Source organism: Cotesia glomerata, linkage group LG5 (genome assembly GCF_020080835.1).
Source record: "Cotesia glomerata isolate CgM1 linkage group LG5, MPM_Cglom_v2.3, whole genome shotgun sequence".
NCBI classification, from domain to species: domain Eukaryota; kingdom Metazoa; phylum Arthropoda; class Insecta; order Hymenoptera; family Braconidae; genus Cotesia; species Cotesia glomerata.
The window spans coordinates 16,316,745-16,605,102 of NC_058162.1; the positions used below are offsets into that span (position 1 = coordinate 16,316,745).

The 288,358-nt window shown below is 33.8% G+C and overlaps 2 protein-coding genes, 3 long non-coding RNA genes and 1 other non-coding gene across 7 annotated transcripts; 2 read left to right on the forward strand and 4 right to left on the reverse strand.

Annotated features, from left to right (window-relative positions):
• Nucleotides 1–30,547: 30,547 nt before the first annotated feature.
• On the reverse strand, nucleotides 30,548–42,264 carry LOC123264528. The gene is made up of 2 exons (XM_044727811.1): nucleotides 41,387–42,264; nucleotides 30,548–31,194 (listed from the first exon to the last, which is right to left on the reverse strand). Exons 1-2 carry the CDS (start codon nucleotides 41,547–41,549, stop codon nucleotides 30,554–30,556), a joined length of 804 nt encoding a protein of 267 aa, XP_044583746.1. The 5' UTR covers nucleotides 41,550–42,264; the 3' UTR covers nucleotides 30,548–30,553.
• Nucleotides 42,265–62,486: 20,222 nt separating this feature from the next.
• On the forward strand, nucleotides 62,487–62,559 carry Trnat-cgu. Its single transcript has one exon. It is a non-coding gene; the product is annotated as a tRNA-Thr (tRNA).
• Nucleotides 62,560–79,718: 17,159 nt separating this feature from the next.
• On the reverse strand, nucleotides 79,719–229,821 carry LOC123264527 (doublesex- and mab-3-related transcription factor A2). Of its 2 annotated transcripts, XM_044727810.1 has the most exons (6): nucleotides 229,613–229,821; nucleotides 228,604–229,388; nucleotides 205,109–205,424; nucleotides 88,238–88,683; nucleotides 81,026–81,473; nucleotides 79,719–80,327 (listed from the first exon to the last, which is right to left on the reverse strand). In XM_044727810.1, exons 2-6 carry the CDS (start codon nucleotides 228,871–228,873, stop codon nucleotides 79,996–79,998), a joined length of 1,812 nt encoding a protein of 603 aa, XP_044583745.1. In that variant the 5' UTR covers nucleotides 228,874–229,388; nucleotides 229,613–229,821; the 3' UTR covers nucleotides 79,719–79,995. The 2 variants fall into 2 exon arrangements, with proteins under 2 accessions (XP_044583745.1, XP_044583744.1); XM_044727809.1 differs by having other exon boundaries at nucleotides 228,604–229,821.
• On the forward strand, nucleotides 151,948–177,541 carry LOC123264531. Its single transcript, XR_006509363.1, has 4 exons — nucleotides 151,948–152,223; nucleotides 154,397–154,401; nucleotides 163,770–163,780; nucleotides 177,528–177,541. It is a non-coding gene; the product is annotated as an uncharacterized LOC123264531 (long non-coding RNA).
• LOC123264530 lies at nucleotides 172,106–173,282 on the reverse strand. Its single transcript, XR_006509362.1, has 2 exons — nucleotides 173,089–173,282; nucleotides 172,106–172,541 (listed from the first exon to the last, which is right to left on the reverse strand). It is a non-coding gene; the product is annotated as an uncharacterized LOC123264530 (long non-coding RNA).
• Nucleotides 220,129–226,801, reverse strand: LOC123264532. Its single transcript, XR_006509364.1, has 2 exons — nucleotides 226,766–226,801; nucleotides 220,129–220,198 (listed from the first exon to the last, which is right to left on the reverse strand). It is a non-coding gene; the product is annotated as an uncharacterized LOC123264532 (long non-coding RNA).
• Nucleotides 229,822–288,358: the final 58,537 nt, after the last annotated feature.

Below are 288,358 nucleotides of genomic sequence, written 5' to 3' on the forward strand. Positions count from 1 at the left end.
CTCGATTTTCGCAAAACGGGGTAAAACCAATAACTTCCCAATTTTTGAAAATTTTCAATTTTCTTAGCAGGAAGTTAAAAATTAAACAGTTTTTTTGAAGCACCCTAATGTGTAATTACCCTATAAAATTCTGGAATTCCCAACTACATAGTTTTTGAGAAATCATTGATAAACTAGTAAAGTAAACAAATAAAGTCATTCGTGAAAGTGAGCGATAGCCCGTAAGAGAGGCGACACTACACGGAAAAAAATATTTCGTTCTGGTAACCTAACTGTAGAGTTACCACAACTATACACAGGTTACTGTTCGTTGTAGAGTTACAGTAACAAAATGTTATTTAGTTCTGATAACTCAATGTTGTTGAGCTCTCAGAGCTCTACGGGATTGTTCTCAGAGCCAAACGGTATAGTTGGAAGCACTCTATGTTGCGTAGTAGTGGAGTGCGCTGACATATTTCATAACCTTCTAAAATGACAAACAGAATTATTTTGTTACTCATCCATATTATTAAAAATATATGAGGACAATTAAGTTTGCAGTTTATTTACTTAAGGAAATAGGTTTTTTTTTTTTGTTGAATTGAATTTCGTTAGAACAGTTTTGTATTTATGGTTTTTAAAGGTTAATTTGCAGTGACTGTTAATTTAATTTATTAGTTGAATATATTGTGATAAGTAATAAGTTATCGGAATACATTAAAAAGACCCCATTTAACACAAAATAAAATTTGTTTTCGTTTATTTATCTTTTCTTGTGCATATACGGCAGTGATTTTATGTCCAATATTTATTGATATAATTAAGAAAATAAGATAATTTTGTGACGACCATATTTTTATCTAACAAATAATTTTCATTTGTAATATAAATTCTATTATTATTATAATACTATTCTTATTTGTCATATACAATTATTGTTGGCAATGTAAGTTCATTCTGCTGCATTTATTTATTAAATTATCAATGCTAAATCGTAAAAAAAATTATTAAGCAGACTGCCAACAATTTGTTATAGTCTCAAAACGATCCTGTAGAGTTGTGAGAGGTAAATAACGTTTAGCTCTCAGAGCTCAACGATGTAGAGTTGCAGGAGCCAAACAGTATTGGTACCATAAGAATACGTTAACCTACTGGAACTTTTTACAACTAACTAACTACTATAGAGTTCCTATAGCAAAATTTTTTTTTCCGTGTAGCGAATGAAAAGACAGCAGTAGCATAAACTATATAGGTTGGGAAAAACAACCTTAATCTTTATTTTAATACATTAGCCATTAAATATAATAAAGTAATGGTAATTTTCACCATAAACAAACACAAAATTGAACTTTTTCAACAACCATACAAATTGATCTTATTTTACTACGGTACGCTTACCCGAGTCGAAATTTTAAAACCTTAGTTCAACCTCGTAGAGGCTGATTCCGTTGATGTAGACATATGCCGCTCTAATTTAAGAACCTTTTTCAACCTAACTCGTCTTATATTAGGGTGAGGAGTATTGAGTTGGGGTTTAGTTCAAATTTTAAAACTCCCTTTAAACCTTATACGTCTAAATTCATGTCGTAGAAGAGTGAGCTGGGGTTTAATGAAAATTCTATCGCGTAGCCGTCCTAGGGTTGAACAGAGATTAAAACTTTATAAATTTTTCAAAATAAATAGCAATCATAAAAATTATTATCATTATTTTGAAAATGTATTACAGTAAAGCGTGCGAAAAAATCACAACAAAACCATGTATACATTTTTTGTGCTTAAAAAACTGCGTCGAATGCTTTTTAAAAAATTAAAATCAAACGACGCGTTCAAAAATTATATTTGTTTACAAATTCATAAAATTTTTTTTCTCGGTATTTTTTCGAGATAACATTTAAATTTCTTAACCAAACGATATTTTCCCGGTCATCCACTTTTTTTGCTTTAAAAACCGTGTCGAAAACCATTTGGAAAATTAAAATCGATCGACGCGTCCAAAAGTTACAGCTGATTAAAAATTTACAAAAAATTTTTTTTGATATTTTTCGAAAATAATTACCAGGCTTCTTTAACCTTTCAATATAAACCCGTATATATAGATTTTTTTTATTACTACTCTAAAACTACTTTGAATACTGTTTTAAAAATCAAAATCAAACGATATGTTACAAAATTATACCTTTTTAAAAATTTCAAAAATAATTTTTTCCAGAATTTTTTCGAAATAACTTTCAGATTTTTTCTACTATTTAACTATTTAACTATTCATGTGTATATGCTTTTTATGCTTCAAATAAAAAATTATACTTTGAACAAGAAAAATTAAAAAGTATACAAAAGATCAAGTTTTTCTAATTATAAATTTGACAAAATTGTCAAAAAAAAATAGTTTGCCAAATTAAAAATTTAAAGAGTGAACAAATAGCACAGTTTTCCAGATTTTGAGCTTGAAGAGCTCAAAAATATAATTTTCGTGTCGCAGCTTTTGAAGCCCCATAAAGGATCTTTAAGTTTAAATTGATCAAACGAAGAATTTCGAAGTAATTCCGAAAAAACATTTTTTTCGGTTTTCTTTTGACAACGATAACTCACGAACGAATTAACCGATTTCGACCGGATTGGCGGCGATAGACGTGGTTTTTTACACGCTTTTTATTAGCTTCACTTGTATGTCAGTTTGTCAGTTTGTCAGTTTGTCAGTTTGTCAGTTTGTCAGTTTGTCAGTTTGTCAGTTTGTCAGTATGTAACTCTCCTTCGCATAAAGAGACTACCATAATGATATTATTTAAATTTTGATTATTATCAACCTAGAACCCAGGTGATGACCTTCCTAGTCATCCTCTGATGACCATCCCGAAGTTATATCTCGAAACCAGGTGTTTTCCTCCGTAGGTTTTCATCGGGAATGGCACAGATAAACCCGTACATCAACCCGGAATCCTCTGATGACCATCCCGAAGTTATATTTCGAAACCAGGTGTTTTCCTCCGTAGGTTTTCATCGGGAATGGCACAGATAAACCCGTACATCAACCCGGAATCCTCTGATGACCATCCCGAAGTTATATCTCGAAACCAGGTGTTTTCCTCCGTAGGTTTTCATCGGGAATGGCACAGATAAACCCGTACATCAACCCGGAATCCTCTGATGACCATCCCGAAGTTATATCTCGAAACTAGGTGTTTTCCTCCGTAGGTTTTCATCGGGAATGGCACAGATAAACCCGTACATCAACCCGGAACCCTCTGATGACCATCCCGAAGTTATATTTCGAAACCAGGTGTTTTCCTCCGTAGGTTTTCATCGGGAATGGCACAGATAAACCCGTACATCAACCCGGAATCCTCTGATGACCATCCCGAAGTTATATCTCGAAACCAGGTGTTTTCCTCCGTAGGTTTTCATCGGGAATGGCACAGATAAACCCGTACATCAACCCGGAATCCTCTGATGACCATCCCGAAGTTATATTTCGAAACCAGGTGTTTTCCTCCGTAGGTTTTCATCGGGAATGGCAAAGATAAACCCGTACATCAACCCGGAATCCTCTGATGACCATCCCGAAGTTATATTTCGAAACCAGGTGTTTTCCTCCGTAGGTTTTTTACACGCTTTATATTAGCTTCACTTGTATGTCAGTTTGTCAGTATGTAACTCTCCGTGGGTAATTTGCGCGCCTGAATATTTTTGATAATCAACAAATAATAGTTTAAAAAAACTAAAAAATCACGCTTTTATAAATAAACCAAACTAAAAAGTAAAAAATAAATAATAGTTTAAAAAAACTAAAAACACGCTTTTTATAGAAAACCAAACTAAAAAATAGAAAATAAATTTTAATAAATTTAAATTAAGAATAGTGTTAAAAATTTCAATAAATATAAATTAATAATAGTGTAAATAAAAAAATGTATTTTATTTTAAAAAAAGCGTGGGGTGCATGGTGTCAATAGTTATAAATATTTTATTGACAGATATGAGTAGAGTGATTATCATTTTGATATCTTAAAAAGCACCCCACGCTTTTTTTAAAATAAAATACATTTTTTTATTTACACTATTATTAATTTATATTTATTGAAATTTTTAACACTATTCTTAATTTAAATTTATTAAAATTTATTTTCTATTTTTTAGTTTGGTTTTCTATAAAAAGCGTGTTTTTAGTTTTTTTAAACTATTATTTTAATGTTAAGAGCTGAATAGTTTTTGAAAACGATCGGTGAAGCCGTTTCAAAGTTATGAGAAGTTTACATACGGCTACACACATACACACACATACATACTTACATACATACTTACATAGATACATACATACATACATACATACAGTCAAATGGACACCATTGCGGAAACAATTGGGGAAGCTTCTTAGGACCTTAAAACGTCAACATCCGTTTAAAACTTGATTTTCGTAAAACGGGGTAAAACCAATAACTTCCCAACTTTTGAAAATTTTCAATTTTCTTAGCGGGAAATTAAAAATTTAGGCAATTTTCGCGACAAAATTTTTTAAGCACTTAAACGTTGTAAAATTAACAATAATAATCACAGTAATATTTACCATGACATAAGAAATAATAATAATATTTAATAACATGAGTTAATTTTAATTTTGTCAGTTGTAGCTTAAATAGAAACAAATATTTCTACTGCATGTCTAGTCTTCGAGTAGCAGAGGGGATCTAGTCTTACTTCGTCATCGTGAGGTCTAGGTTTCGAATCCCAGTAAAGCTGAGTTTTTTTCAACGGAAATTTGAGTTTTCTTCGTCGTTTCTTCTTTCTTCATTTCGATATCATTATTCTTGTATAATTATAAATTAACATTATCAATAGCTATCATTACCTTAACAGTCATACAAATAATAACATGAAGTAACTAACAGTTAAATGATAATTTTTTTTTTTTTTACTATGAATATAACCAGTTTAGGCTATTAAGGTTGAACTAGGTTGAAATAGGTTTTAACAAAACCCTGCCTGATACTTTTTCGTCTGAGAAACAAAAAATCATGTAACAGGGTAAAATTACCCTGAATCGATAAGTCGCCAGAGATCGATAACTATTCGACGCAGCACTGGCGCGTCTCGATCTTCGGGCCTAAAGAGAGAGTGGGAGGGAGTAGTTGGGGTTATTATAGGTGAGCCATGCATTTTGTGACAGGGAAAAGTAGTGTAACCGCCAGACAGTGTGCCACAGAAATCAAGAAGGACCGATCCCCGGAGTAGTTACCAGACGTAAGAAGCCAACAACATCTAGGACTTCAATCTTGAGTAGTGAGTTAGATAGTCGAATATTCAACAAGGTATCAATAATTACTCTGTGGGCTAGGAGTGGACCGCCGGGTTTATACCAGGTTTACTTCTCCTCTGATTGTTCATAATTATTTAATTCGTAATAATTCAGTAATCATTTGATTGCAATTGATTCTTATTCGTTAGTTGGTGTTGAGCGTCCCTCAGGAAGATTTTTACCTGAGGACTGCTCATGGACGTTGTGGTGTAAATTTGTCGTGAGAATTTATTTTATAAAATTAATTTACTCGATTAATTGTTAATAATTCTTAAACATCTGAAAAATCGGTTTAGTTGCATATATTTTATTTAATAATTTAATAAAATAAAACCGAATAATAAATTCTTCGAGAAATTTTCTTTGTCTTCTCACGGACTAGTCAAGAATTGTACAACGCAGTTAATACGTACCCAAGGTCGAACTTTACTACGCACTAACGAATATCGGCGTCCATTTTGAGCGCAAAAATTCTTGTACATTATTTTACTCGAGAATTTATTAAGAACAATTGAATTATTATAATTTAATATTATTTGAATTATTGAGAATTATTTATTGAATTTTGGCGCATTGAAGACTGACATACCCGTAGATATACCTTAGACAATTAATTTTTACATTGAGAAAATTAATATTTAATTATTTATTTAAATTGAAAATTCTACGTGGTTGTTATATACATACATATATATATATATATATATATATATATATATATATATATATATATATATATATATATATATATATATATATATATATATACTAGCTGTTACCCGCCCGCTCCGCTGGGCATTTTATAAAATTGTATTTTGAGATCTAGACTTGAAATTCAATTGAAGTATTGTTCTGACTTGCACAGATTCAAAATTCTATCGGATTGGCCTGTACCTTTTATCCATGTCATAATTCTAGCGAATATCCATTGTAACTTTCAATGTGCAATCACTATAACATTCCCGTGGCTATCTCCAAAAATGAATAATCATTTATGGATTTACGATTTTAATTTTTGATTTTACGAAATCTCTTAAAATGAATAGCCAAAATTTTTTTCCACATCTCAAGTGTTTAGAAAATGTTTTCATTTTAACCTGTTACATTCCCGCGATCCCGTAATAAGAACAATTCATTGGTTATGTGATCAGCAAAAATGAAATGTATGCAAAATACTTAGTCCGTTGACTATATAGCTACATGTAAAGTTAAATTTTAGAAACCTTACAATGACTTTTTCGCCGCTGCCAAAGAGACGATTGTGGTAAGAAAATATAATTATTAAAAAAGGAAAATATTTTAATCCGTTGACCTTGGAGACCATCCCTGTAATTACCTGTTTCTCTTAAGATTCTATCAAATTTTATATCTCTAGGAAATATATTTGAAGAATATGAATTTTTTGACAACTATGACTCCCGCACTCTTATGTGAGAGAGAGATTTCGTAAGATCCTATTCGAAATGATTTTTACATTAAAAATAAAATATTCCAACAAAACTTCGAGTCCATAGAAACTATTGTTTTGAAAAGAAAGATTTTCATTGTTAACGCTTCCGCAGTCCCTTTGGGATTGGAATTTGATAAAATTCATTCTTAGCTGAACTCGACATGATACATGAAGACTCCCACCAAATTTGAAGTCTGTCGAAGTTACAGTTTGGAAATTAAAATTTTAGATTTTAACACCCACCCCCGCAATTCCTATCAGAAGTAAACTTTATTGAAATCCATTTTGAGATGATCTCTACAGGAGAAATAACAGATTTCTACCAAATTTAGAGTTTTCAGAAGCTATATTTTGGAAATGAACATTTTTTATTGTCAACACCCACCCCGCGATCCTTATTGGAGGTGATTCGTTGCAAAATCCGTTCTTAGATCATTTCTATATCACATATAGAAGACTCCTATCAAATTTAAAGTCTATAGCAGCTATAGCTTTGAAATTAAAAATTTTAATTGTTAATACCCACCCCCGCAAACCCCTGTGGGGTGAGCTATCGTAAAATTCGTTCCTATATTATTTCTACATCTCTTACAGAAAATTCCTACCCAGTTTGGAGTCTATTGGAGCTATAGTTTGAAAACGGGAATTTTTTATTGTTAACGCCTTTGCAATCCTCTTTGGGGTAGGATATCGTAAAATTCGTTCATAAATTATTTTTACATCACGTACAGAAATTTCCTATAAAATTTGGAATCTGTAGGAGCTATAGCTTGAAAATTACAAATTTTCATTGTTAATACCCACCCCCGCAACCCTCTGTGGGGTGTAATATCGTAAAGTTCGTTTATAGATTATTCCTAGATCTCTTACAGAAGATTCTTACTAAATTTGGAGTCTATAGGAGCTATAGTTTAAAAATGGGAATTTTTTATTGTTAACGCCCCCGCAACCCTCTTTGTGGGTGGAATTTCGTTAAATCCGTTCTTAGCTGACTTCTACTCGGTAAAAAAAATATTCCTACCAAATTTCAAGTTTCTAGAGCTTATGGTTCCAGAGATATCGTGATGAGTGACTATATACGTGGAAATCTCATATATATATATATATATAGATGTGAGTGAGTGCATGGATGGATGCGTAGGAGTGCATGGATGGATGCGTGAGAGTGCGTGGGTGGATGTGTGGGAGTGCGTGGGTGGATGCGTGGGATGGTGTGGATGGAGAAGCATTTAAAGCGTAGAGTTGATGTTATACATTTTTCCGACTTCTTTATAAGCTAGAAAAAAAAATGACGAAAAAACGATCGTCTTTTGTTTTATTGACGGAAACAAAAAAAAAATGACTACACACATAAATTAATAAAAAAAATGGGAATTTTCTATTGTTAACTCCCCCGCAAGACCCCCTGTGGGTGGAATTTCGTAAAATCCGTTCTTAGCTGACCTCTACTCGGCAAATGGAATATTCCTACCAAATTTCAAGTCAATCGACCTAATAGTTTCTGAGATTTCGTGATGAGTGAGTTAAATAATGGGATCTCCTATATATATATATAGATTCACAAATATAGGTATACAAATACATAGAGTGATCATATAATGGTACATGATCATCTATTAGGGCTTTTACCTTATATAAAAATTTTTAATTTTTTTTATATTTAATGCCTTCTTATTATCCTTTAGGAATTGAATTTTATAATTTTTTAATTAACGCCCACGCAAGGATTTGTGAGGGTGGCATTTCATAAAATTCATTCTTTACAGCTCAAAAACTCCAAAAAAATCAATCTGGCCAAGTTTCAATCCTTTAGCTGCTATAGATTAAAAGGTACAATTTCTTTTAATTTTACGCCCACGCACGGACATGTGGGGGTAGAATTTAATGAAATTTATTCTTAACAGCTCAAAAACGCCAAAAAAGCATTCTGGCCATGTTTCAAAGTATTAATAGCTATAGATTGAAATTTACGAATTTTTTCTTAATTTGACGCCCACGCACGGGCACGCCAGGGGGGTGGAATGTCACAGAATTTGTTTTTAAAAAATTTCTAAATGTAATTTGAAACATTCTGACCAAGTTTTGAACTATTAAAAGCCATAATTAAAAAATATTAATTTTTTTTCGTGAACACCCCCGCAACCCCCCTTGTGGGTGGAATTTCGTGAAATCCGTTCTTAGCTGACCTTTACTTGGCAAAAGAAATATTCCTGCCAAATTTCAAGTCTCTAGGTCTTATAGTTCCAGAGATATCGTGATGAGTGACTATCTATATCTATAGAAAGTCTCCTATATATATATATATAGATATATATATATATATATATATATATATATATATATATATATATATATATATATATATATATATATATATATATATATATATATTAGGGTGTCCGTTATTTCCCAAGTTGACTATTTTTTCGCGATCGCCCCCTGGATTTTTAGTTCTTGAGCTAAAGAAAAATATCTTACCCAAATAAGCTCTTAATTACCAAATTGAACCGTGCCGAAGTCGAGTTACATTTCCCATTTAAATAACATGAGAATTTGGAACTTTTTGCAATTATTTTTTTTTCTTCAAAAAAAATGTCACCACGATTATGATCAGTACATATTCTGATGAGAAATTGAATGCTCTACAAAAAATTTTTCTTATAATTTTTCGATAAAATCATTCCTTTAGAAGTTATTTGTGGTTAAAGTTGTGTTTATAGTTATTATCATAGTTTTGCAGTCTTGCTGTAAAGTTTTTTGTGTTATAATAATTTATTTTATCTATAAATGTTCCAAAAATTTTATCAAAATGATTAATAGTTACAGTAACGTTAACAATACGATGTATTGAATACATTTTTAATAATATTGCCGCTTATTTGTATTTTTTCTGTCTCTATTCACATTTATTTGTTAAGCAATTTTTAGTCGCATTATGATAAGTATTCATGAATTTGTTTGTTTTTGTTTTCATGAATAATTTGCACTAAATATTGTTTTTGTTCTTTTTTATGCGTTAAACTGTTGATGTATTTTTGAGTTCATCGAAGCGCTCTTTCGGCTACATCGTTAACAATTGTAGATTATTAACAATGTCTAATCCTTCAAAACAATCATTATTGGTGGCTCATGTCTCAAAGTTAATCTCTAGCAATTTTTTATTTATGTTGAATCAAAAAAAAAATTTTCATCGAATTTGAATTAATAAAAATTAATTTATTTAAGAAAGAAATCAATATCTTTTTCTTTTGAATTGATAATTTCATTATCTGCATTAACTATATAGCGTTCAGGGAGAATCAAAATCGAAATTTTCATCACATTTTAATAATTTAACGTAGTTGGATCCTGCAAGACATATTTCAAGAAAATTATGAAATTTTTTTTATTGAAAGATAATTATATTAATGATTCACCACCAAAATTTCAGATCAATTCACCACATTGTTTTTAAGCAATGAATTTTCGAAATTGCGACATTTACACGCAAAGGTATAGAAAGATGGTGAAGTTATATGACTTTTATATGTGAAGTTATATACTATAGTATGAAATTATTTGCATCACTCGAGTGGTATGGAAGATTTCATACTAACTTTACCATCTCTCTATACCTCTGCGTATAAATGATGCAATTTCGAAAATTAATTTCTCAAGAACGGTGTGGTGAATCGATCTGAAATTTTGCTAGTGAATTGTTAATATATTTATCTTTCGATAAAAAAAATTTCATAATTTTCTTGGAATATGCCTTGCAGAACCCAACTGTCTTAATCATTTTTCGTTTTACGTGAAGTTATGTATTTGAATCGAAAAAAGTCAAATCAGCTTTTTCACCAGTTAAACACCACAGATGGTTTTTGAATTTGTGCAATACTGCCTCAGAAATTTTCTTAACGGTCGTCCTGTAATGATGCAGTCTTTATATAATTTATATCTTGGTATAGAGCTGATGCTGCAAGAGGTGCCAAAAACCAAAATGATACATAAATAAATACTATGAATGAACAAATATCCAAAAGATTTTGTTGCGTTTCAAGATCTAACTCGAAAATGTCCCGAAAAATATATATTTTCAACGAATAAATCGCTTTTGACATCTAGCGTGCATGGTGAAATGCAACTGGTTTATGAAATTTGATTTCATTGGCACTCTAATAATGCAACTACAAATTGCTTAACAAATAAATGTGAATAGAGACAGAAAAAATACAAATAAGCGCCAATATTATTAAAAATGTATTCAATACATCGTATTGTTAACGTTACTGTAACTATTAATCATTTTGATAAAATTTTTGGAACATTTATAAATAAAATAAATTATTATAACACAAAAAACTTTATAGCAAGACTGCAAAACTATGATAATAACTATAAACACAACTTTAACCACAAATAACTTCTGAAGGAATGATTTTATCGAAAAATTATATAAGAACTTTTTTGTAGAGCATTCAATTTCTCATCAGAATATGCACCGATCATAATCGTGGTGACATTTTTTTTTGAAGAAAAAAAAATAATTGCAAAAAGTTCCAAATTCCCATGTTATTTAAATGGGAAATGTAACTCGACTTCGGCCAAGAACTAAAAATCAAGGGGGCGATCGCGAAAAAAAAATCAACTTAGGAAATAACGGACACCCTAATATATATATATGTATTATAACGGGTATTTCGAACTCGTGCGTTATCGAGGACAAAACCCGAAATAAATAACTTGGCCTACCTGCCTTACCTGTTGTTGGGCGCCAGGAGCTTTGCTCCAATCACGTCGGTTCCGGCTACTCCGGTCCGGGACTCTATTTGTCGGGTGGCGGGCCTTAAGGGTACGACTTAATTATAAAAGGATCGAGGAAATTACTCGGGGTTGCTCGTATTAATTCTCAATTAATAAAAAAAATAAATTATTAATTTATTAACAATAAATTAACACAATCGGCTCAGGTTAACAGTATCAAGGAACGAAACGCCTAATAATAATATTCGACACCATCGTCGATTCGCAGTTCGCAAGCAAACCTCAAGTTTAACAATCCAGTACAAAATTTCCAAAATCGCCGCAATAAACTTATTTAATAATAATTAATTATATCATTAAACAAAAAAAATTAAATCTGCGCTCAATTTTATTAATAATAATCAATAATTAATAAAGTAAATGAATCAAATGATTAAATCACCGCATTTAATTAGTAAATAATTAATGTTAATAACATTAATCGCATTAATCGCCGAATATCATTAATAATAAATAATTATTATAATAAAATAAAATAATTAAATCGCCAAATGTAATTAGGAGTAGCTAATTAAATTTTATAATACAATAATATCAAAAAAGAAATTTCAACTCGCCGAGTTTAATTAATACCCATTAATAAAAATGACAAAAGGAAATTCAAATCTATTAATTTAATTAATAAAATTAACAACAAAAAAAAATTAATCCAATCGCCGAAATCAAATAAATAATTAATTTTCAAAACAACAAAATCATTTCGCCAAATTTAAATAATAACTAATTTGTAATAATACAATTACATAATTAAATCGCCGAATTTAATTAACAATAAGTAATTATAGTCCTAAAATAACTAATTAAATCGCCGAATTTAATTGATAGTAAGTAACTAAACTCTCATTACAAATCACACTAAGTTCAGCGTGACAAAGCTCAAATTCAAATTATCAACCACCGTGTACTCGGTGTCGGTAAGTTGGCTTGCGCACGCACCCGAAGTTCGATCAATGGGTAATCGAACTCATCGATTACCCCGGGAGTACAAACACCAAAAAAAAATTCCAACAATAATAATAGTAATTACAACCGAACAGTAGTAAACAACAAAATGGCATACGTTAATACCTCGTGGGATTATCCTTGCTAACAGCACAACACAGCCTTGAAATTCTTCGGCAATATATTCCGCCAAACGACGACAACAATTAATTAAACAAAAAAAAATTTGCTTCAATTAAGCATTCGATTAAATTTTTATTTCAATAAATCCCACGAGCTATTTCAGAGGGAGACGTGGCCACTTACCCTGGTCGAAGACTCCTCGGCTAATGTCCTGGGTCTCTCACCACGTCGATCGCCCTCGGCTTCCACGTCGAATTGCAACAAGAAACCGGTGTCAGTCAGTCCGGTGCAGCATCGTCCGTCAACGTATGACTTATCTTCGGCGAGGATTTTCAAAAGAATACTCCGGTGTATCGGGGCACGTCGGTTGACTCACCCGCATGTCGTATTTTTTAACAATTTTAAAATAATTGACAACAGTCAATTTATCGTCGAATTTCAATTGGCTAACACCTGAACTAACAATATTCCAACTTTTAAAATACGTCGTAAACAAATTTATCTCGTAATTAATGAACAGCAAGAATTGTCATGAAAATTTCTAAAAGAATAACAGAAGATGCGTCCGTGCACGACAATCGGAAAACGTGGAAGACCAAAAAATCCTCACATGTCGCACTCCTCGCCTCTCTCCCCTGTCTCCTGGGTCCGTCGTTAGCGTTGGACTCCAGAGATGGTGCCGTCTATCCAATTTTCCAATATCGACGTTTCGAATGATATATTGGCTGGAATATTGGCGCGCTCGACAGCCAGCTTTCCAACTTCACGCCTGCTCCGCTTGCTCACTCCAAGTTCCGATCCGTCCGTCATCTTGTTCTCTCTGCACAGCCTCTCTCCGTCAATGATGATCTTGAAGATTATCCACGTCGATGATCCTCGTTGTCTTCCCTTTCGCGGGTTCGTGGCCGACGTCGTTTGTACCATTACAATCATACAATAACTTAAATCTAACTTAAAGCTAACTTAATTACTAAATGAAATTATTTAATATCGCAATAAATTGTGGTTTAACGCGCGATCGAGCTTCATTCCAATTTTCTCACGTGAGGGCGACTCGGTCGCGGCGAATCCAACCAATGGACAGAAAGATAAACCAAAAACCTCCATTTAAGTTCATTTCGATTAAATTAATTAAAAAAAATTAAAGTAAAAGTATTAACAGGTGGCGCTAAAAGCGGCCTGTTACAACTGCTGCTATATATATATATATATATATATATATATATATATATATATATATATATATATACATTGTGACATGGGAAAAATTTTCTAAAATTTGAAATTCCGAGTTTAAAAATTATTAGGTTGGCTAAGCTGAGGAAAAGCAGAGATTCGACGCGCCTGTGTCACCCCAAGCAGCCTCCCGATCAGAATGACAAGCTCGAGGTAAAATTAGTAAAAGAAAACGCGCCGAATTTAAATTAAAAATTTAAATAAAAAGAATACCGGAATGAGTGTGAACTATTGTTGAATGCATGAGTGAGTGAGACTAGACTATAGCGATCAGACGACCCGCGAATTTCTACGAGCCATCGACGATCAACGCGACATCTGGCCGCGAGGATGGAACGACGAGAAAATTTGAATGGACCAATGACGACGGAGAGCGATCAACAACAAGTATGCGAGGCGCCATCTGAACACGAGGCTGATCACTAATCGAAGTATCGACCAATCATCGATCGCATCGGAATACTGGACGCATCCCGTCATACAACGGCCGGCTAGAAGGAGCTGTGAGCTGATTGGATGCGAGTTTTTGGGAACGAACCGAAAAGAAAAGAGCATGTGTTGCCGAGGAGGCAGCGATATTAACGAGGAATTCTGATCTGGACGCCGTGACTATGGCATCGTGCAGTTCTCTTTTTGATTATTTTTGCTGTTTAATTTTTTTTTTAATTTGTCGCTGACGTAAGTACAATTGTATATATTATTGTGCAATATTTCGCCGAATTGTTTTGGACACTACGACCCCGGACACGCCGTCGCCGAGATATCGACGCTCTTCCGTCAGTTTTGCCGCCAACTTCGCCTACTTAGCCAGCATCGCCCGAGACGTTTACGGTAGCTGCAGGGTAAGTCTGGTCGCTGTCTTTATTAGCCCCAGGGTGTCATCACCGCGAATTTCGTCGTGTTAAAATAATTTGTTTATAATTCGAGTTGCACGGAATTAAAGAAATTCCGTGCGGTATTTTTGAAGCTTAGTGACGACACTCTGCGGCACGGTACCGTTGAGTCACGTGTTTGTGTGTGTGGAATTTTTGGTCGGGATTATAAGTACTGTTTACCTACCTCGAGCTTCAAATACCCGGCAAAGCGGCTTAGTAAAGTGCTTTGTAAAATAAGTTGACGAATTCGAATGCTTCGCATAATTTGTTTTTTTTTTCTTGTTATTGTTGAACCATTTGGCGATTTGAATTATTTTTGGATAATTTTGAGATCTTTATTAGGTTTTTGCGATTGAATTTATTATATTCTCTAGAAATTTGTGTATTAAGAATTTTGCCATTGAAATTACTGGTTCAATTACTGGAAAAACTTCGTAAATAAATTTTGCGGTTGCGATTTTTGATAAAGTTTTGCGATTGAGATTTTGTTATTAAATTTGGCGATTGAAATTTTTGATAAAATTTTGCGATTGAAATAATTATTTCCTTTTTAATAAATTTGGCGAATTGAATTAATTATTTGTTTTGAAAATTTTTGAATAAATTTGGCGAGTTGAGTTAATTAATTTTTTTTAAAAAAAGACTGTAATTTTTATTTTTGGTTACTCGAATATTATTTTTTTGTAATTTGTTTTATTTTGAAATGTTGAATCATTGCGTTAGCACTAGTTTTGCGTTAGAATTATTTTTGCGTTAAAATAATTTTTGTTATTAATGCGACATTGCCGACAGAATATATTTGTTGTTGAATAAACCGTTGCTGGATTAGAAGTGCACACCTCAATTATTTTGTTTAATTGTTGTTGCTCTGATTAACCGATCCCATCGTCCAATTTCGATTTCTTTGTCCGTCGATTGCCGTTATTCGATTTTTGAATCTCTTCAACACCGACCCGCCGCCCAACGAAGATCAACAGCGAGATTGACCCGTGGAACATTGAGTTCCTGGCGCCCAACCAAATCTACGAACCAGGTAGGCCAATTAATTTTTGTTGACCTGATCCGGTCCTGTCGACGCCAGTGCCGGAAAAGGCATCACAACATATATATATTTAACTTAAGTTCTGGTAATTTATTTTTAATAATTTAATTTCATTATTTTTGATAAAATTCTTTAGAATTTATTTAACCGCTTGGATATTAAGTCCGAAAATTTTTAGTTAAAATTAATTGATGAATTTTATGAGAACTATTTTTATGATTAATAATAAAATTACCAGTTGAATTGGAATCAATTTATAGGTCGAATGTTCTTAAGAATTTATTCAATGTTGAGTATTAATATTGCGAGTTAATTTGAATAAATTTATGCGTCGGTTTTTAGTTAGAATTTTTAGGAATTAAATTATTAGTCGTGAAAATATTTTATAATTTAATTGCTAGCTAATGACTGAAATAATTAAGTAAAAATTTAATGTAATAATTTTTGGAATTAAATTTTGTTATAACTTTTATAAATTTTTATAAATAAAAGTAAAGTAAATTCTGTGTGTGTGCGAAGACGTGTGGGTTATGTGTGTGTGTGAGTACGGGTCAAGTGGGTGAGCTACAGGGGTTTCTTGGCTTACGTTGCAGTCACTAGGCTGTTACTTCTGTAGCGGTGCGCTATTAGCAATCCCTCGTGCACTGCGGTCTTTGTGCGAGGTGTTCGTTGATAGTCAAAAGTTAGGAATAAGTTAGTGGTTAAGTGTGGGTGATTTAGCTCTGGATAGCCGCCAGTTAGGCTATAAACGACCTCTGTCACACTGCGGTCTTTGTGCAGAGTGAATTTTGGATCTGGTCAGCCGACAGATAGGCTGTAGTTTTGAGTTGATTATAATGTGTGTGTGAGTGCGTAAATTGTTAAATTTTGTTATTAATAAATACCGGTTATATTGTTAATTAAAAATTTATTTATTTTATAGCACCTTCCTCCACTCTCTCTCCCTGTAAGATAAGCTCTCAGCTCTGGTTCTGGTTCCAGGAACCGTGATTAAAAATCCTGGTGGCGCCCTTTTATTTATTAATATAAGTTTTCAATTTGGTTTAGTTTATTGTTTTAATTAATTTAATTTAAGGGGCCAATTCAGCGGTCTAAAAACCCGTTACAATCGTATACATCATGCAATCCCAGCTAGGCGCTAAAAGAGTGAAACAGAGTTCTATTAAGAACCTTCTTCAACCTAACTCGTCTGAAAACAGACTTAAGTAGACGTTACCAGAGTGAAACAGGGTTTAGTATCAATGCAGTTCCTTATTTTTTAAAACCTATTTCATTCTGTTTCACCCTGACTTAGACTATCCCAAGTTAAAATGGATTTTAGCCATTTATTAGCCATTATTAAGCGAAAAAAAATTTCGACTCGGGAATAGGGCCTACAGGTTAAACATACTGGAAATAGTTGAACTATACTTAATAAAATTAGTATTAGCAATCAATCATCACTTAAATTTAGCAACAATGCTATTTGGGATGTTGATATAAATTAGAACGATGATTTTAAATTATTAAATACAAGATGATAGGAATGTTTACTATTTACTCAAACCGTTTTTTATGAATCGTTCTGCGCTATGACAGCATATGACAGATGATGAAATATAGAAGATAGGAAACGTGGTGTCTGGACTCTATAAACTTGTAACATTTTTATGTACGACGCTTTTACTAGAGTAGCCTTTAGTGGAAGCAGTTATTTTAAATATCATTTGTGTCACTCAATAGTAAATTAATTTGGATAGGGTTCGATTGCAACAAGAAAGTCCTTTCTTCATTTTTCTCCTTTTCTTTTGTTTCACTCTACCTTGAACCAAAAATGCTGTCTGTATTTTGTTAATCAGAAAATAAAATTGAGGAATTAATTCCTCCTTAATAAATAATAGGAATTAATTACTCCTTAATAAATTAAATAATTTAAATTCTCTCGCAAACATTACTCTTATATAAAATACTCGTCGATCGAACTTCATTTCGATAATTTTTGAAATTTGTTCAACTTTCTGATGCTGACTCAAATGACCAGTTTTATTTTAATTCATTGGTATTTTATTTAAGACTCTTTGGAGATTTTATAGCGAAACCGTTTTATCTCCTGATAAAATTGCATTGAATAAGTATGTCAGATATTATTTTGCTAAATTGAGAGAGTAGAATTAATACTTGAAGCAATTGAAAAAGTGTATAGGAACCAGAGTAAATATAAAAAGACAATAGGTTTCATATGTACGTGCATAAATATGTAGTTGATATAGCTTTAAATTGTCCCCTACGGACAGTCTTGTATTTGTGGGAAGAAGGGCTCGACCCTATACTGGTTGAAATCATCTAATTAGCTCTCAATTGAAAACACCCTCGAACATAGCAAAAACAATCATAACAACAGATAAAATATCAAATATAGTAACTATTTATTCTCAAAATCACTTTATTAACTTTAATCGTACCTGACTAATAAAGTAATAATTGCCTATTATTTACTGATAGAAAGATTTCTTAGCATTTAAAAAGATTTCTTTGTATTTAAGAAATCATTTCTTAAACATCATTTCTTAGTATTTAAAAAATATTTCTTAGTATTAAGAAATCCGGTTGTCTCGGATAGCTTAACTAGTAGAGCTTTTGGCGCGTAACCAAACGATCCGGGTTCAAGTCCCGGTCTGGGCAGTCCGAATTATTTTTTTGGTTACCAAAAATTCCTACTGAGTAAGGTCCTCCCTCTCCCTTCATCCTTTATTTCCCCAGTTCCCAAATTTGTCTTTAATGACAAATTTAGCTATGAATTATGGCTCTTTACCATAAGATGGACGGTGGTGTTTATTACTCGGTAGGTCTTATTGGGTGACTGAATGGTAATTACGGACAATGTTTCGGATAGCTTAACTGGCAGAGCCTTTGGCGCGTAACCAAACGATCCGGGTTTGAGTCCCGGTCTGGGCTGTCCGAATTATTTTTTCGGTTACCGAAAATTCCTACTGAGTAAGGTCCCCCCTCCTGCTTTTTGCTTTATTTCCTCAGTTCCCAAATTTGTCTTTAATGACAAATTTAGCTATCCCTAAATATTAGCTATATTTAGAGTCAAAATTAAAACACTAATTCGAGCCTCAAAAGCCTACTTTCTTTTGATGTTGTGCCTACCGCTGAATGTGAAATACTATTAGGCCAAAATTAGTGTTTTAGAATAATATTTTCAACCTCCAAAACCTAGGATCGCTTTGAACACCTTTTTTTGCGGTACTTCAGCCTACTAAGAGCATAAGTAGGTTAATTTTACGATTTCATGGAACATATAATTTCGTCAGTTTACAGTTGAAAACATTAACTAAGCTCAGTTTTGGACTTTGAAAATTTTATTAAGAGCATAAAGTTGAAAAATTCTAAGTTTTTTTAACTTCCCGCTAAGAAAATCGAAAATTTTCGAAAAGCGGGATGTTATTGTTTTCACTCCGTTTTGCAAAAATCGAGTTTTCATCAGATCTCGACGTTTGAAGGTCACAGGAAACTTCCCTGACTATCTCCGCGAGGTTGTCACTATATCTGTATGTATATGTGTGTGTTTTTTTTTTTTTTTTATATCTTAGGGGGGGGGAATCCTTCTTACGGATTCCAGGCATAGTTTTTTGGCCTGGATATGTGGCGACTCGACGCAGTGTCATACTAAAACTCGACCCTAACGCCCCTACCCACTAAACCCTAAACCCCTTTTCTTCTTTCCTCTAATCCCTCATGGAAACCGCCGTCAGGCATTACTTCGTGAGGGGAGGATCCAGCTACCGCTATTCCTTCTGGTGGCTAAGGTGTTATTTTTCCTTCCTTCTAGTTTCTGTCATTTGCTCTTTTTCTTTCAATGGAACGCAGCTCTGTAAGCACTTCTGTGGCAAAAGTGCTTGTAGCGTTCCAAGCAGTTTGATTCGACAACATTGCATCTACTATTGTCTCTGGTTGGATTCTCCAGTTCAGGATCCTCTCTAACTCCTCACGCTGAGGATCGAAACGTGGACACACAAAGAAAACGTGCCTTGCGTCCTCAATAACCCCTGGACAAGACGGGCACTCCGGAGAATCGTCGTGCTTAAAGCGGTGCAGATACTCTTGTATGTGTGTGTGTGTGTGTGTGTGTGTGTGTGTGTGTGTGTGTGTGTGTGTGTGTGTGTGTGTGTGTGTGTGTGTGTGTGTGTGTGTGTGTGTGTGTGTGTGTGTGTGTGTGTGTGTGTGTGTGTGGATGTATGTAAACCTCTCATAACTTTTGAACGGCTTGACCGATTTGATCGCGGTTGATGCTATTCGAAAGGGCTTGACTAAACTTAGATTTTAAATATATTTTGGAACGATTCAGACAGGAAGATTTTGAGAAATGGCAAAAAAACTACAAAAAAAAAATTTTTCAAATGGGGAATTTTAGGAATAACTTTTAAACGGCTCTACCGATCAACTTCAAAAACTAATCCGACCTTAACCTTGAAAAACCACGTCGATCACCGCTAATCCGGTCAAAATCAGTTGATTCTTTCGAGAGATATCGTGAACAAAAGAAAACCGAAAAAAGTGTTTTTTTCACATAACTTCGACATATAAAAGAATAATTTTTAGAGCTTAAAAACTACGTTGATCGCCGCCACGAACGTAAAAATCGGTTGATTGGCTCGAGAGATATCCATGACGAAATATTTGGAAACAAGTGTTTTTTCAACACAAATCCGACATTTTTTGGAATAACTTTTAAACGGCTTCACTGATCAATTCCAAAAATTAATCAGCTCTTAACATAAAAAAACTACGTCGATCGTCGCCAACCGTGTAAAAATCGGTTTATTCATTCAAAAGTTATTGCGGTTTAAAAATTGTGTTTTATCAAACTTCTAGCAGACCTTTGAGCTCGAAGAGCTCAAAAGCATAAAAAGTTATCTCTAAGCTCAGAGAGCTCAGAATAATACATAAATAGTATTTTTTTGCGACGTAGTTAATGGCACATTTTGCGAAGTTCCGCTATGTCTGTTGACCACCAGTACGCCGGCCTGCGAAAACTCCGGTTTTTCAACGGCGGCATAGAGGCGTCACATGCGGCGGAAATCTCCTTCATCGTAACTAGTACTGTCCTTTCTGTCTCACTGCAAGTATCCGGAGTCGGGTTGTTCTGAAGGATAGACCAGCTCCGTGCAAGTGAAGCTCGCAGTGCCTCTGGATCAAGCTTCCTGACATTCCACTTTCGCTTAGAAAGGTCGTGTTGTGATACCGGAGCAGATGCCAATCCAACGTTAAATGTCACGAACTGGTGATCACTGCCACTGTATTTTTCGGATACTGTCCAGTTTTCAATCATGTTTGCAATTTTTGGAGTCGCCAACGAAATGTCGAGGATGGACTCTTGGTACCCGGGTCTTCTGAAAGTCGTGGTGTTCCCAGTATTTAGCACTATGAGGTCGAGTCTAGCCACGACGTCAGCGACCTCGTTGCCTCTGGTGTCGGAGAAATCAGCGCCCAATTCAGCCGATTTAGCATTGAAGTCACCAGCTACGATAACTTCGCCGTCGAACTTGGTGATCACATCCTCTATATTTGCCAGTTTCTGTCGGAACACACTAATCCCTTCGTTACGTGAGAGATGTATGTATGTATGTATGTATGTATGGATGTATGTATGTATGTATGTTGGTATGAATGTATGTATGTTTTTTTTTTTTTTTTTTTTTTTAGGGGGGGAATCCTTTTACGGATTCTAGGCATAGATATTTGTTTGGCCTGGATATGTTGCGACTCGACGCAGCGTCATACTAAAACTCGACACTAACGCCCCTACCCACTAAACCCTAAACCCCTTTTCCTTCTTTCCTCTAATCCCTCATGGAAACCGCCGTCAGGTATTACTTCGTGAAGGGAGGATCTAGCTACTGCTCTTCCTTCTGGTGGTTAAGGTGTTATTTTTCCTTCCTTCTAGTTTCTGTCATTTGCCCTTTTTCTTTCGATGGAACGCAGCTCTGTAAGCATTTCGGTGGTAAACGTGCTTGTGGCGTTCCAGGCAGCTTCTGATGACAACATTGCTTTCACTAGTGAATCTGGTTGCATTCTCTGGTTCAGGATCCTCTCCAGTTCTTCACGCTGTAGATCGAAACGAGGACATATAAAGAAGACGTGCTCCGCGTCTTCAGCAGCTCCTGGGCAGGACGGGCACTCCGAAGAGTCATCGTGCTTAAAGCGGTGTAGATACTCTCGAAAATACCCATGTCCCGACAACATCTGCGTAAGATAGTAATTGACCTCACCGTGATTCCGGTTAAGCCAAATGTCGATCCGAGGTATGAGACGGTGCGTCCACCTACCCTTCTCTGCAGCATCCCATTGTAGTTGTCATCGGCCTATGCTCTTCTGCCGTTCTTCAATTCTAAGTTCTTCAGGGATCAGTGCAGTTGACCTTTTTCGTTGGTTAAGGGCCCGTCTTTCCTCTGCTAGAACTCTAAGAGGTAGGGTTCCAGCAATGACGCACACTGCTTCTTCTGATATAGTGCGGAAGGCACTAGCTACTCGTAGGGCACTCAGTCGATATACTGGTCCAGCCTTTCTCCATGATTCTTGCGTCTTTAATGCGTCGGCCCAAATGGATATTCCGTAAGTGAGCACCGATATGACTACTGATGACAATAATAGCCTCCTGCTCTGTTTTGGGCCTCCGACGTTCGGCATCAGTCGTGCGAGACTAGCCCTCACTACTGACACTTTGGCACTGACATGTTCCACTTGCTGCTTGAAGTTGAGTCGGGCATCAAGCATCACTCCCAAATATCGGATATAAGGTTGTGATGTGATTTCTTGTTCGCCGACTTTCAGCTTAATGGTCTCCACCACTTTTCTGCTGGAAATAAGTACTGCCTCAGTCTTGTGTTGCGCCAGTTGCAGGTTCACTGCGTCCATCAACCGGTTAACGTGCTCAAAAGTGAGATCGAACATATGATTTATCTCGTTAAGGTGTTTGGCAACGATCACTACGGCTACGTCATCTGCATATGCTACGAGTTTGACGTTTCTTGGCAGAGTTAGTCTTAATAGACCGTCATACATAATGTTCCACAGAAGCGGGCCTAGAACTGAACCTTGTGGTACCCCTCCAGTAATATCATACTCCCTCGGACCGTTCTTCGTGTCATACTTCAGGACCCTGTTTTCAAAGTAGCTTGCTACGATCTTAAGCAGGTATTCTGGTACATTCTTCTCTTGGAGGGCCTGCATGATGCATTTCCAATTGGCGGAGTTGAAGGCTTTTCTGATGTCTAGTGTCGCTACCAGGCAATACTTCTTCGTTCCACCTTTTCATCTGGTTCCTGCGATTGCTTCCTTGGCCGTATCAACAACCTGTTTGATTGCGTCCAGGGTTGATCGTCCTTTCCGGAATCCATACTGATTGTCTGCCAGGAGTGGGTCGACTACTGCTTCAATTCTCTGGTGAATTATGCGCTCAAATATCTTACCCGCCGTATCTAGCATGCAAAGTGGTCGGTAAGATGACGGTTCTTCTGGTGGTTTCTTCCCTTTAAGTAACAGTACCAATCGTTGCTGTTTCCACTTACGAGGAAAAGCCCCCTCCTTGAGGCATGCATTATAAGCGTCGAGGAATAATGTTGGAGCTGCCTTTATGATGGTTTTCAAGGCTATATTAGAGATTCTGTCCAATCCCGGCGCTTTATTATTCCCTACACGGTTACAGGCCTCCAGCAGTTCTTCTTCAGTGACAGGTGGAATGTCGTCCAGTTCGCCTGGCGCCAACTGGTAATCGAAGTTGCGTTGCTGTGGGAACAGTGCAGTGACGATTTTCTGAAGAAGTTAAGGACACGTAGGTGATGGCATTTGTTGTTTTTTCAGGTGGGTCATAACCACCTTATAAGGCCTACCCCACACGTCTTTATCCACCTCGTATATAAGCTCTTTCCAGCATCTTCTTTTGCTCTCTTTGATGGCTTTATTCAGTTCACGACGCGCCTTTTTGTACTCTGCGATCAGCTCCACTGAGTTGAGCCGTTTATAGCCGCGCTGGGAGATTCTTCTCTTTCTATGACACACTTTACGGAGGACGCTGATGTGGTCGTTCCACCAATGCACCGAAGGTCTTGAATTTATGCCACGTTTACGAGGCATACTGGCATCACAAGCATGTGTTACTCTCCTCATCAGGTCCTTAGTATGTTGTTCTGCACATCCAGTGTTGATCGGATCACCATCGAGGGCTATTAGCAATGCTTCTGGGTCAAAAGATTTCACCTTCCAACCAACGATGTTAGACTGCTTGATTGGTCTCTTGAGGTTCTGGTCGTTTGATATTTCCCAGAATATCGCATGATGGTCGCTGGAAGTGTAGATGTCCAACACTTTCCAGTTGTAGTCACCTCTAGCAAGGCTATTACTGACAAAAGTGAGGTCTACTTTTGAGCTTGCGTCACCTTTGGTGTAGGTCGGCGTATCACCACTGTTGAGCGAAACTACATCTAGTGTAGTAAAGGCCTCTAGTAGTGCTTTCCCTCGTGCGTTGGTATGTTTGCTGCCCTAGTCAACTGCCCAGGAGTTGAAGTCTCCGGCTATCGCTAGTAGATGGTATTGCTTCGCATCTTCAGTTAGTCGATCCAAGAAATCAGTGAAGTCAACAATGGAGAGGCTAGGTGGTGCGTAGCAGCTATAGAAGCGGATGTCCTCTACTGATACTGCTACAAAGCCGACATTGCTGTTGTTGACTGCATTTTGGAAAAGGAGCTTGCCACATGACCAGATGACAGCTTTGGATGTGCTATCAGATTCCCAGGGTTGGGTACTCAGGTGTTTATATGGCTCTGCTATTAGTACCAAGTCAAGCTCTAATTCTCGCAGGGATTGCATGAGCAGGTCATGCGCTGCCTCACAATGGTTGAGATTGAGCTGTAGTATCCTCATGGTTGTTTGTTCGTTAACTTCTGGAGCGCCTCCTGAAATACCGGGCACCTGTGGGTGCCGGCATGGTGAGCCACGTCCTTTGCTCCTTGCTGCTCCGCACATATTGCACACGGCAGGATTTTTACAGTCAGAGATACGGTGCCCTTCTTGTCCACATCTGATGCAGAGTTTAGACCGGTCTACTTGGCTTTTACATTGGGACCCAACATGTCCGAAGTGCCAGCATTTAAAGCATTGGACTGGTCTTCTAGTTGCTCTTATTCGGCAATTGACCCAGCCAATCCTTATTTTGCTGCTTCCTTCCAGCAGCTGTTGGGCTCCAGCTGCTGGTAGTGTCACTGTAGCCGTTTGCGTACCTCTGTAGGCCTTACGGATCTTGATAGCCTCTAGTGGTATTTCGCAAGTTTCTCCGGTTTCCGTTTTCAGGGCAGTCTGAATGTGCTCTTTCGTCGTGTCATCATCAATGTCTCGGATCTCGATGGTCTCCTGTGGTCCTTTGCAGATTACTTCGGCCTCTTTTTGAAGAATATCCATGATGGTCTTTTGCAAGGCTTGGCCTTTGTCGATACTCTTCTTTGAGAGCGTAATCAGCATGTCCCCAGTTGTTTGGTTTTGTGGATCTTTTCCACGGTTGTGCGGACCTGTTCGTCAGGGACGGCCTGCTTTATACGACGCAATATTTCGGCGTACTTCTCCTTCTCGACCGGACGGATGATCAGAGCGTCAGGCCTGGTCCATTTTCGCGGTTTCTTTCGCTTAGGTTCCGGCCGGGGCTCTTTCGGCGGTTGCTTTGGGAGTTGCTCACTAGCTAGCCTTCTCTTCTCCTTCTTAGACTGTACTTTTTCCCAGTCAGTCGTCTTCTTAGGTTCGTCGACCTGCCCTGCCAGTCGTTGGGGAGGGCTTTTTTTCAAGTCCTTCTTCTCTGTGACTTTATCGGTTGGTTCTGGCGAGTTTCGGTCCTTTCTCTTTCCAGGCCTTGTGTCAGTTTCACCCTTGTCTTCAGCGACTGATTCACCATCACCTTCAGCTCCGGTGTCCATTGCTTCGTCAGTCACGACGACAGCCTGACAGGCTTTCTTCGGTATAGCATGAGAAATGCGCTGCAATGATGAGCGCCACTCCTCATCCAGCTTCGCAAACCTTTGAAGGGCGTTAGTTACACCAGTCATCTTGGATTTTATCTCTTTGTGAATGTTGACCTTTGGTTGGACGAAATCATTCAGCTCACTGATCAGCTTTTCAAGGCGTTTGAGCGCTTGCGAACGCTTCATTTCAGCGCTTGCGTCAATCGCTGCTTGTTGGGCATGTAGCCCGTTTCCACTCTTGTTTGTTTCCTGTGGGTTACTCATACTTTTTTGATTTACCAGCGCATCGTAAGGAGTGGAGCGGGTTGCCATAACTAGGAACGGGTGTACCTTCGGAGATATTACTCCTACCCCAGTTCCCTGAGGCCTAGCCGACACTTAGCCAGTCCCGGAATACACGGACGGACTAGACTCGCTCGGAGCGGTGAAGATTCCGATCTCTAACATTCACCGCGTACTTTCTGATCAAGGACCGAAGTGGCTGGCTCCTGATCCACTGCTGCAACTTTCACCTCGGCAGAGCAAGCTCACATCAGCCGTGGCCTGCATCGTCGGAAACTACGATACAGGTTCCGGACACTCCCAGTGAGTTACAGCAGGAACCAATCGTCTTGCTAGGTCAGTTAGTGTGACCAACCCATTAAAGGGGAGTTTTGTCCATGGGAGCTTATTTTGTTTGGTTATTTTGCTTGGCTCCTACCCGCTGTACCTCATCAACTCAGAGATTAAGTGTCATCCAAGGACAGCGAGCGTTCTTCCATCTGCTCGGGGAGACGCGCCCGGTAGCAGTATCTCTTCTGCCCCGAGTGTGTGTGTGTGTGTGTTAGGCATCAGCCTCCGATATTAGGCATCAGCCGTGCGAGACTAGCCCTCACTACTGACGCTTTGGCACTGACGTGTTCCACCTACTGCTTGAAGTTGAGTCGGGCATCCAGCATCACTCCCAGATAACGGATAAATGGTTGTGATGTGATTTCTTGTTCTCAATGTGTGTGTGTGTGTGTGTGTGTGTGTGTGTGTGTGTGTGTGTGTGTGTGTAGATGTATGTGTGTGTGTGTGTGGATGTATGTAAACCTCTCATAACTTTTGAACCACTTGACCGATTTGATCGCGGTTGGTGCCATTCGAAAAAGGCTTGATCAAACTCAAATTTTCAGTATACTTTGGAACGATTCGGATCGGTAAATTTTAAGAAATCACAAAAAAACTACAAAAAAAATTTTTTTCAAATGGGGTTTTCTTGGAATAACTTCAAAACGACTTTACCGATCAATTCTAAAAACTGATCAGCTCTAAACATAAAAAAACCACGTCGATCACTGCCAGTCCGGTCAAAATCGGTCGATTCGTTCGTGAGTTATCGTTGACAAAAGAAAACCGAAAAAAGTGTTTTTTCGGAATTACTCCGAAATTTTCTGTTCTATCAATTGAAATTTGAAAATTCTTTATGAAGCTTAAAAAACTGCGTCAAATGCGACCAACCGCGTGGAAATCGGTTTATTCATTCAAAAGTTATTTCGATTTGAAAATTCAAAAAATAGTGTTTCATCAAACGTCTATCACACTTTTGAGCTCGAAGAGCTCAAAAGCATACAAAACCTATTTTTTGAGCTCGGAGAGCTCAAAATAACACACAAATTGTATTTATGAGCTCGAAGAGCTCAAAAACGTCACAAGTGCAATTTCAAGCGTTTAGGTATAGAATTGGCGGGAAGTTGCAGGGATGGCCTTCAGGGTCAACCGTTTTCCTAATTTCTTTTTAATAATTAATATTTAATATTTTGAACTGGCATTAATTTTTTTCAATTTGTTAATTAATTAGAATAAAATAATAATTTATATAATAGTTATTCTTATTACAGATAATTAAATATATTTAAAAATAATTTAGGGTGTCAATATTTAGACCCCTGTCAATAATTGGGGCTTTTACTTTAGTTGATTCATAATAAGTAATTATCAAGTGAAAAAAATTATCGTTTCAAACAGTAAAATCATGATTTTAATGATCACTTTATAATATTTATCATTTAAATACTATAGAGTTTATTATTTACGTGGCAAAATAGTTATTTATGTACCTTGGGCGATCGACGTGTCAATACGGTCGAGGTGATAAGTATTTTCAACAGGCTTTATATTCCTGCTGCAAATAATTATCGCCGAGACCGTATTTGCGCGTGGCTTGCCCATGGTGCTAAAAAATTTTTCGTTCTATGGCGGACGTATGCGGGTTTTACGAGCAGAGTAAACTTAATTTGTAAATAAATAGCGTATGACGCCATAACCCTCTAAATAAAAATACATGAAAGTCTTGAAGTTAGTCATAGGTAGAAACTCGTAAAACCGGGCCACGATTCATTAGTGGTTAAAATCAATTAATTCAAATTTCTAGTAAATATTAAAATGTAATTTTATTGTAATTAATAATTCAAACGGAGTTATTTTAACATATTTTTTAATAAATTGCAATTTTATAATATTAAAGTAACAATTCCTCGAGTTAAAAAAATTAACATCAATGAACTTCTATACTAACTGCTATACTAAAACAATTGATTTACAAATATTGAGATTATTTATTTATTTATTTATTTGCTTTATACAATAATCTAACAGCTTACATAGCCAGTGATGAGGTTATAAAAAGATACTATATAGTAAATCTAAGAATAATTGGCACATGTTGCATGAAAAGAATAGTAACAATATTTAGTATTGGTTACCCGTGAAAAAATTTTCTGATCAGACTATATCAGGCCTGATATAAGTATATCAGACTATGTACCCGCCCCGGTAAAAAAAATTATATATCATTATATTACATAATTATAAATGAAAAATGGCCCTATATAATTATGTATAATTAGGTATAATTATATATAATTATTTCCATAGAAAAAAAAAAATCGGCGCGAGTGGGAATTGAACCGGGAACCCACCGCTTGAAAGACTAATTCACTACCCGTTTACCTAAGAGACTTACTTGGAGAACAGAGTTTATTATAACTACAAGTAATGCGAATCGTATACATGATCGATTCGTAGTGAACAAAATTTTTTATCTAATTTATTAATTACACCGGCACACAAAAAAAAAAAAGTTGTCTGTACTTGGGACGCGCCACATATATTCCCATGTAATTTGACCCGCTGAACCCGAATTTGAGGTCCGTTTGGCCCCTACACCCTAGGATTTTGAGAAAACTGTAAAAAACCGAAAAAAAACGGGAAAATTGGGGGTTTTGGTGATTGAAAAATTTTTTTAGATTCTAACTATGCATGATTTTCATGTATTTCGATCTGCTTTATACTTATCTGAAGTGTACTCAGACCAGCAGCCATTAAAAGTCTAAGTAAATCCCGAAAAACCCATGAAAATTGCGAAAAAAAACAAAAAATTCCCAATATTGTGATAAAAAAAAAATGTATTGAGCTAAATATATGATGATTTTCATGTAGGTTTATCGACGACATATAAATCTCCAACTTTTATAACTCAGACGTCTCGAAAACATCAAACAAATGTGCAAAAAACCCCGAAAATTGGAAAAAAATCAAATGTAATATAATAAAAATCGAGTTATTATTCAAAATAAATAAAAAAAATCATATCATTCGATCTGTGGTGCATAAAAAAAAAGTATTTCGTCCTAAGACTTAAAAAAAATTAATTTTTTCGGAAAATATCATCAAAACCCTTTGGATTTGAATTTTAATTCGTTCTCCGCTTATATCTCACCCTTTTATCTTCAAACGTCCTGCATAAAGGGTTTCTCTTTCGTTTCCTCTCTTCTTCGGGTAAATCTCTCTTCAGGAGTCCAACAATGATCTGCCATCATATTTACATCCCACGTTCCTTGATATCGTTTTTCCATCACACTAATGTCTTGATGGAATCTCTCACTGCTGCTCTTCACTAAAATCACCAAGATTTTCAGGAAAGTGTGAAAGATGAGAATGTAAATAGTGCAATTTTTGTATTCATTAAGCAACCCTAAAGTATTATAGTTGTATAACAACTCGTCAACTAAAGTTGCGTAGTTATCACTTTTCGTATTCCCTAAAAATTGCTGTGATACTTCCTTAAAACTTCCCCAAGCTGCTCTCTCAATCTCGTTCATCTCATATTCAAGATTAGCATCCTGGAATAGAGTCCGAATTTGGGGTCCATCAAAAATTCCTTCTTTTAATTTAGCGTCACTTATAGCTGGAAATTTTTCGCCCAAGTACTTAAAACAGTTTCCATCTTTATCCAGAGCTTTGACAAATTGCTTCATAAGGCCAAGCTTGATATGAAGTGGGGGCAGCAAGTACTTGGAAGGATCAATTAGAGATTGTCGCGTAACATTGTGAGAACCAGGATTCAAATTTGTTCTTGTTGGCCATTCTTTTTGAATGTAATGATTCTTTCGGTCTCGGCTATCCCACAAACATAAGAAGCAGGGGTACTTTGTGAACCCTGATTGTTGGCCTACCAATATTGTTGCAATTTTCAGATCACCACAAACCTTCCATTGATGTTCTGAATAGTTTATTTTATCTAATACAACCTGTAAATTGTCATAAGTCTCCTTTAGTTTAGTCGAATGAGCTACTGGAATCGGTGCCAATAAGTTTCCATTATGAAGAAGCACAGCTTTAAGACTTCGCCTAGAGGAGTCAATAAAAAGCCTCCATTCTTCGTCTTTGTAAGTGTTTGGCTTCAACTCATCGATCAGTCCTTTTACATCTGAACAGTACACAAATGAATTTTCGCTGTCTTTTGTAAAATACTTCCGGAACTCTTTTTCCCTATCACGATAAAAATAAGCTGTTGTATTTTTAGCTAATAAATTTTTTCCTTAAAGCTGAGGCTAAATGTTCAGCTTTTACCTTAGATAGTCCTAAGTCTCGTACAAGGTCATTCAATTCAAGTTGATCGAAGACTTCAGGGTCTTTACTTCTAGGAACACCACTCGGGATGTATTCTTCATCCTCAGAATGGATCTCTTCGGGTTCAGGATCGATTTCTTCAAAGTTATCTTCAACTTCCATCTCTTCATGTTCATTCACTGGTTCAGGAGCTGCAGGTTCTTCGACATTCAAAACTTTTTCTGCTGGCACAACTGATGTTACGTTGGCATATTGAATTTTATGTTTGGTTGTCGAAGAAAAACCTGAAACTTCCGTCGTGCAAAAATAGCAGTTTTTTTGACTCGTTGGTGCAGACCAAATCACAGGTTTTGAAAATTTCAAGCACTGTTTACTTTTCGTCTGCTCCCAACGAGTAAGCATCGTGTGACACCGATTGCAAAGTGAATGTGGTACCCAAGTTGCTTCCCAGTTCGTAATCTGGATACCGAAGCAGGTTTCGTAGACATTTTTCAATTTGTTTGAAAAAGATCTACGACTTTTCGTTACTTCAAATTCTCCACATATGTAACAGAAGCAATTGGAGTTTTTGTTACATATGTGAGAGACACTTGTAACGTAGATTTTCTCACGCGGTAAATTTTCATGGTAACTCATAATTCACTACGTTACACTTCGTCCATCTCAGCCATCTCTCGATCCCCAGGAACCCCGACAGGCGCCAGCCGACTTTTGTTTCACCGGTATCGGCAACCGGGATACGATAACTTAATTTTTATGTTCCCAGAAGACCAAGAGCAGCCAGACGGTAACGGAATACCTCGGTGTCGCTCAGTTATGCAGGTTATGGAGAGAGGGTCGTGATTCGGTCTCTCAGAGGAAGCAATTTCTTTACAAAACGGGACTAAACGATACCTAGTACCATAATCGGTACTTCGAACTAACACCCAACTTTATTAACCGATAAAATAAAATAAATCGATATTAAAATATATCGCGGAAGCAGTCCCAAACGAACACGAAACAAAGACTATAGCTCAGGCCATTGTCTACGAAAATAGCAAGCGTGAGGCACGCCAGCTACGATACGAGAGACCAACTCGACTCTCAAACACGATGCTCACTCTACGAGAGCTCGTAACTGACTCTCTTCACGGTATATCACTAACGCTGCCTAGCAGCGACGGCACGTCCGTCCTCCACGAGGACCCAAAGCCAGACCCTTCTTTAATCTGGTCCCAAGCTGGACCTCCACACAAAACCAAACCTTACTCTTTCACTACTCCAGCCAGACTGCCTCTCACCGTACCCCTACTACATTCATACCATTAGCTACATGCGCTCAACTCACTTTCACGCTACTCCCAGACATACAAACTCCACACTCATTCCCACTCACACAACTAGTGTCCCAGACCTACCAGCGATTCCGCTCCCCTGGGAGCCTTGACAGTACTCGCGACTACCCTCGAGCATCCAGCAATCGAGGCCTGTCAACCGCAAGCTACCGCATGAGCCTGCCAAACTCCCGTACTTCGGGGCGACGACATTTCAGTCGCTCCTCCGCGATAATCACCTCGCTCCAAGAGGCTGAACCTAAGTTCAGTCATCGGTAACTGACCGGGAGACACGTTACATCGGTCACTTTTCCGCAGTGCAGCTCGATATCCTCGAGACAACTATCTCACAAGCACACTCTCACGATAGTTCCCAATATTCCGAAATTACCGTACTCACACAATAAAACTCACGATATAACACAAATATACTACTACTGTAACACTACATAAAATGTAACGTTACAGACTCCCCCCTCCTTAGAGACAGGCTCGCCTGGCAACCCTTCGATACATATTCGGTAACTCATCACAACTTTTCTCAAGCAATAAACTCAAACCAACCAATCAAAATTTTATATATGCCACAAGGCGCGAAATACTTTACTATCGGTCGCCCGATGTAACTGATAGAATTTATTTTTGCCCAAAGGGCGCGGGATAACTGACCTACAGATTTCTCTGACGGTAGCTCGGTAATTAGGTATTTTACGATAGCCGATAAGATTGTCTCATCGCGGGAATAGGAACTTAACTTTACGTGACAGGTGAAAAATAACAAGAAGACTAGTATTTCTCTTACGGAAGTTTTATTTAACGTATATAAAATACGTAACGGAAAAGTGCTTAGCGCACATAACGATATCGAAGCTCGCTTCGCTCAGCGACGCTTCCAGGGCCTCTTTCCGGGGTCACAACGGCCTAGCCAGGGGTTGTAAGCCCCTCGGCTCTCCCAGATGCCCTTGCAGGCTGGGCAGGTCCGCATTGTCTTCTTCATACGGCCACACCCACGACAGAACTCTCGGAGTCCCTTTTCGATAACGGCCAGGGGACACACGGTGTACCTGTGTCCCTCCTGACGGCAGTTCCAGCATGATTGCCTACTGGGGGCTTCCTCCTGGCGACATTTCTTCGACGGTCGCTCCTTCCGACCTTCTGGGGGTCCGTGTACAGTAATCTTTGACCCGTTCCCACCAGGTGGGGGTGGTATTGGTCCGGTAGGCATCGATAGTGGAGTCGCTGGTGGCGTTGGTGCGGGCAGTTGCTCACCCACCACTCGTGGACTCGCGGTAGAGGTCGAAGCTGAGGTGTTTGGCTTCGAATCCCGACGCTGCTTCCCTTTGTTATTTGGTAGCAACTGGGTTTGCGTTCCGACGCTGACCATTCTCGGTAATTCCTGGATCTCCCCAGGAGTCGCAAATCGGGCGCGGCCTGGAGTGGTGGCTTTCTCCAGCGCGCACGGTTGGCCATTTTGATGACCCATCTTTACCGCCGTAATCACCAGGCTTTGCAAGAGGCCTGGTCGGTATTCGTTTAGCCACACTAACTCCGCTAGATGAGGGCGGATGGCGTCCCACATGGGACTATCATCGACTTGGTCGAATCTCGGAGGTAGCATTCCCTCCGGTGGTGGTTCGAGATCGACGCCGTTGGGCTCTTGAGCTTCCACGTCGTCCAGCCTCGCCTCGTCGTCCTCCTCCATGGGCTCGGTTGCGGTACCTTCTGAGCTCTCCTCCATCTCGAGGTCTATGACCTCGGGCTCGTCGGGATTCAGCATCACGCTGGCCAACTCGTCCTGGAGCTGTTCGATGCTGTCGTCTGCCATATCCCTAAACAGATTAGATTAATTTGAACGGAACAGAACCTTACTGGCTAATAGTAAAGTAACGTAAATAAAGATAACAATCGAGAGATAAACGGGATTTAGGAAGGATTTACTCAGGAATATTATAGGGTTTTAAATCTTGGACCGATATGGGTCCGACTCTTTCTCCTTCCATGGTTTCAAGTTCGTAAACTGTATCTGAAATTCGACGAGAAACCACGAATGGTCCGTGGAACGGAGTCATCAGCTTAGCTGTGACCTTCTTGGCAGCTGAAGATAGAACATGTTGCCGTTTCAGCACGAGATCTCCGACTTCAAAGCGTCTTGCGCGTCGGCGTAAATTATAGTGATGCGCTTGCCTCTGAAAGGCAGCTTCGAGAGCGTGAACGATAGACTGTCTCCATTTATTCAGTCGAGTCATTCGACTTACCCACTCTTCGTGGGGTCTCGGGACTACTTCGATAGCTCCCTCTACTTCTCGACGAAGAGAGATCGCAGCCTCTGGCTCTCGACCAAAATTAGCAAAAGCGGGAGTCGTTCCAATAGAGCTGTGAAACGCGGTATTATAAGCGAAACGAAACTCGTGTAGATGTAAGTCCCACTCTCGGTGGTCAGCACGGACAAATGAACGTATCATGGTTTCTAAAACACGATTCACCCGTTCAACGGGATTAGCCTGGGCGTGATATGGTGGTGTATTGGTCAATTTACATCCCACTCGCTCTGCCAGGGCTCGTAAGTCTTTATTCACGAACTCGGTTCCGTTATCGGTAAGTAATATTCTGGGAGCGCCCCAACGAGAAATAACTAGGTCTTCGAGAGCAGTGGCAATCTTTGCTCCAGTAGCTCGTCGAAGAGGATATATTTCAATCCACTTAGTATACAAGTCCTGTATGACGAGAGCAGCCGTGTGTCCAGATTTACTGGGCGTACCAGCACACACAACATCAGCTGCAATCATGACCCATGGTGATTCGATAATTCTTTGATGCATATGTCCAACGGGAGCAGCTTGCTCGACCTTGCCTCGTTGACAAGTGTCACACTTACGTACAAACTCGGTAATATCTCGGAACATATTAGGCCAATAATAACGGATGGATACCCGACGGAAAGTTTTTTCTACACCTAGGTGACCCGTCTGAGGTGGATCGTGATTTTCTCGGATGACTTCGACACGTCTCTCCTTTGGTACCACCAACTTCCACGCATCGAGATCTCCAATCTCGTGATCCACGTGGTGGTTCGGCCGACAATAATATAATTTATCATCCTCGAGACGCCAATCAGGAAAGCGGTCCGGAACTCGTTCAACATCTCGGAATTTACGGAGATACCATTGGTCCTGGATCTCTCCAACAAAATTTAATTCAACGAGACCCTCTGGGATCCGTGACAGAGCATCTGGAACATGATGACAAGCACCACGTCGATGAACGATAGTGAAAGAATACTCCATCATTTCGAGAGCCCATCTTGCAAGACGGCCGGTAGGATTTTTCAAATTATTTAGCCAGCGCAGACTACTGTGATCGGAAATCACGGTGAAGTCGTAGCCTTCTAAATAACAACGGAATTTACGTATGGACCAAAGCACTGCTAAGCATTCCTGCTCAGTAGTGGAGTACCTTTTCTCCGCATCAGTGAGAGCACGACTTGCGAAGGCGATCACTCGCTCTTCTCCATCCATAACTTGCGTGAGCACTGCACCCAGACCAACACTACTCGCATCTGTTTGCAGCGTGAACGGTAACGAAAAATCAGGACAAGCAAGAGTTGGCGCAGACGTTAGTCGAGCCTTCAATAACTCAAACGCCTTCTCTTGTTCCTCACCCCACTGCCATACGACAGTTTTCTTAGTAAGCCGAGTTAACGGCTCGGCAACGGTAGCAAACTCGGGAATAAATCGACGATACCAGGAAGCCATGCCAGGAAATCTTCGGATTTGCTTGACATTGGTGGGCGTCGGGAATTCCATCACAGCTGAGGTCTTCTCAGGATCAATTTGAACCCCTTCACTGTTGACGACAAAACCGAGGTAACGAACTTCGGCTCGGCAAAAGACACTTTTTTCTCGATTAATGGTGAGACCAGCGGCCTTAATCCGCTCAAGTACCTTTTCTAACCAGTAAAGATGTTCCTCAAATGTCTCTGATACGATAATGATGTCATCTAAATAGACGAAGACGTGGGGATAGAGGTCGGGTCCAATCAGGCTATCCAGTAGACGTTGAAACGTCGCTGGAGCATTCGTGAGTCCAAACGGCATGCGTTTGAACTGAAACAGGCCTCGCCCTGGGACGGTAAAAGCGGTAATTTCCCGACTTTCCGGAGAAAGTGGTACTTGGAAGTACGCTTGGCTCAAATCCAAGGTCGTAAGATAGTTGGCTCGCCGTAATTGGTTGAGAATGGCGGCCATATTCGGGATCGGATAGGCATCACGCTTAGTTTTAGCGTTTACCTTCCGAAAGTCGATACAAAAGCGATATTTGCCATTCGGCTTTTTAACCATTACCACTGGACTTGACCAGTTGCTGGTAGATGGTTCGATAACATCATTCTCGAGCATGGCATCCACCTCTTTCCACATGATCTCGAGGATGGCGGGAGATACCTGATAATGTCGTTGTTTAATCGGGTCACATCCACCGACATCGATGTGATGTTCCGCCAGAGTCGTAAGACCTGGTTTATCGGAGCTTTCCGGTAGATGCGAGTCTAAAAATCGTTCCAATCGGTCGGATTCCGACTCGGTCATAGTCTGAAGACCGTGACACATCACCAATTGGCTTGATGGAGCCTCAGGAATGAAGGATTGTACCTTCGCGGGATCACTCTGAAACCACCATTTGCTAGCTGCAAAGTCGATAATTATTTTCGCGGCACGCAGAAAATCGAGGCCAAGAACGCACGATTGAGATAAAGACGGCATCCAATAGAAGCGCTGCCGTACTTGCTTACCTCCGATTCCTATCCAGGTATCGGTGGCGGTGTTGACTTTAACTTCAAGTCCGTTAGCTACGATAACTCGTCGGGGGGCTGTTTGAAGCGCGGGAACTCCAAGCTGCGAGAATAAGGAGATATATTCTGGGCCTATGAAGGTCTTGCTGGCTCCAGAATCGACGAGGGCTCGGACTTTTACACCAAGGACCTCGATGTCGATATAAAAGGCAGTTGGCTCAGAGTCCAAACTCCTAAGGCCTTGAATAGTCTCAGCTACCGACACAGAGGTTAGTAGCTGAGTCGGGATCTTTCTCCTCGGCAATGCGGTAGGCGTGAACGCTGGAGCCGGATCAACGCTCACTGACGGGAGTTTCCCGGATTACAACGTGGACATTGTACTCGGGTGACCCCTGGGGTACCACAACGATAACAGAAAATCCTCCGAGGGGCGGTACACATACGGTGTTGATGGCCTGTCCCATCACAGTTCCAACAGAGTATCGGTGGCCCTGAGGTTGCTCCAGATCCAGCTCGAGGTGTGACAGTAGGTCGTGGAGCTGGTGTTGGGCTTGTTAGCCCCTGAAGTGGTTCGGGAAGGGCGGCCGCAGAGTCGCCTGTCTGTACTGGCTTAGCAGCAGCTGCTGGAGCACTTACGGGAGCTCGCGGGTTTGCGTCAGTCCTCCGCGGTTGGAAACGACGTCCGGGAACTATGGCATCCAAAATATCTATTGGAGGCTCCTCATCGTCAGCCTCATCCATTTGGACCTGATGTAAAGCCAGTCGTCGGGGTTTGGCCCGTCGAGGCCCCGTGTACGCGAAACTTGGACACATTGAGTCCTCAGGCAGAGGCGGAGACTTGTGATGCGTAACACTACGCAAGATTTGTTCTTGTCGCCCTGCCATAACTTCGAGAGCATCCAAAGTTAGATCTTCCGTCAAGGGAATGACGAGACGGTATGCTGGAAGTAAATTCCTGTGTACATAGGTGACTCGCTCCCATTCGCTCCAAGGAGGATTGGTACGAGAGAAGAGTCCCCACATACACGCGATATAATCACCCACAGGCTCATTTTCATCCTGGGTGCGATTCGAGATTTCTGCCCGAAGGGCGATCTGGTAATCAGGGTCGGCGAAACGACCACGGAAAGCTACTCGAGCTGTTGCCCAAGACGTAAAGTATATTGAATGAGATCGGTACCAGATGAGAGCGGCACCACTCAAAGCAAACGGTAATGCCCGAAGAAGATCCTCATCGCGAATCGGTAATAGTTGTCTACCCTCTTCGATACGGGTAATAAAATTCTCCACGTCCTCAGATTTTGTCCCTCCGAAGGACAAATTCCATCGTTTCATGGCTGAAAGAACAGCCGTAGCCGGTAATGGACGTTCCTGAGGTTCATCGATATCGTCATCGGTATCTAGCTGGTAATCACGTCGATTAGGATAGACGGGACGACGTTGTCCTGGTCTCCTTTGTCGCGGAAATTCATACTCGTCCCGGGGAGGTCCTTCCCGTTCTCGCCGAGGTCTTTCGTCTCTCTGCCGGGGAGGTAGTTCCTGGCGCGGCCTCCGATCAGCCGCCGGGGGTCGCGCTTGCCGAACATCGACTTCGATAGGAGCTGGATTCAACAGAGGTTGGACCCTCGGAACATTAGCCGCGATAGGGGGTTGATTCCCCGGAAGACGATTTGCTGGGGGTTGATTCACTGGTAGTTCCTCAACCACTTCGACATCCCGCTGGGACTCATGCGAGAGAACGCTTTCTTGGCTTCCGCCGAGGGACGGGTCTCTACTCTGATTCCCCGAACGAGAGGTTCCACTGGCTTCGTGGATTTCAATATTCGGTCTATCGGCTGGATTAGCCATCGCGATAATTGATTTCACAAAGAAAAAGTGAAATTAATATAGTATCACAAAAAAAAATTTTAATAATAAAAAAAAACAGTAATAAATAAATTCCAGCACACTCAATAAGAGTTTCGGAATTCGCTAAGCAAACTACTTGAGTTCGTTTACGATAAATTGATAACAACACTATTCAGAGTGTGTACGAGAGAGAAAGAAATTCCGAAAATAACTTCAGAAAAAAAAAAAAAAAAAATCAATAAAAAGGAAGACAATAGTCTTGACGATATATTCTACACTAACGTATTTATTTAGTGTTCGGGAATTCCGAGAATCGGTCCAGCCCGTACACTGTAGTGTACACGGTAGCGAGACTGTTCGGTAGACTGCAGCGGCTGTCGCTCGCTTACCTGCTTGGCGCTCGGCGCTCGCTTGCGGCTGTCGCTCGCTCGCTTGCGACTGTCGCTCGCGACTAGACACAAAGGCCTAGCACTCATGTGACTATTTTTCGTGAGCGAGACAAAGAGGTCCGATTTCGGAACTCTCTTTGTTTTCGGTAATTCTTTTTCGATATAACAAAGAAAAATTTCTCTCGCGGGACAAATAATGAATTTTTAATAATTAACTATCACTGCACACACACTGGGCAAGGTTTTCAGGAAGTTATTCAGGGATAATAGAAAGAAACTAGAAAGATTTTAGATTAAATTTTCTATCGAATAATTAAACAAAAGAAATAAAAAAAAATAAAAAAAAGAATTAAATAATAATAAAAAAAATACGAAAGGAAAAATACAAAAAACAGTTCCACCCACCCTGATTCCTAACTTTGCTTACTCGAGATGGTGGACTCTTTACGTAGGCCTCGGGAGACACAATCGAAAAGCACTATCAATTTCTACTCGTAGGAAATTCCGCTCGGGAACCAAAAACACCTTCAAATTAACTTTGAACTCGGTACTTACTACCGAAATTAACAAATAATGCGACAAGAAAACTTTAAATGAGTACTGAAAGCACGTCTACTCAGCTTGGCTTCGTAGCAATAAGTGACGAGCTCAGCGCTCTCCACGCGGCTCGTACGGTAGTCGGTAGGAAGGAATAGCCAACCAGCGCGGGTCCTCAGGCCCCGTGACCAAACATGGCGGACTCTCCCGCCGTTTTCCGGTACTTTTCGAGAACGCTCGAAGTCTAGTCGGAACAGCGAACAATAACATTCTTTCGTGATGACGTCAGTCTCAACTTCTCGGAAAAATTCTTAACGGGAAAAACTCAAAAAATTTTGCAGGCAAATACCAGCAGTAAATACCTGCAAACTGATGTCATCGATAATATATACTAATCTTTTACACATCTATTGTTCTTTTACATTCTTTCCTAACCTTCTCGAATTTTCTTCACATACCAAATGCACACACACATACAAACAAATAAAATTCATACACAGACGTTACTCTAACGCAATTTGGCGGCTTTTCTCGAGAGCCAGCTTCCTCGTCCATCCCACAACTGAGGCCTGCCACACCCTCCTGACAACCTCACCAGACGATCGGCCACCAAACCCGCGAACCTTACACATACTCACACACAACATACACAAAATACTCAAACTCACTTACCTTCCTCTGATCAACGTGGCCCCACGTTGGGCGCCAATTTGTAACGTAGATTTTCTCACGCGGTAAATTTTCATGGTAACTCATAATTCACTACGTTACACTTCGTCCATCTCAGCCATCTCTCGATCCCCAGGAACCCCGACAGGCGCCAGCCGACTTTTGTTTCACCGGTATCGGCAACCGGGATACGATAACTTAATTTTTATGTTCCCAGAAGACCAAGAGCAGCCAGACGGTAACGGAATACCTCGGTGTCGCTCAGTTATGCAGGTTATGGAGAGAGGGTCGTGATTCGGTCTCTCAGAGGAAGCAATTTCTTTACAAAACGGGACTAAACGATACCTAGTACCATAATCGGTACTTCGAACTAACACCCAACTTTATTAACCGATAAAATAAAATAAATCGATATTAAAATATATCGCGGAAGCAGTCCCAAACGAACACGAAACAAAGACTATAGCTCAGGCCATTGTCTACGAAAATAGCAAGCGTGAGGCACGCCAGCTACGATACGAGAGACCAACTCGACTCTCAAACACGATGCTCACTCTACGAGAGCTCGTAACTGACTCTCTTCACGGTATATCACTAACGCTGCCTAGCAGCGACGGCACGTCCGTCCTCCACGAGGACCCAAAGCCAGACCCTTCTTTAATCTGGTCCCAAGCTGGACCTCCACACAAAACCAAACCTTACTCTTTCACTACTCCAGCCAGACTGCCTCTCACCGTACCCCTACTACATTCATACCATTAGCTACATGCGCTCAACTCACTTTCACGCTACTCCCAGACATACAAACTCCACACTCATTCCCACTCACACAACTAGTGTCCCAGACCTACCAGCGATTCCGCTCCCCTGGGAGCCTTGACAGTACTCGCGACTACCCTCGAGCATCCAGCAATCGAGGCCTGTCAACCGCAAGCTACCGCATGAGCCTGCCAAACTCCCGTACTTCGGGGCGACGACATTTCAGTCGCTCCTCCGCGATAATCACCTCGCTCCAAGAGGCTGAACCTAAGTTCAGTCATCGGTAACTGACCGGGAGACACGTTACATCGGTCACTTTTCCGCAGTGCAGCTCGATATCCTCGAGACAACTATCTCACAAGCACACTCTCACGATAGTTCCCAATATTCCGAAATTACCGTACTCACACAATAAAACTCACGATATAACACAAATATACTACTACTGTAACACTACATAAAATGTAACGTTACACACTTCTTGTCATATTAAACGCTTCAGAAGCCAAGTCACCCACTAATGAAGAGCTGCAGTCACTTGATGACGACGCCTGCGAGCCTGCTTTCTCACTCTGACCAGACGCCGATACTGGGATTCCGGGTCCCTGCATCGTAAAACACTTATTACTTGTGCCTGCCATGACGGCATTCAAGCCGTTAACCCAGGGACTATGCCAGACGGTCCTGTTGCCCGCCGTCACCACGTGGAGGTGCCCTGGTTACAGGCACAAGCATTTAAGCAAGAAATCGATTCTGAGCCCAAAAAGTTCCTAGAAGTGAAAACCCTGAAACATCAGCTTAAAGAAAAAAAAATTTATTAACTAAAAATACAACAGCTTATTTTTATCGTGATAGGGAAAAAAAAATCTGATAACATTTTTAAAACGGCGAAAATTCATTAGTGGACTGTTCAGATGTAAGAAGTTTGATTGATGAGTTAAAGCCGAACACTTTCAGGACGAGGAGTGAAAGTTTTTCATTGCTTTGTCTAAGCGAAGTCTCAAAGCACCGACTCCAGTAGCTCATTTGACCAAAAATCATTGAAAAGTTTGTGGTGATCTGAAAATTGCTACACTAGTTAAGCCAACAATCTGGTTCACAATATATCCCTTCTTGTATGTTTGTAGGATAGTCACGATCGGAAAATTCCCTACAGTAGAAAAGAACGGCCAACAAGAAAGAATTTGAATCATGGTTCTCACAACGTTATGCGAGAATCTCTCATTAATCCTTACAAGTACTTGCTGCCACCACTTTATATCAAGCTTGACCTTATGAAGCATTTTGTCAAAGCTCTCGATAAAAATGGCAACTGTGTTAAGTACTTGGACGAAAAATTTCCAGCTATAAGTGACAATAAATTCAAAGAAGGAATTTTTATGTACCCCAAATTCGGACTCAATTCAGGATGCTAATCTTGAGTATGAGATGCACAAGATTGAGAGAGCAGCTTGGGGAAGTTTTAAGGAAGTATCTCGAAATTTTTAGGGAATGTGAATACAAAATTGCACTATTTACAATCTCATCTTTTCACACTTTCCTGAAAATCTTGGTAATTTCAGTGAAGAAAGAGAAGAAACATTCCATCAAAACATGAGTGGATGTCAATATGATGGTAGATCATTGTTGGACTCTGAAGAGAGATTTACCCGAAGAAGAGAGGAAACGAAAGAGAAACCCTTTATGCAGGACGTTTGAAGATAAAAGGGTGAGATATAAGCGGAGAACGAATTAAAATTCAAATCCAAAGGGTTTTGATGATATTTTCCGAAAAAAATTAATTTTTTAAGTCTTAAGACGAAATACTTTTTTTATGCACCACAGATCGAATGATATGATTTTTTATTTATTTTGAATAATAACTCGATTTTTATTATAATACATTTGATTGTTTGCCAATTTTCGGGGTTTTTTGCACATTTGTTTGATGTTTTCGAGACGTCTGAGTTATAAAAGTTGGAGATTTATATGTCGTCGATAAACCTACATGAAAATCATCATATATTTAGCTCAATACATTTTTTTTTATCACAATATTGGGAATTTTTGTTTTTTCGCAATTTTCATGGGTTTTTCGGGATTTACTTAGACTTTTAATGGCTGCTGGTCTGAGTACACTTCAGATAAGTATAAAGCAGATCGAAATACATGAAAATCATGCATAGTTAGAATCTAAAAAAATTTTTCAATCACCAAAACCCCCAATTTTCCCGTTTTTTTTCGGTTTTTTACAGTTTTCTCAAAATCCTAGGGTGTAGGGGCCAAACGGACCTCAAATTCGGGTTCAGCGGGTCAAATTACATGGGAATATATGTGGCGCGTCCCAAGTACAGACAACTTTTTTTTTTTTGTGTGCCGGTGTTATTAACTGTCAATATTTATATATGATAATGGTATCTATATGTAGATTTATAAAATTATTTATGTATGCATGAAATCGCAAAAATGATTCTACGATATATTGTTCAGGTACTTCGTTGCTTTAAAATTTATAATTTCTTTGAAATTAAAAAAATAATCGAGGTAAAATGAGAATTGAAAGCTTAAATTTTAATGGAATTATTTGTTTAGTATATGGAACTATATATTGCTAGAGGGCCTGGCTAACAATTTTTGAACTTGACAAAACTAATAATTTTTGTGAAATAAAATTTTTTTTTAATTCCTATTATTTCATCCGAAAAATACTATATATTAAAAGATTGTTAATCATTGGAGTAACAGACTCTTAGATAGAAAAAGAGAATGTTTTATAGTAATCACAAAATACTCACTGGAGTAAAAAAAATTATATAGAATTCTATATGATTCATATATAATTTCATATGAATTATATATACATCTATATAATCATAAATGAATTATATATGCTTCTATATAATTATATATGAATCATATATAATGATAAATATTTTTTTTTATTCGGGTATGCCTTTATATGAGTACATAAAACTGCTGATGTGCTGGTAAGGGTATGAGTATATCAGACCATATGAATCCATATCAAGTTATATCAACCCTGATCAGGGATTTTTTTTTCAAGTTTATCAAAGTATATATAACTTTATAAGGTTATATCAGGGCATATCAGGACCTATTAAAAAATAATGTAAAATTAGATATGAGCATATCAAGCTATATCAAGTCTGATATAGACATATCAAATTGATAAGGCTTGATCAGGCCTGATATGGCCAATTTTCATATCAGGCCATATCAGGACATATCAAAAATTAAATATGGACATATCAGGCCAGATATGAACATATCAAAAAATTTTATATGGCCTTATCAGCTCATATCAAGCCTGATCAGAATATTTTTTCACGGGTAGTTAAAGTTGACATACATACACATATATATATATATATATATATATATATATATATATATATATATATATATATACTAGCCGTTACCCGTCCGCTTTGCTGGGCGAATTGTAAAGGATTGTTGGGAATAAAAATTTTAGATTTTAACACCCACACGCGCAATTCCACTTGGAAGTAGACTTTCTTGAAATCCATTTTGAGATGATCTCTACATGAATAATAAAAAATTCCTACTATATTTAAAATTTTTAGAAGCTATAGTTCTAAATTAAGAAATTTTATTGTTAATTTTATTATTATTAATTAATTAAATTTTTATTATTTTTTTTTTTGCTAAAGAATTTTCTTTTTATTAAAGAATCTTTGTTATTATTATTTTTTTTTTATTAAAGAATTTTTTTTTAACCTCTAAAACATATTTTATTTATTCTGTTATTTAATAATAATTAAATAATTTTTTTTTATATTCAAAAACTTTGTGAAACATTAAATTAATTAAATCAATAAACAGTAATATTGTAGGTGTCTTGAGCATTTTTAAAAATAAAAATTTTAATCATCTACTTCCATCTCTACTTCAATGATTCTTCGTTCGATGGCTCCTATTCCTGGTTCGTAAAAGAGATTGGTAGCGTGGACAGTGGCATTATTGATGGAGCGAAAGGTGAAAGGAGAAAAGTTTCCGCTTCCTTTGTTCATGTACTTACATATATATTTAATAGACTTAGCAGAGTTGCAGTACTCAACGTTAACATGAGCTTCACATAATCTAGATGGTAAAGGATTGTATGGCACAACCCAATGATTATCCAATACCATATCATTATTTCCTTTAGTTATTTTCGCAATGAAACCGCCATCAGATGGACTCCTTGGTCTGTATATTGGATAACTATCATCACCTGTCTGAGTTTCACGAATCAATTGTTTTGGATATTTTTTAGTACATTTGCCATCAATCATACATTGACATGTACGATTTAATTGACCACATGGACCATGTATCATATTACTTTTAACAATTTTGAACAAAATTGGATCTTCATTTGGATTCGGGAATTCTGCACTAATAACTGTATCAATCTGCTCTGGTTTTATTTTATCTTCCAGCCAAAGTAAAAGATGAATGTGTGGAAGACCACGTTTTTGCCATTCAACAGTATACATGTAAGCTAACGTTTCTCCAAATACATTTTTTTTTGTAAGCAAATCAATTAATTTTTTTACTTTTAATCGGAATACTCTCGCTATTATATCATGACGATCTTTAGAATTTTGTCCAGGTAAAAGTTCACACGTTATTTCACTCCATTTTGGGTTGCAAGTAAATGTTATAAACAAATCCGGTTTTCCAAATGTTCTAACGTAAACAATACCGTCTTGAGTACGCTCGTGCATATAACGATAACCTCCTGTGAATGATGATGGTAATACTACTAATTTTCCAATTTCATTTATATTTTTATCATTTTTTAAAGCATCTTGCAAATGAATATAATTTTCAGCACGTAATTTTGATTGATTATTTCGGATAAAATTTAAGCGTTCTGATTCAATTTTAGCATACATGTCAACTAAAAATTGACTAAATAGTGATCTAAAATAATGCAAATGATTATGGTTGTTATGTCGAACCATAATCCTAAAAGCGTAGAATGACATAGCTGATACAGTTCTGTTTTGAATTGGTTGTCGAGAAACAGGATTAACTTCTGGAATATTTATTGAATATCCATCTTCTCCGTAACAAAACATTAAAGGATATTGTAAGCAGTCATATGAAGGATGTAATTCGTTTATACGTTGAATAATATTGTTACGAAGATTAAGAACGATATCTCGTTTATTAAATTCTTGCCCTACCATTAAAACAGCAACTTCACTTGAAGTGGATGCATTATATCTTCGTGTGTGTTGATCAACAGGTTTTTTATCTGACCGCATGACAATTCTTAAATCAACACAATCACATGGAATATGTTCTATAGTTGATTTGAGATTTCGTATATAAGTATTGTTTCGATGAAGCATCAATTGAAGTTCCGTTATTAAATCATTGTCAATGTTATTAATATTGTTACATCGAGTTTGAGCTTGAAGATTCATATCTTCAATAAAATAAACTTGTAAAAACTTCTCTTGATTTTCTTCAACGGGATAAATACTACCGTAGTGTGATAAACTTGTCCTTGAATTTTAAATGTTGGCATATATATTTCTTCCCCACAAACACTGATTATAACTCTGAACAATCTCCTCATTAACCACACTTTTTCTTAATCGCATTCTTTTTAAGTTAACCGTTGACCGGCTTAATTGAGTCTTTTTTCTTTTTGGCATAATATTTTTTAACAATTAATTTTATAATAAAATTATTAATTGATTTTATGATTAATCTGCTATTAATTTATTTTATTTACGGACGCATATAAATTTTCCTCACATTTATATCACTAACGCTCACTATTCTTTATCATCTCTAAGAATTCATAATCGTTATGACAGCTTTCTCTTAATATTTTATTTTATGGTTATGATTCATAAAACAAACGAATGTCTGATTTAAAAACAAATGAATGTTTTTATTCACAAACAAATGATAAGCAAATAAATGACAGATTTACATAACCTATTAACTTAATAACATCAGAGTGAACGTGTGCTTGGTTTATTTGTACCTAAATATAATGGCAAATATATTGGATAATTTTCCAATGAACAATCCACTTAGCTTCAGTCAACCTTATGAGTAAGTCTTTAATATTTCACTTCTTCATTAATCAATAAGATATTTGAGTGAAATTTTATTATTCAAAATGTTTCTATAGCTATCAAGGAGTCGTTGTGGAGAACTATAGAATTAAAAAATTGAATGGAAGGGATTATTTTGTGTTTTCGGCTCAAAAAAAAGTTGATTTAATTCATATCCTGTACGGAAGAGTGAGATCATCAACTAAAATAGAAGAAATTATACCAAATCGGGTATTTATTTTTATTATAATTCATAATATTTGGAGAGAAACAGTGTAAATGAGAATTTTTGTTTTACCAATTTTTTTATTTCAACAGATTTTCACTGCATATCATACAAATATTGAAATTGGTATACCGTTTGAGGACATGGGGATAGATGATTTTTCTTTCCTTAGCTTTTCAATAATCGATTTTAGTGTGATTAAATTTTATAATTATTATCTTACTTCACAATTTGATGATTTGGACGATTTGGAATTTGAGTACATGAAAACTGAAGCAGAGAATGAAAATGAATTGGAAGAGGAATCAGAAAATAAAGATTTATCGGAAACTGAAGATGGATCGGAAAATGAAGATAAATTAGAAAATGAAGATTAATTAACTTATATCACTAATAATTTAATGTATTGTATTTTAAATCTTTCGTTAAAATAAAATTTTTCTTGTTAACTAATGAAATTAATCAATAATAATAAAATAATTAATAAAGTGTTCCACCCACGCATCCGCCTACGCATCCACCCACGCATCCACCCACACATCCACCCACGCATCTACCCACGCATCCGCCCACGCGATGGTAGATGGAACTAAATTCTCAAAAAAAAAAAAAAAACGTAATACCCTTGATGCCGATAAAAAAAAATGAATTAAAGAAAAATGCTCGTCTTTTGTTTTTATGGGCGGAAAAAATGTTTATCTAAGTTAGATAGAAATAAAATGGTGAAGGATTGATGGAATTCGAAAAATAAGTAGCCTATAACCATCTACAATTCATTACGCGTCGAATGGTCCTAGTCCCATGTCAATATGTTCAGTAGTTTTTGCGTGATTGACGGTCTACGAAACCCACTTTCCCTATATATATATATATATATATATATATATATATATATATACATATATACATTATGATGCCTTTTCCGGCACTGGCGTCGACAGGACCGGATCAGGTCAACAAAAATTAATTGGCCTACCTGGTTCGTAGATTTGGTTGGGCGCCAGGAACTCAATGTTCCACGGGTCGATCTCGCTGTTGATCTTCGTTGGGCGGCGGGTTGGTGTTGAAGAGATTCAAAAATCGAATAACGGCAATCGACGGACAAAGAAATCGAAATTGGACGATGGGATCGGTTAATCAGAGCAACAACAATAAAAAAAATAATTGAGGCGTGCACTTCTAATCCAGCAACGGTTTATTCAACAACAAATATATTCTGTCGGCAATGTCGCATTAATAACAAAAATTATTTTAACGCAAAAATAATTCTAACGAAAAACTAGTGCTAACGCAATGATTCAACATTTCAAAATAAAACAAATTACAAAAAAAAATATTCGAGCAACCAAAAAAAATTACAAAGTCTTTTCTTAAAAAAAAAAATATTAATTAATTCAACTCGCCAAATTTATTCAAAAATTTTCAAAACAAATAATTAACTCAACTCGCCAAATTTATTTAAAAATTAAAAAGGAAATAATTATTTCAATCGCAAAATTTTATCAAAAATTTCAATCACAAAATTTTATCAAAAATTTCAATGGCCAAATTTAATAACAAAATCTCAATCGCAAAACTTTATCAAAAATCGCAACCGCAAAATTTATTTACGAAGTCTTCTCTTTTTTTTTTTTTTTATTAAAAAAAAATAATAATTTCAATCGCAAAATTCAACCAATAATTTCAATCGCAAAATTTTTTAATACACAAATTTCTAGAGAATATAATAAATTCAATCGCAAAAACCTAATAAAGATCTCAAAATTATCCAAAATAATTCAAATCGCCAAATGGTTCAACAATGACAAGAAAAAAAAAACAAATTATGCGAAGTATTCGAATTAGTCAACTTATTTTACAAAGCAATTTACTAAGCCGCTTTGTCGGGTATTTAAAGCTCGAGGTAGGTAAACAGTACTTATAATCCCGACCAAAAATTCCACACACACAAACACGTGACTCAACGGTACCGTGCCGCAGAGTGTCGTCACTAAGCTTCAAAAATACCGCACGGAATTTATTTAGTTCCGTGCAACTCGAATTATAAACAAATTATTTTAACACGACGAAATTCGCGGTGATGACACCCTGGGGCTAATAAAGACAGCGACCAGACTTACCCTGCAGCTACCGTAGACGTCTCGGGCGATGCTGGTAAGTAGGCGAAGTTGGCGGCAAAACTGACGGAAGAGCGTCGATATCTCGGCGATGGCGTGTCCGGGGTCGTAGTGTCCAAAACAATTCGGCGAAATATTTCACAATAATGTACACAATTGTACTCACGTCAGCGACAAATTAAAAAAAAAATTAAACAGCAAAAATAATCAAAAAGTGAACTGCACGATGCCACAGTCACGGCGTCCAGATCAGAATTCATTGTTAATCAGGCTGCCTCCTCGGCAACACATGCTCTTTTCTTTTCGGTTCGTTCCCAAAAACTCGCATCCAATCAGCTCACAGCTTCTTCTAGCCGGCCGTTGTATTACGGGATGCGTCCAGTATTCCGTTGCGATCGATGATTGGTCGATACTTCGATTAGTGATCAGCCTCGTGTTCAGATGGCGCCTCGCATACTTGTTGTTGATCGCTCTCCGTCGTCATTGGTCCATTCAAATTTTCTCGTCGTTCCATCCTCGCGGCCAGATGTCACGTTGATCGTCGATGGCTCGTAGAAATTCACGGGTCGTCTGATCGCTATAGTCTAGTCTCACTCACTCATGCATTCAATAATAGTTCACACTCATTCCGGTATTCTTTTTATTTAAATTTTTAATTCAAATTCGGCGCGTTTTCTTTTACTAATTTTACCTCGAGCTTGTCATTCTAATCGGGAGGCTGCTTGGGGCGACACAGGCGCGTCGAATCTCTGCTTTTCCTCAGCTTAGCCAACCTAATAATTTTAAAACTCGGAATTTCAAATTTTAGAAAATTTTCTCATGTCACAACACCCTCCCCCAGACGTCGACTGGGAGCCACAAGGGTCGCTTAATCGGTACCATTGGTCCTACCACCTGAGGTAAAGGTTAGGTTGCGACAAATAAGGATCGAAATTATACAATAACGAACAAATTTATTATCAAAATACAATATAGTTACTCCGCTCTGCGGCACGTTCACTTAAATTACTAATAGCAAGTCGCGGCAGCGACTATCGAGCACAAAAGAACGCAACGGCGTAATAATAATAAAAAAAAACTCAGTACTTGCCCCCTTCTTGGGCGGCAGAGATCAGGCGTCGCTCGGCGACGGCAAAACGCAACGGCGTATATCAAAAAAACTAAATAAAAAAAATGACACACAAAACAAACGAAATAAACATCTTTGGCCGACGTATCGGCCACCAACGCCTATTCGGCAATGGCTAGTGGCGTAGTGGCTAGTGGCGTCCGTGACGGAAATCGCCGACTCGGGGCGGCAAACCAATTATGGTGGGCTTGCATCGAGAGCATTCCTCGACGTAGAACTCTCGTTGGCTGCAGTGAGCACAGAGGCGAGCTGGGCGTACAGCCTGGCTTCGTAGTTGGACCTCCTGCAATGGGTACAATCACACACATAGAACATGCCCGATAATACAAATACAGGGAGTCCTCGAGCTTCAATTTCAATCGTCTGATTCGGCGGCGTTTACAGGTGCGCGTACGAGTCACAACGCTTTAACATGTTGGCGACCAGTTGGTCGGCCATTTTGGTCAATTAATTCGTAAACGACAGGTGAGATTACATTAGAAAAAGTATACGTCTCTTCGGAATATTTACGTGCGAGTTTCGACGAGAAACGATCGGCACCTCGGGACAACACGTGTTGTCTAACTCGGACTACATCCCCGACGGCGAAGCGCTCATCTCGATGATGACGATTATAATAGCGGGCCTGGCGTTCGAAACTACGCCCTAAATTGTCGGCTACCAGGTCGTGAAGTTGAGTCAGTCGAGTCAGACGGTTCTCCCAAGCGGTTGTGTCAGGGCAGGGGATGTCGATGTCACCTTCGACCAGTTTTCGGTAGTATTTCGGCGGTCTGGGTTGCCAACCATAATTCAGCATGGCCGGAGATACGTGTGACGAGCTGTGAACAGCGGTATTGTACGCGTGTCGAAATTTGTGGACATGTTCGTCCCAAAGTCGGTGATCTAAATCGACGTACGAAATAATCATCGTCTTCAAAACTCGATTGACGCGTTCGACAGGGTTCGCTTGGGCGTGGTACGGTGGTGTTCGGGAGTGATGGATTCCATACGCGCACGCAACTTCTTCCATCAATTTGTTCACAAATTCAGTACCGTTGTCGGTCAGCAACACTTCGGGACAACGGAAACGATGTACAATCAATTTATCAAATTCTCGAATGATCGTTGGTCCATCAGCTTTCCTAATCGGGCATAGTTCAATCCATTTTGTGAACAGGTCTTGAAATACGACCATGTACTTGAATCGGTTCTTATTGGCCGGGAATTCCATACAATCGGCGGCGACAACTGTCCAAGGCGTATGAACGGTTCGTCGACACATTAGTCCAGCGGGTGATTGCTGCGAAACCTTCGCAGTCTGGCAGACGGGACATTCAGCGACGTATTTACGCACGTCTTCGTCCACTCCTGGCCAGTAATAGTCGACTGCGACTCGATTAGCCGTTTTCTCGACTCCTAAATGACCAGCTTCAGGTGGATCGTGATTCTCGGCGATTATGCCCCAATGCGCGGCTTTTGGTGGAACTAGTTTCCAGGCTTCCAGGTCCTCGACGACCTGCGCGATCATTCGATTCGGCTTAAAGCGGTACAGGCGGTCCTCTTCGACTCACCATCCTTTCCATCGTCTCGGATTATCCAATACGTCTCGTTTGCGTCGTGTGTACCAGTCATCAACCAACTCAGCAACTGGTACATCACCAGGTTCAGGTTCTTCGTCGACCACGCAGATATCATCGTCGGTGTCGAATTCGTCGCGTTCGAACATTCGGGACAAGGCATCGGGGTCATCGTTTAACGAACCCTTACGATACTCGATCGGAAATTGATATTCAGCTAATCGCATCGCCCATCGGCTCAGCCGAGGCGTCTTACTTTTTAGATCACGCAGCCAACGAAAACTACTGTGATCCGTGATCACTTTGAAGCGATAGCCTTCTAAATATCGGCGAAAATGTTCGCATGCCCATAATACGGCTAAGCATTCACGCTCTGTTGCTGAATAGTTCCTTTCGGCCTTATTCATGATCCTACTCGCGTAAGCTACAACTTTCTCACCACCCTCGTGTTCTTGCGTTAAAACAGCGCCTAACCCAGTCGCACTAGCGTCAGTCTGTAACACAAAGGTCTTCGAAAAATCGGGACACGATAACACTGGAGCCGTGGCCAACGCCACTTTCAGGGCTTCGAATGCAGCGTCTTGTTCGGCAGTCCAAGTCTAACGGACTTTCTTACTCGTCAGTCTCGTCAACGGTTCAGCAATAGTCGCAAAGTCAGGAATAAAACGTCGATACCACGACGCCATCCCAAGAAATCGTCGCACTTGTTTCATGTTCCTCGGTCTCGGGAAGTCCAGCATCGGTTTTACTCGATCTGGATCGACAAGCAGGCCCTGTTCGTTTACGCGGTAACCTAGATAACGGACCTCGTCCGTGCAAAATTCGCATTTGTCAACGTTAATTTTCAAATTTGCCTCGTTCAAGGCATCGAACACTTCGTTCAGAGCATCCACGTGCTCTTCGAAGGTTTCCGTGACGACAATCAAATCGTCCAGATAGCCAAAGACCTTAAGTCCGCGTCGTCGTCCTAACATTTTGTCTATGAGTCGTTGGAAATGCGGTGGAGCTCCAGCCAACCCAAACGGCATGCCAACGTATTGGAACATACCCCGGCCTGGAACGCAGAACGCGGTGTATTCGCGACTTGCGGGGTCTAATTTTACTTGGTGATACGCGTGTTTCAGATCGATCTTAGAAATAAATTTAGCTCCGCTCAGTTGATCAAGAATCCAAGTCATCAAAGGTAACGGGTATGCGCACGGTTTCGAAATGGCGTTTAGTCGTCGAAAATCCAAGCACATTCGATATTCGCCGGTTGCTTTCTTTACCATGATTACTGGATTGCACCAGGCGCTCGTCGATGGCTCAATGATGCCCGCAGCAAGCAGTTCGTCTACTTGACGGCACATCTCGGACTCGATAATCGGTGACGTCGGGTAGTTGCGTTGTCGAATCGGGTCGTGGCCTTGTACATCAATCGTATGAGTCATCAAATTCGTGAATGTCGTTTCACCAGTGTATTTCACTGATGGCAGTTTACGAGCGAGCAATTCATCGAGAGCATTTTGTTGCTCAGGCGTAATTTCGACGATTGCCGCGACGTCCCTTCCATCAAGGTACGTTTTTAAGTTCCAATCGTACAGCTCGTTGGTTCGTTTCGTCCACCAGCGTCCGGTCTGTCCATCGTAACAGATCTTGAAGGCGGCAATAGCATCCATGCCGAGAATCATATCGTAATTCAGTTTCGGGATTACTCGGACTTCGACGGGTCGCATCTCGTTGTTAATCACGAGCGGCAAGGTAACTAAAGCATGTATCGACATGACTGATCCGTCAGCTACGGCAGCGGTCTTTTTGTTCGTGGGTCGGACGCGAGCGCCTAGTCCGTAGACCCAATTACGCTCGTCGACTTCCTTGATACACGTCACGGAAGCTCCGGTGTCTAACAGCGCTTTAATCGTGCGTTCTCCAATTTGAACGTCCACGAACGGTCGTCGGCCATTCCCGTCAGTCTTCGTCGGACAGACTTCCTCAGCAAGTTCTCGAAATATTCGGGTTCGTTCGTCCGGCGGTGCGCAAATGAAGAGGTGAACAGGCCAATCCTCAGCTTGGTGTTCTTTCGAGCAATAATACGCATTCTTACACTGACGACAGCGCCATAGCCGTTCAGTAGATGCGCATACATTGCATTGATGCATTGATCGAAAGGGGTCGTTCGGTTCGGTTACGGGTCGACAGGTTCGATTCGGGTCAACGGGTTCAAAATTCGGTTCGGTTACGGGTCGATGTACGTACGATTCGGGGTGTCTAGCGTCGGAAGTCTGGTTCGCAGGGCCAAAAGGCTCGATTTCGATGTCGAAGATGTCCGGTAGAGGCAAAGCAGCCGCAGCGGCAACCTCTTTAACCGGAATTTCGATCCCAATTTCGACGGAGATCAGCGGTGGATCGTTTACTGCTGTCCCCGGGGAGCGTTTCCCGGCGACGCAGCCCGACGTTGCTGCCAGCGAGTGCAACCAGGGCACCCAACTGTCGTACAATCTGCTGAACCACAAGTCCAGCAGTAACCGGTTCGAGGAGGGCTCGGACAAGCTGCTCGGAGATGACCTGGTTGGCCACAATTAAAGCAGCACCCTCGGAGTGCGGGATTGATCGTAAATGGTCGTGGCTGGCCCGTCCTATCACGTGGTACGAACGCGGTTGCCGAAGCATTCAACGCGGCCACCTGTTGCGCTGAAGGGGGATCCTCTACAGCTGGTGGTGGGATCAATTGGGCCTTCGCGGGTTTCCCTTTCTTCCGGGACGAATTCGGCGATTTTGGTGGTTTTGGTGGGGACGAAACGTCATCAACCGCCGCCACCTGCGCTCTCGTCGTCTGGTTTGAGGTACGCTGCATGTATCGATCGGGTTGGTACGCCAGCTCTGGCATTACGCTTTCGTTTGGCGTAACCGGGGTGCGAGGCTGCATCCGGCGCCTTGGTCGATCATAGTCTCGTACGAGCCGATAAAGCTCGCCAAACGTCGAGAAATCTTCACGGTGTATCACGACGTGATATTCCGAACGAAGATTATTGTACGCGAAGTTCAATTGTAGGCGTACTGGCAACGGCTCACTAACAAGTGCCCACATTGCTAACAGGGAGTCTAGGTAATCCAAACCTGCCTCCAAAGGGCCCTGAGTTCGGTTTACCACCTCGCCTAAAATGCGACACTCAATATCGGGTTCACCGAAACGCTCTCGAAGAGCGTTACACAAGACGTCGTACGAGTCAATGGCCCCTTTCATGTGGGTCCACCACGTCTTGGCTGCTCCTGTGAGGACTAATGGCATAACAGCCAACACATCGGCGTCATTAAGACCACAGGTCACCTGGCATTCCTCCAGGCGTCGCAAAAACGGTTTAAGCTTCGACGAGTCTTGTCTAGAGAACTTCAAGTTCCATTTGGACACTCGTTCGTACATGGCAGGCTGATAGTGAGCACTTCCAGTACGCGAAAGACCATTACGACTGTCTGTGTCATGATTGTCTCTCGTGATCGGGGAACATCCAGGTTGATGAGTAAGGTGGTTTGCCTGGCTCATCGTGGAGTTCGCTGCGGGCGGGAATCGTACATGCGTCGGACTTCGCATGGTTCGTGGGCTCGGAATGGGTCGCCTGCGCCCTAGTGGAACGCCAGTCGACATAAGGGGTCGCGATTCCATCGGTAAATACCTCCCGGTACTCGTGGGTGTCGTGTTCACCGTCAATAGACCAGTCGCCATTGTCGTAATCGTTGTCGTGGTCGTCATCGTCGTTGTCGCTGCTGCTCCGCAGCGAGGCGGCGAGATAAAGGAATTCTGGACCCCTTTATACGTGATTTCTTCCGAGAATCGCTCGATCGGCTGATCTTCGACGGTCCATACCGTTTCGGGATCAATATTGCGTTTCAATGCACGTAATAATCGGTCACGGAGTATGCCGGATGACCCTAATGGGTTCGCGTTGAGAGTGACCAGCATTTCGCTGACCTGTAGCGAATTTAATGCATAAACCCATTCGTCGGCATCATTCATGGATCGAGTCGTCGACCCCGTTTGATCAATCGTGCGCATTGATTCTTCACGAGCGCTTAATTCCCGGGTCTTACGTTCTAAGTCTAGGACTTCGGCCTGAATTCGAAGTCGTTCAGCCGTAAGTCGTCGTCGCTCCAATACGAGGGGGTCTGGTGCGGTTCGGGAAGTATCCTGCCCCGAGCCACTCGGAGGTGGCGTTATGACGCGATCAGGCAGGGTCGTAGGCGGTCCAGATGCTGGATTAGCGGTATCTTCCCTATTGTTCGTGGCGTCACGGTCTTGTAGGAGTCCCTGATCCTGGGGTACCTGTTCCTTTACGGTCTCGTCGTCCGAAGTCATTGTCGATTGGGTAAATTAACGCGTTGGCCGAGTATTAATTAAAAATTTAGTCGCGACGCGTCGAAATCTCTTCGTGTTGCCCCACGTTGGGCGCCAAAATTTTCGATTTTTTGTAAGACTTTTGAAAGACTTTTTGTCTCAGAATTATTTCTTTCATTAGATGCTACAATGGCGTCCGTGACTTTTGGGACACCCTGTATATATATTAGGGTTTGCCAAAATGTAACTTCCGTGGAGAACCTTTTAAAATTGGAATTTTGAGTTCCACTTTTAACAGGGGCTGCGTTTGGGCATTTCCTGAGATATTTTGGTGTGAGACAATGTATTTGATTTTCATAGAATTTTTTAACAGAAGCTTAGTTTGGGCATTTCCGGTGAAAATTCAAAATTTGGCCGGAAGTACCCAATTAAATCTCCTGTTAAAAAATTCTATGAAAATCAAATACATCGTCTCACACCAAAATATCTCAGAAAATGCCCAAACGCAGCCCCTGTTAAAAGCGGAACTCAAAATTTCAATTTTAAAAGGTTCTCCACGGAAGTTACATTTTGGCACACCCTAATATATATACAATCACAGTTAATATGTACTACTTAAATTAACATTATAAAAATCATGATATTAGAGTCAGTTAGACTGAGGTAGATTTAAGTTGACATTAAATTATTTAAAGTATTTAAAGCTAGTAGCATAAAGTAAGGTAAGAACAGCTGGAGTTTAGGATGTTGAACTTTTCGGGGTCGATGCTGAAGTAGTCCGATGTCCCTTGACTATGATCGGTTGACCAGAGCGAGTAACAATCCTCAAATTCGTCTCTCCTGCTGCTATCCGCTCCTGAAGTTGTTGACGTACTTTCTTCTGATCGTTCCTCTGGAGTTTGGTGTGGTCCTGCGCAATAGAGAGATTTTGGACTGGTAGATGAGGGTTATTCACTCTCGTCGCTCTTATCAGACTATTAATGATCTGGTCAACAGAAGTATTATCAGAAAAGGTAGCCTTAATCGGCCTAGTGTGAAACGAGTTGGATGAAAATTTTCCAATTCTCGAACAGGAAGAGATAGTACAATTGTTGGCAAGAGAATCACAAATTCTCTGTACTCTAATTAGATCATTAGATTGACTCTCACTAGAGGAAGCAGTTGGAGGTTCTTCAATGCCAAGAAATAAGGCATTGTTTCTTCTGGCCAAACGTTCGTCAACCTCACGCAAAATAACGCTACTTCCAGCAGAAGTTTGAATATCAGATACTTTATTTGTTAGCTCCGTAATTTTTTCTTCATATGAGTTTATAGCAGTGGCATACGACGCTGAGTGAGTTTTGCAGTTGGTGATTTTATCTTCAACAATACAGATTCTATTATGAAATTGTTCAGCAAATGTCTTAACTTGAGATTTAAGATCATTTACACTTGATATAACAGTCGCTAGCTCACTCTTGATATCATTTGTAGATGAAGAACCACGCCTACCGCAACATCGTTGGATATTTCCACCAGGTAGAGATCCAGCTTGTTTGGCACAACTCGGATGATAATAAGCTTGACAGTTTGCACATTTCACATGTTCTTTTGCAATGCTTTGCGAGCATCCACGACATTTCGCGCCAGGCACTACATTGGCGGTTTTTTGATTATTTGATTCTGACATGATTGGATTCACTAGTTACGACACTGAGGATAAATTTAATGTTTGTAAACAGAGTGAAGTTGCACTGTCATATACGGATATGCTATTAAGTTAAAGTCACGTATTTTTACGCATCCTTACGAATTAAGCACATAAATACGGCACTGGGCAACTTAAATTGACTAGTGTCACATCACTGGTGAGAAATTATCAAGAAACTTTCTTAATACAAAGTTTTATAGGTTTGATTGATGATGTGAAACAATATAATCTTTTTAGTAACGATATGCCAATGTAATTTTGCATTAAGAGTGTGATTTTTTTCTGTGTTGTTCAGTATAAAATTATTTTTCAAGTTTTGCCATGTGTAGATTGGCTATTTTAACGGCTTACACGCGGCTTACGAACTTTATTAATTCAAGTAATTTAATAGCGCAAACTGATTGTGTAAATTGTTTAAATTGTCAATAGATCACTTACTTACACTTCAAAATGCAAATTATTGCACACCTCATAGCGCGAAGCGCGTGAGGTTGTGCTTTATACTCGACTAGTCAAGGTCAAGCAATTTTGTGATCTTTAAATGCCTCTATCCCAATCATATTACACTTATACAATGATATAAGTAGATGTACACCGGAAAAACACTTAAATTAAACCATCTTTTACTTTCTAAAATCATTTCATGTTGCTATTTTGGAAAAACAAACGTTTTGAAAAAAATTTTACGTGGACATCCGGATGTCACCCCATTTTGGATGTACCAACGATTACTCCCGAACAAATTGATATTTCAAGTCCGGACCTTTTTTATTAGTTTAAGAATTCGATTAACTAGGTCCGTATTTCATATCAGTGGTCTAGTTTACGTATTTTTTTTTTAATTGAATTTTTATTAAAATTCACTACGCGATACAACCGTACAAAGCCAAACGAACTTTTCTTATTTGTCACGTGGAAATTATGGCGCCACTTGATCAAGCTAGATTTTTTTAGACTGCGAGCGCATATGACAAGAAAAAAGAGCGCTGATATTAAAAAAAATATATATATAAAATACTCTGTAAGAAACTACTTAATTATAATTTTTTTTTTTTTTAATCAATTACACAATTAATTTTTTTCTTAAAAAATGAATGAGCGTCATGAGGCGTGCACTTTTGGATTTTCCAAACTTTAATTTATTATGCGAATAACAAATGAAATTTATTTATAAATACGGAGCACTTTAGAGACCATGTTTACAGTTTGGCACATGCGCTTTAATGCAATTATATTGTCTTTTCAGCATATTACGCGCCCGGCGCGCTTTTAAAATTACAGTTAAAACGTAAGCTAGTCGGCTGTATAAAGATTAGTGACGCATGCGTGGCATTGTCCTGGGCTGTATAAAGTTCTATACAGCCTAGTAGATACTGGCGCGTACGCGTATTATTTACAGATTGAGTATCGTCTGCACGAAAAAACCCTCATACGTCCACCTAGGACGACAATACTATTTCAAACAGTAATATTCGCTATGTGAATGTTGAAAATGTTAAAGTATAATAACTAAAAATTTAGACTTTGATATTAATCATTTCTTACTTCAAAAATAATCGCATGATGTGTGAGACTCCTTCTTCATCTCCTCATTTGTAAACCCGGGTAAAAAAATTTATATATAATTTTATATACTTATATGTTATTATATATTACTTATATATAATTATATACGACTTACATATATGATTATATATAATAATATATAATTGGATGCAGTATTTTTTAATAATTATATATAATCATATACAATTACATATAATTATATATAATTGCATATAATTATATATGATTATATATAATAATATATAATTAGATGCAGCATTTTTTAATAATTATATATAATCATATACAATTACATATAATTATATATAATTGCATATAATTATATATGATTATATATAATAATATATAATTAGATGCAACATTTTTTTATATTCATATATAATCATATACAATTACATATAATTATATATAATTGCATATAATTATATATGATTATATATAATAATATACAATTAGATGTAACATTTTTTCAATAATTATATATAATTTCATATAATTATACATAATTAGATATAATCATATATAATTTTATATAATTCTATAGAATTGTACAAAAGTTAAAAACATTATTATATACAATTACATGAAATTATATATGATTATACAAAATTATATATATTTCGTAAAAAAACTGATAAAAGGATTTATTAACTATTAGAAATTTAATTTGTTTGAAGACAATTATTTAGTTTATTAAATTTTAATAAATTTTTTTTACCATTCAACAAATATTTATTTGGAAGGAAAGTACATTTATTACTAGTTAATAAGTATTTATTAATAATTAACAAATATTTATTAAATCTAATAAATATTTTGTTGAGTGAATTTGTTTCACTTGCAATGTCATATGATATGAAGATTGCGTATAAACAAAAATCATCTTTATAAATTATTTGCATTAATTATATTACATTATAATAACGTTTATTGTGATATATCGAATTCTATTACAGCTCATAAATCATTTATTAACATCTAATAAAGCTTATTAAATATAAACAAATCCTTCTATCAGTGCAACTATACGGAAATCACATATAATTATATATGAATCATCTACAATTGTATATAATTTTTTTTGTCTCAGAGTCTGCTACTCTAATGATTTATAATTTATTAATCTATAGTACTTTTTGTGGATGAAATAATAGGAACTGTATTAATTAAGTTAACTTATAAAAATTGATTATGTATAAGATTTGCATTTCTTGTAGATATTTCAAACTCTGCTCTACAAGTAAGTCTCATAGGTAAACAGGTAGCGCGTCAGCCTTTCAAGCGTCAGGTCCCCGGTTCGATCCCCGCGCACGCCGAGTTTTTTTTTATTTTTATAGAAATAACTATATATAATTCTATATAATTATATCTAATTATATATAATTATATAGGGCGATTTTTCATGTATAATTACATATAATCTTTTTTACCCGGGAAGCGAATGCTCGCCCGTGTCAAAGTTAAAAAACTAATTTCAGCCTCCAAATTTTACTCGAGGGCAAGGAGGCTGAAATCAGTTTTTTAGATCTATACATTTGGTTAATGAAACTCCTGACATTAAAATTTCTCCAACGTTCGTATAGCGATGCGGTTAGGTTGTAGTCTCGCGTGCGTTAGGTGTACTGTTCGAATCTCGGTTAGAGCGATAGGTGTTTTTATAAAATTATTTATAAGCCAAGCGTTAAACTTAATTAAGAAGCGTTTACATTTTTCCTCTCTCTCGCCCTCTATTGGATAAACGAAAGAATCTCTGTCATACTTGTACAACAAATGGAATCTTAGAACGCATTTTATGCATGAATAAATGAAAATTTTCCAAAAAAACGCTTCGCTCTTCGATAGATAATTAAATTATCTATCAAAGAGCGAAGCGTTTTTTTTTCGAAATTTTATCACATGAGAAAAACACGTTTGAAAATCAACTATAAACCACTCTTAAGATGAATGAATGTAAATGTGATGTGAAACCTTACCCCCCCCCCTCCTCCACCTACTATAAAAAACTCCGAAAAGAAAAGTAAAAATCAAAATAAAAAAGGCCATTCGGCAGCCGAAATGGAAGTAGATTTTTCAAATAAAAAAAATTGATTTTTAATAAAATAATATAATAACACTGATAATGTATAACTTAATTCACGAGTTAAAAACAAAATTCAATAATAAATTTAAAACTATTTAGAACGAATTTTAGAAAAAAGATTATCTTGTGAAAAAAAAGTTTTTCAAATATTAACCAAAGAATTGCACAGATTATAAGATTTGAATTATAAATGTCCAAATTTCAAGTAACTACTTAGGAACAACAGTTTCCAAGTTAATCAGAATTGTGCAACTGGATAAAATTTTAATTGAAGAAAACAATGGTTAGAACTAATTTGTGACATATTTATTGACAACCTACCCGAAAACATTGCACGAAAGACTGATCAATATCGTAATTATTGAATTTACATCATGATTAAGCTATGATGCAGACATTAATTCTGAAACGGCTGCAACAGTAAAACTGTTTCATTAAACGAACTCTAAAAGAAGTAATATTGAGGCTATTACCACTTCTGAGTAGTGAAAATTGAAGCTTATTAAAAGAGCTTTACGATGCATTTTACTGAATTTTAATATCTTGTCAAGTTCAGTAATTATACCAATTTGAAGTAGTAAAAACATCAATTTTTACGATTTTCAAAATTTCAAAATCCTGTCATTTTTAAATTACTCGCCCGATTAAGCTCATCTTCGAACTTTACCTTGGTCTTGATCTTTAGATAAAGCATGCTGAGTTTGAGAAGAATCTGTCATAAATTGAAAACGCTATCGTGCTGACAAGCCGCGTTATATCGTACAAATAAATAGATATATATATACCAATTTATTAGGTGACGGAATGGTAGTTACGGACAATGTCTCGGATAGCTTAATTGGTAGAGCCTTTGGCGCGTAACCAAATGATCCGGGTTCGAGTCCCGGTCTGGGCTGTCTGAATTATTTTTTCGGTTACCAAAAAATTCCTACTGAGTAAGGTCCCCCCTCCCCCCTTTATCCTTTATTTCCCCAATTCCCAAATTTGTCTTTAATGACAAATTTAGCTATAAATTTAGCTATAAATTTAGCCATATCAAAGCAAATTTTAAGGGAGTTGGGAAAGAACGGATAGGGGAAAGGGGGGACCTACTCAGTGGGAATTTTTCCGTAATTGAAAAAATAATTAGACAGCCCAGACTGGGAATCGAACCCAGATCTTTCGGTTACGCGCCAAGGGCTCTACCAGTTAAGCTATCCGAGACAAGTACTGACTACTTTATTCAGTCACGTATATAAGACCCACCGAGCAAACAACGCCACCGTCCATCTTACGGTAAAGAGCCATAGCAATAAAGACGAAAAGTCCTTAGCCATTTTTTAATCAGACGCATAGATAATTAATTATTAATTAAAATAACGTCCTTTTATGCGTTAGAGAGTGAGCGCTAGTGTCAAGTCAAGTGCGTGCCAACGAAGACTTGCACGTGTGAATGTGTAAGTAAATGTGTGACTACGTTAGCTATAGAAACTAGTTAGTCATACAGTTAGTTGTGTCTTTGTTTGGCACATACTTTACTGGACACTGGCGCTCTCTCTCTAACAAATAAAGAGACGTTATTTTGAATAATTAATTAATTATCTATGCGGTTAATTGAAAAATGGCTAAGGACTTTTCGTCTTAGAATTATTTTTTTCATCAGATGCTACAATGGCGTCCGTGACTTTTGGGACACCCTGTATATATATATATATATATATATATATATATATATATATATATATATATATATATATATATATATATATATTAGGGTGTTTCAAAAAAAAAAGAAGAATTTTTTTTTAATGATGTTGAAAAGTTGAAAGTACATTTAAAAACAAAAATTTTGGCGCCTATTAGAGCCCTTAATATTAATATTAAGGTTTGCCTCAATTCATTTGTAATTTTTCTATTTAAATAACACGAGAAAACTTTTTTTTTATTTTTGAATTTTAATTACTTCGGAATGGCTTATTTACGCAATATCCCAGAGAGAGATCTTATAGGAAATTTCACGCTCTACAAAAAACGTTTGAAGGTCAAAGTTCCTCAAATCAACCGTTTCAAAGAAATTTGCAATAAAAAATAACACCAATCAAAAATTTCAAATATTTTCCAATAAAATTGCAAAAAAAAATCATACTTTATATTGATATTGTTTTTTTTTGTAAAATCAATTGAATTCTGTTAATTTGAGATTTTAATTTTTTTTTGCTTATTTACTCCATACGTAACTCACAAAAAGTACAATTACATAAATATAAAGGTTGAAATTATCAAACAAATGATTTTTGGGTCTCTTTTATAACAAATTTATTTTATTTTCTACCAAATACTAATAAATTCTATTAAACAATCAATTCTTTATAACAAAAAACAATATTTAACAACAATTCATAAAATTTTTTTTAACTTGAAAATATTACAGTTTTATAAAATTATTTTTATTGCAATTAGGATATCGTTTTCTCTGTTCTGTCTCTACTTGCAATAAATACTGAAGCTGTTCTTCATTTTTCGTTAAGCATCGATTATACGGCTCTATCAATGCCACGCCACGTTCTGCTACATCATTTACAACGTAGTTGTAAACGAGTTTCTCAAAATACTCCAAATTTCTTTTGTAATTTAGATTCTGAGGCCACAAAGTTACATCCTCATCAATGAAATCATACGACAAATCAAACGATTTAAACAGATTTATCGATCTCATAGATACAAATTGACTAAGATCTTTATTTAATAATGACTAAATTTTTCTTATCGATTATAAAACGACTCGTTGTAGTTTCATTGGTTTCACAATTTTTTAAAGCATGAACTATTCTTCTTTTTGTTTCAACTGAAACAGTTTCGTCAAAGAGAGATAAAACAGACAACTCGTTATTTAAATACCACAAGTGATCGGCTAATTTTTCTGAGCATGCCCGTGAAATAGTATTATTAAATTTTTTATATGAAATTAATTCTTTAATTAAAATTAAATCATTATTAAGTGCTGCTATAGCGTACGGCCCAGTATACCAAGCTTTTAAATAGAATATTATGATAAATAAACTAAGTTCTCGTAATCCAGCTATTTCTGATTTAGTAAGATGAAATTCATTTCTAAATAAAAAAATTTTTAAACTATATATTGCTTTAGCCATCCACCTTGCATGATGGACGGCTCCAGGACGCTTAAATGTAATATTTGTGGTAGTAGCACTCAAAAATATCGATGATAATTGCAGGAGTTCACGGTAATCGTCACGAAAATGATCTATCTACAAAAAAAGTTCAAAGTCAAAATAAAATTAATTACATTGCAACCTCAAAGTAAAGAACATTAATTATTATCAACTGATGTGAAGTAAAAGTTACAAAATATTTTACAAATGCAATTGTAATCGTTAATGATGATTAAGAGTGTAATAATGATGTGAAATTTATTTCCAATATTTTTATTTACAACGGGGTTAATTATTAAGTGTAAAATAGATGATTATACGGAACTTCATAAATTTTTATGTTTTACTTTAACATCAGTTGATAATTCTTAAGCGCTGGATTAAAAAATTTTACTTCTATTTGATTATTAACGAATTCCAAAATTTGAGCTTTGATTGGTGTTATAACTTCCAAAATACTACAGCGTATTTGACGTTGTAGTATCAGAAAACAATGCTTTGATGTTATCAGTATAATATTCCATTGTTTTACTGTTGTAATAATAGCTGAAGCTTGATTTTGTCCAGTTCCAGATTCTAGTTTGGGGACTCCTAACAGTTGAAATTTACCTGATGATGATAAAATAATACGAAGCCGGTCAACTTGTTCTATACCTGTAATATCTGACAACAGTTTTCCATCAAAATGTAGCACATAATTATCAGTTTCCAAATTAGTTTTCAGATTTAACGTCGCTTCTTTGCGAAATTTTTCCCGTGCTCGGTGAATAGTCAAATGACTGAAGTTTACGCTTGCACAATCAATATTTAGGCTAGATAGTAAAGCAGCAAAAATGGAAGTCGCCGACCTACTACTCACATTAGCTCTATCCAAAGCCGCAGCAAGTTCTGGTGTCATTAGATCAATTTTAGGAACTTGTTGTTTTGGAATTTCATCTTCATAATCAGAGATTATACGACAAGTATTACTTTCCAAAGATTTCTGGGATAACTTAGATGTTTGACTTGATATTTCATGATTAACAACATTATCAGTCTCAACTGTACAAGAATAGTCAACATTGTCATTACCGAACTTTCCGACATCAAATGTACCACTATCATTATTGTTATTATAATTGATATCAATGTTCTCTTCATTATTGTTATCACTATTACTGTAGTTATTATTTTCATCGCTTACATCAACATCCATATCTTCAACATCTTCTGGAATTGGTTGAGAATTATACGAAATAAAACCACGTCGACTGGAAGATTTTTGTCCCAAATAAAATAATCTTTTTTCTTTATCCAGTAAATTTAGCACATCAGCATGAGCAATATCAAATAGTTTATTTAATTCGTCCCGAAAAAGGGATTCATTTTTTTTTTTTTGAGATTTTGACTTTTTCCTCTTACAGTTTTTTTTGTAAATTCCTCCATAGAATGTGATTTGAGGTTAGTTTTAAAAAAGCAGATCTTTTCTCTCTTGTCGGGATTTGTGCCACACACCAAATTTCGAAAACTTTGTCGACAGTGGTTGATATGCTTTCTTTCACTGAAAAATTTTTCGTTTTGAGATAATAAAATAAAAGTGACATAACCTCTTTCAATGAAGGTAATTTTTTTCCACCAAATTTACTTAATACATCACCAATCAAGTACACTGTTTTCACCATTGTGATCATAAAATTTATAACTTATATATTTTATTTATAAGCAAATTAAATTAATAATATAACGAATTTAAATAACAATCAGTATCAATAAAGAAAGACAATGACGAGAAGATAGAACAAAGCATTGAAAGCAGAGCAACAAAGAGAAATTGGTACTGAATGACCAAGCTTACCAACACAGAGCTTACTAACTACATTACTCAAATCAAACGAATATACTACTTCTATCGACGGAGCTGAATAAAGCTCATTCAATATTTTTTAAATGAAAAAAATTAATCAAATTTTATAGTTGATTGAATTGATTTAATATATTTATAATTTTTTTAACATTTTTAATAAAATACAATGATGAGTGTTTGTTTAGTTAGTGTGATCAGGAACTTTACATTTTTATCTTACAGAAATTTATAAATTTTATGAAATATAGAATTAATTTGTTATAAAAGAGACTTAAAAATCATTTATTTGATATTTGTAACCTTTAGATTTACGTATTTGTACTTATTGTGAGTTACGTATGGAGTAAATAAGCAAAAAAAAAAAAATTAAAATCTCAGATTAACAGAATTCAATTGATTTTACAAAAAAAAAACCATATCAATATAAAGTATGATTTTTTTTGCAATTTTATTGGAAAATATTTGAAATTTTTGATTGGTGTTATTTTTGGTTGCAAATATCTTTGAAACGGTTGATCTGAGGAACTTTGACCCTCAAACGTTTTTTGTAGAGCGTGAAATTTCCTATAAGATCTTTCTCTGGGATATTGCGTAAACAAGCCATTCCAAAGTAATTAAAATTCAAAAATAAAAAAAAAGTTTTCTTGTGTTATTTAAATAGAAAAATTACAAATGAATTGAGGCAAACCTTAATATTAATATTAAGGGCTCTAATAGGTGCCAAAATTTTTGTTTTTAAATGTACTTTCAACTTTTCAACACCATTAAAAAAAAAAAAATTTTTTTTTTTTTTTTTTAAACCCCTAATATATATATATATATATATATATATATATATATATATATATATATATATATATATATATATATATATATATATATATATATATATTAGGGTGTGCCAAAATGTAACTTCCGTGGAGAACCTTTTAAAATTGGAATTTTGAGTTCCACTTTTAACAGCAGCTGTGTTTGAGCATTTCCTGAGATATTTCGAGGTGAGAGGATTCATTTGATTAGTTATAGGATTTTTAACAGGAAATTTAATTGGGTACTTCCGGCCAAATTTTGAATTTTCACCGGAAATGTCCAAACTAAGCTTCTGTTAAAAAATTCTATGAAAATCAAATACATCGTCTCACTCCAAAATATCTCAGGAAATGCCCAAACGCAGCCCCTGTTAAAAGTGGAACTCAAAATTCCAATTTTGCGGGATTTAAGAAGTATTTTAGAAATATTTATTATAGTGCAGCCATGTTGCGATGGTGTTGCGGTGGTGTTGCGCCAGTTATAATTTTTTTATTTTATCACAGATTTGTTGCGGCTGTGATGCGGCACTGTTGCGGGCACTTAGACTCCCTACGGCGCTGTTTCAGCGCTGTTGCGGCTATTTTATGTTTTTACTCGGGTCGCTTGACAGTTTAAAAATTTAGAGTTCATGCCACATAAATTGAACTCGGTATTTTGTTATCCTTTTCACACCAAGTCATTTATACTGAACTAGCTGTTACCCGTCCGCTTCGCTGGACATTTTAAAGAGTTGTATTTTCAGATCTAGACTTGAAATTTAATTGGAGTATTGTTTTGAATTTCCCAGATTCCAAATTCTATTGGATTGGTTTGTACCTTTTACCCATGTCTTAATTCTAGCGGATATCCATTGTAATTTTCAATGTGCAATCACTATAACATTCCCGTGGCTTTCTCCAAAAATGAATAATTATTTTTGGATTTACGATTTTAATTTTTGATTTTACGAAATCTCTTAAAATAAGTAGCCAAATTTTTTTTCCATATTTCAAGTGTTTAGAAAATGTATTCATTTTAATCTGTTACATTCCCGCGATCCCATAATAAGAACAATTCATCGGTTATGTGATCAGCAAAAATAAAATGTAAGCAAAATACTTAGTCCGTTGACTATATAGCTACATGTAAAGTTAAATTTTAGAAACCTTACAATGACTTTTTCGCCGCTTCCAAAGAGACGATTGTTGTAAGAAAATATAATTATTAAAAAAGGAAAATATTTTAATCCGTTGACCTTGGAGGCCATCCCTGTAATTACCTGTTTCTCTTGAGATTCTATCAAATTTTATATCTGTAGGAAATATATTTGAATAATATGAATTTTTTGACAACTATCACTCCCGCACTCCCATGTGAGAGAGAAATTTTGTAAGATCCTATTTGAGATGATTTTTAAATTATAAATAAAATATTCCAACAAAACTTCGAGTCCATAGAAACTATTGTTTTGAAAAGAAAGATTTTCATTGTTAACGCCTCCGCAGTCCCTTTTGGGGTTGGAATTTGATAAAATTCATTCTTAGCTGAACTTGACATGATACACGAAGACTTCCACCAAATTTGAAGTCTGTCGAAGTTACAGTTTGGAAATAAAAATTTTAGATTTTAACACCCACCCCCGCAATTCCTATCAGAAGTAAACTTTATTGAAATCCATTTTGAGATGATCTCTACAGAAGAAATAAAAGATTTCTACCAAATTTAGAGTTTTCAGAAGCTATATTTTGGAAATGAACATTTTTTATTGTCAACACCCACTCCCGCGATCCTTATTGGAGGTGATTCATTGTAAAATCCGTTCTTAGATCATTTCTATATCACATATAGAAGACTCCTACTAAATTTAAAGTCTATAGGAGCTATAGCTTGGAAATTTAAAATTTTAATTGTAAATACCCACTTCCGCAAACCCCTGTGAGGTAAGCTATCGTAAAATTCGTTCCTATATTATTTCTACATCTCTTACAGAAAATTCCTACCCAATTTGGAGTCTATTGGAGCTATGGTTTGAAAAACGGGAATTTTTTATTGTTAACGCCCCCGCAATCCTCTTTGGGGTAGGATATCGTAAAATTCGTTCATAAATTATTTTTACATCACGTACAGAAATTTCCTATAAAATTTGGAATCTGTAGGAGCTATAGCTTGAAAATTAAAAATTTTTATTGTTAATACCCACCCCCGCAACCCCCTGTGGGGTGTGATATCGCATAATTCGTTCATAAATTATTTTTACATTACTTATAGAAAATTCCTACCAAATTTGGAGTCTGTACGAGCTATAGCTTGAAAATTAAAAATTTTCATTGTTAATACCCACCCCCGCAACCCTCTGTGGGGTGTAATATCGTAAAGTTCGTTCATAGATTATTTCTTCATCCCTTACAGAAGATTCCTACCAAATTTGGAGTCGATAGGAGCTATAGTTTAAAAATGGGAATTTTTCATTGTTAACGCCCCCGCAACCTCCTTTGTGGGTGGAATTTCGTTAAATCTGTTCTTAGCTGACCTCTACTTGGTAAAAAGAATATTCCTACCAAGTTTCAAGTCTCTAGGTCTTATGGTTCCAGAGATATCGTGATGAGTGACTATATACGTGGAAATCTCATATATATATATATATATATATATATACATATTATAACGGGTATTTCGATCTCGTGCGTTAGCGAGGACGAAGCCCGAAATAAATAACTTGGCCTACCTGCTTTACCTGTTGTTGGGCGCCAGGAACTTTGCTCCAATCACGTTGATTCCGGCTACTCCGGTCCAGGACTCTCTTCGTCGGGTGGCGGGCCTTAAGGGTACGACTTAATTATAGAAGGAACGAGGAAAATATTCGGGATTGCTGGTATTAATTCGTAATTAATTAAAAAAAAAAAAAGTATTAATTTATTAACAATAACTGAAAACAATTGGTCAAAGTGAACAATATTAAAAGAACTAAACGCCAAATTGTAACGGGTACTTTTTGACATATTTTTACCCCCGGCTCGATTTAAGCTCGCCGGTGTCCAGGATTCTAACGAGGGTAAATCTAAATTAATTAAACTCGAAAATTTAATTATATTTATCAAAAACAGAACCTTTTTATTCTAATAAACAAAACATTAAATTTATACATTTACAATAACGGCGATTAATTAAACAAAAACCAATACATACACGGCGTTTACTAATATCATTACCGACTTTGGTAATATCATACTCCCGTTGTTTACAAAAACGCGTCGCTAATTCCCTTCCGTCGGCCCTCTGGTGCCCGCTTCCTGACGGGTGACTAGTGCCGCCCCGCAGGTCCTACTTCGCGATTCCCAAGGTGAGAGTGAATAAAATCCACCTCGCCCCACCTAATCGGCCGTGGTTGCCACCTTTTGGCTGAAGGCCTCCAGGTGGAGAGTCGCCTTTTCTCGTAGGAGATCAAGTTCACTTACCTGTGGTAGTCCGCACCAGGTAGAGTGGACCCTCTTCTAATTCCTCGGCCAAAAGTCTTTAGACAAAAAAATTAACCCCAGAGAAAGGTTGCTCAACGGCGGATAATTTTCGGGCTTTATCAACCCGAAAATTATTACTAACAGCGAAAATTATTGGCGAAATATCGCCACCTATCGCTCGCCGTCGAACTTCGGGAAATCCCCGAAAGTTTCTAAGTTTTTTATTTAAATTTCCGAAATTAAATATTAGATTCGTTCAATCAATTTACCAGATTTCATTAATTTCATTCAAATTATATTTTCATACTAATTCATCCACGACACTTAGAAAATAATTTTTATAAGAAATAAATAATTTTCGTAAAATTATTTTCCCATACAAAATAGTCGCTGGGAGCTAGAAATTAATTATTAATTCGATATTTCGAATTTAATCGAAATATTTCAATCAATTATTAATTTCAGATAAAGTCAATTTTTGTTCTTTGAAAGAACAAAAATTATCACGACGCGGTTTCGCTTATATTAGCTCGGCGATTTTTACTGCGAGCGAACAAGCGACGCCATCTATCGCGACGATGGCGAACTAACAAAATCCTTTTTTTTTTTTCCAACGTCGTCTCCAATGATTATTAATTAATTAATAACAAATAAAAATAATAATAACCAATAATATTTAATAATTAACAAAATAATTCAACTCATAAACAAAACTAAAACTAAATACATAAATGCCGTAGCACGGGCAGTCGACGCGGTCGCGGTAGCGGTAGCTTGCTCGGTCCGTCGATGAGGCCCGCGGTGCCGTCGCTCGTCACACCCCTCCGCCTCTCTGCTTATAATACCTTCTTCACAAAATAATAATAATCGTCGACGATTCGTAGTTCGCAACAAACCAAACAAAATTTCAAATTCGCCACAATAAATCCAGTTAATAATAATTAAATAAAAAAAATAAATCTTCGCCGAATTTGATTTACAATAATTAATTATAATAATGAAATAAATAATTAAATCGCCGAATTTAATTAATAGTAAAGAATTAAATTTTTAAACAAAATAAAATCAATCGCCGAATATGATTAATAATAATTAATTATAATAATGAAATTAAATAATTAAATCGCCAAATTTAATTAGTAGGAAATAATTAAATTTTCAACCACAATAAAATCAAAAAGAAAATTTCAAATTGCCGAGTTTAATTAATAATCATTGATAAAAAATAACAAAAGGAAATTCAAATCTTCGCAAAGTAATGTATCTTAAAGCTCACTTATTTACTAAAATTAAATTATTTATCAACGCAAATAAATTCTGGGGTTTTCGCGCGCAATCGAGCTTCGGTTCCCCTAACTCTCACGCGAGGGCGACTCGGTCGCGGCGAATCCAACCAATGGACAATAAAAAAAATTCAAATTTTAAATTAAATTAAATTAAAAAATATTATTAACAGGTGGCCCTAAAAGCGGCCTTTTACAACATATATATATATATATATATATATATATATATATATATATATATACAGGGTGTCCCAAAAGTCACGGACGCCATTGTAGCATCTGATGAAAAAAATAATTCTGAGACGAAAAGTCCTTAGCCATTTTTCAATTAACCGCATAGATAATTAATTATTAATTAAAAATAACGTCTCTTTATTTGTTAGAGAGAGAGCGCCAGTGTCCAGTCAAGTATGTGCCAAACAAAGACACAACTAACTGTATGACTAACTAGTTTCTATAGCTAACGTAGTCACACATATTTACTTATACATTCACACGTGCAAGCGTCTTCGTTGGAACGCACTTGACTTGACACTAGTGCTCTCTCTCTAACGCATAAAAGGACGTTATTTTAATTAATAATTAATTATCTATGCGTTTGATTAAAAAATGGCTAAGGACTTTTCGTCTCAGAATTATTTTGTTTATCAGATGCTACAATGGCGTCCGTTACTTCTGGGACACTCTGTATATATATATATATATATATTAGGGTGTGCCAAAACGTAACTTCCGGGGAGAACCTTTTAAAATTGGAATTTTGAGTTCCGCTTTTAACAGGGGCTGCGTTTGGGCATTTCCTGAGATATTTTTTTGTGAGACGATGTATTTGATTTTCATAGAATTTTTTAACAGAAGCTTAGCTTGGGCATTTCCGGTGAAAATTCAAAATTTGGCCGGAAGTACCCAATTAAATCTCCTATTAAAAAATTCTTATGGGAAATTAAATGTTCTACAAAAAAGGTCAGATTGACATTTTGCGTAAGTCAAGCCGTTTCAAAGATATCGAGCCTCAAACTTCAGACTATTGAAAATTACGGTTTGTGTTTTTCTTAAACACAAGAAAATCAATTTATATGCATTAAAAACCCATTATTATTAACTTTAGAATAATAATATGCATATATTTAATAGAATGCATATCCAAAATTCTTAATAATTTCAAACATGTTAATTTTTATTAATTATTAGCGAAAAACATTTACTTATGAGTCATTCCATGTCAAATTAACCAATAGTTGGGAACAAACCCATTCGATTTGGACAAATTTTGATCAGATGTTTTCTTTCAACCATCCCGATTCGAAATTTAAAGCCGAAATAGAGCTTGCTAGTCCGAAATAGAATCCATTTAGAGCCCAGTAGTCTGAATAGCACCGACATTGGACCCACAGGTCCGACTTTTAATCGAGAGGTCCGATTTTGAGCCTCGAGGTCTTCTCTAGACTTCGAGAGGTCCGATTTTAAACCTCGAAGTCCGACACAGAATTGAAATCATTATTTTTACCATTTATTTATTTATCAGTGAACTTGTTAATTAATTTTTTTTTATTTAGACAACATACACGAGAGAATTTTTTTAAGTTGTGTCGTAAAGGAGAAGCTAATCAATCGTAATTTATTTATTTATTAAGATTTGTACCCGTTAATTAATAAAAATTCGTATTTTCAAACTGACAGCTCTCAGAGGTATATCAGCGAATAAATTTATTACTTATATTTTTCCAGAGACGTAAAGTAAAAGCCCCAATAGATGATCATATACTGGTACATGATCATCTATTGGGGCTTTTACCTTACATAAAATTTTTAGAAATTACAAAAAAAATTTATTTTCAAATTAATATTATTAATTTTAATAATATTAATAATTTTTTTATTTTTTAGTATAGGCGATCCAGTCCATAAACAAATTACTAATGAATATTATACAATACTCATGATCCTGCTGCGATAGTTGTATGCAAACCTTACAACGTTATACTTGAAAGTAAAGAAATTTTAGAAAATTTTTTAAAGCTTTTTAAAATGTTGAAAATTTAGTAATTATATAGAAGTGGGGCTCGCATGTTTTTTGAGGATAAAAAATCAAAAAATTAATATTTTTCGGAATTTTTTTTTCTTCAAATTGTTTATCTCCGCGGCGGATTTATGATAAAAATTTAACTTTAGCTCAAAATCATCCCTTAAGCTAAGTTAATTGCATTTGAAAAGTAAAAAATAAAAATTTGGGCTTTTGATAAAGAATTTGATGGTCAAACACTAAAATTTCGTTGAATTTAAACTTTGCATCTTGTGACGCACTAAAAAATAAACAATTAAAAAAAAATTTCGAAAAATATTAATTTCTTTTTTTTTTTAAATTATTCCATTTTCGATGAAATTTAAGAAAACAATAAATCATTTGGTTGAAAACAATTTTTCATAGTGATTTCATAATTTGAAAAAACCTGCGTCCCACTTCTATATAATTACGTAAAATTTTTGAAAATTCTTTAAAGTATTTAAAAATTTTTAAAAAATCTTTAAAGCTCTTTAAAATTGAAGAAAATATTTTAAATTCTTATTTAAAATTTTTTACAGCTTTTTAAAATGTTTAAAAATTTTTGAAAATTCTTTAAACATTTTAAAAAGCCGAAAAGGTACTTTGAGATTTTGTAAAAATTAATAAATACTTATTTTAATTTTTACAAAATATTTTTAACTTCCCAATTTTCGAAAATTTTCAATTTTCTTAGCGGGAAGTTAAAAAAAATGTGAGCCGTCATGGGACGCCTGGCAGATGTGAAACATCGTGTGTGTACAAGTAATATGCATAAAAGATAATATTATTACAGGAATTAAATATAGCCTAATGAAAAAATGAAGTATTACGAATTTCTTACAGAAAATGATAACTTTATTTAATAAACATTTATTTACATGTGATATAAAAATTCGATATTAATATCAAGTGGCCACAATTTAAATATTTTCATCTGTGACTTCAGTAATAGTGATATTCGATGTTTCCTCTGCCGGTATTACTGTGACGATTGGTCGATGATAACTAAACTACGTTACAAAAGTATTGGATGAAACATTATCAAGATATCTCACAAATACAGCATCTACTGTTGTTCCATATTTGGTAGTAGATTCTCTTGGATTGTTGTTGATTTGCAATTGAAATTCTTTTTGAAGAAATGTCATTAATGGCCTTGATTCAGCTCTTGCAAAATTTACATTAAAATCTCCAGCTAAAATTAATGGTAGTTTATGTTTATTCGTTTTAAAAATTATTGAACTTCTTTGACTATAAGGAAGTAACCTTTCATGTAAAAATGAAATTATATGATCCATTTTGTTATTAGGTGAAATGTATACTACAATCATAATTAATTCACTTCCGTTTTATAGTTTAACATGTGAAGCACACATATCACCAATAGATGTTTGGGAAACATGAACTTCTGTAGCATTTTGAACTGCTAGATCCATGTTAAGTGTAGTAACATGTGAAGTGTTGTTGTTTTTGTAAATGGCCACTCCAGCGGCCAGATCTAAGATAAAAATTAAAATAGTCTGGTACTATTCGATTAATAAAGTCTTACACAACATTGATAGTATGCCTTGTGTTTAACTGATCAGGGTGGCGACCAGTTTCAATAATAATATTTTGTGATCCCTGTGATGATTGTTGGGAACTGAAATATTTAAAAAAATATGATATTAAAATACACAAGAAAAAGAAAAAAAATTTTAAGTGTGGCTTCAATATACTCATGAACTCAAATCTTAGTTAATTATTGCAATATATGACTAAAGATTTGCAAATATAAATTTTATTAATAAATTTTTCCATATTAATTCCTTCATGAATAATAAAAAAATAATTAATTGAAGATAATATTAATATAATTTATATAATTATTAATCTTAATATAATTTATATAATTACTAATATGATTAATATGAATATAATTAATTAAATATAAAAATATAATAATTACATTTATGGACACTTGAAAAATACGATCTACTTACTGATGACTTGGTAGTATGCCATAGTGTAGTTTCACTTTCTTTGCACAAGGTTGATCACTTTGATCTTCTGAGTTATCACTATCACACATATTTTATTGTCAAAAATTAAAATAAAAATGTTTTATATCAAAATGAAATAAAACGCAGGTTATATGTACCGTAGTAAACAACAACGTCAAACTGAGTGAGAAGCCACACCGTACACTCTACTACATATAAAATATATATATATATATATATATATATATATATATGCTATATATATATATATATGTATACCTCAGTATAGCGTGGCGACCCGTCGCCACACCGTACACTCTACTACACATAAAATATATATATATATGTATACCTTAGTATAGCGTGGTGACCCGTCGCCACGGCAAGCGTCGCCACGCCAACAATTCGGTTTACAAGTGAGCCTATAGATGTTTCACATCAAAAAAATTCTTTTGAATTTAATTAATTATAGTACGTAGCTTTACTAGTATAGTAGTAACGATGATTGACAACATTTCTAACTTGTCACCTATATTTTAATACAGTCAATAATTCATATTCAAACAAAATTAATTCACGTACTATCGGTCGTAGTAGCGTAATCGATTAAGCATCGGCTTCGCGTCTGTAGGGTCGTGTGTTCGAATCTATGTTAGGGCGTATTTAATTTAGTTCTTCTGGCTAGGTAGGCGAGTGTTTAAGTTTAGACTGACGTATGTTATATCTGGTAAATTTCTGAGTCCAAAATGCACTTTGAACTAAAAACTATAAAAGTTCTCTTCTATTAATTTTTTATTCAAAATATGTTTATAGTTAATAACAAAATGGTGGATCATAGGGGCCTGGTGTGCGCAGAATAAATTTTGCATGCGTTATAGTAATCCTGTCGGACTTCAGGGCTCTAAGTAGGTTCTATGCACGTGTTAAATTAGGTCCGACTTTAGACACTAAAGTGGTAAAAACGGAAATTTGTACCACTTTGGGGTCTAAAGTCGGACTTAATTTTACATGAGAATAGATCCGACTTAGAGAAAAGACCCAGTTATTGACACTGACCTAGTTACTGACACTTCTAACGTTATTTTGAATTAAAAAAAAAAAAAAAAAAAAAAAAACATTTCATTAAATAGTTTTATAAATTTTTTAAAAATTGAAATTAATTAATTATGTACGTAATTAATTATATTTCCAACCGTGAAAAAAAAATTACTTGATAAAAAAAATTCTTTAAGTCTTGAGTGACTTTGGAAGCCATTTTTAAGCTTTATTCTAAGCAGTATACGTAAGAGCGTTCGTCTATCGAATCTATCAACTATTTGTCATATAAGTATAAAAATATAATAAAAACTATATAAATTAGTTAATAATTATACATTATTTAGTTTTTAATTATAATATATCACTCTCAATCACATTTATGTATTAAAATGTGGGTGTCAATAACCAGGTCCATTTTTGATGTGAAACATCTATAGGCTCACTTGTAAACCGAATTGTTGGCGTGGCGACGCTTGCCGTGGCGACGGGTCGCCACGCTATACTAAGGTATACATATATATATATATATATATATATATATATATATATATATATATATATATATATATATATATTTTATGTGTAGTAGAGTGTACGGTGTGGCGACGGGTCGCCACGCTATACTGAGGTATACATATATATATATATATTTTATATGTAGTAGAGTGTACGGTGTGGCTTCTCACTCAGTTCGACGTTGTTGTTTACTACGGTACATATAACCTGCGTTTTATTTCATTTTGATATAAAACATTTTTATTTTAATTTTTGACAATAAAATATGTGTGATAGTGATAACTCAGAAGATCAAAGTGATCAACCTTGTGCAAAGAAAGTGAAACTACACTATGGCATACTACCAAGTCATCAGTAAGTAGATCGTATTTTTCAAGTGTCCATAAATGTAATTATTATATTTTTATATTTAATTAATTATATTCATATTAATCATATTAGTAATTATATAAATTATATTAAGATTAATAATTATATAAATTATATTAATATTATCTTCAATTAATTATTTTTTTATTATTCATGAAGGAATTAATATGGAAAAATTTATTAATAAAATTTATATTTGCAAATCTTTAGTCATATATTGCAATAATTAACTAAGATTTGAGTTCATGAGTATATTGAAGCCACACTTAAAATTTTTTTTCTTTTTCTTGTGTATTTTAATATCATATTTTTTTAAATATTTCAGTTCCCAACAATCATCACAGGGATCACAAAATATTATTATTGAAACTGGTCGCCACCCTGATCAGTTAAACACAAGGCATACTATCAATGTTGTGTAAGACTTTATTAATCGAATAGTACCAGACTATTTTAATTTTTATCTTAGATCTGGCCGCTGGAGTGGCCATTTACAAAAACAACAACACTTCACATGTTACTACACTTAACATGGATCTAGCAGTTCAAAATGCTACAGAAGTTCATGTTTCCCAAACATCTATTGGTGATATGTGTGCTTCACATGTTAAACTATAAAACGGAAGTGAATTAATTATGATTGTAGTATACATTTCACCTAATAACAAAATGGATCATATAATTTCATTTTTACATGAAAGGTTACTTCCTTATAGTCAAAGAGGTTCAATAATTTTTAAAACGAATAAACATAAACTACCATTAATTTTAGCTGGAGATTTTAATGTAAATTTTGCAAGAGCTGAATCAAGGCCATTAATGACATTTCTTCAAAAAGAATTTCAATTGCAAATCAACAACAATCCAAGAGAATCTACTACCAAATATGGAACAACAATAGATGCTGTATTTGTGAGATATCTTGATAATGTTTCATCCAATACTTTTGTAACGTAGTTTAGTTATCATCGACCAATCGTCACAGTAATACCGGCAGAGGAAACATCGAATATCACTATTACTGAAGTCACAGATGAAAATATTTAAATTGTGGCCACTTGATATTAATATCGAATTTTTATATCACATGTAAATAAATGTTTATTAAATAAAGTTACCATTTTCTGTAAGAAATTCGTAATACTTCATTTTTTCATTAGGCTATATTTAATTCTTGTAATAATATTATCTTTTATACATATTACTTGTACACACACGATGTTTCACATCTGCCAGGCGTCCCATGACGGCTCACATTTTTTTTTTTGAGAACGTCGCAGTTATTGACACCCCAATTTTATAAGTCATATCAACTCTTAATAGCTCTTTGGGAAAGTCCCAAATTGCAGGGAAAATTTGACTTTTAAAGAGTTTTGCGGAGTGTTGAAGGCATTAAGTATTTTCTTTACTTAGTTAGGGATGTAAAGACTTTTGAAAAATCTTATCCAAAGTTGTAAAGACTTTTCAAGAGTTTTTTCAGAGAATTATTTCCACCAGAGCTCTGAATAATAACTAGCGGTGTGTACAGAAAACATTATTTCGTATAGTATCATTTTTATTTCATTTATTATTTTCTTTGATAGTTTATTTTTCCTAAAATACAATGATTTACCTATGAAACATTAATCAAAAAATTTTTGATGCGTACATATATTAATCATCTAATCACATAAAGTATACATCTCTGGACATGGATAATATAATTATTTGAAGGCTTCTTTGGAAGTCCTTTGATTATTGTTTCAAATAATTTGCAATTTCGTTAAAATAAGTAGATTGTATATGTTGCACTGTTAATGAGTCAGTGTATCCAGATTATGTATAAGACCATGTGGTATAATGAATAAATTCACTAGGTCACTCGGAGTAACTGGTTTTATCACTGGCATCGTCGGGACTGGTTTCTCGGTAGACTTCACTTGTGCCATTTGAATGATTTGTTTGATTTGGTGGTCTAATAACAGTTGGCAGATAACCTGTACCTGCATAAGGAGCTGCAAGGAATCGATGTCGCGTTGGAGGACTTGGACCACAATAAGCAGCTCGTGAGGTATAGTTACTAGCCGATGCAGCTGAAGCAGCAGACACTGCAGCTGCAGATGCTAAGGCACCAACAAGAGGCGAAAACGCAGATTTCGGTTGGAGACTATCTTCACAAACTAAAACTTCCATTGCTGATACTACGTCACCTAAAAAATACAGTTAAAAATCAATAGATTTTTAATATTTGAATAATTTGCAGATCCAACGATTAGAATACTGTTCAAAATTAGAAATTTCGTTAAAACTCGTAAGTTGCATACAATGGGAAAATAAATCAATGATAAACACAATAAATGTAACATTAATATTTTTTCGATAATCGCATTGATGTTTAATCTGAAATTAGTATTCGAGTAGACGTTCCAAAGTATTTATTTTTGTAATCATATCGTATAATTCTTCTTTTCCAATTAAATTCATTAGGATATAGTATAAAAGTAGTTTCGAAAATTATTCTATACTTTGTTTTCCGAACTTAAAAGAAATTAATAAAACAAAATACTCCGAGAATATATTTTGAGCTATTAAGATGAAATGTTTATGACATAAAAGTGTAAACACACGGTTTACTATAGTCTTGAAAGTTTTTGATAATGTACTTGCTCATACAAAGAATCGGTTGAATTAATCAAAATAGCCTTTTTGTTTTTTAAATTTAAAGTGAAGCTTGAAGATTGTACATATTTTTACTCCCGCATACTCAGATACACCTACACATGAATAATTTATATAAATTTATACAAAAGCTTCGACATTCTTTACAATGCCAAATTTAAATAAATCTATAAATAAATTATTGTTTTTCTTATAAAATCAGAAATAATTTTACAACACTTAATATTACCTTTGCAACGATGAAGAAGAGCTTCAACATCAGCTCGGCGTCTTCCAGGAAATACTCGAAGCAAAACATCTATTGGTGACCTTTGCTGCTGCTGTTGTTGTTGTTGTTGTTGTTGTTGTTGTTGTTGTTGTTGTTGTTGGTGTTGTTGTTGTTGTTGTTGTTGTTGTTGTTGTTGTTGTTGTTGTTGTTGTTGTTGTTGTTGTTGTTGTTGTTGTTGTTGTTGTTGTTGTTGTTGTTGTTGTTGTTGTTGTTGTTGTTGTTGTTTTTGTTGTTGAACTTGTACACTGCAAGATTGTTGAACGTTCTGCATTTGCATCTGCATTTGCATATCTCGTGGTTCAGCTAAATGATGATGATGTTGGTGCTGATAAAGTGTTGGTGAACAATAAAGTGAACTTGCAGTTGGTCCATAAAGAGATAAATAAGGTGTAAAATGGGCAGCTGCAGCCTATTGGTTTTAGAGTAAAATTGATTTTGTTATCACCGTTGTTGTTAATATAACTGTGTTAATTAATATACAACAGTCAATTATAACAATGTGATGAGTATTCATCGGGGTGATTCAAAAAATAAAAATCATTATTTTTTTCTTCCATATAGGCTCAAAAGTGTTATTTTGTTGTAAAAAGACAAGAGTTACAATTTGAGCTCTTCATATTAATATTATGATAGTCCTCATTGCATTTTTTTAATTTCGATAAGAATAACATGGGAAAAATTATTTTAGCTTTTTCTGATTTTTACACCGCTTAAGCGACAAATCATTAATTTATCGCTGTTATAGTCTTTGTAGAAAATCAAACGCTCTACAATAAATAATAGTTTAAAAAAACTAAAAACACGCTTTTTATAGAAAACCAAACTAAAAAATAGAAAATAAATTTAAATTAAGAATAGTGTTAAAAATTTCAATAAATATAAATTAATAATAGTGTAAATAAAAAAAATGTATTTTATTTTAAAAAAAGCGTGAGGTGCATGGTGTCAATAGTTATAAATATTTTATTGCCAGATATGAGTAGAGTGATTATCATTTTGATAATATCTTAAAAAGCACCCCACGCTTTTTTTAAAATAAAATACATTTTTTTTATTTACACTATTATTAATTTATATTTATTGAAATTTTTAACACTATTCTTAATTTAAATTTATTTTCTATTTTTTAGTTTGGTTTTCTATAAAAAGCGTGTTTTTAGTTTTTTTAAACTATTATTTATTTTTTACTTTTTAGTTTGGTTTATTTATAAAAGCGTGATTTTTTAGTTTTTTACACGCTTTATTTTAAACTATTATTTGTTGATTATCAAAAATATTCAGGCGCGCAAATTACCCACGGAGAGTTACATACTGACATACTGACATACTGACATACAAGTGAAGCTAATAAAAAATAATTATTTATAAATATTATAAATACGGGGAATTAGAGTTCGATTTCGGAGAGCGAGCCTGAGAAACGGCTACCAGAACCAAGGAAGGCCGCAGGCGCGCAGATTACCCACGGAGAGTTACTGACATACTGACAAACTGACATACTGACAAACTGACATACAAGTGAAGCTAATATAAAGCGTGTAAAAAAGAACTGACAATAATTTTTGATCAGTCCACGCATTTAAAAGTTATTCACGATCAAAATTCAATCTTTAAAAAATTTGATTGAATTTTGTGTATTACAATAAAACTGTTGGTTTCAGTGGAAAAATAAGAGTCAAACATGAATTTGATTTCTGAAATATGTTGACCAATGACTTTTTTGTTTTGTCCAATATATATGATGCTTTTAAAGAATTTCTTTGCAGAATTCGACTCGAAATAGTTTGTTACCACAAAAAAATTATTTTGATTTTAATTTGAAGACAAATCATCTCAATTTTCGTTCTTACTCGAATGCACGCTTTCAGAATTACTTTTGTGAGCTTCTGCTCAAAAATTTTAGTACCCTATCTCTAAAATATTTATTTTAATTTTAGATACAGAGATGGCAATTTTCTTCGTTCATTTTGTCAGTGGATAAACACGGTTTTTTTCTAACTCTGTCGATGGAAAAATTATTTTTCAATAGATGGAGCTCTTTTTCCTATATTAAGCTATTTTTCCACTGAAACTAACAGTTTTATTGTAATACACAAAATTCAATCAAATTTTTTAAAGATTGAATTTTGATCGTGAATGACTTTTAAACGCACACACACACACACACACACACACACATACATACATACATACACACACACACACACACACACACACACACACACACACACACACACAGACAGACATAGTGACACCCTCGCGAGAGTAGTCAGGGAAGCTTTCTAGGACCTCAGAACGTCGAGATCTTATGAGAAATCGACTTTCGAAAAACGGGGTAAAACCAATAACTTCCCGATTTTTGAAAACTTTCAATTTTTTTAGCATGAAGTTAAAAATTATTTTTATTTTTTGAATCACCCTACACGAAGAGAATTGTATGTTAACTGTAACCATTCCTATATTGTAGCTTCTACTATCCAGTATAGTTACTAACTTTTTGCAAAGTTAAAATGAAAAATCCACAGATTCGGTAGAATCTGGCGCCAAGTTCCGTTCAAATCCGTTGTAAACGGAGCGCCAGACTACCGACTATGTTTATTGTAAGCAGAACGGTATTTCGAGGTTGCAAAATTTTATTTAATTCTACGGTACTTCTTGTTCCTAAATTTTATATTATAACAGTAATTCATACTTTATTTTACTGATATTAATTGATTATATTCAATTATAACAATTAATCAACTTGAAATCATTAAATTTTATCAGCACAAACTATAGCAAGCTCAAAAATTTCGATCCTGACTTTTTTTCGATGTAAAAAGTGACATACCACAGATTAAATAATTCGAGAATGCATGGTAATCTCCAATAGATGAGAAACTACAGTTAAAAAAATACATTTCACAGCTTGCATCTGCAGCCGCCAGGGTGCGCTGGAATTATTTTTACATAAACTGTAGCTTCAAGGGGATAGTTTGCTATAAAAAATGCAGCCAACGCGAGATTTAAGTTGGTACCAATAGTAAATTTTTATTATAATTACAAAAAATACTAAAATCCGAACAAAAACAGTTTCACTGTAAAAAAATCGCGCCAAGTCCACGTTCATAAGACTATTAAGAAAAAAAAATTTTTTTTTTCTTTACAAAAAGATATAAAGTAAAAAAATTAAAAAATCCAAGTAACCGATATGATTTTCGGAAATTAAGAAAAATTTTGTTGTAAATTTAAAAATTTTTAAAAAAATTTTGGAACTTACTTGGTGTGCGTCATTGTGTATTTCAATTTTTTTAAAGTCCTAGTAAATAGATTTTACGAATTTCATTAACAGTAAAATATTTTGCAACCACGTACACTAAATACGTTCCAAAATTTTTTTTTTTAATTTTTAAATTTACAACAAAATTTTTTTTTAAATTCCGAAAATCATATACAATCAAATCGGTTACTTGGATTTTTTAATTATTTTATTTTATATCTTTTGTAAAGAAAAAAAAAACTTTTTTTTTTATCAATAGTCTTATGAACGTGGACTTGGCGCGATTTTTTTACAGTGAAACTGTTTTTTTTCGGATACAACTATCTGGCCTCGTAATTAGCACAATCATTATATATTATTTCCCACAATTATGATTATACGGTTTACTATCTAGATTAGGGTGTGCCAAAAAAAATCAACTAATTTTTTTTTTCAAAAAGTTCTTGAAATTTCGTTAGAAGATACCAAAATAAAAATTTAGTCAGAATTTGAACCCTTAATATAAATATTTAGAGGTCACGAACTGAGTTTTTCGAATTTTCATTTAATTAACACGAAAAAAAATGTATAGAAAGTTTGGATTTTTATTTCTCTTAATTGAACCAACTCCATCGAATGAGCAATCAATATTCTTACAGGAAATTGAACTCTGAATAAAAAAGGTCTCTTATCATTTTTTGATAAATTCAATTCTCCGAAAGTTATTCAAGGTTGAAGTTAGGCTTATTGCAAATTTGTGAATTATTTCACTTTTACGGTAAATTTATTACACCGGCACACAAAAAAAAAGTTGTTTGTACTTTTGACCGGACCAAATTGGAGTCTATTAGGCCCGGTTACTGTCTAGATTTGAGTCAAATTCAAAAAACTTAAAAAAAGGCAAACAATTAGCCACAGCGATGAAAAAATTTTTGTGGAATCGGATCAAGTATGATTTTTATATATTTCAATTCACTGAATCTGAATCAAAACATTAATTAGCCCGTCTTATTACGAATGGGAATTACTTCTTGTAGTAGTATACTCTTCAGTAGGAGGTGCCCTGGCTGCACGCATAAGCGATCGTAAGGAATTTTTAATGAACCCAAAATTCGAACCCCGTGAAAAAATTGTCTGATCAGACTATATCAGGCCTGATATAAACCGTCCATATCAGGCCTGATATGGAAATTGGCCATATCAGACTATATATGCCTTGATATAAGTATATCAGAAATCAAAAATGGCCCTATATAATTAGGTATAATTATATATAATTATTTCCATAGGAAAAAAAAAAAATCGGCGCGAGTGGGAATCGAACCGTGGACCTACCGCTTGAAAGACTAATTTACTACCCGTTTACCTAAGAGACTTATTTGGAGAACAGAGTTTATTATAACTACAAGTAATGCAAATCGTATACATGATCGATTCGTAATGAACAAAATTTTTTATCTAATTTATTAATTATTAACTGTCAATATTTATATATAATAATGGTATCTATATGTAGATTTATAAAATTATCTATGTATACATGAAATCACAAAAATGATTCAACGATATATTGTTAAGGTACTTCGTTGCTTTAGAATTTATAATTTCTTTGAAATTAAAAAAATAATCAAGGTAAAATCAGAATTGAAAGCTTAAATTTTGATAGAATTATTTGTTTAGTATATGGAACTATATATTGCTGGAGGGCCTGGCTAACAATTTTTGAACTTGATAAAACTAATCATTTTTGTGAAATTAAATTTTTTTTTAAGTTCCTATTATTTCATCCGAAAAATACTATATATTAAAAGATTGTTAATCATTGGAGTAACAGACTCTTAGATAGAAAAAGAGAATGTTTTATGGTAATCACAAAATACCCACTGGAGTAAAAAAAATTATATAGAATTCTATATGATTCATATATAATTGTATATGAATTGTATATACATCTATATAATTATAAATGAATTACATATGCTTCTATATAATTAGATATGAATCATATATAATGATATATAGTTTTTTTACTCGGGTATGCCTTTAAATGAGTACATAAGACTACTTATGTGCTGGTAAGGGTATGAATATATCAGACTATATGAATCCATATCAAGTTATATCAACCCTGATCAGGGATTTTTTTTTAAGTTCATCAAAGTATATATATATATATATATAACTTTATAAGGTTATATCAGGGCATATCAGGACCTATTAAAAAATAATGTAAAATTAGATATGAGCATATCAAGCTATATCAAGTCTGATATAGACATATCAAATTGATAAGGCTTGATCAGGCCTGATATGGCCAATTTTCATATTAGGCCATATCAGGACATATCAAAAATTAAATATGGACATATCAGATCATATCAGGCCAGATATGAACATATCAAAAATTTTGATATGGCGTTATCAGCTCATATCAAGCCTGATCAGAATATTTTTTCACGGGATTCTATTTCAGGATGCAAGATTTTCATAGGAAAAATGAACGAGACGGAGAGAGCAGCTTGGGTTAGTTTCAAAAATGTGTTTCAAAACTTTTTAGGAAATAAAAAAAGCGAAAACTACAGGACGTTAATAGAAGAATTGGTGACAAATTACAAAAATTTAAGTCGCTTAATGAACCTCAAACTACTACATGGATTCTCACGTCGACCACTGACAGATTTTTGCTGGATGCTTATAAAAGAAGTACCAGAAGTATACAGAAAACGTAAAAGGAACTCACTGGGTAGGTCATGTGAAGATAAAAGAGTTCGATACAAACGAACGACTGTCTAAAATTCGCAAATATAGTTTTGTACCTTCTCCTATTGTACATTCTCCTACATGCTATTTTCTAGAAATTTTAAGACTTTGTCAATTTTTTAATTCTAAGATCATATTCAATCCATGAAAATACGCCCAAGTCATTAACAATCGTGTTTAATAGATTATTTCTCATATTTATAACTGCAATCGTACTCAATCTGAATCCAAAAAATTTTTTACATCGGTAATTTCGATTTTTCATGATTTATTGAAATTTTTCTCGGTTTTTCGCAATCTTTTTCAAATTTTAACGGTTCAACGGGCTAATAAACGTTTAGATTCAGATTCAGTGAATTGAAGTACATAATAATCATACTTGATCCGGATCCACAAAAATTTTTTCATCGCTGTGACTGCAACTGTTTGCCTTTTTTTGGTTTTTTTTTAATTTTACTCAAATCTAGACGGTGACCGGGCCAAACGGACTCCAAATTTGGATTCAGTGGGGTGAAAAACATGTTGGTAGGTGGGTTCGGTCAAAATTACAAACAAATTTTTTTTTTTGTGTGCCGGTGTAATAGATTCACCGTAAAAGTGAAATAATTCACAAATTTGCAGTAAGCTTAACTTCAACCTTGTATAACTTTCGGAGGATTGAATTTATCAAAAAATGATAAGAGACCTTTTTCATTCAGAGTTCAATTTCCTGTAAGAATATTGATTGTTCGTTCGATGGAGTTGGTTCAATCAAGAGAAATAAAAATCCAAACTTTCTAGAAATGTTTTTCCATGTTAATTAAATGAAAAATTTAGGGTTCAAATTTTGATTGAATTTTTATTTTGGTATCTTCTAACGAAATTTCAAGAACTTTTTGAAAAAAAAAATTAGTTGATTTTTTTGGCACACCCTAATCTAGATGGTAACTTTTGTCATCGGAGGTAGTTAAAATCGTCATTATTGCAATCATATAAAAACTGCGATATTCAGATGGAAAATTTAACTATCTATGTGGTACAGTTAACATGGGGTGACTGATTCCCAATACTTTTCAATCAATATTTTTAATCAGGGCGTAGCCTGTTCTTACAATACTTGAATAGTAGTATTTATTATAAAATTCTCTCCGATTAGTATTCATATTATAGAACAATTTAAAATTTTCTCAAATTACCGTTAACGATGAAGGTGGCGGGCTATATCGAGTCTGTACAAGATTAACAGCTTGAGAAACAGTTTGAGAAGGTATTTGAATTGGACTAGCTGTTTTCCGGAGACTTAAGTTTTCCGGTGCTGGTGTGTCATTTCTTTGGAGAGTAAAAGCAGAAGTTAACGATGGAGTATGCGATGGACTTAGGCTAGTAGGTCCAGTACTTCCATCGTCAGAATCATGAACACTATTTTCTTGTTTCATCCCTACTATTGAATCAGTGTCTGTAACCATAGCACCTATATTTGAGTTTGTTGATGTATTGATATGAGGAGTACAAGATGCAGAAAGTGAACGTGAACGAGATCTCGAACGTGATCTTGCTTTAGAAGATTCACGAGCATCAAGTGAGTCGGAGTCTTGATCTTCATTACTTGAATCATTGATTGACAATCTTAATCTTTTGGAACCTGAAAACAAAACAATCACATTTGTATTACTTTAAACCTAACTTTTAAACTAACTTTCGTACGTTAGGCTTAATAGTAGATATAAATTTTTATTTTTTAGTTTTAATGAGTTTAATCATATAATAACTTTTCCTTAAAAATTAAAAATTATACCTAAAACTTCCCCCTTTAATTTTCAGTTGAGTGTTTTTAAATCATATGATTTGTCCGAAAGTTATTATAGCTTAAATATTTCTCTAGCGGTTTAGGCACCACTGCCGAAACTCCGAGAAAACTCGAGGTATTGACGGAGCTTAGGCAGTGTTTTAACGGTGAAAACGCGGAGTTTTGTGTGCAGTTACGATACGAGATTCTGAAGTCGTTTTTTCGGAGTTTTCGTAAAGTATTGCCAGTGTTTTCACAGAGTACTCACGGGGTGCTGCTAGTTTTTTTACGGCGTATTCCCTAGCAATTTTGTAAATGCCGAAAAAATGTCGCAGTTATACAGTATTAATGCGGTATTTTTTCAGCATTTTTTCGGTTGTTTTGGTCAGTTTTTTCATCGAAATATTACGGAACATTTACCGTAAAAATGCGAATAATTTACGCTCAAAATGCGATATATTTACGCTAAAAATGCGGAATATTTACGCTCAAAATGCGATCCATTCACGCTAAAAATTTAGAATATTAACGCTGAAAATGCGGCATACTTATGGTAAAATGACTGTATTAAAACCATATTTAAAAAATGGTGTAAAATTAAATAATGCTCGAACTGGGATTCGAACCCAGAACCTCCCGAAGACATGCCGGATACTCTACCATTTGAGCTACCCGGTCTATACTAAAGATTCTTTTTGCTTATTCTACATACATTAAGCCACATCGTCCATCTTACGACAAGCATTTTTAAAATCAAATAATATAATTATATATGTGAAACAATATAACTTTTCGATTTTAGAAAATTTGCAATTTTCTAAGTGAGAAATTAAAGATTGAAATTAAAATTAGAATATATTTACTTAACATATGTATTCTTTTATATTCATAACCGCTAAATACCTAATTAAAAAATAATATTCTACATAGTATTTATTCAAAAACAGTATTTATTTTTGCAAAGTAGCGATGGAGAATGAAAAGCAAAGTTGGAAATTTTTCATTTTATTCATTTCTAACATAGAAGTGAACTGAAAATAAAACCAAATCTTTAATAATTGTCCATTATATCAGAAAATATTCGGCAAAATTACTGTATTATTACGATAATTATTTGGAATTTTTTGTGTAAAATTTGGGCATTAATGCGGTAATTGTATAGTATATTTTTGGTAACTGTACAGCTTAAGTGCAGTATATATACTGGATAATTACAGTATAAAAACTGGCCAAAACAACTATAGTTTAACCGCATTATTACCGAATTATGACGGTTAATATACGGCATGAGCATAAATGCCGAAAAATTATGATATTTTTACGGCATTCTTAAAACCGCGAGGGTTGTCCGTATTCTCAATGAGTATTGACAAAGTGGTGTTCTCATGGAGCGTCCACGGAGTATTGCAGGGATTTTCACGGAGTATTCTAAGAGTATTTGCGTAGTTTTGTTGTTTTTTTGCATGCTTTAACTTATTAAGCGCGATCGCACGACTGGGGCCTAAAAATCAAGTTTCCTACCTCGTCAAGAGAAATTGTATTTTTAATCCATAATCCTCATACAAATGTTTAAAAAAAAACGCCATTCGGCCACATCTGAAATGAAAGGTAGATTTCACAGAATGAAATTCTTGATAAAATAACATACATAAGTCGGTTTTACTATACATTGCCTGAAAATGGCTCAATTGCACTCTTAAAAATTCAAAAAATAGTGTTTTATTAAACTTCTACCAGACTTTTGAGCTTGAAGAGCTCAAAAACATAGAAAATCTATCTCTTTGAGCTCAAAATAACACACAAATTGTATTTTTCGAAGAGCTCAAAAACATCATAAGTGCAACTTTAAGCGCCTAGATATGGAATTAGCGGGAAGTTGCTGGGATGGCCTTCAGGGTGAACCGTTGTCCATAATTTTTTTTGTATATTTCTTTCATAATATAAAAAAAAAGTGTATGTACTTATGTACGCACGTAAGAAGTTATACTTCTTTGGCGTAACAAGATAAAAAACTTTCTAAAAATTTTATCTTCCGCGTTATCCTACGTTTGTAGAAAAAACGACCCTAATAATAGAAAAAAAGGTATTTAATACATTGAAAGTTTTATTATAACTTATTATCTAGTTAAATACAGTTTATTTAATTATCATAAAAAAATTATTTCTACATAATTAAAAAAATCTGGAAATCGGTTGATCGCGTAGGCCAACCCTAGAACTTCCCGCTAAGTTTGCATTTGAAGCACCTTAAAAGGTGTTCTTCGGTTAATATTTGAGCTTTTTAAGCTCAAAGCATAGTTTTTTACATTTTGAGCTCCTCGAGCTCAAATGAGCGTGTTCAGCAGAACTAAGTCCTGGGTAAACTTAGTAAGATATGTATAGTATAGTAGATAGATATATGTATAGCAGGGAATGCTTCGACTATACTTAGGTTAACTAAGTTTAGTCAGGACTTAGTTCGGCTGAACACGCTCAATATATTTATTGAACAACTATAACTTTTGAATGCTTTGAAAACTTTGAACACAAAAAATATATATATGGTTTCATTATGAATTTTTTGCCCGCTGAAAAATTGTTTTCAAAAAAACGTAAAAATTCAAATTTTTTTTTGTTTTTTTTTTTTTTGGAATTGCTTGATGGATTAACTCTCAAATCTAATCAGATCTAAGTTTTGATAAACCCTTTCGAATGACGTGTCGTAGAATTAAATCAGTCGATTCGTTTTTGAGAAACCGTACGACAAAAATTTATTTACACACATCCACACACACACACACACACACACACACACACACACACACACACACACACACACACACACACACACACACACACACACACACGGCTGGACATCTCAGCGGGAATAGTTAGAATAGCTTCCTGGGACCTCAAAATTTGGACATTCGATGAAAACTCGGCTTTCGAAAATCGGAACGAAATCAATAACGTCCCATTATTGGAAAATTTTCAATTTTCTTAATCAGAAGTTGAAAATATATTTTTATGTATATTTTATTTATATATATTTTATTCGGAATGATAAGAAACACGTGATGTAGGTTCAGAAACACTTGAATAAATATCGTGAATACAGTTGCCAGTTCTCACGCAAGCATACGTAGATGTCCTTACTTTTACTTTGTTGGTAACTTTTCTTGAAAAACTAAAATGTTGACTGGCTAACTTCAGGGTGTCGGTTTTTCATGATGGTGTGCGCACGCATCGTAAAAATTTACTCTCATCATTCTTCTCTAACGCGCCAGAAGGAGTATAACTTCAAAAAAAAGTAAAAGGATATAATTATTTCATAGAATTTTATAATTCAATCAGACATCATGCTCTAATTATTTAATGAAAAAAATGCCAGGTCTCTGATAGACTCAAACGCTGTACTTTGCATCTATCAGCCCGTTGCGTTACTCATTGATCCAAGTTACAGATGTAGAAGTAAAAGGCTTATTTATTTTATTTAGCGTTAGTTAATGTACCAGGCTTACGAGTAGTCAAAATGTATTATAATTGACAGTTAAAATGAATTAGTCATTATTTTAATAAGAATCTATTTTTTTAACTTTCTGCTAAGAAAATTGAAAATTTTCAAAAATCGGAAAGTTATTGTTTTTATCCCGTTTTTCGAAAATCGAGTATTTATCAGATCTCGACGTTTTGAGGTCCTAGGAAGCTTCCTTGACTATTCCCGCAATGGTGTCTGTATGTATATATGTAAGTGTATGAATGTGTGTGTGTTTTTTTTTCTTTTTCCTCTCTCCTTTAGGGGGGGGGGGGAATCCTTTTTGCGGATTCCAGGCGTAGCTGTTTGGCCTGGATATGTGACGACTCGACGCAGCATCATACTAAAACTCGACGCTAACGCCCCTACTCACTAAACCATAAACCCCTTTTCTTCTTTCCTCTAATCCCTCATGGGAACCGCCGTCAGGCATTACTTGGTGAGGGGAGGAACTAGCTACTGTTCTTCCTTCTAGTGGCTAAGGTGTTAACTTCCTTCCTTCTGTCTTCTGATATTTGCTCTTCTTCTTTCGGTGGAACGCAAATCTTTGAGGACTTCTGTTGGAAACGTGTTGGTAGCGTTCCAGGCAGCTTCTGGTGACAACATTGCTTCCACTAGTGAATCTGGTTGCATTCTCTAGTTCAGGATCCTCTCCAACTCTTCACGTTGTGGATCGAAACGAGGACATACAAATAAGACGTGCTCCGCATCTTCAGCAACTCCTGGGCAGGACGGGCACTCCGAAGAGTCATCGTGCTTAAAGCGGTGTAGATACTCTCGAAAACACCCGTGTCCCGACAACATCTGCGTAAGATAGTAATTGACCTCGCCGTGATTCCGGTTAAGCCAAATGTCGATCCGAGGTATAAGGCGGTGCGTCCACCTACTCTTCTCTGCAGCATCCCATTGTAGTTGCTATCGGCCTATGCTGTTCTGCCGTTCTTCAATTCTAAGTTCTTCAGGGCTCAGTGCAGTTGACCTTTTTCGTTGGTAAAGGGCTCGTCTTTCCTCTGCTAGAACTCTAAGAGGTAGGGTTCCGGCAATTACGCACACTGCTTCTTCTGATATAGTGCGGAAGGCACTCGCTACTCGTAGGGCACTCAGTCGATATACTGGTCCAGCTTTTCTCCATGATTCTTGGGTTTCCAATGCATCAGTCCAAATGGATATTCCGTAAGTGAGCACTGATGTGACTACTGATGACAATAGTAGCCTCCTGCGCTGCATTAGGCCTCCGATGTTAGGCATCAGCCGTGCGAGACTAGCTCTCACTACTGACGCTTTGGCACTGACGTGTTCCACCTGCTGCTTGAAGTTGAGTCGGGCATCCAGCATCACTCCCAGATAACGGATAAATGGTTGTGATGTGATTTATTGTTCTCAATGTGTGTGTGTGTGTGTGTGTGTTTTTTTTTTTTTTTTTTTTTTTTTTTTATAGAGGAGGTAAAATACGTTTACGTATGCCAGGACTTGGTGTTGTTGCCAGGACTAGGTGTTGGTGCCTGGGTATGTCGGACTCAGAAGACAATATTATTTTTCAACAATACCGACTAAACATCCTCCTCTCTCGTTTCCCTATAGATGTTACAGGGAAGACTGGATCAGGACCGCGTTAGCATTACTTCAATCCAGTCCATGTTGTGCCTCACGACACCTACTTCTTGTTATTACTGGTTTCTAATCCCTTTCTGCGATTTTTTCTTTCTAGAGATGCTGCGCGTAGGCTACTACAGCTGTCCAGTTTTCTTCTTTTTTGATCATGCAGGTTACCAAGCTCTCAGGGGAGAGCGCGGTGCCCATTGTTTCTTCGGTGCAGATTCTATCGTCCTTCCATCGATCACACTCGAAAAACGTGTGCTCGGCGTTGTCAATTTTGTCTGGACAGTATTTGCACGTTGGTGCCCTGTGCAAACCCATCTTGAATAGATAGGCATTGAACTGCCCATGTCCCGTCAGTAGCTGGGTCAGAAAGAAGTCCGTGTCCCCGTGCTTCCGAGAAAGCCAGACGTTGATGTTTGGGATCAGTCGCGCTGTCCATCTGCCTGTCTCTCCCGACGTCCATCGGTCCTGCCACTCTTGCTGCGTTTCCGTTTTCATCCTCGTTCTTGCCTCCTTCATGTTTTCGCCACCGATTTTAGCGTCGTAGAGTCTTGCTCTCTCGAACGCTAATAAGTCGATGGGCGCAGCTCCCGCAATGACCAATACAGCCGCTTCGGAAACCGTGCGGTAGGCGCAGGCAACTCTGAGAGCGCCTCGCCGCTGCACTACTGCCATTTTCCGCCGATAGGTTTTCTGCTTTAATATATCTGCCCATATTTCCGCTCCATAAAGCAGTACCGAATGGACTGCTTCCAGAAGGACTCTCCTCTTTTTGGTTCTTGGTCCCATAGTATTCGTCATAATTCTTGCTAGGCTAGACACCGTCTTGCTAGCTTTCTGGCATGCACTATCGAGGTGTTCGCGGAAAGATAGTTTCTTGTCTATCATTACCCCCAAATAGCGCAGGGCCCTTGTTGACGTTAGCGTTATTCCTCCCATGTCCACAGCAAATGGTTTTGGGAACCATTTTTGGTGTCAGAACGACCATCTCGGTTTTGTGTTTTGCGAGTTTCAGGTAGTGTTTATCGAGCCAAGTCTCGACAGCATCAATGATTTCCCGAACGAGTAGTTCGGCCTCCTCTACGCTGTCTACTATTATTGTGGCCGCGACGTCGTCTGCAAAGCCCGTTAGCTCCACTTGCTTTGGCAACGGGATTTCCAGAAGCTCGTCGTAGTCCGCGTTCCATAGATCGGGCCCCATTATTGAGCATTTGCGGCACGCCAGCCGTTATGGCGTATTCTTGTGGACCTTCCGTGGTTTCTGCTATCAGCTTTCTCTCGTCAAGGTAGTTGTCGACTAGTACCAGATTCTCCGGCTCCACGTCAAATTTGTGCTCCAGGGTGTCCAAAATATCTCTCCAATTTGCGCTGTTAAAGGCATTTCTAATGTCTAGCGTGAGGACAAGACACACCTTGCGGGCTTTGAGGCTACCAGTCCATGCTTCTCTCGCTGTCGCTACGACTTTCTGGATTCCGCTGACTGTTGAACGTCCTTTCCGGAAGCCGTGTTGGTTTGCGGCAAAACCTCCAGTACGGTCTATGTCGTTGCGAAATCTCCCTTGTATGAGCTTCTCGAGCAGTTTTCCAGCAATGTCCAGCATACAGAGTGGTCTAAACGACGAAGGTATTATGGGGGTTCCCTTACCTTTGTCTAAGAGAAACAATCTCTGCCGTTTCCAGACCATGAACCGGAGCAAATGCCAATCCAACGCTGAATGTCACAAACTGGTGATCACTGCCACTGTATTCTTCGGATACTGTCCAGTCTTCAATCATGTTGGCAGTCCTTGGAGTCGCCAATGAGATGTCGAGGATGGATTCTTGGTATCCTGGTCTTCTAAAGGTCGTGGTATTCCCGGTGTTCAGCACTATGAGGTCGAGTCTAGCCACGACGTTAGCGACCTCGTTTCCTCTGGTGTCGGAGAAAGCAGCGCCCCACTCAGCTGATTTAGCGTTGAAGTCTCCGGCTACGATAACTTCGCCGTCGAACTTAGTGACCGCATCTTCTATATTTGCGAGTTTCTGTCGGAACACACTTATCCCTTCGTTAGGTGAGAGATAGACGCTCATGAAGTAGGTTGTGGGGGTTTGAATCCAGACAAAACCTGCTCCACCTCCGCTGTTGTTGACGGTAACGTTCTTTGTGTTCACAATTCAAATTGCTGCCGTGCCCGTTTCGTCTGCGAACCATGTTTTACCTTCGATGTTTAGATATTGCTCGCAGATAAAGCAGACGTCAATTTTATCTTCGAAAACACGCTGGCGCAGCAGATTTTGCGCCAAGGCGCACCTATTCAGGTTGCCTTGTAGTATGCGGGTCATTTCTGACCTTTCGTGGCTTCTGCAAGTGCTTTGCGGAATGCCTTACATGCTCCAGTGCCAGAAATATGGCATAGACTATCCTGGGCATCTTTGTCCGAAGCACAAAGGAAGCATGTTAACTTCTCCGTGCAGTTTACGGCCTTGTGGTTCTCTCTGCCACATTTGTAGCAGCACCTGCTTCTGTCTGGTCTCGCACACTGACGTGTTTGGTGTCCATAACCAAGACATTTAAAAGATTGGAGCACCGGTAATACTTTATACATACTCTGTGAGAATACCTACAATACTCGTGAGTACTCCCCTTTTATGAAAAAAATTATACACAACGAGGCCTGTCTTGGCACAATACTGGGTTTCCCAGACCCGGCCGAACAATACTGGCCCACGATTGGACCACTACTCACCTGACAAGTCTTGGTTGATCAGTCTTGAGCCAAGATCGACCCAATATCTATCTAACAAGTCTTGGTTTGCCAGTCTTGAACCAAGACCCAGCCAATATTCAACTGACAAGTCTTAGTTTGCTACTCTTAGATCAAAATCTAGCCAATATCTTTATAACAAGTCTTGCTTGCCAGACTTCGGACAAGATCCAGCCACTATTGACATTATTAAAACTGTAAATTTGACAGTTTTTCTGTCATTTTATTGTGGTTTTTTTCTATGTAGTATACTTAAAAAAATTTCAAATCCGTTTCTGCTTCAACTATAGCGTCTATGTATAAATTATATTTTATAGCATTATGAAAAGAACTACTTTATCGGCCAAGTCGTAATTAACCACATGTGATGCATTGGATTTAACTTATACATTTATACATACGTTTAAAGTTTACAAATTCATAATATTTTTATTCATCTTTGTAGATTCAAAACTTTTCCCAATAATGTGGCCAGCCCAATGATTACCTAACCCAGGGACAAGACTGGTTTGCTATAGAATAACCGAGGCAAAAGGGCCCAGCCTTGGGCCAAGACTGGGCAACCAAGCCTTGGCCAGCCCAATGATTACCCGAGCTTAAGCCAGAATTGGGTAACCTAGTCTTGACCATTCAGTGGGAAATCCAAACTTAATTAATCATTAAGTTACAGAATTTTAAACAGTAGATATTTATTGTTTAATGAATATTTTTTAGCAAATGCTTAAATTGAAAATTTATTATTGAACAAAAACAATTACATATCGTCAAGATTGATACGGTCTTAAAAAAATTAAATTATGATAATTTAAAGTTGAATTTTTAATATTGATAATTTTTAACATTAAAATTTCAAACAAAATATTAAAAAAATATACAGAACAATGGACAAAGTCTAAAGTTATATAAGAACTTAACTCTTGCATTTTTTTGAGTAATAAACATTTGTAAGAAATCGTTAATTTTCATCAAAACACAATATTAAATAAAATAAATTATGAAAATAATAAACTGTCACACTTTGTTACCATAGGGCAAATGCAACTTTCACTTTATTTCCATAGTTAATAAAAGTTAGGTCTAAATAAAGAGTTAAATGGTCTAAATTTGCGTTAGCTCTGCATAAAAATGGAATAAAAAAAAAATTACAGTTAAAAAATTCCTTTTTATCACTTTCTATCAAATGGCATTGGCCAGACTTGAATAGTAACTGTGGCCCAGTTCTGGTAACCAGGCATGGGCCAGACTTGAAAATCGGTATTGAGTGAATACTAAAATTCAGTCTTGGCACAATACTTATTTTCGGTCTTGGCACAATACTTATTTTCAGTCTTGGCACAATACTTATTCTCAGTCTTGGCACAATACTTATTTTCAGTCTTGGCACAGTACTGATATTTAGTCTTGGCAGGAAGTTATCATTTGTATGCTTAGACGGACTTGGGCCAAGCTTGGATTTCAAGCTTGTCCCAGAGTTAATGAGCATTGCGCCAAGCCTTGGCCAAGTTCGGGCCGATTGTCATTTCCTCTAAGGGTCATTGAGAATGCTGTAAAAACTCATCGGAAACCCATATAAAAGGCTGTTGGAATCTTGTGTCGTAGCTGCACACAATACCCCGCATCTACGCAGCTGAAACACCGCGTATACTCGATTCATACCTTGATCAAACTCCAAAAGGGAGTATACTCCGCGTAAAATTCGAGTTTGCGCTGGGTCGTTGAAACCGCTAGGGTTTTAAAAAAATTTTTAATTAAATACCAATCAGACGTCTGAGCTCGAAGAGCTCAAAAACGTCGCTCAAGGTTAAATTTGGAGTGCTTTGCATTTGAAATTAGCGCGAAGATGCGAGGATGGCCTGTAAGGTTAACCGTTATACTCATTTTTTTTAAATTTAATTTTTGCCGAATCAGTTCAAATTATCAGAAAGTTCAAGTCTGATGGAACATACATGCATTTGATTCGAATTTTTTGGATGTTTGCAAGGCGTTTTAACTTCATGGCTATTGATCAATAAGTAATAAATATTAATGATGATAAAGAAATTTTATCTTGGGCTGTGATTAATTAACGCGTTACACGGTGAATATATGCACTGAAAAAACATTTTTTTTCCACCCAGAATACAAAGTATTTTTATCCAAGTATTTTTATATCCGATATACGTTTTCTTAATATAAAAATACTGGTATTTTTCGCCTGAAAATACCTAAGTTTTTTCTGGAGCTCAAACTTTATGCTGCGTTACTACAGCAACCGCAGCGGTGGCGCCGCCAATTCTCTGATTTCCCTCCAATTTCACAGTCCTCCAATTACACAGTGTTTGTTTACATCATTGGAAAGTTGTATATACTATTTTATTAATTATTGAACAATTACCAAGCTGTATCACAATTGATATTAAAATTTAAATAGATTCTTGGGTACGAAAAAAGTTGCTTAAACGGAATTTACCATCTCTAAAAAAAAATCTTTGAAGGTAATTTGTCTTCTTTAATTGATCTTTTTAAGAGTTATTGATTGTACGAATTCGATTCAATAAAATAAAAATAGAAATCAAGCCGTTGAAATTAATGAAAAATTCAATTTTACAATAATTTAATTTCTTTTTAATTGAATTATAATTAATTTTTAATTTTCTTAAATATGATACTGAAGTTAGCTGTCAATTTTAAAAATTTTTATAATATAACATTTTTTATATCATAAAAAAATGCTACTAAAAATTGTCACATAATTTTTATTAATTTTCACATGTGGAGTTTTTATTAAATTTTTTTTGTAATAATTTAATTACCATAAAATTCTAAAAAAATTCTCAATGTCTGTCAACTTCAGTGTCATTCTTAAATCAAATTATTATAATTTAATTTATTTAATTTTCTCAAATTTAATTATAATTGATAAATTAATAATTATTAATTTATTAATTATTAATTATAATAAAAAAGATCCACCGTATCATAAACATATCATATGCATCTCCCGGGAAAAATGAATTTGCCTAATTATATAAATTTAAATATGATTATATATTGAATATATAGAATTATATATGATTATATGTAAATTTTTATATAAAATATATATAATCATATATAGACTAATATATTATATGTATGTTTTATATAAGTCTGTATATGATTAGATCTGAGTTATCTAGGTCTATATATGATTATATATAAATCTATATATAATTAGATTTGATTAGACCTGAGATACCTACACTGAAAAAAAAAAAATACTTTTATTCAGAAAATTTTCTTGATACAAGAATTTATGTTCTTGAAAATTTTCAAGAATATATTCTTAGCTCAAGAAATTGTTAAATTGATTGAAATAATTTTTACTTAATTTAAATAAAGCTATTCTTTTGTTCATCTATTGTCCAAAGATAAATATTGATGTTCTTTTCAGAAATTAATAATTAATAATAATAATAATGATAGAATATTTGATCGTCAGCGAGTTTCTTTAACCAAGAAATTGTTAATTGAGTAAAAGTATTTTTTTTTCTCAGTGTAGGGCTATATATGATTATATATAAATTTATACATAATTAGATCTGATTAGACCTGTTATCTAGGGCTATATATGACTACGAACTGTTACCCGCCTGCTCTGCTGGGCGTTTATAGAATTGTATTTGTACATTTAAACTTGAAATTTAATTGGAGTATTGTATTGACTTACAGAGATTCCAAATTTCATCGAATTGGCATTTTCCGTTCATCCATGTGATCATTCGAGCTAATATTTATTGTAACTTTCAATGTGCAATTAATATAAAATTCCCGTGGCTTTCTTCAGAAAATGAATAATAATTGACACGAAGAAAAAAATTTGAAATGAGCATTGAAAGTTTCAGTTATAGTTATTGTAGGTCTCATAAGTGAAGTTGAAATCTGTCTAGCTTAAAGTGCAGCGAATTTTGCTGTTAATTAAAATTTCCTCTGTAAAAAGAACAATTCATCGGTTAGTGATCAACAAAAATAAATGTATGTTAATCTCTTAGTCCGTTGACTGAATAGCTACATGGAAAGTAAAATTTTGAAAACGTTGAATGACTTTTTAGCCGCTGCCAAAGAGACGATTGTTGTAAGAAAATATAATTATTAAGAAAGAAAAATATTTAAATCGGTTGACCTTGGAGGCCATCCCTGTGATTTCCTGTTTCTCTTGAGATTCTATCAAATTTTATATCTGTAGGAAATATATGAAATTTTTGACAATCATCACTTCCGCACTCCTATGTAGGGGAGGAATTTCGTAAGATCCTATTCGAGATGATTTCTACATTATAAACAAAAGGTTCCAACAAAAGTTCGAGGCCATAGAAACTATTGTTTGGAAATGAGAGATTTTCATTGTTAACGTGCCCGCAATCCCTTATGGGGTTAGAATTCGAGAAAATCCATTCTTAGCTGAACTTGACATCATACACGAAAATTCCTACCAAATTTGGAGCCTGTAGAAGTTATTATTTGTAAATTAAAATTTTAGATTTTAATACCCAGCCCCGCAATCCCTATCAGGAGTAGAAATTATTAAAATCCATTTTGAGATGATCTCTTCATAAGAAATAAAAAATTCTTACCAAATTTATATTTTTTAGAAGTTATATTTTGGAAATTAAGAGTTCTTATTGTCAACACTCACTCCCGCGATCCTCATTGGAGATGATTCGTTGTAAAATCTCCTTTTAGATCAATTCTATATCACATATATTTTTTATATGTGATATAATTATCACATATAACTGTATTAATTAATTTAACTTATAAAAATCAATTATGTATTCGATTTGCATTAATTGTAGGTATTTCAAGCTTTACTCTTCCAGTAAGTCTCGTAGGTAAGCAGGTAGCGTGTTAGTCTTTAAAGCGTCAGGTCTCCGGTTCGATCCCCGCGCACGGTGAATTTCTTTTATTTTTATAGATATAATTATATCTAATTATATATGATTATATCTGGCCAATTTTCAGGTCTAATTATATATAACTATATATGATTAGGCAAATTCATTTTTTCCCGGGTTAGTTAAAGTTTTTTTTGAGACAAAAAAATTGATAAATCGAAGTTGTCAGACTTCGAAAAAATAACGGTTTTGTTGAAGAAATTGAAATATTTGATGTATCGTGATTTTTGAAAAACTTTTTGTATTTTTTTCTGAAAACTACATTTAAAAACAATAATTTAAAAACAAAAAAGTGCCGAAAGGTCAATTTGTGAAAAAGTTATAGCACTTTGAAAGGAAAAGAGCGGTTTTTTTTTTTAAATTCGTAACTTTTTTTGGGTTGGGTAAAAAAATCTGAAAAAATTCAGAAAAATGTCTTTGGTAGGATAGAAAATGATAAAAAAGTTTCAGCGAAATCGAAGGGGGTCGGGTCAAAACCTCGGTGATTTGGCATGGAATGCCCCATATATAAATCTGTATATGATTATATCTTATCAGATCTAATTGATATAAGATCATATATATAATTAAACGTAAAGCTATGTAAATTATATCTAATCAAATGTAAATTATAAATTTATCAATATTTATTGATTTTATATTCTTTAGTGATTTTAACATAAATATAAGTACCTGAATTTTTTTATTAATAATTACAGATGAAGAGCTAAATTATATTCTACTAGTATACGTTGCATGCGCAAGCACGCGTGTGAATGTTGGTATGGAATTATCTATATTTTCATGCATATATTTGACCAATCACGTTACGAATAGTTTGCTTGCATGATATATTTTCATATTTTTCATCTTAATTATAAGAGTGGATTTTATTTTGTCATTATCATTATTTATAAATCAATACTAAATAAATAATACATTTTGCTTATACATATCGAAGTAATACATTTATTATAAATTACGTATAATATTTTATGTTATTTATTCATTTATTATTAAAATTATTTGAAAATTTTGGAAAAAATTCAAATAATTAATGAAATATTTATAAATCTGACAACATATTAGTTAGTTACAAAGACATCACCACGGAGCAATCACATATTCTGCACTGTCAAAACTAGTATTAAAAGTCTTCGATAGATGGCGCATGGCTGCGGAATTGTTCCTTTTCTAGATACTTGACTTTGAAGTGTCAAGTTCCAAAAAGAGTAGAATTTTTGTACTCTATTAGAGAGTGTATCTGTTTTTGAATAAAGTTGTACAAAGAACTAAAATGAATTTTGTATCAACTACACGGAAAGAAAATTATATGAAAAATTACGATGAAAACATCGTAATTTTTAGTATAGGACATTGTAGTGCCGGACTAGAACTCAAATATCATAATTTATACGATGCAATATCGTAAATTTGTATCACTCAAATTAAGAAGAACTTCAGGTCACCGGAAAAATAATTCTGAATCACCGAGGAATCAAACCCGGTTTTCTCTCCGTCACAAGCCCAAGGTTTATCCTCTTACGCTATCTGAGGAAGTATCGAAATATTCTGTTCAGTCACACAATAAGAACCTCCATACATTAGTTGGTCATCTTTCGGTGGTGGCGTCGCAAACTACTGGACTGTCTCTCTTTTATTAAAACATATAGGGGAGGGTGGGGCGCAACGGCCTACTTAAGCTGATTATTTCTTTTTGTGGTTTCTAATGATTAAATTTGTTTATTTTCCGTCTATTTCGAATAAATCAGTCGAAATTTTGCAGAAAATCGAAAAAACCCGAATCAAAATTAAAAAACTAATTTCAGCCTCCAAATTCTACTCGAGGGTAAGGACGCTGAAATCAGTTTTTTATATTAACCCAAGCTGTACAGCGAAACCTTAATTTCAGCCTAAACTTGGTATTTTTGTCCACTTTTACCAAGTTTAGGTTGAAATTAGTATTACAGAACCCTAAAATGACCCTCCAAAGCCTACAGTTCGATCGAGAAGAAGATCCTCATTGGTTTATATGAAATAGGTGAGAGGAAAGAAGGGAAAGGAGAAGGAATTTAAATAAAAATGGCTGCTGGGAGCGGGAAAAATTAAAAATTTTAATTTTTTTTATTTATTCATTATCCTCTTTAAATAGATGAAATATAAATAAGTGTGAAGTTAATTAAGTATCGAATTAACGCAAAAATATAATCCCTGATTCTTTATTGATTTAAAAGTTAAGGCGCGTGAAGCGTGAAATTTGAATTCCTAGTAATTTATAATTCTCATATAATTTATAAAATTCGCTATGTGAATTAACAAAAAAATTAGCATTAAAAAAAACATTTGATAAAAATGTTTTCTTTATTTTATTTTTTTTTGTTTTTTATAATTTTTCTATTTTATTTTGATTTTTACTTTTTTAAAGGAGGCGGAGGGGGAGGGGATAAGGTATCTCATCACATTTACATTCATTCATCTTAATTAAGTTTAACGCTTGCCTTATAAATAATTTTCTAAAAACGCCTATTGCTCTAACCGAGATTCGAACAGTAGGTCCCAGGACAATTGGTCCCAGGACAATTCATCTCGCGATGTTGTGTCAGCGTCATAATGCCCGCGACAAATTTGAACAATTTTGAATAAAAGATAAAGGGGGAAGAGGGGACCTTTTTTTACTCAGTAGGAAATTTTTTGGTAACTGAAAAAATATAATTCGGACAGCTCGGACCGGGACTCGAACCCGGATCGTTCGTTTACGCGCCAAAGGCTCTACCAGTTAAGCTATCCGAGGCACTATCCGTAACTACCATTCAGTCACCTATTAAGACCTGACTTGAGTAAATACCGCCGTCCATCTTACAGTAAATAACAACTATTAATTTGTAGTTAAATTTGTCGTATAGACAAGTCAGCGACACAATCGGGGGTGAAATGTCGTGGGACCAGTTGTCGGTGGACCGAACAGTACACCTAACGCACGCGAGACTACAACTTATCTGCAACGCAATACGAACGTTGGAGAAATTTTCATGTCAGGACTTTTATTAACCAAATGTATAGATCTAAAAAACTGATTTCGGCCTCCTTGCCCTCGAGTAGAATTTGAAGGCTCAAATTAGTTTTTTAACTTTGACTCGGGCGAGCATTAGCTTCACAAATAAGGAGAAGAAAGAGTCCCACACATCTATCATGCGATAATTTTTTAAGTACGAAATGATAAATATCGAAGTCTCAATTTTTAATTATTATCTTTTAACATTTCGACATTCACATAGTGAATATTACTGTTTGAAATAGTATTTTCACCACGTAAATAATAAATTCTAGAATTTAAATGATAAATATTATGAGGTGATCATTTAAATCACGATTTTACTGTTTAAAATGATAATTTTTTTCAGTAGATCATTACTTATTATAAATCGACTAAAGTAAAAGCCCCAATTATTGACAGGGGTCTAAATATTGACACCCTAAATTATTTTTAAATATATTTAATTATCTGTAATAAGAATAACTATCATATAAATTTTTATTAAATTTTAATTAATTAAAAAATTGAAAAAAAATTACTGTCAGTTCTAACCAGTTTACGAGCATCTATTTTCTTAACAACTTTGGTTAGAAAAGCATTTTATTCAAATGCCGAGTTTAAATTAATTTCTTCATCTAATTATAATGATCTTTATTTTTTTAATTAACAATCTATGAAAAATTCATAAAATTAAATAATCGAAATTAATTGTATGCTTTATAATATTTCAATAATGGATGTCAATAACTAGTTGATAATTTTTAAGTTGAATCTCATATTGACAGCCAGTAGACAGCGTTATATGACATTTTTTTTTACTTTGACCTAAAAAATTTACTTTAAGAGTTTGAACTTTTCTGATTCAATGAATTATTTTTAAATTAATTTTTACATTTTTAATAGTAATTAATCACTTTTATGGAAATTATTATTAATAAACTTTAATAGTATTGATTACTTAATAATGAGTTTCGATAAATTAAAATAAGCAGATAATTTGACACATGCACAGTATAGGTGTCATTAATTGGGGCTTAGATATGTCAATAATTATTAGATCAATCAGTTTTTTAATCTGTCAATAATTGGTGTATCCGAATAATCTATTTAATTATTTAAAATTAATTAGTAAATATCACTGATTATCATTTTAAAAAAAGAAATTGATTAGTAAAAACATTACTTGAGACATTACCACGAATAAAATTCAACGATATTAACATTTTATTGCTTAAAAAAATGAAATCATAACTTTGTGTCTTATAGTGTCAATAATTGGGGCTTTTACCTTATTATTTATTACAGTTTCCTTTTTTCCGTTTAAAAAAAAAATGAGTACTGTTTATTTGTGGTATTGAAATTACTATTACTTTTTTTAACTTTCTCTACTAATAAACTTTCGAGTTTGAAACAGTGTAATAAATTTATCATATGTGTGTTTATATTACCCTATGTCCATATACTTATTGCTACTAACATATAATATGTATTTTAACCAAATTTTTGAACTTTAGTTTTTCATATTCAAAGTTAAAGTAAAAAGTTTGAAAATTTTATTGAGAGCATAAAGTAGAAAAATTTTAAGTCCAAAATTGGGCTTAATTAATGTTTTCAACTGTAAACTTACGAAATTCTATGTTCTATGAAATCGTAAAATTAACCTACTTATGCTTTTAATAGGCTGAAGTACTGCAAAAAAGGTGTTCAAAGCGATTTGAAGGTTTTGGAGGTTGAAAATATTATTCTAAAACACTAATTTTGGCCTCCATACCCTATTTTCAATACATTGAGGGTCAAAATAATATTTTACATTCAGCGGTAGGCACAACATCAAAAGAAAGTAGGCTTTTGAGGCTCGAATTAGTATTTTAATTTTGACTTGGGAAAAGTTATTTTTTTCTGGAGCACGACGGCCCACTCCCCCAAAAAAGCACATAAAAAAATTTTTTTTTTCTGAAGCCATTACCATCAAAATCTGTAGATTCTCCTCCCAGAAAAAGTCGTAGAGAGAAAATCACGATTTTACGAGTCAAGTATCGCCAAGAACTCAAAGATAAAAAAGATCAAAATGAAGCAAAAAAAGGAACTCAGTTAAACAAAAAACAAATAAAATAAAATAAAATCAAAACCAAAAAATTTGAAAAAAAAAATGTTTAAAATATAAAAATGATGATTGCCATTGTCTTTAGTGCAATTGACTTTACTCAGAATCCACAGAGTCATGGATTCAGTGTAAAAATTGCAATAAAAAATGGTCTCATGATTTTTGCGTAAGTATTGACGAAGATTATTCCGACAAATATTTCTGTGATCATTGCGAATAATCGTATACCGACGTTCTAATGAGCAAATTGTCTAACTCCATTTCAGAGAATCTTCCATTTGTACCAAAATACAATTAATTCGAAATTTATTATCACTTTAATAAACCATTTAATTTTAGGTATCACTTTAATAAACCATTTAATAAGTGAGGTATAATATTTTGGTTTGGATCATTCAAATAATTTATAATTGGACTATTACTATATCAAAATGTTAAAAAATCACCCTCTAAAAAATAAGGAGTCAGATCAATTGCTAATTAGACCGTCGATATTAAATTATCTCGATGTGATTTCCAAATTATCGAAAATTTATATTTCATGTTTTATTGAAAGTTGAATTTTTGTTAACATTTTTAAAAAATTATTATAAATTTCATTGTTAAGCTGTTAATTAGTTTTAAACAGATAATTATTAATTTCTTTTATTGCACTTAGAGGTTTTAAACCTGCGTACAAGAAAAAAAACAGAGATGGTATTCAGCAATTAATTGGTTACATTAATTTACATTAATTGAAATCACATGTTGAGTCTTCAGATTGAGCTTTTAATATACGTAATATCTTGAACCAGATACCCTTTTGAAACTCAGCTCCTCAATTATACCATCATGTATGTATAGTTTTTGCTTGTTTATAGTTATTTTAATCCTATTTCATGAAAAATAATATTATATGGCTGCCGAAATCGCAGAAAAAGTCACCGAACTGAAAGTCAGAAAAAATTAACTGTATGGAAACGGAATCATTTTGACACGCAATTTTCACAAGGGTTCTGGCGAATTCCCTAAGGAATAAAACAAAAAAAAATTAAATCGTGAAAATGATTTTTGACAAAGTTGTGGTGTTATCAAGCCCAGTGCTCCTGTGAATACCACACTCATATTCATTTAATTCGTCAGAAAAACCAGTTTTGCCCGAGAAATTTTATTTAATCGATAAGAAAATTTTTTTAACGTGTTCTGTAGTTATTATTATTTATCTCAATATCCTTTTTATACATAATTTTTTTCGTTTAATTTATGAAAATCACGTTTGGATCGAAATCACGATTTTTAGGCGAGAGTAGAGCATACCTGCGCGATTCGCGCTTAAGGCATGCAATATTGAAAGACTAGTCCTGGATTACGATGTTACTATTGTAATTTTTCATATGATTTTTTTCCGTATATGAGTTAGTGTCGTTCATATTTTCTAAACAACAAAATAGAATCAGAAATGATAAATTTCATTTATGCTTCAGGTTTATCTACATCTTGATATGGCGATATCAGCCCTGATCAGGCCATATCAAGTCTGATATGGCAAATTCTTATATCAGGTCTGATCAGAATATTTTTTCACGGGCTTATATATAATCATATATGATTACCCGTGAAAAAATATTCTGATCAGGCTTGATATGAGCTGATAAGGCCATATCAAAATTTTTGATATGTTCATATCTGGCCTGATATGATCTGATGTGTCCATATTTAATTTTTGATATGTCCTGATATGGCCTGATATGAAAATTGGCCATATCAGGTCTGATCAAGCTTTATTAATTTGATATGTCTATATCAGACTTGATATAGCTTGATATGCTCATATCTAATTTTACATTATTTTTAAATAGGTCCTGATATGCCCTGATATAACCTTATAAAGTTATATATATATATATATACTTTGATAAACTTAAAAAAAATCCCTGATCAGGGTTGATATAACTTGATATGGATTCATATAGTCTGATATATTCATACCCTTACCAGCATATAAGTAGTCTTATATACTCATTTAAAGGCATACCCGAATGAAAAAAACTATTTATTATTATATATGATTCATATCTAATTATATAGAAGCATATGTAATTAATTTATAATTATATAGATGTATATTATATATATATATAATTATATATATATAATTCATATACAATTATTATATATGAATCATATAGAATTTTATATAATTTTTTTTACTCCAGTGGGTATTTTGTGATTACCATAAAACATTCTCTTTTTCTATCTAAGAGTCTGTTACTCCAATGATTAACAATCTTTTAATATATAGTATTTTTCGGATGAAATAATAGGAACTTAAAAAAAAATTTAATTTCACAAAAATGATTAGTTTTGTCAAGTTCAAAAATTGTTAGCCAGGCCCTCCAGCAATATATAGTTCCATATACTAAACAAATAATTCTATCAAAATTTAAGCTTTCAATTCTGATTTTACCTCGATTATTTTTTTAATTTCAAAGAAATTATAAATTCTAAAGCAACGAAGTACCTTAACAATATATCGTTGAATCATTTTTGTGATTTCATGTATACATAGATAATTTTATAAATCTACATATAGATACCATTATTATATATAAATATTGACAGTTAATAATTAATAAATTAGATAAAAAATTTTGTTCACTACGAATCGATCATGTATACGATTTGCATTACTTGTAGTTATAATAAACTCTGTTCTCCAAATAAGTCTCTTAGGTAAACGGGTAGTGAATTAGTCTTTCAAGCGGTAGGTCCATGGTTCGATTCCCACACGGAAAAAAAATCCTATGAAAAATTACTATAGTAACATTGTAATCCAGGACTAGACTTTCAGTATCTCGATTTTTACGATGCTGCCGTCTACAGAATACAATTTGAATTATTGAAAATTACGATGTTATTTAGTAAATTTTTTTTCCGTAAGAGCAAGTGAATAAGGACGCATACTATATGTTTTAATAAAAGAGAGACAGAGTCTAGTAGTTTGCGACGCCACCACCGAAAGATGACCAACTACTGTATCGAGGGTCTTATTATGTGACTGAACAGAAACTTTAAATATTCCCTCCGATAGCGTAAGGGGATAAACCTTGGACTTGAGGCGGAGAGGACACCGGGTTCGATTCCTGAATGATACAGAATTATTTTTTCGGTGACCTAAATTTCTTTTTAATTTGAGTGATAGAAATTTACGATGTTGCATCGTATAAATTACGATGTTTGAGTTCTGGCCCGGCACTGCAATGTCCTATACTAAAAATTACGATGTTTGCATTGTAATTTTTCGTATAATTTTCTTTCCATGCAATCGCGCCGATTTTTTTATTTCCTATGGAAATAATTATACCTAATTATACATAATTATATAGGGCCATTTTTTATTTATAATTATGTAATATTATGATATATAATTTTTTTTTTACCCGGGCGGGTACATAATCTGATATACTTTCTATTATAAGTATATAATTATAACTATATATAATTATAAATATGTAATTATAAAAGTTCATATCTATACTTATATCAAGGCATATATAGTCTGATATGGCCAATTTCCATATCAGACCTGATATGGACGGGTTATATCAGGCCTGATATAGTCTGATCAGAAAATTTTTTCACGGATATGTATGATTAGACCTGGCCAAATTTCAGGTCTAATTATATATAAGTGATTATATCTAAATATATATGATTAGGCAAATTCATTTTTTACCGGGCTGTGTCAAATAAGGTTAAATTGACCATATTTTTATTTTGGTATTTTGCTGAGGAAGAAACCGAGTTTTTTAAAAATCACTATACTTATTAGTGTAGGAAAAAAACTTTGGTATTCTCTACACAGGTATAACAGTTTCTTTACTGGAGGGAAAAATTTCCTAGGTGGAAAAAAACTTTTTTTTCAGTGTGGTGTTAACACCGTATACAAATCTTGGGTGTATTATGCTGATATACCGTGAATACACCATGTGTGAATGGAACAAATATTTGATGAACACACGATGTTTACACTATATATTCGAGGCGTGTCAACGGATTCTGTGTGTACTTTTCCGTAACTTTAAAGTCGCAATGGTTTCGAAAGTGAAGTTTCTATCCTCCATGAAAAAACATATTTATGTCATATACCGAAAATTTTCTTATCTTGAGTGAGGCAACTAATTTCTGAATAATTATTAAATTGAATTTTAAGAAATTACTTTTAATTTGACCTATAAAACATTTACTTGCAATGTTTACTACATAAGTTATTAAGAAAAAAATCAAAATAATCTATTCTTGATAAATCTACCTTACATCTTGGTCGAGGCCGAATGGTGTTTTTATTCAATTTTATTTCTAAGATTCTTTGAAAAATTCTATTTTCAACGATTTTTATAATTTTTTGAAAATTAAAAATTTTCTTTTGACGGAGTTGAGAGGTGATCGGTATTTGTCTGACCTTATATCTATAAAACAAAAATTATTTACGACATTTAACCTATTGACAATAAAAAATACATATTTACAGAAGAATAAATACATAAAGAAAAATAACTGTCTCAAATTCAGAATGATAACGGAGAACGGCTGACATATTTTACGTTGAATCATTCACAAGATTCGCTTGACTGATTCTCGTTAACAAGGCGAAAAGAGGGTGAACACTCATACGACTGGTAAATTGTATATACTATACTATCGTTAATAGTCCTTGAAAGTTAAACCACCGCCACTTGAACCACGACCATTATCCAAAAGAATATATGTACACGTGCACTTGGATAACTTGGTGGGTATAATGTGTGCTTTTTTATTTTTCTCTCGATCTTCATCACTTTTCTCGCTTCAATCTTTTCTTCAACCTTTTTTTTTTTTTTTTTTAAAGAAGGATCATCATTATGCTATGATCCATTTGGTTTCATCAAGTGTTTAGCTATAACATGAATTGTACACTATAGCAGGTGAAGGACAAAAGGACTGTAGAAATCTTACGATGCTCTTACGATATGGCATTGCATCTTCATTCAATTATTATGTCTATACGTTGAAAATATATAGGTATATTATATAATACTTATACTGGCCACTTGATATGAACCACTTCGGATACATTTTACAGCTACATCAACTGAGCAAATGCTGGAACTTTTTAATGAGCGGTCAGAACTATAAAGTACTTCGTAAAATTGTTGTATTACTCGCTCCACTCTTCAAATTTTTATTCCCTTTTACTTTCTCACCCAATATACCATGCTCAGTTTCTCTTTCCGTATATAATTCCTCGTTTGCTTTTATATCATTTTCCTCTTTTCATCAATGTATCAATAGAAAGCAATCGGTTGGTTATTAAAAGGTATTTCATGTGAATGGCTATTTGTAGGTTCTATAGTTTAAAAGCTATTAATGGATAATGTTTGAAGTAAAAAAAAAAAATAAAAAAATTTGTTTTCTTGGAAAAATAAACAAATTCTCCCAAATAATGTTCAGATGGAAATTTTATGATGATGGAATGCATAGAAAACCATCTGTGAATATATAAAAGACTAGCTGTTGATCACCCGCTTCACTAAGTTTAAGTTGAATTTGCTAATATATTTAAGTAGAACAATGTTTTAAGCTCACCCAACCATTTACCATTAATTATAATTTTGATAACTTTTGTGAACTTTCATGATTTTTAATATGGAAAGAAAAATGACACTAATACTACTGAAGTAGGGGAGAAGGGGGTCAATTGAACCAAAAAAAGTTAAGCGAATTTTTATTATTCGAATTAAAACTAACTAATAATTTATTTTTTCTTGGAATGGTAGTTTATTATGTCTACTACACAGTAAAAAAATTTTCGTCATTGTGTAAAGTGTAAAAATGTTTGTGTAGAATTTAACATTTTAATGTGTAGAACTTAACATTTAAGTATATTGATTCAACACAATAAAGTGTTGATTCAACACAAATTGTGTAAAAAAAGTCATCAACACAAATTTTGTGTTAAATTTGACGAAAATTTTTTTACTGTGTATCATTATCAATCCATAAATTAGTCAATAAACAACGAGTATTTTTAAAAATTTTTAATTTATGCAAACGCATCGAATGGTTCAATTGAACCTCGCTCTGGGGCAATTGAACCAATAAAAGTTAAAACTCAAACCCGAACTTTTAATAAATAATATATTAATTGTTATTTTTTTATATTACTATTGTACATATTTAATGCACAGATATTATATTATATAAATTAACGATGAATAAAAAAAAAATATTTATTATAAATTCAGTTAATCAAATTATTAGGTTATTTACCTGAGTATTTTTTACATTGAGTCAAGATGCGCGCGCATGTATCATGCTTCTCCGTGGTTCAATCGTCCCCGGGTCTAATGGTTCAATTGACTCCTTATCATTTTATGATAGTCAATAGTAAATAGGTAAATAATTAAATAATCCATTATATCACTATAAATGAATTCGGGGATTATAAAGTATAAGTATATACAACTACTACAAGTCAAACTTCATCAATTAATTCAAAAATTTAAATATTATTAAACAATTTGTTATCAGCCGAAAAAAAAATTGTGTGTGTCAGCTCTGACGCACGACTGGAGTTTACTCCTTACGAACAATTATATCATATATATTAGGGTGTGCCAAAAAAAGACGATATTTTGTTTTTTCGCTCTCCGTTCAAAATATCTCAGAAGATGTCCCAACAAAGCTCCTATTAAAAGTGGACCTCAAAATTTCAATTCTAAGAGGTCCTTCATCGAACTTAAAGTTTTTCCGTTTAAATAACATGGGAAATATGATTTTTATTAGTTTTTTGTCCTGCAAACTGTGATGAAATTATTTTCCAAAAAAACGAATGAATGAACCTTGTTTATTATTAAATTTGGTACAAAAAATTTTATTGAGTCCAATTTCTATCTTAGATATTTGATTTGTTATATAGCTTTGAAATTCAAATTTACGGTTTTTTGCATTGTTTAGCTAAACTGTAAGCTAAACCTCTCATAACTTTCGAACGGCTCGACCGATTTCATCGCAGTTAGTGCAATTCGAAAGAGCTTGACCAAACTTAGATTTTGAATACAATTTGAATTGATTCGGACAGGTAGATTTTGAGAAATCTAAAAAAAACTACAAAAAAAATTTTTCTCAAATGTGTTTTCTTAATAACTTTTAAACGGCTCTACCGATGGATTCCAAAAACTATTCAGCTCTCAACATCAAAAAACCATGTCGATTGCCGCAAAGCTCGTCAAAATCGGTTGATTTGATCGTGAGTTATTTTTGATGAAAAAAATCGAAAAAAAGTGATTTTCGAATTACACCGGAATTTCCGGTCTGATCAATTTGCGTTTGAAAGTATATCATAGAATTCAAAAAACTGCGTTGAATGCTGCTAATTGCGTGAAAATCGCCTTATTCATTCAAAAGTAATTGCAGTTTGAAAATTTAAACAATAGTGTTTTATTAAACTTCTATTAGACTTTTAAGCTCGAAGAGCTCAAAAGCTGAGAATAGCTAACTCTTTGAGTTCAAAGAGCTCAAAATAACACATGAATTACATTTTTGAGCTCAAAAATATCTATTAAATTTATAATTAATATTAATATTTATAATATAGAATATTTATAACTAATATTAATATTAATATTCTATTAAATATGAAATCACTATGCTAGCTGTAAGTCATCTTGTTATAAATCAAAAATTGTTTTTTTATATACTAACTGTTGTATTATTAACCCTGTTAATGGCCCCTTGGCTGTTGGGTTTGTTTATTTAAATAAAATAAAATAAAAATAAAATAAAATAAAAAGCTCAAAAACGTCATAAGTGCAATTTTGAGCGCTTAAGAATGGAATTAGCGGGAAGTTGCAGGGACGGCCTTGAGGGTCAACCGTTTTTCTAATTTCTTTATTTTCTGCAAAATTTCAACTAATTTATTCGAAATAGACGGAAAATAAACGAACTTGATCGTTGAAAGCCACCAAAAGGAAAACCGGCTTAAGGGGTCATCAGGTTCCGCGACAATTGATCCCGCGACATTGTATTCCTGATTGTGTCGCTGACTTTTCTATATGAGAAATTTAACTACAAATTAATATTTGTTATTTACCGTAAGATGGACGGCGGTGTTTACTCAAGTCAGGTCTTAATAGGTGACTGAATAGTAGTTACGGACAGTGTCTCGGATAGCTTAACTGGTAGAGCCTTTGGCGCGTAACCGAACGATCCGGGTTCGAGTCCCGGTCCGGGCTGTCCGAATTATATTTTTTCAGTTACCCGAAAATTCCTACTGAGTAAAAAAAAGGTCCCCCCTTCCCCCCTTTATCCTTATTCACCCAATTCCCAAATTTTCCGTGGACATTATGACGCTGATACAACATCGCGGGATGTAATGTCGCGGGATCAATTGTCGCGGAACCGGGCCATCATACCCCAGGCTCCCCTACATCTACGTGTTTGAAAAATATTTTTTCTCGGGTATTAATTGCCAAACAAAATTAAATACTAAACCAATAATAAGCCATCAAACTTATGCCAGAAAATGCAGTGAATTCTTAAGAAGTTATTAATAGTTATAACATTATCGATACCCATACAGGAATCCCCAGAATTGAACAACGGGGCCATGTCTGGGACATTATTGGGATGCTGATCTTGGCAAACCTATATTGTTCCATGCCCGGGTTATAACTGGGCAATCAGCGTTGGCCATTCCAATGATGACCCAGGCTTAGGCCAAGACTCGATAACCCAGCCTTGGCCAAGCCTAGAGCCACCCCAACTTGGGCCAAGTTTGTGTAACCTAACCTTAGCCGTTGGATGGTAACCCTAACATGGGCCAAGACAATAACCTAGCCTTGACCAAGCCTAGAATCGCCCTAACTTGGGCCAAGTTTGTGTAACCTAACCTCGGCAGTTGGATGATAACCCTAACATGGGCCAAGACTGAATGACCTAATCTTGGCCGTTGAATGGTATCCTAGACTTTGGCCAGAAATGGGCAATCTAGCCTTGGCCAGCCTAATAATTACCCAAGCTTGAGTCAGAACTGGGTCCCCGAGCCATGGGCATTCAATAGCGACCCAGACTTGAGACAGGACTGAGCAACCTAGCCTTGGCCGACTCAATGATTACCGAGCGTTAGCCAAGATTGGGAAGACTGGTCTTGGCCATTGAATGGCAACTCAGACTTGAGCCAAAATTGAGCAACCTAACTTTATCAATTTAATAGGAAATCCAAACTTAATTAATCATTAAGCTATAGAATTTGGAACAGTAAACATTTATTGTTTAACGAATATTTGTTAGCAAATGCTAAAATTAAAAATTTATCATTTAAACAAAACAATTGCATATCGTCAAAATTGCTTTAGTCTTAAAAAGTTAAAAATATAATGATTTCTAGTTGAATTTTTAATATTGATAATTTTAAACATTAAAATTTATAGTAATATATTAAAAATATACAGAACGATGTACAAAGCCTAAAGTAATTTAAGAACTTGACTTTTGCATTTTTTTAATTAATAAACCTTTGTAAAAAATGGATCATTTTCATCAAAACACAATATTAAATAACAGAGATTATATAAATAATAAGCCGTCACACTCCGTCACCATATAGATTTAGCTTATAAGAATGATGAGATGTGCGTCAACTTATCGGTAGTACGACGTAGGAGTTAGTTATCGGTCTGGCAAGCGCGCGGCTCGGGTCCGAATCTCGGTTCGGGTAAGTGCGATTTTCACTTTATTTGTATAATTAGCGAAAATTAGGTATAATTAGGAGTCAAGCAATCTAAACTTGCGTTAGCTCTGCATCAAAATTAAAATAAAAAAATTTCAATTAACAAATTCCTTTTTTATTATTTTAACTAACAACTACCCATTTTATACGAAATAATGTAGAATTTTACTATTTTATTTCAAAGAATTTAATTTATTCGAAATTGGGTTCTAAATACTAATCTGTTTTAACATTAAATAATTCAAATCTTAATATATTTTATAATCTACTTCTTTTAGTAAATTATATAGTGGTCAATAAGCCTGGGCTTGCTTTGGCTTTAAAACTTGGGCCAGTCGTGGTTAACAATCTTGGTCCAGTCTTGGCAACCAAGCTTGGCACCCTGTTATCACTCCAGCCTTCTACCAAGGCTGGGCTAAAGCTGGTTTGCAAGCTAGGACCAGAGTTTTACAAAGTTCTGCCAATTCCGAGCCAAGCTTGGCCCTGTCGCAATCTTCTGTTTGGGTATTCCGTCAGTTTCGGAAGTAATGAGTTATTTTTCAAAATATTTTTATTTATTGAGGTAAAACATTATGGTACTTGTTGTATAATATTTGATTAACTATTTTCAATTAAATTTATCAAAAATCTCAGAAGCAATTCCAAGTTCTCAATACACAAAACTGATAATGACATTAATTTTCAAATATCAACTTAAAAGGTAGTGGAGAAAGAGATCAATTGAACTATGGAGCAATTGAATCACTCGGCTTAAGGAGGTACTGTGCCAAATCACTTTTCTTACAATATTCTTCAATTTTTTAATACGCGCACTTTTAAGTGACCTCTATCCGAATAAATTTTTTGAAGTGAAACTTCTTTGCGTGCGTTGAGGGTAAAATTTCAAGGTCGCGTCACAATAATAATAATATGAGCGTCACATTAAAGGACGCATATATGTACGTAGTCGGAGAGAAAAAGATAAAGATATCAAGGAAAACTATACTTTTACACTATAGAAATGTTATTTTCATGTGCGCATGCGTTGTATTTTAGACTGTAGGTACACTGCTCTTAAATATTATTATTATTATGTATTTTATAACCTCGTGTTTGTTTATACTGTTTTATTCATTCAGACATTTTTATAGTAACTAGTGGTAAATATTTATTGTTCGTTGACAGTTAATAAGAAATCCTTGTTGATCAAGCAGTTGTTCGCAGTAAGTATTGCTTTATTTATTTCTTCTTTCATTAATACTTATTATTAGATTTGAAATAAATGTATATCAAGTAAGGTATACATTATTTAACTAATGTAATGTTAATAATATATTTATTTTTTTATATTTAATTGAATAATTAATTATTTTAATAATTACATTTTTCTTTTTATTTTGATCACATGAATATGCGCAAAGTACCATGTATAACCTACATTCTCTATATTGCATTCTATATAATATTTATACTATCACTGTTGCCTGTCATTAATTAAGTTCATTATCTATTTTTATTGTTATTAAATTTTTTTTTAGTAATTAAAAATTTCAAAAAATAAAATTATAAATTCTTTTTATTTTAGTTTAGTGTTTAAATAAAATTACTATATAACATAACGCATATGTAGTAAATTCGAAAATTTCTAATTTTATTTTATTTTCAGAAAATTTAACTACATACATTGATCAACAATCTATTAGCTGCACTCCGATGTCACCTAGAAAAAAACGTAAGACACCAGCAGAACGTACTCGTGAATATAGAGCTCGGAAGAAGGCCCGAGAAAATCCTGCGAATCCAGAGTCATCTTGCCCTACGTCGATTGATGTTCAAGTTGAAGTACATCAGGAAAATTCTGTTTCGGATCCACCAAGAAAGTCAAAAACACCAGCAGAACGTAGTCGTGAGTATAGAGCCCGGAAGAAGGCCCTAAAAAATTCTGCAATTTCAGAGCCAACCTGCTCTACGTCGATTGATGTTCAAGCTGAAATACATCAAGAAAATTCTCTTTCGAATTTACCAAAAACGTCAAGAACACCAGCCGACCGTAGTCGTCAGTATAGAGCTCAGAAAAAATCTACGATGGTCCTTAAAAACTCAGTACTAAATGCTCCATCTACTGAAACCTTTTCAACAGATAATCCGTGTGCTAGGGATCAAGAGGGTGCAATTTTATCTGAAGCAGAATTTATTATTAGAGACATTCCAAATACTACAACGACGCCAAGTATCAACAACGTTACGAGAGGCTTCCAGGCTAATGATTTGCGTGTACCTTATTCTACTTTTTATCATTATAAAAAAGCTCATGAAGAGTTTAAGACTAAATTCATCAATAACCCGTTCGGACATATTTGCTCAGTCTGTGATAGGTTGTGGTTTAAAAGAGATCTCAAATCTGCATCTAATCAACATCAACAGATTTTAAATACAATTCTTCCTCTTACATCTATAGAGAAGATTGCTTTATGCACTACGTGCTTTACATCATTGAATAAAGATAAAATTCCAATGATGTCAGTGTATAACGGGTTTAAATATCCACAAATCCCCGATCATTTACCACCATTGGATATTTTATCTGAAAGACTCATTTCACCTCGTCTTCCTTTTATGCAGATTCGACGTTTAAGGCATGTGAATGGTCAGTACGGAATTTTAGGACAAGTTATTAATGTTCCAGTATGCGTTGATACAATGATGAAAAGTCTACCAAGAAACGTTGATGACGATAACTGTATTAATGTTCATATTAAACGAAAAAAAATTAGGAAAACGGTTGACCCTGAAGGCCATCCCTGCAACTTCCCGCTAATTCCATACGTAGGCGCTTAAAATTGCACCAATGACGTTTTTGAGCTCTTCGAGCTCAAAAATACGATTGATGGGTTATTTTGAGCTCTCCGAGCTCAAAGAGATTGCTTTCCTATGCTTTTAAGCTCTTCGAGCTCAAAAGTCTGATAGAGATTTGATAAGACACTATTTTTTGAATTTTTAAACCGCAATAACTTTTGAATGAATAAACCGATTTTTACGCGGTTAAAAGCATTCGACGCAGTTTTTTAAGCCTCACAAAGAATGTTAAATTTTGAATTGATCGCGGTAGGAATTTTGGAGTTATTCCGAAAAAACACTTTTTTCAGTTTTCTTTCGTTCACGATATCTCTCGAACGAATCAACCGATTTTGATCGGACTGGTAGCGATCGACGTGGTTTTTTGAGGTTAAGAGCTGATTAGTTTTTGGAATTGAACCTTTAAGCCGTTTGAAAGTTATTCCAAAAAAACCACATTTGAAAAAAAATTTTTTTTCAGTTTTTTTAAGATTTCTCAAAATCTATTGATCTAAATTGGTCCAAATAGTTTTCAAAATCTAAGTTTGGTCAAGCCTTTTCGAATGGCACCAATTGCGATGAAATCGGTCAAGCCGTTCAAAAGTTATAAGCGGTTCACATACTTTCACACACACACACACACACACACACACACACACACACACACACACACACACACACACACACACACACACACACACACACACACACACACACACACACACACACACATACACACATACAGACACCGTGACATCCTCGTGGGGATAGTCAGGGAAGCTTCCTATGATCTTTAAACGTCGAGATTTGATGAAAACTCGATTTTTGCAAAACGGGGTGAAAACAATAACTTCCCGATTTTTTAAAATCTTCGATTTTCTTAGCGGAAAGTTAAAAATTCATAGATCCAGTTATTTACACGGTATGATTAACAAGCGTACTATAAAAGCTTGGTTACAATTTTTGTTAAAATCTCCACTTTATACAATGTATGAAATAACATTGGATCAATCATTTTTCGAAAACGACTCAATCCCAACTAACGTTCCTCTAGAAGATATAAGTGAACACATACCCATTGAAGAGAGTTTAACTACTCAACAACATACACTGTTATGGAATGAGGATCAATACTTACGTATTGCACCAGGAGAACAAAATACTTCACGGAGTTTGTTGTTCGATGAACATGCGGAAGAGCTTTCATTCCCATCCATTTACTTGGGTCAATTTCGGAGCTTTAGAGAAGGAGTTAAGGCAACACCATTCACAATAGCTTCAAGTGAATTACGAAGATCTGATCGTCGAGCTGTAACACCGTATCATCTTTTATATGTTGCAATGAAAATTATGCGATTAAGAGTTCGTGATTCTCTTACTATTGCGTTTAACCATGTTGGTAAAAATACAGCAGTCACTCGACAACAAATTGAGGACGAACAATATATTAATAACTGTATCGAAACCAACCTTGCTTTTCTACGATCAATTCCAAACTCGACATGGTATTGGTCTAATCGTAAAAAAGACCTTTTTGCTATGATTAGGCAACTTGGTAAACCAACAATTTTTTTGACAATTAGTGCTAATGAAATCGGCTGGAAGGACTTAATTCAAAAATTGTACAAATTAAAACATTGTGGAGTCGACATTACGCTAGAAGCTGCCGAAAACTTGCATTATCTGGAGAAAACGACTTTAATTAATGAGGATGCTGTAACTTGCGCGATTCACTTTAACAAGTTAGTGAATGTTTTGGTTGATATTTTGCAATCAAAAAAATTTAGTCCTTTTGGGAAATATTACGTTGTAGATTACTTCAAGAGGATTGAATTCATACATCGCGAAAGTCCACACGCTCACATGTTACTATGGTTGAATAACGCTCCGGTGGATGCTCTAAATAATAACAAAATTGATGCTATAGCATTAATTGATTACTTAATTTCAGTCTCATCTGAAGAAGCATCAGGTAACATGAAACTTCAGATCCACAAGCACACATTTACGTGTTTTAAAAAAATTGTTGCCAATAGACCACAGAAGTGCAGGTTCGAGGCTCCTTTTATGCCTTGTCAAAGAACCATTATATTATCACCTATGCAGAAAGAAGAACCGGATTTTCAACATTATTCTGATCATTACAAGAGTATAAGATTAAATCTTGAAAATAAAGACTATCTCGATATGGATGTATTTTATGAAGACAACGATATACATTCAGATGACCACTATCATAATATATTGTGAGCTGGAATCGATAGACCCAAAGTATTTTTAGAACGCCAGCCACATGAGAAATGGCACAATCCATTTAATCCATTTCTTTTCAATATTGTGAAGTCTAACATGGATATTCAATTTATTACGGAAGAGTATTCTTGTGCCGCTTACGTCGCCGAGTACGTCAATAAAACCAACAGAGGAGTGAGCCATCTTCAACGTCTCATTATCGAAATTATGAATGAACATCCAGAGTTTGATATTGTTGAAGTTACTCGAAAAATCGGAGTCAATATGTTAAATAGTGTAGAGATGACAAGTCAAGAAGCTGCTTGGTATCTTTTACGAGAGCCAATGTCCAAATGTTCCACTGTTGTAACCACTATTCCCACAATGTGGCCTACTGATCGGCAGAGAATCCGAAAAACTCAAAAAGAATTAGACGCAATGGGTGTTGGAGACGATTCAACTGATATTTGGCGTGATGATTGGTTCGACAAATGTGAAAAGCGACATCAAGACTTGGAAAATGTCACACTCGCTCAGTTTGTTGCAAAATATACTGTTCAGAGCAACGGAACTTATTTAAAGAGAAATAAACAACGTATTATTCGCTATCGTAACTTTGATATGGCACAAGATTTAAACGAATATAAAAGAGAAATGGTGTCCTTACACTTTCCTTTCTGCAACGAAGATGCAGAAATTCTGTCGGAATTGAAATTCATCCAAATATATAATGAAAACGAGGATTTGATTTTAAATAGTCGACGAGAATTTGAATCAAATCTTGACATTCAAAAGACGATTCAAATTTGTCGCAATTTGTGTCGTAATGATATTAATCTTGCAAATGATGATGTTGAAGATGCAGCGACCAGATGCGCTAAACTTGATCCATATCAACATTTGTTTAAAAATGCGAATTCAGATATCAATGCTGACATTCGTTTGGCTGTACTGAACAAATTTGGACCCATTGCCAAGAAAAAAGAAAATTTGATGTCAAATGCAGACTTTTGTAAATTGATGAGAATGTCAAACAGCAAACAAATTGAACTGTTACAACATGTAATATCACATCTATTATCTCCAAATAAAAGTCCTTTTCAAATTTTCTTGACTGGCCCAGCTGGTTGTGGCAAAACATTTGTTATCCGGCTTATCATGGATATTTATAATCGTTTTACAAATACTGATGGTTTATGCAATGCATACATTGCATGTGCTTCGACTGGTAAAGCCGCTGTAGCAATTGATGGTACCACGGTGCATACAGCATTCAAGATTACTCTTTCAAAGTTACTTCCCTTAAGCATTGAAGTAGCTCATTAGTATCGAGCACTCTTTAAATTTGTAAAAGTTATAATTATTGATGAAATAAGCATGATTAGTGCTGAATTACTTGGACACATTGATTCACACTTAAAAAAAATTACGGGAAACTTCGACACTAATTTTGGAGGATTGGACATGATTTTAATTGGTGATTTGCGCCAATTACCGCCAGTCAGAGCTACGCCGATTTATAAACAGCAAAAACAAACAATTGTTAGTCCAATTCTGTGGAGAAGTCTTAAATTTTACGCTTTAGTGGAAGTAATGAGGCAAGCTAATCAACTATTTTCATCAATTTTAACCAAAATTGGTAACGGTGAACAACTAGAAAGTCATGAATTGGAACTAATACAATCGCGATTCTTTACTGTCGACGAAGCCAACACACAATGTCCCTGTGGAATACGTTTATACAACACAAACCACGCTGTCGAAACTTACAATAAAAAAATTTTAGATGAATCTTCAGAAAAACATATTTCGATAGCTCAAGACATTTATACTGAATGCACATCAACAGAACAATAAGCTTTTGTACGACAGAAATTGCACAAAATGTCAATTATTGACACTGGAGGTTTACCATATGAAACAGTATTTGTACAAGGTATTTTTTACATGATAACAACAAATATTGATGTTTCAGATGGTTTAGCTAATGGCGCTGTCGGAAAATCAGCATGCGTTGAATGAGATGATTCAGGAGAGATAACTTTTGCATGGCTTGAGTTTCCCGATTCGCCGAAAACTGGTGATAAAATTAGAAAAAAAGTTGCTGGTCATGTTGCGGCTAATAATATTAGTAAAACAGCTGTACCAATCGGAAGAAGATCGTCGACAATACCACTAAATAATAACAATACGATTAATGTTAAAAGGTTACATCTGCCATTAGTTTGTGCTTGTGCGATGACAATACACAAGTCTCAAGGAAGCACATACTCTGAAATTGTCTACGAATACGATAAGAAACATTCTCAATCATTAGTATACGTTGCTTTATCACGAGTTGCTAATATCGAAGGATTATTCATTACTACAAGTGGTAATGATTTGACTTTTTATCATGGAAGAAGACCATCAACGACAATGATTCATTTACAAGATGAATTCCGAAGACTTTCAATGAACTGTTTGGAAACAATAGATAAGCAAATTCTCAATTTCATACGCCAAAATAATGGATTAACTGTATACACTCTTAACTGTCAAAGTCTGCGAAGTCATTCTCAGGATCTAACGAATTCTGTTATACAGGCTTCAAACGTCGTACTTCTATCTGAAACTTGGTTAAATGACTCTGAAGATATAAGTATACCTAATTTCAACTGTATGGTAAAATTTAAACGACCAAATGTTTGAGCAGGAGGAGTAGGAATTTACTCTAACGAAAATAATAATACGTGTAATATTGTCACGCCAAATATTCATATGACAGCAATGCAATCATCATCACAGCAATTGGGAGCAACAGTAACTGGTGATATTTGTATTGCTGAATGTCAATCTCTTGATGGAAAAAAAAATTATCTTCGCTGCAGTGTATATATCTGTCAATCAAAAGCTTAACAATATTATTTCTTTTCTTCATCAACAATTACTTGCATATAGCCATGGAGGTGCTGCTCTTACTAATACAGATTATGATAAAATACCTCTTCTTTAAGGTGGTGATTTTAACGTAAACTTTGCATCTGACGATTCGAAACCATTAATTAACTTTTTATATGAAAAATTTAGTCTGCAATTAAATAATAATCCTAACATGTCGACAACTAAATACGGAACCACAATAGATGCCATTTTTACACGTTATTTAGAAAATATTGAAACAAGAACTTATGTTTCATATTTTAGTTACCATAAGGCTTTAGTGACAACCATACCATTACAAATACCATCAGATAATGTTGTACATATTGAAGAAATAAATTGAAAGAATATGTGAGATAACTAGTGTAAATTTTTCTCATTTAATCCTTTCAATACGATATATGCATAAATCCTTTATGTTACTGTCTTTAAAATCTATTAACTATCAATTAATAAATTTTAAATTGAGTTTGCTAAAGAAGTTTCACTTCTAACATGTGTACTCTGTACACACGCTCTTTTTTTTAATAGTCCTTGCGGTGCTAATTTCCGAAATATTAGCAATTAAAAATAGTACATTTAACATGTATTCCCTATCCTGACCGTATTTAGAGTGAACATTTTATTAAATAACAACCATACTTTTCTTAGGATGTTTTTGAAAAACTTAGAATATTTAATTGATGTTATAACAAGTATTTTTTATCAAAAATAACACAAATGAGCGGTATTCATTTAGAACTTCCCACTTAGAAAATTTCAAAAATCGGGAAGTTATTGTTTTTAACCCGTTTTTCGAAAATCAAGTTTTCATCAGATCTCGACGTTTTAAGGTCCTAGGAAGCTTTCCTGACTATTTCCGCAGTGATGTTACCGCGCGTGTGTGTGTGTGTGTGTGTGTGTTTGTGTGTGTGTGTGTGTGTGTGTGTGTGTGTGTGTGTGTGTGTGTGTGTGTGTGTGTGCGTATGTCTTCGAGCTCAAAAATATAAATTTTGTATAATTTTGAGCTCTCTGAGCTCAAATAAATAGCTTTTCTGTGCTTTTGAGCTCTTCGAGCTCAAAAGGCTGTCGGTAGTTTCATAGAACACTATTTTTTGAATTTTCAAACCTCAATCACTTTTGAATGAATTAACCGATTTTCTCGCGGTTAACGACATTCAACGCAGTTTTTTGAGTTTTTTAAAGAATATTTAAGCGTAAACTGGTCAGACTAAAAATTTCATAGAAATTCTGAAAAAAAGATTTTTTTCGACAATGATATCTCACCAACGAATCAACCGATTTTGACCGGGCTGGTGGTAATTGACGTGGTTTTTTGAGGTTAAAAGCTGATTAGTTTTTGGAATCAATCGGTTCAGCCGTTTAAAAGATGTTAAAAAAAAAAAACGAATTTTTGAAAATTTTATTTTTGAAATTTCTCAAAATTCATCGACTCAAATTCTGTAAACTAGTATTAGAATTCTAAGGGTAAAGGAAATTTGGAACGCCGCTTATTTCGATTGAATCGGATGATCCATTCAAAAGTTATGAGAGATTTACATACACACACACACACACGCGGTAACATCACCGCGGAAATAGTCAGGAAAGCTTCCAAAGACCTTAAAACGTCGAGATCTGATGAAAACTTGATTTTCGAAAAACGGGTTAAAAACAATAACTTCCCAATTTTTGAAATTTTCTAAGCGGGAAGTTCTAAATGAATACTGCTCGTTTGTGTTATTTTTGATAAAAAATACTTGTTATAACATCAATTAAATATTCTCAGTTTTTCAAAAACATCCTAAGAAAAGTATGGTTGTTATTTAATAAAATGTTCACTCTAAATACGGTCAGGATAGGGAATACATGTTAAATGTACTATTTTAAATTGCTAATATTTCGAAAATTAGCACCTCAAAGACTATTAAAAAAAATTAGGAAAACGGTTGACCCTGAAGGCCATCCCTGCAACTTCCCGCTAATTCCATACTTAGGCCCTTAAAATTGCACCAATGACGTTTTTGAGCTCTTCGAGCTCAAAAATACGATTGATGGGTTATTTTGAGCTCTCCGAGCTCAAAGAGATTGCTTTCCTATGCTTTTAAGCTCTTCGAGCTCAAAAGTCTGATAGAGATTTGATGAGACACTATTTTTTAAATTTTTAAACCGCAATAACTTTTGAATGAATAAACCGATTTTTACGCGGTTAGAAGCATTCGACGCAGTTTTTTACGCCTCACTAAGAATTTTAAATTTTGAATTGATCGCGGTAGGAATTTTGGAGTTATTCCGAAAAAACACTTTTTTCAGTTTTCTTTCGTTCACGATATCTCTCGAACGAATAAACTGATTTTGACCGGACTGGTGGCGATCGACGTGGTTTTTTGAGGTTAAGAGCTGATTAGTTTTTGAAATTGAACTTTTAAGCCGTATAAAAGTTATTCCAAAAAAACCACATTTGAAAAAAATTTTTTTTTCAGTTTTTTTAAGATTTCTCAAAATCTATTGATCTAAATTGGTCCAAATAGTTTTCAAAATCTAAGTTTGGTCAAGCCTTTTCGAATGGCACCAACTGCGATGAAATCGGTCAAGCCGTTCAAAAGTTATAAGCAGTTCACATACTTTCACACACACAAACACACACACACACACACACACACACACACACACACTCACACACACACGCACACACACACACACACACACACACACACACACACACACACACACACACACACTCGGGGCAGAAGAGATACTGCTACCGGGCGCGTCTCCCCGAGCGGATGGGAGAACGCTCGCTGTCCTTGGATGACACTTAATCTCTTAGTTGATGAGGTACAGCGGGTAGGAGCCAAGTAAAATAACCAAACAAAATACGCTCCCGTGGACAAAACTCCCCTTTAATGGGTTGGTCGCACTAACTGACCTAACAAGACGATCGTTCTCTGCTGTGACCCACTGGGAGTGACCGGAACCTCGTGTCGTAGTTTCCGACGATGCAGGCCACGTGTGATGTGAGCTTGCTCTGCCGAGGTGTAAGTTGCAGCAGTGGATCAGGAGCCAGCCACTTCGGGCCTTGATCAGGAAGTACGCAGTGAGTGTTAGAGATCGGAATCTTCACCGCTCCGAGCGAGTCTAGTCCGTCCGTGTATTCCGGGGCTGGCTAAGTGTCGGCTAGGCCTCAGGGAACTGGGGTAGGAGTACTATCTCCGAGGGTACACCCGTTCCTAGTTATGACAACCCGCTCCACTCCGTACGATGCGCTGGTGAATTTAAAAGTATGAGTAAAATTCAGGAAAACAACAATAGTGAAAACGGGCCTCATGCCCAACAAGCAGCGATTGAAGCAAGCGCTGAAATGAAGCGGTCGCAAGCGTTTGAACGCCTTGAAAAGCTGACCAGGGAGCTAAATGACTTCATCCAATCTAAGGTCAATATCCACTATCGTCAATGAAGAAGCAATGGACACTGGAGCCGAAGGTGACGGTGAATCAGTCGCGGAAGACAGAATCAGAACTAGCAGCAAGTCAACTAAGAGAAAAGATCGATCTTCTCTCGACCCAACGATCTGCCAAGTTGTGAAGAAAAAGGACCTGAAACCAAGCCCTCCGAAAAACACGGCAGTGCAGAACGCCGGAAAAAAAGAGGTGACTGAATGGCAGAAGGTCCAATCCAAGAAGGAGAAGAAGGAGCAAGCGAGAGAGCGGTTACCAAAACAACCGGTGAACAAATCTCGGCCGGAGTCTAAGCGGGAAAAACCGCGAAAATTCACCAAACCAGATGCCTTAATTATTCGACCCGTTGAGAAGGCAAAATATGCCGAGATACTGCGTCGGATTAAAAAAAATGTCCCACCAGATCAGACCCGTGACGTCGTTGACAAGGTTCAAAAAACGAATGATGGGAATATGCTCATTACGCTTTCCAGAAAGACCGCAGACAAAGGACAAGCTTTGCTGAAGACCATCAAGAGCATCCTTAAAGAAGAAGCGCAAGTCATCTGTAAAGGCCCAGAGGAACAGCTTGAAATCCGGGACATTGACGACGAAACAACTAAAGACGATGTCCGGAAGGCCTTACAAGAGGCAGCTGGAAATGACTACGAAATACCTGAAGATGTCATTAAAATTCGTCCGGCCTACAGAGGTACTCAAACTGCTTCGGTACGATTGCCAGCAGCAATAGTGCAGAAGATACTTGGAAAGACAGGCAAAATAAGGATTGGCTGGGTAAATTGCCGTGTCAGAGCAATAAAGACACCATTACGATGCTATAAGTGCTGGCACTTTGGGCACACTACTGCCCAATGTAAAAGCGAAGTCGACCGATCTGGGCTTTGCATCAAATGTGGGCAAACAGGTCATCAAGCTGCTCAATGCCAAAATAAAGTGAAATGTGCGTTATGTGCGGAAAAACCTGGCTCTCAGGACACTGCTCACCGGTCTGGTTCTGGCCGATGTCCAGTCTTCCAAGAAGCACTCCAGAAGCTGACAAATAAACGAACATGAGGATACTGCAGCTTAACATCAATCACTGCGAAACTGCGCATGACCTGCTTATGCAGACAGTACGGGAATTAAAGCTCGACGTTGTGCTTTTATCGGAGCCATATAAACATTTAGCTGGACAACCTTGGGAGACGGATATCACCACGAAAGCTGTGATCTGGGCTTGTGGTAAGCTCCCTTTCCAGAGTGTAGCTACCAATGGCAGCGCTGGCTTTGTAGCAGGATCAGTAGATGGCATCCGTTTTTACAGCTGCTACGCACCACCTAGCCTCTCAATTGCTGAGTTTACTGACTTCTTGGATCGACTGACCGAGGACGCGAAGCAACATCATCCAGTGGCGATAGCCGGGGACTTAAACGCCTGGGCAGTGGACTGGGGCAGTAAGCAGACTAATGCACGAGGAAGAGAGCTGCTAGAAGCTCTTTCTACACTAGACGTAGTCTTGCTCAACAGTAGTGACACGCCGACCTACACCAAAGGTGACGCAAGCTCGATTGTAGACGTCACTTTTGTCAGTACCAGCCTTGCTAAAGGTAACACTAACTGGAAGGTACTGGACATCTACACTGCCAGTGACCATCATGCGATACTCTGGGAAACGTCAAACGACCAGAACCTTCGGGGGCCTATCAAGGAATTTAACACCGTCGGTTGGAAGATGAAATCTCTTGACCCAGAAGTATTGCTAACAGCCCTCGATAGTGATCCGATAAAGACTGGATGTGCAGAAGAACATACTAAGGCTCTGATGATGCGAGTAACACAAGCTTGTGATGCCAGTATGCCTCGCAAACGTGTTATGAATTCAAGACCTGCGGTACACTGGTGGAATGATCATATCAGCAACCTCCGTAAAGAGTGTCATCGAAAGAGAAGAATATCACAGCGTGGCTATCAACGACCTTACTCTGCAGTGCTGATCGCAGAGTACAAAAAAGCTCGTCGTGAACTTAATAAGGCCATAAAAGAGAGCAAAAGAAGATGCTGGAAAGAGCTCATATACGAGGTCGACAAAGACGTGTGGGGTCGGCCGTATAAGGTGGTCATGACGCACCTGAAGAAACAACAAATGCCGTCACCTACGTGTCCCCAACTCCTTCAGAAAATCGTCACTGCGCTGTTTCCACAGCAACACAGTCTCAATTATCAGTCAACGCAAGATGAACTGGACGACATTCCACCTGTCACTGAAGAAGAATTGTTGGAGGCCTGTAATCGGGTAGGAAATAATAAAGCGCCGGGATTGGACGGAATCCCTAATATAGCCTTGAAAACCATCATAAAGGCAGCACCAACATTATTTCTAGACGCTTACAACGCATGCCTCAAGGAGGGGACTTCCTCGTAAGTGGAAACAGCAACGGTTAGTACTTTTACCTAAAGGAAAGAAACCGCCAGAAGAACCGTCATCTTACCGACCACTCTGCATGCTAGATACGGCGGGTAAGATATTTGAGCGTATCATCCATCAGCGAATAGATGCAGTAGTCGACCCACTCTTGGCAGACAACCAGTATGGATTCCGGAAAGGACGATCAACCCTGGACGCGATCAACCTGGTTGTTAATACGGCCAAAGAGGCAATCGCAGGAACTAGATGGAAGGGTGGAACGAAGAAGTACTGCCTGGTGGCTGCCTTGGACATCAAAAATGCTTTCAATTCCGCTAATTGGGACTGCATCATGCAAGCTCTCGACGAGAAGAACGTGCCAACATATCTTCGCAGACTAGTGATTAGCTATTTTACAGATAGAGTGCTGAAATACGATACAAAGAATGGTCCAAAAGAGTATGATATAACCGGTGGTGTGCCACAGGGCTCTGTTCTTGGTCCACTTCTGTGGAATATCATGTATGACGGGCTCCTGAGACTGAAGCTTCCAAGATGTGTCAAACTGGTAGCGTATGCGGATGATGTTGCCGCAGTGATCGTCGCCAAATACCTCGACGAGATTCAACATCTGTTTGACATCACTTTTGAGAAGATCAACCAGTGGATGGATACAGTGAACCTACAACTGGCCAAGCAGAAGACCGAAGCAGTGCTTATTACCAGCCTAAAAGAAGTTGAAACAATTAAGATTAATGTCGGTGACCGAGAAATCACATCACAACCATTTATCCGTTATCTGGGAGTGATGCTGGATGCACGACTCAACTTCAAACAGCAGGTGGAACATGTCAGTGCCAAAGCGTCAGTAGTGAGGGCTAGTCTCGCACGGCTGATGCCTAACATCGGAGGCCCAATGCAGAGCAGGAGGCTACTATTGTCATCAGTAGTCACATCAGTGCTCACTTACGGAATATCCATTTGGGCTGATGCACTGGAAACCCAAGAATCATGGAGAAAAGCTGGACCAATATACCGACAGAGTGCCCTACGAGTAGCTAGTGCCTTCCGCACTATATTAGAAGAAGCAGTGTGCGTCATTGCTGGAACCCTACCTCTTAGAGTTCTAGCAGAGGAAAGACGGGCCCTTTACCAACGAAAAAGGTCAACTGCACTGAGCCCGGAAGAACTTAGAATTGAAGAACGGCAGAAGAGCATAGGCCGATGGCAACTACAATGGGATGCTGCAGAAAAGGGTAGGTGGACGCACCGTCTCATACCTCGGGTCGACATTTGGCTTAACCGGAATCACGGTGAGGTCAATTACTATCTTACGCAGCTGTTGTCGGGACATGGGTGTTTTCGAGAGTATCTACACCGCTTTAAGCACGATGACTCTTCGGAGTGCCCGTCCTGCCCAGGAGCTGCTGAAGACGCGGAGCACGTCTTCTTTGTATGTCCTCGTTTCGATCCACAGCGTGAAGAACTGGAGAGGATCCTGAACCAGAGAATGCAACCAGATTCACTAGTAGACGCAATGTGGTCATCAGAAGCTGCCTGGAACGCTACCAACACGTTTGCAATAGAAGTCCTTAAAGACTTGCGTTCCACCGAAAGAAAAAGAGCAAATAGCAGAAGATAGAAGGAAGATAGTTAACACCTTAGCCACCAGAAGGAAGAGCAGTAGCTAGATCCTCCCTTCACGAAGTAATGCCTGACGGCGGTTTCCATGAGGGATTAGAGGAAAGAAGGAAAAGGGGTTTAGGGTTTAGTGGGTAGGGGCGTTAGTGTCGAGTTAGTATGACGCTGCGTCGAGTCGCCACATATCCAGGCCAAACAGCTATGCCTAGAATTCGTAAAAAGGATTCCCCCCCCTACAAAAAAAAAAAAAAAAAAAAAAAAACATACATACATACATACATACATACATACATACATACATACATACATACGGACATAGTGACATGGTCAACTTGAAAACTCGGTTTTTGAAAATCGGGGTAAAACCAATAACTTCACGATTTTTGAAAATTTCCAATTTTTTTAGCGGGAAGTTAAAAATTTTACCTAATTTTCGAGGAGGGCTAATGTGCCCCAGGAGGGCCTCCGTGCTCCAGGTTCCCCTACGGAGATATTAGAAAATCAAAATTCTTATGCGCTCACATATTTACTTGTTCACCGTACTTCTCAAATTCACTGTAGTCTGTAAATTTGTGTTTGATTAACTTAAATAATAAAATATACATACAGTCGAGTCGCCTTATGGGTCCGGCTTGTTTTCTTTTTTTCTTAACCAGACTCGCGTTAATATGAGAGAGACACAAAGAGGACTCATAACGCAACTCGACTGTATATGTATATGAGGGTGTTGACCTTCTTATATTTCCGTACATAAAAAAATGGCACAAATCTACGTAGATCAAAAAATTTTTGGCTTCGGTAATTATCAATGGAACTACTTTACTTCAGCAGTAAAAATTATAAATTACTTCACATAGATTCAATTCATAATAAAAATTCATGTGTAACATGAATCCGAACAAAAACAGTTTCACTGTGAAAAAGTCGCGCCAAGTCCACGTTCATAAGACTATTAGGAAAAAAAAATTTTTTTTTTTCTTTAAAAAAAGATACAAAATAAAAAAATTAAAAAATCCAAGTAACCGATATGATTGTTTTTGATTTTCGGAAATTAAAAAAAATTTTATTGTAAATTTAAAAATTAAAAAAAAAATTTCAGAACGTATTTAGTGTGCGTGGTTGCAAAATATTTTACTTTTAATGAAATTCGTAAAATCTATTTACTAGGACTTTAAAAAAATTGAAATAGACAATGACGCACATCAAGTACGTTCTAAAATTTTTTTTTTAATTTTTAAATTTACAATAAAATTTTTTTTAATTTCCGAAAATCAAAAACAATCATATCGGTTACTTGGATTTTTTAATTTTTTTATTTTGTATCTTTTTTCAAAGAAAAAAAAAATTTTTTTTTCCTAGTAGTCTTATGAACGTGGACTTGGCGCGACTTTTTCACAGTGAAACTGTTTTTGTTCGGATTTTAGTATTTTTTGTAATTATAATGAAAATTTACAATCGGTACCAACTTAAATCTCGTGTTGACTGCATTTTTTACTGCAAACTATCCCCTTGAAGCTACAGTTTATGTAGATGTAATTCCAGTGCACTCTGGCGGCCGTAAATGTAAGCTGTGAATTACTTTTTTTAACTGTAGTTGCTTATCTATAGGAGGATTACTACACATTTTTATTTTATCTAGTCTGTGGCGCTGACCTTTCTCCATTAAAAAAAAGTCAGGATCGAAATTTGTGAGCGAGCTATAGTATGTGCTGATAAAATTTAATAATTTCAAGTAAATAAATTGTTATAAGTGAATATAATTAATTAATACGGTGAAGTAAATTATGAATTACTGTTATGATAAACAAATTGGATAAAAAAAGTACCGTAGAATTAAATAAAATTTCGCAGCCTCAAAAAATCGTTCTGCTTACAGTAAACACAGTCGGTAGTCTGGCGCTCCGTTTACAACGGATTTGAACGGAACTTGGCGCCAGATTCTACCGAATCTGTGGATCTGAACAAAACCAGTGTCACTGTAAAAAAAATCGCGCCAAATCCACGTTCATAAGACTATTAAGAAAATAAAATTTGTTTGTTTCTTTACAAAAAGATATAAAATAAAAAAATTAAAATATCCCAGTAACCAATATGATTGTTTATGATTTTTGGAAATTAAAAAAAAATTTGTTGTAAATTTAAAAATTAAAAAAAAAATTTGTAACGTTTTTAGTGTGCGCGGTTGCAAAATATTTTACTTTTAATGAAATTCGTAAAATCTATTTACTATGACTTTAAAAAAATTGAAATATACAATGACGCGCACCAAGTACGTTCCAAAATTATTTTTTTAATTTTTAAATTTACAACAAAATTTTTTTTAATTTCCAAAAATCATAAACAATCATATTGATTACTTGGATTTTTTAATTTTTTTATTTTATATCTTTTTGTAAAGAAAAAAAAAATTTTTTTTTTCTTAATAGTCTTATGAACGTGGATTTGGCGCGATTTTTTTTACAGTGAAACTGTTTTTGTTCGGATTTTAGTATTTTTTGTAATTATAATAAAAATTTACAATTGGTACCAACTTAAATCTCGCGTTGGCTGCATTTTTGATGACAAACTATCCTCTTGAAGCTACAGTTTATGTAAAAATAATTCCAGCGCACCCTGGCGGGTGTAGATGCAAGCTGTGAAATATCTTTTTTAACTGTAGTTTCCCATCTAATGAAGGATTACTATGCATTCTCGAATTATTTAGTCTGTGGCAGATCACTTTGCCCATCGAAAAAAAGTCAGGATCGAAATTTTTGCGTTGCTATAGTTTGTGCTGATTGACTTTAGTAATTTCAAGTAGATTAATTGTTATAAGTGAATATGATTAATTAATAACAGTAAAATAAAGTATGAATTACTGTTATAATATACAATTTAGGAAAAAAAAGTACCATAGAATTAAATAAAATTTTGCAACCTCAAAATACCGTTCTGCTTACAGTAAACATAGTCAGTAGTCTGGCGCTCCGTTGACAACGGATTTGAACGGAACTTGGCGCCAGATTCTACCAAATCTGTGGATAATTTAATAGGATCATTTTCTTGTTGTGTTTACTTAAATGTGATAAGTTATCATCAAATTCGCTTGGATAATCCTGAAATTTATATTCAAATTTATATCATCACTCAAATAAAATTCTCTGAAGGTAAGTCTTATGTTTCTCGCCTGATTGATCATAGTACATAATATATAATAAAATATTCATTATCAATGATTGAATGCTTTCATTAATATGAAAAATTTTTTAAATAATAAGAAATTTGAATTTTTAGCATGAATGGAACAAAAAATATGAATTATGGAGTTTTATTTCGAAATTATATTACGTCCTGTGGAAAGGAACGTTTGGAATGTAGTGAGTTATCGTCACGACCCCGATATTTTCTAACACAATATGACTAAGACGATCTTATACAATAATTTATTTCAACAAATACATGTTTGCTAAGATGAATGAATGTTACTTACTTATGTGTCTTTGTGAATCCCGAGAAAAAATATTTATATATAATTATATATATTTATATATAAATTGGTTATATATGATTATACATGAAAAATGGCCAAATATAATCATATATAATTATATATAACAATATTTAATTATATATTTATTACATCTAATTAATTATTGGGTTAATTTTATGGATCGAGTATTTAATATGGTCCTACGCAATTCTCTGTAACCAATTAAAATGCAAAAAAAAAGTCTAGATATAATTTTACGGCTATAACACCAGCGGTTACTCATTCAACTATTAACCCTGCTCAATGCTGCTTAACTTTTGTGATCTCCGTGCGTCTTGAAGTTTCTGTCTGCTGTGCTGCTGTCTTAGATGATGATGATTCTATGATCTACATAACGTATCATATGAGTTTATCATAAATATAATATAAAAATTGATACTATAATATATTTGGATAGTCATAATTCATAATTTATTTATTTTATCGAATCTCATTATAATATAACACTTATTTAAATAATAAAATAAATAATGATTTTACTATTAGGTGTAGCAGAGCAGACCAAAACATTTCATAGGAAATTTAACAAATTTTGTACTTCAGAATTATTTGAACGTAGTTATAAACATCATTTTACGCTTTTTGTGATTACCAAAAAAAAATTTTTTCTCAAAGAAAAAATTTTTATATATGTTAATTATATATAAGCATATATAATTATATATACTTATAAATAGGACTATATATAATCTTGCATGGCTGTATATTGCTCCATACATAGTCATATATAATTATATATGTGATTCCATATATAATCATATATGATTATATACAACTAGCTGTTACCCGCCCGCTCCGCTGGGCACTTTATAAATTTGTATTTTTATTTAGATCTAGACTTGAAATTAAATTGGAGTATTGTTTTGACTTGCACAGATTCCAAATTCCATCGGATTGGCCTGTACTTTTTATCCCGGTTATTATTCTAACTAATATTCATTGTAACTTTCAATGCGCAATCACTACACATTCCTATGACTTTCTTCCAAAAATGAATAATAATCGACACGAAGAAAAAAATTTGAAATGAGCATTGAAAGTTTCAGTTAAAGTAATTGCAGGTCTCATAAGCGAAGTTGAAATTTGCCTAGCCTAAAGTGCGACGAATTTTGCCGTTTATTAAAATTTCCTCTGTGACATCAATTTTTCAAACAAAATTATTTATACATATTTTTTACAAATTCTCTTAAAATAAGTAGCCAAATTTCTTTTCCACTTTTCAAGTGTTTCGAAAATACATTCATTTTAATCTGTTAACAGTCCCGCGATCTTGAAATAAGAATAATTCATCGGTTATGTGATCAGCAAAAATAAAATGTATGTAAAATTCTTAATCCGTTGACCGAATAGCTACATGTGAAGTTAAATTTTGGAAATCTTACAATTACTTTTCCACCGCTGCCAAAGAGAAGATAGTAATAAGAAAATGTAATTATTAAGAAAGAAAAATATTTAAATCCGTTGACCTTGGAGGCCATCTCTGTAATTTCCTGTTTCTCTTGAGATTTTTTCAAATTCTATATCTGTAAGAACTGTATTTAAAGGATTGAATTTTTCGACAATTATCACTCACGTACGCTTATGGGGGGGGGGGGGGGAAATTTCGTAAGATCCTATTCGAGATGATTTCTGCTTTATAAACAAAAGATTCCAACAAAACTTCGAGTCCATAGAAACTATTGTTTAGAAATGAGAGATTTTCATTGTTAACAACCCCGAAATCCCTTTTGGGGTAAGAATTCGAGAAAATCCATTCTTATGAACTTGACATCATACACGAAGATTCCTACGAATTTAGAGTCTGCAGAAGTTAAAGTTTGGAAACTAAAATTTTAGATTTTAACACCCGCAACCCCTATCGGAAGTAGATTTTATTGAAATCAATATTGAGATGATCTCTACAAGAGAAATAAAAGATTTCTACCAAATTTAGAGTTTTCATAAGCTATATTTTGTAAGTTAAGATTTTTTATGGTTAACGCCCACCTCCGCGATCCTTATTGGAGGTGATTCGTTACAAAATCCGTTCTTAGATCATTCCTATATCACTTACAGGATATTCCTACAAAATTTGGAGTGTGTAGGAGCTATAGCTTGAAAATTTTTAATTTTCATTGTTACTACCCACCCCCACAATCCCTTGTAGGGTGGGATATCGTAGAATTTGTTCATAAATTATTTTTACATCACTTACAGAAAATTCCTACCAAATTTGGAGACTGCAGGAGCTATATTAAAAAAATGGAAATTTATCATTGTTAACGCCCCCGCAAAGCCCCTCGTGGGTGGAATTTCATAAAATCCGTTCTCAGCTGACCTCTACTCAGCGAAAAAAATATTCCTACCAAATTTCAAGTCTCTGGGCCTTATAGTTCCGGGGATATCATGATGAGTAACTATATTTAGAGTAAGTCTGTTATATGTAGATAAATTATCGCCCCCGAACTATAATTAATCATTTTTCTAAACTTTTAATCTAACAACCCTGCAAACCCCCACCATAGGTAATATTTTATAAAATTCGTTCTCAGTTCATCTTACGATGACAAAAATAATGATTTCCCCAAATCTCGAATCTGTAGAAGCAATAGATTAAAAGTTCAAGATTTTTCTTATTTTTAACACCTTTGCAATCCCCTTTACGAATGGAATTTCATAAAATCTGTTCTCGATAATTTTTAACATGCCAAAAAAAATTCTAGCCAAGTTTCAGAGTTCTAGAAGCTATAGATTGGAAGATACAAACTTTTTTCAATTTTGAACGGCCCCGCACAGCTCTCTAGGAATGGAATCGAATATCATAAAGTTAATTCTTAGTAAATGTAAACATGCCAAGAACAATATTATGGCTAAGTTTCAGAGTTCTTAGAACTATAGATTGGAAGATAAATTTTTTTTTAATTTTAACGCCCCCGCACGGCCTTCTGGGGGTGTAATATCATGAAATTATTTTTTAGTAAATTCAAACATGCCAAAAGAAATATTCTGGCCAAGTTTCAAAGTTCTAAAAGCTATGGATTGGAAGATACAAAATTTTTCAAATTTTTAACACCCCCGCAAAACCCTCCGGCGGTGGAATATCATAAAATTAGTTCTTAGTAAATTCAAACATGCCCAAAGAAATATTCTGGCCAAGTTTTATACCTATAAGAGCTATAGTTTGAAAATGTGAATTTTTTTAAATAAACGCCCCCGCAACCCCTCTTGCGGGTGGAATTTCATAAAATCCGTTCTTAGCTGACCTCTACTCGGTGAAAAGAATATTCCTACCAAATTTCAAGTCTTTAGGTCTTATGGTTCCAGAGATATCGTGATGAGTGAGTATGTACGTGGAAATCTCTTATATATATATATATATATATATATATATATATATATATATATATATATATATATATATATATATATACTAGCGGTTTCTCGCCCGCTTCGCTGGGCGAATTGAAAAGGAAATAAATTAAATTTTATGTTTTATTTTTATTTATTTTTTTTCATATTTTCTATATCTCAAATTTCTTTTCTATATCTCATGTGTTTAGAAAATGCAATGCTTTTAATCTGTTACATTTTCGCAATTCCGTAATGAGAACAATTCATCGATTATGTGATCAGCAAAAATAAAATGTATGTAAAATTCTTAGTCCGTTGACTGAATAGCTATATGTAATGTTAAATTTTGGAAACGTTACAATGACTTTTTTGCCGCTGCGAAAGAGACAATTGTTGTAAGAAAATGTCACTATTAAGTAAGAAAAATATTTAAATCCGTTGACCTTGGAGGCCATCCCGGTATTTGTCTGTTTCTCTTGAGATTCTATCAAATTTTATATTTGTAGTAACTGTATTTAAAGAATATGAATTTTTTGACAATTATCATTCCCGCACTCCTATGTGGGGGAGGAACTTCGTAAGATTCTATTCGAGATGATTTTTACATTATAAATAAAAGATTCCAACAAAACTTTGAGTCTATAAAAACTATCGATTGGAAATGAGAAATTTTCATTGTTAACGCCCCCGCAATCCCTATCAGAAGTAGAATTTTTCGGAATCCGTTTTGAAATGATCTCCTCATGACAAATGAAAGATTCCGACCTAATTTCGAGTTTGTAAAAGTTACAGTTTGAAAATGGAAATTTGAAATTCTAACACCCAGCCCCGCAATCCCTGTTGGAAATAGAATTTATTGAAATCCGTTTTGAGATGGTCTCTACATGACAAATAAAAGATTCTTACCAAATTTACAGTTTTTAGAAGCTATATTTTGGAAATTAAGATTTGTTTTTGTCATTACCCACCCTCGCAATCCTTATTGGGTGTGATTCGTCGTTAAATCCGCTCTTAGATTATTTCTACACTACATGTAGAAGATTTTTACCAAATTTGGAGTCTATAAGAACTATATTTTACAAACGGGAAATTTTCATTATCAATGCCCCCGCAATCCCTTAACTGAAAAAGACATCATACACGAAGATTCTCACCGAATTTGGAGTCTGTAGAAGTTACAGTTTGGAAATGAAAATTTTAGATTTTAACACCCACCTCCGCAATTCCTATTGGAAGTAGACTTTATTGAAATCCATTTTGAGGTGATCCCTACATAAGAGATAAAAAATTTCTACCAAATTTAGAGTTTTTAGAAGCTATATTTTGGAAATTAAGATTTTTTATGGTTAACACTCACCCCCACGATCCTTATTGGAGTTGATTCGTTGTAAAATCGAAGCGATTCTTATGGAATTGCATATAATCAAGCACGAAATGTAAAACATTAAATTTCCTTGATTAGTATTAGAGTTAATAATTAATTTTGCTTAATAATTAACAATAATAATTTCTTTTTATTTTCAATAGGGATCATTCACGAGGGCTCTTTATGACACCTTCTTGTTTTTTAAGGAATTCCGCGACAATTTACTCTCTTTAACCGAACAAAAATTAAAAAGATTGGCCAATCAAGAACGATTAAAATTTGAATGAAGAAAAAAAAATAATTCATAATTATTTATGATTCATTAAATTTTATTATTGATTTTAATACTCATAAGAGAATTTTATTTATTATTTATTGGCACCAGATGTACAGCTTGTCTAACAAACTCTGATACATCTTTCGCTTAAATCTACTTTTCTTACACTAATTTTATAATTTATTATTTTATTTTAGTATTCCAACTTGATAGTTAATCTATATTTCAATCTATAACGCTAGTAAATACTTTCTTCGACTTTGGGTCGTTTCCTTAGTTTCAGTTTATCGCATATAGCAGATTCTTTTCAAATTTGGAGCTTATAGGAGCTACAGCTCGAAAATTTAAAATTTTAATTGTTAAAACCCACCCCCGCACCCCCCTGTGGGAAGGGATATCGTAAAATTCGTTCATAAATTATTTTTACATTACTTACAGAAAATTCATACAAAATTATGAGTCTGTCGGAGCTGTAGCTCGGAAATTCAAAATTTTCATTGTTAACGCCCACCCCCGCAATCCATATTGGGGGTAGGCTGTCATTAAATCCGCTCTTGAACCATTTCTACATCCCATAGAACAGATTCTTACCAAATTTGGAGCCTATAGGAGCTACAGCTCGGAAATTTAAAATTTTCATTGTTAAGACCCACCCCGCACTCCTCTGTGGAGTGGGATATCGTAAAATTCGTTCATAAATTATTTTTACATCACTTACACAAAATTCATACAAAATTAGGAGTCTGTAGGAGCTAAAAGTGGAAAATTTTTAATTTTCATTGTTAACGTCCGCCCCCGCAATCCATATTGGGAGTAGATTGTCATAAAATCCACTCTTAGATCATTTCTACCTCGCATATAGCAGATACTTATCAAATTTTGAGCCTTTAGGAGCTATAGCTAAAAAATTTAAAATTTTCATTGTTAAGACCCACCCCCGCATTCCTCTGTGGAGTGGGATATCGTAAAATTCGTTCATAAATTATTTTTACATCACTTACACAAAATTCATACAAAATTAGGAGTCTGTAGGAGCTAGAAGTCGGAAATTTTTAATTTTCATTGTTAACGTCCACCCCCGCAATCCATATTGGGAGTAGATTGTCGTAAAATCCGCTCTTAGTTCATTTCTACATCACATATAGGAGATTCCTACCAAATTGAAGTCGATAGGAGATATAGGTTAAAAATGTGAATTTTTCATTTTCAATGCCCCCGCAACCCCCCTTGTGGGTGGAATTTCGTAAAATCCGTTCTTAGCTGACCTCTACTCGGCGAAAGGAATATTCCTACCAAATTTCAAGTCGCTACGCCTTATGGTTCCAGAGATATCGTGATGAGTCAGTATATAGGTGGGAATCTTATATATATATATATATATAATATATATATATATATATATATATACATATTATATACTATATATATATATATATATATATATATATATATATATTATATATGATTATATAGAAACATTTTTTCTCGGGATAACATACATTAAATACATATAAATATCAACATATACATTTATAAAGATATATCCACATATATTATATTATAAAGATATATACACATATAAATGCAGATTAATTATTTTTTTACAAAAGTGTACTGGGCCGACTCACTGACTCAGAGGTCGATTATTTTATATTTAAAAAATACTAAATAGAAATGATCCTGAACATTTTAGCTAAATAAGTCGAATCGAACAGTTGTGAAATTTTAGAAAATGGATAAAATACAATTCTTATAATTTTCAAAAATTTAAATTTTTGTTCCTATGTAACATTTAGATTCAAAAATTTCGGCATTCGTCTCTGTGAACGCTTATTTTGAAGAAAAAATAAAAACACAGTTATAATTATTCCAAACTTCAATTCGGCTTAACTAGGGGAATTATAAATAAGCTATTTTGTCATCGCAATAAATTTTATTTTTTAGTAGCTTCTTAAGCAGAATACTCTGGCCAACGGGAAGTTTTTGGGATGATCTTCGGGTTTACCGTTTTCCAAATTTTTTCAAATCAAAAACTTCTCAGTTTTAAAAAATCATCAATTGTAATTGAAAAGTTAGAAAAATGCCATTCGGTAGCCAGAATGGAAGTAGATTTCAGTTTGGATCATCATGCTTACAGTAATTTTATGGATAATAAAACAATTAATGACTTGAATGAGAATAAATTTTAATAAAAAACAAAAATGGCAAAACGAATGCAACAGTAAAATTTCATTGGATCACCATATAGATTTGATAATTTTAGGCCAACGTTAATAGTAATATATGCAAATTAAAGCTTATTTAATGAGCTTTCATAGGTTCTGTAATATTTCAACCGCGACAGTTCAACCGCAACATTTCAACCGACGACTTTTCAACCAAAAGACAGTTTAACCTTATGATTATAAGATCATACAATGAGTTGTCCCCTTTATCATGAATTTTGTGTGTTTATTTGAAAATAGGCCATGAAAACTGTTATCGGCGGTTGAATTGTCTTGTTGTTGAAATGTTCTTCGGTTAAAGTGTTGTTCGGTTAAAAAGTCTTCAGTTGAAATGTCGGGATTGAACTCTCGCTGTTAAATATCGTCGATTGTCGTGGCACCTTTGAGCTCAAGAGTGAAGTTTGTTTTCAGTAAAATATTTCTTTGAAAATATTTGAAGTGCAATAATTTTCATATAAATTAATTGATTTTTATGTGCTTGGCGGTATTTAGCGCAGTTGAGAGAGCTGGAAATTGTCTGAAAGAAATCGGTCAAACCGTTCAAAAATTATTAGAAGTTTACACACACACAAACACACACACACACACACACACACGCACGCGTACACACACACGAATAGACAGCCTGGTAGAAATAGTCAGAATAGCATCTTAGAACCTTAAAACGTGGCGATCTGGTAAGAACTCGATTTTCGAAAACCGGGGTGGAACCAATAACTTCCCGATTTTTCAAAAACTATTGATTTTCCTAGCGGGAAATAAAAAACTACTTCAAAATTTTGACGTTCAAGTTATATCAATCGGTAGTTAGTAATTTTTGAATATTTACATGCAGATACTATTTTTAAATGTTAAAAAATTGGTAAATTATGAACTTTTAAAGTAAGGGCTAGATATTGATTTTATATCGATTGACCTATACAATGAAATTAGATAAAACTTACATTATTAAGCTTGTATTAATCAAATTTTATTGCGCTGAAGTAGATTTGGAAAGATTATTTATATCATCAGATTTTCTGTTATCTGTTTATGACTCTAAACCACTTAGATAACCTTTCTATGACATTATCTATGTGACGTGAACAACAATGTCGAATAAAAAAAAGAACAAAGCAACACGTCATGGACTTGTCCAGTAGTAGCAGCAGCATTAGCAGCAGATGACAACAGCCAACATAAACGGAGAGTTTATTTAAACTCAAGAGATCAGACAAGCATCAAACATATAAATCCGTCGTACACCTCGACATAAGTGCGCCCTCTAGAGATATAGTACATCGTTCATGAAGCTGAATAAACGATCTTTTTCTCTCTATGTGTGAATGTTAATTTAAACTCAAGGATTAAATGAGTGTGGAACACATTCATTTGCTTGAGGTCATACACACCTCAAATAGAAATATATGAAGATTGAGAGAGAACTATAGATCGTAGGCATCGTAGGCATCCTATAGATGGAGAGAGAAAGAGAGGGGGGAAGTAGAGTTAGAAAAGGGAGAGAGAGAGAATAGGAACCATAAACAGGACAAGAGGGACGGATGGATACGCCCTGTAAGCACATACGTTGTCGCGGTTGCATTGCGTATTTCGTACGTTGGAGACAGACACGGACAATAGAATCAACTGGGAACAATGCCGAATAATTTAGAGTGTCATATAGATATTGAGCTTTTGGCCTCCATCATTGCCGTCGTCGTTGTCATCATCGTCGTCGTCACCGTCGTAACTCCGTGGCTGCTGTATATAATACAAGAGAATAGGAGCAATAGGACACAGCCCAGGCAACTGTGGAAGACATGAAACATACCGATAAATTTTAATTGGTCTCCTTCTCTTCGCTTGTTACTGCAACCTACTTTTTTTCACGTTTTCAGACATAAAACCATTGAGTCAAAATAAACGTTTGTTGTTCTACACCACGAAATTTTTGGTATTGTGAATAATTTTTGTGATATCGTTCATATTGTTCTAATAACAAAAAATCAAAAGTGTGCATCAATTTACAGGAGGTGTTAAACTCTCTAACTAATTTCAAGCTCAAAGAATTTATCAACATCGACAACTCAACAATATATCAAAAAGTTTTTCAAGAGAAAAAACACAAAAATAAGTTTTAAAGAAAACTTCCAGATTCTTTTTCAAATTAAATTCAAAAGTATGAAATAATAAACTTTTCATATGAAAATCGTTTCATCGGGTAAACTAAATTAACAAAAGAGACGATTACAATTGAATGTTTTTTATTACAGAATGATGACTTTTGATAGAAAATAAAAAATGGTTTACTCTACAGACCGTCCCTAAGGCTTTACTCAAATTTAATTACAATGCGCTCAACAATACATTTGTCAATGTGTGAAATATTCACCCTAACTCAAATGCTGACCTGCTACCCAACGCACATCACGCTGTTAATAAAATATCACTAAGCTACAATGAAAACAAGATCTACAAGCGTAATAGATTCACCTTATACTGTATATCAAGCATTGAAAATACGCAATTAAAAGTAAGTTCACAGAAAAAATAAATCCTTGAATTAAGTAAATAATTTTGAAGAACTTCATCTTCTTAATTTGAGTAGAAAATTTCTCAAACTCAGAAATCATTCTTGGTTTAAGTAAATTTTAATTGATTCAAGAATTTTTCGACTTGATTCAAGACACTGAAACTCTTCAAAATTATATTCTTAGTTCAAGAATTTCCGTCTTGATTCAAGTTAAAATTTTTTCAGTGTAACAGCCTATATTTATTGTTATCAAGCAAATAAATAATTTAATAACAATTAAACAATAATTCAGAATATAATTTATAACATTTCCAAAAAAGTTGCAGACCATCATTGAAATTTCCTGCTATTAGTGGATTTCATAGAAATCTAACTATTGCAATGGTCCTCATGACGGAACTTTTGAAAAATTTTGCTATATTCCAACTTAACTCCACGAGCTGAGACAGAAAATACATATCGTTCAAAAGTTTATGTATGTATGTATCAGGGTGCTTTAAAAAAAAATGTTTAATGTTTTTTTTCTAACTCTTACCCTCTTAAATGTTTCTATTTGATATAAAAAAAATCCTCACCAAACATGAACCCTATAAGTCTAAGGGGTCGCTATTTTTATTTTAGTTTCCCATTTAATTAACATGGGAAAAATTCTTTTTTGTTTTACATTGAATTTACACATAAGTCATGTAATTTTTTACAAAAAACCATTTCATATTCTTAAAGTAGAGTCTTTGAGCTTTACAAAACTTTAAGACAAAGTTTCGTTATCTCTAAAAAACGACTAGTTACAGCCATTATCTTAAAGTCATCCTTAACACATGATATAATTTCTTATTTTTTTAACGTATGACATACTTTGTCCGTTTTTTCACTTCAATTACAGTTTTTAACGCCAAATAACTCAAACAAAAATTAATTTTCAATAAAAACAAGAAATAATGAGATGAGAATATCAATTTTTTTTCGTTCTTCGAATACTCGTTTACATACAAATTTCTACACAGTAGACTGATTAAAAAAAACCGACTACCCGTACAAAGTTTGGAAATCGGCCTTAGACTGAGCCATTGCTGGGCCAAGAATGTCGATTAATGGCACAGTAATGGCAATTTTCAATGGCCAATAAACGGCTTACAGTTGGCATGATAACCACGGCCCATTAATGGCATTAAACTATTGGGCGATTGATGGCAACTAGCAATGGGCCAGACATCATTTGAACTATCGGCCCATTAACGGCAAACAGTAATGCGCCAAATATTTTTTCTACTATCGGTCTACTAATTTAAAGCTGTTCTGCGCCAATTATGATTTTAATCGTTTGTCCTTCAATCGCTGATTGCTGTAATAACAGTTATTATTATAATTAATCACTTACACTTTATATTTCTCTTTGAAATTATTATTATTATTGCTTCATTATTTTTATAAGGATTATTATGTATTAATAATTTTAATGTTAATTTTAATATTAATTTTATATTAATTATAATTAATAATTATAATTATATTAATATTAATTATTTTAATAATAATGTTATTGTAATATTATTATATTAAATAGATTATAAAGATAAGGATCTTTGTTTTCGACCCTGTTCTCGATCTCCTTGCCCTGACAACCACCGGCCAACTTTTCCAGTAAAATTTTTGCAATCTTCACAGTCACCAAGTTTCTCTTTTACTACATCTGCAATAAAAAAATAAATAAATAATTCGATACATTAAAAAAACACAATTATATAAAAATCATTTTCATACCTTCCATACACTTAAATGTTTCTGTTGCGCTAAAATTAAGTTTTCCCACGCCTTTTATTCTTTTCCCAGTACCAGAGTAATTTTTTTCAACATTTTTGGTCATCAGTGCAGATGCTATTTTACAAATGCATCCTTTCGCTGTTTTTTTGCCAAAAATTTTGATCCGGAAAAATGCAAGCTGGAAATAATTATAATAGTTTATAATAATTTTCTCCCAATATTTAAATAATTTTCACTAGAACAAAAGCTTGAATCAATTTTATAAACCTTTTGTCTTTGTACATTTTTTAAATGATTGTATGTTTTATTTTGTAAAATATTTGCAATTGTTAGGTACCTGTTATTTTTAATATAACTATCAGTATTAAAATTATTTTTTAATTTACTTACTTTTTTTACTTTATTAGTTCATTCAATAAACCAAGTTTTACTTTCACACTTAATAATAATGGATATAATAAAGATAATAATTATTATAATAAAAATTATTTATTACATTTATTATAATAGTCAATATTTAAACAAACGAATTTAAATACGTACGAACCGGTCAATCACGATGTCGCAAATAAACTGAAATAAGAAATACACACACACACACACACACACACACACACACACACACACACACACACACACACACACACACACACACACACACACACACACACACACACACACACACACACACACACACACACTTACACATACATGATACGCGTGGCGCTGCTTTATCATTTTCTGTAGCTAGGCATAGTACCCGACTATCGGTCTAATACAGCGACTCACACACATACGTTGACTAAGAAAAACTTGGTGCACGCGGATTTGGTCTTTAACAAAGCTTGTGTCGTTTTTGGTAACTCAGGATGTCCTTCTTCTTTTAGTAGTTATAAAAGTTCAGCAATTACATTTAATTGAAGACTGTTTAAATTTTTTAAGGCCCACTGTCGAAGTTTTTCTTGAAAACTTTTATTTGAACCAGTTTTATCTTCAATGTCATCACTGTTGTCATCACTTTCATTATTTTTGTCGCTTAACCCTGGCGGATTCGTGGTCACGGTAAAATGATCGTGAAACGACGGTGAATGTACCATAAATTCACAGTGTCGATAAATGATCGTCGAATGACCGTCACTTGACTATCGAAAGGCCGTCATTTGACAGTGAACGACGAGTATCATTGTGAAAGTTTTTCACTGTTACTTTATGATTTTTATTCTGTATAGTTATCATACTTCACTATTCAAAAAACCAAATTTTTACTTGACTTCTCCGATTTTTTACCTGAGTAAAAATCGTAGATCATCGATCGATCGTCTGTCATTTGACAGTCATTCGAAAACATATAAATTGTCAAAAAACCGTAACTCGGTGGTAGATGCACAGTAGTCTGTGAGTGAAACGAGCGTATAATGTCGGTAAGTCAGGAATTTTTTACTAGTCAACAATGAAAAAGTGCTGATTATATTTTTTTTTTGTTTCATTAAAAATACTCAAAGTGTATGAAAAGATAGGTAAATGAGAAATTTTCAGTAACTAATCGGGATGAAAAATTTGAAAAAAATATTAAATTATTGTAATTTTGTTTATTTCAAAGTAAAATTATAAAAAATTAATCAGATTACAGGCAATCAACAGAGATCCATCATTTCAATACTTTTCAGAAGAGTTTATGGCTTACAAGTGTTAAATTTTTTTTATAGTCTTAAATGAGAAACTATAATACCTTTTGATTATGAAAAATATAATAATCAATGTTGTGTTTTTTTTTTTTTTTCAGAGTCGAAAACTTTAATTTCAAAATTACGGAAAAATTGTTTGTTATCAAGAAAAATTATTATGAGATATTTTTTTTTAACAATTCAATTTTTAGCAATTTCTTTTCCAGATCTTTTTTTATACAGTTAATAATTTCACCATAATTTCGAAATTAAGAATTTCGTAATCATCAAAAATTTGAATCATTTATTACAATTATTATTTTGGAGTCATGGAAAAAATATAACTTTATTTCAGCTATTTTTATCTATGCAATGAAAAAAAAAATGACTTGGTTTTGACACCTTATGATGTGACTGAATCAAATGTTTCGTGCAGTGTCTTAGATAGCCTAGCTGGTAGAGTCTTGGGCGCGCGACCAGATGAATCGGGTTCGAGTCTCGGTCTAGACTGTCCGCAATATTTTTTTTTATTTTATTGTCCGTGATAGTAGCGTAAAATCACCGCATTTGGACAGTATATTGAGCGTACAGTGTCGGTCATAACGTCGTAGATTCACTTGCGTATGCACCGTAAATATTCAATAAATTTATAGTAGATATCGTTCACAACGGTATCCGATGCTGACTGACAGATCGCTCGGTAAGAACGAACTTTATACGGTGAAACGACCGTGAAACAACCGTCATTCGACCGTGTTTTCACCGTGTCGCCGAAACCGCCAGGGAATTTATTACTTGTATCATTCTCATCATTATCAATATCATTGTCACAACTAATATCAGAATGAATGCAAATGTCATCACTATTTACACTGTTATCATTTACACTATTATTGACACTTAGGTTACTTGAGTTATGTACAGAAATATTTGCATCGCATTGTTCATCGTTATTTACATTTTTTTTTTAATTCTCTAAATTTTTTTAATCGCTGATATGCTTGTGACATTGTGAAAACAAAATTAATTGGTCAATATAACCTACAACATAAGACATGTAAATGAAATAAATGTGCTCTGAGAACTGAGAAACAGATTTTTGGCGCATGCGCAAGGACGTATGGATTTGATTATCGGCCGATGAACGGTTGTTGATCGCATGCTATTTTTATTTACGATTGAATGACTAATGACAGTTTGCCAGATATGGGCCATTAAAAATTGTCAACGCTTGGCCGACCGTTCGTCGCCTAACATTGGCCGATGTATGGCTTTGTCGCCATCAACGGCAACTTTGTATGGGTATTTTTTTTTCTTATTAATATTGAAAATATTGTTAGAAATGACGAAAAAAAAATCCTGTGAAAGTTAGAGCTTTTAATGTTAATATTAAGAGATGCCGCGTCGAAAATTTCAATTTCCCATTTGATTAATGTGGGAAAATTTTTTTTTCTAACTTTGGAATTTATTAACTCTTTAACAAGTCATCGGACTAGTTGAGTCAGAATATATTCTTGTAGAGAATTGAACGCTCTACAAAAAGGTCTCCTATAATTTTTTGATTTATTCATTTTTTCAAAAGTTATTTAACGCTAAAGATGAATTGATTCAAAATTTTTACATTTTTCTAATTCTCCGACGCAACCATCAACTTTATGAGAAAATTTAATAGGACTTTTTTTTGTAGAACATTCAATTTCCTATAACTTATCTCTCAAAAAATTCAAATATTTTTTACAGATCATAAGTTACTTGCAAAAAACTAAAAATTTATTTAAAAAGTTGTCATTTTTGGAACGAAGTTCCTTATCGCCAGTTGCGAAAGGGGGCTAGATGGAAAAAATTCATACGAAAAGTTGTCACGACACTTTTTGCTATAGTAAGCTATTGTAAGCCATGCGGCGTGCGCATGTTTCTTTGTCTGTCTCTCTCTCTCTCTCTCTCTCTCTCTTATAGAAAGCAAGCCAGTTCCCTGATAGCCACACTTACTATAAAAATACTTGTAGTATAGGAAGTTTAGTCAAAGTTAACGTTAACTTTACTCCAAGACTTGTACAGTAAAGCTTATATACAATTTGTGTTGAAATTGTATAGTAACTTAACGTCGGAAGATTTTTTAATGAAAAATTACTGTAACTTTAACTGTAAAATTTATAGAAAAATTAATGTTACTTCAAGTTATATTTATTTGGACCTTCAAGTTGATTAGAAAACCATGATTTTAAAAATTTTTTTGCAAGTTAATTGTCAATCACTTCTTATAAAAAATTAATGAAAAATAATAGGACGATAAATAAAAATTTTAATGCTTTGTAAATAATTTCATAAAAGGTTTCAGAGTATTTTTATATTTAAGAAAATTAAACATCATATAATTTCAGATATTTATTTTTATTAATAAATTATTAAAACATTTTTTAACATTTTTAAAGCTAAAAATTAAAATTAATCTAGCTGACATTTGATAATTTTAAGAATTTTTTTTAACAAGTAAATTATGGTAAAAAATAATTAGAAAAATGAATTGACATGTAGAAATTTACAAAAATTAATAATGCAATTTTTTATAAATAATTTTTTGGAACAAATTTATTTGTTAAAAAAAATTAAAAAATAGTCAAGTGACTGCTTACTTTAATGTCATAGCTAAAAACAAAAAACTTTTAAATTTAATTAACTCACACACGTTATATTCATAACTGCAAATACAATTTTACATTTTATCTAAATATTATATATATAAAAATAAATTGCTGTGCGTTTGTCTCGCTAAAACTCAAAAACGGCTGGACCGATTTTCAAAATTTTTTTTTCCTTTTGTTCGCTATAGTTCAGAGATGGTTTAGAAAAATGAAAATTTTTGAAAAACCCGAAAGTTCAGCTAAAAAAACAAAAACAAATGAATTGCTGTGTGTTCATCTCACTAAAACTTAAAAACGGCTGGACCGATTTTCAAAATTGTTTTTTTGTTTTGTTCGCTACAGTTCAGAGATGATTCAATAAAAAATTTTTTTTCGAAAACTCGACAGTTCAGCTAAAAAAATCATTATTATTAATCATCATCAAATAATAAAAAAATATAAAAATAAATTGCTGTGCGTTAGTCTCGCTAAAGCTCAAAAACGGGTGGACCGATTTCAAAAATTTTCTTTTTGTTATGTTCGCTATAGTTCAGGGATGTTTTCAAAAGAATAAAATTTTTTGATGTTTTCAAAAGAATAAAATTAGAGAGCTTGCCTCGTAACCAATCTACCCGGGTTCGACTCCCCGGTCGAACTATAAAATATTGTTTTTTTTGTTATGTACGTCCCCCACGGAAAAAGTATATATTTTAATTTTAGTATATATTCTGGAATATATTTTGAAATATATACTAGAATATATCCGAGAATATATTCTAAATATATTCCGGATATAGCCCGTTTTGCCCAAGGAATATATTTCAAAAGTATATAATATATTCAGTATATATACGATGGATCAGACCATAGATCTGACGACAGACCAGACTATAGACCAGAGAAAAATTTGGAGTAAAACGGAATACAAGTGAGTGCATGCCCATATATTCCGGAATATATTCCTTGGGCAAAACGGGTCATATTCGGAATATATTCTGGAATATATTTCAAAATATATTCCAGAATATATACTTTTTCCGTGCGGGGTAGTAAAAAATTTTTACTGTGCTTCGTTTTTTTACCGATAAATTACCTTCCGATGTAAAAAAGAAACAAATTCTGATAATCTGCCATATCAATAAGTGTTTTGTTCAACTTCACTAAAAGTTCATATTAAGACTTGTACTACAAGATATTGAGAAAAGTTAAAGTGAATTTCCGGCACTAGATTGTGCATAAGTTGGATTGCATTTTAACGTTAACTTTTACGATTGGATAGCTATCAGGGTTATTTTCGTTTCTTCTTTCTAAATAAAATAAAATTTTATTACAATTTCTTCACTAATTAATCGAAAGGAACTTCGTTCCATCCGGGTGTCCCTTGACACCTCTCAAGTTTTTTTTATTCTTAAAATTAATTATCATATTAAATAAATAAATTTCAACCTAAAAATTGATTGTTTATTACAATTTAATCAATAAATGGAAAAGCTTTTTTTTTTTTATCAAATAATGCCGATTTATGTTATTCGATTCTTGGAAATCATTTCAAGGTCAAGACGAACAATTCTCAAAAGCAAATAAAAACATTTTTTATCTATTTTATATATAATATGACTCTACTATCCATATCAAGTAAAAATCATTTCAAGCTCGCCCCCCTCTACCTATATTTAATATACTTCAACGCTGTTGTGATTCTAAGAATTAGGTAATTGCCGTGCTTTTTTGAATAGAGTAATATATTCTTATAATAGAGTAATATATATTATTATTATAATTAGAAAATTCTTTTTTCTAAGATTGGATCTGTATCATATTTTGCTTGTGTTACGCGTTAAGTTTACTTTGGTTGATACTTGTTTGTTATTACGTATTTTGTGTTATTTTGAACTAATTTTTCAACGACATCCGACACATTATTAATTTATTTGTTATGCACAATGGATAAGGAAATTTATTTAATTGGAGTTCTGTCAGACAGTATTGTTGGGCGCAAACTTCCCAATTTTAAGGAGATTTTGGCATTGTTTTTTTATCATCACAAAGTTTTAAAGTTTGACTTGAAAAAAAGTGCTTTTTTGACAGTAAATAAAGTTGCAGAACAATGGAACAAAGCCCAAATCCCGGTTTGTACTACTCAAAATTCTGTCCAAAAGCTTTTAGGAATGTTTAAAAAATGGAAAAATTTACAACGTAGTTCCCAACGCAAAAAATCTCCTGCTCAAATTAAAAAAGAAAATGATTTTAAAATTAAGCTAAAAGGGATATTTGACATTGCTCATAAATATGCACTAAAAAATATTAGTGAGGAGCAGAAGGAATTTTTAAAAGCACAAAGATCGCCAGGTCGACGTGGTTTTTTTGATGAAAGTTCCCAAGACTTGAATGAAAATTGTGATGAAATGATGGAACTAGACGATGAAAGTATGTATTAAATCTAAATATAAAATAACAAATTTATATTATGATACTTTAAATTCATGAGGGTAAATTCAGCAGACAGCTAATTTTTGAGAATTTTTAGATTAATTTTAACTTAACAGCCGAGACCAGTGATTGCAGTTTCAATCGGCTTAGCGAAACGAATGGAAATTTTGAAAAAACGTTTTTAGAGATAATAGATAATTTAATAAACTATTTCACCACAAAGCGTTTTTTTCAAAAATTTCATTCGTTTCGTGAAACCAATCGAAACTGCAATTGCTCTGCTGTTGGGAGTGCGACAGAGATAGTTCCGTTGAACTCCGTGAGAGCAAAGCGAGAAAAAGATCGTCTCGCCTGTTAATGGTTGTAAAAAATCTAAAAAATTGCATAGAAAAAACTTGTGAAAATTTCCGTATGCATTTTCTTATACTATTTCTTCTATAAAAAATAAATTGTGTATAAATGATTAAAAAATTATCAGATATCTACTAAATTCACACTCATTTAAATTCTTTGATTTTCAAATAAATTTTTTCATTCTTTTGATGATCTTCAATTCAATTAGATACTGATCATTGATAAATAGAGTAAAATATCCAAAGTTTTCTTCAGTTTTTCTCCAGATCGATCTCATTTAATAGTAAACTTTTTTATACATTAATGCAATTACTTTCTATAAATTCAGACACAGTTCTCAGAAAAATAAAAAAAACACAGTCTAATTTCAAATTTTTTTAACAAGTTTTTAAAAATTAATGACTTGATGAAAAGATTTATCAAAATTATTCAAAGCTATTGTCACTGTTTCTTTTTAATGTTTGAAAAATATTTAAAGCTCCTCAAGGATTACTATTTTCAATTAATTTTTTTTTCTTATTATAAAAAACATCGACTTTTTCTGTGTATCCTTAAATTTTTTAAAAGAAAGTTTTCTTTTTATTTTCCATTTTTTTTAATTCTGAAAACAACTTTTTTAAATTGAACTTATTTTACATACCGAAATTTTGAAAATTGTTGAGAATTTATGTTCAAAATTATCTTAAAATTAAAAATAAAACTACATCATCAATAAAATAAAACTTGCTTTTCTTTCTTCTTCTAATTTTTTTAATTTTCTTTTTTCTTCAATTTGCTCTTTTTTGATTTTTTTTTCATTTTCTTTTATTAATTTTTTTTCTTCTCGAGCAATTTTAGCTCTTTTTTGCGCCAAAATTTGTTCTTCTTTTTCTTCTTTTTTCTTTTGATGGTACTTAATCCATTCTTCACTACTGGCGACTGCAGGTAATTTTTCTTTCTTTTGTCTCTTGCCATTTCCATTTTTTTTTGCTCATCAGTTATTGGCCAAAAAAGTATATTTTTAAAAGGAGATGGTATGCTTGACCCTGATTTGTTTAATTGATGCTTTAAAGGTGTGTTTGCTGGATTGACATCCTCGTTTAATGATACAGAATTGTTTACATCTGCAATAAATTAAAATATTTAGCGCTGTTAGTGAGCATAAAGATTTTTTTATTAATTTAACTAAATTTCGTTACCTTCATTCTCCTTTGAAACATCCATATCTAGCTCAATATCATTCAAGTTACCTTGAAGAGTTGAATCATTTTCGTCGGTAGTTGCCTCTATCATTTCAATTATGATGGATTCAGTTTCTGTTTCAATCAGATCAACCGCAGCTATATCATTCTAAAGATTTGAATTAAGAATCTTTTAGTTTACATAATTTAAATAGAGAAAATCAAATTCGATAACGAGACCTAGCCATATTTAAAAAAAAAATGTATATTAGTTAAACAATCACGTAGATTACTATTAATATAATTACTCATTGAATGACTAAATAAAACTCTGTGTCACTTAATTATTATAATGATGATACGATAATATAAAATTAATTTACCAGAATACTAGTCTCATTTTCATTACAAATAGCTATTATTTGATTATTATCAATAGACACTTGTTCATTTGGATTAATTTCTATTTCTGGAAGAGCAGATGAAGGATTAAGGATTTCTGTTGGCTGATTAATAGGTTGAGAGGAACCATGAGAAGCAAAACAAATTTTTAACCAAAGTTCATACAATCGCTTTTCTTCTAGAGGTCCATCCCACTCTCCGATCTTTGTTGCATTTTTAAAACGCTCAAGAGATTCACTATCTATATTTTGTTCCATCAAGTTAATAAGTGCGGTTTCAATGTTATCATTTGTCTTTATTGTCTCGTTATCTTCCAAATTACTTTCTTGCCAATTATCGCCTAAAATTTTGGAATAATCAATTGCGTCAGAACAAAATGGATGAAGTCCACATGCTTTAAATCCTTTACCTAAAATCTTTGGTAAATCTAGTTGGCTGAGAGCTTTGCTCAAGACATTTCCAAAATTTTCTTTATTTAAAGAAGCACCGTTGTGTTCCTCACGCCATTCCATCACTGCGCTTTTATAGCTTTTTTTTAAAGGCTTAAACAACGCAACATCCAAAGGTTGCATTAAGTGCGTGGCATTTGGATATAATGATATCAGCTCAATCTTTTTAGCTGCACAAAACTCACTTAAAGGAAGAGTCAAGTGTGAGCTATGTCCATCAAGGTATAAAATAATAGGGAAAATCATTTTCTTCTTTAAACACCAAGGATAAAAAATGTTGACAACATATTCATAAAAACTTTCAGATGTCATCCAGCCATTTTCACTTTTACCAGCAACAAATGACGTTGGCAGAAATTGGGCTATTTTAACAGGAAGTTTAGCACCTTTGAACATTATCAAGCCTGGTGGCATTTCCCCCTTGGCATTACAAGTAACCAAAGCTGTTAATGACTCCTTATCATCATTACACAAATTATAGACGCTTTTTTGACCTCTTTTTACAATGACTTTTTCAGTTTTAGGTGTAAGATAAAAACAACTTTCATCCAAGTTGAATATTCGTGAAGGATCAATATTCAATAAATTTTTAGATTTTAAGTAACTTCCAACCTCTTCAAACCAGAATCTGATCGATTTTTCACTAACATTAGCTCGTCTTTTCGTTAAATTTTGACTAGTTCGAGTACTTAATACATCTTGATGACGTTTCATGAACCCCTTATACCAGCTTCTTGATGGTCTATTATTTATAAATGGTGTTGTCTTCTTCAATTTATTGCAGATTAATTGCACACTGTCAAGAATGGATTCTTTAATTCGTGGATGTCCAGCTACGCCTAAGTGAAGAATCCACTTTACTAAATTTGTCTCTTCTTCAGCACTTAATACTGTATTGGGACCTTTTTTTATTTCGACAGGATTAATACCTTTTATTTTAGAACGAATTGTTGAATAAGGAATTTTAAAATCCTTTGCAGTTTGCCTCATTGTTCTGCCACTCTTTACAGACTCCAGTGCCGTTTTTAATTTATTTGGAGAATACTGTTCTTTGCAGGTTTTGGTCATATTTGTAAATATCCTTTACAAAAAATAAAATATTATTAGTTAAATTATTAATTTATTTATTATAAAAATAATATTTAAAAATGCAACTGTGAAAATAAACTGATTGAATTGAATTTCATATATGACCTTAAAATAAATTTTTTTTAATATTTCTCGAAAAAAAAAAATTTATTTTATTTATGTGAATTTAATATAAGATTTTAATTATGATAAAACATTAAAAACTTATAAGTAAAGTCTAATCTAAAAAATGCTTACAAGAAGCCATAACCTCTTACTAAAAATAAATATTGAGCATATACTAGAACATGTCTAAAAAAACGGTACTAGTACTAGATCACCATTTAATAATTCATTAATAACATAAAATTGATATTTACCTTATTTTATTGCATAAATTAAACACTTTAAAATATTAAAAACAACACGTTTATAAATTTGAGGCACAAAATAACCGTTAAACAGCAAATTAGAAATAGGCGTCTTCGTTGTTGGGAAACTTTACTCGACGCGGCACCTGTGCAAATGGTTCAAAATAACAGCGGCCGTTTAAAAATTATTTAATTCTTAATTATTAAAAATTGTGAGATATAATAACGTCATCAATTTAAATTCAGAAATAGTTCAATAATATTAAGGAAATTTTTTTAAACGTTTTTTTTTTTTTCAATAATTATATAAATGCAAAAAATACCAGAAGTGAGCATATACTGGGGCCTGAGCATATACTGGGGCTCTTACCTTAACCGATACGATTGTTTATGATTTTCGGAAATTAAAAAAAAATCTTATTGTAAATTTAAAAATAAAAAAAAAAAATTTAGAACGTACTTGGTGTGCGTCATTGTGTATTTCAATTTTTTTAAAGTCCTTATAAATAGATTTTACGAATTTCATTAAAAGTAAAATATTTTGCAACCACGCACACTAAATACGTTCTAAAATTTTTTTTTTTATTTTTAAATTTACAATAAGATTTTTTTTAATTTCCGAAAATCATAAACAATCATATCGGTTACTTGGATTTTTTAATTTTTTTATTTTGTATCTTTTTGTAAAGAAAAAAAAAATTTTTTTTTTCCTAATAGTCTTATGAACGTGGACTTGGCGTGATTTTTTTACAGTGAAACTGTTTTTGTTCGGATTTAAAGTTTCTTGGGATGCAATTAACAAACTAAATTACAAGAGTGGAACAGAAGATGATATGGTTGCTAACATTTTGAAAGATCAAACTAATGATATATTAGTTTTCATAGAAGATTACATGCAGGTACGGTTTTACGCTCATTTCAATACCTCTCTGAAGACAGTTCAACCGTCGACTTTTCAACCTAACGATAGCAACTGAAAGATTCTGCTTGTTTTTAATGTGGCATTTCGAATGCGAAAAATCAATTTCAATCATTTTATTAATTTAAAAAACTTATGGAACTAACTATGTTTTACTCTTTTCATCCGTTCATTTTATTTTACAGAAAAAAAGGTTTACTTGAACCAAAAAAAAAATTCTTGAACCAAGAATGTTTGAAGGAAAACCGAAATTATCTTGATCCAAAAAAAAAGTTTTCGGCCTAAGAAAAAAATTCTTGAGCCAAGAACTTTTCTCTTGGTTTAAGATTATTTCAGTCTTCCTTTAAACTTTCATGGTTCAAGAATTTTTTTATTGGTTCAAGTAAACATTTTTTTCTGTGTAGTAATCCGTTTGAAAATTATACGAAAATTTTTCATGTGAATGCTTCAATGAATTTATAAGTTTCAATTAAGTTATGGTGTAAAATTTAACTTTTTTTTCAGAAATATCATCCAAGAAGTGATTATGGAGAATTTTTGGAACTCTCATTAATTTTTTTGGGAGCTACCCCAAAAAGAAAAGGTTTCGTTCAAGCGCCCAGGAGCTATGAGTCACGCTCGTTGGATGGCAAAGGCAATTTATTGTCTGAAAATATTTATTTTTAAAGACGAGTTCAAACTCAGTGATAGTCTTCATTTTTAAAAATTTTCAAAAATTCAAAATTTGACAAATTTGGCATTTTGCAAAATTTTTTTCCAAAATATTTTTTTTTCAATAGCCCTAAGTATCCCCTTTCAAACAAATAATAGGTTATTCCTGAATCTATAATAGCGTTCGAGATATTACGAAAAAAATGAAAAACTGGAAAAATTGCAAAATTTTGAATATGTATATCTTTTGTAAAAAATTTTTTATTTTTTTTCCTTTGGCAAAACTTCGTTGTATGATAAAAGAAAACTTCTGACCAAAGTTTGTCCAAATTGGAAGAGGTCGATTCCAACTATGCATACATGAGTGTGTGTGTGTGTGTGTGTGTGTGTGTGTGCGTGTGTGTGTGTGTGTGTAAACCATCGCCATTACATTTCGTGAAAATTTGAATCGATTCGGTTAGCTAGATTTTGAGAAATCTCAAACTAGTAAATTTTCAAAAAATTGTTTTTTTTGGAATAACTTTTAAACGGCTACACCGATCAAGCCAAAAACTAATCCGCTCTTAAACTTTAAAAATTACGCCGATTGCCACCACTCCCGTCAAAATCGGTTGATTCGTTCGTTAAATATCGAAAACGAAAAATTTCGAAAAAAGTGTTTTTTCAAAATAACTCCGAAATTTTCTATCAGATCAATTTTCATCACTGCAAATCTTTGATAGAATTTAAAAATTTTCATCGATCGCTGCCAACCACGTGAAAATCGGTTGATCCATTAAAAAGTCATCGTAGTTTAAAAATTCCAAAAATGGTATTGTATTAAAGTCTCATCAGACTATTGAGCTTGAAGAGCTCAAAAGTATAGAATAACTATCTTTTTGAGCTCGTAGAGCTTAAGATAACACAAAAATTATATTTTTGAGCTCTTTGAGCTGAATCGATTCAAATTTTCATGAAATTTAATGGCAATGATACTCTTCGGATCGCCGCCTATCTCGATCCGATCGGTCGAGCCGTTCAAAAGTTATAAGAGGTTTACACACACACACACACACACACACACACACACACACACACACACACACACACACACACACACACACACACACACACACACACATACAGACACGGTGACATTACCGCGGAAATAGTCAGGAAAGCTTTCTAGGACCTTAAAACGTCGAGATCTGATGAAAACTCGATTTTCGAAGAACGGGGTAAAACCAATAACTTCCCGATTTTTGAAAATTTTCAATTCTCATAGCAGGAAGTTAAAAATTTATTAGGGTTTTGAGATGAGCGTGAACAAAGTGTTTGTAACTGGATCGCTAATGGGTCAAATGTTACGAATAATAAACATATGCAAATAACAATAGATTGGAATCATCTTAAAAAGAAAAAAAAAGTAAAATTTATTTCGCTATCTGTTCCAAATCAATATGTGGAAAGGATTTTTTATTACTTTCATCATTGATCGAAAGTATTATAAATACAATAATTTAGAAACTTTCAAACTGTGTTCTCTTTCGAACGATTCATTCGATATTAATCCCAGTTGCCATATGCATCAACACTGTTTTTGAGCACAAAAACTATACTAATATCATTAAAAAATAAATTAATGAAAATTTTAAAGTAAAATTTATTTGACAAATTAAACTTTTTAACTTCCCGCTAAGAAAATCAAAGATTTTCAAAAATCGGGAAGTTATTGTTTTCACCCCGTTTTACGAAAATCGAGTTTTCATCGAATCTCGACGTTTCGAGGTCCTAGGAAGCTTCCCTGACTATTTCCGCGATGGTGTCTGTATGTAGGTGTGTGTGTGTGTGTGTGTGTGTGTGTGTGTGTTTTGTAGGGGAATCCTTTTTACGGATTCTAGGCATAGCTGTTTGGCCTGGATATGTGGCGACTCGACGCAGCGTCATACTAACTCGACACTAACGCCCCTACCCACTAAACCCTAAACCCCTTTTCCTTCTTTCCTCTAATCCCTCATGGAAACCGCCGTCAGGCATTACTTCGTGAAGGGAGGATCTAGCTACTGCTCTTCCTTCTAGTGGCCAAGGTGTTAACTACCTTCCTTCTATCTTCTGCTATTTGCTCTTTTTCTTTCGGTGGAACGCAAGTCTTTAAGGACTTCTGTTGCAAACGTGTTGGTAGCGTTCCAGGCAGCTTCTGATGACAACATTGCTTCTACTAGTGAATCTGGTTGCATTCTCTGGTTCAGGATCCTCTCCAGTTCTTCACGCTGTGGATCGAAACGAGGACATACAAAGAAGACGTGCTCCGCGTCTTCAGCAGCTCCTGGGCAGGACGGGCACTCCGAAGAGTCATCGTGCTTAAAGCGGTGTAGATACTCTCGAAAACACCCATGTCCCGACAACATCTGCGTAAGATAGTAATTGACCTCACCGTGATTCCGGTTAAGCCAAATGTCGACCCGAGGTATGAGACGGTGCGTCCACCTACCCTTCTCTGCAGCATCCCATTGTAGTTGCCATCGGCCTATGCTCTTCTGCCGTTCTTCAATTCTAAGTTCTTCCGGGCTCAGTGCAGTTGACCTTTTTCGTTGGTAAAGGGCCCGTCTTTCCTCTGCTAGAACTCTAAGAGGTAGGGTTCCAGCAATGACGCACACTGCTTCTTCTGATATAGTGCGGAAGGCACTAGCTACTCGTAGGGCACTCAGTCGGTATATTGGTCCAGCTTTTCTCCATGATTCTTGGGTTTCCAGTGCATCAGCCCAAATGGATATTCCGTAAGTGAGCACTGATGTGACTACTGATGACAATAGTAGCCTCCTGCTCTGCATTGGGCCTCCGATGTTAGGCATCAGCCGTGCGAGACTAGCCCTCACTACTGACGCTTTGGCACTGACATGTTCCACCTGCTGTTTGAAGTTGAGTCGTGCATCCAGCATCACTCCCAGATAACGGATAAATGGTTGTGATGTGATTTCTCGGTCACCGACATTAATCTTAATTGTTTCAACTTCTTTTCGGCTGGTAATAAGCACTGCTTCGGTCTTCTGCTTGGCCAGTTGTAGGTTCACTGTATCCATCCACTGGTTGATCTTCTCAAAAGTGATGTCAAACAGATGTTGAATCTCGTCGAGGTGTTTGGCGACGATCACTGCGGCAACATCATCCGCATACGCTACCAGTTTGACACATCTTGGAAGCTTCAGTCTCAGGAGCCCGTCATACATGATATTCCACAGAAGTGGACCAAGAACAGAGCCCTGTGGCACACCACCGGTTATATCATACTCTTTTGGACCATTCTTTGTATTGTATTTTAGCACTCTATCTGTAAAATAGCTAATCACTAGTCTGCGAAGATATGTTGGCACGTTCTTCTCGTCGAGAGCTTGCATGATGCAGTCCCAATTAGCGGAATTGAAAGCATTTTTGATGTCCAAGGCAGCCACCAGGCAGTACTTCTTCGTTCCACCCTTCCATCTAGTTCCTGCGATTGCCTCTTTGGCCGTATTAACAACCAGGTTGATCGCGTCCAGGGTTGATCGTCCTTTCCGGAATCCATACTGGTTGTCTGCCAAGAGTGGGTCGACTACTGCATCTATTCGCTGATGGATGATACGCTCAAATATCTTACCCGCCGTATCTAGCATGCAGAGTGGTCGGTAAGATGACGGTTCTTCTGGCGGTTGTGTGTGTGTGTGTGTGTGTGTGTGTGTGTGTGTGTGTGTGTGTGTGTGTGTGTGTGTGGATTTATGTAAACCTCTCATAACTTTTGAACTGCTTGATCGATTTGATAGCGGTTGGTGCTATTCGAAAGAGCTTGACTGAACTTAGATTTTGAATATACTTTGGAACGATTCAGACCGGTAGATTTTCAGAAATCCCAAAAAAAATACAAAAAAAATTTTTTCAAATGGGGTTTTTTTGGAATAACTTTTAAACGGCTTTACTGATTAATTCTAAAACTAATTAGCTCTTAAAATCAAAAAATCACGTCGATCGCCGCTAGTCCGGTCAAAATCGGTTGATTCCTTTGTAAGTTATCGTTGACGAAAGAAAATCGAAAAAAGAGTTTTTTCGAAATTACTCCAAAATTTTTCGTTCTATCGACTTAAACTTGAAGATTCTTCATGAAGCTTAAAAAACTGCGTCGAATGCCACCAACCGCGTGAAAATCGGTTTATTCATTCAAAAATTATTGCGATTTGAAAATTCAAAAAATAGTGTTTTATCAAATTTCTATCAAACTTTTGAGCTCGAAGATCTCAAAAGCATACAAAAGCTAGTTTTTGAGCTCGGAGAGCTTAAAATAATACACAAATTGTATTTATGAGCTCGAAAAGCTCAAAAACGTCATGTGCAATTTCAAGTGTTTAGGTATAGAATTGGCGGGAAGTTGCAGGGATGGCCTTCAGGTTCAACCGTTTTTCTAATTTTTTAATTGTGACATCTTCTAAACACACACACACACACACACACACACACACACACACACACACACACACACACACAAAATTTAAAAGTTGAACTCAAAGTAATAATTCCCCGAATTTTTTTTAATAAATACAATTATTCGTTACAATTCTTGTTCGAGACATCGTTATTGAAAAAGTTTTAAAAAATTGATTTTTTAAGTAAATTTTGAAAATGCTCGTTTCATAAATTTCTGGAATCCAATCATATATTGTGCATAAACATTTGCACTAAATTTCGGTGAACAAATCAGAATAATCTCATTCATTGCATTTTAATTCAAGCAGTGATTCATTATATGATCGATGGAAAAACTCAAGAATGTCTTTAAAACAGAAATAACTGATGTTGCTTATAATTTAATAATTCGGATATTTGTCTAGTGTGTTGAGTATTTAATCGTTAGAAAGTACAAATAAAAAAAAACAAAATCAATATCTGTTAGCTAATTTTCCTAAGGTTACGGGAACCAGCTCTAAGAAAAGAAATTAAGAGACTCGTACCGCAATTATAAATACGATTTATGTCATACTGTGAAAATAAAAAATATTAAATTAACAACCCACAGTTCAAAAGCTAAGCAACTAACAAAACCGATCACTAAGTGAGCAACAACGATCAATCATTAAATCTTTGTTGATTTACTTTTTCTATACTTCTTTACCCTTATATTATCGCACATATTTACTTTTTTTTTTTTTCTTCAATAACGTCATCGCCATCGTCGCACCATCGTCGAAGGGATGCAAGGTAATCAGGTTAAGCTGTTTTTATTATTTCTTTAAATTTTATCGTTATGAGAAAGAGGAAAGAAAGAAAGACGTAACGTCGTCAATATAAAATGAGGGTGGACGCGATCGAGCAAAACGTTTTTAATTGTTTCGTGCTAGGTTCAAGCTTTTGTTCTCATACTTCTCCATCAACGGCGTTATGTTCTCGATGCGTTCTTGTCGCCTCAATTCTATTCGATATATTTTTTCAATTCCTCTCCTGCCTTCTTGCTTCATTTCTACTATTCACTTAACCTCACTTATTTAAGGACTTTATCGCCCTTTACTTCTTATGTGTATTAAGTTATTAATTGCGGATAAAATGAAAAAAAAAAATCTGAAAAATTGTTGAACTTAGAGGCTATCCTTGGAACTTTCCGCTATTTTCGAACTCAAAACGCTTGAAAAATTTCTTATTACAAAGTTTAAGATATTAGAGCTCACAAATACAATTCTGACACATTTTTTGTAGAAAACTCGATAAAGTAATAATGGTGTGGGTAGAACCTTTTTTTTTTAACTTCCCGCTAAAAATCTCAGATTTTCAAAAATCGGGAAGTTATTGTTTTTACCCCGTTTGGCAAAAATCGAGTTTTCATCAGATCTCGACGTTTGAAGGTCACAGGAAGCTTCCCTGACTACCCCCGCGATGTTGTCACTATGTCTGTATGTATGTATGTGTGTGTGTGTGTGTGTTTGTGTGTGTGTGTGTGTGTGTGACTATGTGACTCGCTTATAACTTTTGAACGGTTGAACTGATTTCATCGCGGTTGGTGCCATTCGAAAGGGCTACGCTGAACTTAGATTTCCTGAGAATTTGAACCGATTCGGACCGATAGATTTTAAGAAATCTTGAAAAATCTTAAAAAAAATAAGAAAAAAATCATTTTTGAAAGTAGTTTTTTTGGAATATCTTTTAAACGGCTCTATCGATCAACTTCAAAAACTAATCCGCCCTTAAGCTTGAAAAACCACGCCGATTGTCAAGTGATAAGGTGTTTCAATTGATGACTATTAATTGTTCTTAATTTAATATTTACTGTATCTCTAGAAGAGTTTAGTTTCTAGCCAAAAGAAACTTTTGAAATTATAGAACTTCAAAAGAATAGAGAAAATACCTGGTTTTAGCGAACCCTGATATGAATTAAGCTTAGTTTTTCTTTTTTGTAAAAGAACACGCTGATTAAACCACTATAAAGGGACCAGTATCTTTATAACGTACACAGAATAAATAATTTCCTGGTGTCTTTCACAGCGGTATCTCAGAAAGACAAAGTTTCTTGGCCGCTTAGTCGCAAGTTCAACTTATTCTTTTCCCTCAAGATATAACGGAATATGGTAGTAGTATAATACTTGATGGGAGAAGCAGCTAAATAATATCAGCCAGATCTCTGTAGTTAAATGAGAAAATATCTCTGTCTCAGTCTTCTGTAAATCATACGTCCCTTCAGCATCAACTTTTCAGTGACAAAACAACGTCGAAAATAGTACTTGCACATCAACCTTTAAGTTCAAAAGTAAAGAGAAAAGTTGAATGACCTCAGTTGTCTTTTTGAATTTTCGAAAACTTAAAAGTCATGACTTTTATATAGGGCATTCCATGCCAAATCGACCACTTTTGATCCCGACCCTTTTCGATTTTTCTGAAATTTTGGTATCTTTACCCTATTGAAAACAATTTTCAGCATTTTTTCAAATTTTTTTACCCAACCAAAAAAACGTTACGAGTTATTTAAAAAAGACAGCTTTTGTAACTGCCTGCTAAGAAAATGAATGATTTTCGAAAAATCGGGAAGTTATTGGTTTTACCCCGTTTTGCAAAAATCGAGGTTTCAACAGATCTCAACGTTTTGAAGCCCTAAGAAGCTTTCCTGACTATTTTTACGAGATTGTCCTTACGTCGGTATGTATGTGTGTGTGTGTATGTGTGTGTGTGTGTGTGTGTGTGTGTGTGTGTGTGTGTGTGTGTGTGTGTGTGTTGACCGCATATATACACGCATATAAATGCAATATATATGTCTAGAGATACACAGAAAATAATTTAACTTGAATCAAGAAAATAATTTTAAAGAATTTAACTTTCTTGATTTGAGTAAAAAAATTCTCAAACTTAAAAATTTTTTTTTCAGTGTATGTTTCCATATATGTCGACATATATGTAAGCATGTATCTCTGCATATATGTCAGCATCTATGTGAAAAATATATGTTGACATATTTTTTTTTGCGTAAATATATGTGGCATAATATTATATAAGCGACAAATATTTTTGACATATATATTTCTACATGCGGGGTTGTACTACACATTGCCTAGAAATGGTCAAAATGTCAATGTTATAAACGTCAAATTGAAGGCAATTTTATGAGCTTTCACATGAATTTATCAAAAATTAGTAATCTCTTTTTAATCGAAAGTTGTACAACAATGAAGTCACCGAAAACGTGATTTTCACTATTTTGATAATTTTGAGGAACTACCATTTCTAAATTTATTGACGAATTTCGCTCATTTTAGGGCTCATGTAAGCTAAATGTCCAATTAGCTAATTGTCCAATGAATCTATATACTAAATTTCGTTAGGATCTGTTAAGAATTTTCGATAGAATAACATTCATAAGTCGGTTGTACTACACATTGCCTGAAAATGGTTCAGTTGCACTCTTAACTTTGATAAAATAACTAAAAATGATCAAAATGTCAATGTTATGTACATTATGTATATTATATACGTCAAATTGAAGGTAATTTTATGAGCTATCACATAAATTTTTCAAAAATTAGCTATTTCTGTTCAATCAAAAGTTATACATCAATGAAGTGACCAAAAACGTGATTTTCACTATTTTGAAAATTTTAAATGGCCACCATTTCTAAACTAATTGATCGATTTTGCTCATCTTCGAACTCGTTCAAGGTAATTATCCAAAAAATATGTGTACCGAGTTTCATCTAAATCCGTTGAAATTTGTAGACGCTATCGTGTCCACAAGCCGCGTTATATTACATATATATTAGGGTGTGCCAAAATGTAACTCCCGTGGAGAACCTTTTAAAATTGGAATTTTGAGTTCCGTTTTTAACAGGGGCTGCGTTTGGGCATTTCCTGAGATATTTTGGTGTGAGACGATGAATTTGATTTCATAGAATTTCTTAACAGAAGCTTAGTTTGGGCATTTCCGGTGAAAATTCAAAATTTGGCCGGAAGTGCCCAATTAAATATCCTGTTAAAAATTCTATGAAAATCAAATGCATCATCTCACACCAAAATATCTCAGGAAATGCCTAAACGCAGCCCCTGTTAAAAGCGGAACTCAAAATTCCAATTTTAAAAGGTTCTCCACGGAAGTTACATTTTGGCATACCTATATATATATATATATATATATATATATATATATATATATATATATATTAAACTGGGCCAAAAAATTAACTATTTTTTTTTTTGTATATCGAAAATATTATTTGGGATGACAAAAAAATGTTGTGAGAATTTGAGCCCTTAATATTTATATTAAGAGGTCTATCATCGCAACTTTTAATTTTTTCCGGAACGGGTTTTGTCTCATAACTCCTAAACCATCGAGGTAAATGAAATAAACTTAGATGTTTTTGAAGCAAATTTAATTGTCTACAAAAAGACTGATTGAAATTTTTCGTCAGATGAACCGTTTTCTTATAAACACGCCTTGAAAATTGATAAGATTTCAGAATTTTATTGTTTAACTTTGGAATTTTGTAATTCACTTAAAAATTAGTATCCGGAAAAAATTCAATAGAGATTCTTGAAGGGAATTTAATTTCCTACAAAAATGTCTCTTAACATTTTTAGCTAAATTCACTCCTTTGAAAGTTATTCAAAGTTAAAGTTGATGTCAAAATAAAATTCTGGTTTTTTCGCTGTAAATTTAATTTTTTGAGCCCATTGAAAATTTTGATCTTTTATAGATAATAATTTTTATTTTATCAACAGAATTATGAAAAATTTGAAAAAATCATAATATATTTTTATTTATTGGCATTGAAAAGCTATTTTCTGCAGAAAATTGCATTTTCACTGTGTTTTGATAGTTTAAAAAATAACAATCATGTTGTTTTCTCATTGAAAATTATTTACTTTTTATTTAATACAAATTTATCTACGAGAATCCGCTTTGATTAACAACCTCCCCTTACTCCCCTTGTTTCATTTTTCGACATCAATCCACAGTACTACTTCTCATGAGATTACTCTCTCATTTTCTCAATAATTGCGTCGCAATAACAAGATTACATAATATTTAGTTATCAATTAGTTATGCTGAGCATAAAAATTACACAGAAAAAAAACTTCTTGCACCAAGAAAATTTTAAGGAAGACAAAAGTTATTTTGGAGCAAAAAGAAATTTTCTGGGGTCAAGAAACTTTGACTTCATTAAAGAAATTTTTAATCTTCCTTAATATTTTCTTGAGCCAAGATAATTTACCTTCTAGTCAAGAATTTTTTTTTCTGTATACGGTTACGGGAACAGAACAAATTGCAATTATTTTTTCAGTTATTAATTTTATTAAATCAAGTATTATTGTAAATACCAAATATCTACCTATCTCATCTGTTTCCATAATTTCAACATATTTTCTCGAAGTTTCTGGTGAACTGGAGTTATCAGAAATTTCTGGTTGATTCAATAGTTTCTGAGCCGAAAAGTTGTTGATCTCTCCATTCAAACTTCTTAGACCGTTTTTTCCAGCGATATTAAATAACTGTTGAATTTTTTGTTCAAAACTCACTTCTTTTTGTTTTTGAGCTTGTGATTTTATTCTTTTCTTATTGCACTGCAATAATTGCCATTTTTCGAAAAACTCAAGTATTTTGTTAATCGTATTTCGAAGCCCGGAGGTTAAAATTTGTAAATTTTTCCAACAATCTTGAACTATATTTGCAGTTTTTTTTGCACTTTCATTGACTTTTAGATGAAGAACTTTGTGATGATAAAAAAATAATAATAAAACTTCTTTTATAGTGGGAAGTTTACGACCATTAATTTTAGCTATTGGAACACCAATCAAATTAATTTTTTCGGTTGTCATATTGATACAGTTCTTTGATATTATTCAATTATATTTACGTAATCAAAAATCACAACAAATAAAGAGAGTCAGGTTGTAATAATAATTGTAACAACACTAGAAATTAGACACACAACTCACAACACGAATACTGAGATTAAAAGCGACGCTCGATCCACAATTAACAATGAAGAAAGATGCTACAGTTATCTAAAAAACATAACCTCTCTATTTGTAGAACAATGGAATGTAAGAAATACCGAAAGTGAAGGTCGAACTAGGGGTCTTTTTTTTTAGAAATGGTGATAGATGAATAAAAACATCGTGGCGCTATATAATACGATACTAATAATTAATAATATTGTTTTGAGGTTATGTTCAATCGGTTGGCTTTGTATTAAGCGACGCAATTATTGAGAAAATGAGAGAGTAATCTCATGAGATGTAGTACTGTGGATTGATGTCGAAAAATGAAACAAGGGGAGTAAGGGAGGTTGTTAATCAAAGCGGATTCTAGTAGATAAATTTGTATTAAATAAAAAGTAAATAATTTTCAATGAAAAAACAACATGATTGTTATTTTGTGAACTATCAAAACAAAGTGAAAATGCAATTTTCTGCAGAAAATAGCTTTTCAATGCCAATAAATAAAATATATTATGATTTTTTTCAAATTTTCATAATTCTGTTGATAAAATAAAATTATTATCTATAAAAAGATCAAAATTTTCAATGGGCTCAAAAATTAAATTTACAGCGAAAAAAACCAGAATTTTATTTTGACATCAACTTTAACTTTGAATAACTTTCAAAGGAGTGAATTTAGCTAAAAATGTTAAGAGACATTTTTTGTAGGAAATTAAATTCCCTTCAAGAATCTCTATTAGATTTTTTCCGGATACTAATTTTTAAGTGAATTACAAAATTCCAAAGTTAAACAATAAAATTCTGAAATCTTATCAATTTTCAAGGCGTGTTTATAAGAAAACGGTTCATCTGACGAAAAATTTCAATCAGTCTTTTTTTGTAGACAATTAAATTTGCTTCAAAAAACATCTAAGTTTATTTTATTTACCTCGATGGTTTAGGAGTTATGAGACAAAAACCCGTTCCGGAAAAAAAAATTAAAAGTTGCGATGATAGACCTCTTAATATAAATATTAAGGGCTCAAATTCTCACAACATTTTTTTTTTGTCATCCCAAATAATATTTTCGATATACAAAAAAAAAAAAAAAATAGTTAATTTTTTTGGCCCAGTCTAATATATATATATATATATATATATCTATATGTACATATATATATATATATATATATATATATATATATACAGAGTGTCCCAGAAGTAACAGACGCCATTGTAGCATCTGATAAGCAAATAATTCTGAGACGAAAAGTCCTTAGCCATTTTTAATCAGACATAGATAATTAATTATTAATTAAAATAACGTCCTTTTATGCGTTAGAGAGAGAGCACTAGTGTCAAGTCAAGTGCGTTCTAACGAAGACGCTTGCACGTGTGAATGTGTAAGTAAATATGTGTGACTACGTAGCTATAGAAACTAGCTAGTCATACAGTTAGTTGTGTCTTTGTTTGGCACATACTTTACTGGACACTGGCACTCTCTCTCTAACAAATAAAGAGACGTTATTTTTAATTAATAATTAATTATCTATGCGGTTAATTGAAAAATGGCTAAGGACTTTTCGTCTCAGAATTATTTTTTTCATCAGATGCTACAATGGCGTCCGTGACTTTTGGGACACCCTGTATATATATATATATATATATTAGGGTGTTTCAAAAAAAGACGAATTTTTTTTTTTTCTTTTGGTGTCTAAAAATTGATAGTATACCTAAAAACAAAAATTTTGGCGCCCATGTGAGCTCTCAATATCAATAGTAAGATTTGCCTGTATCCATTTCTTTATTTTCCATTTAAATAACACGGGAAAAATTTTTTTTAATTTTTTAATTTTTATTACTTTGGAACGGTTCATCGTAACAACAATCTGAAAAATGATATTTGTAGGAAATTTTACGCTCTACAAAAAACGTCTAAAAACCAAAGTTCCTCAGATTAACGGCTTCAAAGATATCCGCGGTCAAAGATAACACTAATAAAAAATTTATAATATTTTCCAATAAAACTACAAAAAAAATATCATATGCCAAATTTTTATTATTTTTTATGTTAAATTACTTCAATTCCGTTAACCTGAGACTGTAAACTTTTTTTTTTACTAATTAATTCAATACTTAACTCACGAAATGCACTAATATATAAATATAAACGTTAAAAATATCTTATAAATGATTTTTTGGTCTCTTTTATAACAAATTTATTTTTTTTTTTACTAAATATTAAGAAATTTAATTGAACAATTAATTCTTTATAACAAAAACTATATTTACAACTTGTTACAACAATTTTTCAACTTGAAAATATTACAGTTTTATAAAATTACTTTTATTGCAATTAGGATATTGTTTTCTATGTTCTGTCACTACTTGCAACAAATATTGAAGCTGTTCTTCATCTTTCGTTAAGCATCGATTATACTGCTCTATCAATGCCACGCCGCGTTCTGCTACATCATTCACAACTTGAAGTTTCCCGAAATACTCCAAGTTTTCTAAGAAATTCGGATTCTGAGGCCACAAAGTAACATCCTCATCAATGAACTCATACGACAAATCAAACGATTCAAATATATTAATCGATCTCATAGACATAAATTGACTAAGATCTTTATTTAATAATGACTCTAAATTTTTCTTATCTATTATAAAGCGATTTGTTGTAGTTTCATTGGCTTTACAGTTTTTAAGAGCATGAACTATTCTTTTTGTTCCAACTGAAACATTTTTATCAAAGAGAGATAAAACAGACAGCTCGTTGTTTAAATACCACAAGTGATCGGCTAATTTTTGTGAGCATGTCTGTGAAAGACTATTATTAAATCTTTCATATGAAATTAATTCTTTAATCAAAGTTAAATCATTATTAGGTGCTGTTATAGCACACGGCGCAGTGAACCAAGCTTTTAAATAGAATATTATGATAAATAAACAAAGTTCTCGTAATCCATCTATTTCCGATTTAGTAAGATGAAATTCATTTCTGAATAAAAAAATTTTTAAACTATATATTGCTTTAGCCATCCACCTTGCATGATGGACCGCTCCAGGATGCTTAAATGTAATATTTGTGGTAGTAGTACCCAAAAATATTAATGATAATTCCAGAAGTTCACGGTAATCGTCTCGACAATGATCCATCTACAAAAAAAGTTATAAGTCAAAATGAGATTGATTATATCGCAATTTCAAAGTTGAGAAGACTAATTATTATTAACTGATGTGAGGTAAAAGTTGTAAAATATTTTACAAACGCAATTTTAATCGTTAAAGATGATTAAAAGTATAACAGTCATGTGAAACTGATTTTCAATATTTTTAATCACGACGGCAAGTTAATTAATCAGAGTAAAATTGATAATTGAGGAGCTTATTTTCAAAAGGGTATCTTTTGATTTTTGATTAATCGAGACAAAAACTAGTTATCTTCAATTATAAATATTTGTATTGAACTTTTTAATTTAGCTATAAAGTGCAATCGGTTATGAAGCTGCAATTCGATTTTCATTTATAAATGTTCATAATTCTCAAAGTAATTAGTATTTAAAAGTTCAGAAAACTGGTATTTTAAAATATGAAAAGATACCCTTTTGAAAATCAGCTCCTCAATTATACTGAACTTTATACATTTTTCTTTTCCACTTTAACATCAGTTAATAATTCTTCAGCGCTGGATTAAAAATTTTACTTCTATTTGATTATTAACGAATTTCAAAATCTCATCTTTGATTGGTGTTATTACTTCCAAAACTTTTTTGTCACAAATACCAGCCGTAAAGTTTGATTGGTCAATTTCATCCCACTTCTTTTTAAATCTCTGATAAATTGGAACGTTTGGGCCAGACGAAGCAGGCCAGTATACTTCAAATGCACTTCGAAGAACAATTTAAAAAATATGGTGTCGGCATGGCAAGTACAACAGTTTTCTACTAAGAGCCTTTTCTACTAATACACACGCACCATTTCTGTTGAGAGCGTTGAGAGCAAAGCAACTAAATGAAGTTAGTACCGAACAACCAGGCTTACCAACACAGAGCTTATTAGCTACAACACTCAAATTAAATGAGTATAATACTCTGTACCGACAGAGCTAAATAAAGCTCTGTTGATATTTTTCAAATAAAAAACATTTGATCAAGTTTTATAGTAGATTTAATTGATTTAACGTATTTACAGAATTTTCATATTATTTTGAATAATATGCAATGATGAGTGTTTGGTGAGTTTGTGTAATAAGGAACTTTACATTTTCCTCTTACAAAAATTTATAAATTTTATAAAATATAAAATAAATTTGTTATAAGAAAGACCAAAAAATCATGCATGTGACATTTTTAACGTTTATATTTATATATTAGTGTATTTCGTGAGTTAAGTATTGAATTAATTAGTAAAAAAAAAAAGTTTACAGTCTCAGGTTAACGGAATTAAAGTAATTTAACATAAAAAATAATAAAAATATAGCATGTGATATTTTTTTTGTAATTTTATTGGAAAATATTTGAAATTTTTTATTAGTGTTATCTTTGACCGCGGATATCTTTGAAGCCGTTAATCTGAGGAACTTTGGTCTTCAAACGTTTTTTTAGAGCGTAAAATTTCCTACTAATATCATTTTTCAGATTGTTGTTACGATGAACCGTTCCAAAGTAATAAAATTAAAAAATTAAAAAAAATTTTCCCGTGTTATTTAAATGGAAAATAAAGAAATGGATACAGGCAAATCTTACTATTGATATTAAGAGCTCACATGGGCGCCAAAATTTTGTTTTTAGGTATACTATCAATTTTTAGACACCAAAAGAAAAAAAAAAAATTCGTCTTTTGAAACACCCTATTATATATATATATATATATATATATATATATATATATATATATATATATATATATATATATATATATATATATATATATATATATATATATATATATATATATATATATATATATATATATATATATATATATATATATATATATATATATATATATATATATATATATATATATATATATATATATTAGACTGATTCAAAAAAATTGACTATTTTTTTTTCTTAAATATATCGAAAATATTGTTGGAAATGATGAAAAAAAAATCCTGTGAAAGTTATAGCCCTTAATATTAATATTAAGATATCCCGCATGGTAAATTTCAATTTCCCGTATGATTAACATGGGAAAGCTTGTTTTTTTGAGTTTATAATTTTATAACTCTTTAATCGTTTATCAAAAAAGCTAGACTAAATTATTTTCTTGTGTAAAATTGAACGCTCTACAAAAAAGCTATCTTAAAATTTTTCGATAAACCAACGCGTTTTGAAGTTATTCAACTTTAAAATATAATTTATAATATTTTTTAATTTTTTGACGAAACTATCAAGTTTATCAAAAAATTTTGTCAAATTTTACAAATTTTGTGTCTTTTATATTTCTTTTGGTTTAACAGATCCTTTTATTTAACTGTCAAATTTCTAATACTATCGTATCTTAATTTTTCAATAAATTCAAATTATTTTTATTTTCAATTAAAAATTATTTTTATTTTTTTTTTCCTTAACCTTGTGACATTAGAGTAGTTTAATTACAATTTGGAAATTTTTTCCTATATTCACTGATAACAAGTAATAATTATTGCAATTGTTCTTCATTTTTTGTAAAACACTTATTGTAATGTTTGATCAACGCTACCCCACGTTCCGCTACATCGTTAACCACAGTCAATTTATCAAAAAAATTCACAAATTCATTATAACTTTCATCAAGAGGCAAAAAATTCACATCTCTTTCCATAAAATCATACGGTAAATCAAACGCTGTAAAAATGAACATAGAATCTTTTGATACAAAATCACTCATATCTTTCTGCAAAAATCCTTCAATGTCTTCTTGTCTTATCTCCAATTTTTTGGCTTTCGTATTAAAACCATCTCGATTCTTCAAATTAACAATAATTTGTTCTTTCACTTCATTTTTTACACATCCATCAAATAAAGATATAACGGCTAATTTTTCAGATAAATACCATAGGTGATTCTTCATTTTTTCAGTAGTTGCAGTTGATATTGCCAAATTTACTGCTTTGTATCGAATTAATTTCTGCATCAAAATTAAATCATGTTGTGCAGCCAAAGTCGCTGAAGTCGAAGTAAACCACGCTGTTATATAATTTGTGATGATAAACTTGCATATTTCTCGGAGGCTATTTATCTCATAAGTTGTGAGTTTGAATTCTTCCCGAAAAATAAATATTTTTAAACAATATATTGCTTTGGACATCCAACGAGCATGACTCATAGCTCCTGGACTTTTGAACGAAAAATTTTCTTTTGGAACAACTCCTAAGAAAACTGATGACAGCTTCAATAATTCACAGATTCGGTAGAATCTGGCGCCAAGTTCCGTTCAAATCCGTTGTAAACGGAGCGCCAGACTACCGACTATGTTTACTGTAAGCAGAACGGTTTTTTGAGGCTGCGAAATTTTATTTAATTCTACGGTACTTTTTTTACCCAACTTGTTTATCATAACAGTAATTCATCATTTATTTCACCGTATTAATTAATTATATTCACTTATAACAATTTATTTACTTGAAATTATTAAATTTTATCAGCACATACTATAGCTCGCTCACAAATTTCGATCCTGACTTTTTTTTGATGGAGAAAGGTCAGCGCCACAGACTAGATAAAATAAAAATGTGTAGTAATCCTCCTATAGATAAGCAACTACAGTTAAAAAAAGTAATTCACAGCTTACATTTACGGCCGCCAGGGTGCACTGGAATTACATCTACATAAACTGTAGCTTCAACGGGATAGTTTGCAGTAAAAAATGCAGTCAACACGAGATTTAAGTTGTTATCAATTGTAAATTTTCATTATAATTACAAAAAATACTAAAATCCGAACAAAAACAGTTTCACTGTAAAAAAGTCGCGCCAAGTCCACGTTCATAAGACTATTAGGAAAAAAAAAAATTTTTTTTTTCTTTACAAAACACAAGAAAATAAAAAAAATAAAAAATCCAAGTAACCGATATAATTGTTTATGATTTTCGGAAATTAAAAATTTTATTGTAAATTTAAAAATAAAAAATTTTAGAACGTACTTGGTGTGCGTCATTGTGTATTTCAATTTTTTTAAAGTCCGAGTAAATAGATTTTACGAATTTCATCAAAAGTAAAATATTTTGCAACCACGCACACTAAATACGTTCTAAAATTTTTTTTTTAATTTTTAAATTTACAATAAAATTTTTTTTAATTTCCGAAAATCATAAACAATCATATCGGTTACTTGGATTTTTTAATTTTTTTATTTTGTATGTTTTTGTAAAGAAAAAAAAAATTTTTTTTTTCCTAATAGTCTTATGAACGTGGATTTGGCGCGACTTTTTTACAGTGAAACTGTTTTTGTTCGGATTCTCTGTAGTCACTCCTTGGATGATATTTCTGCAAAGAAGTTAAAATTCAAAATATTGATTCATAAACTATTATTTTCCATTCGTCGAAAAGAAAAGAAATAATGAATGAATTTGAACCAAAATACAAATAATTTTTGAACCGATAAAGTTGATAAGCTTTATTTCTTCTCAATGATTTTTTAAGATATGCAACAAAACTTAATCACTTAACACAGATCTTACCTGCAAATATTCTCCAATGAATCCTAAAATTTCATCAGTAATGTCTGACAAAGCTTGATCAACAGCGGTATCTTCTATACCCGCTTTGAAATTTCTTTATCCATTTTTTATAATCGATTTTGTCCATTTAAAAAAGGACTCAGTTACGAAATAGTTCAAAGAAGAATAAATATCGTTCATCAAATAATTGGACAAAAAACCCATAAAAAAGGAATTCTAGGATATAAATTAATTAATTGCAAACAAATGAATTTAAAATACAAGCCAACAATATTCACAAAAAACAATGATAAACTATAGCAACAATCAAAGTCCGAATTTGGAGGTTAGAACACCGCGTCACTCACAGTTATCAATTGAACAATGGGTTATTATTGCCCAAATCAAAAAAGTTCGGTTAAAGCGTCGAGTCGCGGAATAATGAGCGTTGTAGTGCGAGGTGGTCAGATACTAAGGGAGGGGGCGTCCTTGAAGCTTTTTTGATGATATGAATAGTAGTGTGGTTAATTAAGAACAAATAGTACAACCGATATCTTCTCTGTTTCGCGCTTAGATGATTTTAACTGTGAAACTAGCTTCGATAAATAAAAAAATTAAATCAGTACATTTTTATTAAAGTAATAAAATTAACTGCATGAATTTGAAATATATAATATTATGAACTTATAAAATCAATTAAATAATAGATGAAAATAATTTGTAATTGAAAATAAAATTAATTTGAATTTATTGAAAAATTAAGATACGACAGTATTAGAAATTTGACAGTTAAATAAAAGGATTTGTTAAACCAAAAAAAATATAGAATACAAAAAATTTGTAAAATTTGACAAAATTTTTTGATAAACTTGATAGTTTCGTCAAAAAATTGGAAAAAAAATGAGAAAATATTATAAATTATATTTTAAAGTTGAATATCGAAAAATTCTAAGATAGCTTTTTTGTAGAGCGTTCAATTTTACACAAGAAAATGATTGAGTCTAGCTTTTTTGATAAACGATTGAAGAGTTATAAAATTCTAACCCTAGCGGTATCGACGACTCAGAGTAAACTCGGAGTTTCCGCGGAGTTACTATGGAGTATACTCCCTCTTGGAGTTTAATCGGGGTATAAGCGGAGTTTACGCGGAGTTTTAGAGGTGTATGCAAGGAGTATTGTGTGCAGTTACGACACGGAGTCACAAAAGTGTATTATTGGAGTTTTCGAGAAGTTTTTGACGAGTTTTTTCGGAGTCGCTATGGAGTTTTCCTCGCGTTTTTGTCGAATATTTTCGGAGTTACAGTGGAGTTTTTTTTGGCGTTTTCGTCGAGTTTTTGTTGAGTATTTTCGGAGTTGCTAGGGAGTTTTTGTCGAGTTTTTTTCAATGTTTTGCGGAGCTTTATAAGAGTTTCGCTGGTATTTTTTCGGAGTTTTGGTAGTGTTATTGTGGAGTTTACTCGCAATTAATAATACTTCACGGCATGAAAATTAATTTTAATTTCACAAAGATGACTATAAATAAATCATTTTTCAATTACGGTGTACTTTTTATTAATTAATTTATTTATTTACAAGTTGAAATATATTTATCTACATAGAATATGTTATTTAATAAATATATTATGAAGTTTATAAGTAAAATATATGATATATAAAAAAAATGACATCATAATGAAATTGTCAAAAGTTTACAGTTGTTACACTGAATCAATATTATCATAACTAAAATTAGAATATTATCAATACATAAAGCGATTCAAAACTTTTTCGGTTTCCGTAAGATAGATAGTGTTGTTTATTACTTGGTGGGTCTTATTATGTGACTAAATAGTTAATACTGATAATGTCTAAGATAGCTTGACCGATTGAGCCCTTGGCTAGAAATCAAATAGTCCGGGTTTGAGTCCCGGTCTGTACGAATTATTTTTTTCGGTTTTTCATTCATTATCCATCAAAAACTCCGATGAAACTCGCAAAATACTTTTGGAAAGCTCCACAATAGCTCGGTAAAGACGCTGACTAAACTCGACAGAAAACCCGTAAAAACACTGATAAAACTCGGGGAAAACTTCATGAGAACACCAGCAAAATTCCAACCAAACTCCGTAACGATCTCAATTAAACACCTATTAACCACTATCGTCTTTATGTGTCACAACTGCACACAATACTCCGAGTTTACTCCCCATATGCGCTGACTATACTCCGTCGTTATGCTGAGTTTCGGACGAGTTTCTACAGAGTTTTATCGGTGGCACCGAAACCGCTAGGGAAACTCAAAAAAACAAGCTTTCCCATGTTAATCATACGGGAAATTGAAATTTACCATGCGGGACATCTTAATATTAATATTAAGGGCTGTAACTTTCACAAGATTTTTTTTTTCATCATTCCCAACAATATTTTCGATATATTTAAGAAAAAAAAAAGTAGTCGATTTTTTTGAATCAGTCTAATATCTAATATATGAAATTCTCGTGTCACAATGTTCGTTCCCATACTCCTCCGAAACGGCTTGACCGATTCTCATGAAATTTTTTATGCATATTCAATAAGCCTGAGAATCGGCTACTATCTATTTTTCTGACCTCTAAGTGATAAGGGGTGTTCACCCAAAAATTTTTTTTTTATTTTTTTGATAAATTTTTTTTTTTTTTTATTTTTTTATTATGTGGCATCAAAAAATACATACAACTCTAAATTTGCACTTTTTTATCACCAACCCTTGCTTTTTAATAGTCATTTTCATAATTTTATCATTTTCTATCCCGCTCGATAACATCAATTATTATCACTTGGTAAGTTATCCCCTCCATGTGTCTACCGGTGTCACTTCTCACCCTGTAAACAGCACGGAGTAGGGATGTTACCTCTACAGTTTTCGGCTATTATTAGTGTTTATGCTTCAAGCGTAGTAGTTAAACATTTTTACTATCTCAGTGTAACTCTCATATCAAATATATTCTCGAGTAACTTTATTATTTATTTATTAATAACTAATATTATTGAATATAATTAATTATTAATAACTAATAAAATTATTAATTTTGAGTGTAAATCGCACGATCAGTTAATTAAGTGACTTACATAACCTCTAAAATACTCAACACGTGTCACGAGTTCCCGCAAACAACAGCTATTGAGCTGTAAGTATAAATTATTTTTTACGTTTATAATAAAATCAAAAATTATTCTTTCTTATTTATAACGAAAATATTGTTGGGAATAGTGAAAAACGAATTCGGTGAAAGTTAGATTTTTATTACAATTGGGAAATTTTTTTTTGTGTTGACTTATAAGAGCTCTAACTTCGACAGAATTTTTTTTTTCACTATTTCTAACAATATGTATTTTCGATATTATTAAGAAACATAAAATTTTTCGCTTTCGTGAAACTATATAATTTTTACATGTATATTTAATGTAATCAAAGATAAAATAAATGATTAATATAATAATTAAATATAATAATTAAATAATTCAATCAGTTCTATTCATGTGTGTTTTGTATTGTACAGTGAACAATGCCAACAAAACGCAAAGGGGCCAATTTGAGCCGTGATGCAAATAAATCTAGAAGCATTCGAAATAGAAGAGCCCAAAGAACCGAAGAACAAGTTCAGGAAGAAAATACTGGAGCGCGTGTGAGAATGGCGCAATTGCGTCAAAAACAATCAGACGATACACGAGCTGAACGCAATGAAGTCATGAGATTAGAAAAAAGTATTTAATTTGCGATTAGATTGGCATTTGCAATGACTATTAATAAATCCCAAGGCCAAACAATGTCTGTTTGTGGCTTAGATTTGAGCACACCATGTTTTCCACACGGACAATTATACGTTGCATACTCTCGAGTGGGTAAACCATCAAGTTTGTTTGTATTAGCTAAAGACGGACTAACAAAAAATATTGTTCTTGCTGCAGCATTAAGAGATTAATATTATGTAATTAATTAATTATATAAATAATTATTACTTTTAATAAATTAAAACAATTAATGTTTGGTGTTTTGTTATTTTTAAACAACATTTCCGAGAAAAAATATTTATATATAATTATATATATTTATATATAAATTGGTTATATATGATTATATATGAAAAATGGCCAAATATAATCATATCTAATTATATATAATTATATATAACAATATTTAATTATATATTTATTACATCTAATTAATTATTGGGTTAATTTTATGGATAGACTATTTAATATGGTCCTACGCAATTCTGTGTAACCAATTAAAATGCAAAAAAAAATATCTAGATATAATTTTATAGCTATATCACCAGCGGTCACCCATCCAACTATTAACCCTGCTCAATGCTGCTTAACTTTGGTGATCTCCGTGCATCTTGGTGTCTGTCTGTTGTGCTGCTGTCTTAGATGATAATGATTCTATGATCTACATAATGTATCATATGAGTTTAACATAAATGGAATATAAAAATTGATTTTAATATATATTTGGATAATCATTATTCATAATTTATTTATTTTACCGAATTTCATTATAATATAACACTTATATAAATAATAAAATAAATAATGATTTTACTATTAGGTAGTAGCAGAGCAGACCAAAACATCTCATAGGAAATGTGACAAATTTTGTATTTCAGAATTATTTAAACGTAATTATAAACATCATTTTACACTTTTTGTGATTACCAAAAAAAAATTTTTTTTCAAAGAAAAAATTTTTATGCCTGTTAATTATATAAAAGCGTATATAATTATATATACTTATATATAATTATACTAGCTGATACCCACCCGCTTCGCTGGGCATACAATAAAATTTTATGTTGTAACCTAGATGAAAAATATAAACAAAATGATTAATTTCAAAAAGATAATTAATATAAATTTTGAATTAGAGAAAAGTGATTGTTTATGATAACCGGTGTTAGCGAGTATTAAATATATGAGAAAAGTATTTTATTATTAATAATCAATCAATCAATGGGTCAGTTAGTCAGTAAATCTGTCATTAGACAGATTTCCGCATCACCCATGACGTACTGTGTAGTGAGATGCGTTCCCATTATAATAATGTTATCCTAAACATTTAGTCTAGACCGGATAGGTCAAATGGTAGAGTAGCCGACATGTCACCGGAAGGTTCTGGGTTCGAATCCCTGTCCGAGCTATCTGAATTTGTCTCGCATATTCTGTAAACTCTTATTAAGAAGGTCCTTCCTATTTCTTTCTCAATCTCTTCCTCCTCCAATTATTCTGTTACGTGAATGTTGGAACGATTCACGTAATAATTATCCGTAACTCCTATTCTTTTCCGCTTCATAGTATTATTTAATTTTAAAAATGTCAATAATTTTTAATTTTAAAAAAATGTTAATAATAAAATACTTTTCTCATATATTTAATACTCGCTAACACCGGTCATCACAAACAATCACTTTTCTCTAATTCAAAATTTATATTCATTATCTTTTGAAATTAACCATTTTGTTTATATTTTTCATCTAGGTTACACCATAAAAATTTATTGTATTCCTATCGAAGCGGGCGGGTATCAGCTAGTTATTAATAAATTCATAACAAATTAAGTGGTATTAAAAATATATTTATTATTACTCATTTTATTAGAAATTATCTTAAATCGACCGTTTTTTATAATAATTTAACGATATCGTTGTAAAATTTTAGAGAAGACGCATCAGACACAATTTACCATTTTAATTTTAATCATTAAAATCAGTATAATCATTTAACAATATCAACTTGATAATATTTATGTTTAATTTATCTGTGTTATGATATAATCGAGTTCATCCTTCATGATTATTCCAATACATATAAGTTATTTCAGTTATTAATGATTTAGCTATTCTTTCTTAAAAACGTATGATTATGAATTCCTACTGTCCCAACAGTCAATCGATAAAATTTAAAATCAATCATTTTGACAGTTATTATAGCAACGGTAACCATGATAACGGTAACCATGGTAACGGCAACCATGGTAACGGTAACCATGGCAACGGTAACCACGGCAACGGTAACCATAGCAACGGTAACCATGGCAACGATAACCATGACAATGGTAACCATGGCAAAGGTTGATTAGCGTGGGTGGTTGTAGGGGTGTTGAGTTCGATAATTTACGGGTGCCACTGATGGTTTCTTAGATTAGAGGGGCAAAATGATATTTCGCTCCCAAAAAAGAGAGAGATATAGGGAAGGGGAAAGATTATAGGGCACGGGAGGGAGGAGAAGAATGAGAGGGAGGGAGGTAGGGCATATGTGATGGTAGACGAAAAATTCATTTTGGCTAGGAATTGCGTAAAATCCGTTCTTAGTGAGCGTCTACATCACGAATGGAGTAACTATGCTAAATTTCAAGTCAATCGGGCGAATAGTTTCGGAGATCTCGTGATGAGTGAGTGGTATTTCGCTTATATATATATAGATATAGGACTATATACAATCTTGCATGACTGTATATTGCTCCATATATAGTCATATATAATTATATATGATTATATATAACCTCATATACAATTCCATATATAATCATGTATGATTATATATAATTCTATATACTTATATATAATTGTATATGGAACTATATATAATCCGGCATGGTTGTATATTGCTCCATATATAGTCATATATAATTATATATAACCTCATATACAATTCCATATATAATCATGTATGATTATATATAATTATCTATGATCATATATAATTGTATATAATTATATATGTGATTCCATATATAATCATATATGATTATATATAATTATATAGAATCATTTTTTCTCGGGTTCCCTCATCGTTCACAGCGCTCCAGGCCTTTTTCACTCATATTCCACATCCTTATACACTTCCAATAAGTTAGTAATTTTTTTTCGACACTAGAAATTCTCTAGAAATTATTCACATGGCAAAACAACGTTTGCCGGGTCAGCTAGTATATATATATATATATATATATATATATATATATATATAAACTACTTTAACCTACTTTAACCGAGCGTTGCGTTCATTTCTGAATATTTGTTGTCTTTCTGCATTCTGTTGTAGAGTCTTTAACTTAGATTTTTCGCTCTCTAAATCCAACCTTAATTTTTTAATTTTATGACGATTTTCGTCATCACCAAAACCTGCATCACGTTTCCTTACTTCAAAATTGAGTTGACTTTCACATTCTTGAATTTTTAATCGTATTGTATCTTGAGCCGGGGTTGTAATTTTCCGTTTCTTTGTATCTATCATTAAAAAATAATTTATTGATGAGACAATTTTTCGTGACAAATATTTATAGCATAGGAAACTCGACAATCTATTCTCATATAATATAACGAGATATCGAAAGTATATATAATAAAATAATTTTACCAGTCGTAATAGAAAGAACTTCATTGTTATTAGAAGTCACTTGAGAATTGTTAGCAATTGCTATGGTGCTATGCTCAGATGAAGAAACATTGATGACTCGAAACAGAAGGTAGCGAAGAACAAGATATAGCTTGTGTTGAACAGACAGAATTTGAGCCTGGCTTCCACAGTGAGAAAATAATTTAATTACCATGGTTATAGTAAAGAAGAAAAATTCATAGCAAAATTTCACTAAACATATAAAAACTATCATTAATTATATTTAAAATAATCAAGTAAAAAACAAACCTTTAAAAAAAATAAAATATTTTCAGATTTTTTTTCCATAAATAAAGAGGTGTATCCTTTAATCTGTGCTTCGGCTTTTTCAGCAATTTCAAGTTTTGTGTTGCAAAACTCTTTCTATATTTTATTAAGATTAATTTGAGCTTGCTGTGCTGATATCTCCCGATTACTTTTTTTATATGCATCGAATAATTTTTTATATACTTTATTGATATCAGGATTCATTATATCAATAAGAATTATAATTTTCGTACACTCTGAATTAAATATATATGTTCAAAGACCACCCAGTGTAAGGTTATAAACTCATAAGCTCACTTTCTTACCGACCTTATAAATTTGTACCATAAGTTCAATGATATAATACCAATAACTACCGTATAGCGCTAGTTTCAAGATGTTTGAAGGTTGGCAACAGTAGAATTTGGCGCGAAAAATCTCGTTAGTATTTTTTCATTAATGACCAAAAAATTATAGATTCAATTGGAAAAATTACGTATAAGCATTAAAAAACCCCCTCCCCCGAACCATAAGGAATGGTAACAATCGAGTCTTACTCCCCTCCCCTCTTGCGTTCGTTACGTAATTTAAGTACGGCCCCTTAGTAAATAGCAAGTTTTAGGGATGGCTTACAGCGTCAACCGTTGTCAACATTTTTTTAAAAAAATTTTGCTATTGTAGTCGTTCTAAATTTTTGTTTCTACATGATTTTTTTTTCTATTGATAAAATTTCCAATTTCTTTTAATACGGAATCTATTTTATAAAATCATATATAATATTTTTTGTGATTTTTGTATAATTATGTAGAATTAAACATTATTCAATATAATGATGCAAATATCACAAATAACATTATGTATAACTATGAAAAAATATATATGATTATGGATAATAATATAGACTTATGTATAATTTTATATAATTATACAAAAATTACAAATATCATTGTACAAAATGTTACTGTACGCGCAAAGTTATATGTGTATTAAGGTGTTTTATTTTAAGGTGATATATTTTTTTCGGTCCTACCTGAAAAAAATCTGATAATAAATAGATTAAAAAAAAATTAGGAAAACGGTTGACCCTGAAGGCCATCCCTGCAACTTCCCGCATACTTAGGCGCTTAAAGTAGCACTTCCCATACAGGACAATACGACGAGGCCAGATATGGGCCCTGCTTGGCGCAATGCTGTCTATCTCTGGCCCATGCTTGTAAACCCGCTTTGGCCCAGCCTTGGTAGAAGTCTGGAGTGATAACAGGGTGCCAAGCTTGGTTGCCTAAACTGGCCCAAGCATGATAACCAAGACTGGCCCAAGATTGTTAATCAAGACTGGCCCAAGTATGTTAACCAAGACTGGCCCAAGTTTTGAAGCCAAAGCAATTTCTATTACTTAATGATTAATTAAATTTGGATTTCCCATTGAATGGCCAAAGTTAGGTTGCCCAATTCTGGCTCAAGTCTGGGTTGCCATTCAACGACCAAGGCTAGGCATCCCAATCTTGGCTAACGCTCGGGTAATCATTGAGTCGGCCAAAGCTAGGTTGCTCAGTATTGGCCCAAGTCTGAATGGCCATCTTAGTCCTGTCCCAAGTTAGGGTGACTCTAGGCTTGGCCAAGGTTAGGTTATTCAGTCTTGGCCCATGTTAGGGTTACCATCCAAAGGCCGAAGTTAGGTTACATAAACGAGGCCCAAGTTAAGGTGACTCTAGGCTTGGCCAGGCTAGGTTATCCAGTCTTGGCCCATGTTAGGGTTACCATCCAACGGCCGAGGTTAGGTTATACAAACTTGGCCTAAGTTATGGTGACTCTAGGCTTAGTCAAGGGTAGGTTATTCAGTCTTGGCCCAAGCCTGGGTATTCATTGGAATGGCCAAGGCTGATTGCCCAGTTATGGCCCGGGTATGGGACAATATAGGTTTGCCAAAATGGGCTTCCCAATAATGTCCCAGGCATGGCTCCGTCGTTCAACTCTGGAGTTTCCCGTATGGGTTATGACATTTTTGAGCTCTTCGAGCTCGGAGAGCTCAAAAACATCATTAGTGCAATTTTAAGCACCTAGATATGAAATGAGCCTAGGAATGAAATGAGCGGGAAGTTGCACAGATGGCCTTCAGGGTCTACCGTTTTTCTAATTTTTTTTTTTCGGTCCCATATCAAAATTTCGTTGAGAGTTACGAAAAAAAAATTGTGTCAAAATTTGAGCCCTTTATTTTCATTTTTCAGTTAGCGCTCGCAAAAGAAGAATTTTCGCCAAAAAAAGTTTTTTTTCACTTATTTTTCGGTTATAGAAAATTCAATATACTAAATATAAAAAAAACCCTTGGTATGGTTTTGTAGGAAATTAAATTCTCTGCAAAGATGATTTTTTGTCAAATTTAAAAAATCAACAGCTTCTTTTTAATAGCTAATTAAATTACAATTTGTTCGATAATTTTTATTTTCAATTATTGATGAACACGTATTAATTAAATTACTTCTTAATGAAAAGAACTGACTAATACAATTTTTCTAGGAATATTTATGATCTAAAAAAATAGTTTTTATGCTTTAATTGATTGTAGTATGATGCTATAGAAGTTAAAAATAATTTTGTTAACAAAAATAATGAAGACAAAAATATTAATTTTTTCGTAATTTTTTATTCATAAGTCTCATTGACTTAAAAATTATTCATGCTTCAAAATTAATAAAATATATCTTTTTCTGTCATTTTTATTCGTTAACGGATTCTTCTATAGCGCTCGTACTTCAAAACAGCAGTTGTAGTCTAATCAACAAGTGCCTTTTCGGTTAACTTTTTTCAGCAGTCTCCGAAAACTATTATTTTGCTGTCATGCGATTCAGAATAGCATCTAGATGATTTTTGAAAAAAATTAAGTTCCGCTTGTAAAAATTGCAAAAGTGATTAACAATTAACTGAAAAAAGGTGGTTTAGTTTTTTGAAAATATCTCAAAAACTAATGAAGATTTATTAAATTTAAAACAGATTCAAAAATAGGAGGAAATTTCCTAAAAAAAAAGTTTCAACTCTCGGAACTGTAAGACCAATATTTTAAAAAATTATGTCTATGCAGCTTCTGACAACATCAAAACGGATCATTGATAATATTTTGAAAAAAAATTTTTTTTTCGACCATTAATTTAAGTTTTTAATTTTGCAACAACAAAAATTATTAACAAAAAACTGAAAAATGAAAATTTTTTTAATTTTTTCAACGGGGATCTATTCTGAAAACTTTCAAGAATTGCTCCAAGAGAGGAAAAAAATCTCAAATTTATAGTTAAACAATTATTACACTTGCAAATTATTATTTATTCATAGATCCAGTAAGCCCCTGAATATTTTCATTTCTGAAATTTTATATTTAACATGATAAAATAATTTTTATTCGTAGAGTTCCAAAGTAGTCGTAGCTAACGTAAGCCAGAACACCCGTTTTGGCCGTATTTTTATTTCTATATATTGGTCCTACAGTTCCGGGAGCCGGGACTTTTTTTTCGGAAATTTCCTCCTATTTTTGAATCTTTTTTTAAATTTAATAAATCTTCATTAGTTTTTGGGATATTTTCAAAAAACTAAACCACCTTTTTTCAGTTAATAACTTTTGTTAATAACTTTTGCAATTTTTACAAGCGGAACTTAATTTTTTTCAAAAATCATCTAGATGCCATTCCAAATCGAATGACAGCTCAATAATAATTTTCGGAGACTGCTGAAAAAAGTCAACCAAAAAGGCACTTGTTGGCTAGACTACAACTACCGTTTTGAGTTACGAGCGCTACAGAAGAATCCGTTGACGAATAAAAATGACAGAAAAAGATATATTTTATTAATTTTGAAGCATAAATAATTTTTAAGTCAATGAGACTTACGAATAAAAAATTACGAATAAATTAATCTTTTTGTCTTCATTATTTTTGTTTTGACCCGGTCACATACGTACATACATACACACACACACACACACACACACACACACACACACACACACACACACACACACACACACACACACACACACACACTGACATCATCGCGAAAACATTCAGGGAAGCTTCCTAGGACCTCAAAACGTCGAGATCTGATGAGAACTCGATTTTCGAAAAACGCGGTGAAACCAATAACTTCCCGATTTTTGAAAATTTTCAATTTTCTTAGCGGGAAGTTAAAAATATTGCCTCCAAAAAAAATTTAAGTCAATTAGGTTTACTAATATTTAATTTATAAAAGTAGTGTTCTTTACTCATATAACTAATATTTTCTTAATTGTTATGAGCTTAAAAGCATCAATAAATGTATTTATATTATATTTAATCTAATGTGATTTCGATTTTATTTTCAATTTTTTTTATGATCCCGCTTTGATAGAAAGATAATAATTTTATTGGATTCTGGAGCCTAGGCTCCCTCAGAACCATCATCAAATATACATTTATAATTAGTGTATGATGTACAGAGTTTTAGATACATGAAAATAAAATCAAAATAAATGTAGTAATTAACAGTAATAATATGTTAATCATGCTTATAAATAATACTTATAAATAATACTTTGATTACATATGAATCCATTGCAGTTTAATTTTGATTCGACTTCGATATTTTGTTGATTTCGCTCTGGTTACATTTTGATTCTACGTTGATTTTATGTTGATTTTATCTTGATTTCACTCTGATTTGCTCCGAGTCAAAATTAAAACACTAATTCGAGCCTCAAAAGCCTACTTTCTTTTGATGTTGTATCTACCCTTGAATGTGAAATACTATTTTGACCCTCAATGTACTCAAAATAGGGTATGGAGGTCAAAATTAGGATTTTAGAATATTATTTTCAATCTCCAAAACCTAGGATCGCTTTGGACTCCTTTTTTGCGGTACTTCTACGATTTCATGGAACATAGAATTTCGTCAGTTTATAGTTGAAAACATTAACTAAGCCCAGTTTTGGACTTAAAATTTTTCAACTTTATGCTCTCAATAAAATTTTCAAAGTTTTTACTTTAACTTTGAATGTGGAAAACTTAAGTTTAAAAATTTGGTTAAAATATTATATGTTAGTAGCAATAAGTATACGGACTTAGGGTAATATAGACACATGTATCAGATAAATTTATTACACTGTTTCAAACTCAAAAGTTCATTAGTAGAGAAATTTAAAAAAAGTAATAGTAATTTCAATACCACAAATAAACAGTACTATTAGTTATTTTATTCGATTTCACAACAATAAATTCAACTTATTATTCTTATTCTTTTGTATTTATTGGCTTAGTGATTAATAATCGACTATCTACTTTCATAGACATACAAAAAGATTTTAAAATTTTAGCATATTATTTAATGATCAAAATTTCTTTATTTGTCTTCTTAACTTTTAATAAAAATACATAATTGAATAAATAACAAAATCTCATTCAAATTTATTGTATTTTTCATCTTTTATTATCTGAAACAATTAGAATTCTCAAGAATCTGAATGGAAATTAATGAAGATATCTAATTTACTTTTGTACAATGTGACAGAGTAAGAAAAGAAAGAAGTAATATCAACTCCGATTGGTTTTGCGTTAATCAAATGATTATTTTCAACGGCAAAAAACAACAATTAGATTCACTCATTTTTTTTTTTTACACAGAAAAAAGTAAACTGTAATAAACAATAAGGTAAAAGTCCCAATTATTGACACTATAAGAGACAAAGTTATGATTTCATTTTTTTTAAGCAATCAAATGTCAATATCGTTGAATTTTATTTGTGGTAATGTCTCAAGTCATGTTTTTACTAATCAATTTCTTTTTTTAAAATGATAATCAGTGATATTTACTAATTAATTTTAAATAATTAAATAGATTATCCGGATACACCAATTATTGACAGGTTAAAAAACTGATTGATCTAATTATTGACATACCTTAGTCCCAATTGATGACACCTATACTGTGCATGTGTCGAATTATCTGCTTATTTTTATTTATCGAAACTCATTATTAAGTAATCAACATTATTAAAGTTTATTAATAATAATTTCCATAAATGATTAATTACTACTAAAGATGTAAAAATTAATTTAAAAATAATTCATTGAAACAGAAGAGTCCAAATTCTACTCGAGGGCAAGGAGGCTGAAATCAATTCTTTAGATCTATACATTTGGTTAATGAAACTCCTGACATTAATATTTCTCCAACGTTCGTATAGCGTTGCGGTTAGGTTGTAGTCTCGCGTACGTTAGGTGTACAGTTCGAATCTCGGTTGGGGCGATAGGCGTTTTTATAAAATTATTTATAAGGCAAGCGTTAAACTTAATGAAGATGAATTAATGTAAATGTGATGTGAAACCTTACGCTCCTCCCCTCTCCCTCCACTTCCTTTAAAAAACTCCGAAAAAAAAAGTAAAAATCAAAAGAAAAGAGAAAAATTATAAAAAATAAAAAAAAATAAAACAAAGAAGACGTTTTTATCAAATGTTTCTTTTATTGCTAATTTTTTTGTTAATTCACATAGCGAATTTTATAAATTATATGAGAATTATAAACTATAATCAATAAATAAAAAAATTATTTTTTAATTTTAAATTTTTCCCGCTCCCAGCAGCCATTTTGATTTAAATTCCTTCTCCTTTCCCTTTTTTCCTCTCACATATTTCATATGAACCCATGAGGATCTTCTTCTCGATCGAATTGTAAGCTTTAGAGGGTCATTTTAGGGTTCTGTAATACTAATTTCAACCTAAACTTGGTAAAAGCGGACAAAAATACAAAGTTTAAGCTGAAATTAAGGTTCCGCTGTACAGCTTGGGTTAATATAAAAAACTGATTTCAGCCTCCTTACCCTCGAGTAGAATTTGGAAGCTGAAATTAGTTTTTTAATTTTGACTCGGCTGATTTTGATTCTTACCTGGGTCCAAATTTGATCCATTTCGATTTCATTCCAATTTCACTGTAGATCCATTCTGGTTACATTTTGGTTCCTTTCTGTTTCCAATCTTATTTTATTTTGATTTCACTTTGATTCTATTCTGATTTTATTTTGATATTAACTTTGATTCTATTCTGGATTTATTTTGATTTCAATTCGATATTATTTTGATTCTATTTTGAAATCACTATGGTTCTACGCTGAAAAATAGGCACACAACCATTCTGGAAATACTTTGAAACCATCATGAAATCATAATCTTTTCAGAATGTTTTCAGATTGTTTTCAGAATGATTTTAAAGTCGCAAGGGTTGCGACTACCCTGTATATGAGCTAACTTAATCATGACTTTTACTGCAGTAAAAGAAATCCGAACAAAAACAGTTTCACTGTAAAAAAATTGCGCCAAGTCCACGTTCATAAGACTATTGAGAAAAAAAATTTTTTTTTTCTTTACAAAAAGATATAAAATGAAAAAATTAAAGAATCCATGTAACCGATATGATTTTATATAATTTTCTGAAAATAAAAAACATTTTGTTGTAAGTTTAAAAATTTAAGAAATAATTTTGGAACGTATTTAGTGTGCGTGGTTGCAAAATGTTTTACTTTTTATGAAATTCATAAAATCTATCTTCTAGGACTTAAAAAAATTTGACATAAACAATGACGCACACCAAGTACGTTTCAAAATTATTTCTTTAATTTTTAAATTTACAACAAAATGTTTTTTAATTTCCGAAAATTATATAAAATCATATCGGTTACTTGGATTCTTTAATTTTTTTATTTTATATCTTTTTGTAAAGAAAAAAAAATTTTTTTTTCCTAATCGTCTTATGAACGTGGACTTGGCGCAATTTTTTACAGTGAAACTGTTTTTGTTCGGATTTTAGTATTTTTTGTAATTATAATAAAAATTGACAAGTGGTAACAACTTAAATCTCGCGTTGGCTGCATTTTTTACCGCAAACTATCCCCTTAAAGCTACAGTTTATGTAGATATAATTTCAGTGCACCCTGGCGGCCGTAAATTTAAGCTGTGAATTACTTTTTTTAACTGTAGTTGTGTATCTATAGGAGGATTACTACACATTTTTATTTTATCTAGTCTGTGGCGCTGACCTTTCTCCATCAAAAAAAAGTCAGAATCAAAATTTGTGAGCGTGCTATAGTATGTGCTGATAAAATTTAATAATTTCAAGTAAATAAATTGTTATAAGTGAATATAATTAATTAATACGGTAAAATAAATTATGAATTACTGTTATAATAAACAAATTAGGGGAAAAAAGTACCGTAGAATTAAATAAAATTTCGCAACCTCAAAAAACCGTTCTGCTTCCAGTAAACACACTCGGTAGTCTGGCACTCCGTTTACAACGGATTTTAACGGAACTTGGCGCCAGATTCTACCGAATCTGTGGATCTATTTTTTTAATTATATTTGATGGCCAACTTCATCATATCGCTTTTTTGGGACATCATGCGCACGCAGCTCAAAAATTTCACTCTCATCCAAACGTGCCAAAAGAAGTATCACTTCAATAATAAGCTATCGTATTTCAATTAAATGTTCTTTAAAAATAACAAGACAGAAAATGCAACCTTCACTATCTTCAGAAAAGTTCAAATAGTTATTATTTCTAAACTTATTGACCTACTTAGCTTATCTTTGAACTTATTTGAGATAATCGTCTGAGAAACATTTGTACTAAATTTCATTAAGATCCGTTAATGACTATAAGCACAATCGCGGCAACATCTCTTGGGCTGACCCTTTTCATATACCAATTATTAAGTTATGATTAAAAACGCAATTTTAATAACCTAAATTGATTAATTTTCTGAAAATTTTTAGTTGAATGTCAACAATCCAAACAAAGTTTCACTTGCATCGTGGTTTCATAAAACCACACAATAATTTTTTCACCTATTTCATCCTTTGACAGAGTTTTTAACTCTTCAATAATTTTCTCCTTTTCAGCGAAACTAAAGCTTCTTCTTTTAGAAACATTTCTTTTTGACTTGATGCTTAAATTATCACCATTAGTTCCAGATTTTTCCGAGTAATTATTATCATTAGTATCAACAGATATATTTTTTATCTTATTATATCTTGATATTCTTGGTGCCATTTTATTCTGAAAACAAAAATAATATTAGTAAAATTCTAAGTGTATAAATAGACTAAATACTGACAAAAATATTTTTTTGAGAAATATACATGTACATACGTATATACATTGGGAAATAAAAAATGGTAAATTTAAAAAAATAAATAAATTAAATTAATTGATAAATATTTCATGCAATAAAGCAAAAATTTGTTTAAATTTATTTAAGTATGAAAGTTAGCGATTATTTAAAAACTTTTTAGAAATGTATACACAGCTTAATTATAGTACTTAAAACACAAATTTAGAAAAATATGCTCAGTAATTTTAAAAAATTAAAGCAATTTTTTAAAAGTTAATTCAGCTATTTGCTAATTTTAATTTTATCACTATTTAAACTATGATTACTTAATTTTAAAAAATTTTTTATGATTCCATAACATTTTACATTAACACTAGATAATATTCATAATTATAAATAACAATATAAATATCTTAACGTTATTAAATTATTTTTATACTTACAATATAAAACATGAATAAAAGGTTAAATACACTCCAAATATACACTAAAAACAGCACTGTTATGCATAAAGAAATGACAAACGTCAAGTAACTTATAAAAGGAGTGCGGGCGCAAACACGAACACGACGCAACATACGTATCAAGCCGAGCGATCTCGGAGTAAAACATAGTGGTAGGGGACGAATTTCTCCGATAATTTTTTTTCCTACAGCCCCAAACAGTAACTTATAACCAGGTTGTACTGTACTACATGTTGAGATAAATATCGTATTACACGTAAAAATTTTATGTGTTGTCTTTGCAATAGTTTGTTAAACATGTGCTTGTTGAATATGCATAGATGCCCGATGAAGGCCAAATATATGGCCGAAACGTCGCTAAATCAATGATTAGTTTAATAATAAACATTCTATATTCACTTTCCTGCAAGTATTAGTATAATATATTATATTACATTGGATACAACTATTATCTTCGAATATCTAATTTACATTTTTTTCGCCGAAAACGTATAGAAACAAATTTACCTTAAAGATATCCGTTCATATATAAAAAAAACATTGAAATTTTCCGAAAAATGGTTTGAGATAAATGGCTCATTCAAGCTGTTAACTTGCCAATTTTTGTCCGTTTTCGCCGGCACTAATCTATATTTTTTTCATGAACGAAAACGTAAGCAAGCATAAAAAATTGTTCATGTATTTTCGACAAGAAAATATAAATTAGGTATATGTGGCTTATCAATTTTTTATAGAAAGTAAAAAATTTTACGTTTTTGCATCAAAAAATTTTTATGTTAAATATTTAACACTAGTGTTAAAAAAAGCTTTTTTGTGATGATTTAACTGAATACATATTAAATTTACATATAAAAGTGTTAAATGTTAAGCCCGAGTAAAAAAGATTTTATATAATTAGATACGATTATATATAATTGAATATCGTCTATATATGATTGGATATAATTTATATATAATTCTATATAATTATATCCAATTAGGGGAGGGGGGGCAAAATGGAGTAGGGGTGGCAAAATGGGGTACCCCCAAAATTTCGTAAGAAAATTTTTTTTTCCAAAAAGCTCTTTCAGCTTCCTAAAATATATTTTAACGTAATTTCCTACAATTTAAAAGAAAAAAAAATTTTTTAATTAAAAAAACAAAAAAAATTTTTTTTTTCTAACTTTTCTTACAGTAATTTTTATCGTCATTGTGCATCGTAATAAATTCTTTTTCACATCTACGATTACTTTATCTAAATTTTTAAGTTCTCGCTTTACAAATGAATGATTAAAAAAAAAAAAATCGGGGAGTCATTGGTTCCATGCCAATTTTCGAAAATCAAGTTCTAATCTGATCTTCACATTTTTAAGGTCCTAGGAACTAGTTCTTAATATTCCTACGAGGATATCTGTCGGCGTGTGTGTATGTGAGTGTAAACCTCTAATGTGTCGAAGAAAAATCTTACACAGAAAGAAAAATTTCTTTACTGGAGAACAAAATTCTTGGCTCAAGAAAATTTTCAGGTGCCTGAAGGAAGACTGAAGTTGTGTTGCCCGAAATAAAAATTTTTCTTGAAATTCTATTTTTTGTGGAAGTAATTTTTTCTTAATTCAAATTATCATAAATACTTGATGCAATAAATTTTTACATTTGATCAAGATTTTTAGATACTTTAGGGAAGCAGTGCCACCTACTTCAGCTGAGAAAAAAATTTTCTCACCTTGAGAAAATTTTTCTCTTGAATATTTGATACCCATTTTATATTATTTTAGCGTGCAATTATACATTTTGAATGAAAAAAAAATGATTCAACATTATTTGATCTTCCCATTTGATATGTTAATCAATAAAAATATTAATGAAAATTTACTTCTATTTTTATATTTAATTTTTTGGAGCAAGAGGCCGAATTTTCTCAAAACAAGAAGATTTTCTTGACTTAAATAAATTTTCTTGGATCAAGATACATATTTCTTAAAAAAAGAGAGTTAATTTTGTTGGAATAAGTGAAATTTCTTGCGTCAAAAAGAAAATTTTTTTTTCGCTCAAGGAAATAATTAGGAAGAAAAATATTTTCTTGGCTCAAGTGAACCTTTTTTCTGTGTAAACTAACCATTCTAAAAAAATGTCTTTTTCGAATAACTTGGAAATTTATTCTCGGATAATTTTTGATGTCATAATTTAACTATCAATGCTCAGAAGACTGTGTCAGAGGCCGCCAATTTCTTAAAAATCATTTGGTGGGCTTGTGAGATATTTAATTTAAAAAGTAAGATCTTCAGGCCTACAAGATCATTCAACTTGAAAAAATTTTCCTGAATTCCTAAACCAAGAAAGAGAGTGCAAAAAAATTACGAATGTTTTTTTTCGTGCTATTGCTTGGAATTGCGTGAGAACTATGTCTAAAACATTTTTCACCGGGAGATCCAAAAATTAGAATCTTCTCAAGGGAACTCTTTCTTTTATCTTGATATTATTTTTACTCAAGCGAAACCCGTCAAAAATTACTACAAAATTAAAAATTTTTTTTTGCTACCTCAATTTTTGTTAGGAGTATATTGCGTCAACTATAACAATGTTTCTTTTTTGGGTGATGTGTTCATTTCTCTGGGTTCTTTCGTAGACTTATCGATAAGAAAATTTTATTTTTTTAACGACATTTCATTTTCGGATAATGAAATTTTTTTTTCACTTTTTCAGGGGGTACCCCATTTCGCCCGCAAAAAAAAAAATTTTTTTCTACCGCAACTTGGAATTTGATTATTTTTCTTCGATTACGACTGAAAACGAGAAAAATCAGCATATTTAAGTCCTTAAAATCATAACGGTTCCTTAAGTACCCCATTTTGCCCCCCTCCCTCCCCTATATAAAATTACTCAAAATCATGAAGGAGAATTATATAAAAAGATATATATTATTATTATTATTATGAGTTTTACTTGTATACCGTTTTCTGGTTTTTACAAGGCTAATTGTCTCAGCTTCTCCGCATATAGTCTTTTTCAACTCTTTATTATCAACATATGCTCCGCTCTATATTATCAACACAATCTTTCAACTCTTTTATTATCAACATATTCTCCGCTCTTTTTATAATCAACATGTTCTCCACTTTTTGTTATCAACATGTTCTCCGCTTTTTATAATCAACATATCATTTCGCACATAATTCTATTCTCAATGCGGCTGTGGACCGACTTGTGCTTTCTGTACTGTATTTACCCTATTCCTCACCCCTTTCTATAGGTTGTTGGAATAGTGACGATGGGGAAACCACAGAGAAAACCCATGCCAGTACAGTCGGCTACCGGAGCGATCTCCGACGGTTGGTATTGGAACTATTCGAACAACCGTCGGGGCTCGAACCCTCGCCTCACGACATGATGCACGAACGAACTAACGGGATAATGACTTAGAGCGCTCGGCCATCATGCCGCTATTAATAAAATTATATATAATTAGATACAATTGTATAGAATTATATCTAATTAGACACAATTGCATAAAATTATATCAAATTTTATGTGATTCGCCTTTACCACTTCATAAAATTTTATGAAATTGTATAAAATTATATATAATGAGATATATTTATATAGAATTCGACGGAATTCTCTTTTACAATTATAGATAATTTTATATAATCAGATACAATTATATATAATTGTATACAACTATGTATAATTGTATAGAATTCACGGTCTTGAAAGAGATTTCTGCATTTTATGTAAGTACAGACGTTTATCTATCTGTCATAAATTTTACAGGATTCAATATATTGTGATTACTATGAGACTCTTTCTTTTTTCATCTAAGAGTCTGTTTCTCCAAAGATTAATAATCTTTTAATCTATGGTATTTTGCAGATGAAATAATAGGAACTGTATTAACTTATAAAAAAATTAAATTTCACAAGAATTAATAGTTTCGTCAAGTTTAGAAATTGTTACCCAGACCCTCTAGCAATATATAGTTCCATATATTAAACAAATAAATTCATCAAAATTTGAGCTTTTAATTCTGATTATACCTCTATTAATTTTTGAATTTTAAAGTCATTATAAATTCTAAAACAACGGAACACCTTAAAAATTTCTTAGAATCATTGTTGCGATTTTATGTATACATAGATAATTTTATAAATCCACATATAGATATAATTATTATATACATATATAAATTAATAATCAATAATTTAATAAAAAATTATGTTCAAATCGAGTTTTCATCGGATCTCGACATTTCGAGGTCCTAGGAAGCTTTCCTGACTATTTTCACGATGATGTCCGTACGTCTGTATGTGTGTGTGTGTGTGTGTGTGTGTGTGTGTGTGTGTGTGTGTGTGTGTGTGTGTGTGTGTGTGTGTGTGTGTGTGTGTGTGTGTGTGTGTGTGTGTGTGTGTGTGTGTGTGTGTGTGTGTGTGTGTGTGTGTGTGTGTGTGTGTGTGTGTGTGTGTGTGTGTGTGTGTGTGTGTGTGGCCGTATGTAAACCTCTTATAACTTTTGAATGGCTCGACCGATTCCACCGCGGTTGATGCCATTCGAAAGGGCTTGACCAAACTTATATTTTGAATACAATTTGGACCGATTCGAACCGGTAGATTTTGAGAAATCTCAAAAAAGCTACAAAAAAAATTTTTTGAAGTTTGGTTTTTTTGGAATTACTTTTAAATGGCTTTACTGATCAATTCCAAAAACTAATCAGCTCTTACCATCAAAGAACCACGTCGATCGCCATCAGCCCGGTCAAAATCGGTTGATTCGTTCGTGAGTTATCGTTGTCGAAAAAAAAACCAAAAAAAATGTTTTTTCGGAATAACATCGAAATTCCTACTTCGATCGATTAAAACTTAGAAATACTTTATTAAGCCTAAAAAACTGCGTAGAATGCCACCAACCGCGTGAAAATCAGTTTATTCATTCAAAAGTCATTGCGGTTTTAAAATTTCAGAAATATTGTTTTATTAAACTGTTACCAGATTTTTGAGCTCGAAAAGCTCAAAATGACACGAAAATTATATTTTTGAGCTCTAAGAGCTCAAAATCGTAGTAAGTGAAATTTTGAGCGCTTAAATATGAAATTAGTGGGAAGTTGCAGGGATGGCCTTTAAGGTCAACCGTTTTTCTAATTTTTTTTTATATAATTATATATAATTGTATCTAATTGTATAAAATCTTTTTTACTTGGAAGTGCTTATATGTTTTCATAGATATTTTGTCTGTGGAGGTGGATGATCTAATGGAATTATATGTGTATCTAATGGAAGTATATGTGTATCCTGTAGTAAATTAATGGTCTCATTAGATTTTTAAGTAGCTGCCAAGAACCGGTAAGAAATACAAAACTTGATTTTCTTGCATTTGAAATGACGTAATATTAGAGATCACAGCGTTTGTCATTTTACAGAATATACCCTTTCGATTACAAATGAAACGATGTATTGATTCTTGCAGCATTAACAATATTTCAACATTTAAGTTAATTTTTCTTTCGTAATTAGAGGTTATAATATGAGGTGAGTTCTATATTCTTTCGTGATGAAATCAATTTCCATTTAAAAATCTCTGCAATAAATATTAAAAATTGTTCAGCTCGAATGTACGTTGCAATTTTTGTGTGTGTAAAAAGACATTAAAGAATATATATACATATATATAAAGTTTTCTATAACATTGAAATTTAACCATCTACTGAAACCAACCAGCCGTCTCTTCCCCTGCGATTCAAGTGGCAGTGGCCCGAGAAATTAAATTACTGCTGAACTTCTTCAGCTAAGTTCTTCTCTTTCTCCCGTTTCTGGTATCTATACTATATAATGTATTTTCAAAGTGAATATATATGGAAAAAGTAGTTTCAGCAGAGAAAAACAATTATAAGATTGAAATGATTTGTGACTAATGATATTGTGGGAAATCACATGAAACTTTTAATTATAAACTTAATTAGTTATAACGTTTAACTGTTAAGGTAGAAAAAAAATTAGAAAAATGGTTGACTCTGAAGGACATCCCTGCAACTTCCCGCCAATTATATACCTAAATGCTTGCAATTATGATGTTTTTGTGCTCTTCGAGCTCATAAATACAATTTATGTATTATTTTGAGCTCTCCAAGCTCAAAAAATAGCTTTTGTATGCTTTTGAGCTCTTTCTAGCTCGAAAGTTTGATAGAAGTTTGATAAAACACTATTTTTTGAATTTTCAAATCGCAATAACTTTTGAATGAATGAACCGATTTCCACGCGGTTAGCGGCATTCGATGCAGTTTTTTAAGTTTCATAAAAAATCTTCAAGTTTAAATGAATAGAACGCAAAAATTCGGAGTAATTCCGAAAAAACACTTTTTTCGGTTTCCTTTTGTCAACGATAACTCACGAACGAATCAACCGATTTTGACCGGACTGCCCATACAAGACAATACAACGAGGCCAGATATGGGCCATGCTTGGCGCAATGCTGTCTATCTCTGGCCCATGCTTGTAAACCCGCTTTGGCCCAGCCTTGGTAGAAGTCTGGAGTGATAACAGGGTGCCAAGCTTGGTTGCCTAAACTGGCCCAAGCATGATAACCAAGACTGGCCCAAGATTGTTAATCAAGACTGGCCCAAGTATGTTAACCAAGACTGGCCCAAGTTTTGAAGCCAACGCAATTTCTATTACTTAATGATTAATTAAATTTGGATTTCCCATTGAATGGCCAAAGTTAGGTTGTCCAATTCTGGCTCAAGTCTGGGTTGCCATTCAACGACCAAGGCTAGGCATCCCAGTCTTGGCTAACGCTCAGGTAATCATTGAGTCGGCCAAAGCTAGGTTGCTCAGTATTGGCCCAAGTCTGGATCGCCATTGAATGGCCATGGCTGGGGGACCCAGTTCTAGTCCAAGCTCGGGTAATCATTGGGTTGACCAAGGCTAGATTGCCCAGTCCTGGCCCAAGTTAGGGTGACTCTAGGCTTGGCCAAGGCTAGGTTATTCAGTCTTGGCCCAAGCCTGGGTATTCATTGGAATGGCCAAGGCTGATTGTCCAGTTATGGCCCCGGCATGGGACAATATAGGTTCGCCAAGATGGGCTTCCCAATAATGTTCCAGGCATGGCCTCGTCGTTCAACTCTGGGGCTTCCTGTATGGGTGGTGGCGATCGACGTGGTTTTTTGATGTTAAAAGCTGATTAGTTTTTGGAATTGATCGGTAAAGCCGTTTAAAAGTTATTCTAAAAAAACAACATTTAAAAAATGTTTTTTTTTAATTTTTTTGAGATTTCTCATAATCTACCGGTCTGAATCAGTTCAAATTGTATTCAAAATCTAAGTTTGGTCAAGCCCTTTCGAATGTCGCCAACTGCTATGAAATTGGTCATGCCGTTCAAAAGTTATAAGAGGGTCTCATACATACATACTTGGGTGTCGATCGGTTCAATCGTTCAAAAGTTATAAGCGATTCACATATTTACACACACGCACACACACGCACACACACACACACACACACACACACACACACACACACACACACACACACACAAAATGTTCATCCTATATGATTAGGCAGATTATTGTTACTAATGAACCATTTGTATATTTTTTAAGGAATATAAACCAGTCATGTCGAAAAAAATCGAAAAAAGTGTTTTTTTGTAATAACTCCGAAATTCTTCATCAGATCAATTTTTTCGTTTTAAATTTTTTATAGAGCTCAAAAAAATCACATCGATCGCCGCCTACCGCGTAAAAATCGGTTGATTTATTAAAAAGTTACAGCAGTTTGAAAATTAGAAAAATCGCGTTTCATCGAATGTTGATAAGACTTTTGAGCTCGAAGAGCTCAAAATCATAGCAAAGCTATCTCTTTGAGCTCGGAGAGCTTAAAATAACACATAAATTGTATTTTTGATCTCGAAGAGCTCAAAAACGTCATAAGTGCAATTTTAAGCGCCTAGGTATGGAATTAGCGGGAAAGTTGCAGGGATGGCCTTCAGGGTCAACCGTTTTTCTAATTTTTTTATCATAGTTAAAGTACAAATATTGATTTTTTTTGTACTTAATGCCTTCATTCATGTTTAAACTTACATAATTAATCAAAAAAAATGTTATTTTTCCAAATTTACCATTATTTATGATTATTTAAAATCCATTATTCAAATGACCCTATTAATGGCAGGGCAAATAATCGCCTGATCCAATTAGTGGCATACTACTGATCCCTTTAGTGGCGGATCTAACTCGTATGCGTAAAATTTTTCAAAAAATATATTATAAACATAAAAATATTATTTACAAATACATTTATTAAAAAAATAATTATAAAATTAACAATAATTGAATTTAAAATTATTTAAGCAAAAATATATTCTTGATCACTTTTAAAAGACTCGTATTGAGATTATAACTGCACAGTCAGACACAACGCTTATGAAAGTAAATAGATTTACTATATAAAAAGGTTAGAGCGCCTTTGATTTTAACATTGACGGTAATTGACGCTAGAGAATTTTCATGCCTCTACTAGTGACATTTTTGTTTTTTTTTTTTAAATAATATTTATTTTAAAAAAGGTAAATAAATAATTTTGTGATTCTATAGACTTTTCAAAATCTATAATGATAATTGCTAGTACAGTCAAACCGTGTACATTTGTAACCGTATCAAACCGTGTCAACTAGTACATTTTTCAACGTGAGGAAACTCAGAAAGCCGGCTCCTCTTAATATTTCCATGTCCCTCGAAGCACTAAGACTTTATTGAATCTTTGAATTTAATAATCTTATAAAAGGTTATGTAATGTAATAATCTTATATATTTTTATTTTTCGTTTTGACATTGTTTGTACCGAACCTTCCATTGCAAATAATATTTATCAACTGTAGTTAGCATTACAAATTAGCTAATTTAGTTGATTAAGAGTTCTTCGAACTATAAAGAAAACAAAAACACACACAGTTGTTGAAAAATGAAGAATGAGTCATACACTGCCAGTGTTAAATTTTCGCTTATAGAGGTACAGGCAAGAGAGACTCAGTTATAGAGGTCAGGGCGAAAAAAACGACTTTCACTTATACAGGTTTTTGCTTCTTACTTATAGTTTTTGGGGGGTCAAAGTTCGGGACCTTAGAATTATTCTCACTTATAGAGTTTTCTCGCTTACCCAGTTCTCTCTTATCCAGGTTTGACTGTATAATTACATGAAAAAAATGTTTAAAAATTCGCTTTTAAAAATGTGACCAATCTTAACCAAATTATTAAGAAATTTAAAATTTGCTTGGGGCTTCAGTTTGGTAGAAAAAGAAAAATTTTTTTTTTACTAAAAAGATTTTCTTTGAAATCAAAATTAAACATTTCTGTGATCTAGAGGTCTTAAAGATTAGAAATAAAATAATCATATTGGAAATTAATTATTAAATTGATTATATAAATAGCAAAATCAATTAAAGTGCCACTAAAGGAGTCCCCGCCACTAATGGGGTCTTTTACCTTAGTGTAGGAGAAGTTTTTCTATACCTCAAAAACATTTTTGAACTGATAAATTTAAGAAAAACCTGTTGTTTTTTTTTTTTTATTTACCAGCCTATCATTCATATCTTTATTGAAGTTAGTATTTCTTTTTATTAATCTAAGCTAATAAATTATTCTTTAAGTTAATACTGTGGAAGAGTTCGTAAACAAATAAAATCGATCGATTATAGGATATAATGGTAATTTAAGATCTATCAAGCTAGCATGGATTCGTTCATCATCCTTTGACTCATTATTCAAATAATAAAATTTATTTGTGGTGCTAAATTTGTTACTTTTTTTATGCTTATTTAAATTTTGGGCTATCATCATTATAGTATATTACACCCCTTGGGGAGTAATATACATGTGATCTGAGGTTTTCTTTTTTACTTCCTAAGGGCTGTATACTATTTTTTTGTCCGACGAAGGCGGAAAGCGGCAACTTTGTTTAGCGCAGCGGAACGAAAGTTGCCACTTTCCGCCTAGAGGGCAAAAAATAATATACGGTCAATATGGGTTTTGCTACTACTAGTTTGACGACACTGATAATTTAAAATTTTCAAAGCAACAATGAATTATTTGAAGATACTTTTATTTTTGCGTCAGTTGTTCTAAGTTCTCAGTGCTTACACCTCTTTTTTGTTTTAAAAATTTCTGTAAAATAAAAAAGAGATTTTTTTAATTTTCTAACATGACTATGTATCTAAAATAATTTGAATAGAGTTCACGTTATATGACAGATATTTTGTTTTTATTACAAAAACTAAAAAGTAATTGCATAAGAAATTAACCAATATTTAAAATGACACATTTAGATCAAATTTAGAGGAGTTTATCTGACGAAAATCCACTTACGGAAAAAATTTCTCTATATAACTATTTAACCCACCTTATAATAATTATGTCAAGGGATATTCACTTAAGAACACGCGACCAAAGTAATATTGCCACACGTCAACCATCAATTCTTTTGACGACCAAAACAATTAACCGAGAGGTGTTTTAACGATTACCAGACCAAATAAATAATAGATTAATACTTTTATGCACCAAGCATTCTACCGAGGGTGTGGTTTAGATGAAGGATTTGTGCTATTTATTTTTTATTAGCTTCTCCATTAGACGTAATAGCAGCACGTTTCGGCCCTCAAGGCTCTCGGCTCGTTAAAGCCCTTAGGCTCACGTGCAAACTCAAGTCGCACTTACCCTTTATGATATAGAGTCACCTGCATCTTAAGAATACTTCAACTAAGAACATCTTACTGGCTTTCTCATTGTATGACAAGACTGTTCATTATATCTTAAAAAATTTAACATAATCCTTAGAACTATGATGTAAGCAATTATTACTTTACATTACCTGATAACGAACCTATAGAACTGCATTCTGTTTTCACATCTCGGTAGTCATCAGCTTGAACCCTCATCCGTTGAAGAAGACTACAGTCGGGTTGCGGATGTAATTGGGTTTGTATCTGGGCTGCAGCAGCAGCAATAGCTAGATCAGCCGGACTTGGAACATGAGTTGGATGTGGTGGACTACCGGTTGATGGTGGGGCCGTCGAAGGTGTGGATATTATGGAGCCAGTTGGACAATTACCGTTGTTATACTGCAATTGAAGACCAAGTTCTCTTGCTTCACTTTCTTCTTGGGCCTGCTGTCTTCTTAAGGCAACCTGTTGGAAATTTTTAAGTTGAAATATTAGTTGGTTTAAAAATTAGAAGAAGTCTATATACAAGCAATCATACATATGTATAGGTATACGCACATACGAATGTAAATATATTAACTTATATGAGAATATGATTATAAAAATAGTAATAACAAATTCTTGAGACTTCAAAACGGCAAGACCTGATAAAAATTCGAAATTTTTAAACAAAACCGCACAATGGATTTCACACGGATTTCACTAGCTGAACTTAAGTATAGGTTATCATTGATTTGAGAGACATCGTGAACAATAAATTAAGAAAATCGATTTTTCAGAAAACTTTCAGGTTTTTTGTCGGTAGATTTTGAATTTATTTCAATTTCTAAGTTCAAAAAACTGTGACAAACGTTGCCAAGCTCTGTTTGAATCAGTAAATCTATTTATTTGATATCGTCAGAAAATAGAAAATAAAAATGTTTTTTCGAAATGACTGAAATTTTTTTTTGGCCAGTTGATGTAAGAAGTATTCTAACTTTTTGCGCTTTTGAAACTGTTTCTAATGCAAGAAATTATATCAGAAAAAAACTACTAATTCAAAAAATATTAATATTCCATATTTGCGAGCAGGAATTAACCCTTTAAGCATAAAAAATATTCTATTTCTAACAAATACAGCTACTAAGGGATTGTGTAATAGAAAATGATAAAGTATAGGACTAATACGTAACCAACTATACTTCTACTACAGCTCACAGGTAAATTTCTATAAACCTTAACATTTGAAAGATTGAGAAACACTAAAAAAAATCTGGGAATCGGTTGACCGCGCAGGCCAACCTTAGAACTTCCCGCTAAGCTAGAATTTTAAGCACCTTAAAATGTATTTTTTGGTTTATTTGAGCTTTTCAAACTCAAAGCACCGTTTTTCAGATTTTGAGCTTTTCGAGCTCAAAATGTATTTATTAAACAACTATAACTGTTGAATGCGTCGTTCGATTTTGTTTTTTGAAAAAGCATTCGATGCAGTATTTAAAGCAAAAAAAGAAAATGTATATGTTTTTATTGATCGGTTGAGAAAACTGGAAGATATCTTAAAAAAATACCGAAAAAAGAAAATTTATGTACAAAATTGTGTATGTGTACAAAAAATGTATGCATGGTTTCATTATGATTTTTCCGCACGCTTTAAAGTTATTTTTAAAAAACATAAAGTTTCAAATTTTTTCTTTTGTTTTTTTTTTTTTTAATTTCTTCGGAATGGCTCGATGGATTAACTCTCAAATCTAATCAGAACTAAGTTTTGATAAACCCTTTCGAATGACGTGTCGTGGAATTCAATCGGTAGATTCGTTTTTGAGAAACCTTACGACAAAAATTTATTTACACACACACATCCTCACACAAATACACACACACACACACACACACACACACACACACACACACACACACACACACACAGACACACACACCCGGCCGGACATTTTGGCGGAAATAGTCAGAATGGCTTCTTGGGACCTCAAAACGTGGAGATCCAAAGAAAACTCGACTTTCAAAAATCGAACCGAAATCAATAACTTTCCATTTTCAATTTTCTTAGCGGGAAGTTAAAAAAATCGATTAATTCAGAAGAGTTAATCTTATGAAAACTCTAGACTAATGGTCATTTTAGAAGTAAAGCAAAATTCCTATTTATTAATAATTAAACTATGCAAAAATATATATTTCACTCTCATCTACCAAAATAGTTTGAAATGCATAAATACATTCAATAACAGTCCCTGGCTGAAATATATTATTCTCGTAGACAGTGATTTGTAAATGAATTATTCATTCACTTTTTTTTTGTAATTCAGATAAATTTAAGTTTAAATATATAATACTATCATGAGCTTTAACTTAAATATAATTCTTAAAATAAACTTTAGACTAAAGTATTTTTTGGGTTTGCTCGATAAGTTGAGTTATAAAATAGCAATATGTATCAAGTTTGTTTCATGAGAATAAAATTAACAGTTAAATTCTATTCAATTAATAAAAAAAATTGCTAGGATCATCGAAGGTCTTATTACAGAATGTCGTTAATCAGAGTGCGTGAACTCAAGTACATTCTTCTTCACGTATCAATATCTTCTGGTATCGCCTATCAGAAAATTGAATGAAAAGAAAGATATATATGTATATCGTAACGTGGTTATCTTACAAATTACAACTGTGAGTTATGGGGTTGGTACTCAACGTTGAGCCCAGCAAAATATATCAAGTTAACGTAGGAGTAACAAGAGCTTTTAAGTTGATGTAATGCTACCCTATAGTACAGTTGTACTGCTTACTATCCTATAAAAAACAATCCACCACGATATTTGGTCATATTTGTGAGTCTATACATATTTTTTATGAATTCTTCTTAATTTTTTTAATAAATCTCAATTATTTTGGAGTTTTGAAATCTTAAAAAATTTATTTTTTTATTTATTTATTTATTTTTATTAAAAATAAATTGCTCATCAAGCATAGCTTACAACAATATTACATGGTATGACTAGCTAATAGCACAGAAATTCGTGCATTCAAGTCGAGTTAAAAAAAACAATTTAAAGATTATATTATACATGTATCACGTTAGCTTAGAATGTAATAGGTTCAATTAAAAATAGTCATAATGAATAATTATAATTACCATACATTCAGTAACGCATGATAAAAAAAATTAGAAAAACGGTAGACCCTGAAGGCCATCCGTGCAACTTCCCGCTCATTTCATACCTAGGTGTTTAAAATTGCTCTAATGATGTTTTTGAGCTCTCCGAGCTCAAAAATACAATCTATGTGTTATTTTGAGCTATCTGAGCTTAAAGGGATAGCTTTTCTATGCTTTTGAGCTCTTCGAGCTCAAAAGTCTGATAGAAGTTTGATAAAACACAATTTTTCAAATTTTCAAACTGCAATAACTTTTGAATAAATGAATCGATTTTTACGCGGTTGGCAGCATTCGACGCAATTGTTTAAGCCCCATGAAGAATCTGTAAGTTTAGTTTAATCGAACCAGGAATTTCGGAGTAATTCTAAAAAAACACTTTTTTCGGTTTTCTTTCGTCAACGATAACTCACGAACGAATGAACCGATTTTGACCGGACCGGCAGCGATCGACGTGGTTTTTTAATCTTAAGAGCTAATTAGTTTTTGGAATCGATCGGTAGAGCTGTTTGAGTTAGTCCAAAAAATGTCGGAGTTATGTTGAAAAAATCCTTGTTTCCAAATATTTCGTCGAGGATATCTCTCGAACCAATCAACTGATGATTACGTTCTTGGCGGCGATCGACGCGGTTTTTCAAGCTCTAAAAATTATTCTATTTCACCAGAAACGATCCGAAAAGAAATATCGAAGTTATGTAAAAAAAGCACTTTTTTCGGTTTTCTTTCGTTCACGCTATCTCTCAAACGAATCAACCGATTTTGACCGGATTAGAGGTTATCGACGTGATTTTTCAAGCTTAAGGGCGGATTAGTTTTTGGAGTTGATCGATGAAGCCGTTTAAAAGTTATTCCAAGAAAACCACTTTCAAAAAAAAATTTTTTCTGATTTCTCAAAATTTCTCAAAATCTATCGGTCCAAATCGATTCAAATTCATAGGAAATCTAAGTTTGAAAAAACTCTTCAGAACGCCGTTTGGTAGATTCCGATCGGTTCAATCGTTCAAAAGTTATAAGCGATTCACATATTTACACACACACACACACACACACACACACACACACACACACACACACACACACACACACACACACACACACACACACACACACACACACACACATACACACACAGACCTGCGGTCCATAGAAAGAAGAAGAGCGAATGACGCCAATTAGAAGGAGGAAAGAATAACACCTTAGCCACCAGAAAAAAGAGCAGTAGCTAGATCCTCCCCTCACGAAGTAATGCCTGACGGCGGTTTCCATGAGGAATTAGGGGAAAGAAGAAAAGGGGTTTAGGGTTTAGTGGGTAGGGGCGCTAGCGTCGAGTTTTAGTATGACACTGCGTCGAGTCGCCACATATCCAGGCCAAACAGCTATGCCTAGAATCCGTAAAAAGGATTCCCCCCCTTAAAAAAAAAAAAAAAAAAAAAAAAAAAAAAACACACACACACAGACATACGGACATCATCGAGAAAACATTCAGGCAAGCTTCCTGTGACCTTCAAACGTCGAGATCTAATGAAAACTCGATTTTTGCAAAACGGGGTGAAAACAAGAACTTCCGGATTTTTGAAAATTTTCAATTTTCTCAGAGGGAAGTTGAAAATTAGGAAAACGGTTGATCCTAAAGGCTATCCCTTTAACTTCCCGCTAATTTGATACTTAAGCACTCAAAATTGCACTTATTACGATTTTGAGCTCTTCGAGCTCAAAAATATAATTTTCGTGTAATTTCGAGCTCTCCGAGCTTAAAAGTCTGATAGGATGTTTAATAAAACTCTATTTTTTGAATTTTCAAACCGCAATAACTATTGAATGAATGAACCGATTTTCACGCGGTTGGCAACACTCGACGCAGTTTTTAAAGCTTTATGGAGAATCTTTAAGTTTAAATTGATCGAACTAAGTATTTCGAAGTAATTCTGAAAAAAATACTTTTTTTGGTTTTCTTTCGACAACGATAACTCATGAGAAAATCGATCGATTTTTACGCTATTGGTAGCATTCGACGTAGTTTTTCAAATTCTATAATATACTTCTAAACACAAATTGATCAGACCGGAAATTTCGGTGTAATTAAAAAAAAAAAAAAATCCTTTTTTCGATTTTTTTCGTCAACGATAACTCACGAACGAATCAACCGATTTTAACCAGCTTGGCGGCGAACGATGTGTTTTCTTTATGTTAAGAGCTGATTAGTTTTTGGAATTTATCAGTATAGCCGTTTAAAAGTTATTCCAAAAAAATCACATTTGAGAAATTTTTTTTTCGTAGTTTTTTTGAGATTTCTTGAAATCTATCGATTCGAATCGGTCAAAATCCTATTTAAAATCTAAGTTCAGTCAAGCCCTGTCAAATGGCGTTAACCGCGATGAAATCAGTGAAGCCGTTCAAAAGTTTTCAGAGGTTTACACACACACACACACACACACACACATGCATACATACACACACACATACATACAGACATACAGACATAGTGACAACATGGCGGGGGTAGTCAGGGAAGCCTCCTAGAACCTTGAAACGTCGGGATCTGATGAAAACTCGATTTTCGAAAAACGGGGTGAAACCAATAACTTTCCGATTTTTGAAAATTTTAAATTTTTTTAGCGGGAAGTTAAAATAAAAAAAAGAAAACAATTAAAATGCGCCAATGAAGAGTACAATTAATTAATGATGTGATATGGGGGGAGGATAGTACTTTATAATTATTCATCGAGGCAGAAAGCTCTGAGTCTCATTAAACGGGCTAGGTATAAGTAAATGGATTTAGCATACAAAACATTTAAGTTGCCGAGTAGTAAAGATAGCTGACCAGTAAAGTTAGTCGTAGTATCAAAGAGGGCCAGTAGAGGTGAAATATAGTGCTCTCTGTATGGATTATAGATAGGGCATTTGAAAAATATGTGCTTAAGAGTCTCATTTCCGTGTAAGTTACATATCGAACAGGCGACTTGAGGGTTGATGTTGTAATTAAATCCTCTAAAACTGAACTTAACATAATGATAGTTTGCTAGCCTCGCTTGAGCAAGGGCCCTCGCAACATAAAGCGGGTTTTTTATTACGTAGTTCGCAGTGCCCGAGCCCAATAATCTAGTGATTTACACTTGACAAGAAGACCATCCTGATGGTGTCTAGGTCAGAGAGTCTGAGATGAACAGAATATAGCTTTATGATTGAAGGTATCTTCAGTGTATACTAGATAAGTTGCTCCAGATGGAGGTGGGTGCATTAAACGAGTCTAATATAAGTCTGAGTTGTGACACCCAGTTATATTTCGGATCAGAAAAAATTTATTTAAAGAAGTATTTTTTTATCATAATCATAAGTGTGTGAACAACTTGCATAAGATTTACCGAAATTCTAGATAAGTAATGGTTTAGGAGTGATGAAAAAAATACGAATTATGAGCTCTAGTCTAAATAAATCTTTTTCATTTTCCCATTATCAATCCCAATTATTTGTTGATTTTTTATGTGATTTGTATCAAAATTTAAAGTTTTCTGACTGTTCTTGAAACGAGAAATAGTAAAGATAATTAAAAAACTATAACGCATTTTTCAACTATTAAATTAATGTATCATTATAAGATTTACATCAAATAAATAAAATCGAACAAAAATAATTCTGATAAGATTGATGTTATATCAATAATATAATAGATGTTAAATTAATTTTAACGGACAACTGCTGAACAGTTTTCATTTTTAGAAAGAAATCGATCAGTTTTTTTTAGTTCCGAAAACGTCACTCCGAATACTCTCTAAATCTGAAACAGTGATAATCACTGGAAAATAGTGTATATACACTATTCCACAGTTATAAGTATACCACTTGGTATACTTGGTATACTTATAACTGTGAAACAGTGAAAAATCACTGTTTCAGATTTAGAGAGGAGCATGAATGCATACTATAGTTATTGCATTGTTTCAAGGCATCAATTCGAATGATCACTGGCATTCATTACTCAACTCTCTAGCTATGAAGAAAAAATTATACCCACGAAAACAAAATAGATCTATTACGAAAAGACTGAAAGAATTTAAAATACACAACATAATCGGAATTTGGATCCAACAATGAAGTTAAAAATAAAAAATAAGTGTAAGACCACTATGATTATCCGACTGATATATTCAGGAGAATACAGGAAGCATGGAGAAATATTTTTATTCTACCCAACTTATATTTAATCAGGATTTTTTCAAGGTACACGGAAAAAAGTAAATAGTAAATGCAACATGATGCAGTCTTGGTAAATAAACATGATAAAATCATGTTGCATCTACATGATTTGTCATGTTTCGGTAACATGAGAAAATTATGTGGCATTCACATGATTTATCATGTGGATGCCACATGACAATCATGTTGCGGTAGCATGAGAAAATCATGTGGCAGCAACATGATTTTCATGTAGCCTTAATAGCATAAAATTAAGCTGCAACAACTAAATATTTATGCTGCAAAAACATTATTTATTATAAAGTAACTAGGTTTTTTAGGATTTATAATATTGCAGATGAAAATAAGAGTAAATTATTGAATTATACAATTTGTGAACGATATCTTTGTTCATTTAAATTATATACAATTCTTATCGCCAATAGTTTTGGTTTGTGATAAAAGTAATTAAATTACTATTAATTGTTATTATTTTCGTATATCAAATTCAGTTTGACTTCGCAAAGTTACAGTAGATCGCTGTCTTCTTGCGCATGCGCAGTTGAAATGCTGAGTGATTGGTTCTCATTTGAATAAATTTTCTCGCGAAGCTTTTTTTGAAAAAATTTTATTCTTTTCTATTAAAAAAATTTTTTACTACGTACTAATGTTTTTGACTAAAAAAAACTGTCAAAAAAATAACATAATTTATTTAAGGGGTTAGGGGTAGTCAGACATGAAAAAAATGAGAATTTTTAATAATTTTTTTTTTGCTAGAAAATCATTTTATTTTTTGCCAAAAGTAATAGTATGGCATCATTACTCAATGTTTTGACTTAAGTTCACGAAAATTTGAAAAAAAAAAATTAGGAAAACGGTTGACCCTGAAGGCCATCTCTGCAACTTCCCGCCAACTCTATACCTAAACGCTTGAAATTGCACTTATGACGTTTTTGGGCTCTTCAAGCTCATAAATACAATTTGTGTGTTATTTTGAGCTCTCCGAGCTTAAAAAACAGCTTTTGTATGCTTTTGAGCTTTTCGAGCTCAAAAATTTGATAGAAGTTTGATAAAACACTATTTTTTGAATTTTCAAATCGCATTAACTTTTGAATGAATGAACCGATTTTCACGCAGTTGGTGGCATTCGATGCAGTTTTTTAAACTTTATAAAGAATCTTCAAGTTTAAATTGATAAAACGAAAAATTTTGGAGTAACACTTTTCTCGGTTTTTTTCGGTTTTCTTTCGTTCACGCTATCTCTCGAACGAATCAACCGATTTTGACCGGATTAGTGGTGATCGACGTGGTTTTTCAATCTCAAGGGCGGATTAGTTTTTGGAGTTGATCGATGGAGCCGTTTAAAAGTTATTCCACAAAAACCACTTTCAAAAAAAATTTTTTTCCGATTTTTTTTTAGATTTCTCAAAATTTCTCAAAATCTATTGGTCCGAATCGATTCGAATTCATATGAAATCTAAGTTTGAGGGAACTCTTTAGAACGCCGTTTGGTAGATTCCGATCGGTTCAATCGTTCAAAAGTTATAAGCGGTTCACATACTTACACACACACACACACACACACACACACACACACACACACACACACACACACACACACACACACACACACACACACACACACACACACACACACACACACACACATACACACACACCGCTAACTGGGACTGCGTTATGCGGGCTCTAGAAGAAAAAAACGTACCAGGATACCTTTGCAGAATGGTAGCGAGCTACTTTACGAATAGGGTTCTGAAATATGACACGAAGAACGGTACGGAAGAGTACGAAATCACCAGAGGAGTGCCACAGGGATCAGTTTTAGGTCCTCTGCTATGGAACATCATGTATGATGGCCTCCTGAGAATAGCATTGCCTATGGGAGTCAAACTTGTAGCATATGCGGATGACGTAGCTGTAGTGATCGTCGCAAAGCACCTCGAAGAGATAGAAATGGCATTTGATATTACATTCAGACGAGTCAATTTGTGGATAGACATGGTGAACTTGCAACTAGCCAAGCATAAAGCCGAGGTAGTGCTCATCACCAGTAGAAAAACGGTAGAAACTATCAAGTTGAGAGTCGGAGAACAACAAATCACATCACAACCATTTATCCGTTATCTGGGAGTGATGCTGGATGTCCGACTCAACTTCAAGCAGCAGGTGGAACACGTCAGTGCCAAAGCGTCAGTAGTGAGGGCTAGTCTCGCACGGCTGATGCCTAACATCGGAGGCCCAATGCAGAGCAGGAGGCTACTATTGTCATCAGTAGTCACATCAGTGCTCACTTACGGAATATCCATTTGGGCTGATGCACTGGAAACCCAAGAATCATGGAGAAAAGCTGCACCAATATATCGACTGAATGCCCTACGAGTAGCAAGTGCCTTCCGCACTATATCAGAAGAAGCAGTGTGCGTCATTGCCGGAACCCTACCTCTTAGAGTTCTAGCAACGAAAAAGGTCAACTGCACTGAGCCCTGAAGAACTTAGAATTGAAGAACGGCAGAACAGTATAGGCCGATGGCAACTACAATGGGATGCTGCAGAGAAGGGTAGGTGGACGCACCGCCTCATACCTCGGATCGACATTTGGCTTAACCGGAATCACGGCGAGGTCAATTACTATCTTACGCAGATGGTGTCGAGAAACGAGTGTTTTCGAGAGTATCTACACCGTTTTAAGCACGATGACTCTTCGGAGTGCCCGTCCTGCCCAGGAATTGCTGAAGATGCGGAGCACGTCTTCTTTGTATGTCCTCGTTTCGATCCATAGCGTGAAGAGTTGGAGAGGATCCTAAACCAGAGGATGCAACCAGATTCACTAGTTGAAGCAATGTTGTCATCAGAAGCTGCCTGGAACGCTACCAACACGTTTGTAACGGAAGTCCTCAAAGACTTGCGTTCCACCGAAAGAAGAAGAGCAAATATCAGAAGATAGAAGGAAGGTAGTTAACACCTTAGCCACCAGAAGGAAGAGCAGTAGCTAGTTCCTCCCCTCACGAAGTAATGCCTGACGGCGGTTCTCATGAGGGATTAGAGGAAAGAAGAAAAAGGGTTTAGGGTTTAATGAGTAGGGGCGTTAGCGTCGAGTTTTAGTATGACGCTGCGTCGAGTCTTCACATATCCAGGCAAAACAGCTATGCCTGGAATCCGCAAAAAGGATTCCCCCCTCAAAAAAAAACACACACACACACACACACACACACACACACACACACACACACACACACACACACACACACACACACACACACATACATACAGACATAGTGACAACCTCGCGGGGATAGTCAGGGTAGCTTCATGTGACCTTAAAACGTCGAGATCTGATGAAAACTCGATTTTTGCAAAACGGGGTGAAAACAATAACTTCCCGATTTTTAAAAATCTTCGATTTTCTTAGCGGGAAGTTAAAAAATTGATTATTTCAAAAGTTATGGCTGTTTGTGTTGACCCAATTCAAAAAAAGGTCCTCACAGTGATCATCATAAATCTTTAAAGATTCATATAAAATCAATCGGACAAAAAAAAATAGTTTCATTAATAGATAATTTAGTGCCTGATCGATGCTTTTTTGTTTAACATTAACAAAATGGCGGTCTCAAGAAATTTTTTTAGATTTTAGGGAAAAAACCAACAGTTAATTGTTTATAAAAAATCAAAATTTTCGAAGAAAAAAATAATCAGACACAAGATTTTTATGTTTTCCAAAAACTGTATGAGTTTCATTGAAATCTACTGAGCGGTTTTCGAGTTACAGTGGTCATCAGTTTAGAAAACATAATTTTGAGAAAAACGCATTTAAAGTTTTACACTACTTGCTCTCGAGCGTTTTGGAGTGCCTGAGCGTCCTTTGTTATTTGTCGAATAACTCGAAAAGTATTTGTCAGATTCACTTCAAACTTCCAGACAATATTCTTAAGATATTACACTTAAAGAAAATGCAAAAAAAATCGATTTTTTGAAAATCCTGACTGCTCCTAACCCCTTAAGCAAAAATATCATTACAAATGATTTAATTTGATAATTTACTCTAATTTTCATCCACAATATTATAAATCCGAAAAAATCTATTTGCTTGATAATAAATAATTTTTCTGAAGCATAAATATTTAGTTGTTGCAGCTTAATTTTATGCTATTAAGGCTACATGAAAATCATGTTGCTGTCACATGATTTTTCTCATGCTACCGCAACATGATTGTCATGTAGCCGGAACAAGACAAATCATGTGGATGCAACATGATTTAATCATGTTTATTTACCAAGACTGCATCATGTTGCATTCACTATTTATTTTTTTCCGTGTATACTTATGTAGGACGAAAATCGATAGTCAGCTATACTATATCGACTACAAAAACGATGTAAATGATGCAAATCACACCTTCTTCTTCGTGTAATAAAATAAAATAAAAATGCATGAAACTGCAGAAAATCGCAGTGCTGGCAAATTTACTCCAAAAAATATCGTTAAACTCATGTTTATATTGAGAGCCATTTCATATGCTATATCGTTATTAACAGAAAAATTTTTGCATGAAAAAAGAACTACTCTATAGAATATTGTTCATTTAGACTTTTTTGAAAAACTATCTAAAGTGAAAATCTTAAAATACCTATCAACTATTCTGTTTAACTCCTGCATCATTAGAACATTTTCTCTTTTCTGCAGCGAAAAACACAGAAAAATTATTATTCCCATTATTTTTCACATTAAAACACTCAAAAATGTACATAATCTCAGAGAATGACGCTCTGTAGACGAAAGAATGAAGTATGTTTTACGTTTTGGATGCTCCGAAGTTAGTGAAAAAATAAAAAAAATATTGTAGAGAAACTTATTTGTTTAAATTTATGAATTGCGTTATCTTACGAACGAATTAATCAATTTTGGTGTTTTTTGCGACACCCGACGCAATTTTTCAAGTACAACAAGTAACTAAATACAGAATCTTGATCTAATAAAAAATGTAAGAGTTATTCAGAAAAATACTTTTGTCAATGTTACGTAATTTTATTTTTAAGCTTTCTTAAAATTTACCTAGTAGAATGAATTCAAATGACAGATCTTTTTAAATGCAGTAAGCCACGTCTTAATCAATCAAGTCCTTCAAAAAATTTGAGATATTTACACGTGCATGCACACATATATGCATCAGGACACCATCTAAGGCTGCATTTATCAGAATAGCTTTCTCTGAACTTAGAACATAGCGATATGACGAAAACTCGATTTTGAAAAATCGGACTAAAATCAATATATATCTCCCAATTTATCAATTTTGTCATTGGGTAGTAGAAAGCATTTTCATATTATACTGATCGAAGCATTTGTTATTGTTTAATAAGACTTGTTGCCTATTAATTATAATTATACACTGTAAAAAGAGCGGTGTTAAAAATGGACTTATTTTAACACCGCGCGGTGTTAAAATAAAATAACACCGGCGTAACGGTGTACTTTTCCGGTGTCAAAACACCGGTGTTAAATCAGTGTAAAAACGTAGTAATACCAGTGTAAAAGCGGAGTAAACAGTCTATTTAAAACATCTAGATTATAAAATCTATAAAACATAATGAAACTTAGTTTTTAAATTAAGAAAATATATTAAAGTAGTATTCATTACACTGGCCCACAAAAAAAAAAGTGGTCAGTAATTTTGACCGGACCTATCTATCTTTAGGTATTTTGACGCGCTGAATCCAAATCTGAAGTCAGTTTTGCCCGTACACCCTCAATATTTTGAGTAAAATGCAAAAAAAAACCCCAAAAAATTGCGAAAAACTGGTCACAGCGATGAATAAATTTTTGTGAACCCAGATAAATTATGATTTTCATGTATATCGATTGACTGAATCTGAATCTAAACGTTAAGTAGCCCCTTGAGCCGTCATTTTATCTTCAGGTTCTGAAGATAAAAATTCTGAGAATGAAGATCGTTTGAGAACAAAAAGTTCAATAACAACGAAGAACAGTTTAAAATTCGAGAAAATCGTTCTCTTCATTCTACTTATACATCATTTTTTATATATTTAAAAATTTTGTCAATTTTTCAATTCTAAGATGATATTTCATCCATTAAAATACACCCAAACTTGATCCGGGTCCACAAAATTTATTCATCGCTATGACCAGTTTTTCGCAATTTTTTGCCTTTTATTGGGGTTTTTTGCATTTTACTTAAAATTTCGAGGGTGTACGGGCAAAACTGACTTCAGATTCGGATTCAGCGCGTCAAAACACATAAAGATAGGTAGGTCCGGTCAAAAGTACAGACCACTTTTTTTTTTGTGGGTAGGTGTAATTTTTATGATTTTTAGTGAAATAAACAAAATTATGTCTATAAAAGTTAAGAAAAAAATGTGTGACTTAGAAAAATATAAAAAGTCTATGAGTATCATCTAGAACAAATTTTAACTTTGGTTTGCAGTTATTTCAATTGCTACATATGTAATACAAACTTTATTAAAAAATTATACAATTTTACACCTAGCATTACAATAATTAATAGTTTTATGAATTAATGAATATACCGTTTAATAGTAGTAATTTAGTGAATAAAAACATTCATAAAGTAAAATATCTTCAACATCGAAAAATATTTTAATACTGGAAAATTTTTAACACCGCTTTAACACCGGAAAAAAATATTTTCACCGGCAGCGGTGTTATTTTAACACCGTTTTCGGTGTTGGAATTTAACAACGCAAATTTTAACACCTACACTGCTTTGGACTTACCCCGGTTTTTTTTACAGTGTATAGATCTACAGAGCAAGGCCTTGTGGGGGCTGAAAGACTGAATGTATCGATAAAATGTTTATCTGAAAATTGAAGAAGTATACAAACAGAAGAATTTATGAACGTCATTCATATTCTGTTCAATGACAGGATCTTGAGAGCAGGTTTTTTCTTTGTCTGGTCTCTGTCTGTAGTTCATCTTCCTTGTCGAAAGCTTAGTTAAGTGGAAGAAATAACATAAAAAGTCCGTAATATACTCAATAGAGCCTGATGAATAGCACATAGATTATCAGTTGTACGAATTCGATTATTAAAGCTGATTTTTAAAAGCTTACAAATGCATGTCACAGAAACACGATAATTTTTCGCATCCAAAAGTTACTTCCTAACAAAACAGTGGAATAGTTATGGTTTCATAATTCCAAAAATTTGGGATCGTTACTTTTTGGAAACAAATAGATCGATTAGATTTATCCATGGCAAAAACAGTTTACGGTAAAACACCACAATCACAGTGATTAGCGACGAATTCTCGGTAATACGGTAAAACACGTGTCATGATCTTTCAGAGTGAAATCACCATAACCGTGATGATTTTCGGTAAAATCAATATGAAATTAAAGAAATTTATGGTAAGCTTAAATCTTTGTTTTTATTATAATTCGTTTGGAATTGTAAGAGCTTCGACTGACACACGTACCACTGGGAATAAGAAAAAATCTCTTCATCTTTGATTATCGATATATCTTAATATTGAACAATACCATTTTCTTGCAAGAGCGTTTAATGATATATTAATAAATTTACTTTTCAATTACTAATTTTGATGCCGAAACAAATTTTTTTAGAAATATTTTCAAAAACTAAAGTAAACATACCTTCAGAAGCAATGGACAGATTATCGAGTAAATGCATAACAATGGAAAGAATTGTACTAAATAAACAGTCAGACCGATACATAAAACTGGTTTTTCGAAGTTTAATTTCCGTTAGAAATTTTTAACTTCCCGGTATGAAAATTAATGATCTTGAAAAGCTATTCCGAGTATTTCCACGAAGGAGTCCCTTAGCGCGCGCACGCGCGTGTGTGTGTGTGTGTGTGTGTGTGTGTGTGTGTGTGTGTAAACTTCTCATAACTTCTGAACAGCTTGACCTATCGAAACGGGGTTGGCAGCATTTGATGAAGTTATATAGACATTAGATTTGGTGTGACTTTAACTTTGTCCGGCTCTGTCGATTTTGAGTAATCTCAAAAAGAAAATTTTCGGAAAAATGTTTTTTTCAATAACTTTAAATTAGTGTACCGATCGATTCCAAAATCTAATCAGCTTAACTCTTAACTATAAAGAATGTCACTAATTTCCATCAACCGCCTCAGAATTGGTTGATTCATTCGAGAAATATCATTGTCGAAAAAATTTAAAAGTTGGTTAAAAGACAACTTCGAAATTTATTCTTGAATAGTTTTTATTTAGATAATTATCTATAGAGAATTTCTATAAATAATTTATATGAGTATGCTAAGTTCTCTTAATCACACTAAATTCCGCCAAGCATATAAAAATCGGTTGATTTATCCGAAAGTTTTTGCAGTTAAAATGTTTTATTGAATACAGAGCAGACTTTTTAGCTTGAAGATCTTAAAAGTATAGAAAAATCCTATCTTTGAGCTTAGAGCGCTCAAAATAGTTGTCCAACCATGTTTTATGATCTCAAAGAGCTGAAAAAAGTCATAATAGGTGAAATTTGGAGCGCTTTGCATGTGGAATTAGCGAGAAGTTGCAAAAATGGCGCGTAGGGTCAATTATTTTACTAATTTATTTTATTACTATATATAAGAATTGCAGAAAATTTTTCAATTAGCGAAACCAAACTAATTGTTTGCATCTAAAAGATGTTTGGATAAATAAAGTGAGCCTCTAAAATTTTTTGAAAAAAATCAAATAATTCTATTCAATTTTTCATTTTGATTGTAGAAAATAATTCTTAGACCCAAAAATTTTATCGAATTTCATCCGAATGTTTAATTACTTGTGTGAAAAATTTGTTATTCTTGATATAATTAATATTTTTCTGGAGCTAATGTTACTTAAAAACTTACACCAAAAAAGTGTAAAGACACTACTACTAGAAACCTACTCTATCAGTCAGTGATAAGGGTTTGAAAACCTTGGATCCACTAAAGTGTGAAGAAAAGCGTTCTATATAGTCGTACTTATAGTAAAAAGTAAAAAAAAAGCGTGTACATATCGGATAGAAGTCAGCAAATAAATTACAGTTATCGCATGAATAATTTGTCCAAGGATGAGTTGTTGCTAATGATTTGTTCTCAAATATTTCAAGGCACTACTATATACCGATTATATGTACAGCTTTAAAGATCTATCATCCCGGGAAAAAATGAATTTGCCTAATCATATATATTTATATATGATTATATATTGAATATATAGAATTATATATAATTACATATGATTATATCTAAATTTTTATATAAAATATATATAATCATATATAGACTAAAATATTGTATGTATATTTTATATAAGTCTATATATGATCAGATCTGAGTTATCTAGGTCTATATATGATTATATATAATCTATATATAATTAGATCTGATTAGACCTGAGTTACCTAGGGCTATATATGATTAATTGATTATATATAAATCTATATATAATTAGATCTGATTAGACCTGAGTTATCTAAGGCTATATATGATTATACACTGTAAAAAATTTGCGGAGTGTACGCGGAGTGAATGAAGACTGAATGATTTTTAATTGATTCACTCCCAGCGGGAGTGATAGTTACTCCGAGAAGGAGTTAATTTTTATTAATGATAAAATTCACTCCGCATTCACTCCCAAAATAAATGAATTTAGAAATAAATTTTTGTAAAGAAAATATTTTTATAAACCCTTTTTATATTTAATTATTAAAAATTTAATTTATTATTTTTAATAATATTTCATTTTAATTATTATTATAATGTTTTTATTTATTTTTTTTTATAAATTAATTATAAATAAAAATTGTCAAAAAAAAATATGTAGATATATATATACTAACGGGCCCGACAGACGTTGTCATGTACACACGTCTTAAATTTATAAATTTTAGAAATAAGCTTGTATAGTTAAAAACATCATTAGTTAACAATATGCAATAGGCATTCGTCAATATTTAACATTTTCGTAAATATAAGCCCATTCTGATTTTATACTCATCAAGAGCTTTAATTTGAGTACCCACATGCATTTTTGATATATTTTATATATTTATATATTTCACAAATACCATATATATAAAAAATGTTATGTGGGTACTCAAATGAAAGAACTTGATGAGTGTAACATCGGGATGAGCTTATATCTTTCAAAACTTCAATAATTAAGAAATGACATTGTATCTTGTCAACTAATGATATTTTTAAAGATATAAGCTCATCCCGATGTTATACTCATCAAGACCTTTCATTTGAGTACCCACATCAATTTTTCATATATTTTATATATTTATATATATTATATAGATGTATATATGAAAAATATATCAAAAATGCATGTGGGTACTCAAATGAAAGCTCTTGATGAGTGTAACATCGGAATGAGCTTATATCGTTAAAAACATCATTATTTAACAAAATACATTATCATTCATTAATTATAATTAATAATTATTAACATTTTCATAAGTCCATTATGATTTTATACTCATCGATACCTTTCATTTGAGTACCCACATGAATTTTTTCATATATCTTATATATATGATATTTATAAAATATATGAAAAGTGCATGTGGGTAGTCAAGGTCAACAACAGTTTATAAATAAAAAATCTATTAAATAAACATTTTCTCGTGGACTGAATTGTGAATCTGAACCATTCTGGAATCCACCGGAAGACACACAAAAAACTTCATTAAAATCGGTCCAGCCGTTTAGGAGGAGTTCAGTGATAAACACATGCACAGAAGAAATATATATATAAAGATTAATAATTTTGAGATTTTTTTTGTAGAATGAAAATTCATCCTTATTTTATTTATTTTAAAAACTTCGAACGCCGATGTTTTTCGGAGTGAAATTCGACATCACTCCGAAATCACTCTGAAATCACTCCGCAAATAAAAACTCCAAATTCACTCCCTACGCGGAGTGATTAATTACTTCACCCGAACCTCCGATTGATGGGAGTGAAATTCATTCCCGATTCACTCCGGATTTTTTACAGTGTATATAAATCTATATATGTTTAGATCTGATTAGACCTGAGTTATCTAGGGCTATATATGATTATATATAAATCTATATATGATTATATCTAATCAAATGTAAATTATAACTTTACATTTATTAATATATAATAATATATAATTAGATGCAGCATTTTTCAATGATTATATTTAATAAATATTTTGTTGAGTGAATTTGTTTCACTTGCAATGTCATATGATATGAAGAATGCTCATAAACAAAAATCATCTTTATAAATTATTTTCCTTAATTATATTACATTATAATAACGTTTATTGTAACATATCGAATTCTATCACAACTCATAATGATCTTTTAAATTTTTAAATATTCTAAACGTTAATTTATTTAGTGATTTGAATTATTGTCATGTGTTACAGTTATGTATCCCAGTTGTCGGGTTACAAAAAATGTCAAAAGAAAATTGCTATTTTTGCTTTTGATTTTAAATAAATATTTGTTAACTGTTAACAAATATTTATTAACATTTAATAAATCGTATTTAATAAATAATTTATTAACTGGTAATAAATATATATTAAATCCCATGATGTTAAAAAATCACTTATTAACAGTTAATAGAGCTCATTAAATATAAACAAATCCTTCTATCAATATCAGTTTAACTATACGGAAATCATATATAATTATATATGAATCATATATAACTATATATGAATCATATATAATTATATATGAATCATATATAATTATAAATGAATCATATATAATTATATATGAATCATATATAATTATATATGCATTTTGTAATTACTGTAAAAAGTTCTCTGTTTTTATCTCAGAGTCTGCTACTCCAATGATTAATAATTTTTTAAACTATAGTTTTTTGTGGATGAAATAATGGAACTGTATAAATTAATTTAACTTATAAAAATCGATTATAACTCCATTGACGAAATATTGTTCTGAACATAGAAAAAAAAAATTCTCACCAAGGGATAGTTCTTAATTTCAATTTTAAGTACTCGCTGGATGAATTTAAAGTTTTCCCATATAATTAACCCGTTAAAATAATTTTTTTTACTTAAATTATCTATAGCATAGCGACATTTCATGATATTCATTTGACCATGGGCAGAAGTTGTAGAGGAATCCTTCCTCTTTAAAAGCTTTGACAGCTTATTTCCAATTTATGAGGAACCTCACCAGTAAAAAATTGTACATTCGATTTTTGCTCAAAAGTCGTGGTTTTTTTATTTTTTCCCCTAAACTATTGATCTGACACCTAAATTGCAAAGGACCTTTTTTGTAAAGAATTCAATTTTCTATAAGATAGATTGATAGCTGAACCCTTTCAATAAATTGCCTCTGAGATAAATTTCATTAATTACAAGAAAACAATAAATGACACTATTTTATCGTAATTTTTATACTTTTTAATAAAACAACAGTTGATAAAAAAAATTATAACATTGTATATTTTTATAATCAAATATTGTGATATCGTTATAATGCCTAAATTTTTGAAATTTTTAATTGTCTGACAAATATTCTAATAAATATAGTTGTTACATAGAATATATCCAAAATATATGATCATACATAACTCCGGTACACAAAAAAAAGTGGTATGTACTTTGGATTGCACCTACCTATTGAAATGAATATTGACCCACTGAATCCGAATTTCAAGTCCGTTTGACCCGGTAACCCTCCAATTTTGAGCATAATGCAAAAAACCCCAAAAAAATGCATAAAACTGCAGTCACGACGATGAAAAAATTCTTGTGGACCCGGATCAAGTATGATTCTTTTGTATTTTAATTTACTGAATCTAAATCTGAACGTTAATTAGCCCAGTACCCCGTTAACGTTTAAAAATTAAAAAAATCTCAAAAAACCAAAAAAATTGGGAAAATTGCAGTTACAAATTTGAAAAAAAAAAACCTGTAAAACACGATTAAATACTATTCTTGTATTTTTCCACGCATGAAATACAAAAGAGAATAACAAACGGAAGAAAAATTTACTGCGTAGATCGTTTGAGAACAAAAGAGTTCGATTTCAATGAAGAACAGTTTGAAATTCGAGAAAATCGTTCTCTTTATTCTAGTTATACGTCATTTTTTATAGATATTAAAATTTTTTATATTTTCAGAATCTTAATTTATATTTTATGCGTAAAAAAACACAAAAAAAATATTTAATCATGTTTTATAGATTTTTTCTCATATTTATAGCTGCGATTTTCCCGATTTTTTTTTTTGGTGTATTGAGATTTTTTTTAATTTTAAAACGTTAACGGGGCAAGAAAACTTCAGATTCAAATTCAGTGGAACAAAATACATGAAAATCATACTCAATCTGAGTCCAAAAAAATTTTAATCTCTATAACTTCAATTTTTCATGATTTATTGCAATTTTTTTGGGTTTTTCGTTTCTTATTTCAAATTTGGTCGGTTCAGCAGGCTAATTAACGTTCAGATTTAGTTTCATTAAATTGGAATACATAAAAATCATACTTGATCCGGGTCCACAAGAATTTTTTCATCGCCGTGACTGCAGTTTTATGCATTTTTTTGGGGTTTTTTGCATTATGCTCAAAATTGGAGGGTTACCGGGTCAAACGGACTTGAAATTCGGATTCAGTGGGTCAATATTCATTTCAATAGGTAGGTGCAATCCAAAGTACATACCACTTTTTTTTGTGTACCGGAGTTATGTATGATCATATATTTTGGATATATTCTATGTAACAACTATATTTATTAGAATATTTGTCAGACAATTAAAAATTTCAAAAATTTAGGCATTATAACGATATCACAATATTTGATTATAAAAATATACAATGTTATAATTTTTTTTATCAACTGTTGTTTTATTAAAAAGTATAAAAATTACGATAAAATAGTGTCATTTATTGTTTTCTTGTAATTAATGAAATTTATCTCAGAGGCAATTTATTGAAAGGGTTCAGCTATCAATCTATCTTATAGAAAATTGAATTCTTTACAAAAAAGGTCCTTTGTAATTTAGGTGTCAGATCAATAGTTTAGGGGAAAAAATAAAAAAACCACGACTTTTGAGCAAAAATCGAATGTACAATTTTTTACTGGTGAGGTTACTCATAAATTGTAAATAAGCTGTCAAAGCTTTTAAAGAGGAAGGATTCCTCTACAACTTCTGCCCATGGTCAAATGAATATCATGAAATGTCGCTATGCTATAGATAATTTAAGCAAAAAAAATTATTTTAACGGGTTAATTATATGGGAAAACTTTAAATTCATCCAGTGAGTACTTAAAATTGAAATTAAGAACTATCCCTTGGTGAGAATTTTTTTTTCTATGTTCAGAACAATATTTCGTCAATGGAGTGAGAAAAAAAATAGTCGTCTCAAATGAAGCACCCTAGTATGTATGTATGTATGTGTGTGTGTGTGTGTGTGTGACCGTCTTATAAGACCCTCTTATAAGTTTTGAACAGCTCGACCGATTTCATTGCGGTTGGCGCCATTCGAAAGGGCTTAACCAAACTCAGATTTTAAATGTAATTTGAACCAATTTGAACCGGTAGATTTTGAGAAATCTCAAAAAAACTACAAAAACAATTTTTTTCACATGTGGATTTTTTAGAATAACTTTGAAACGGCTTTACCGATCGATTTCAAAAACTAATCAGCTCTTGACATCAAGAAACCACGTCGATCGCCGCCCACCCGGTCGAAATCGGTTGATTTTTTCGTGAGTCATCGTTCTCGAACAAAAACTCAAAAAAGTGTTTTTTTCGGAATAACTTCGGAATTTTTAATTTAATTAATTTAAACTTAAAAATTATTTACGAGGCTTAAAAAAATGCGTCGAATGCCGCCAATTACATGAAAATCCGTTTATTCATTCAAAAGTTATTGTGGTTTGAAAATTAAAAGAATTAGGACGACGGTTGACCCTACAGACCACCCCTGCAACTTCCCGCTCATTTTGTACTTAAGCGCTCAAAATTCTTCGAGCTCAAAACTCTAATAGCAGTTTAATAAAACAATTTTTTGAATTTTCAAACGGCAATAACTTTTGAATTAATGAACCGATAATGAACGATAACTCACGAACGAATCAACCGATTTTGACCAGGCTTGCAGTGATCAACGTGGTTTTTTGATCTTAACAGCTGATTAGATTTTGAAATTGATCGGTAAAGCCATTTAAAAGTAATTCCAAAAAAACCACATTTCAAAAAATTTTTTTTGTAGTTTTTTTAAGATTTCTCAAAATTTACTGTTTCGAATCGGTTTAAATGGTATTCAAAATCTAAGTTTGGTCAAGCCCTTTCGAATGGCGTCAACCGCGATGAAATCGGTCAAGCCGTCCAAAAGTTATAAGAGGGTCACATACACACACACACACACACACACACACACACACACACACACACACACACACACACACACACACACACACACACACACACACACACACACACACACACACACACACACACACATACAGACATACTGACATCATCGCGAAAACATTTAGGGAAGCTTCCTAGGGCCTCAAAACGTCAAGATCTGATAAGAACTTGATTTTCGAAAAATAGGGTAAAACCAATAACTTCCTGATTTTAAAAAATTTTCAATTTTTTTAGCGGGAAGTTAAAAATATTGTTTTATTAAACTTCTATCAGACTTTTGAGCTCGGAGAGCTCAAAATGACATGCAAATTATATTTTTGAGCTCAAAGAGCTCAAAAATATAATTAGTGCACTTTGAGTGCTTAATTATGGAATTAGCGGGAAGTTGCAGGGATGGCCTTTAGGGTCAACCGTTTTTTAAATTTTTTTCTAAGGAATTAGTTTACCAGACTACTTAGATATTATGTTTTACTGTTTAAATAATCTCTATTTGTTAATAATTTCGTATTTAAGTAAAATGAAAAATATTGAATAAGTTTTTCGTCTTGAATCAAGATATTTTTTCCCGTGTACATGTTAGATCAATTGGTCTTGAATGTACTTATTGATTGAATGAATTCTAAAAATTTTCTACATTTGTACTTTTTATTTGGAGTAATGTATAATATATAGTATATGTTATATTCAATCTCAGCGCAAATACTAATTTATTCAAAGTCCACTCTTTTTCTACACTAAGAGTACCCTTACCAATAATACAGCTCTTTTAAGAGTATGTTATTGATAGATGAGTTCAATTGAAGGACATAATAGTTTACCAACAGGCTAAAAGTCTTTGATTGTTTCGATAGTTTTCTAATTCTTCAAACTAATGAATTTTTTTTAAAATTTGATTAATTTCTTGAAAATCAATTACATACCTGAGCAGCCATTACTCGTTGACGTTCAGCAATAAGTGTGCATTTGGCACAAACGCAATCGCGCCATCGACAATAACGTTTATGTCCTTTGAGTGCAGAAACAACTCCGTGATTACGACATCTGGCACACTTTGGTGTCCTCTGATAACGTTCGGCACTAGCTCGAAGAAAAAAAGCAGCTGGCAACACGTGATGCTGTTGCTGTTGTTGCTGATGTTGCATTAATTGACCAACATCAACTCCCAGACCAACTCCTCGTGGTAATGACATTTCAATTGATTTAATGTGAATCACGTATAGTATTACTAAACACCAAAAATTTGCAGTATCGTATTATTTCAGTTCATCAATACGAGATTAAAAGCACTGACAAGTCCGCAGTTTCATTGCTACCGAAAAAATAACTTCACCATTAATGTTTACGATAAAAAAGCAAAAAGCTAAAAAACTAACTGTAGATGAGCTATACTTCTTTATATGTAAAGAGTAAACTTTTTCAGCGGTGAATGCGCAATGCTTTTTTCGCGCAACATCGGAATGTTTCATTCGTCATAAATACCGGCCAACCACCGATCGGGATATTAAATCTTTTGACTTAAACAACTTCTTCTTATATTAAAAAAAAACCTCAAACATTACCGTAAATACGTTTTCACTGCAATATTAACGAAGTTTATAAATTTAAAAGAATTTTTCCAACAATATGTCACTACACTTGAATACACATGACTTATACCAATTGAAAATTTACGATACTTTGAAATGAAGAGCTGAACTTTAACTAGCTGAAATTAGAATGTATCTTATCAATCACATTGATATTAACTTATAGATACATATTAGACCATATTTGTACAATATCTCATCGTCAACAGTTGCTGCGAGAACGTAGAGAATCTGATTCAAGCAACTTATAGGCGTTGGCAGTAAAATAGAACAGTAAGGATGGACTATCACTACAATAAGCAGAGGGGGATAAAGCAGAAAAATATATTGTATAGATATATACCTCAATGCGATAGTCTCTAGATTTTGTACTGATGTTGGGGTGGATCGCGGTGGAATTCTAGCAACCCCTTCCAGTGATTCACATAAAATAAAACACTGTGCCACAGTGTTCCACCCCGAGGTCTTAACCATACGCAGGCTTCGAGGTTGTTAGACCACGCCCGTGCTCGTTGGCTATTGGTGGATCGCTTACGTCCCATAGAGATGTTAATAGTTTATATCTGACTGCATTATGTACATATATATATGTATATACAATTTATATATATATATATATATATATATATATATATATATATATATATATATATATATATCACTTGTCCGATGGTACCGGAAAGGGTTTATATCTCAACGTCATTTCCATCTCTCTTACTAGTGTACCCAAGTTTTCCGTCGTCCAACAACTTCATGCTATCTTCATTTGTAAACTCACTCATCTAGACTTTCTATTCTGTTTCGTTTCTACGTAAGGTAAATTGAGATAGACCGATAGTATGTATACATAACGCATTTAATGCATTATATATACATACGTGCGTATATGTGTTGGGCGTGTGTGGGAAGATCTCTATATAAATGCGTGTATACATGCAACCAATACATTATTACTCAGTTGTATTTTATACAGGCATTTAATAAAAACTTGCACAATACCTGAGCGATGCTCAGACGATTTTACCTCTTTCTATTCTCTCTATTGTTACGACCAACTGTTTTAAATAACCCCCGCATACATTTCATTGTTATAATTATATTATTTGTTTGGTATATATTATTTCTTTGTTATTTATTATATCTTTTTTTCCATTACGATTTTACTTTGTGTTTTACTTTATTTATTATATTCATGTAAAGCTGTAGTCAACCTGATAGATTTTTTGTAGATATAATAGATAAATACGTTTGAACTGAGGCTTGAATTCTAAAATCACTAATTTAATATGTATCATCGGTATAAGCTATATTTGATACTCTGTCCTTATTTTCATGAAAAAGTTATTGGATCGAAAATATGCAATTCAAGGTAAAAAAAGAAAAAGATTTAAGTTATTTGTTGGCTTTGTGAAAATTTCATTTTTATAATTGGTAATTAATGTGAACTCTAATTATTGACTACTTCAAGATGCTACAAAAATTTTTAATTAACAGCTTTATCTTTCAGAAATACATGGATAAGTTGGTAATTCAATTATACATACGTATATTGAGGGGGAGTGTGTGTGTGTGTGTGTGTGTGTGTGTGTGTTATTTATTTATGGATAGTTGTGTATGTACAAATGTGTTAGGATTTCATGCGACTAACCACTATGAGCACATTTGAGATCCATGATGAAACCTTTGAATCGTATTCCACGAACGAGATTTCAATGGGTAGTCTATTGTTAGTTGAAAATGGCGACCGAATTTATATAGTAATCTAATGTACAGATGTTATTTAGCCGCATTCAAAATAAATTCATACAGGATAATGCCATATTGTGCTCAGTTGTATGTTCGCCCTCGAATTCATGTATATATCACTCATCGCCTTTTTATACATTGTTAAATCATATTTACCTGCTACTTACTTATCACTTACTTTCTACTCTATTTTTTGTGTTACGATTATTAGTAGTTAACGTATTTACGTTTATTAGTATATTATATGCTACAATACATATAAAGAAAAAAATATTTTATTTATGAAGAAATAAGTAATAGATTGATTGAATAACTACCATCACATATATCTGTTATACATTGTATATCGAGAATATTCCATTGAATTCTAATGCAGACAACGATATTAGACTAACTTTATAACCTTCAATCAAGTAAAACTAGCCAGGCCTTAGTCAGAGCCTCGATTTCGTTTTTAATAGGGCTACAAAAAAATTTAATAATTCTTCATACTACGATCTGGTACTAGGAATAAATGTGTAGCAATAGTCTGTTTTACTCATGACAGGGTGAATGTTCAATTTTTTATCACTAATTTTAATGTAAACTTGGTTGTTATTTTATGTAAAATTTATAATATTATTAATAAACATTATAATCATATTTTTACTTTTAGCTCACATTGATTTTATTGATTGCTATTTTTTCTTTTAATTTTCGAAACAACTAAGCAGTTTTTTTTCACTGTACCTAAAATAAATATTATAATTTTTTCCAAATGATAAACAATCATTAAATTTTTAAAACCCGAAGAACAATAATTAAAACGAAGATGACAAAAAACCCGGTTACATGAGATTATTTCAATCTCAATATTTGTAACTTGAATAGATTACGAAATATTCTGAAACAGAAGCCTTCGAGAGGCAGAGAATTTCTAGTCTTACATTGTATACGAAAGGTCTAGGTATCAAATTTTAGCGATACCCGAGTTTTTTTTAGTGGAAATTCGCGATTTAGCCAACGTTTCAACTATTCAATTTTATATTCCATTGCCATTATTGCGTACATAATATTATCAATCTGAGGTATTAAGTTCTAGAATAAAAATAATTGTTTTACTTATTCAAGGAGCTCATCCAATATTTCATTATTTAACGTACCCGACCAGAAATTTAAGTTCGGCGGTAGTTCGTTTCGAATTAGGCATGCCGAATTCCAAGTTCGCGCCGAACCAGGAAGCCAAAGTTGGCCCACGTCCCGGAAGTAACGCAGTCGCGAGTTTGGGCCTAACTTGGCTTCCGACTTAGGCGGTGGTTTGGAAACCACACTTGCTGGTGACTATCCAAGCCTCATTCGGTCCGAATTTGGCTACCTAACTAGACAGCAATTCAGAAACTAAATTCGCACGGAAGAATCCAAATTGAATCCTTTTTTTGTTTTTAGCTATTTTTATTATAAAGCAAAAATTAATAATAATGAATGCTTATTTTTTTTAATTTACTTTTTAAATTTTAAATATAAATATCGACTTTAGGACAAAATTTTTTAAATATTAAGTAAACAAAAAAAATTTTTTTTTTTTTTTTATTTAGTATTATTTTTTTTATATTTTCGGTCATTTTTTTCGCTTTTTAGGGTTTTTCTTACTATGAAGAAGTTTTTTTTGATTGGTCGATTTTATGGGTCAAGGGGGGAGGAGATGATGGAGTTAGATACATTAGTCACACACAACACTTAAATTTACCTCACACTCGCCTTAAGAATAATTATAATTAATAATTATTAATTATTAAAAATTTTACATGTCGAACGCGAGACTCGAACACTGTACCCGACGCACGAGAGCCCTATACCATACCGCGACGCTACGCCGATGATGAGCGACCTCTTGCCTCAAGATACTTATAAGCCCGACACTTCGGCAAACATTCGGTTACCGTTGCAACGGTCGAGTTAGGAATTCCGATATTATACCTAAGTGAGGACTTGCCACAGACTTACCTAGTCAAGTTTCATTTTGATAGACCAAGCTTCAGAATACAGGTTGCCGTTATTTCATAACAGTTTGGCAATCCATGACATACCGAACTTAGGCATTTCCACTGTTTTGCCTAAAGAAGCTCGATCGTGGTATGCCAAGTTTCGGTAAATCTTTGGTTACCGTTATTTCATAACAGTTTGGCAACCCATGAAATACCGAACTTAGGCATTGCCATAGGTTTTCCGAAGTGAGTCTGAACTTGGTGAACCAAACTTCGGTAAGCCTTTGGTTACTGTTATTTCATAACAGTTTGGCAATCCATGATATACCGAACTTAGGCATTTCCACAGATTTGCCTAAGTAAGCCCGAGCTTGGTGAACTAAACTTCGGTAAGCCTTTGGTTACTGTTATTTCATAACAGTTTGGCAATCCATGATATACCGAACTTAGGCATTTCCACAGATTTGCCTAAGTAAGCCCGAGCTTGGTGAACTAAACTTCGGTAAGCCTTTGGTTACCGTTATTTCGTACTAATTAGGCAATCCATGATATCCCGAACTTAGGCAGTGCCAAACTATTACGAGATTACATCGAATGTGGAATTCTTTTGGCATACCAATGTTCGGCTTGCCTAATTTAAAATAAATAAGATCCGAATTGGGTTAGCCTAAATTCGGAAAGCCAACTTCGCCCCGAACTGATTTTTCGGCATACCTCACTAAAATTCTAGTCGGGTATCAATGACTAAGCCAATTTAGGTTTCATTTAATATATTAAATGTCGTTCAGATTGTTAAAGAAAAGAAAAAAAAAAGTTCGGAAAATGGTTGACCCTGAAAGCCATCCCTGCAACTTCCCGCTAATTCCATACCTAGGCGCTTAAAATTGCACTTATGATGTTTTTGAGCTCCTCGAGCTCAAAAATACAATTTATGTATTATTTTGAGCTCTCCGAGCTCAAAAGTCTAAAAGAAGTTTAAAAAAACACTCTTCTCCAAACACATTTAACTTTTATTTTTGTCAATACATTACTGACTGTACAAAATACTTATCAATGAGATATTATTGATTTATTTCTGCCGTATAAGCATGTAATTACTTTTCAAATACTAATTAAATAGTATCGGTATTTTCTCCATTCAGTAAATAAAAAAAGGAATAAAAGCTGTGAATTAATTGTCCGTACCTGCTCACTAAAACAATTGATAAAAGCAGTAAGAGCAGTCATTTTTCATAACAGATTCTACAAATGATACATGAGTTAAATTGGTTTTAAAGTTCAGATCCACTGAAGATTTTAATGTCTACGTAACCTTTAACAAAAAATATTGTGAATGAATTGTCCTGTAATATATGTCAGTAGAATGGCCACGGGGTGTTTTTGTATAGAAAATAGAATTTAGAATAGTTTTATAAGCTCTGAAGCGAGCTCGAAAACAGAAATTAACCCAATCAGCTTCCTCGAACTTTTTTGATTCAAACAGGTATTGTAAACTTTCAGCTGAATTTAATGGAACAGTTAGTTACCAGCAAAAAATGCTAGAACTTAACTCAATCTATATATTTATGCTCAGAAAAATGGTATGAGCTCTAGAGTGGTGTCACGATAAAAGACCCGTAGAAAAAATATCGGTGATGATGTAAAAAGAAAAAATCAGGAAAACGGTTGCCCCTGAAGGCCATCATCCCTGCAACTTCCCGCTAATTCTATACATAAGCGCTTAAAATTGCACTTATAACGTTAAAAAATATGATTTATTTGTTATTTTGAGCTCTCCGAGCTCAAAGAATTAGCTGTTATATGCTTTTCAGTTCGTTGACCTCAAAAGTCTGATAGGAGTTTAATAAAACAATATTCTTTAAATGTTCAAACTACAATTACTTTTGAATGAATAAACCGATTTTCACGCGGTTTCCCGAATTTGTTTGACAACGATAACTCACGAACCAATCAACCGATTTCGACGTTCTTGGATAAGATCAACGTGGTTTTTTGAGCTCATATATTTATATCGTTACATAAAAAAAGGCCATTTGGCACCAGCCAAGATGGAAGGTAGATTTAATGTAATCCATGATCTTAATAACAATATCATAAATAATTATTATTTCTTAAGTTTATGAGAAAAGTAAATCGGCTGCCAAATTTTAAAATACAGTGATTTTTGAGATTTTCGAATATTTCAAATGGCTGCCATTTCTAAACTATTTGACAGATTCAGCTCACTTTTGAACTCATCCAATCTAATTGTCTATAGAATAAGTCTACCGAGTTTCATAAAGATTGATTAAGAATTGTGGGAGTTATCGTGTCCACAAGCCGCGTTGTGTGGTGTGCTTGTTTGAAACTGATTCAGATGACATTCAGCCTCTTAAAGTTTTGGTGTAATTGATGAAAAGTAAATTTATTATAGGTTATATTAAAGAGAATTTCATAAACTTTGAAATGAAATGCAGAAAAACGACCTATTATTTCTCAATGAAAAGTTATTCCCTAGTAAAGTCACCAAACATGTGATTTTTTAGATTTTCGAAAATTTCAAACGGCTGCCACTTCTAAATTATTTGATGGATTCAGCTCATTTTTTAACTCATCCAAGCTAATTATCTATAGAATAAGTCTACCAAGTTTCATGAAGATTTATTAAGAATTGTGGGAGTTATCGTGTCCACAAGCTGTGCATTATATTACATAAATACGTAAGTATATATATATATATGCTAGCCGTTTCCCGCCCGCTTCGCTGGGTGAATTAAAAACGGAGATAAATTAAATTTTATGTTTTATTATTATTTTTTTTTTTCCATATTTTTATTATTCTCCTCTTTTTTTAATTTTTGTATGAACATAATATGCCCCGTGGATAGAACTGTAAGCATCGATATTGTTTAGACTTTCACAAATTCCAAATTCCATTGAATGAGCCTGTATCTTTCATCCATGTGATTTTTCTAGTTAATATTCATTGTAACTTTCAATGTGCTATCATTATAACATTTCCATGGCTTTCTTCCAAAAATTGATAATAATTGACACGAAAGAAAAAATTTGAAATGAGCATTGAAAGTTTTAGTTAAAGACATTGCAAGTCTCATATGTGAAGTTGAAATCTGTCTAGGTTCAAGTGCGACGAATTTTCTGTTAACTAAAATTTTCTCAGTAACATCAATTTTTATAGAAAATTAATTGTTCGTGTTTTTTTCATAAATTCTATTGAAATAAGTAACTAAATTTTTTTTCCACATCTCAAGTGCTTGGAAAATGCATTCATTTTAATCTGTTACATTTCCGCGATCCCGCAATAAAAGAATTCATCGGTTATGTGATCCGCAAAAGTAAAATAAATATATAAAATTCTTAGTCCGTTGATTGGATAGCTACATGTAAAGTTAAGTTTTAGAAACCTCTTAATGACTTATTCTCCACTGCCAAAGAGACGATTGTTGTAAAGAAATACACGAATATCCCCACATACATGAAGATCCCCACAAAATTTGGAGTATGTAGAAGTTACAGGTTGGAAATTAAAATTTTAGATTTTAACACCCACCCCCGCAATTCTTATCGGAAGTAGACTTTATTGAAATCCATTTTGAGATGATCTTTACACGAATAATAAAAGATTCCTACCATATTTAGAATTTTTAGAAGCTATATTTCGAAATTAAAATTTTTTTTGTTAACACCCACCCCCGCGAACCTTATTGGAGGTGATTCATTGTAAAATCCGCTCTTAGATCATTTTTATATTACATATAGAAGACTCTCACTAAATTTGGACTCTATAGGAGCTGTAGCTTGGAAATTAAAAATTTTCATTGTTAACGCCCCCGCAATCGTCTTTGAGGTGAGATATCGTAAAATTTGTTCATAAATCATTTTTACATCACTTATAGAAAATGCCTACAAAATTTGGAGCCTGTAGGAGCTTTAGCTGGAAAATGAAAAATTTTAATTGTTAATACCCACCCTCGCAACCCCCTGTGGGGTGAGCTATCGTGAAATTCGTTCATAGACTATTTCTACATCTCTTACAGAAAATTTCTACCAAATTTGAAGTCTATAGGAGCTATAGTTTAAAAAAGCCATTCGGCAGCCGAAATGGAAGTAGATTTCATAACAATAAAAAAAAAAACTACTAGGATATACAAAAAAAAAAAAAAAATCTGTCATTACACAGATTTCCGCATCACCTATAAGGTATCATGTAGTTTAATGCGTTCCCATTTTTTTACGTGGTGGGTCCCCAGGTTTCCAAGCATAATTTTAAATAATTTTTTTCTTGATAACGTTGATGATGATGGGAACTGTTTATTTCGAACGTTTGCCGAAATTATTTTAAATGACGAAAACAGATTTTATGAAATTAAAATTTTTGTTATTCATCACGTAACAATGAATTTAAGTTTTTACGAAAAAATATGTACAACAGGAGAAATAGAAGTTAGAACTAGTAATGAAAGAAAAGATATATTGGAAAGTCCAACTATAGATGATTTCTTAAGAATGGTTGCTGCTAACAAAATTTGGGGTAACGAAGGGACTTTATTTGCAATGAGTCAAGCTTTACAAACTAAAATCATCTTATTTAGTATTGATGGTATCCGTCAAAAACTCGATAATCTTATAACAATAAGTCTTGCTACTCTAAATACATATAAAATATTAACAATAATTTGGATGGATGAATCTCATTATCATATTTATCGGTTTAAAAATAGAATAATCAATTTTACTCAGTATATTGAAGATATTCGCAAAATAAAAGATTTACGTTTGATTGATTATGATATGAATATCTTACAGCAAAGATGGTTTTCTTAATAAAATTATATAATATATTCATTTAATAATAGAGATTTTTATTGTTATTGGATTTGTTATAATTATTTGTCCTTTATCGATTACTTTATGAACTATTTAAAATACGATATTTGACTATGTATTGAGTCGACATGGATTTTTTTTTAAATATAAATTACTTGCATGTCGTGCAATTACTAAGATTATAAAAAGTTAAAATAGAAACATTATAAATAATTAATTAATAGATTGAAACTTTATGACAATAAACAAATTATTAAAATTTTAATGATAATAGTTAAATTGAAAATTATAGAGTTAAAGAAAAAATTAACTAAAATCTACTGAAAAAAAAGAAAAGAAAATATATACTTGAATAAATAATTACAATGAAAGAAATAAATGGAAAGACATGAATATTAGGGACGGGTAAAGTGGAGCAAAGTTATTTTTTTTATCTGATCTATTGCATGCCTTAAGTGCGAGCGTAGGTATACTTTACTTTCGCCTAAAAATTAAAATTGCGGTTTGGTAAAAGTTTAAATAAATTAATCATTAATTAGGTATGAAATTAAAAATAATGAATTTTAAACCTCTATAATGTTTAGAATGACATTTTTGCTCCCTTCCCTCTTCTCTACGTGGTAAAGGCCTACTGGGGACTTACCACACAGTACTGGGGACTTTACTACACAGTACCTCATGGGTGATATGGAAACTGTATAATGACAAAATTACTGACTAACTTAAGTTCTTATAGATAAAATAATAATAGATAATATTTGTCGCGTTATATCCCATATATATATATATATATATATATAAACTTTTGAACCATATAGATTTTCTGAATCAGTTTGATGAACTGATTTCTATGAAATCTACTAATAACCAGTGCAATAGCAAATTTCATAATTGGCATATCAGAATAGCACATAATTTTGAGAAAACATATATGATTTGGTACTCAAATTGAAGTTTATTTAAAGAGCTTTCAAATGCAATTTACAGAGATTCAATAAGTTATCCTATTCCAAAGTTACTCGGGTTAAAAAGTGAAAAAACATGAATTTTTATAATTTTAAAAATTTCTAAATCCTGGCATTTCTGAAAAATTTTACGACTATACATATGATATGGTACTTAAATTAAAGCTTATTTAAAGAGCTTTCAGATGCATTTTACAGAATTTCAATAAGTTATCCCATTCGAAAGTTATTCGAGTAAGAAAGTGAAGAAATATGAATTTTTATGATTTTCAAAATTTTGAAATCCTCGTATTTCTAAATTACTTGACCGATTAAGCTCATCTTCGAACTTGACTTTGGTATTTATCTGTAGAATAAGTATGTTGAGTTTGGTAGAGATCCGTTGTAAATTGGCGACGCTATCGTCCTGACAAGCCGCGTTATATCCCATATATATATATATACATACATATATAAACTTTTGAACCATATGCATTTTCTGAATTCGCTTGACGAGCTGAGTCGAAATATAGCAAAATTTTTCAAAAGTTCCGTCATGAGGACCAATGCAATAGTTAGATTTCTATGAAATCTACTAAAAACGGGAATTATTCATTGTTAACGCCCCCGTAATCTCCTTTGGGGAATGAATTTCTTAAAATCCGGTCTTAGCTGACCTCTACATAGCAAAAGTAATATTCCTACCAAGTTTCACGTTTCTAAGTCCGATGGTTCCGGAGATTTCGTGATGAGTGACTACATAGATGGGAATCCTTCGATTGTCATCAAAATTTTTAATTTTTTAGCGGACTTTTTAAAAATTTTCTTATATACAAAACTTTCTCCTGACAATTCTAAAGATAACGAAAAAAAAATAGCCCAATCGGTCCGGACGTTCTCAAGTAAATTAAAAAAAAAATTAATTAAAAAAAAAAAAAGTTAATAAAATTTCTAATCTAAAAATTAAAATATTTATTTAATGCTGTAAGATGGATGGTTAAGTTATTTCATTGGGTATAAGGGGGAGTAGGTGGGTGGGAGTGAGCGGGTGGATGTGTGGGACTGTGAGAGTAGATTCTTAGCTGAATCTAAAAGAACATAATCCGTTTAATATACTCCGTTGAAATCCATGAAAACAAAAGAATCAAGACAAAATGCTTGTCTTTTGTTTTTATTAACGGAATAAATGTTCATAAAAGTGAAACAGCAATAAAAAAATGAAGGAACGTTGGAATTCGAAAAATTAGCCATAAACCATCTAGGAAAAATTTCGTATCGAATGATCATAGTTTCATGTCGATACGATCAGTGGTTTAGGCGTAATTGAGCCTCAAACGAAGACCATTTTCATTATACAGGGTGTCCCAGAAGTAACGGACGCCATTGTACCATCTGATGAAAAAAATAATTCTGAGACGAAAAGTCCTTAGCCATTTTTTAATTAGACGCATAGATAATTAATTATTAATTAAAGTAACGTCGCTTTATGTGTTAGAGAGAGAGCGTCAGTGTCCAGTAAAGTATGTGGCAAACAAAGACACAACTACGTATAGCTAACGTAGTCACACACATTTACTTACACATTCACACGTGCAAGCGTCTTCGTTTGGAACGCACTTGACTGGACACTGGTGCTCTCTCTCTAACGCATAAAAGGACATTATTTTAATTAATAATTAATTATCTATGCGTCTGATTAAAAAATGGCTAAGGACTTTTCGTCTCAGAATTATTTTTTTTATCAAATGCTACAATGGCGTCCGTTACTTCTGGGACACTCTGTATATATATATATATATATATATATATATATATATATATATATATATATATATATATATATATATACATACATACATACATATATAAACTTCCAAACCAACGTCATTTTTAAGCCTTACTCGACTAAATAATTGATATAGTAATGAAATTCTGTGTGAATTTTGACACAAGGGCCAATGCAATAGATAGGTTTTATTAAATCTACCTAAAATTATCTGAAAAGAAATGTTGGAGTTATGTTAAAAAAAAACTCGTTCCCAAATTTTTCGTTAATGATATCCCGATTTTCGAAAATCTTCGATTTCCTTAGCGGGAAGTTAAAAATTGTTTTAAATTTTGATTTTTTTGAAATACTTTCAAACGGCTTTATCGATCAAATTCAAAAACTAATCAGCTCTTTAACCTTGAAAATCTACTTCGATCGTCGCTAATCTGGTCAAAATCGGTTGATTCGTTCGAGAGATCGTGAACGAAAAATTTCAAAAAAAGTGTTATTTTTTACGTAACTTCGACATTTCTCTTCAGATCGTTTTTCATAAAATAAAATATTAGAGCTCAAAAAACCACGTCGATCGCCGCCAAGCCGATCAAAATTGGTTGATTCGTTCAAGAGATATCGTGAACGAAAGAAAACCGAAAAAATGTTTTTTCGGAATTACTCCGAAATTCCTAGTTCGATCAATATTACAACTTAAATATTCTTCATGAGACTTAAAAAACTGCCTCGAATGTCGCCAACCGCGTAGAAATCGGTTAATTAACCCGATAAAAAATATTTATATATAATTATATATATTTATATATAAATTGGTTATATATGATTACCTATATATGAAAAATGGCCAAATATAATCATATCTAATTATAAATAATTATATATAACAATATTTAATTATATATTTATTACATCTAATTAATTATTGGGTTAATTTTATGGATAGACTATTTAATATGGTCCTACGCAATTCTGTGTAACCAATTAAAATGCAAAAAAAAATATCTAGTTATAATTTTATAGCTATATCACCAGCGGTCACCCATCCAACTATTAACCCTGCTCAATGCTGCTTAACTTTGGTGATCTCCGTGCGTCTTGGTGTCTGTCTGTTGTGCTGCTGTCTTAGATGATAATGATTCTATGATCTACATAATGTATCATATGAGTTTAACATAAATGGAATATAAAAATTGATTTTAATATATATTTGGATAATCATTATTCATAATTTATTTATTTTACCGAATTTCATTATAATATAACACTTATTTAAATAATAAAATAAATAATGATTTTACTATTAGGTAGTAGCAGAGCAGACCAAAACATCTCATAGGAAATGTGACAAATTTTGTATTTCAGAATTATTTAAACGTAATTATAAACATCATTTTACACTTTTTGTGATTACCAACAAAAAATTTTTCTTCAAAGAAAAAATTTTTATGTCTGTTAATTATATATAAGCATATATAATTATATATAATTATATATGGGACTATATACAATCTTGCATGACTGTATATTGCTCCATATATAGTCATATATAATTATATATGATTATATATAACCTCATATACAATTCCATGTATAATCATGTATGATTGTATATAATTATCTATGATCATATATAATCGTATATAATTATATATGTGATTCCATATATAATCATATATGATTATAGACAATTATATATAATTATATAGAAACATTATTTCTCGGGAATTCAAAAGTTATTGCGGTTTAAAAATTCAAAAAATAGTGTATTATCAAACTTCTATCAGACTTTTGAGCTCACAGAGCTCAAAAGCCTAGGAAAGCTATCTCTTTGAGCTCGAAGAGCTCAAAAAAATATGTGCAATTTTAAGCGCCTAGGTATGGAATTAGCGGGAAGTTGCAGGGATGGCCTTTTAGGGTCAACCGTTTTCCTAACTTTTTTTTCATATCACCTACTATCTATTTTTGTAAGAAAGACACGGGAATGTTATCATGATTGCACGCTGAAAGTTACAATAAATATTAGCTAAAATAATTACATGGATAAAAGGTACATGTCAATTCGATAGAATTTGAAATCAGTGCAAGTTAAAACAATTTTATAATTAAATTCTAAGTCTAGATCTCAAAATGCAATTCTTTAAAGCGGCCCGCGAAGCGGGCGAGTAACAGCTACTCTATAATAATTCTTAATCTGATATTGCTATCACTAATAATAGATATTAGCGATAAATCGTAATAAAAATGTAATGTATATTAATTAATACAAAACTTCACTTTCACAGAAGATGCATAGAGTCATTATTTATAAAACAATAGGAAAAAAAATCAAGGGAACGAATTGTACGCTTTGATCTCCGATTACGTATATCTGAGGATCCTTCTTAATTCTAAAGCAATGAATAGGATCTCAAACAAACTCAGCTTAGCAATTTGAGAATGTATCGATCAAATTTTTTGAATAAAATCGAGATCAAATGTACTGTATTGTATAAGAAACGAAAAAAAACTTCTTCTTTAATTTATTTGTGACTTTGAAACAATCTCTCTCTCTCTCTCTCTTTCTCTCTCTTTCTCTCTCACACACTCTGACTCTGCATACATATATAAACTGAAATGCTGCGCCTGCGTTTGTAACAATTGTTGGTATTTTCACCAGTTGCGCATAAGCTTTCAGAGTAATCTCACCTCAAAAGAGATTCGATGTTACCATTTGTAACCACGCCCAGAATACTCTCTAGTTTCAGTAAAAACCTACCTTGCATGACTAGTTCTCATTCATGCATATCTGATTTGTCGTTTTTCAAGCAATTAAGTAAGGGTCTATAATTTTTTCTTTAAAAAAAATTATCAATTTAATAGAGCTATTAAAACAAGATAAAAAATCAGAATGCAATTAATTACAAAAATTTAAATATTATGAAACATTGATGGAATATTGCTTGATTTTTAAACGTGATTTTAACAAATTGGTTCGAATATGGCTTTCTGGTACCGACACCCGAGAGTATATCTATCCTAAAACGACTGTCGATTGAACGGTAGTGCTTGGAAAAAATATATACACATTGAGCTCAACACATATAGCAAACTAACGTACCTTCATGTATGAGGTACCATTGGATGCATATGTTCTTTTTTTATTCTACGTATTCATTTTCACGTTCGCTGATGCGGCACATTGTAAAAACGACCAACCATACTCCCACTCTAGCTAACCGATAAAGCGGACTGTCGAGAGCTGGACTGGTCAGCTAAATTGCAAATACGAGGGTAGTAAAAATAATGTGCTAATTCATTTTTTAACCTTCTCTCTTCATCGCACTTTTTTTTATGAAAAATTCTGACTGCTTGAACTAACTCAAGCCATAAAAAGTGATGGATATATATGAATCGCAGACTGTTCGATATAGGATCATATAAAAAAAATTAAATAAACAGAGATAGATTTAGAATGAAACGGTCAAAGCTAAAAGCTTGCACCTAGTCTCTTCGTTTCATCTCTTTTTTCTTTCAGCTATATTTTATCTTCAACCCTTCAAATACACACTCGAAAAATCTATATCTTTTCACCCCATTTTATTTTGTACACATAATATATTATATGTATAATCCATAAATATCTTCAAAATTATGATCGTTTGTTTCTATACCAGCATTATTTTGAAAATACAATACACACTGAAAAAAACGTTTTCTGCTCCGTACGATACGAGATCGCTACTTTTACGATCTACACTTTACTATCTAGAGGAGAGTGAGGTTAGGAAAACTGTATACTAACGGTAGCAATACGTTTCGTGAATAGCACCGAATAGATCGTGACGGTAACGATTAAGACTACTACTCGTAGCCTCTACGGATCGTACCGTTGACAATTCACTTTTACGATACAGTAGATCGTGCCGAGCAGAAAACTTTTTTTCCAGTGCACGTTAGAATTTTTTGCGCTAAGAAATGAATTATTGCGTGGTAGACATAATATTTTTGGTTTTAAAAGAAAATAATTCTTTAAACTTTAAAAAAAAACTTGTTAAAGCAAGAGAGACCGTTTCAAGTTTCGAGATGTTCAAAATTCAAAATTCGAAGAAATTACCTATTATTGTCTAAAAAAACTTGGACCTAGGCCCAACCAATACTTACCATCTAAAATTCGAGTTATGAGCCTTGGCCTAAATCTTAGTACAAGAGTTAGTCAAGATCTACCAACTGAGCCTTGGTATGTCAGCCTTGATTAGAGACTCAGTCAATACTCAGCTTATAAGGCTCATTTTAATAGCTTTGTCCCAAGATTTTATGAATATTAAGTTTTAAGTTACTCAATCCCGACTAGAAATTGTAGTGAGGAGTGCCGAAGAATTAGTGAGGGGCAAGTTTGGCTTGTATAACTTAGGCAAGCCTAATTTGCGCCTTCTTAAATCCACGTTAGGCAAAACGAAGATTGGCATGCCAAATATGCATGTAATTTGGGACATCTATGGCAAGCCGAACTTGGCGAACCTTTGGAATGCCTAACTAGCTGGAAGTAACGATAACCAAAGATTTGCCGAAGTTTGGCTTGCCATAAATGTCCCTAATTAACTTTAAGTTTGGTAAACCGAACTTTTGTAAGTCTTTGGATTTTATAATTTCCTGCAAGTTAGGTATTCCAAACATTCGCCAAACTTCGTCTTACCATAGATGGCCTCAATTACTTTTAAGTTTAGCAAACCGAACTTCCGTAGACCTTTGGGTTTTATAATTTCCTGCAAGTTAGGCATTCCAAACGTTTGACGAACTTCGGCGTTTCTTGCCAAAGTTCTCTAAAACGGATTGGGAGAAGATATTTGGCTTCAAGTCTTTCCAAGGTTAAGCCTTTTAGTTCTATACATATAAAAGTGTGTATTTATGAGAGTATTTGTGTATTGTACATATAAACATGGTGTCTCATGTACCCGACTAGAAATTTCATTGAGGCATATGCCGAAGAACCAATTCGGGGCAAGTTTGGCTTGCCTAACTTAGGCTTGCCTAGGTTGTACCTCATAAAAACCAAGGTAGGCAGAACGAAATGTTTGGCTTGCCATATTTGAACGTAACTAGGAAAGTTTCATGGATTCCTTAAGTCTGATATATCATGGGAACACCGAACTGGTTTCAAGTAACGATAACCTGAGTTTTACTAGTTTGGAGCGAACTTGGCTTTCCGAACTTAGGCTAGCCCAATTCGAATCTTATTTGTTTTAAATTAGGCAAGCCGAACATTGGTTGTGCTTATAAGTATCTTGAAGTAAGAGGTCGCTCATCATCGGCGTAGTGTCGCGGTATGGTATAGGGCCCTCGTGCGTCGGGTACCGTGTTCGAGTGTCGCGTTCGACATGTACGATTTTTAATAATTAATAATTACTACTTATAATTACTATTAAGGCGAGTGTGAAGTAAAGTTAAGTGTTATGTGTGATTAGTGTATCTAACTCCTCCATCATCTCCTTCTCCCTTGACTTATCAAATCTACCAATCAAAAAAATCTCTTCACATTAAAAAACGCTCCAAAAAAACAAAAAAAAATTACAGAAAAAATAAAATTAAATAATAAAAATAATATTAAATAAAAGCAACAAAGAATTTGTTTTTTTTTTTATTCATGAAATTGTGACAGGGAATTTGAATTCTCGCGGGACTTAATTTTTTGATTATCGTGTCGCGGTGAGTAGGACCTACTCTTTACCTTCGGAGCGCGATGAAGTAGTTGTACGACTCGTCACCGGGTCGTATACATCGCTGAGTCCCCACCGCTGTCCCCGGAAAATGAAGCGCGGGAGCGAACAAGAGGGGAGTTCGAGAGCCGGCGACGAGGTTATAAAAACGCCGGTTGTTGTGTCAAGTGATCTTTTTTTGGTTTTCTTCACGTAAAATTCTACAAGTACGGGTGCAACTGTTGGTCCAGCGTAGGATATTCTCTGAGATAAGTAAGTATTTGATTTCTGAAGGCTTCACGAGTGGAACGAAGCGATTGAATTTTATTGTCTCGGAATTTCTATATAAAATTACTTGTCGTTAGGCCATTTGGCTGACGGTCTTTGTTTTATTTGAAATATTTATTTGCTGGAATTTCTAGGATAAATTTATCGAGGATAAGATTGGAGTTTGGGAGTAATCTTTGGTGATACGAGTTCTGGGACCTTGGAAGTCAGTGACGCAGTGGAGCTGATCCCGCCATTTCTATCTGCTGAGACAAAATTCACCGCTGGAGCGCCGAGTTCAATTGTCAGGTAATTTTAGTTATTTTAGGCCAAATTATTTATTTAATTAATTAGGAGGCCAAAATAATTAAATTTTAATTCCTGAGCGGCCATTTTATGTCAGTGAGTTTCGTACTTTAGTATTTATCGTCAAGTACAATTAGTTAGTTTTGTCGCTGAACTTTTATATTGAAAATTAAATTTAATTGATTAATCGTTAATTTATTGGTAGAGAATTTATTACTAATTTATTATAGGCCTGTTGGCTATAATAAATTAATTTTAGTTAAGAATTTTCAAGACAAAATTTGAATAAGAAATGAAAATGCGTAATTAAGTCAGTGGAGGTCATTGAGACGCTTAGGATTATAACATTGATGGTTAGAAATTTTAAGAGAAATTAAATTTAGGCCGGTGGGTTAATTTAATTGAATTTTAGTTAGCCAGCGAATTATTTATTTTATTAAGAAGAATTAAGAATTGAAGTGAGTTAGTAAGAAAATTTATGAGGGATTAAATTTAGTGCAACTGATTGATACGTGAAGAACTTTGCTGAAGAATTATGTATTAAGATAAGATTAAAAATTGGAATTTTAGTTGTTAGAGATTTAGATAATTGAATAATTAAGAAGTTTTTATTTGGTAAATTATGTTGTTAGTTATTCCGTCAGTTGGACGAGGGTTTAAAAAATTAAGCATCTAGATGCGTAATGGTCTATGATTGAATTAGGAAATTAAAGATAGATGCGTAATGGTCTAAAATTGAGTTAAGAAATTAAGAAGATAGATGCGTAATGATCTATGTTTAAAAGAATTTAATGATATTTAGTTGTAAGTTTTGGCAAGTGCCTGCGTAGGTGAGAGGTTCGCACAATTAAGTGATTGTTAGGTTAATCTTAAGAGCAATATTGTTAAGAAATTTTGTTAATTTTAAATTGGTTATTTTGAATAAATAATTGAATTATTAATTGTTAACAATTGTTTCTCAGCATTAATTTTACAGCCTTTCTCAACTTCTCACGACCCGATCTTTCCTTCTCATGCTCCCCGGTTTCTGGGACACCGAGTGTAAAATCCCAGTGGCGCCTTTTTCAAAGAGGAAGGGGTGACCAATTGGACAGGGCTAACCACCCCGTTACAAAATATTTGAAAAATTTAGTCCTAAATTTAATATTTATACTTAAAATAGTAAAAGAAGATAAAAAAATAAGCATTCGTTATTATTAATTTTCGCTTGATAATAAAAAAGCTAAAAATCAAGAAAGAATTAGATTTGGATTCTTCGTTGCGAATTTGGTTTCCAAACTGCAACCTAATCAGGAAGTCAAGTTAGGCTGAGCCTCGCAACTGCGTTACATCCCAAACTTCGGCCTGGTTTGGATGCCTCACTTACTGCAAGTTTGGAATTCGGCATGCCTTACTTGCGCCAAATCACTGCCTCACTGAAATTTCTAGTCGGGATGTCAGTTCATTTCTTATCACATAAAATTATGTGCCTTTAGTTTTGTATCTGTTCTAGTATTTGATATTCGATGAAACTGAGTTTTAAGCTGTGATTATGGATTCAAATTTAGACCTAGAAGAATATATACTATCAATTTTTAACGAGCATATATTTATATTATTTACTCCATGACTAAAGATGATTAGCTTATAACAATGATGAGACGTGAATCATACTAGAGATGGCATGCAGTTTGGTCAAGCCCGTTCGAATGGCACCAACCGCGATGGAATTGGTCAAGCCGTTCAAAAGTTATAAGAGAGTCACATACACACACACACACACACACACACACACACACACACACACACACACACACAGACACACACACACACACAGACATCATCGAGAAAACATTCAGGGAAGCTTCCTGGGACCTCAAAACGATGAGATCTAATGAGAACTCGATTTTCGAAAAACGGAGTACAACCAATAACTTCCCGATTTTTGAAAATTTTCAATTTTCTTAGCGGGAAGTTAAAAAAAAACACTTTTTCATATTTTTTAAAAAGATTTCTGTTGAAGAAATCGACTGAAATTGATGCAGTTTTTGGCAATCGACGTTTTTATTCACGTAAAAACAATTATTCTCCAATCACTTAAAGATTCACGAAAAAATTTTAAAGCTATATATAAAAAAAACAACCTTTTTCGCAATTTTTCGTCAACAATATCTCTTGAATGAATGAACTAATTTTAACGCAGTTTGCAGGAATTTAATGTTATTTTTTTATGTTACGAGCTGATGAGATTTAAAAGTTATCCTAAAAAACCGTTTTTGAAAATTTTATTTTTAAGATTTTTCAAAATCTATTGAGTCAAATTAATTCAAATTCACATAAAGTCTATTAGCAAAAGAATTTTTGAGTGCCGCAAACAGCGAGTCAGGAAAGTTTTCTATAATTTTTGGCGTGTTAAGCAATTAAACTCTTGTGTTACCACCAAAACTACACTGATGGAAGGTTTTGTTTTAATTTAATAAGCTTTATTAACTGTTAATAAATGATTTTTTAACATCATAGGATTTAATAAACATTTATTAAAAGTTAATAAATTATTTATTAAATACGATTTATTAAATGTTAATAAATATTTATTAACAGTTAACGAATATTTATTAACAGTTAATAAATATTTATTAATGGTTAATGAATATTTGTTAACTGTTAAAAAATATTTATTTAAAATAAAAAGCAAAAATAGCAATTTTCTTTTGACACTTTTTATGATTCTATAGCTGAAATACATGATAATAATTCAATTCACTAAATAAATTAACGATTTCAATATTTAAAAATATAAAAGATAATTATGAGCTGTGATAGAATTTGGTATTTTATAATAAACGTTTATATAACGTAATATAATTAATGCAAATAATTTATGAAGGTGATTTTTGTTTATAAACAATCTTCATATCATATGACATTGCAAGCGAAACAAATTTACTCAAAAATATTTATCAACTGTTAATAAATATTTTTGAACTATTAATAAATAGTTATTAACTATTCATAAATGTACTTTCTTCCCAAATAAATATTTATTAAATGTTAAAAGATATTCATTAAAATTTAATAAATAAAATATTTGTTTTCAAATAAATTAAATTATTAATAATTAATAAATCCTTCTATCAGTGTATATAAGGTAAAAGACCCAGTTATTGACACTGGCCTATATAGTTATTGACACTTGCAATTTTATTCTAATTAAATAAAACAAATCGACTCTAATAAATTAATAAATATAATTTTTCAATTATAAATTTCAAGATAATTAGTTTTTTGAGAACATTTTATTTTTTAATTAGAATAAATTTTTTTTAAATAATCTCTTTCATATTATTAATAAGACAGACATAAATTCTTGTAATTTTGTAATTGATTGTTGTTTTTATTTTTCTTCACTAAAACCAATTCATATCAGAGTAAAAATAAAAGAAAAAATTAAAAAAACGCTTGACCCTAAAGGTCATCCCTGCAACTTCCCGCTAATTCCGTTAATACCTGGGCGCTTAAAATTGCACCTACGAAGTTTTTGAGCTCTTCGAGTTCAAAAATACAATCTGTGTGTTTTTTTGAGCTCTCCAAGCTCAAAAAGATACCTCTTCTATGCTTTTGAGCTCTTTAAGCTCAAAAGTCTGATAAAAATTTCATAGAACACTATTTTTTGAATTTTCAAACCACAATAACTTTCGAATGAATAAACCGATTGTTACGGGGTTAGCGGCATTCTACACAGTTTTTTAAGCCTCATAAAGAATTTCTAAGTTTCAATTGGTCGAACCAGAAATTTCGGAGTAATTCCGAAAAAACACTTTTTTGGGTTTTCTTTCCTGCACGATATCTCTCGAATGAATCAACCGATTTTGACCGGATTAGCAGCAATCGACGTAGTTTTTCAAGGTCAAGAGCTGACTAGTTTTTGGAGTTGATCAATATAGCCGTTTAAAAGTTATTCCAAAAAAACCACTTTTAAAAAAATTTTTTTTTACAGTTTTTTTTAGATTTTTCGAAATCTATCGTTCCGAATAAGTCCAAATTGTAATTAAAATTTAAGTTTGTCCAAGCCTTTTCGAATGGCACCAACCACGATGAAATCGGTTTAACCGTTCAAAAGTTATAAGAGGTTTACATACTCACACACACACACACACATACACACACACAGCCGGAGACTTCAACGCTAAATCAGCTGAGTGGGGTGCTGCTTTCTCCAACACTAGAGGTAACGAGGTCGCTGACGTCGCGGCTATACTCGACCTTATAGTGCTGAACACCAGGAGCACCACGACCTTTAGAAGACCAGGGTACCAAGAATCCATCCTCGACATCTCGTTGGCGACTCCAAGGACTGCCAACATGATCGAAGACTGGACTGTATCCGAAGAATACAGCGGCAGTGATCACCAGTTCGTGACATTCAACGTTGGATTGGCATCTGCTTCGGTTTCACAACGCGACCTTTCTAAGCGGAAGTGAAATGCCAAAAGGCTTGATCCAGAGGCATTGCAAGCTTCACTTGCACGAAGCTGGTCTATCCTTCAGAACAACCCGACTCCGGATACCTGCAGCAAGACGGAAAAGACGCATGTGACGCCTCTATGCCGCGGCTGAAAAATCAGAGTTTCCCTAGGCCGACGTTCTGGTGGTCAACAGACATAGCAGAACTCCGGAAAAAATGCCACAGACTCCGTCGGCTAGCAACGAGAGCTGCGAAACGCTCCTTCAATCAAGATCTACATTTGAGCGAGTATAAGCAGGCCAAAAAGAACCTAAACCGGGCAAACAAAGCAAGCAAAGCGAAATTGTGGCAAGAGATTTGTAACGACCTTGATAAAGATATCTGGGGTAAAGCCTACCAAATTGTCACCAAACGACTTGGAAAGGCTCCACCAGAGGCACCGAAGTCTCCAGCGTTAATGAACAGCATTGTAGCGGAGCTTTTTCCCGAACACCCGCCGCGGAAGAAGAAACACTACACTAAAAACTACACTTCACAACAAAGGAACTACAAGACGCGGCCAAGTCACTCAAAACAGGAAAGGCACCCGGCCCTGATGGCATCCCAGCATCGGTAATCAAGACTGTAGCCCTGGAATACCCAGACATACTCCTGAAAACCTACAACGCATGCTTGGCAACTGGCACGTTTCCCGCGGTCTGGAAGCGGCAGAGATTGGTTCTGCTAGATAAAGGCAAAGGTGGCCCTGTAACGGCCTCGTCGTTCAGATCACTTTGCATGCTGGACATTGCTGGGAAATTGCTCGAAAAGCTTATACAGGGAAGACTACGAAACGACATCGATCGTGCTGGAGGCTTTGCCGCAAACCAACATGGCTTCCGGAAGGGACGTTCAACAGTCGGCGCGATCCAGACAGTCGTAGGGACAGCGAGAGAAGCATGGACTGGTAGCCTCAAAGCTCGTAAAGTATGCATTCTCCTCAAGCTAGATGTCAAAAACGCATTTAACAGCGCGAATTGGGGAAATATCCTAGACGCTCTGGAACACAAATTTGACGCAAAGCCAGAGAATTTGGCACTAATCGACAACTACCTTGAAGAAAGAAAGCTAATAGCGGAAACTACAGAAGTATCACAAGAATACGCCATAACAGCTGGCGTGCCACAAGGCTCAATAATGGGGCCTGATTTATGGAACGCCGACTATGACGAGCTTCTTAAGATTCTGTTACCAAAGCAAGTAGAGCTAACGGGCTTTGCAGACGACGTTGCGGCCACGATAATAGTAGACAGCGTAGAGGAGGCCGAACTGCTAGTTCGGGAAACCATTGATGCCGTCGAGACTTGGCTCGATAAACACCACCTGAAACTCGCCAAGCACAAAACCGAGATGGTCGTTCTGACTCGTCAAAGATGGTTCCCAAAACCATTCGCTGTGGACATGGGAGGAACAACATTAACGTCAACAAGGGCCCTGCGCTATCTGGGGGTAATGATAGACGAGAAACTATCTTTTCGCGAACACCTCGATAATGCATGCCAGAAAGCCAGCAAGACGGTGTCTAGTCTAGCAAGAATTATGACCAACATTATGGGACCCAGAACAAAAAAGAGAAGAGTTCTTCTAGAAGCAGTCCACTCGGTACTGCTTTATGGAGCTGAGATATGGGCAGACATATTAAAGCAGAAGACCTACTGGCGACAGATAGCAGCAGTACAGAGGCGAGGCGCTCTCAGGGTTGCCTGCGCCTACCGTACAGTTTCCGAAGCGGCTGTATTGGTCATTGCGGGAGCCACGCCCATCGACCTATTAGCGTTCGAGAGAGTTAAACTCTATGACGCTAAAGATAGTGACGAAAACATGAAGGACGCAAGAACGAGGATAAAGGCGGAAACGCAGCAAGAGTAGCAGGACCGATAGACATCGGGAGAGACGGGCAGATGGACAGCGCGCCTGATCCCAAACATCAACGTCTGGCTTTCTCGAAAGCACGGGGACACGGACTTCTTGCTGACCCAGCTATTGATGGGACATGGGCAGTTCAATGCCTATCTTTTCAAGATGGGTTTACACAGCACACCAACAGGCAAATACTTCGCAGACAAAATTGATAACGCCGAGCAAACGTTTTTTGAGTGTGATCGGTGGAAGGACGACAGAATCAGCACCGAAGAAACAATAGGCACAACGCTCTCCCCTGAGAGCTTGGTAACCTGCATGATCACAAAAGAAAAAAATTGGTCAGCTGTCGCAGCCTACGCGCAGCGCCTTTTAAACGAAAAAATCGCAGAAAGGGATTAGAAAACAGTAGTAACAAGAAGTAGGTGTCGTGAGACATAACATGGACTGGATCAAAGTAATGCTAACGTGGTCCCGATCCAGTCTTCCCTGTAACATCTATGGGGAAAGGAGAGAGGAGGATGTTTAGTCGGTATTGTTGCAAAATAATATTGACTTCTGAGTCCGACATACCCAGGCACCAACACCTAGTCCAGGCACCAACACCAAGTGCTGGCATACGTAAATGTATTTTACCTCCTCTATAAAAGAAAAAAAACCCACACACACACACACACACACACACACACACACACACACACACACACACACACACACACACACACACATTAAAGCTCGACGTTGTGCTTTTATCAGAGCCATATAAACATTTAGCTGGACAACCTTGGGAGACGGATATCACCACGAAAGCTGTGATCTGGGATTGTGGTAAGCTCCCTTTCCAGAATGTAGCTACCAATGGCAGCGCTGGCTTTGTAGCAGCATCAGTAGATGGCATCCGTTTTTACAGCTGCTACGCACCACCTAGCCTCTCAATTGCTGAGTTTACTGACTTCTTGGATCGACTGACCGAGGACGCGAAGCAACATCATCCAGTGGCGATAGCCGGGGACTTTAACGCCTGGGCAGTGGACTGGGGCAGTAAGCAAACTAATGCACGAGGAAGAGAGCTGCTAGAAGCTCTTTCTACACTAGATGTAGTCTTGCTCAACAGTGGTGACACGCCGACCTACACCAAAGGTGACGCAAGCTCGATTGTAGACGTCACTTTTGTCAGTACCAGCCTTGCTAAAGGTAACACTAACTGGAAGGTACTGGACATCTACACTGCCAGTGACCATCATGCGATACTCTGGGGAACGTCAAACGACCAGAACCTCCGGGGGCCTATCAAGCAATTTAACACCGTCGGTTGGAAGGTGAAATCTCTTGACCCAGAAGTATTGCTAACAGCCCTCGATAGTGATCCGATAGAGACTGGATGTGCAGAAGAACATACTAAGGCTCTGATGATGCGAGTAACACAAGCTTGTGATGCCAGTATGCCTCGCAAACGTGTTATGAATTCAAGACCTGCGGTACACTGGTGGAATGATCATATCAGCAACCTCCGTAAAGAGTGTCATCGAAAGAGAAGAATATCACAGCGTGGCTATCAACGACCTTACTCTGCAGTGCTGATCGCAGAGTACAAAAAAGCTCGTCGTGAACTTAATAAGGCCATAAAAGAGAGCAAAAGAAGATGCTGGAAAGAGCTCATATACGAGGTCGACAAAGACGTGTGGGGTCAGCCGTATAAGGTGGTCATGACGCACCTGAAGAAACAACAAATGCCGTCACCTACGTGTCCCCAACTCCTTCAGAAAATCGTCACTGTGCTGTTTCCACAGCAACACAGTCTCAATTATCAGTCAACGCAAGATGAACTGGACGACATTCCACCTGTCACTGAAGAAGAATTGTTGGAGGCCTGTAATCGGGTAGGAAATAATAAAGCGCCGGGATTGGACGGAATCCCTAATATAGCCTTGAAAACCATCATAAAGGCAGCACCAACATTATTTCTAGACGCTTACAACGCATGCCTCAAGGAGGGGACTTTTCCTCGTAAGTGGAAACAGCAACGGTTAGTACTTTTACCTAAAGGAAAGAAACCGCCAGAAGAACCGTCATCTTACCGACCACTCTGCATGCTAGATACGGCGGGTAAGATATTTGAGCGTATCATCCATCAGCGAATAGATGCAGTAGTCGACCCACTCTTGGCAGACAACCAGTATGGATTCCGGAAAGGACGATCAACCCTGGACGCGATCAACCTGGTTGTTAATACGGCCAAAGAGGCAATCGCAGGAACTAGATGGAAGGGTGGAACGAAGAAGTACTGCCTGGTGGCTGCCTTGGACATCAAAAATGCTTTCAATTCCGCTAATTGGGACTGCATCATGCAAGCTCTCGACGAGAAGAACGTGCCAACATATCTTCGCAGACTAGTGATTAGCTATTTTACAGATAGAGTGCTGAAATACGATACAAAGAATGGTCCAAAAGAGTATGATATAACCGGTGGTGTGCCACAGGGCTCTGTTCTTGGTCCACTTCTGTGGAATATCATGTATGACGGGCTCCTGAGACTGAAGCTTCCAAGATGTGTCAAACTGGTAGCGTATGCGGATGATGTTGCCGCAGTGATCGTCGCCAAACACCTCGACGAGATTCAACATCTGTTTGACATCACTTTTGAGAAGATCAACCAGTGGATGGATACAGTGAACCTACAACTGGCCAAGCAGAAGACCGAAGCAGTGCTTATTACCAGCCGAAAAGAAGTTGAAACAATTAAGATTAATGCCGGTGACCGAGAAATCACATCACAACCATTTATCCGTTATCTGGGAGTGATGCTGGATGCACGACTCAACTTCAAACAGCAGGTGGAACATGTCAGTGCCAAAGCGTCAGTAGTGAGGGCTAGTCTCGCACGGCTGATGCCTAACATCGGAGGCCCAATGCAGAGCAGGAGGCTACTATTGTCATCAGTAGTCACATCAGTGCTCACTTACGGAATATCCATTTGGGCTGATGCACTGGAAACCCAAGAATCATGGAGAAAAGCTGGACCAATATACCGACTGAGTGCCCTACGAGTAGCTAGTGCCTTCCGCACTATATCAGAAGAAGCAGTGTGCGTCATTGCTGGAACCCTACCTCTTAGAGTTCTAGCAGAGGAAAGACGGGCCCTTTACCAACGAAAAAGGTCAACTGCACTGAGCCCGGAAGAATTTAGAATTGAAGAACGGCAGAAGAGCATAGGCCGATGGCAACTACAATGGGATGCTGCAGAGAAGGGTAGGTGGACGCACCGTCTCATACCTCGGGTCGACATTTGGCTTAACCGGAATCACGGTGAGGTCAATTACTATCTTACGCAGATGTTGTCGGGACATGGGTGTTTTCGAGAGTATCTACACCGCTTTAAGCACGATGACTCTTCGGAGTGCCCGTCCTGCCCAGGAGCTGCTGACGACGCGGAGCACGTCTTCTTTGTATGTCCTCGTTTCGATCCACAGCGTGAAGAACTGGAGAGGATCCTGAACCAGAGAATGCAACCAGATTCACTAGTAGAAGCAATGTTGTCATCAGAAGCTGCCTGGAACGCTACCAACACGTTTGCAACAGAAGTCCTTAAAGACTTGCATTCCACCGAAAGAAAAAGAGCAAATAGCAGAAGATAGAAGGAAGATAGTTAACACTTTAGCCACCAGAAGGAAGAGCAGTAGCTAGATCCTCCCTTCACGAAGTAATGCCTGACGGCGGTTTCCATGAGGGATTAGAGGAAAGAAGGAAAAGGGGTTTAGGGTTTAATGAGTAGGGGCGTTAGCGTCGAGTTTTAGTATGACGCTGCGTCGAGTCTTCACATATCCAGGCCAAACAGCTATGCCTAGAATCCGTAAAAAGGATTCCCCCCCTACAAAAAAAAAAAAAAAAAAAAAAAAAAACATACATACATACATACATACATACAGACATAGGGACATCCTCACGGGAATAGTCAGGGAAGCTTCCTAGGACCTCAAAACGTCGAGATCTGATGAAAACTTGATTTTCGAAAAACGGGGTAAAACCAATAACTTCTCGATTTTTGAAAATTTTCAATTTTCTTAGCGGGAAGTTAACAATTAGGAAAACCGTTGACCCTAAAAGCCATCCCTGCAACTTCCCGCTAATTCCGTTAATACCTGGCCGCTTTTTTTGAGCTCTTCGAGCTCAAAAATAAAATCTGTGTGTTCTTTTGAGCTCTCCGAGCTCAAAAAGATACCTTTTCCATGCTTTTGAGCTCTGTGAGCTCAAAAGTCTGATAGAAGTTTCATAGAACACTATATTTTCAAACCGCAATAACTTTTGAATGAACGAACCAATTTTTATGCGGTTGTCGGCATTCTACGAAGTTTTTTAAGCCTCATAAAGAATTTCTAAGTTTTAATTGGTCAAACTAGAAATTTCGGAGTATCTTATCAGCTAGAAGAAAATCTTATCAGCTAGAAATCTTAAAGAATTCGGCAAAAAATATAAAACCTTTGATCAAGAGTATTAATCGATTCCAAAAATTAATTATCTTTTTACCTTAAAAAACAACGCCATTTTTGCAATTACTGAATACAGATATTTTCTAATTTCACTACTTTTGTTTTAGGCACACTCACCCACTCGGTTTCATGGTATTATTTATTTAATAAGAAAAGTTGAAAATTTGTTATCTGACAGTATATGTAGAATTCATCTGTCAACTCTACAAATTCAAGGGGGTTTTCTGGTTTGACGCCCTGATTTTTGAGCATTTTTTTAGGATTTTTTTATAAAGACCAATGAGGAGATAGAACTTTAAACTTTTTACTATTTATTTATACATATTTCAAGAGTGTATAGTTAAATTTTTAGCCATGAGTGGAACCACAGTAGAATCACCACCAAATCACGATGGATCCACGATGAATCCACAACAAAACCACAAATTAACTTACGGTTGAATCACAGTAAAACCACTGTGGAACCACGGCAGAGTCACGAAAATCCCACTATAAAACCGTAGGTGGAACCATGATGGAACCACAATAGATTCACAGTTAATCCACTGTAAGACCGCTGTTGAACCACGGTGGAATCGCAATGGCAAAATGGCACAAAATCCACAATGGATCCACCGTAGTTCCATCGTGGCTCCACAGTAAGTCCACTACTACCGTGGTTCCATCGTGGATCCACCGTGGTTCCATCGTGGATCCACCGTGGTTGCTAAACTGCGAGGGTATAACATTATTTGGAGGGTGACTAGTAATAAACATATCTTCTAATTTTATAAAATCTAATGTTATCAATCGTTCTCCATGTTCTTCTATTATTTCGGCGCTTTTATCAATGTCGTATTCTTTAAGAATTAATTTTTTTTTTAATTTTAACATTGTCTGAAGATTCAAAGGCATTCAAGCGATTGACTATCTGTGGTGAAGGCTTTGCTACTGACTGGACTAATTTTTAAAATTTTACAATTTAATTTTCACCCCAGAATGCTGACAAATCATCGAGGGGAACTTGGAAACGTCGTACGTCATCTGCTCTATGGACAAGGTTATGATAATTCATGACTTGACTGGCGTCACCGTATAAAACGGGCATTAATTGAAAAAATCTTTTAAGTAATTCATCAGCACAGTTTACGTAAATAGTTGCTAGCTCCTGACTACATAGAATACGACAAGCTACATGAAGTACTAAGAAGTGTTTGTATTTATCAGGATCTAATACGAATTTTAGAATTATCGGTCCTATATATAATAAAATGAATCGATATTGTATTGATTTCCAATGAGACACCTCATTCAAATCATAAATTTTTCGCTGAAACTCTTGTGGCACATATTCAGATATGGAACTTAAAAGTTCTTTCAATTTTTTACGTTTTTTTTTGTTTAAGTCTGCATAGACTACCTTGTTCTGTAGACTTTACAAGTAATGACTTCATTACACCAAGATATAGTAAGTGCATGGAGTTTAAAATTACATCATTTATTGGATTAAAATCTGGAATTCGTGTAAATGGAGATGAAATGTTTTCTTGATGATGTTCCGCTTGTGTTTTGTTCCTAAAAGATTCTTTCGTACGTTTTTCACAAGTTACTTCAAGATACACACGTTTTCTTCCTTCAGTAACACCTTTTGTTGTACATCGTTCGCACCCATAGTAAGCAGTTGGACCTCTTGTGCATTTCAAGTACGCACGAGCTTGTCCATCTGCTACTAATGCGATTATTTCAAAAGAATATGTTTCTTGATTAATGTTTACACCATTAACTGTAAGTGTATTAACTTCTTTTACGAAATCACTAAGAATGTCATCAACATTATTAAGTTTAGCTTCACCATAAAATAATCCAGCCAAGAATGGGGAGCATTCATAATTATGATTGTCATCATAAAGCTTGACAACAATAGCCCTGGCGGTTTTGTGGTCACGGTGAAAATACTATGGAAAGTCGGTAGTTCCCTCTATGGTCAACAGTGAGAACTTAGTATTACAGTAGTAATTTCACGGTGAAACATTGGTGACTTTGTTTCATTTCACTACTGTTAAAATATGGTATATATCAGATTATTAGACCTTGGTAAAATGGTTCAAATGACATTTTTATATGGCAACTATGGAGTGAAACCATAGTAAAAAGTTTATAAATGTATAGTTATTTGACAGTCAAAGCACTGTTGTTACACAGTAAAATAGGAGTGAATCCAAAGTCGTTTCACCGTCGTTTCACTGTCGTTTCACCGTCGTTTTGCTGTCGACTTACCGTCGTTTCACGTTCCTTCCTTTGTCGAATAACGCTCCTTTGACCGCCTTTGTATAACCTACTCATAAAAAATCCCATTTGAAAATGCTAAAATTCTCCAAAATGAAAAATTTAGTATTTTTAGGACAATAATAATTTTAAGTAGTATTTACGGATTTTTTTTTAACTTATTAATTACTAACTCATTGATACACTACTAAGCATGTACAACCCGGCGTGAGTTATGAGCACTGATGTTCACTGAAAATTAAATTTCAGCTCACACCGGGACTCGAACCCACGCCTCACCAGTCTCAAGTAAGCATGACGAGCGTTGTACCGCTTAGCCATGGGACTGTCTACTAAATGGTAGTGAGTTTGAATCAATATTTTTAAACAGGGACAGGCAGTTTTTAATTAAAAGTTGATGAAATTTTCTTTTATATTTATACCATTATAATTAAGGACATTTTTCATGGTATCTTGAAATATCCTGATTCTGTAAAAAAACATATAATTAAAATTTTTTATTTCATAAGCTTTCCTTCATTTGTGTTTGTCATATAAATATTGATGTGATTATTAAATTTATTAACTGTCCAATAGTGTCAAAAAATAAATATTTTTTTCCTCACTCTGTAAGTTATTATGTTGTTTCAGCTTTTAACGCTGACATTTTTTAAATATATTTCTGAACAGTTATTTGAAATAAACTGTGGCCTTGCATTGATGATATACATGGATTCTTTTGAATTTATTATCACCGTGATAAGTGACGTGTTATTTTTTTTAATCGAGCGAAAAAATATTAATTTGTAAATAAAATTTTTTAAAGCGTTTATTTAAAAAATTTTTTTATTCTGAAAATTAAGTACAAATAACTAAATTTAATGTGAAATATCAATAGAGTTCAGCACTCTACACTGTTTATAAAATAATAATTGAACAGCATTTACATCATTTGTCCGGAAGAAAACGAACGAGTATATACGGTGAAAAGAAGTTGATTTTACTGTGAGTTGACGGTCGAACGATCGTCGAACCATAGTAGGTCGACAGTGATATCACTATGAGTTTATGAGGTGTTCACTTTGAAAAAATCATTTTTTCGCAGTAGAAGCACGCCATACTGACAACAGAAATGCTAAAGTTCCACGAATTAGGAACGGTCTTTTCACCATAGAACTGCTGATAAGTCAACATTTATTTACCATCCGTAGTTAGTGACGCAACAGAACGAATATACTGTTTTTCGACAGTGATTTCACCGTACTACAACCCTAACTAGATAGTGAAATAGCCGTCACGTGAAACGACCGTGAATCGACCATCTTTTCACTATGGAGTCACCGCGGATTTACCGTAAGCATGAAACCGCCAGGGGGTCAAAGCTGAATAATCCAAACTTTCGTTATTTTCAAGCACAATTAGTGGTTGAACGTCAAAGTTACCATATGACGAGTTTATTGTTTCAGTAATAGAACCACCATATGAAATGTTGATTCCATTACTGTTTAAGCCATCTGAAATAAAACATTTTAAAAATTTAGTATAACTTATTTTATATCATAATATAGATTAAAGAAAATAAATGATATCTACTAGAAGATATCTATTAATAATGATAATAATATACGTTAAATAAAATAAACTTAATTATCAATGCTTGACATTCACTGCTCTCAGTGTTATAATTATGAACGTTTGTTGTTACATTTATAACACTAGGATAATCATCCATTTCGGTACTTTCCCATTCTGTATCAGAATTATGTTTCTGCATGTAACGTTTTTTTTTATTTTATAAAAAGAATTGGAATAAATTTTCCTTTTCGGAGCCATAATAACATTTAACGCTATATATTATGCAGGTTATGCGTACTACACTTACGCCACCTACGTATATTTCATAAACTGTGAACACTTTAATACACGCACATAAAGACATAAAATGTAGTATATTCAGAGTTTTATATAATTTATTTGTGTAATTAAAAAAAAAAACTTATTAATTAAATTTATTAATTTATAAGTATTTTTATTTTATTATTAAAAATCTCCTGTTAAAAAATTTTTCTATCATAACATATCGCATACATTTTATTTTAACTGATTCAAATATTTATCAAAATTTTCAACTACCCAGGTAGGAACTACCACTACTAGCAATATTGGCCGAGTCTTGGGCCAATTGTTATTTGCCATGCCTGGGATAGAGGCCATTGGGCCAAGACTATCTTCACAGTAAAATTAATTGAACAAATATTATTTTTTACTTTACTGGAAAATGATATCAAATGTGCAAACTAATATGTTTAGTGACGTAGAGGTAAATATTCGTCTGGTGATAAATTCCCAAGGCTTGATTAAAAAATATCAAACTATTGGACTAAGCCGCGGGCCAGGCCTCGGCCAGTAGTGACATCTCAAGGCTTGATTCCAAAATATCGAACCATTGGGCCAAGCCATGGGCCAGGCTTAAGCCAGTAGTGCACCCCAAGGCTCAGCTTGAAAATGTCGAACCATTGGGCCAAGCCTCGGATCAGGCCTCAGCCAGTCGTGATTTCCCAAGGCTTGGTTCGAAAATATTGAATCATTGGGCCAAGTCTCGGGCCAGACCTGGGCCACTGGTAACTTACCAAGGCTTGGCAAAGTAACAAACGGTCCAAGGCTGGGCCATTTGTCAGCATTGGCAAACCCTACCTGGGGTATGGCGTTCTCGCCCATACTGGTATAGTGGTATCTACCATCCATTTCTCTCCGTGTAGGACCTCGAAACCTGGAGATCATTAGATCTCGATGGGTACTTGATGTTCGATGAATTATGTGAAACCAATAACTTGATTTTGATAGTGGGAAGTTAATAGTAAAAGTGGTTAACGAGTAAAACTTGGATAGCACTCAACTATCAAACGTCGTATGTTCTGAGATGTTACTGAGACAAGTATAATCTAAATAGTACTCCGTATTTAATTCCTCTAAAAGAGTCTGGTTGTTTTATTAATTTCTTAAAAAGTAAATTATATGGCGAATTAAGCTTGGTAACTACTCCATCTTTGCATAATTTATCTACTAGCCCATCCATTTCTTCATTGTATACAAGCGAGGACCTACATTGCCGAACAAGCACTGGTATATTAGCTATTGTATGAATATAGTGGATGATTATAATCCAAATGAAAAAAGGGTTTCCAGGTAGCTGATGCAGGTACGGGTACTCTTTTACTAGCTCGATTATTTGAATTATATTTTCTATGCTATGTCTCTGTTATGTCTCTATTATCTTTTAGGACTTTGTGGTCTGACTCTGACGACAAAGAGTATTCTAAGGAATCTCCAGTTTCACAGGAAAGTATTTCTTGTAACGGTATCCCGAGTAGAAATTCACGTTCGGTGGTGGTTCGGTCCGTATAAAGCATGCCAAATTTCAAACTCACGCCAAATTAGGAAGCCAAAATTGGCCCACATCACTAAAGTGACGCAGTCACGAGTTGCTGCCTAAATTGGCTTCCGACTTAAGTGGTGGTTTGGAAGCCTAACTTGTTGATGATGTAAGAGACTAAAAGTTACCTAAAGTTGATAAGTCCCCGGGCATCGATTAATGATCGACGCAGCACTGGCACGTCTCGATCTTCGAGACTCGATAGAGAGTAGAGAAAGGTACTGTTGGGCTAGTACGTGTTAGTGGAGCGAAAGACTCGGGAGAAGAGGTGTAACCACTGGATAGCTGAGACGCAGAAATATATCTAAAGGTAATTATCAATTCGCACGCTTCTAAATTATGGAACGGAGTGATATTATTATATTTTGCTCATGTTACTATAAAATATGTGATTACTGATGCGTTCTGAATATTTAGGAAAATAATTTGGAAAACCTGAAGGTGTGGAACTGGTCCCCGGAATAAACATTGAGGAGAACAACGAGGGAGTTAGAAAAGGACAACCATAATTCGGCTCGAGGAATTTAGAAAACGAAATCGTTGCCAAAGGTACCAGGTTTATATTCCGAGGGTGGAAAATAGACTGCAGTTTTTACCAAGTCTATTTTTCCTCTTCTAAATTAATTTAAAACATAATTATTATTTATTAGGTAATGTTGAATAATTTTATTGGGTGGATACCCGAAAATCATTCAATTGACCTTGTGGTAACGAAATATTTTTCTGAGAATTTTATTTATTAAAATCTTATTTTATTTAACATCGATTAAATTATTTTGAATGGATTAATCCAGGAAAGATTTATACATAATTAATTTTATAAATTAAAATAATTATTTTAAAATATTATTATAAAGTTCAGTTGAGAATTTATACAGTGTTGAAGGTCACTGCTAGTAATATATACAAAGTCAAAACAAAATTAACTAATAAATATCTAAGCATTTTTATTCTCGGAAACGAATTTTGAATATCGAATTTTACCACTTTGAATTTTATTTTACGGATTATTATAAAAATTGATTTAATCAATGGAAAAGTAATTTATTAAAATTAATTGATTTTTTAACTCCCCTATTAAGGGGAAAAATTATCAGACCTGATCAGACATGGTCAGGTCTAAGAGCTCATTGTTACTTCTAATTAATTATTTTGCTTAATTTTATGGATATAGTACTTGATAGAGTCATACGCAATTCTCTATAATGAATTAAAATACGAAAAAAAAATTAGGAAAACGGTTGACCCTAAAGGCCATCCCTGCAACTTCCCGCTAATTCCATACTTAAGCGTTAAAAATTGCACTAATTACGTTATTGAGCTCTTTTAACTCAAAAAAAATAATTTTCGTATCATTTTGAACTCTCTGAGCTCAAAAGTCTGGTAGAAGTTTAATAAAACACTATTTTTTGAATTTTCAAACTGCAATAACTTTTGAATGAATGAACCGATTTTCACGTGGTTGGCGGCGGTCGATGTAGTTTTTGGAGTTCTATAAAAAATTTGAAACAGAAAAATTGATCTGATGAAACATTTCGGAGTTATTACAAAAAAAACACTTTTTTCGATTTTTTTCGACAACGATATCTCACAAACGCATCAACCGACTCTAACGCACTTGGTGGCGATCGATGTGGATTTTCAAGGTTAAGAGCTGATTAGTTTTTGAGGTTGATCGGTTCAGCCAATTCAGAGATATTTTGAAAGAATGAAAAAAAAAACAACTTTTTCACTTTTTTTGCAATTTCTTGAAATCTACCGGTCCGAATTGGTTCAAACCTACAGAAAAACTAAGTTTGGCGAAGCTCTTTCGAATGACACCAACTGCGATCAAATCGGCCAAGCCATTCAAAAGTTATAAGAGGTTTACACACACACACACACACACACACACACACACACACACACACACACACACACACACACACACACACACACACACACACACACACACATACAGACATACTCGGGGCAGAAGAGATACTGCTACCGGGCGCGTCTCCCCGAGCGGATGGGAGAACGCTCGCTGTCCTTGGATGACACTTAATCTCTTAGTTGATGAGGTACAGCGGGTAGGAGCCAAGCAAAATAACCAAACAAAATAAGCTCCCGTGGACAAAACTCCCCTTTAATGGGTTGGTCACACTAACTGACCTAGCAAGACGATTGGTTCCTGCTGTAACTCACTGGGAGTGTCCGGAACCTGTATCGTAGTTTCCGACGATGCAGGCCATGGCTGATGTGAGCTTGCTCTGCCGAGGTGAAAGTTGCAGCAGTGGATCAGGAGCCAGCCACTTCGGGCCTTGATCAGGAAGTACGCAGTGAGTGTTAGAGATCGGAATCTTCACCGCTCCGAGCGAGTCTAGTCCGTCCGTGTATTCCGGGACTGGCTAAGTGTCGGCTAGGCCTCAGGGAACTGGGGTAGGAGTACTATCTCCGAGGGTACACCCGTTCCTAGTTATGGCAACCCGCTCCACTCCGTACGATGCGCTGGTAAATCAAAAAAGTATGAGTACGTTACAGGAAACAAACATGAATAGAAACGGGCTTCATGCTCAACAAGCAGCGATTGAAGCAAGCGCTGACATGAAGAGAACGCAAGCGTTGGAGCGCCTTGGGAAGCTGACCATTGAGCTGCAAGAGTTTGTCCAAACTAAGGTCAATATCCACAAGGAGATAAAGACCAAGACAACCGGTGTAGTCAATGCTCTTGGAAGATTCAAGAAACTGGACGAAGAATGGCGCTCATCATTACACCGCACCCCTTGTGCTACATCGGAGAGAAACAGTCAAGTGGTTGTTGAAGAAGCGATGGACACTGGAGCCGAAGGTGACGGAGAATCAGTCGCTGAAGAAGAAAGTGAAACTATCACAACGGCAGAGACTGAATCCTTTGACCAAGACGGCCGCATCCTGAGGAAGTTGAAAAGAAGAATTCGTTCTCCCGAAGGCGGAGCTTTTCATACTCCCAAGAAGCTGAAAGACGTTGGACCTGGTCATCCCATCAAGAAGCAGGAAGTGGTTAAGGATCTTCCACAAAACTCTTGTGAACAGAACAAGAAGCCAGGCTGGGAAAAGGTGCAGTTCAGAAAGGACAAGAAGAAGGAGCGCAAGAAACTGCTCCCAGAAAAACCTCTGGTGCCTCCACCGAAGCCGAACCAGAAGCCAAGAAGAACAGCAACGAGACCGGAGGCACTTATTATCCGTCCAGCGAACAAAGATAAGTATTCTGAAATACTTACACGGATCAAGGCGGACGTTCGCCCAGATCAGGTCCGCAACACAGTCGAGAAGATACGCAGGACCGCGACAGGGAACATTCTCATCACGCTGTCGAAAGGCAGTAGTGATAGAGGTAAAGACCTGCAGAAGACTATCGCGGGAATACTTAAGGAGGACGCAAATGTCATTAGTACAGGACCTGAAGAAGACCTGGAAATTCGCGATATTGATGATACTACAACTAAAGATGACATTCTAACAGCTTTACAAGAGGCAGCTGGAAACGATTGTGGTATAACAGTAGAGGCCATTAAAATTCGTAAGGTCTTACGTAGCAGAACACAAATTGCGTCGGTGACTCTGGCAGCAACGGTAGCGCAGAAAGTGGTAGGAGAACACGGTAAGATTAGGATCGGCTGGACCAATTGTCGTATTAGAACAGTACTAAGACCAGTCCGATGTTATAAATGCTGGCATTTTGGACACCGTGCGGTTCAGTGCACAAGTAAAGTCGACCGCTCCAAACTTTGCATTAAATGTGGAGAAGAGGGACACAAAATCGCCGAATGTAATAAGCCTGCTAAATGCGCACTGTGTGCGGATCAATCCGGTACAGAGAATAACGCCCATCATGCCGGCACAAGCAGATGCCCAGTATACCAAGAGGCACTCAAGAAGATAACTGATAAACGAAAATGAGAATACTGCAGCTAAACATCAATCACTGTGAAGCGGCACATGATTTGCTCATGCAGACAGTACGTGAACAGAAGCTTGACCTTGTGCTTATATCGGAACCGTATAAACACCTCGGCGGCCAACCATGGGAAACTGACTGCACCAAAAAAGCTGTCATATGGTCCTGTCGCAAGCTCCCCTTCCAGAGTGTCGTTAACAATGGCAGCGCCGGCTTTGTAGCAGCATCGGTAGATGGCATCCGCTTTTACAGCTGCTACACACCACCTAGCCTCACTATTGTTGTATTCATGGACTTTCTGGATCGACTGACGGAGGACGCGAAGCAGTACTACCCAGTGGCAATAGCTGGAGACTTCAACGCCTGGGCAGTGGAATGGGGCAGCAAACACACCAACGCTCGAGGTAAAGAACTACTGGAAGCTTTTTTCTACGTTAGATGTAGTATTGTTAAACAGCGGCGATGCGCCGACGTACACTAAAGGAGACGCAAGTTCTATTGTGGATCTTACTTTTGTCAGCAGCAGCCTCATCAGAGGAAACTACGACTGGAAGGTGATGGAGATCTACACGGCCAGCGATCACAATGCGATTCTCTGGGAAGTATCAAAGGACCAGAATCCTAGAAGACCGGCTAAGAAACTTGACATCGTTGGGTGGAAGGTGAAATCCTTTGACCCAGGTGCTCTAGTAGCTGCCCTAAATAGTGAACCGCTTACTACTGGATCTGCAGAAGAAATGACCAAGGACTTGATGAAGAGAGTGACCCAGGCTTGCGACACCTGCATGCCTCGTAAACGGGGCATGAACCAAAGACCTTCGGTGCACTGGTGGAACGAACACATCAGCTTCCTACGGAAAGAGTGTCTCAAGAAAAGAAGAATATCTCAGCGTGGTTATCGGCGGCCTGACTCAGCGGAACTAGTCGCAGAATACAAGAAAGCTCGTCGAGACTTAAACAAAGCCATCAAGGATAGCAAGAAGAACTGCTGGAAAGAGCTAATCAACGAGGTGGACAAAGACTTGTGGGGCAGACCTTACAAGGTAGTCATGGCAAACTTGAAATACCAGCCAATGCCGTCTCCTACGTGTCCTCAACTCCTACAGAAGATCGTGACTGCACTGTTTCCACGACAGCGCGTTTTCAACTACCTGTTGACACAAGACGAACTGAATGATATCCCACCTGTGACGAAAGAAGAACTGATGGAAGCTTGTAACCGCGTCGGGAATAATAAAGCGCCGGGATTGGACGGAATCCCTAATATTGCCTTGAAAACATCTATTAAAGCAGCGCCAGCGTTATTCCTCGATGTCTACAACATCTGCTTGAAGGAAGGGATTTTTCCTCGGAAGTGGAAACAACAACGGCTGGTACTACTTCCTAAAGGAAAAAGGCCACCGGAAGAACCGTCATCTTATCGTCCACTCTGCATGTTGGATACAGCCGGTAAGATACTCGAACGTATAATCCACCAAAGGATAGAAGCAGTTGTCGATCCACTATTAGCAGACAATCAGTACGGATTTCGAAAAGACGATCAACCCTGGACGCAATCAACCTGGTTGTCGGTATAGCCAAAGACGCAATCGCCGGTACCAGATGGAAGGGTGGAACGAAGAAATATTGTCTGGTGGCAACCCTAGACATCAAAAATGCCTTCAACTCCGCCAACTGGGATCGCATCATGCAAGCTCTTCAAGAGATGAACGTACCAGGATATCTACGAAGGATAGTCGCTAGCTACTTCACGAATAGAGTCCTTAGATATGACACGAAGAATGGTCCAAAGGAGTATGATGTTACTGGAGGCGTCCCGCAGGGTTCTGTTCTCGGTCCACTTCTCTGGAATATCATGTACAACGGATTGCTGAGACTGAAACTACCAAGAAATGTCAAACTGGTAGCGTACGCGGACGACGTAGCCGTAGTAATCGTCGCCAAGCATATTGATGAGATAAATCATATGTTCACGATCACCTTTGAGCGAATTAACCAGTGGATGGACACAGTAAACCTACAACTGGCTAAACAGAAGACCGAGGCTGTACTTATCACTAGCAGAAAAGTGGTGGAAACGATCAATTTAAACGTCGGAGACCAAGAAATCACATCCCAACCATTCATTCGATATCTGGGAGTGATGCTCGATTCCCGACTTAACTTCAAACAACAAGTTGAACACGCGACCGCCAAAGCATCAGCAGTAGTGGCTAACCTAGTACGATTGATGCCCAACATCGGTGGCCCGAAGCAGACAAGGAGGTTATTGCTATCATCAGTAGTTACATCGGTCCTCACGTATGGGATATCCATTTGGTCCGACGCACTTGAGACCCAAGAATCATGGAGGAAAGCATGTCCGGTTTACCGACTGAGCGCGCTAAGAGTAGCCAGCGCCTTCCGAACAATATCAGAGGAAGCAGTGTGCGTCATTTCTGGAACTCTGCCGCTTAGAGTCTTAGCTAAAGAAAGACGGGCCCCTTACCATCGAAAGAGGTCAACTACACTGAGCGCTGAAGAACTAAGAACAGAAGAACGGCAGCACAGCATCTCGCGATGGCAACTTGAGTGGGACGCCGCAGCAAAAGGAAGATGGACACACCGCCTCATACCAAAGATCGACGTTTGGCTGAGCCGAAACCATGGTGAAGTCAACTATTACCTAACGCAGATGTTGTCAGGACATGGGTGCTTTCGAGAGTATCTGCACCGCTTTAAGCACGACGATTCTCCGGAGTGCCCGTCTTGTCCAGGGGTTATTGAGGACGCAAGGCACGTTTTCTTTGTGTGTCCACGTTTCGATCCTCAGCGTGAGGAGTTAGAGAGGATCCTGAACTGGAGAATCCAACCAGAGACAATAGTAGATGCAATGTTGTCGAATCAAACTGCTTGGAACGCTACAAGCACTTTTGCCACAGAAGTGCTTACAGAGCTGCGTTCCATTGAAAGAGAAAGAGCAAATGACAGAAACTAGAAGGAAGGAAAAATAACACCTTAGCCACCAGAAGGAATAGCGGTAGCTGGATCCTCCCCTCACGAAGTAATGCCTGACGGCGGTTTCCATGAGGGATTAGAGGAAAGAAGAAAAGGGGTTTAGGGTTTAGTGGGTAGGGGCGTTAGGGTCGAGTTTTAGTATGACACTGCGTCGAGTCGCCACATATCCAGGCCAAACAACTATGCCTGGAATCCGTAAGAAGGATTCCCCCCCCCTAAGATAAAAAAAAAAAAAAAAAAAAAAACACATACAGACATACGGACATCATCGTAAAAATTGTCAGAAAAGCCTCTTAGGGCTTTAAAACGTCGAGATCTGTTGAAACCTTGATATTTGCAAAACGGGGTAAATCCAATAACTTCCCGATTTTTCGAAAATCATTGATTTTCTTAGTGGGAAGTTAAAAATAATGACACACAACACTAACACCAGCGGTCACCCATCCACCTACTAACCATGCTCAATGCTGCTTAACTTTGGTGATATCCGTGCGCTTTGTAGTTTCCGCCTGCTGTGCTGCTATCTTATGTGACAATAATTCTATGAAGTACATAACGTATCAAATTAGTTTATCATAAATATAATATAAAAATTGATTTTATGATATATTTAGATAGACATAATTTATTTATTTAACCGAATCTCATTATAACATCACATTTATTTAAATAATTAAATAAGTAATGATTTTAATATTAGGCAAGAGCAGAGCAGACCAAAACATCCCATAGAAAATGTAACAAATTTTTAACTTCCCGCTAAGAAAATTGAAAATTTTCAAAAATCGGAAAGTTATTGTTTTCACCCCGTTTTGCAAAAATCGAGTTTTCATCAGATCTCGACGTTTTAAGGTCACAGGAAGCTTCCCTGACTATTCCCGCGATGGTGTCCCTGCAGCTGTGTGTGTGTGTGTGTGTGTGTGTGTGTGTGTGTGTGTGTGTGTCTGGTCGGGGCGGGTATAAAAAAAAAAATAAAAGTTAATAAATTGAAAAAAAATGTTATTTTAAACTTTACTAACAAATGCTCCGGTTAAGAGTGATATGCACAGAATTTGTCACAAATATTTAAACTCATTCTAATTACAGAATTTATTTTTTTAAGTTGATTAAAAATTAGTTTTTAATTAGAATTCGACGGCTAAGAAAGATTAAAATTAAATTATTACAAGTTTGTAGAGTACATGGATCGTTTTATAAACATTGCTTTACTAACTATCAAAATATAAAAAAAAAGCAAATAAAATTCACAAAACTATTATGTTTTATTTTTTAAACTTTTTATATAAATTATTTGTGCAGTATTATTATTAAATAGTTCATTAACAATGATCTAGTTAAAAATTATTTTTATTTTTTTGACATTTTTTGGTTAGTTTATGCGCTGACATGTTACATACAGACGATGTTGTGACTGTTATATATACAGTTGAAACTCGCTGTATAGGCCGGTCGCGCCACGAAAATGTGAAAGAAAGCGAGGTTCTGTGCTGCCAAGCCAGAAAATATGCGTAGCGTGCATGCGTTAGAGCAGGCCATAAAAGTTGCTCTTCCTGGAGTAAATTGCTGCCAGGAAGAGCGTACTTTCGGCTAGGAGAGCAAGAAAAATCTTTTACAATTTTAAACAACAAACTATGAACAGCTGAAAACTGTCGGTATGTTGACACGACTAAACTCACTCACACGCATGTGCAGATCTGCTAACTTTAAACCGCTGATTTAAATTTCAATAATTATCCGTACTCTCTATTTTTATTTTTATATCTCAAAATTATACTATCGTAAATGCAATTTAACCCTTTCGTATCAGTTTCCAAATCAACAGTATTATTCAAACTTATGTGAATCATCTCTAAGATGTTACGTTTAAATCTATTCTTTTCTATATCCAAAATTTTTACATCTTCAAATCGAAACTGGTGACCTGTATCCCGATGATGTAAAGATAGAGCTGTCAAATTATTATTATTATTATTATTATTATTATTATTATTATTATTATTATTATTATTATTATTATAACTATTATTATTAATATTATTCACATTATTTCTACAGCTGTACTCATGCTGATAGAGTTTTTTGCTTAAATACACTGTAAAAAATTTTTTAGACTCGGTGTGGTGTAAATGATTCGGTGTTAAAATTTTTAACATGGACGGTGTGAAAATCACACTAAGTGTAATGTTAAATTTGAACGGTGTGAATCCTAAATTTCACACCACCAAGCGTGTAAAAGTATTTCCTGAAAATTTCTCATTAATTAATTTGATTGTTTAGTTTCAGATTTGTACGATATTAAATTATAAATATAAACATGTAGAAATAAATATTTAAAAGTATGTTTTTTTTTTTTTTATATTATTCTATTTTACGGAGTAAAATTATTCCAACGTAAATCTTAATATCATTGGAAAGTCTGCAACAAGAATGTTAATATTCAAGTTGTTAAAAATTTATCTAATTATACGGTGGATTCTATAATAGAGTCTATTGATAAAAATGCGAACGTTTATAGTACTAAATATATTTTTATATATTTTTAAAGATATAAGCTCATCCGATGTTACACTCATCAAGAATCTTCATTTAAGTACCCACATCATTTTTTCATATATTTATATATATTACATATATGTATAGATAAAAAATATATCAAAATGCATGTGAGTACTCAAATGAACATTTTTTGACCGATATTTATTTTTCTCTAATTTATTTCGTAACTGAGTAATTTTTTGAATGGATGAAATCGATTATGAAAAATGGATAAAAAAGTTTATTCAATTGATTTTCCAATAAGTGGTCTTGTTGGACGTAAACTTTCAACTTTTAGGGACGTTTGAGCTTTATTTTTCTATAATCATAAAGTACAAAAATGTAGTGTTGAAGAAAGTGCTTTATTTACTGTGACCGAAGTTCAAGAACAATGAAAAAGGCCCAAATTCCTACTTCTTAAACTCTAAATGCCATCAATAAGTTATTAAGAATTTTCGAAAAGTGGAAAAGTTGCAGCGTAGTTATAAACGAAAACAATCTTCCACGCAAATCAAAAATGAAACTCTTTATAAGAATAAGTTGAAGGAGTTATTTAATATTGCTCACAAGATAGCAGCCAAAACCTTAAGTGAAGAGGGAAATGAATTATTGTTAGCCCAGAAATCATCAGGTTGGCGTGGACTTATTGATAATTTTCCACAAAAACCTCTAGCATATGAAGAACTGTTGGAGGTAGATAAAGAAAATATGTATTAATTCAAGTTTTTCACAAATATTTTATGTTAGTTGCTGATTGAATAATTTATTGACTTTAAAATGATAGAAAAAGAATTATAAAAATAGAGATTTTTTACTTTTCTCTTTATCGGTTCAAAATTTATTTGTATTTTGGTTCAATTTCATTCATCATTTCTTTTTTTTTTCGACGAGTTTAAAATAACAGTTTATTAATCAATATTTTGAATTTCAACTTCTGTAACGGGTAATTTTTGGTGTTTTTAAATGACCATCAAAAAGAACGGACACTACGACTCAAACGCCCCCTTGCTCGAATCTGAAGCTCGCCGAATTCCAAGGTTGAAAGGGGGTTATGGTAGAAACGAAATCAACAATTTATTTATCAAAATCAATTTAATAAATCAATGAAAAGAATTACAAAGTAAACAAAACACGTGGTACAATTTTAGGTTATATTAAAGCCTAGATCTAGATTAACAGTTGTTGTTAAATCGGTAACGAAAATCCGATCAAAACTGGTCTTTACAAAGATTAAGGTTTCCACACATACAACCTCACCCGCTGTGAGCGCACAAATCGCGAACTACTTGGCAAAAGCTGGTTCTCCGTTTCCCAGGGTGACTAGCCGTCAGTCTTGGGCCTAAACCTCTACCCTGAGAGCAAGTGGAGAGTATCCTCCTCGCCCCCATCTACACGGCGTATGATTCACCTACTGGGTTTTGACAGAAGATCAAAATCCAGGGAAAGTCGAACTCTTGCTTAGTGCCAAAAAAAGTACTTACCAGTGTTCTAGACGAACCAAGGTAAAGTTCCTTCAGTTGTTATTGCTGGAAGAGTCTTCACCACAATAACTGCACTGTCACAAGACTTGCCTCTCCGTGCCCAAATTTTGGACTCTATCATATTTAAAATTTTTACTTGAAGCGAACGCAATTGGAAATTTATCGCCATCTGTCCGGCGTCATCGAACGAGCATTTAAAAATAATTATTTATTATTTTAATCGTAATTTCCTTCATTTTCTATCCATTTGTCTCGCCAAATTCTAAGTTTTTATTTTCGAAACTCAATTCTTTATTATTTTAATCGTAATTTCCCTCATTTTCTATCCATTCGTTTCGTCAAATTCACAATTCTTTATTATTTTAATCGCAATTTCTTTCATTATATATCCATTCGTTGATTTTCCATACTAAATTGTCCTCGGAACATAAAATCTTCGCTTACCTAAATTATTTCTTACAAAATAATAATCGTCATTTCTTTCATTTTATATCCATTCGTTTCGTCAAATTCACAATTCTTTATTATTTTAATCGCAATTTCTTTCATCATATATCCATTCGTTGATTTTCGATACTAAATTGTCCTCGGGACTTATAAAATCTTCGTTTACCTAAATTATTTCTTACAAAATAATAATCGTCATTTCTTTCATTTTATATCCATTCGTTGATTTTCCATACTAAATTATCCTCGGGACTTAGAAAATTTCTCACCGAGTAATAATTGTTATTCTTTTAATTTCTTTTACAATTCATTTCTTTTGCTCGCTAAATTCATTCCATACTAATTTTATGGAAAGACTTAGAAAATATTCGCTCGTATAAATATTTTTAGGATTAATATTTATTTCAACGTAGTTGATTTAATTAAATTATAAACATAAGCTTTAAATAAATAAAAATAGAAAATGGTTCTCAATTTTTAGAACAAGAATAAATACAAGATTTAACAAAAATCAATCCTAGTTTTAATTATAAACTAACTAATAAACACAATAATTTCTAATTATTTGTTTGAGACTTTGATAAATAAATATTCATAAACATGAATTGAACAAAACGCTAATTAATAAACAAAACTTCAAAATGATTAAATAATACCAACCCGAGTCGAAATATTTGGATTAGATTTAACTTACGTTAGCTTAAAAAGCTTACATTTACCTTATCTGGTATTGATGGGCTTGAATTGATATTACCTTGACTTAAAAAGCTTGAATATGACTTAAGTGAGCTTACTCATCAGGTTGAACTTAATTAAGACTTATTCCTGATAAAACTAACCTATCTGAGAAAAACAGCACGAGGAAAAGATATAAATCCAAACTAAGGTAATAAGTGTATCGAATGCCTGAAAGACAAGAAGCGACAGTCCATTTCAGGCACCAGTTCATCGCCAGATGTACTCCAAGATTAATTGTACAACGACGGAATATTTTTAGTTGAAAAAATTAACTCTTAGCGAACGTATAGGGGTTCTTCGTGCAGACGAGCAGTCGGCGTGACTTGCACCAGGTCGTCTCAGAGTATTTCCAAGCTTCCACTAATAAAAAAGGAGAATTTTTAGGAACAAAAATGAAATGTTGACCAATGGTTGGAAATTGTTCTCGTAGACGGACTGTATGACGTGCACCAGGTCATTTCTCAGTGTTCTCCAAGCCAAATTGAGTAAAATAAAGTATTTTTTTGTCAAAAAATAAAAAGTTTAACAAACGCTTGGAAAATTTTCTCGAAGACGAGCTGTGTGCCGTGCACCAGGTCATCGCAGGGTATTTCCAAGCCTCCTTACATAAAATATGAGAATTTTTAGGCACAAAAATGAACTTTTGACCAATGCTTGGAGGTTGTTCTCGTAGACGAGCTGTATGACGTGCACCAGGTCGTCTCTCGAAGTTCTCTTAGCCAATTGGAGTAAAATAAAGTATTTAAAAACGTTTTACAAACGCTTGGAGAATTTTCTCGAAGACGAGCTGTGTGCCGTGCACCAAGTCGTCTCAGGGTATTGACAAGCTTCCTTACATAAAATATAAGAATTTTTAGGCACAAAAAAAACTGTTAACCAATGCTGGGAGGTTTTTCTCGTAGACGGGCTGTAGGACGTGCATCAGGTCCTCTCTCGGTGTTCTCCAAGCCAAATTGTATAAAATGAAGGATTTTTTGTCAAAAAAATGAACTTTTAACAAACGCTTGGAGAATTTTCGCGTATACGAGCTGTGTGACGTGCACCAGGTCATCGCAGGGTATTTCCAAGCCTCCTTACATAAAATATGAGAATTTTTAGGCACAAAAATAAACTGTTGATCAAAGCTGGAAGGTTGTTCTCGTAGACGGGCTGTATGACATGCACCAGGTCGTCTCTTAAAGTTCTCTAAGCAAATTTGAGTAAAATAAAGTATTTTTATGTCAAAAAATAAAAAGTTTAACAAACGCTTGAAAAATTTTCTCGAAGACGAGCTGTGTGACGTGCACCAGGTCATCGCAGAGTTTTACTAAGCCTCCTTACACAAAATATGAGAATTTTTAGGCACAAATATGAACTGTTGACCAATGCTCGGTGGTTGTTCTCGTAAATGGGCTGTATAACGTGCACCAGGTCGACTCTCACGGTGTTCTCCAAGCCAAATTGAGTAAAATGATGGATTTTTTGTCAGAAAAATGAACTTTTAACGAACGCTTGGAGATTATTCTAGCAGACGAGCCGTGTGCCGTGCACCAGGTCGTCTTAGGGTATTTCCAAGCCTCCTTCCATAGAAAAGGAGAATTTTTAGGCACAAAAATGAACTGTTGACCAATGTTTGGAGGTTGTTCTCCTAGACGGGCTGTATGACGTGCATCAGGTAGTCTCTTGGTGTTCTCCAAGCGAAAATGAGTAAAATAGAGCATTTTTTGTCATAAAAATAAATGTTTAACAAATGCTTGGAAAATTTTCTCGAAGACGAGCTGTGTGACGTGCACCAGGTCGTCGCAGAGTATTTCCAAGCTTCCACTAATAAAATATGAGAATTTTTAGGCACAAAAATAAACTGTTGACCAATGCTTGGAGGTTGTTCTCGTAGACGAGCTGTATGACGTGCACCAGGTCGTCTCTCGAAGTTCTCTTAGCCAATTGGAGTAAAATAAAGTATTTAAAAAAAAAAAAAAAACGTTTTACAAACGCTTGGAGAATTTTCTCGAAGATGAGCTGTGTGCCGTGCACCAGGTCGTCTCAGGGTATTGACAAGCTTCCTTACATAAAATATGAGAATTTTTAGGCACAAAAAAAACTGTTAACCAATGCTGGGAGGTTTTTCTCGTAGACGGGCTGTAGGACGTGCACCAGGTCCTCTCTTAGTGTTCTCCAAGCCAAATTGTATAAAATGAAGGATTTTTTGTCAAAAAAATGAACTTTTAACAAACGCTTGGAGAATTTTCTCGTATACGAGCTGTGTGACGTGCACCAGGTCATCGCAGGGTATTTCCAAGCCTCCTTACATAAAATATGAGAATTTTTAGGCAGAAAAATAAACTCTTGACCAATGTTTGGAGGTTATTCTCCTAGACGGGCTATATGACGTGCACCAGGTCGTCTCTCGGTGTTCTCCAAGCCGAATTGAATAAAGTAAAGTATTCTAATCAAACAAATAACGTTTGAATTAACGATTAAGGATTTTTATTGCCTACGAGCTGACTCACTTCCACCAGTTCGTCTTTCGACGTTCTTTAAGCGTATTTAAACAGAAATAAAAGATGCGTTGCAAACTTCGCAACTGATTACAAAATTTATGCCTCAAAATTATAACTTAATTTTTCAATCAATATTTTAACAAAGTTCATAATTTATTTTGTGATCTCTTTTCCTTCTATTTTATTTTAGGTCTATGATATCCTCGTCATCTTCCTCATCTTCATCTTCGTCTTCTTCTTCTTCTTCATCTTCGTCCTCTTCGTCCTCTTCGTCTTCGTCCTCTTCGTCTTCATCCTCTTCGTATTCATCGTCTTCTTCTTTTTCTTCAATTATTTCTCTATGCAATTTATTTTTACCTAAAATGAGCGACACTTTATTATTTTTTAAATTAAAATTTTTTTTAATTTAAATTAATATTTATGAAGTTCTCATTTACCTTTTGATTTTTTTCCAATTTTTTTCATTGATTCTGGGGACAGATATTTTCTTTTATTTACGCAATGTTGATTGATGCATTTTACTACTGCTTTTTCAGCCACCGTTTTGTTCGTCATTTCGCGTGCTCGATCTGAAATAACACAATTTTTCATTTATTTTTTTTTTCTTATAATTTTCGTACAGTAATTTTGTATTACATCAATTTTATTTTGCATACAAGTAATTTTGATTATGAGTAAATAATAATTACATAACAGTCCTTTATACAGGTTGTGATCGATTGCTGGGCGTGATTGTTTTTTTTTCCCTTTTGCTGAAAAGTTACAAATATTTTCTCCGTACACTTCATCTAGCGTTTCGCGTATAAATTTTCGCCAATCTTGTTGTGCCTCGTCTTGAATTCTCTCCATGCAGTCTAACGGTAAGTAAAATTTGGCGTTTTTTCCTATTTCAACCTAAAATATTAATTTTGAAATATCGTTTCTTTAAAAGATCAATTAATTAGCTACGTAAAAATTTCTTACAACGTCTTTGCTGGGTTTTAAATACTGTATTGGAATCTAAACATAAGAAAAATATTAGTTTTTCATTTTAATTAATATTATAAAAATTACAAACTATCAATACTAATCGAAATGTCATTTTGATTAATATTATTAATAACTATTAAAACTAATCGTGAATTCTTTTTCGAAATAATTATTAAAATAATCTCACTGAAAATAAGTCTTTTTTTTTTATCTTCGTTGGTTTTTAAGGCTGTTTGTGTATCTTTGTTGTTGGTGTTGTCTGCATCGAATTGCTGTCTCATAGCCGCCGTTAAAGTTTCAAAAAATTCCATTACTTCTTTTGTAACTATTTGAATACGATCATGACAGAGTATGTAATTAATATATATTAAATTATGTAGAATAATTCTATTTTAGTACAGTATCATAAAATTTATCAATTTTTTTTTAATAATATTAAATACAATTGTAACAAAACTTCTTGAGTAAATGAATCTAATCATACACAGAAAGAAAAATTTCTTGACTGGAGAGCAAAATTCTTGGCTCAAGAAAATTTTCGGGTGCTTCAAGCAAGACCGAAGTTGTGTTGGGCGAAGTAAAAAGTTTTCTTTAAATTCTATTCTTGGTGGAAGTAATTTTTTCTTAATTTAAATTATCATAAATACTTGATACAATAAATTTTTATATTTGATCAAGATTTTTAGATACTTCAGGGAAGCAGGCGCCACTTACTTCAGCTGAGAAAAAAATTTTCTCACCTTGAGAAAATTTTTCTCTTGAATATTTGATACCCATTTTATATTATTTTAGCGTACAGTTATACATATTGAGTGAAAAGAAATGATTCAATATTATTTGATCTTCCCATTTGATATGTTAATCAATAAAAATATTAATGAAAATTTACTTCTATTTTTATATTTAATTTTTTGAAGCAAGAGAGAAATTTTCTCAAGACAAGAAAATTTACTTCTATCAAGAACTAAATTTTTTGGAGCAAGAGGCTGAATTTTCTCAAAACAAGAAAATTTTCTTGACTTAAATAAATTTTCTTGGATGAAGATACGTATTCCTTAAAGCAAGAGAATTAATTTTGTTGGAATAAGTAAAGTTTCTTGTGTCAAAAAAAAATTTTTTTTTGCTCAAGAAAATAATTAGGAAAAAAAATATTTTCTTGTCTCAAGTGAACCTTTTTTTCTGTGTATATATTATCTCGAATTTTCAAACTTAGATTTCTGATTGTATAAATATATTTATAATTAATACCTATTCTTTAATTGAAATTATAATTCTAAATTACTCTAGCGAGATCTAATTAAAATTAAAATTAACAGTGTAAAAATGAAGAACTAAAATTTGTAATTGATTATTCGCAAAGCTTACTTTTTCCTTTAATTGTTGACACCACCGCATCTAATCCCTTAGTAGATATTGTCGCAAAAGTCATACCTTCAGCTCCAAGCTCATTGTTATTTAAAGGGGCTTGAATATCTTGCAAATTTAATGTTATAGGAGGAAGTTCTTTGGATTGCTTTGTTTCAATTATTTCCGAATTTCCACAGTTAGTTATTTCTGGTTCAAAATTTTTTTCATTTATTACGGCTGTTAATGTATCGGTAATTGAATTGTTTCCAGTGTTTGATGAAGTCGAATATTCTTTTGTATTTGTCGTTTCGGTAAGTTCTGGTTGATTTGATGTTCCAGGATTTGGAAAAAGAGTTTCATTATTTAATAATTTGCTGTTTGAAGTGGAAGTTGATGTTGAAGGAGAATTTTGAGACAAAAGTTGATCTGATCTGGACTTCATAAGATGTGGGAAAGATTCCGATATATTTTCATAGTTTAACAATGGATTTTCAGTTGTGTGTGGAATAACTTTACTGAGAATGGATTTTTGTTTTAATAATTTTTTCTGAATTTTATTCTTATTTGATTTTTTTATGCCTTCTAGTAATTTAGAACTTTCTTTAAGTTCTTTTTTTTTCTCTAGTACGGTGGAACTAAAAATTTTCTGAGAAGAATCAACAATTTCTCCATGATCATTCACAATCAAGTTATTTAAGACATCTGAATCAGCTGAAAATAAATTAATGTACGTAAATATTTTTTATATATGAGATCTTCTATGAGTTTAGGAATGATTAATTGATGTTTTATCTTTTTACGTTCAATTACGATACGTGCACTGAAAAAAAAATCAACTTGGAACAAGATGAAATTTTTTAACCAAGCAAATAATTTTGAAGAGTTTCATTGTCTTGAAACAAGACGAAAAATTCTTGAATTAATCAAAATTTACCTTAAATAAGAAAAATTTCTTTGATTTTTCTACTCAAACCAAGAAGATGACGTTTTTCAAAATTATTTACTTGATTTAAGTAAATTTTCTTTTCTGTGTGCAAAAAAATCTATTAAATAATCATAGTAAATCGTAAATTACTCTTTAAAGTTAAAAAAAAAGGACAAAAATTTGTACATCTATCGTTACTTATTGGTTTCTGTGTCTAATTATTGTGTTGTACTTACTATTAATAGATAATATTTTCACCGAAGATTTTACATTTTTTTTTGTTACACTGTCTTTAAACTGAATTTCTCCAACTGCTCCTTCTTTGCGATATTTTTTCGGAATGCTTAATAAAGGTAAAATATCCGTTTCTGATGAATCAATCCACCAAACAAGAGCATATTTTCTTTTTCGTGGTTTAGTAGTCATTGTAAAAATTTTTTTTTTGTTTATTAACAAATTCTTGGCTAAACAATAATTTTACGAAATAAAATTGTAATTAAAACGAATAAAAAATGTGTAGCAGATCTTTTTTCGCATTAATCTTGATATAACCAAACAAGTATTGTTTTGTTATTGACAATTTATGTGACTAATATAATTTTTCATGTTATAACTATATTCAGACTATTTAAAGCTGTAAAATATTTCTTTGAATAGAGGTTTTAATTTTTTAACTAAAAATAATTTTTAATTCAACATGGACGAAAACTTTGACGATGATTTAAGTCAAAATAATAATCAGGATATTAACGAAGGTAATGAAATGTTTATAGATATTTTGATAATCACTTTCTTCGCGTTATATTGGAGTTAAAATGATGACAGCTTTCAATTTCTTTATTATTTGACTTATATAGCATTCCATGCCAAATCGACCACTTTTGAACTCGACCTCTTTAGATTTAGCTGAAACTTCATCATTCTTTTCTACCCTTTGAAAAACATTTTTGAGAATTTTTTCAAATTTTTTCATCCAACCCAAAAAAAGTTATATATTTCCCAAAAAAGTGGCTTTTTTATTTTCAAATAGTCATAACTTTTTTAGACTTTGACCTTTGGGTACCTTTTTTTTTTTAAAAATTTTTGTTTTTGAATGAACTTTTCGAAAAAATTCACAAAAAAAATTTAATATGATTAATTCTATGAAATAATCGGTTTTTTTGAGCAAAATCGTTATTTTTTCCAATTTTTTCCAAGTTGCCCCCTTTTTTTTTTTTATTTTTTTTCTCAAAAAAAACTTCAATCAATTTGACAACTATTCCTGCCCATCCCGGGCAGGGCCGATTTTTTTTTTGTATTTTTTTTATTTAATTGAAAAAAAAAAATTTTTTTTATTTTAGAAAATTTGACAATTTTTTTTTCAATTAAATAAAAAAAATACAAAAAAAAATCGGCCCTGCCCGGGATGGGCAGGAATAGTTGTCAAATTGATTGAAGTTTTTTTTGAGAAAAAAAATAAAAAAAAAAAGGGGGCAACTTGGAAAAAATTGGAAAAAATAACGATTTTGCTCAAAAAAACCGATTATTTCATAGAATTAATCATATTAAATTTTTTTTGTGAACTTTTTCGAAAAGTTCATTCAAAAACAAAAATTTTAAAAAAAAAAAGGTACCCAAAGGTCAAAGTCTAAAAAAGTAATGGCTATTTGAAAATAAAAAAGCCACTTTCTTGGGAAATATATAACTTTTTTTGGGTTGGATGAAAAAATTTGAAAAAATTCTCAAAAATGTTTTTCAAAGGGTAGAAAAGAATGATGAAGTTTCAGCTAAATCTAAAGAGGTCGAGTTCAAAAGTGGTCGATTTGGCATGGAATGCCCCATATACAATGATTCTCGATCGATACAAATAATTAATAGTAATATTGATAATTCTCGTAATAATTATAATTATAATATTAACCATAACAATAATTATATTATTATATAGACAATGATTCTGATGATAATGAAGAGACGGATGATGAAGATCGAGATGATGATAATGATGATGATGATGATGATGATGATGATGATGATGATGATGATGATGATGATGATGATGATGTCAATGTAGATGCTGATCTACCACTATACACTGGAGCAAATTTAACTGTCACTCACAGCATGCTTTTGATTTTCACAATTTTAATCAAACATAGTGTCAGCCTGGCTTGTCTTGAAGATATTATTCACATTATAAATTTGCATTGTCCCAATCAAAATTTATATAAAAATTCTTTGTACAAATTTAAGAAATTTTTTTCTCTAGATAAAAATAAGAGAAATATGAAGAAACATTTCTTCTGTACTTCATGTAATCGTGAGTTACAATCAGCTGATGATCGATGCCCATCTTGTCGACGGAAAAAAAATTCTTATTTCGTTACATTGTCTATTGTAAAACAAATTAGAGAAATGTTCAAACGAAATAGTTTCATTAACAGTTTACAGCATCGTTTTCAAAGAATTATTCAGAATAATGTCATTAGTGATATTTACGATGGATCAATCTACAAATATTGGAGTGAAAATGGTTTTTTACAAGATTATAGGAATATTAGTTTCAGTTGGTACACTGATGGTATACCAGTCTTTAAATCATCTCAAGTTAGCATGACACCCTTCTTTTTGACAATTAATGAGTTGCCATTTAAAATAAGAAAGTTGAGGGAAAATACCTTATTATTAGGTTTGTGGTTTGGTAAAACGAAGCCCAGTCCAAATTTATTCATGAGCAAATTCAAATCCCAAGTGTCTAAAATGGTAAGAGGAATCACCGTTAAAATACCAGGTCAACTTCAGCCTATAATAGTTAGAGGAATAGTTATAGCTGGAACAGCTGATACTCCAGCAAAATCGGATTTCTTGAACTTCAAAAAATTTAATGGTGATTTTGGCTGTACGGCATGTTGCATAAAAGGATTAAACGTTAGAACTGATAATGGATCAACTCATGTTTATCCTTATCAAGAAGTGTTAGAATTGAGAACAGCTAGAGACTGTATAATTTGGGCGCAAACAGCTACAGAAGAAAATCCGGTGATGGGAATTAAGGGACCCACTGCTCTTTCAATTTATATGGCTGACTTTATCCAAGGAATGGCAATTGATAGGATGCATGGCGTTGATGGGGGCATAATCAAGAAGATTTTGACACTTTTATTTGATGTTCAGTATCGAGAGGAAGGATTTTCTTTGTATGATATGATTGATACGGTCAATAATCGATTAATGTCTATCAAAACTACAAAGTTTATCCATCGTTCAACTCGTACTATTACCGAAGTCATTCACTGGAAAGCATCTGAATTAAGAGTGTGGGCGTATTATTATTCATTACCAGTGTTGGAGGGTATTTTACGTCAGGATCTATTCGAAAATTACAAGCTATCAATAGGAGCATGCGCTATTCTTAGTTTTAACGAAATTACAGAAGAATTACTAAACGTAGCCGAAGATTTTTTGAAAAAATTTGTGAAAGATTTTGAACAATTGTATGGATTGAAATTTTGTTCCATAAATTTACACCAGCTACTCCATTTGCCAGATTGTGTTAGAAGACTTGGGCCTTTGTGGTCAACACAATGCTTTGAATATGAAAATATAAATGGCCAAACGTTAAGCTCAATCAACGGCACCGATCATATTGATACCCAGGTTGAAAGTTCCCATATCAGAACTATAAGACACGTGAGATATACAGAAACTTTACCCGAAGGAAAAATTAAAGACTTTTGTTTAAATAGAAAAAAACAAGCGAAAATAATTGAACGGATTGGACTCAAAACTTACAGTGTTGGGACTTACAAATACATGGATGAACGACCAAACAATCTACGAAGATTGTTACGAAACGCTAATATTGATGACAATGCAAAACTGTATCAATATTTTAGAATGCTAAAGGATAGAAAACTTATTATATCAACAATGTATCCAAAAGAACTACAAACTCAATCCAACGCGGTATGTTATTCCGACAGAGAGAGAACATATTTGGGATTTGTAGATTATTTTATAAAAGTCAAACAGTGCAATTGTGAAGAACTAATGTGTTTATGTAATGGAAACCATTATGCACTTATTCAACAAATTTTGACTGATGAAGTGTTTACGGTTACTGGAGAAAATTACGCATTCAATACGTTAGGATATTTACATAAATGTCATGTTGATGATACATACTTCCTTATTCCAGTTGAAAATATTGATGATGTATGTGTTGTAATCAGTTTTGATGATAAAATGTACATAGGAATTCCTTTAAATAAATATGAACTAGAATAAGAAAGATTTGTTTTCAATTTTATCTAATTAAGCTTAGAAATTGACTGGAAGAGACCTGGTACAACGAACACAGCACATGAGTGAGGAGAATCTCTAAACTTGAGTTATAGGCCCCATTTTTAACCTAAAAATAATTTAACTTTGTTGAAGGAAGCATAGAGTACTCCGAGAGACGACCTGGTGCACGTCAAACAGCTCGTCTGCTAGAAAAATCTCCAAGCGTTTGTTAAACATTTATTTTTATGACAAAAAATGCTCTATTTTACTCATTTTCGCTTGGAGAACAACGAGAGACGACCTGGTGCACGTCATACAACCCGTCTACGAAAATAACCTCCCAGCATTGGTCAACAGTCCATTTTTGTGCCTAAAAATTCTCATATTTTATGTAAGGAGGCTTGGAAATACCGTGTGATGACCTGGTGCACGTCATACAGCCCGTCTGCGAGAACAACATCCAAGCATTGGTCAACAGTTCATTTTGGTGCGTAAAAATTCTCATATTTTATTAGTGGAAGCTTGGAAATACTCTGAGACGACCTGGTGCACGTCACACAGTTCGTCTTCGAGAAAATTTTCCAAGCGTTTGTTAAACATTTATTTTTATGACAAAAAATGCTCTATTTTACTCATTTTTGCTTGGAGAACACCAAGAGACTACCTGATGCACGTCATACAGCCCGTCTAGGAGAACAACCTCCAAACATTGGTCAACAGTTCATTTTTGTGCCTAAAAATTCTCCTTTTCTATGGAAGGAGGCTTGGAAATACCCTAAGACGACCTGGTGCACGGCACACGGCTCGTCTGCTAGAATAATCTCCAAGCGTTCGTTAAAAGTTCATTTTTCTGACAAAAAATCCATCATTTTACTCAATTTGGCTTGGAGAACACCGTGAGAGTCGACCTGGTGCACGTTATACAGCCCATTTACGAGAACAACCACCGAGCATTGGTCAAGAGTTCATATTTGTGCCTAAAAATTCTCATATTTTGTGTAAGGAGGCTTAGTAAAACTCTGCGATGACCTGGTGCACGTCACACAGCTCGTCTTCGAGAAAATTCTCCAAGCATTTGTAAAACGTTTTTTTTTTTTTTTTAAATACGTTATTTTACTCCAATTGGCTAAGAGAACTTCGAGAGACGACCTGGTGCACGTCATACAGCTCGTCTACGAGAAAAACCTCCAAGCATTGGTCAAAAGTTCATTTTTGTGCCTGAAAATTCTCATATTTTATGTGAGGAGGCTTGGAAATACCCTGCGATGACCTGGTGCACGTCACACAGCTCGTCTTCGAGAAAATTTTTCAAGCGTTTGTTAAACTTTTTATTTTTTGACATAAAAATACTTTATTTTACTCAAATTTGCTTAGAGAACTTTAAGAGACGACCTGGTGCATGTCATACAGCCCGTCTACGAGAACAACCTTCCAGCTTTGATCAACAGTTTATTTTTGTGCCTAAAAATTCTCATATTTTATGTAAGGAGGCTTGGAAATACCCTGCGATGACCTGGTGCACGTCACACAGCTCGTATACGCGAAAATTCTCCAAGCGTTTGTTAAAAGTTCATTTTTTTGACAAAAAATCCTTCATTTTATACAATTTGGCTTGGAGAACACCGAGAGAGGACCTGATGCACGTCCTACAGCCCGTCTACGAGAAAAACCTCCCAGCATTGGTTAACAGTTTTTTTTGTGCCTAAAAATTCTTATATTTTATGTAAGGAAGCTTGTCAATACCCTGAGACGACTTGGTGCACGGCACACAGCTCGTCTTCGAGAAAATTCTCCAAGCGTTTGTAAAACGTTTTTTTTTTTTTTTTAAATACTTTATTTTACTCCAATTGGCTAAGAGAACTTCGAGAGACGACCTGGTGCACGTCATACAGCTCGTCTACGAGAACAACCTCCAAGCATTGGTCAAAAGTTCATTTTTGTGCCTGAAAATTCTCATATTTTATGTATGGAGGCTTGGAAATACCCTGCGATGACCTGGTGCACGGCACACAGCTCGTCTTCGAGAAAATTTTCCAAGCGTTTGTTAAACTTTTTATTTTTGACAAAAAATCCTTTATTTTACTCAATTTGGCTTGGAGAACACTGAGAAATGACCTGGTGCACGTCATACAGTCCGTCTACGAGAACAATTTCCAACCATTGGTCAACATTTCATTTTTGTTCCTAAAAATTCTCCTTTTTTATTAGTGGAAGCTTGGAAATACTCTGAGACGACCTGGTGCAAGTCACGCCGACTGCTCGTCTGCACGAAGAACCCCTATACGTTCGCTAAGAGTTAATTTTTTCAACTAAAAATATTCCGTCGTTGTACAATTAATCTTGGAGTACATCTGGCGATGAACTGGTGCCTGAAATGGACTGTCGCTTCTTGTCTTTCAGGCATTCGATACACTTATTACCTTAGTTTTGATTTATATCTTTTCCTCGTGCTGTTTTTCTCAGATAGGTTAGTTTTATCAGGAATAAGTCTTAATTAAGTTCAACCTGATGAGTAAGCTCACTTAAGTCATATTCAAGCTTTTTAAGTCAAGGTAATATCAATTCAAGCCCATCAATACCAGATAAGGTAAATGTAAGCTTTTTAAGCTAACGTAAGTTAAATCTAATCCAAATATTTCGACTCGGGAATATCTTAGAAATTATTGTTATATTCAATAATAATATTCAATATAAATAAACAAAAGATAATAAATTATATTTTGTTATGTCCTAGACATTTTTTTAATTTTCATTATTTTTTATATTTTCTTGTTTTATTTTTATCTCTCAGTTATTTCCGTTCAAATATTATTACAGTAAAATTTATTTTCCTTATGACTCAACGTGAGTATTTAGGTAGTTCAAAACGTGTTTGAAACTACGGTCGGCGCAATGCAAACAATGATTTTAGATAACAGTCGCCTGCATGAGCCACGTTGAATGGAATTATAAAGAATTTTTGAGTATCACATAAA

Bases quoted from the DNA above. Each gene is read 5' to 3' on its own strand.
- LOC123264528 (XM_044727811.1), bottom strand. From the start codon at position 41,549: ATGGCAGGCACAAGTAATAAGTGTTTTACGATGCAGGGACCCGGAATC. The intron at 31,195-41,386 runs GTGTGTAACGTT...TCTACGTTACAA, and splicing joins AGCGTTTAATATGACAAGAA to GTGTCTCTCACATATGTAAC.
- LOC123264527 (XM_044727810.1), bottom strand. From the start codon at position 228,873: ATGTCATTACCACGAGGAGTTGGTCTGGGAGTTGATGTTGGTCAATTA. The intron at 205,425-228,603 runs GTATGTAATTGA...AATTTCCAACAG, and splicing joins AACGAGTAATGGCTGCTCAG to GTTGCCTTAAGAAGACAGCA. The intron at 80,328-81,025 runs GTAATATTAAGT...TGTATTTTTTAG, and splicing joins TCTTCTTCATCGTTGCAAAG to GTGACGTAGTATCAGCAATG.